We start from the raw sequence: 245,880 nt of genomic DNA, 5'->3' as shown, positions 1-245,880 counted from the left end.
TCACAGCTGCTGCTGTGTGAAGGCAGGTGAGCTTTGGAAAGCTTTCCAAAGGGGCTCCAGGGAGAGGGAATTACACCGCCATAGAGAAGGTGACCTCCTTTGTGAAAATCATGTAATTGTCATGGGTGTACTGTGATAGCCACCAAAACTTGCATGGTGACATGTCTGAGCTACTTCCCCTGCATCTGTCACCTGCTGTCAAGATAACAGGCAGAAGCTGCACCAAGGTGAGTTGTGCCTGGGTTATCTGAGGGAAGCCATTACACCCAGGTGACACCAAGGAGAGTGATGTGTGGGACAGAGGACCCTGCATGTCAGACTCTCAGAGGTTGTTCTTGTGGTCAGTGTTACCTCTTGGGATTACAACTTAGCTACTGAACTTTGCTTTAAGTATAATTTTGGGGTTTTTTTACTTTCCGTTATTTTTCTGTAATAAATATACTGATCTATTAAATTTCTTGTCTCCTTTTTTTTCTAACTTTGTTTCCATACTTTGCAAAAGGCTGATCAGCTAATTGTGTGGATCTAAGTTCATGAGTTACTGTGATACAGGTATGAAAAGAGGCAGTTTGTGAATCTGAGATGCATTAGCACTAAATTTATGTGTATCAAAGGAAAAATGAGCACAGCTAATGGGAAGACTGTTCTTTTGAAGGTCTTTAAAAGCAGCTGTTTTGTAGTAATTATGTGCAGTTTAATGAGCTAATCTTTCTTGGCTGTTACTATTGTGCATTCCATCCAGGCAGGTTAAAGAATTTACTTTTAATTGAAGCAGAAGTTGAATACACTGAATTTAGGAGTGACCTATCAAAAAAAAACCAAAAAATAGGGAGAGATTTGAGGTAATCAGTTGCTTCTTTAATAAGAGGCGAAGAAGTTTCCAGGAGGAAAAACAGTTGACCTTGCAAAGGTAAACTAAACTTTCCTTAGTGTTTTCTTACACTGATAATAGGCTGTATGTTCCCCTTTGGCAGAAGATGTTACAAAAAGGCTAAAGAAATCCAGTGAACTTACACAGCTTCCTGTGAGTCATTTGTATCTGGAAAGCTGGAACTTGTTTTCTTCACTCAGAGACAAGGGAGTTCAACCATGTGCTCAGGCATATCACAGCTTAACTGAAGTCCACATACTTGTTAAAATCAGGAAACAAAATACCTCCTTCAGCTGCAATACACAAAGTGAATAGCTATATATGTCTCTATGCACTTTATGAAATTATGGCTAGAAAAAGGGTGCAAAAGGAAAGCTATAGTGACATTAATCTCAAACAACTGCAATAGGCTGCTTATCTTTGTGGGCTTTTCTATTAGCTGTTGGCATTCATTTTACAAATATGGTATTCACTCCAAATTAAAAAAAAAAAGTGTTTTAGAAGAGAAAGCAATTGCAGGTTGAAAACAGCCCATTCCTGTTTAAATCCTTAGTAGGTGGACTCTAGTCAAACCAGCTGGTCTATAATTCTCTTCTAAAACTTGGAATGAAAGGGACATGAAGGCTCACTATCCAGGTTTTTATAAATCCCTCTCAAAAACAAGATTTGAGGCTTACTTTATTGTATTTTTAGAGAAGAATGAGAGAATAGGGCATGCTATGCAACAACAGGTAAGAGGAGGGGAGAACTCTGGAGTGAACTGGTAAGAAGAGAACAGGTTCTGGGGCAGGATTTACAACAGGAGCATGCTGGACCAGGCCCTGTGGGAAATAAAAAGTGGCAGTAAGGCTAACTTGGGAGCTTACCAGCCAAGCAGCCCCTTCCACATGTCCATTTCTACCAGTGAAAGAGCTGCTGGTAATTCGTCCCACTTAACCAACCTGTTTATGGCATCACACAAAAAATTCATTTGAGAGGGCAAAAAAGGGATCCAACTTCTCACATCGGTATTGCAGTAGTTCCATATCCTTGAAATAGTAAGCCACTTGTACACTGTATGAGTATGGAGGGGTTTTTGGTTGGGTTGTTTGGGGTTTTTTTCCTAGTAAGTCCCGCAAAAGAGTAAGGTTCTCCAGGAAATAAACGAAACTTCTCAAGGCTGTCTAAAATCCAGAATGCCTGAGAGGGCATTTGGGGACATGTTAGGGGGCATCTGTTCAACATTTTAACAGATAATCTGACAAAGAAAAACACAAGTATTTCTTGATGACAAAATTACAGAGCTAGGAAAAAAAATCTTCATATGAGAGGCTGACTAATAAGCTTCATAGTCATGCAGAAAAATATTAACTGTATCACACAGTTGGTTTTAAATTACTCTGACTTTTTCAGTACACGAACCTGGGAGTCATTTTTCGTACTTGCAAGACATAGGATCGGTGGTCTATGACAGCCAAAAGGCAAATAGAATATTAACAATTCCCAGGGAAAAAAAATGGGAAAAAAATAGATTTAGACTACAGACCAATTCTATGGCATGCCCTCATTTTGAATATTAAGGTCCTTCCAGTGTATCTCAGGAATTGTACAACACAGAGACAGAAACAGGAGAAGGAAAAATTAAAATAAAAAAGAATGATCAGAAATTCAAAGTGGTTTCATCACAAGAGATTAGGAAACTTACTTTCCAGGCTGAAAATATCTCAAGGTGAGGAATACTATGTCTGTAAATGAGTGAAAGATGAATAGGGAGCAAGTAAGTGCTGTTTCATCAGCACTCAGTGAAATCAGATTTAAACGAAACAGAAAAGAAACTCTGCTTTACACAGCACAATTCCATCAGGGGCATTCTTGCCACAGGATATGGTAGAAGCAAACAAAACAGCGTCAAGAGATATGACCTACACAGAGGCTTGGCTGCAAAACACCCGTGTTTGCATGATCCAAAATTTCCTTTGTGTCAGGAAATTGCACAGCTCTGATCAGTGAAGGACAGGAGTGGGCACCAGTGAAGATGTCCTAGAAGGATCACTAGCCAGTGTGGGTGACAGGGTGACCTTCATGGCAATTCTTATATTCTTATAGCTATTGAAAAAACAAGAGCCTTGCCAAATGAACTAAACTGCAGGTAGGTCATATCTAGAAACGGAGACTGAAACATCTTCATGTGAAGAAAGCACAAAATTCACAATTCCTGAGAAAACACACCTTTAAATTATTTTTATTACAGTATAATGATTTCACATGAAGGGTGAAATAGAACTAAGGGTGGTAATGGATGCTTTTCCCATGGTCTTTGCCATTCAGATTGATTGACAGCAATGGCATTTCTAACTTCTTGCATAGAAAAACCCCACTTACCCAAACTTTGGAATGTTTCTTATCACCTGTGAGCATTTTAAGCTTTCTGCAGCCTGTGCTCAGGCACATCAGCAAGCTCAGGTATTTCGGAGCAAGAGATCTTTAATATTTCCTCCCAGAGGCACATTTTAAGCCTCAGTCAGCTGGAGGCTCAGGTCTGCCAGGGCTGGACATGCCTAAGCAGACTTCCTTTTACACTGTCACACCTGTAATACTTACAGGAAACCTTTCCCAGCAGCAAACGCTTGCCATTTACTCACTCCCACACTCCTGCTTAGCTCCACGGATCCAGCAGTGCTCCGAGCCGTGCCAGGCACGGAGCCTGCCCGTGTCTCGTGCCGCACAGCTGGCAGCTGTGGCCGGCGGCCGCCGCAGGTCAGAGCAGCTCCAGCAGCCCGGCTTCCTCCGTTCCGCGCCGCTCCGGCTCCTCCCGGCACAGCGGGAGCTCCGGCCCGCCCGCGGCTCCCGGCCACAGTGCAGCCTCGGAGCGGGCTGACAGCTGCGCGTTTTCTGGCATGTGGACGGGCAGTGAGGAAAAATGCATGCAGTCTTACATAAAATCTTCGTGGGACCCTAAAAAACACACTTCGCTCTTCTACGCGAACACACAGCCATATGCACTGACTCCACGGCACTGTATCAGCAGAAATGTTTCCTACTTACCGCAGCTAAAAATATTTTGACATTGTTAATAACCTATCACTGATGTTTAGGCATCAGCCACTGCAACCAAATTCACCCTTACCTGTATCAGTTGCACTGGTTAAAATGCTAGTGATCCTAAAATAATCATGATTATTAATTGTATTTAAAGTACAAAATTAAGGCAAAATATTTTTTTTGGCATTAGATTTATATAGAAACTAACTTTAGCTTCATAATTAAAATAAAAATCTAATGCACTAGAAATGTGCTTCCTTTGTGGGTTAGTAGGAGTAGAAAAGGATGTGTATCATTCTGTGTAAGGAACGAATTAAAAATTCCTGGGTTTAGAAGCTGTTCATGCAAGATCTCATATCCTGAAAATGGAGTTCTAAGTCATCAGTGAGCAACTGGAAAAAGAGCAACACAAAGGTTAAGCACTATGAATTTTAAATCCTGAATAATTTACTACAAGTTTTGGCAAAGGAAATCTAACTCTCCATTTCTCTTCCATCTTAAGATTTTTTCTCCTTTCAAGGGCAAGTGAAAATTCCATTTGATTGAATATCCGTTGTATCAGATGACTGCACAATGTCTTTATCCTTTGCTTGCTTACTGCAGCATCACATTATGAAAGCAGCTCACACCAGGCTCTTGCTTTTTCGTTTTGAAAGTATAAACTCAAGGCATATGTGTGCCCAAGCTTGCACTGGCTGTGCTGAACTAGCACAAAACCAGGGCAAGGGTCTGAAACAGTAATGGGATGCAAATTGTCCCAGTTGTTGCCTTGAGATTAAAATCCAAGGATTTGTGGATTTCTACTAACAACTTATTAGGAAACCAAATTGCAAAAAGTAAAAGGATATTTTTAGACTCCCTGTTTCATCTGGGAGATTACAGAGAACTTATTCTGGTTTTGAGTCAGGAAGATTGGGCTGCAAGCAAAGCCGCAGGTCTGGTGTCTTTGTGGGAGCCAAGGAACTGAGCTGGACCTGCCTCCTGCAGCTGGGAAAGGTCCTCACCAGGGCCACAAACCAGAGTCCCCCATGAGGAGAACAGACAGGTCTTTCAGGTTCCAGCAAACAGTGGACAAGTGAGGATTTCTTCTTGAATCTCAAGGAGGCAAGAAAGCTCTGGGTTCAATCTGGAATATTAGTCATTTCCCCAGGTTTCTGCAAATCTGCTTAGCTTTCATTAAGCAAATCAAATCAAATCAAATCAAATCAAATCAAATCAAATCAAATCACTTTTCATTTACACTTTTCTCTTCCATGCACCTGTGTTCCAAACAACTTCAGTAGGGAAAAAGCCCTGCAAAGGTCAGATTAGTACCTACTAGGGGCTCTAAACGTGCCTACTGATTTGGGGAAACACAGAAACATTCAGGACGAGGATTTTTGGTAGATTTACCAGCTATGAAAGAACTGAGGCACATTTTTGCAACCCTCTTCTCTCTTTTCATGTACATTAGTAACAATGAACTTGGGGATAATGCTACCAGCTCCTTTAAACTGGCCTGCTTATTTTACAGGGGTATTTTTTAGAAACATTCATAGTGAAGCATTCAGACTCTTTTCCTGGTGTTTGATTTAAGGTATAAAAGGGTTTTTTTTAATGTTATTTTTAATTTGAGGAAGAAAATTTACTTAGCTGTACAGTAAACATTGAGTTAATTCTCAGTTACTGACAAATATGCAGGTATGATGGTCCATAGGAAGACTTGAAGTATTTTTAAACACTATTGTTCTATAAATCTAGTCACATTGCTCCCAGCAATAGTGACCCTGCCATCAGTTCCAAGACACTTAGTTTCAGTTAAAAATTCCCAAATTCATGGAAGTGCAGTATGAGCAAGCTGCTCATGGGTGACTGGGTAGCTGCTACAAAACCATGAATGTGTAAAGGCCCACTCTGAAACAAGGGGGTACTAATGGAAGATATGCAGGAGAAGGGAAGGAAGAAGATTGAATTCCCATGGCTGTTCAGTGAATCAGTGGCTCAACATACACTTTGTCACAGCAAACTGAATGTCAGCCAACTTTGATGAAACATCAGTTCCCAATACCCTACTAAATTAACAGCTATGATTGTGAACTCTTCTGTATTTAATGTGTACTAAGGGTGTGAAATCAAAATAATTTAAAATTGATTAAAGCAAACCAAACTTGCTCAAGTACAAAAAAAAGTATGTCTTCTGAGAGTAACTACATGCAACAGAATGAAAGCTTTATATTCAGTTTAAAAATACTATCAACACACAATGTTACCTCAGACGGACATGTCAACCATCAATTGACATGGCTTTTATTTTCTCCTCTAAGAAAGGAAGAAAAATTCTGATACAATTTATATAAAACACTGTGTTTGTTTGTCCATCCAAATATATGAATGTGAGGCAAGACACTTTACAGGAAGGCACCATCATAGGAATCTGCTCTATCATTATCATCTCAAATTTCTGCCTCCTGTTACTTGCATAACTGACAACTAAGAAACTCTGAATATTTTCATGATAAAGCTAATCAGCTTTGGAATAGCACACTGAAAACCACAGCAATACAATTCTGGCAGACTGTATTTTCAGAGTTCACTCATCACAGCCATGAGAAGCATTCTCTACAAGGTAAATTTCTGATGGAACTTCAAGATTATCCAATTAGCACATTAATTTTTTAAGAAGATCAGCTTTTCTGAAAGCAAATTTCCTGTTTTATTTCAAGAACTATTTGGCTCTTTAAGCATCCTCCTCTTTCCCTGCCTCTTCCTCCTCATTTCAGCCATTTGCTCTGTACAACCCACCCCCCAACAACTATCTTATTCATGCTGTTCTGCTGCCAGTCCACTAAATCAATAAAGTCTCAGAATTTTCAATTCGGTAGGCACGTTGTTTTTCAGCTCCAACAAGGATGTCAGGAATGCTTTTATGCTATCAACTTTCTAATGGTTGTTTGCTCCCTTATAGCGCAAACCCCCAAATAAACACAATGCTGGGAGATTAAACTGCACAGGCAAGAACATGAAAAGCCCTAAGTGAAGGCAACATTTTCATAGAGCAGGTGATGCAAACACCAGGAAATACTCTTCAGTTTTGCCTATGTAGCTCTTCTCTTGCAGGTAATAACAAAATATTCCATTGATTGGGATCTCTTCTCCATAAACGTGGCAGTTTTGTCATGACTTGCAGAAATTGAGAAACGAGGTCAAATATACAGAGCCTAACATTAACAGCCAATAGATCATTCAAGGTTTTACCAAAGTCTGTCAGGTTTAGCCTTCTGCACTGAAATGTAGCTATTTTCAATACCTGCAGTTTCATTCAATTATTTTCTTCAGAAATGAGTGTCTGTAGAAACCTGTTGTGGGCAAGTCAGAGTATCAGTCTAAAAATACTGCTGGCACCATGAAACAGTTTTGAAAAAGTCATGGCTACTTCAGTGTCTGGCTCAGCTCTTCAGCCCTTTTCCCCTCAACAGTTTAGTAGTATTCCTGACATTAAAAACCAAGAATAACAATTTCAAGTTCCCAGCATATCACTTTCAGACAAAACAAAGCGAGAGGTTGAGTTCTACAGGTAACTTTTAATGCAAGTCTTGAAAAAATTTGAGAAGATTCTGATATTGTTCCCTTCTCAATACATGGGATTGCATTTATTTACATGTATTTTTACCTTATGCTATACGTTCAAAATACCAGTTACCCTTCTCATTCTTAAACAACAGCACAAATGGTTTATAGTCATGACAACTCACAGTAGCCTTGTTTTTCATTTATGCAAAATTAAAAAAAATTAAGCATAAATACATTTTTTTAATCTTCCGGCAAGTCAGGATTTTCTCCTCATTTATTAATAGTTGTGTCTGGCAGAGCACACCAAAGGTGCTGATACTCATGACTAATCTAGATGAAGTTCAAGTTAGCTGACAGGAGGTAATTTTCTTCAGTTCTTCATTTGACTCTTACTCATCCCAGGTATCTCCATATTTATTTACTTTAACTAAAAAAAAAAAAAAAGAAAAAGAAAAAACAAAAGTAGTCATGTGATGGATTAACTGCAGAAGTCATCATATCCAGTGCCAAAAAGTATAATGAAGTGCACTGTCATCTGAAGTGGTGTGTGGGGAGAGAGTCAGTCACAGCACTACAGACATGTAATTAAAGCTACTTTTGAATAAATGGGGAGAAGAGTTTGCTTATCATTTCACCTTAATGAATTAATATTCAATCAGGAGGCCTACTGTGCTAATTCCTGCTCTACAGAATTCGTAATTACTTTGAAACAAATGTAACACATGGATGAGACAAAAACAATTGGAGGAAACAGGCAAGGAATGTTACAATAAATAATGAGGCTACATAATCTGGTTACATGCACAGTTGGGTGGATTCTCGGCATAGTTAAAAACACATTCAAAGACAAACAGAAACCAGTAATCCCTACTAGGAAACTACTCAGCCATTATTATTCGGCAGCTTCCTTTAGCATAGGATTGAGTCAGAGAGGAAAAAAAAACAGGGTAGTGGTCTAACAGCTTTGTTCAGAAGTGTGCCACTGTAACTGAACAACAACCAGAAAGTGAAAACAGTCTCTCTTGAAAGTGAGCTGCAAAGTCCTCTGTAACTGACTGCCATCACTGAAAAGATCAAGGATGGATCCATTTGATCCAGTAGGAATGCTGACATTAGTCAGGCACCCCTTTATAAATCCACTTGCAAGTTAATTATTAAGCTCACTGTTTATTACTAACTATGCAGCAGAATAAGTGGAGTAGAGCAAAATGCCTGGTCCTTGTCTCTGTGAGCTACCAGCAAACTGAGCAGAATGCCCTAACAAATGTCTTCGGAGCAACTGATATTGCAGAGACACACAATGAGAAGCTCTCTCAAAGTACAATTTGATTTCCATTTCTATTAACCATGGCAGCTGAACAGGCTGCACTCATTCTCTGGAAAATGGGCCAGTCTAGATCACTATGCAGATGCACGTATTTGTGCTGCTGCAGGGAAGGGAAAAGGCACCGGCAGATGGAAGTTAGGGATTGCTTAAAGCTGGTTCAGACATGGTTTTGTTTCCCTTCTGTCCCTGCAAGGGAGGGCAGAAATCACTGTCTCCCATTTGCTGGGGACCCAGAGATAAGAGGATGAACCAAGGGATAGTGACTCAGAAAGTATGAACAAGCACACAGCAAGTAACATGTCTAGTTTGACACAAGAAGCTAAAGCGGATCTTGGCCCACAACATCAGTGTAATCCCTGAACTGCAGATTTAAATGCACTTGCATGTGTAAACCATTCCTGAATTTTTGTATGTCCTCCTTACTCTTTTTCCCTAAAAATACAAAGAGATACTTTAAAAGGTCTATTTACAAATCTCACGCACTGCTTGGTTTTATTCTCAAAGCCCAAGTACAGCCTTCAAACAGAAAACAGAAATATAGAAAGAATGCAATATTTGATCAACATTTTACAGAGGTCTTTTATATACCTCAAGTAACTAAAAATAAAGTAACAAATGCACATTCTCATTTCACAGCCACATTTGCCATGGAATATGGCAAGGCTTTCAGAATGCTGCTTAACACTTCTGTGTATGGTTCACAAGTGACATTTCTAGGCTTTCTATTTGTGGAGAAGTATCTTGAAAAAGAAACGTTGTGCAAATCCATGAAGTGTCAGTCTATGGAATTTAAAACAATCTGAAACCACAGCTTCAATAATTTTTTCATGTCTCATTTGGCACAGTCACATGGTAAGAGAAAGCCTTTTATCCTTGAAATAACAGATAAAAATCATTACACAAAAATTGTTCATAATTTTTCTTTCAAGACTGCAGATCTGTCCAAAGATAGATGATCTGCAGAAAGTAACTCACAAGCATCAAAGAGACTGACACTCTTAAGCAACACTGTTCCAAAGCTTAGTGTTACTGCTTCAGAAATTTTTGCTTAAATACACTCTTCTATACTTCTTTCCACCCATTACCCCTAATAGGAGACAACCCCTATTCCTAAAAGTCTTGCTGCAACATGGCTGACAAGACTGGGCAGTGCACAAAAACCCAAACAATTCAAGGTGACCAGTCCATCAGTGTGTTAAATGGTAAAACATTCCTCTTGCTACAATTGGTTTTTACAGATGCCACATTAAATTTAAAAAGTTCTAGAGCAAGCGATTATGAATTGCTTCTGTGCCTCCTTTTCAAAAATTTGATTGAGTCAAAAAGTTGTCTGAATGGCATCTTACTCTTCAGGACATTGCATTCTTATTTTGCTCTGTAAAGTTTTTTTTTTCACTGTGAAAACAAATCTCAATATTGCTGCCAAATACCATTTCCTTCCTCTGGGTTTTAATGTAGAAAATGAACCTCTACAAACAATGCCTCTATAGAAATCCACTAATTCCACATGAAACTACTCATAAAAATAAATACCCTCCCCTTCAAACCATCAAGCATGTGCTCTATTTTGAGAGAACAATGCTATCTAAAGCACACACCCCTCTCCCATAGCTCTTTGGTACAGCTCTGAGCTCAGAAAATTCTTTGTTAAAAGAGGTTGCTCAATATACTCAACGAAGCAAAACTTAGGAGCTTTTCAGTCTGGCACCAAGCAATATGGATAGAGAAAAGGAATTACAATTTTCTATTGGATGATCAAAATTTTTAAAAAAATCATTAATCTCCAACAGGAAACTACAGACTGTATGTATCACATATGAGATACCTGCAGATACTCTAAATATAAATGGCTTAAAAGGTATGCAGGATTAAGCTTTGTGTTTGCAACCATTTGTAACATTGTGGCAAATATCTGAATTTCATTAAGCATTGCTGTAAATCAGTATATTACCTTCCTTAGCTGGTTTTTCCTGTGAAAACTTGCTTGGAGTTTCTGCCTTTGGTGGTTGCATTACGTCATATGTCTGTCTGTGTTTATTCCTTAATTCCTCATATGTGATGCCTTTTTTTTTCCGACTTTCTTCTGGAATTGGAGCAGGTTCTGGAAACAAAACAAATAGAAAAATACTAAATACAGCATAACACAGCAAAATTTGGCTTCCACGTGTTCTAGAATACCAGTTAATTACTGCTCAATCCCAAATTAAAAGGAGCATGACAGCTCCAATTCCAAATACATCAGTGAATGTATATGGTCTTCACGTAATTCCTTTTATCCTTTTAATTTTATCAAACTGCTTTGAAACACTGGCTGTTAATTAATTTTCTTAATTTTACCATAAGAAATTCTAACAACCATGTGGTGGTTGATGGATAAAATAGCTCTGGTCACTTTATCTAAAATTTACACTAATTATACATTTGAGATATATATGATTTCAGAAGAGAAATCGAAGTGAAGCTCAAGGGTTTGCATTAAGGCTTTAAATTTTGCTTTCAAAGAATTAGGACAGTATCTATCATATGATGCCTGATAAACATTTGATCCTTTTATCTATATTTATAATGCAGAATCTTAGTTATATAATAAAGGTTTTACCAACTATTGATATTTGTGATGAAGTGCAATAACAATTTTCTTGACACATTGATACTTTCATATATTTATAACCAAGTTGCATTGAAAGGGCTTCTTTAGTTAAATAAAACATTTTTCATAAGTAAGTTGAAAAAATCCAAACTAATTCAAAGTACAAAACCCTGCATTTGATAGTAACTTCCTCTTTTGTGTACCAGAGACACCTGAATTCAGAATCCTGTGTTTCCCCTGCAATAGCTGAGGACAGTTCAGACTGGAAGGAGGGGAACAGCTGCACGATGCTCAAAAATCATTTTAGTTCTCTGTGAGAAATTCAGACTGTTGGTGGATAGAACATAATATCCATTCAGTTCCCAGAGACATAAATGTTTGTCACATTGTGAAAAAATTTTTTAAAAGTTTAAGGTCATGGAGTTACAGCAGTAGCCAGTTAGAGCCCCAGGGATAGTGGAACTGCAATCACCTTGGAAGGGCCAGCAGGCAATTGATAGGCTGTGGTTTATTCAGTACAGTGAAGGGATGGCATATTCCCCTTTCTTTCAGTCAAAGAGAACTTTCAGTTAGGCTGGGTTTTTTGTAGGTTTAGTTCCACAACAGATTGCACCTTTTCAGTTAATTCAGGATCTTTACTTGAAGTTAAAGCAATTTTCAGCTAGAAAACCCTAAATCTAGTTTAGAGTTAGAACACAAAATAAAATTTATATTCATCCTCTGTGTAAAAACAATTCCTGTAATTCTTTCAGCTCTTTCATTCAAGACCACTATATTGTGCCATGTGTGTTTGCATAGGGTGAGAATACATGGTTGAGTAAGAGCAGTGTCTAAAAGAAAGGCAGGAGTCTTTGTAGTACAAACTGTTAAATACTAAGACTCACCTTGAACAGTGTAATCAGTAATTCCTGTAGGTGAAGATTCATTCAGAGAAGCACTGAATGGAACAGGTTCATAACTTGAGAGGGCTCTATCTGTTGAGCTGTAATCATCGGAATAGCTGGAAGAAGGTGGGAATCCAGCTCTTGGAGAAGATGACTCAGTAAATGACTGAGAAGGTACATCAGAAAATTCAGATTTACGGCTGGAACGGCTGGAAAAGAATAGAATTAAATATTAAATACAAAAATATTGAAATTAAAAATGGAATTATAAGAGTAACAATACTTTCAATTCAAGAAAATGTTCTTTCATTTTAAATGGTTTAGTTTCCAACTTAATCATCACCTTAATGATTAAGTTTTGGGTGTTTTCTTTACGTTGCAAAAATTTCTTTAGTCCCTTCCCTAACATTCTCCCCTTCCTCAGAGGATTTTAGCTCATACCACCAGAACAGGAGAGAAAAGAGACAAAATATATTGCACTTTACAATAACTGTAGTTATAATCCTTTTTCCCAAGGAATCTTCAGACAAAAACACCCCACATCAGACAGAAACAGTACACAGTGTGCCCATGTAACTAGTGGTAGTATAAACTATAGTTAATTTTAAAAGGCTCTAAGGAAGAATTTGATATTTAAAACCCTTCATCATTAGAAGGTACTGTAATTGATCAGGACTGAACAGCAGAAGGAGAACGAACAACTATCTTAGGAAAACTAAATTATGAAAATTAATCAAGTTGCTGAATTCTGCAAAAATATTAATGAATTTTCTCTTGAGAGAGAAAGATAATATCATACAAAGAACATTTTGGAAATTAGTGCCAGATCTTTCAAATTATTCACTATATTCTTAGAATGGCCTTGCAAGCCACTACACAACATGTCCCCCTATCAGGAATGCCACCACTTTGTGCCACCAGAACATCTCTACAGTATTTATTAATTTTTTACTTTTAATTTCTGCTTAGTTGTACTTTTAGTTTCCTATGAAGAACATTTGCAATTAGTCTTTATTTAAATTTCATAATAAACATAGAGAACAAAGCCACTTTATTGCCTCAATTATGTTTTTAATATATATGCAAACACAGCTTTATAAAACTACCTAATCTTTTAGCTCCCTACAAGTTTTTAACTGCAAATCAAATTACCAAAATACATTAATTAGCAGACATACTAATTATGGCATTCCATGCCCAGGAAAGTGTAATGATTTCTCTTGCTGGGTTAAAAGGGTAGCATGTATGGATAATAATGCAATTGAAATTAATTTAAACTATTTATTCAACCAAGGAAAAGGAATTTATCACTTAGGAAATAAAACTTTACAGAAACAAATCGGCCATTAATGGTTGAAGGAATTTATTGGTGTGGCAGATGATGGTACTTAAACAAGTTCTCATGTAAGCACAATTAATGAGCATGGCAACTTCATATTAGAAATTGGAGGCGGGTGAAGGGACAAGTCCAACTCCAATTCAGCTGTTTCTATACAATAAATGCATGAAGTGGTAATGCCTGAAATTGGTTGATGTCATAAAGCCATAAACATTTCAGAATAAAGGTAAATCTTGCAGAGAAAATAAAAACTGTCATAAATCTGAATGTATAATTAAATGGAATTAAGAATTTAAGGAAATACTTTATAAACATGTAACAAATCTCAGCATATACACAGGAGGACTACTACTCACTATCCAAACACTAATCTTCTAGTTTTGAATCAAGGGTTTAAGTGACATATTCTGAAAGCAGCTTGCAATTAAAAACCAGTTGAAGGAGAAAACACTCTGGAAGAAAACAGGAAATAGTTTTAAGAACTTGATGAGTTTCTCATATGTACAGCATAATGCTGTTACAGATGTAAAGGATTTAAACAAACAGCAGTAAGCTTGACCACCATGCTTCTTCCTGCACTGATATTGTTTACTGAGCACTTTCCTTTCATAAACACTGAAATCATTTCCACCCTTTTCCTACTTCAATCAAACTAAACTATGGGAAAAACTTCCAGAATGTAACACTATTTTATGTCAGTTAATTTAGTTTACTTCTTAAGTAAGGAGGCAACTTGTGCTGTCACACTTCTATAAGTAAATTCCATGGGAAACACTCTTAATTTTAAAAGAAATACTGTTTGCTAGGTAAAATGTTTATTTTCCTACTCCTCAAAGTGATTAGTTGTATGTAAAGAGCTCAAAATACATGTTTTATAGCTTGCCAACTGATATGAATGCAGATTCCTGAAAGTGGTAAATCTGAGGTAATGGGGAATGAGGGAAGGTGCAGCTCTGAAGGTGTTGGAAAGCTGCAAAAGTAGTATTGATCTGATAGTGTTTAAAAAACCCTATTCAGAATATGTTTAAATTTAAAAGATACTTAAATTCTTACTTAGGTGAACTATGTCTCTGAGCTTGCCGTAGAACATCTCCTATTGGGGAATCCTTCAGTTTCTTAAATTTCTCGCTACAGATTGGCAAGTAGGATATCTTTCCAGCCAGGTATCCACACATTCCAGCAACTTTTTAAAAAGAAAAAAAAGATGGGTTTACATGCTGTACTATAATATCCAACAGTGTTTTAAAAAATTAATTTCAAATAAATCAGGTAGTATTCTGAATAAAAGAAAGAGAACCAGTTTAGATCTAAACAAAAAACATGCAGTAATCATCTCTGCTTCTTTTGCAGATAAAGGGTACTAAAACCAAATGCAACAGCTGAACAGAGACATAAAGCAATGCTTTAAACATGGTGTGAGCACCAGATGATTTCAGCTTGGTGAATGAAAGGTGACCAAAAAAAAAAAAAAAATCATCTTTTTTTCCAAGATCCAGAAATCACAATTTACTATCAAAGATGGCAAACCAATGAGAAATAAATACAGGCAGTAAATTCTGCTACTTTAATCCATCGGAACAGTCAGATCCTGAAAAGGCTTTACTAGTATGAAGAGAGGTCTAAATCAACTTAGCAGTAGGCTCAGTATATTTTGTAAAGGATTCTGGGGTTTGGCTGCCAGAGGGCAAACAACTGAATTAGCTGAACCCTTGTAATCACTCAGCAAACTGTTTCAATTTAGTGCATGAGCTACTTCCATCTGCTGCAAAGGATGTAAGAATGAATTACCAAGAAAGCTCTTTCTGGGCTTAAAACTTATGATTTCCATCAACTGGCTCCTTCAAGTTTCATGAGTGAGTCAGTGGTACATGAAGGATTCTGTGGGAATTAACTGTTTTCTTGTTGACTTTGTAGAAGAGAATGACTAGACCCCTCTTTCAGGTGCAATGAGTATTTCCTAAATATAAAAACGAAGAGTTTTGATTATCTTTAAGTCAGGAAAGAGTTAATTATCAGTAACATTAATCCTCTGCAATTCTCAGCTGTAGATTACATTGCCCGGGAAACAATATAAAGGGGATTTTACCCTAGCCTGCTCTGCTGGTACTGGAACTGTGATTCCAGTTCTAATGTCTTATTTTCAAAAGAAGGGTAAAATCCTTTTCCAAGGGAATAGAGAACAACAACCACAACTATGAGTGAAGTTTACAAATGAGGAACATAAGGGTTTAGCTGTTCAGCAGGTTAAAATAAACCAAACACCTCATATACAATAAATCTGGGCAAAAAGAAAAATTACAAGCCCTTAGATTGGCCTAAGAAGAATTCAAACTAAATATTTAGCAAAATAAAGCTTAACAGAAAATCTGATTACTCTTTTGCATGAATTACAAAGAAAGTCCCTTTTTCTTGAGGCCCTCTAGTCAAGGAAAGGGGAAGTATCTCTCTGGAAGATGTTTCACTCAAAGCAATCACTGGCCAAAGTATTTGGTTTATTTTGTTACAGAACTAACAGCCAGATGATCCATGTTTTTGAACTCAGCACAGTAAATTAGGTATTGCTCTTTGCTTCTCCATTCACTGTGACAAGAAGCTGATTAGACATGGCCAGATCCCACTGCAGACTAAGATGAAATACATACGGGCACAGGAATCTTCCCCTTTGTCAAAGACAGAGAGAGGACCAACAGCTCTCTGCTGTGTTGAAGGGGATGCTGTCAATGTAGTGAATCAGCCATGACTAACTAGAAGTCTCAGTAAATTGCCAAGAGTACCTAGAAAACTACTGAGAAAAGTATAGTAATTCCTACAGGCAGAAAATCCTGGCCAGCTCAGCTGCATCTTACTTTTCCCCCTGATTTCAGTAAATTAGTTCTATTAAGTAAGAAGAATGTGGCCCTTATGTGTAGGAGTGATTGGGGAAATAGCAGTTCTATTATTTATTAGAAATGTTTGTGTTATACCATTGTTTGGTGTTCAAAGAAAGTAACCAGAATTTAGCATAAACAACTGGAGCCCTAGTCTCTCACATTCATTTATCTGCTTAAACAACACTTCCTTGACCACAGATCATGGGGTTTACCCTCTTCCCACTGAAGTAAACTGGCTGGATCTGCACAGATTGGCAAGATGGCAACTTCCTGTTTTACTGTCTTGTATTACATTGAAAAGGTAAATTTATTAAGTTAATAATTTATTTTTGATTATACTTAATCCAAAAATCATTCACATGAAATTGCTTTTTTCCTACAATTGTACATACATAATGTGCAGGACAAAAAGGTAATTAAAACAGCCTGAATGGGACACGTGAGGTACATGAATAAAGACCTTCAAATTAGGAAGGGAGTGGTGGGTGTATTCTGGCAATGTGATTTAAAATAAGGTTGCACAGTTTCTATTTACAACATTTTTATCTTAAATGATTATATGACATTTATCAAGCAATTTTATACAAACCTTATAAACAAAAGTTGTCCAAAATGTGCAGTACAAATTCAGACAGTAAATAAATCACCCAATCATAAAATGGCTTGGGATGGAAAGGGACCTTAAAGATCACCTAGTTCCAACCCTGCTGCCATGAGCAGGGAACCCCTCTCACTTAACCTGGTTGTTCAGGGCCTCATCCAACCTGGCCTTGAACATTTCCAGGAATGAGGCACCCACAACAACTCTGGGCCATCTGTCCAGTGCCTCACCACCCTCAATAAAGGATTTCTTTCTAATATCTAATCTAAATCTCTCCTCTTTTAGTTTAAAACCATTGGTCACACTGGGCATTAGGAAAAGGCCCAGAAAAAGAACATACAGCATGAAATATAAGCTGAATTTATACATAGCTTTTACTTACATGCGACTTTAATAAAAGAGCCAAGTCTTGAGCTATCTCTTAGAACACCTGAAAATGAGGATGAAATCAGACATTCAGATAAAGAGATATGATATTACATAAGATACACGTAATTAGATATTAAGAAGTTGAAAAACCTCAACTATAGTTATGTTTGTAGAAGCAGGTTACTCTTTTACGCTTCATGTTAAAGAAAAATTTTAAAAAACCCTAAGATCTGAATTCCCCATAAAATGAAAAAAATCTAGGAATTATCTCTTTCATCATATTTAATCACAGGGTGATTAACACACTGAGAACATATTTTTTTATAATCAGTGAGATTTTGCACTTGTCACACAACATAAAACACACCTGAACTTGATTTTAAGTTCAGCTCTTTATGCTGAAGAACCGCAAATCATGTAGCTGCAGAGTCTGAACTTCTTTTAGTTACAAGTAGATTGGACATAATACTATCATAACAACTTTCCTAACAGCAGAAACACATTTCAACTGAGCAAACTGAAATGAAACGGAAGTATTTTTACACTTTACCTTTTCTAATTAAGAAACTAGTACCAAGCATGCTCACTGCAGCCAAAGGAAAAGCTGTGAAGAAGAAAAAAGCTGCTTAAAATACAATTTTCAATATTTTCAGCCACATTTAACAAATATGCAATAAAATGAGAGTTGCTATGCCTTCCTAAGCTCATTCACATAATATAATATATGGATATATATAAAAAATAAACAAACTGTATATCAATTATCAAACATTGTCAATTCCAGTTTTTAAGACCTACTACAAATTATGTGGTACTAATCAATGAGTCATCCTGCCTGCATTATATTTCATGCTTCCTAAAATACAAAAGCCAGTGTCAGATGGAATAAAGCTCTTCAGACAAGACTCCAAGACGCCACAACTGCTACAGCATCAAGGTGCAGAACATTAAGCTAGAGAGGCATATACAGATCTTCACAACGGGAGGAAGTTATATAGAATCCAGTGCCTCTAAAAATTGTTGATAACCAAAACTCTTGATGTTTTAACGTAAGAACTTTGGAAAAAGTTTAACTCTTATAGAGCTATAGATCAGGTTGATTAAAATTAGGCAATGTTTTATTCACCAGCAAATTAAAAAACAGGGCAGCTTTTTCTGTAGCTTACAGATCAAATTATACAACCTGCGGTTAGGGTCAGGAATGCAGAGCAAACAACATTCTGGGAGACCATCACTGCCTACCACAACCAGCCAAACAGTTCACGTCAATTTTTGTTATACTGAAAGACTTTATGTGGCAAGAAGCATTTGGAGATTGCAAAGAACAAAACGAATTCTTCTTTCAAGCAATGATAATTATTTTATTGGGAAGATTACTGTGCAACTACTCATAAAGACCACCACCCCTGCATAAGATACAGGGACAATAAAGGAACAAACATGACAGAAGGCTAAAGTTATTTACATTAAAGATTTAGATATGCCATAATGAAATTAAATTTCACGCAAGTCTGAAAATGTAGATATTACAAAAAGGCTCAATGACTTCCAGGAGAGAAATTTTTGCAACAGCACTAGATGGCTGAAGTGTTTTGGCACACACAATTTGCTCATTTTGAGTTCATATATGAAGACAAAACATATTTTTGGAGAGCAAGTATTAAAGAATACTTGGCAAATTAACAGCTAATTCCCTCACAAATTCTGACAAGTCTAAACTAGGTGAGGAGTCCAATCAGCATCTCAGGGTAAATGTGACTGGATGTCACTTTGAAGAAGAAATACTGGCTCCTTGATTCAAAGCAAAAGTTCAGAAGAGAGAACAAAACTTTCAACCTATTAGACGTTAAAAATCTGATGCTTTTAGAGATTCCAGACCTAGATTTTCCAAAATTTACTGTTCGAGATTTTCTGAGATATAAAATGACAGCACAGATTTGAAACTAAATTGTAAAAGAAAAACAAAAAACTCCAACAAGGGGAGGGAGGATGTGTAAAAAAAAATACGTTCAAAAATTATTACGGAGGATTGCAGTCTAACCCTCAGAAGTTTGAAATGATTTATAGACCTAACACAAACATTCCAGCTATCAAAACCAGGCTATACTACTATGTGAGCACATAAGTGACCTGAAATGGTAACTAAAGATAAAAAAATAGCTGAATGAAAATTGGATTCATACCTAAAAATTAATATGAATTACTCAAATGTAGGAACAAAAACCCAACAAAACAAACTTAATAAATCAGAAAACATCAGTGCTGTGGGCAAAGAATACTTTTTCTGTTTTACGAACAAAATAAATCTAGGGAAAATAACGGAAGGTTGATATATCAACAGCACATAAGGATGGTAATATAATGAAGCCAAGTCAAATTTGTTTTATGGGGAAAAAGTTGTAACAGTATGATTTGATTTTGTTAGCAAGATTAGAAGTGCAAAGGATAAAGTTGAATGTTGTAGTGTGAATTTTTATGAGTGTAAGAATTTATACAATAATGTGATTACAAACTAGTAACTCCAGTAAAACACATATCAAACTGAATTGTGAAATGACTAGTGGCAGAAGCTGTCAAGAGAAACTATGTCAAAACACAGATGGTTTGTAAGAATGAGTAAAAATTTCTACAGCTTGAAATCTGAATAAACAAACCAAACACAAACAAATTTATAGTAACTTCAGTGAATAACAAAAGCTGACACAATACAAAGTGAGGGTTTCAGGGCAGTCACACAAGCAGCCTCTTGCAAAGGGGAGTTCAAGCAATACCTATTTAATACAGTGAATACAAGTTTAGTTTGTGTGTGCAGAGCAGGGAAACAAAGACAGGAGACCTAGAAAACAGTGATGGACTTTAGGCTCTCCCAGCAAGATAACAGCACAGTACACAACCCCTAAAAAAAGAAATCTGCCACTGTTGTAGCTCCCTGAAGAGAAATGACTCACGAAACTAACTTAGGGCTTTCAAGTAATACCTACGTGTTGTTTCTTCAGTGATGCACAGGGCAATGAGCTACATTGCCAAGCAACAGAACAGATCAGGAACAAATAACTCTCTTTCCTCTTTGTCTTTCAGAAGAGAGATTATCAATAAACCATAACCAATCATCATTGTACCACTAATAGACCTGCCTCTTTCACTTGTAAAACTATACAGAAAATGGCTACATTTTAGCAAATATGCTGAAGATTTCTGAGTATTTGTGTAAAAGTGGATGAGGAGAGTGCCAAACCAATGGAGAAAGACAAAAAAGAACTTTGAATCATTAACTCAAAATCACAGTGCCTTAGGAGCTGTCCCTGAAAGTACTGGCTTCCATGAGAAATCAGAGCCCCAGCATGCTAAAATTAGCAAATCAGCTGCTAAATTCTTCATCTGTCCTGGTTTTTGCCAAGCCACCTATCAGCATCAGGAGAACCTACTAGTGTGTGATAAAACAGCAGGTAACAAGGACATGAGAAGGCTTGTTCAAACCTCCTGACCAGGTGTATAAAAATCAAGCATGCCTTGAACCTCAGGGTTACAGAAACCAGGCACCGACACAGCAATTTTCTCCAAAAGTTGAACAGAGTGACTACTTATTTATTTTTCTCTTCACAAGTCTCTATAACGATGGAAAGCAATGGTTATAAGTTAAACTATTTTATTCTTACACATTAAAGGTAACAATAAAAATTGAAAATAAAAATGGAGAAATAACACAAAAAAGAAAATACAGTAAATATAAACGAGACTCATTATTTAGACCTATTTTCAGACTTTTAATAAGCACATTAACTTAAAATATGAAGAGATCTTTTTATAAGGCATTAAACTTAGAAATTACATTGCACCTTTTACAAAACTGCTGCAAACTCTTAGTAAATACTGCATGGATCAGCATTCACTGGGACACAATTCCAGTACACGTGAAGCTTGTTAATGCACTGTTGTGCTGTATTGACCCAGGCCCTGGGTAAAGCCTCAGGTAACAGCAAAAGCTAAGGGTGGAAGGAACACAACCAAGTTTACCAGCAAAGTGAACTTACCTCTATACCGGAAACTCTCTTCAGCACATTCCTTGAGGAGTCTTCTTTCCTCCTCTGTCGGAACATAAGGCCTAGGTACTTCTCTCTTTCATTAGGGAAATAAATTAGAAAAGAATGGGCAAAAGAACAGTTTGGGGGCATCTTTCAATCAGAAAACTTAAAGTCTAACTTTCACACCTTGTAGTTTCTCTACTTCCACTCAGGTCTATTTAAGAAACCAGTGCCTTTTGTCCATAAATGTCACATGAAATATAACATTAAAAAAATCCAGTGCTTCTAAAAATGATGAGAGAGCAGGAAATACTTTGTGCATAGTCAGATCCCAACTCAGCTCAGCCCTTTTACTTCAGAAAAGCCTGCTTTGGTCCCTCCAACCAGCCCTCCAAATAACTGACATCTGACAGATCATTAAGTGCCTTTTTGAAGTAGTTCTCAGGGCGCGTTGTTTCATACGGATGTAATTCACCGAGAGCTGCCGGGCGTGTGAGGGGTCTGTGCGAGGCGCTGCCCCTGTCCCGCCCAGCACGCTGCCGGGCACCGGAGAAGCACAGCTGCGAGGCGGCCATCGGCACCAGGGGAACACAGAATCACAGAATCAATGGGGTTGGAAAAGACTTCTGAGATCATGAACACCACTTTGTAATATGACAGTGGCACTAAGTGCCATGCCCAGTCTTTCCTTAAACACCGCTAGGGACGGTGACTCCAGAACCTCCCTGAGCAGTCCATTCCAATACCTAACGACCCTTCCTGAGAAGCAATTCCATCTAATGTCTAATCTAACCCGCCTCTGGCGCAATTCAGCACTGTGCTCTCTTGCCCTATGGCTGGTTGCCTGGGAGAAGAGGCCGATCCGCACCAGCTAACAACCTCCTTTCGGGGAGTTGTAGACAGTGATAAGGTCTCCCCGAGCCTCCTTTTCTTCGGGATAAACAACCCCAGTTTCCACAGCCACTCCTCACAGGACTTATACTCCAGACCCCTCAGGAGTTTTATGTCCTTCTCTGGACTTGCTCCAGCACTTCAGTGCCCTTCCTGAATTGAGGAGTCCAAACCTGAACGCAATACTTGAGGTGTGGCCTCACCAGTGCCGAGTAGAGAGGGATGGTGACTTCCCTGCTCCTGCAGGCCACACTATTGCTGATACGCCAGGAAGCCACAGGTACCTGAGTACATCGTTGGCTCACGGTCAGACATGAACACCTCCTCACCCCCTGCCAGGACACCCCCCGCCCGCCTCTCGAGAGGCCTCAAGGGCACCGGCCCCGCGGGAAACACAGGGCAGGGGCGGCCGAGCGCCTGACAGGAATCCCCTTATCCCGGCCCGAGCCCGCCGCCTCGCCGCCTCCAGCCCCGCCAGGTTTCCCCGCGGCAGCGATACCAGCGCAGTTACCTCGGCCGCGTCGCCGCCGGGCCCGGGACCCTGCCCGGCCTCCATGGCCGCCGTGACCCGGAAGTGCGCGCGGCGCGGCAGGTGCAGGGCGCATGCGCACAGCGCGGCGGGTTGGGCTGGCCGCGGCCCTGCCGGCGGCGGGGACGGGCTGGTGTTCCCGATAAAGGGCGGCGAAAAGGTTTTGTCCGTCCCTGCCTGGCTCCGGCCGTAGGTATGTTACCCACAGGTTTGTTAACCGCTCGCTGAAGATGCGTGGCCAGAATTTCCTAAGAGGAAAGGATGTCTGTTGCAAAAAAAAAAAAAAAAAATTAAGGGTTTTCTGAATTGAGACTGAGCAAGGGTCTGGTGGGCAGCCCTTGAGCTCGAAAGTGGTGTAGATTTGGTGGTTGGGATTGTGTTGGAGTGGAAGACTGAGAAGCTGTGTGGTCGATTCTAGCTAATGCCGTGGAAATGGCAGCTTTAGCGGGTGCTTGCAGTTTATGAGAAATAAGGAAAAGTTGATGAAAAGGAATAAAATTATGTTTTTGATAGCGCAATGTATGCCTTGGCATTTTCTTGTAAACAGGCAGCACTGTGGCTTGAGTTCACCATATGCTGATATGCCCGTACTTGCCCGTGAAATGTACCACTCCCTTTAAGCCTTTCGTAGAGCAAGCCATTGTTTTAGCTTAAATTGCCGCTTTCTGATGGCTGTACAAAAAAGGGTCCATGCCTGAAGATAGAAGGAAGGTTTTTGAGATTGAAGTTCTGAAATTGGTAGAGAACTATAAGAGGAACACTGAACATGTGAAGGGCCCAGGGCAAATGGACCAATGAAGGCTGTAGAGGAGACTGGATTCTTGAAACAAGATGGGTGGATAGAAGCAGAAACTATGTATAGTGGGGTTCTTTTATTCATACCTCTCATCCTACAATAAATACATTTCTAATTTACATTAGATTGAAAGTAATTGGTGTTATCAGGAAATCTTTATCTCTGCTTGTCACCCAGGCCCATGCTAATGAAACATTCCCCAATGCATGACCATCCATGATGTACATTATTAATTGGAAGGCAAAAGATTTTGGCCTCATCAGCTCAAAACAGTTTCGTTTTTGGGACTATAGCACATTTATTAAGATAACTTATTTCATGCTTTTTTCCACTTATCTTTCAGTACATTCTAGGCAAAGAATACAATGGGTTTTTAAAGCTTGAGCTTTTGTAGGGTAGGACATGCTTATGAATTGCACCTCCTCTAAACACGGAGCTTCAGTGGGGAGGAAATGGCAGTCTCCTTCATTGCAGAAAATAATGACTCTGAGCTGCTATTTTGCTTCTCTCTTGTAAAATTAATAGTTATCCATTCAGTTTTCTCACTTCACTGCCTTAAAGTCTCTTAGACTTCTAATGGGAAAAAAGTAATTAAAATCATGCAGCAAACTGATGAGTTTACCATCCATTCAAAAATCTTACCTAGTACAGCCTGCTTGTGAGATACTTAAAGGTTTCACCTGGCTACATACATCCATGTGTGGCTTTGTTGGCTTAGAACTTCAGTTGTAGGGCCATGTGCAGCAGAAATGGTAGAGCATATCTACATCCTTGGCAGTTCATTCTCTGTACAGAAGACCTGTTTTTGGAGTTCATTCATTGAAAGAAATGTTACCAAGGACACCCTTTCTGACCCTCTGGTCTATTTTTAAAACTTCCTTTATACTCATGCTGTCTTTCATGCAACTATGAGAACTTCAGTTTACAATTGGTGATGGCATCACCAAGTCCTCCTGAAAAACATAAAATGTTGTTCTCTTGCAAGGCTTAAAGCTAGATATTTAATCCCTTTCTTGAATACTATTTTTTCTACTTTCTGCTTTAACAGGTGCCATTATGCAATATGCCATTTTTTGTTTATAAATCTATGCACTAGAATAGTTCTTAAGAACTCTCAGGGATCCTGAACTGTTTGTTTTAACAACAGGCACAGTGGTGGTTTCACACTTCAGCAGCTGTTTTATACTTGCTGTTCTGTGTTGTTTTAAACACAAACCCGACAGATTATTTGTAATAGCATAAAGTTATATATTTTTGGGCCACTTTAGGAGTCAAAATTATTTTTAGAAGCATTACAACTCACATATCTATGTCTCTCAACTTTTTATCTTTTATGACTTGATATCATGTAAGAATGAAGAATACATTTGAGCTTCAAAATACTGCAATACAAAAATTTGATAGGTAACCTTGAGAAATTGGAAGTTGTTTCTTGTGAAGGAGATGCCTTGAAGGAAAAATGAAAACTTTCAAATGATGAGAGTCTCTTAAAATGAACTGATCACTTATGTTAGCAAGTTGGAAGGTTTGAAAGTCACATGGCTTCTAATTGCAATACTTTGCAAAACAAAGTGGTGGATATTCAGAACTCTTGAAGGTGGAGCTCAAAGAATTATTAGGGTGAGCTCTCCGCAGTCTATCAAGTGGTTTAAGAGTTTTATCTCTCTGATAAATTCTTTTTCATCCCCTTGTTAACAGTCAGTGACAGGTTTTATACAACTCCACTGCAAAACGAAGAGGTGGCCTAACAAATAAGTTGTTTCACAATACCGTATAAGACAACTAAAACCATTAGATATATGAAAGCATTGGGGTAAACGCTGATCTGAAAAGGGAAGTCTCCAAAACAAGTACTGGAAGTGCATGTGCTCAAGTACATAGAACAACGTGAATGGTGATTTTATTTTTTTTTCTGTTGTTTTTTTGCTTGGTGCTCTGGACAATACAGTAAAGTGCAACAGCTGAGAGGTTCTGGTGGCTGCCAAGAGTTAACAGGACTGTATTTGGAAAAATCTCTCTCTAATGAGGAAATAACAGTGCCTCATACAAAAAAAAGAAAAAAAAAAAAAAAGAAAAAAAAGAGCATTGTTGTAACTACTACAACTGGTGGCAAACAAAGGATCAGTTATTTGCCTGAAGCATTGTGGCACATCAGCAAGAACCAAGAGTGGGTGTCTTTGAGGAGCTGATAGTCAAAGCCTCAGTCAGTAAGGACTTTACCCACGTAGACAATGATTGCTATTAACTGCTACTATAATGTATTTTGAGAATTGCTTTACATGGAAGTAATCCTTAGACCTATTTTGTAAAGCTAGCGGTAAAGGAGCATTTGGGTTCTGAAAGTGATTGTACATCCTGTAAAGCTCAGGTCCTCAGGGTTAAATACCAGTAGTCTGATTTTCATTGGTGGTGACATTCTGGTGCTCTTGCCTCAGTTACATGCATTTATTGGGAAGATCGCTGAGCCCCTAACTCAGAATAACTTCAAAATCAGAAGCAACTTGTGACATACTTTGCTTCAGTCATCTCAAATGATGCACAACACCAGCAGCAATGAATCCTGTTTTTCTTGTTGGGTGCTCTATCACCCACGTTTACTGTAAGAATTTTGTGCAGTATTTTTTACTGTATTTTAACAGTTGTTACAACCGTAAAAAGTACTGCACCAAATTCTTAAATCTACAGGGAAGGGTTAACCTCAGCTACCAGGATACCTTTCTTTTTTCTTCTCCTGCTTTCTTTTCCTACTGGTTTCTGCAAGTTGATGTATATCATCTGTCTTAAGGGTCCATGCAGCACATGGACATAAGTAGTTGAGCATGGAGGGGCTTTTACTCCAAATAAACTATAATCGTACAAAGCGTGGTACACAACTTTGAACTTCATCTAATATAAATTGTTACAACAGTTGTGCTGGTGTATTTGTTCTTTGTACTTTTCACTCAGTTCTGGTTTTGTTGGAAATGCTTATTATAATACAGCACTTGCATGGCAGGCTTATGTTTAAAAGTGGGAAAATGTTGACTTCAGGATTCTTTCTAGTACTATTTTGCAAATCTTGTGTTATTTTATCACACTTTACATGTATTTTTCTTTCTTTCCCCCTCCTGCCCTGTTTTTTTTCAAAGCCTGGAAGCTTTGAAGCACTTTAACAGAGAACATAGTTACTTTCTAACCAGTTAAACTGTTAATGTTGGTACTGTTTCTATTAACGTTGGCTCCCAGATCTTTGCATTGTTTAGAAATACATTGTTACTTCCAACCACCAGACCTGTTCTATTAGTGAAATCCTGGCCAGTCCCAGTAGCAGCTCAGTTTTCTGAGGAAGATGTTGTGAATTATCTTATTACTCTGCCTCGCTGCCAGTGCATTGCGATAAACCTCGGCGCCTGTGGGAACTACATGAAATCAAAGCGAGTATCCAATGGCCAGAGCAGTCCAAGTGCTTTATATGCCATGCAGGGGTGGCGGCAGCCTACCTTGCCCTGCCCCGCAGGCTTCCTGGGAGCCAGGCTGCCTGTGCGGGGGAAGCCCGGCGGTTCGCGTAGGTAGAACAACGCGAGTAATTTCTGGCAAAAAGGCGGAATCTCAGCATTTGTGCAGCTGGCAGAGACACAAATATTTGCCCTTATTCGCTTGGGGGAAGGGCGGATTTTCCGACTGCTTCCTACGGGCGAAAGGAGCGCCCTGACACGGCGCGGCGGGACCTCTGCGGGGCCTCATCGCCTCAATAGCCAGGACACTTCCTTGATGTTTCCCGGCCACGCTGCCTGCTTGCCCAGAAAGCCGTTTGATTCCCGGCTACCTTGATAATACCGGCCTTCTTAACGGCAGCCATCGGTCCTGCTCTCTCCAGGGGCACGGAGGCTTCCAGGGGCTGCCCTCCCCGCCGGGCTGGCCCGATGCGGGGCTGCGCGGAGCCGCCGGGGGCCGGGGCGCTGCCCGGACGGGAGCCGGGGCAGCTCGGGGGAGCGGCGCCCGGAGCGCTCCGGGGGCGGGACCAGCCGCCGCCCGGCCTATCACAGCCACGGGAAACGGGCGGGCACCGCCAATCGGGGGCTCGGCTCTCCCCTTGCCGCCTCACGATTGGCCAAAGTGTGGAGGGGCGGTGCCTCGAGGGCGGGCCGGACGCCTGGGAGCCAACGGGGAGGGAGCGCGGGGGCGGGGCCGTGTGAGTGCTGCGCGCCTGCCCCAGTGAGCGCCGGGGCGGGGCGGCGCGTGCCAATGGGGCGGCGGGGGGGGCCGCGAGAGCGCCGCGCCGGGACGTCGAGGTGCCGGAGGGGAGAGGCGGCGTCGGGATAAAGCTGGCGGGGGATGCCGGTGGCGCGCGTCGCTCACCGGCTCCCACCAGCGTCGCTCTGAAGTGCTGGGGGGGACCACAGCCGCGCTGAGGAAGGCGGCGGCGCCCGGGGCTGCGGCAGCTTCCACCGGCGGGAGAGGTGAGGCGGCGGCGGAGCCGGGATCCGGTCGTGGCTGATCGGAGGGTGCAGGGGGCGCCTTGCCCCGACGGGAACGGCGCCCACGGGTTGTGCTGTGCGGCCCCTGGCGCTGGCCCGGCCCCGGCCCTCGCCGCTTTGTTTACGGCGGGGAGGGGAGGGACGGGAGGGAGGGCAGCGTGTGGCCGGGCGGCCCTGCCCGCCGTCGCCGCGGGGGCATGAGTAGGGCGGAGACGGAGCCGGGGTCGGCGGTGCTGCGTGCGCTCGGCGCCGCCCGGCCGTCCCCCACCTGGGCTCTCGACCTGCTTCCCCGGGGAGCCGGAGTCTCCTCCGATCCTCTCCGCGGCCCGCGCGCCGTCTCCTTCCGCCCCTTCCTACCCGGCCGCGGCCCCACCCGTGCGTGCTCAGCCTTCGTAGCCGGCGGCCCCCGGAGCCCCCGGGCTGGGAGCGCTGCTCGCACAGCCCCGCGGGCCGACCGTAGAGCGGCGGCCGCTGCCGGGCTCGTCCCGCCCCACGCCCGCACCCGTCCGGCCGGCTCCGGCCGCCCCCGGGACAGCGGGGCCGCGCAGCCGCCGGGCAGCCACCGCCGCAGGGGATGGCGGGGCTGGGAGCGGGCCAGGCCGGCCGGGAATGGCGGGACGGAGCGGGGAGGGTGGCACGGAGCCGGGCTTTGTTCCCGGCCCCGCCCCGCCTGGGGGTGTCCGAGGGCTCCGGCGGAGAAACGCGCGTCCCGGCTCCTGGTGGGGAGGGCGGTGCGGGCGAGCAGCGACGCCCCCGGCCGCCCGTGCCGCCCTCGGCGCAGCTGGTCCGCTCCCCCGCCTTCGGGTGAAACTTGGGAGACTTGAGCGGCAAACTAGGAGACGTGTGTGCGCGCCCTTCGCTTAGTGTGCAGCGCCTCGCTGATGGAGTCGCTCTGAGGTGCTTTTAGGACCAAGTTTGGCTTCCACAGTTTTTACAGCCTCGGATGGGCGTGCTTGTGTGGCTGTAAGTATTGCAGGGGCTTAATTAGTTTTCCCCTCTCCACTTTCATGTGTATGTTTCTAGTATTTTGGTAATGTGATAATTTTTGTTGGTCAGTGGGCGGTTCAGTTTGTGTCTTGACCAGAAATCACTGTCTGACAATCGGGGTAGCTCCCAGCTAAGACATCCTGAGGAATCAGACGGAAAACATTAAAAAACCCTGAAAACCCAACAAATCTCAAATATTTTGGTGGTCACTCATACTGAGAGAGTTGTAAAAGCAATTTGCTAATACAATCTTGAAGAATAGTAAGGCAATCTGGAGACGAGGCAGCAAGAGTGTAACCTGGACTTCCTTCAGAATTACAAATCTCAAATGGACATGAGGGAAGAAATGTACTAAACCAGAAAACAAATTCTTTGCTCCTTTGTGCACTGCCTCTCTCCCTGCTGCAGACTTCATGGAGTATATGGAGTACTTCGAGAAAGAAGGTGATTTGCTGATTGGAGGTTGAGCAAAGAGTGAAATTAACTGTAGTTTCTTAAGAAGTATTTCCTCACCGTGTCATTTCCTCTGTAGGCTGTTTCAGTCGCTTTGCTTCTGTGTTTCATGCTGAGGATATGTACCGAATGCTTCAGAATCTTTGTGGAAGATCGTTGACCAAGTGCTGTAAAACCACACTGATTCTTATCTTGCGACAGGAAACAAACTCCTCCGTAAAAATTGTGTTGCAAGTTTAGTAAGTCACGTATTTAAAGATGAGAACAACATTTTCAGTATCAAAGGCTTCCTTTATCTGTGGTTTGTAGAGGTCCTTCGTGGTACTTGATGGTGGTTGTTGCCAGTAGACAGCAACTTCCTTGGGCAAATTTCTGCTGTGAATGACTCCTTATTTATATTCTGAAATTGATTTAGTTAAAGTCTGTGCTGACTTCTCTGGAAATGGTTTCCTTGGAGCAGAGTGGTGGTATGTTGCTTTGGGATGTTGTAGAACATTGTTGCTGAGCTTCGTTTCAAAAGGCAAATTGTTGAATTCTTCTGTGAGGTTAGTTAAGGTAATGTTGGAAAATTCAGCTAGCTCTGTTTCTGTTTGACTGGCCTAAATGAACCAAAGCATGGTGAGAGCTGGTTTTCGTGTAATAGCATAATGCTTTTAAGAAAGGAAGTTATAGGTTATAGAGGCTAAGACAGAAAGTAGAACTGATCATTTTTCATGTTACTGTATCAACGCTTTGCAGAGTCATCTGCTAGGCTTCAACAGCTCAAGAGTGATCCTCATATGTTTATTTCACTGTGAATGCTTGTCTTTCTAATTTGGGGTGATAAAATTAATTGGTGTGTTGAAAGTTTTCGCTAATACAGTTGAGATCATGCTGTCTGTATTTACTTTTTCTAAGAACTTAAGAAGATTATAATTCCCTTCAGTGGCTATGCATCAAGGAAAACAACTTGGAAAACAGTGTGTTCCACATCAGGCAGGAGTTACCTATTTTATATCTAGCTTTGTATTTCAGGGGGTTTTGTCTTTGTCATCTTGCCGGGTGAAGACTGCTTCATTATTGCATAAAGGACCAAAGGACAAGTTTAATTTTTTTGTCTGAGTTCCTTAAGAGACGTGAAAGCAAACTTTTCGCTTCAGTGGACTTGGATAATACAGAACATGGGTGTATAATGTGCTCCTTCTAGCTTAGAGTGCCATGAGTTTTAGCAGTTTTTACCTACATTTAAGCCTTAGTTTAAAAGAAACTATAGATGCTGTGCATTATAGAGGAAGGAGCTATATGCACATGTGGGTTGTGTGAGTTACTGTGAGAAAAATGAGGATAATATTTCAGGGTTTGTGACGCTGTACCTGTAGTTACTGGCCTGTCCTCCCAGGAGAAAATGCAATGTAGTTTATCCGTCAGTGGGAGGGCAGCTGGTCTAGGCTGTGGTGTGCTGCTTTGTGCAGCTTCTGCATGCTCACACCCAAACAACTTCGAACTTCTACAACTTTGGTATCTGTAATAATCCTCCCAGGAATCACAGTATGCTGGAGAACTGTTGCAATGTTAGGAGGTTTTAGAATTCAGCATTATTCTTGTCTGGTCTTGCTCTAAATCGTGATGAACTCCAGTAATAGGTGTTAGCCAGACTGACTCAGCTAGGGTTGCTTCTGCCTTTCTATACAGTTCTTTCTGGTATTTAGCTTGCTTATCCTCAGTGCTCTACAGTTAATTGTCTGAGTATATGTGTACTGCCATATAGCTCTGTCTCTTCTAAGACTTGCATTTTCCCTCCTTTCCTTCCTTCCCCTCCCCCAAATCTATTATGATTCTAATTCCCTCTGACATGTACACCTCCCAGGAAGGATGACAGAATAGAGTCTCAAACGGCAAGTGTCCAATGCCATCACTGGAAGATATCAAAAAGGAAAAAAAATCCCCTTGAGCTAGTTGAACAACAGTGTTTGCTCTGGACATGGTGTCAATTTTGAAGGATTTTTGTATTTATCCCTAGTTTTTCCTAGTGATTTTTATTTGCATGCAAAAATAGCAGAGGAACAAGTATTAAAAACAAAACCAAACTTCTAAAGTTGAGTTTGAGGTTCTCTGAAATGTCTAGATATTTGATCTGGTACAAGGACCTGGTGCCCTGACGCTGTTGCTCTAAGCTTTGGGGTTTTATTGTTTTGTTCTTTACATGGGTATTCTAGCCCTTGTCACCAGAAGCAACATGAATTGTTTTTTGTGGTTAGTGACAATAGTCACAGCTGAGCTGCATGGAGTTTGTACAGTCCTTGGCACAGGAGGACCCTTCTTCCATCATTCCAGCTGCTACTTTGGCAGCTGCTCCATACAGGTGTAAGAGAACTTTACTTTTCAAGGGCTGGGGCTGGCCTAGCCTGAAATAGCTACAGACAAGAGTGCCCATTAGTAGGCTTGGGACTATTAACATGCCACTTGAGTGGTGCAGGTGGTCACTTTGGAATTAGTGTGGTGACCTATTTTTTCTTACTCCCTGTATTCTAGAAAATGGGAGAAGACTACTGGCTTGGACCTTTTTCTCCCCTCTTTTCTTAGATTTTTTTTTAAATGAAGTTACATGAGATGGTCATGATAATAAAATAAGCTTTGTGGTTTTTGTCAGCTAAATATTGGAAGGCTGCTTCAAAACTCAATAACTGAGACTTGGGAAATATTTGCAATTATATGTTAAAGCAGTTTGTCAGTAGTAGTTGCCAACATTATTTTTTGTCTTAATAGCATTTTTTTTCCTTTTAATGCTCGTTTCCCCTTATCTTGAGTGTGTTTCTAGGGGGTAAGAACATAATTTTGCTAAACCAGATAAACCAGACTCTGTCTTGTTCAGGTGAGATTTCTTGTTCTCCTTATCATACTAAAATGCTATAATTGCCTTCTTCATATATTAGTCTTTTTAGCATGTATTGGCCAGACTTCTGTAAAGTATTCCAGGGAAGATTCCAGTGGGACTTTATAAAGGTTTTTAATACTCTGGTGGGTGTATTTTGCTGGTAAACTTTAGGGATCCTGTTTTCCTTCCATAGTCCTCTCAAGGTTTCTTTTTATCTTCATAAACTGCAACTTATAACAAAAAAAAATATTGCTTCTCAACTGTGTTACATTAAGAGGGAAGAGAAGCTGTAGGTTGAATGCAGCTTTATTAAGTATCATTTTTGCCAACAGTCCTTGGGCCTACTATAGTTTGGGTCCCAGTGGGCATGATGTTAATCATACTTGTGCAGAGAGTATTCAAGGAGCTCAAAGATACCCCAGCAGCGTGCAAGTAAGCAAGGGAGAAGAGCACAAAATAAACTGGTGTGTGCTAAAAAGATCCTTGTGAGGTTATGGGTAAGACCTGCCTTGCAATATGCAATCCCATTTACTTAGCCTTTCACAGACTTCCTGCTGTTGAACTTTCACTGCTGGTTTTTTGGTAGTAGTATCAAGCACAATAATTGTGTAGGTTTTGCCAGCCCTGTGCAGATAAGTTTGTTTGTTTGGAGTAACTGAATATAATGTTGGATATGTTTATAAAATAAGAGCTGGAGAGAGCATAAAACTACAAATAGAGATAGTTTTGTTGTACTTGATCCAGAAGATAAGGCTCTAGTAATTCAATTTGGGAGACAGTTAAAAGAGAGAAATTATTTTTTTGTTTTTAAATGAAGGAATATCTATACCATAAGGTTTGGAAATGTTCTGATAAAATGAGACCTCAGGAATTTGCATTTGAGGTTGATATTGCAAAGAGTGACTTTACTTCCCCACTGGTGGTGTCCAGTTTTGCAAAATAAAGAAACATCTTTTGTAAATGCAATGTCCTAAAGAGGACTTGGAACTAACAGCAGACCTGGACAAAGGCTGATTCTCTTTAGAGGCATTAGCATGAAAGATAGCTGAAGTGTTCCTAGTAATTTTTATCTGTCTTTCATGAGAATAGTCCTTATCAACACCACTTCTCCTCTTGTGCTAAATCAGAAAGAACTGCTGGGGTTGTGCCCACGGCAGCTGGACATTTTGACATTGACAGAATTTTCGTGATTTTTAATTGACTAATCTAATCTGCCAGTAATGCTGATTATGTTAAAAAAAATTGCTGTAAGCAAAAATACTAAGATTTCTACCTCTGCAGACATCATCCAAAATCAATGTCATCCAAAAAGCTGAAGAATTAGTGTACTGTGGCTGCTGACTGACCCATTTATTCCCTGAGATGGGGTGATTAGTAGTCACTGGTCCCGTGATGGCTGTTGGCATGACTTGGGGGGCTCCTGGATACCCCACATCAGCTCATAAAGAGAAAGGAGTTGCAAATGAGTGCTCTTATTCTTTGCAGGAGTAGCAATACGTGTAGGTCTCCCTGACATTTTCACTTGGATGTGGCAAACCTGCTACTCTGTTTCTTGACGCAGAAATCATGATGATCTTGCCCATTCCCTCTGTTTCTTCAGTTTAAGCCTTACCACTGTCACCCTATTTGAAATTACTTTGGTGGTAGATGCTCCATATAAAATTGGGGATCAGAGATGTCTTTTCAGATGGAGTTGATATGTGTGTTTGTGTATATATTTGTATGTATTTACATGCACCTGTCTGCAGAATTGATGGGTGAATAGCTGGGGAGGATAGTGGGTAGATAGCAAGTGTGGAAACAGAAAGCTGGGTAAACAGAAGTACAAAATAAATAGAACAGGCTTTTGGTGCAGGAAACTGAGAGTTTTTCCCTTCACATTTCTTCAACCCTCTTTGTATAGTTTTGGTCCTTTGCTGTATTAGGGGAAAAATGAACCTTATTTAAGAGCATTTATGAACACTTCTCTTCCTGGTAAGTCATTATCAGGCTATGATATTATAGTGTGTAATTCAAAATCTATAAACAAACCGTGAGGCACAGATTGTACTTGGTTTTTTGTGGTGCTGAGGTAAATTGTGTGCAACTGATTTGCGCCAGTTTGAAGCCCAACCTTGGATCTCCTGGGAGGGTATCTAAAGAAAGTATTGCATAGTGTATTCCGTGTTATGCCACAGTGCAAGTTGTTGTTATCTTGTCTTGCCTTTTTAAGAATAAATAGTTCCATTTTTAAGAGTGTCCTAGTCTCCATAATTTGAAAGTAGCTTTTATTGCATGTTCCCATCAAACCATATCCAGTATATAAAACTCTTCCATATAACTTACGTAGTTTAAAGGCATAAAATCTTTGTGACTCTAGCTCAGTGATACAGATGTTCCAAGGTAAAGAACTGCCATATGCTAGGGACACAAGACATTCTGAATTTTGCAGGTGGCTGCTTGAAAACTACTATGTGATTGTTATGAGAAGACTAGAATGCAGAGGAGAGAAAAAAATCACTAGGACTTTCATAACATGCCTAGAAACAAGAAGAATAATTCAGCTACTTAAATGTTTGTTATTATTATGCTGGAGAATACAAACTGGCCTTATTTGAACTTTTTTTAAAGTGAAGAAGCAAGTTCATATCTCACTCTGTGTAAATACAGACTCTGTGAACTCCACAGTTTAATAAAAACGAATGGGTTGAGATGGTCTGCAGGAGCAACAAAGTCCCTATTCTGATCACTGTAGTTCAAAAGCACTTAGCACTACTGCTTTTTATGCAGTATTTGTGTTCTATTTCCAGAGGCCAGAGATAATTGCACTGGGTTGGGATATATCAATTGAGGTGTTTTTCTGCAACTGCTTGAGTAGCTAAGAAATCTGCTAACTGATGTTGTACTTGCTATATTATACATTATTGGTGTTCTACTTCTTCATTGTCTAGTCAGCATAATGGAAGAACTACTGGTGTTTTGTATTTAGCACCTGAGTTTAACCTCTATTGAAGATGCTTTGAGGAGAGGAAGTGGGGAAAGCAGTTTACTGTTTTGTTCAAGGGAGTAAAGTGTGAAGCTCTTTTTTGGCGTGGGTGGGGCAGTAGGGAGGTGTTATTTATTTATTTAATTCATATAGACCTTGAATGTGCATAAAGTTCACGTTGGTTCCTTCAAATGTTAAATCATAACTAAGAAAAATTGCCACATTTTCCTTTGTGTCGATACAGTAGTAACAGAACTGGTCAGTGTTTCATAGTTTTTGGCACTTTTAAAAAAGAGATTGTATTTTGAGCCTCAACAGTCCGTTAAGGGAAGAAATGTTCTAAATAAGAGGTTGATTTTTGTAGCTGGTTGTGTGGATTGTGGAGTGGAAAAAACTTTTTCAGAAATGAAATTGGGAGAATATTGTGTGACTACTGTGTTCTTGATGGCACTTAGTAACGCTCAGTTCATCATATACCGTTTTTCGCTTGTGGTGTTGATTATTGTTATACATTGTTAATATACTTAAAACTTTTACACAAAGCGAAAGAACCAAGTTGTTACTAAAAATCTTCTGTTGATACACACAGTGCCAAGCTTCAGTAAGGAAATGGAGTAGATTTGGGTATAAGGAGCCTGGGAAACTTCATTCCCCCTTTTTTATTCTTATGGCATCCAGTTTTATGAGGTAATTACCTTAAAAGTGACTTCTGTAATATTCAGGTGCTCTCAAGCTCTTCTTTTTGCTATTTCTGATGTCAGTCACCAGTATCACTTACTTGGGAGGACAGCAAGCCATAAGCTCAGTATAGTCTAGTAGTGCATGCTGTTGCTGAGGAAAGGTTGGGAGAACAAAGGGACTGGTCAGCCACTGGAAATCTTTCAGCCTTCTGGTACCATTTCCCTGTGCTGTAGTGGAAAAGAAGTGTAATTGGCCAGTAACAGGGAAGTCCTGTATATAGTCCTTATGTTGTATAGTAAATCTAGTTTATAGTTAATAATGTTGTTTTCTTCCTTCTACTCCTGTATGAGGGGTGGTCTAAGTTGACAAGAGCACTCACAAGGGGTGGTGTGTTATCTTAGGAGTGCTTGTGACAGCAGGTTACTTAGCTCTAGAAAACGCTGAAGTTATGGGTCAGCCACAGGTTTGGTTAACCATAGTGCCATTGTGTAAATGCTTGCCCCTAAACTTTAAGCTTCTTATTGTAATTTTTCAGATGATGTCATAAAACTGATACAGTTCATCTCTGCCTGTATTCTACCTGTTTAAAAGCAAACAGTGTATTGAAGCCTGGTTAGGGTTTGTAGCATGGAAACACCACTTGCAGCAGATGGCTAAAACTATTAGTATTTCTTTCTTTCTTTTGAAGTATCATCTTATTAAGTCTTTTGGGCTACTAATTAGAAAGAAGGCTCTAATTCAGTGTGTTGTATGTATCTTCTTAAATGAAGGTGCTGATGCTTTGATTTCTGACAATGTTAGTTTTAATCCCTATCCCTAAAGTTTTTGGAAGTGTCCTGCTGTACCACCTGTCCCATGATTAGCAATGTGTGCTGAGTTGGAGCATCTCAATTGCTGCTCAAAAGCTAAAGTTGAGTTCCATCTTGCACAGTAGCCAACAATATAGCAGCTACTCTGTGAATGTAATGCAACAGCTTGAAAATAATGCTCTGTGAACAACCCCTGCCCCCCCCCCCAAAAAAAAAGTTTATATAATTAGAAGTTACATGTACTGTTACTTGATCAGATTTGAAGTTGGATGGATTTTTAGTTGTGTTTTCCAATTAAGGTTGTTAAAGGAGTTCTGAATTCTTTTAGGTATGAAAACTTAGAGGTTGCATCAGTTTTCTTTATACTATTTTTTGAACCTTATGATAGCAAACCTCTTGTATTTTCAACTTGATTATGTTTCTTTCACATTCTGCTTCTTAACTTTTCATAAATCTTCCATAGGGATGAACCCCAAACACTGAAACTGCACCTGTGTGATACCTTTGACTTCAAATCTGATAAAGTATAGTTACATTTTAACTTGTCAGCTGCCTCTAGGAAATGAAGCCCAATTAACCTGCAATATGCTGTAGCTACTGTAAGCTTTACTGGCATCTGTTGGAGACTTTCGACCTTTTTGCTACCTTTACTGATACTTTATTTTTCCTGTAGTTGGAGTTAGTCTGATCAGATTGATTCTGTAGAATACCTCAGGTTGTATTCAAATCCAGCTGTAGTTCTTGAAGTTCTGGGCAGCAGCTACAATGTAAAAATTCGTTATTGCTCGGTGTGTACAAAAAAGCCTGAGTAGATTGCCTGAGTTTTCATGGGCTTCCCACCTTCTGGCCTCTTTCCAAACAGTCTACTAACTGGACTGACAGTACCTTCCTAAAGCTTGGACAGTTAAGTCAGGTTTCAGCTTAACTTTATTTCCTTCCTTAAGCAGCTGGGCTATTGGGTGGTGCTGTGGTGGCAGGGGGAGATTGAATCTGGTGTGGTGAAGAAGGAAGGTGTGTTTGTATGTGTTTGCTCTGAAGGCAGCAAGCAGGGAAGCCTCTAAACAGAATGGATTATGTACCTGTGAACGTATGTTTTGCTTGAGGCAGTAAGCTAAAATGTCAGCATATGCCAGGGTAATTTCTGTCTGGGTATTCTATCAATTTTATGGAGGGTGATAAGGCATGGATTTGATTGTGTTAAAGTGCTGTTCGAAGTGATTCTGTTGGGGGAGGAGTTAAAGGACAGCTGACCCACTCTCTTAAGCTGGGGTGCATGTAAGGTTTGGCAAGAACTGATTTAAACTATTGCTTACCTTTAATATATATAAAAAAAAAAAAAAGGGAGCAAAAAGAAGAGAAAAAGGGGAATGGTACAGTTTATTGATGTAGGTAGGATGAAAGGTGATACATTTCTGCTGTGCAGAGAACAAGGTTGACTTACCCTAATTGTCTGAAGATGTAAAAGTGATGCGTATTCGATGCACTGCGCCGTCAAATGCACAGACTGTGGAAAACAGTTGACTTTTTATTAAAGAGTTGCAAAATTTAACAGGTAAAATTCACAGTCAGAATTTTGTCTGTCCTTAAATGCTTCCCTTTGTAACTGGTTAAGTCTTTAAAACACTTGACCTGCTTTTCCAAGGAATTGTGTAATACATTCCAAATTTATATATAAACATCAGGTTGCCTACTGTTTGCAAAAGTTTATCTAATTTTCTTGCTTGTCTCACAGTCCCACTTTTAAGCTCTCTTTTACATCTCAAAATCTTCAAGATGTGGCTTTTTACTTTTAGATTGCGCTTATGTGGGTCTCTTTTATATTTTTGGAAACACTAATTAAGAAGTGGAACAAATTGTACATAAAAGAATTGATGATGATTGAATAATTCACACATTCTTAAAGGAAACTACTACATTTTTGCTACATCAGAGCATCGAATATCATGTTGGATGTATAGGGGTTTTTAAAAATTTTTCCTGAAGCATTTTCAAGTTACGAAATTTTTAAATTCCTGGATTTTTTTTCAAGCTATATGAATTTTTAAAAGAAGAAAAAAAAATCCCCATATAAACTAGATGTTCCAGAGTAGTGGACTGCTACTGCATGATGAGACTTGAGTTGTTAAAAGCAGTTGAAAGTGCTTGATCTGTCTTCAGGGTAAAATTAAAAATACGAAAGTGCATTTTTTTACTGTAGTTTGGCACTATAGAACAAAAAGAAACTGCTGCTTAGGCAAGTTGTGGCAAGTATGTCAGCTGCATACAGACTTCTATTGTGAAGTAATCTCCTGAAGTTCTCATGGCTTTGTTAGGAAGACCCAGGCTGAAGTATTGTTTTGTTTCTTTTTGTGACCACATCCTCCTGCTAACAGAGCAGATTTAAAAAAAAAAAAAATTAATAGAAGGACTAATATGAAAAAATTGATTCAGAATTACTTGCATTTTAGAGTGGTTATATATGATTAATAAAATATGTTTGTAACTAAAGTGCAATTAAAACCCTTCATAAGGAATGGATGCATGCAGAATATGCTGAGCATGGGAAACCAGATGTTATTTTGGTGTCAGTTTTAATTTTTCTCTTTCATGGGGAAAAATCATTAAGAATAATTAGCTTCAGAGCAGAACAGCAATTTTGAAGACAAATGTAATAAATAGATTTTTATAGTTTTTTAACTTACCAGTGATAAATTCAGAATTCTAAAGCATTGGGAAATTGTTGACCTCTCTGTGAAGTGTCTAAGGTTTAATGTTTTTCTCATTTCTTTTTCAGAGTTCTGTACTTCGTTTGTCTGTACTGTGTTTGGAGATCTTTCTCCAGTTTTTGGCTACATACCAGGCGACTCCAAGCTGTTTACATCTTTGTCTGCTCTTACATCTCGAAGCACAACATTGGACTTGGAGGAAAATGTCTTGATGGATCCATCCTAAGCGTGATAGCTCTCCTCAGTGGTTAACAATGGCTTCTAAGTGGTAAGGTCTTTCTCGTGGCAGTGCCATCAACAGATTTTCATGTATATTTTTCTGTTTTGCTTGTCTATATTGTACTGTAAACACACCTTAAGCTGCTACTTCAGGTATCAGTTGTCTGACTAGAAGACTGTCTGTCCTGTGTTAAATCCAGCAAGAGCATTTGTTTTAACACAGTGTAGTAACTGATCATGCCCGAAAGGGAATGTCTAAGGAAGAGGTCAAGAGCAGGGCAAATAGGCTCCCAGTCATCTGCGTCCTGGGGACTTCTGAGGCCAGATGTGGTTCCTGTGCATTTAGAATTCTCGAATTAGTACATTTAGTATTTCTTTTGTGTGATTTCTGTATGTCCAGCAGTTCTCTCAAGTTTTCTTTCGCGAACGTCAGTGCTCCGTGCCAATGGGAGTTGGTGGGAGCAGAGCCCTCCCTCCTTTGGGACGTGCGCTCGGGCGTCTGCGCTCTTCCCCCTTGTGGCTGAAGCCGGGCACTGCAGTTCGTTGGCGAGGGCAGTGGCGGGATCGTGGAACGCGTTGGGTCGGGAGGGATCTCTAGTTCCTTAGTCAGTGTTCTCATTCCTAAGTCAGTGCCAAGTGTAGATGCTCTTTCTTTGCTTTGCATGTAAGGATTTTACCAGTAGGAAATAGATACGCATTGATGTCAAGTACGGGGCAACTATTGTCACTAAAGCACGTCTGAACTGAAATGAGTATGGCTAGATCCAACCAACATCTAAACTGTCCTTCGGAAATACTACAACACACTGCTTTTCTATAGTCAAGTAGTAAAACTGATAGACCGTGCTTTCTTTTGGTCTTTGAGAATAGAGGGTACATTGGTGTGACAGGTTGGAAATATTGAAGTGCTGTTGTTGATATGCTGTTTGCTATGTGGACTTCTGTATTCAAGACAGTTTTATTATTTATATATTCTATAGTACTTTATAGAATGTAATAGAATATTTTATGTTCTATTATTAAGTAGTTGTAATTAATAATTAGAATATTATATGTTCCATAATATATCTTCCTAGCTCTCAGTTTCCTTTATTTTGTGTCATTCTGTATATGGAGGAGGAGTATACAAAAGAATAGCATTTGAATGCATGATAATATCTGCCTTTGGGACATCTCCAGTATATCATGCTCCCGTGTTTGCTTCTGTTACTGTTTTTCATTTCTAGTTATACAACATGCTGACCTGCTTAACTGTCCTTTGTTTGAATTTTATACTGTAATTATTTTTGTACTGATGTACAAAATAATACTGATGTATTCTTTCTCTTAGAGTATAGTATATTTGTTGCTGCAGAAGTTTATCTTGAACACCATATCTTGCAATTACTCAAGAAAGCCAAGTACGTCTTTGAACATTAGAGTAGGAACTCCAAATCAATCTTTTAAATGAAACAGAAAAATGGAGGTAGAGGGTTTGAGAACATTAGGATGACTTTTTACTGTAAGTTTTTCTTCTGTGCACGCTTATCACTAAAAGTTGCTTAGCACAACTTTAGTTTTATGTAATTTTGAAAGTTTTTAATGCTTATGTATGTTTCTACATGTCTGCTTATTTATCTAGAAAATGTGCTCCAATTGCAAACTTCAAATGTTTGAGTTTGAATTGTGTAGTTTTTCTTTATTGGGAAACAAGGCTGTTCAGTACTGATTTAGTTTTTGGAATACTTCTCAGTAATTATTGTGCTTTTTATACTTGCTGCAAGGTGTTTAAAAAGCAATCAGATTTTTAACAAATCAAATATTCTTAGCACTGGGTCCACAGCTTTTGTATCTGTTGTCTTCTGTACTAAAAGCCTACTGTGTTTTGTATAGGCAATAAACATGTTGTGTTTGTGGTTTTTTTGTTGTTTTGCATTTTAGTCAGAAGTGGTCTTTCAGGGTCTATTTTCCTGTTGGAGAATGCAGAGAGAGTTTTATTCAAGTGCTTACTTTTAAAAATGTGTGATAAGGAAAAATAATATAGATGGGAAAATGTACCAGTTGCTATTCTTCTTTGGTGTTGCTAATTTACTCCCTGGAATCATTTTCCTGATCTACCTTGTTGCTCAGGGCTTTGTCCAGTCAGGTCTTGAAAAGCTCGCATGACTTCTCTGCAAATTTGTCTCGAGCACCAGTTATGCTGAAAAGCCCATTTCCCTAAAAGCAATTCTTGAACAGTATTCAAAATAATTAATGTGTCTGTTAATACTTGACACGCATTTTTGCAAGTGTAGTACCTAAGTTTGGTTGATTTCTTTTCCAGCATAATTGATAAAGGGTCATCATGAGAAGAGAAGTGTGGTGGGTTTTTTAATGTATTTTATTTAATTTTTTTCCCTAATTTTTCCTCTTCTTTTTTCTTCTTAAATAATCATTTAGCATAAAAGAAGTACTTGTTACTCATTTGTTACTCTGCTCAGCAGTTTCTTTAGTTCTGTCAATATAAATTCTAAAGTGGATATTGGAAAAATAAACAGAAAACTTGAGTTCTTTTTTTATCACAGAGTTTCTATTAAGATATAGTTCAGTGGGTCTCACTGACTTTTATTAAGGCGTTTTGTGGGCTTCCCTTGCCTCCTGCTTCACTTGAACTTCTGTTCTCACTCTGATGCCTGACTAGAGAGGTATGTTTCTGCTGAAGAGCTTTGTAGACCATACCTAATTGTAGTGACAAATGACTTGCAGAATGCCTCACCCTCGATGCCTTGTGTTGTTCAAATAATGTGGAACATCTGAGGCACATCTACCAAACAGAAGGCAGAAATGCTAATAGGGACACAGAAGAGCTGCTTAATCTGTGAAGTGGAAAAGTGTTTGTCAGACTGGAGGGGAAAAAACAGTTGAACCTGTCTGGTAGGACTTAGTTTCCCTAGGATTCTGGGGACTTGGTGCTTTTTTTTGTTTGTTTGTTTGGGTTTCCTTTTTAGGCAGCTTTCAACATTTATAAATTTTCTGGTTTCAACATTTTGTAAAGCTTTTTCTTTTTGAACTTATTTTCTGTCATGAAGAACAGCTATGTATCTTGATAATGAATGATAAATTTTAGTTTGAGTTTTTTTCTCTTGACTGCATTTTTTAAAAAGTTATCTGCATGTATATTGAGCATAACATATAAGGCACTACCTTTAGGTGTTTTTTAACACCTAAAATGAAATACATTTGGCCTTCAAAGGGACTAGACCTGTGATGAATTTCTTTTAGCAGTCTCATTAAACATCAGCAGGAAGATGGTGGAGAAGAACTGTGTATGCTAACTAATTTTACTCTTGCTTAAAATTGCACTATTACAGTCCTTTTTTAATATGTCTATATACACACATATATACAGCTAACTGCATCCATATGTATCTTCAACCCGTGTTTTTAAAGCTTTCTTTGGTCAGACAGCTGTTGCATACTGGTTGTGGAGATGCTGCTGTTTTCCATTTGAAGCCAGCAACTGTTTGCTTGAAAGCAATTCCCTTGGAGAGGTGCTTAATTTGAAAGTAACTTCTACATTAAGGTGTAGGGTAACAGTACAAGTTACAGTAAAGACTCCATGTTACAGTTTGAATCTATGATATATAATGGAATGGAAAGGAAAGAAGAAATCTTTAGGGAACTGGAAAATACTTATTCCTTGCTTAGTAGCTAATGAAAACGCTCTATGTCTTTAAACAAAACAAGTGTGTCAAAGATAAGACAGTGATTTTTTTTTTTTTCAGAGGTTTGGCTAAAGCACAAGTGATGCAGCTGCTTCTGATATCTCCTATGTAGCTGCAGAGCTTTCCTGTGGAAATTTTGACTTGCCTTCCCTTGTGCCTCTGCTCATCAGAGTTTTATACAGGGCAATTTCCATGTACAGTGCACCACTGGTCATGAAGGTCTTGTCTCTGCTATGCTTCTCCTCCTCAGTAATGGTCTGGCTCAGAAATGCATAATGAAGTGCAGCAAGCCTCAGTTCTGATGTAGCACTGTTCCTTTGTTTGGAGCCACTCCTTAAAAAATATAAGGATTCAGTCTAAAACATACAGCAGAGTTAAGGAATAACAGGGTTGTGTGAGGAAAGGAGCCTTCTCCCTTAGGTACTTAGCTGCTATTCTTAATTTTAACCACATTTCATTGGCTCTTCTGTGTGAGTGATGAAAGCTAATCCTAGCATGAAGAAAATGACAGTTGTCACACCTCTTTTACATTTCCTTAAGGAGGAAGTAATTCCAGTTTGTGAAAAATTTTGGAAAAGAATCCTCCTGTCTTTCACTATTACAATTACTAGTCTTTTATTATTAGAAGTCACAAGTGAAGAAAGCACTCAAGTGTTCTTTAGTCTTTATGTTCTCTTCTGATGACTGGAGCATCACTTTTTTCTTCCTTAAATAAAGGAATTCTTCCCTTCCTTGGTGATCATGTTCAGCCAGGTCCTTAAATTTCAGTTTCTTCTCCTCTTCAAAGGCAGGCGATTTTTTTCTGTCTCCTAATAGGAACAGGCTTAACCTCTCCTTCAGATAGGTAATACAGCAATTCTCTTCCATAATAAGGAACACTTTCATAAATCTTTTACAATACATGCTAATCTCATTTATATTTCTTCTGGCATTAGAAATTAGAATAGTCCTTTTAGTCTGATGATATGTGTGAGTTAAAAGTATGCCTACACACTTTTGTCTCAATCTGTACTTTACAACTCATCACTCATAATACGTCTGTTCCATAGATCCCCCTTAATGTGTGGTACTTGGGTAGAACTATTAATATGTAGCAGTGCCTTTTGAGCTTTGCTCATGCCCCCAGGTGATTGTCAGAATGCCTGAGCAGCAGAGCTGGTGAGTAGGAACAGTAACTTTACCTTGATTACTGTCTTTTAAGCAAAGTCTGTTCACTGTCCTTCTGAAGCTGCAAAGTCAGTATGTTTTGTATTGCTTCTGGGTTTTTTATTTTATTTTATTTTTTTTGCTGATCTTGTTTTCTGCTCTTTGATATTATAGGCTTTACTGTGATAATACAGCTGTATTTAGCAAGAAAACCTATATGGTTGTGCCAAACTACAGAAATGTTCCATACAGGGTAGAAATTGATGTTTTTTTCTTGAGTGGCTCAACAATTTTTTTGTTGAGTTCCTTCAACTTTCAGTGTGTTTGTTTACTTAGCAACTTTGATATACTGAGAATTAGTTATTCTAGCAGTGCATTTAGGAACTGTGTTTAGTTATTTGCTAATAATCAAAAATGGTTTGCTTTCAGACTTAGGGTTTTTCTCTCCTTCTTACTAGAAATATTTTTGAACTTTAATTTAGTACCTTTGTTGGACCCCTATTTCATCCAGGTGTGCTGTATCTTTCCAAATAGGAAATTAGATTTCATCTAACATGTAACACTGAAAGTTAGAACTTCCTCTCCTGTGCTCAAAACCCTGAAACCAAAACCTTGCTAAACCTAAACTGTATCTGTTCTCTTACCTTTATAGAAATTCTAAAAGTGCAAATTCTCTGCCTCTTGTTGTCTGTTAAATATGAATGACACTTTGCAAATGTTTATGTATTTAAAGCTACAATACTGTGGTGCCCATAGGCACATGTGGAATTCTACTGGGAGCACGCTCTGCAGTATCTGGTGTTTTGGTTGTTGTTGATTTTTATCCTCCTCCTTAAGGCAGGAGAGAATTTTATGTTAATTAGAAAACAAAACTCACCAAAAAGCTTCTCACTTTGTTCCATGGAAACAATATCCCATCGCGTTGCTACACAAAAAAGAAACTTTACTCTCTTTGAAGGATACAGAATTTAGATGGAAGAATTGCTTGAAATTAATTGCAGGTTTTCATGTGATGTATTACTATGGTAAATCATACTCAGTCGTGTACTATCTGATAAATAAGTTCCTTAAGTATCTAGTTTTCCTTCTGCCTTGATTTTAATATAATTGTGTGTCCCCAGTAAGGGGAAGGCATCTTGCTCAGACCAGGAGTGAATTTGGTTTCCTTTGATACAAGTGCCAATCTTTCTGTAAGCCACAAATGTTGAAGGCTTCAGCCCTTAGTACTGTAGTGCAACTACATTTAGTGTAGGGCTGGGGCTGTGTGCTAGTCAAATCTAATTGGATAGTTCTGGCAACAGCATTTATTCTTTGTGGTTTTGTTCAGATTATCAACTGGAAATGCATTTAAGTTATTAAGTAAAAAGAAGGGCCAAAGACATTTGTATTGCACAAGAACTGGACTGCTGTTGCTTTACGGTGAATGAAGTTTTTAATTTATGATTTAAATAGGAATACTACTTTTTAAAAATCTAAACTTAGATATTTTCAATTGAGGAATCCTGTAACGCTTTAGAGATTATTATTTCTGTCTTTGACCAAAAAAAAGAAGGGAGAAGGTTTGAAGTTGGCAAACATAGATATGTGGGCAAAACAGACAATATCTAACTTTTTAAAATAATAGTCTGTTAGGAAGATAGATATAATAGTTCTAACTACCTCTAGCTAAGAGTAACGTTCTGAAGTCTCAGAGAGAGCACTTCTCTCTGAGAAATAATTTGTTCATCAACTTGACTTAGCTACTTAGCAAATTTAGCTAGTTGCACAAATGGCTAAAAATACCTAACTTAAGAAAATTAAGTACGTATTTATTCATATTTATGTGACTATTTTAATATTAGTCCATAGATCTTGATCTCTGTTGGGACATCCTTCTTTTGACACGGTGGTTTTGTTACGAGAAAGAGATGACATTACGAAATTCTATATAGGAGGACTATATATTATGTGAGATTTATAAATCCATTGCTCCTCAGCTAGTATAAATCCTGTAATATAAATATTTTTCACTATACACATAATGTTTCGGAGTTTTAGTAGTATGGTCTGTATAACAAAGCCTGAATTAGTAGAGACTTGAGCATATCAATCCACATGAAGAGACTTGTGAATGCAGTCACCCAGGTGGATTGGGTTTTCTTTCAAGTAGGTTGAATATTAGTTTCTACTTTCTATTTTGCCATGTGGATTAGACTTTCTGTGGCCATATTTCAAGAACTCAGTTAATTTTGGAGGAGAAGAGCTAAAATAGATGGCACTGATGCATGCTATGTAAACCAAGACAGAACCTGTATTTAATGTAGGCATTGAGAGATTTTTCACTGCTATTGCAAACGGACCGTGTCCTATGAATTCACTAAGCATGTTTTGGTTTGTGGGGGTTTTTTTAAGTAATAGAAGCTATGGAGAGAAGTCACAGTGAAAGAAAGGATAATAATAGTTCCCTCAGGTCAGCAGCATTTTATAAACATGCCTGCCTTGTAAAAAATTTTAAGCAGTAAACTATGGTTAGGTTAGGCTGGGTAAGGGAAGCAAGGTAAGTGTGCTGTATGCAGTTTTGGGGTTGGAATGAAGGTTATTTTGAACAGTGGAATGTAGATTCCCTTGCCATTTGACTTTTATGCTTTCGACGTGATTTTAAAAGTTGGCCATTCAAACATGAGGAAATTCTTCTATAGATGTGTACTTTTATGTAGTGCTAGAGAAACCCCTAACAGAGATTGTGGCAATGGCTGTAAAAATCATCAACTAAATAGCCCAAATATTTGTTTAAGAAATACATGTTGACCCACTGTGCTTGAGTAATTCTGAAAATATATATGTGCTTAGTCTCTGCTTATTGCTTAATGTCTATGTTCTGGCTGTTCTATGCATTAACAATTGGCAACTCTTTGTTTTCCTGTAAAGCACTCAAAAAGCTTTTGGTAAAAGTTTTCAGGTCTCAATTGTCTAGAGATCTAATTTCACAGCAGTGTTGCTGTTATTGTTCTGGCAACGAAACTTTGGTTTTAAAATGTTGCTTATTTTAATGTCCTTTATATGAAGATACCAACATCAAGATTGTCATCATTCGCTTCAATTTTTTTTTAAGAAAAAAAAAATCTGGCCACTTCTATTGTTACGGGATTGTGTAATGTCTTCTCTTGCAGTTTCTACTTGCATGGAAATGGGTATGGTTCAAGCTATGTACTGCTGCTGGTTCTTATTTGAAGAAAAATCTGCCAGTGGGAGAAATTCATAGGTTTGGTAGATCTTGTGTGATATATCAGTACTTGGAACAAGGGAGAGTTTAGCAACAGGAAGCCCAGATCCTTATCCTGTCTGAGGACTGTAGAAGCTGTGGGGTAGACAATACCTTGATCTTCTCAGAAACTCCTAATGAGTTCAGGAAAGCATTGTGTTCTTGCATGTGACCTCAAGATAAGAACACTTAAAAATTAATACATAATTGGTAAAAAATCGGGAGCTTTACTGTTAAACAGAATAATATGGTATTCAGTCAGTGAACATGACAATTTTATGTTCAACTGCTGATGGATATATTTTGACAAGTATTTCTATTTCTTTTCATACTAATGTGAGATAATCAAAGCCAAACTCTGAACTGCCCCTGCCCCCTGAAATCATTCTCAGAAATTTGCAACTTTCCAAAGAAAAAGCCCCACAGCTTGCTCCAAAAGGATCTCCAGCCCCTATATAAAGCAAATAAATACAACCTGAGTGACTGAAAGAAAAGTGAAACTTTACCAGAAACTGGCTGTTGTTTCTTTCCTTTCTCAGGAAGTAGCCAGGTGTGTCTAACAAAAGCATGGAGGTAACTGAAACTTATTTACATTTTCGCATTAAAACAGTAAACCAAAACTATGGAAAGATTAAAGTATTTTGTATGCAAAATAACAGCTACAACAAGTTTGCACTGATATAGAGAGTTTATTGCAAAACTCTACATTGTTTGAACCCAACACCTTGGTTGGGTTTTTTCTGTGAAATTACATTAGTTGAATGGAACCAAGGAAGCCATTAATGCCAAATAGCTTAAGAATTATCTGTAAAGTTAAGTGTAAGCTATATATGAAGGACAGCCTCTTAAATATATTTTTAAAGTTTGAAATAGACATGGAAAGTTGATTCCTTTAAATATGTTAGGTCCTTACAAGTGGTTAGTGCAAACTGCCGAAAGTTGATTCCTTTAAATATGTTAAGTCTTTACAAGTGGTTAGTGCAAACTGCCAAAAGCTGACTCCACAATATGAAAAATAGACTGCTTTCTCCCTATGTGTGTGTTTTTTGTAGGCTATGTTCTTTGTTCAAGGCTATGTGACAGTTGTAGTTCTAAAGCAAAACAGCTTGCCATTAAAAAAATGCAGCATATACAGAGGAAGAAACGAGGTTTGTCTTCCATACCCATGCAGGCTTTTGTGTGAAATTGAGTGTCGTACTATTTGCCTAGCAGGTATGACATGGATGTCCAGTACCCACTACCTCTTGTGAGTTTAATGTAGATGTGTTAATTTATACCTGCAGGCTGGGCTGTTCGATTTCTAACTCTACTGTTTTATTCTGCTTTCCAATTGTGTGTCTTGTATCTTGACTTTTTTTAGTAAGAGTAGATTGTTTTCATTGGGATAAGAAAAACTATTCCAAATAGTCTTACAAATTTGTCTTCTCTTCTAAGCATCAAGAAGAAACTTCCTGTACTTGGGTTTTTCTCCCAAATATTTGGGTGTTTTTGTAGTTACTCTGTTTTCTTAGTGGATTTGCTTTCACATGAAGTAGTGATGTCAGGTTGAAATGAAGTTTGTGAAAATAGTTGTGTTTATTTGGTGCACATTAATGCTGTTTTCAATACGTTTTATATGCTATGTTCAGTATGGGAAGCTTAATCTCAAGGAATATTAACATTTCTTGAAGAGCTGAAAACAGAGAGACCACTTTACATCACTTGGCCTGCTCACTCTTGCAATAGGCAAAACTTGAACTTTTTCCTTATACTGCTGGGTCTTTCCTGTTGAATCTCCTTTGGTGATGCCTCCGGTCCCAGTGTCCCAGCAGGATGGATAGTTTTGCTTTCTAGGTTTTTGTTTTGGTGTGGTGGTGGGTTTTTTTGCAGGGGAATGTTGGTGGTTTTTTTGTTGTTGTTGGGTGTTTTGGTTTTTTGTTTTTGTTTTTTTTTCTCCTGTGTCCTTCTGTCTGGTTAATGTTGTCCTGTTGCTGAAAAGCTGGGAGAAATCACAGGGTCGGGGTGCCAATGCATGTGCCCACCTCATAGCAGTGTTTACCTAAAGAGGAGATCATGGAATCGTTGGTATGTTGGAAAAGACCTTTAGACCACCAGGGTTTGCAGTGTGAACTTCCACTTTGCTGGCACAGGAATGCCTCCAGGTGTGGTTGTACCAATGGCCATACTGCCAACATGGCTCTTGAGGAATACATTCCTCACCTGTGGCTCGGTGTTGCGGCTCCAGGCTGAGCTCTGCAGAGCCAGGAGCCCGAGGCAGGAGAACGCGAGTTGCTGACCCTTTGCACAAGGAAGCACACAGGGATCTGTGGTGCCAGCCGTGGGATTGGATACTCAGAGACACGGCTGCCGAGGACGCAGCTGGAAGACCCCAGACATGCCTGCGCCTAGACTGTGAGGGTATAAACGCCCAGGGTTCCTTTGTTCAGGGTCCCTCCTTGGAGACACCGGCTCCAGCTGTTATTTTCTAATTTAATTATTGCACTGTCGTTAAAGATCTGGACGTCAGAAACTCTGCTGTGGGAACCCTGGGATAGAGCCTACAGGAAACCTCATCTGACTGTGAGTGTGGGGTGTGCGGCTGCGGAGGCGCCTTGGTCCCACCTCAGATGGTGCCAGAGTGCCTCCCGGATGGACGGACGGGGAGTTTCCTTAACATGGCTGTATTTTGGAACACGTGTTCCCACCGTGCTAAGCAAGTTCGCCTGAACTTGTTGCCTTCTGCGGGGGCCCGTGAAATCGGGCGCAGTTCTCCTCTTTCCTGTGCCGGGGCCGTCTGTGCGGCGCCGGCAGGTCAGAGCCAGCCCGCTGTGAGGAGCGGGCCGGGCCGGGCCGGGCCGGGCGGAGGAGGGCGCAGTGCGGCCTCAGGCCGCGGGGGGGCGCTGCGGGCCAAGCCCTCTGGGGGCTCTCCGGAGAGCCGCCTTGTTCGCGCCCCGCGGGTCCCGGGGAGAGCGGCGGCAGCGCGCTTCCCCCGCCCTCCGGCACACCGCCATCTCTCTTGCCGTCTTACGCCTTAAATATAAATGAAACCTTTGCCCCCTCTCCCACAGCAGGTAGGGCTAGGCTGGCGTTTCCCTGGCACGGTGGGGTAGTCCTAGAAACATTTCGCGTTACAAAGCTGAAGGTTTGCAATGCACGCTTGCTGGGGTAGAGACCTGTCAGATGATGTGTTGTTTGTGGTAGGCTATAGGGCCTCTAGGCCGTTTTCCAGAATTGTACTTCCCAGTATCTTGTCTGGTTTATAAATGTCTTTTACTATTATTATTGCTGGTTCTAGGAATTCTCTGCATGTGTGCATTCAAGTCCCTTGCAAGTAGTTCTCTCTCACATGGATCTTTCTTCATTGACCATGGGGGTTTTTTTCAGTATTTCTTATTCTTGGGATGTTCCTCTATCAGCTGGTTCACCTGCTTCAGTGGAATTCCCATGCTCATGGGTTTCTATGCACCCCTGCCAGACAGCTTAGCTATTTGTGTTCTGAAAGGTCTAATCCAAGGAGACAGTGCTCTGAAAGTGTTGTTGTGCTGTGATCATTTACTGGGTCTCCCACTATTATTCTTCTGCATGTTTCATGATCTGTTTGTTACTCTTTCTGATGCAAAGTTCTGCTGATGTGGATTTCTGCTAGTGAGAGACATTGTGTTGCACAGCTAGTGGTACAAACATCAAGAACTGTGGCAGGGGAAGCCTGAATGACTTCAGCAGGCACTTCAGTGCAAAATAAGTCATCCTTTGAGTGTTACACAAGTGGAATAGGCATGAAAAGATATCAAAGAACTTGCTGTAATGCATATAGCAGTTCTAAGACCAAGTCTTCTATATTTTTTTAGAGGTTCCAGAATAAGAAAGTGTTAAAATTTATTGAATAAGGCTTTTTGCCACCTGTTTTGGTTTTGTTTAAACATGAATTTAGGTATAAATTGTAAGACTTCTGATATGTTTTACACTGACAGATAATCTGTAAAACTTGCTCAGGTTGTATAGAACCCAGTACAATTATACACTGTACTGTTTAAGAAGATGGTAAGAACAAATGTGCAGGAGGAGTGTATGTGAGATGACATACCAAGGCAAAAACATAAGCCTTGTACCCTGTGTTCATTTTTTATAAAATGCTGTCTTCATAGAATGCAATGGAGTATGGAAGTCCTGGAGTTAAACCTCCAGCCATTCACATACATATATAAAGATACACGAATGAATCCTCAGCTCTCTTCTGTAGAAAACTTCTTGATATTCTTTTCTTAAGAGTGAAAAGCCACCCTGAGGGGAAAATCAGTCAAAAGCTTTTTGATACATCTGTTTTGTATAAGTTTTATTAGTTTATTAGGTTTAATCTTGAAATATAATCATGTGTGTGGAAGGTGGTTTTTATTACTTGCTTGTGTTATGTGTGTGCTATTACTTGAAATGCTGTTGTTTTCTAATTTCAAAAAAGTGTCGTTTCAATACTTAATTGTTTTTTAAATTCATTACTAATTCACATAGGCCACATGTTGTATAAAATGTCACACCTTGTGCACTTACATTAAGTGGTGCACTAGGTACTTGCACTTCACCTGTCGACTCCGCCCTGTGTCCACACGAATAATAAAACCTCCATAGTGTGGTTAAGGGCACTTTGATATCTAGTTTGAGCCTTTTAGAGGGTGTTTAAGATAGGTACAAAGTGAAACATCTGGTTACCCTGTCTGCAAACTGCAGTTTGGCAGGTGGATGGTTGGAAGCATTCTTAGTCTCAGGGAAACATCTGAATTTCTCTCTTGTTCCCAAATATGAGGAACTGCAAAGTAGGTTTGTGGCAAGATTTCAAGGGCAAAGAAAGAAATTCTATAGAAAATAATGCTATTACGAATAAATGATGGCTTGAGCTTGTAATGACTCATGATTTGTTGTAATCACAAATTGTCTTTGTGGTATCTTTATTATTCTGAAAATGCATAAATCCACTTCTCTGTAATTGTTTTTGTATTGTGCAAACAATACTGTGAATGAAATCATAGGGAGAATTTTCTGCTTGATCTCCCTGCAGGAAGTGGTATTCTCGCAATATGTCTCTTACGATAAGGTCAGAATTTTGTATTCATGTCTAAGGAAAAAAATGTGTAGACATTGGTATTCATTTGCGAGGGGAATTTAGACTAACTTGGATATCTGGGGATTTTAATGCAGGGTTGACTAGAAAAGACATTTTCAGTCTATATAGAGCTTGAAAAATGTCTTAGGTGGCAACTTTGAGCTTGTACCAACTTTTTCAAGTTGTAGCGTTCTGAACCACAAACGTGGCAGCTGAGTAAGACTGACAACTTAATCCAGTTGAGCAGCCCCTTGTGAGCATTTAACTGAAACTATGGGACCTAGAACATGTTATGCTGCATGCCTTTCATAGACTTCTTTTTCTTTTTAAGAGTTAAAATAATAAATAAATAAATAACCCAAAAAACTTAGCTAAACCAGGCATGTATGGAGAAGTAACCCTAGGGATAAAGTGGATGTTTGGACAAGAGACATGTTATTTCTGTACTTGTAGTTTTCTGGAGGGTGGTGCGAATATTTTAAGTAGTAAAAATAGCACCAGAGTCCCTGCAGAGCAGAACTTAATATATAAGTTAGTATTTTTGTAGTTAGTGGCTAAAACTGTGGGAGAATGTTCATGGTGATGTTATACATCAGCTTTAAAAACAAAGTGCCGAGACTTTCTGAATGATAAGTGTTATCTTCCAAATACAGATGAACGCTCTCTGTGCACTTCATGAAAATGAAGAGCTATTGAACTCTGTCAGATACGAATTTACAAATGTGTTGTGAATTTTGTTTGGAGCTTAAAATTTTTGCAGTGCTGAGTACTGTCTCCTTGGCGTGCAGAATTGAGCGTGCGCTGGTTAATATGTAGGCTTGGTGGTGTTTGGTTTTCTTATCAGTCCGCACAGTTAAATGTCTTTCGAATCTGCCTTGGAGCAGCTGGCTGGCAGCTGACGCTGCTGTTGGCACCACCCAGCTTTAACATGACATCACCAGGAGAAGTCCACCTCTGTGCTCAAGGAAGTTGATGTGGGAGCCACACTCTGTGAAGTAGAGCATAACTGCTGAGAACACAGAGGGTATGTAAAAATGGAATTCCTGAAAAAAATTGTTCCCACCGCTGCTTCTGGAGATGTTCTGGATGTTGGGAGTACAGCTCGGGAAAGCTCTCCAAGGCTGCTGAAGATGAGACGGGTCAGACTGTTTTCATTAGGACAGACAATAGATGAAGACGAGGAGACACATGTTTTACATCCTGATTACTGTATGTATCCATGTCATCAACCTGGTGAGAACTGACTGCTAAGCTCTTTCTTCAGATCATGATTATTTTGTTAAACTGACAAATTTGATTATAAAAGACCTTTTTATCAGAGTTCATATGATTATGGTGTCTTGAGCTTTAGATGTATATTGTCATTGACGTATTATCGTTTGTTAGTGACCTATGTGGAACCAATTTTTCAGGATTTCTAATTTCAGGATTTCTTCTTGTCTTTGCATGCCTGTGTGGCTTTTCTCCCTCTTTCTGGGATAAGAATATGTTTAATATGTTTGTGTACATAAAATTAGGCACTAAGTTGACTAGACAGAAATGTGCTACATAGAGATCTGTGACTGCAGTGCAAGATGTGAGTTTTGTGTCATCTTTTCTTTCCCTATTTTTCTGATCCCCGTTGTTTACAATGTACGTTTTCCTTTTTTAGTGTTTTGAAGATTGCATGTTTTTAGTGAACATGATATGTAAATAAGACAAGTAAGAATATGGATATTGTATAGAGAATTTTTAACCTAAAGAAGGTTACTTGTATGATATTTAAAAAAAAATTACTGTGTATTAGTGGCTAAATATTACAGTCTATCGTGCTAATAGAAAGTAGAATTAGTTCATGTTCTTTTTTCAGATAGTACAGCTGGATGGTAATGGAAAATTCAGTTTTACTTTTTTTTCTTTTTGCCTTCAGCTAAAATAGTGCAGTCTTGGGCCTTTATGGTCTTGGATTCTGCTGGCTGTTAGATGCGGTTTTTGCCCTTCTCTGTGTAGTTGGATATTTTCAAGAATTAGCATGGCTTTTAAATTTTTTTCCTTACCTACAGTTTTGGGTTTTTTTGTCCACCTGCAGTGGTGGGAGGTGGAGACATTCATCCATCGTACTAGGTGATGAACTTACAGCCTTAGGAAATTAAGCTTGTGGTGGTGGGAGAAAAGGATTTCCTTGGAAAGACTTCTCTCAGCCTTTCTGATTGTAAAGTGAACCACTTTTTTCAGTGCATCAGGTTGAGTAAGATAGGCAACTCAGGAGAGCAGGGGCAGTTTTGTTCTGTTAAAGTTGTTCCTGTGCACAGCAAATTACAAGATAATGTTCTAATGCTTTGGGTTATTGAAGGCCTACAGAATAAAGTCTGCAGCTGCCTATATACTTGTAAACTGATCAGAAGCCCATGGTCTCTGATGGTGAAGGTTTTTTAGCCTCATTTAACTTAGAATGTTGTACAACAGCCCTGGAGTTTATAGTTGGATATCACTGTTAATTTAATATCTCCATAGGTGTATCTCACCAATCCTGCTTTTATACCGTATTCTCATTTCTTTATAGCTCTCAATTTAAACAATATTTTTTCCACATGTTATAATTTCAGAAGAAGTAGAATTGTCTTTATGTCAGGTTAAAAGAAAATGCTATAGCTGATTGAAGTTTGTAGACAAAACAGATACATTCATCTTTGTTCAGTGTTTTGTTGATAGTTTAAACAAATGAGGATAATAAACATGGAATAAACTAGTCTGACTGTTAAAGATGAGTTTTCCTCTCTTGATTATAATTAATATGTGATTAAAAAATGGTGACTATGAAGAGTGGTTTTATGGAAACCAACAATGCCTGACTAATATTGCTTAATAGTGTGATGTCATCATTTACGAAATGAAGACTTAGAGTCTGCTCTGGGATCATGCTTTTACAATAGCAGATAGTAGCTGAATCCTCTTTAAATTATCTGCTTATTTCTATTTTTGTATCTTGGTAATGGAATGAACTGCTCTGCTGGAATAGAGCAGAACAACTACTGTGTTTACCAGTTGGGTATGCTGCAGAAGGCAGGTGCTGACCAAACAGGTAATAAAACAATAGAATTATTTGAAAAAACAGTGTAAACATTTACTTACTTATTGTTGGCAAATGTGGTGTTAATGCAGCACAGAATTTAATATAGTGAAGCTGTTGAGGAACTTAGTTTTTTAAAGCTAAGCTGGTTTGTCCTATTAATATGTTTGAATTTGAGAGTGAGTAGTGTTTATTATTTTTTTCTTTTTACTTTCTGTTCCTTATTGCTGCTGTTTAATGATTTTTTGTTTTGTTTTGTTTTGGTGAGAATTTAGGTGAAATACTGAGCCTGACAATTATTTTTAAGTATAACCATATTTTGGAAATTCTCTAACAGACAGACCAAGTGAAAAACCTCTTCCTGACATTGAAATCTTAAAATATTGTTTTTATAATACCACCTAGTTGGGTTTGCATCTAGCTGACCTAAAAATTTTGTGAGAAATTCAGGTGATGAATTTTTTTTGTTATGTTATTAAAATATTTATCATATTCGCTTTCAGAATACTCTACTCAGTATGTACTTTGTTTTAGAGGTGAAAATAGGACCTTACAAATATATGTTGTGCTTTTAAAATATATAGTTTCCATCAGAATGGTTTCAAGTGTATTTTAGAAATCTTTTCAGATCTGTCTTTTTAGATGTAGAAGATTAGTACAATTGTAGAAGAAAACCACAACTGACTTGTTGAAGTATTTGTATATGACTGCATCACAATGCTTTAAAGAAGTTAGTAAAAGAACAGGCAGTTTTTAAAAATTTGCTGTAGCATTTAAGAGTGGTCGTGTTCTCAGTTTTAAAAATTTGTTTCAAAAAATCTACAGTCCAAATGAACCATGCAAAGTTGAGCATGGAAGATTCGGACTGTGGTGTTAAAGGAGGGAAATGCCACGACTGCCCTGTGTGAACTGGCAAATGGCAGCTGTACCTGTGGAGCATGAAATGTGCCCTCCTGTTGCAGCTCTGTGCTTTTGCTGTGTTACAAGGCAGGGTAGCTGATACTATGGAACTGTCTTAATGGCTAGCTGTGTAAGTCAAATCTGCAAGAACTGTAGAAAAGATGTTAATTTTATCAGTGATATGAGTATTCTCACTGCTCACAACCCCCCATGTTATTTCTGTCTATGGAAAACCTACTTCACTTCAAGTGCTTCAGCTAGGAGAGTAAAAATATGCCAACAGGAATCTTTGGAGGTAAAAAAGCAATGGAGCTGTAGCTGCCTCAGGAGGTTAGCAACAGGGGCTGGATACACATAAAGCACCTGTGAGTGCTGTGTCCCTGTAATACCAGCAACTCTGCAGGTTGTATTGAGCTCCCCATTGCATCTCTAATCAGCCCTGTACAGCAAAGGCTGACCTGGGACTTGGTGCTTATACATGAAATAAAGGTCAGTTTCTGTACCCAAGTGCAGAGTTTTGATGAGAAAAGACTGGGGGGGTTGGTGTGCAGCTGTGTACCCTGGCTTCCCCCTACAGTCTCTGCTCACTTACTTTTAAAGACTGCTCCATAATACTGTTTGGGATCCAGAATACCATTTACATAAAAATCTCTAACCTCTCTCCTTGTTTTCTTATCACTGCAGATAGCATTGTTTTGCTTGAGTAATGCCCCAGGAAATTGTTCTGTGTATATTTTCCATAAGAAATATTAAGTGAACCTCTCCTAAGGGCCTTTAGAATCTGTGCTTGAAGCTCTTTGCAACAGAAGGCAGGGAAAGGAGATTTTGGTTCGATTTTTGAGTGCAGTTTTACAAGCGGATCAGGCTGATCTGACAGTTTGCTGTCAATGAAAAGGGCAATCTCACTCACAGCTGTGCAGCCTTCCCCATCTTCTCTTGGGTTCTGGTGTGGCTTTTCCCTGAGCAGATTAATTTCACAAAGCCAACAGAAAATGTTCCAGTGTATTTGGGGCACTTTTTGGAATGAATCAGCAAGGGGAGTCAACTTGCTGAAAGGGCCTTTTGGGTCGGTAGTGAGGATAGCATTAGATGTCTTACCATCACCAAAAGTAGCAGTCACCTTTTGGATATCCTCTGTTTTAATTGATTTGTGGAAAATGAACTCTTTAATATTTTAGATAAATGGAAAAACAAGCATCTCTCCAGAGTTTTATTTTAAGTGCAGGGATGATACGTTTTATTATTACTGCTTATAAGCAGATAAAATGACCATTGGGTAAATGTTTCTTAAGTAAGGCATTAGCTTAAGATGGAGTCAATAAAGAACTGAAATAAGGTCCAGCAAATCTTTTTAAAAGTAAGCCCAAGTGCAAGGAGGGTATGCCTCTGACTTGTTTATTTTACCATTAATACAGAAAATCAACTATAGATGTGTTTAATTGTCAGAGACATCTCAAATATAATTTTTACTTTTTTTTTTGAAGATCTGATTTTTAAAAATTGCCTACTTGACTATGTATCTAATATCCTCCTGCTGTAGTTTTTCTCAGGGTTTCATCTGAAGAATATGTGTGCAGAAATTTGCAATGAGTATATTTTAGTCAAGTGGTGAAGTAATTATAATTTAGTGCTTCATACAAGGTGTGTATCAGGACAAATCAAACGTAGATCTAGAAATATTTCTTCATACTTAACAGCTACTCATATTTATGAGTTTATTTATATAAATGTGTGGAGTATATGTATATAGTGAGGAGGTAATTCACTTGTTTTCCTCTGACACAAGGTGAAGAGGGATTGTCAATTTTTTTATTGCTGTTGGTCTTTTAATAGATTATCTTTGTGTCACATTTGCAGGGTCTTTTTTATGCATCTTCTGGACTTCAAGCACTTTAAAGGTTTTCTCAGACATAATGTTAGTATGAGCTTTCATGTGACACCTGAATCAATGCGATGGCTCAGTTTTGCGAACAGGAGATTGTCCCCCTCCACCTGTGGTGTTGACTTGTATATTCATTTTTGGTATTCCCGTTGCATGTCTATATTTGGTGAGACTATTCAACTTGCTAAATCAGAGGAAGCCCCCTTCCTTTTCAATACCAGTGGATAGGCAGCAAACTAAAACACTGTGAGAAATAACCAACAGCAAATTTACGAAGTGGCTGTCAGTAAGCCTGCTGTTTGGACTTTGGTTTTCTGTTCTTTTGACTTTCTGTCCTGCAGATTGTAAGGTGAAAACTAAGAAGTAATAAAATTTCCAGTCTATAAAGGGGAAAAAATAAAAGGGAAAATTGGACAATATTTAGCTGCAAATATTCTTTGAAATGTTATCTTTCGGCTAATTCTTTGAAATAATGCAGATAAAATTTAGTGGGAGGATTGTAAGTTAAATAAACATCTCTTGACTTTTTCAATCTACTGTTATTTTTGAGGTTGTTGTGAGAGGGACAAAATAAAGCTTTTAACTTGAAGGAGAGGGGGAGAGACATGAGCATGTGAGGGATATGAGAAAACTTAACATAGACTGAAAACCAAGGAAGTTTTCAGAAGATTCTTCAAAAGTTGATTGAGGAGAGTTGTGAAGTGCTGAAGTCAACAAGATGTGGAGAAACTTGTTGCAAAAATAGTATCTGCTACTGTAAAACTGTACTATCTATGATATAGTGGTAATAGAAGAACAAAAATATTCTTTTAAATTCCTTGTGTCCAAGATGTCCACAGGCCTTGAAAGTGACATTTTCAGACTAAGAGAAGTTTAGCATGTTGTTCTTTTTTGATTTATACTGTAAATATCTTGCACATAGAACAGATTTTAAAACTTAATCTGCTATCAGTAATGTCTGTTAGTGATCCCAAGGTCGAGTATATAGAAGGCTGGATAGCATGTAAAATAAAAGTATCAGCTTATTTTTAAGGAGCTGTTTTCTTTGAAGTAAAAAGCTGTTACATTTAAAACATTAAAATTGATCTATGGGCTAAAAAAAATCCCAACTAATATCTTCCTAATGCTCAAGAATGTATTTGAAAGGTCAGTATAGCATTTACTAGCAGGATTAATTCAACAATTGCATATGAAGATGCCATGTTCGTGACACGAGCAATTCAGATTAAAGTAACAGAAAGATTAGAATTGGAACATTGTTAAACATTTTTTTAATTGTCACTTGAAAAAGAAGTCTGTGTTTCAAATGGAAAAGTTTTAGTTTGTAGGTGATCAGAGTAGCCTTAATCTCCTTTAGACAAGATTTTTCTGTTTCTAATGAAAATGTGAATTTTGTGGAAGTCAGGATATTTTTCAGTAATTGATATTTTTCTTGACTTCTGGTAGTTTCTGTTGGCTGCATATGTTAACTGTTTTATGTCTCAGTTTGTAAACTTCTGTGTTTCTAGTTGCTTTTGCCCTAAGCTCTTCAATTACAGGATGGTTCTTACCCTGTGAGTTCTAACTTTACATGTGTTCCTGCATTATGTGGATCCAAACTGAGAGAAGAGGAATTTCAGCTACTTTCTCTTAGTTAAGGGCTACTTTGGAAAGCCTTTCCATTTTCAGTAAATGTCATTCTTTGTGTCTCTAACTTACCAGTGAAGAGCCTTTAGTTGCTTTTCAAGTAAGAATATGTTCTCTCAGGTAGTAAATGCTGTTGACGAGTAGCTGTGATTTGGGAAGCAGCGTTAGTTATGTTCGTTGTTGTCCTCAACATGCATGGTCTTGTTCTCCAGCCAAGTTCTAAAAGGTCCCTTCAAGCAAAGACACACCCTCCCAGACAGGAGGGTTCTTGACTCATGCTTGTAAATTTTTGATGTTTGTATTTATTTATAAAAGAAGGATTTTGTTATGGGAAATCCAAAAGCACTACAGTTTTGAAGAGACAGGTAAAACTTTCAGAAAGCCATGTCACTTTAGCAGTGGTACCTTCTGAAGAGATTAAGTTTCTGTCTGCAGCAGTTTTTCATGACATGCTCTGGATGTTCAGGACTTGGTATATCCTCACTTCATGAGCTGTGCTATGTGCCTTTATAGGGAGATACTACATAAATAATAATAGTGCTTTACCTGATTAGTCCAATGAGGTCTGTAGTGACAGGCGTGTGGTGGACCCTGATTGCTTGGAATACTTTCAATGCTCATTGACAAGACAAGTATGGCAGTATAAGCTTCATCACATCAATATAAGTTTCTAACATCAGGATGCTGTTGCACAGTTGTATTAGACTCAAAACTGGTGTCACTTGGCAGCTCTTCAGGATGCACTGGTATGAGCTTTGTCTTAGTTCTCCTTTGCTGAAGGAAGGATGTTTTTAATTTCAAAGTATTTTCTAACTTAAAGCAGGGAAACCAGTAATACGTATAAAAGAAACTCAAAACTTGTATAAAAATATGGTATTTATCTAGTACGTTGTTTTCAGTTTATTAGAGTTAGTTTAAGACTGTTTTTTCTATGTTTCATGGAAGGAGCCATGCAGAGCAGAGTAGGTTAATTTGCCCAGATATTGAGGAAGTTATACCATAGACATTTATAGGTACATTGTACGTTTGGATAATTAACATGTTCATATCAGTTACTGGGAGAAATGAACAGTATGCAAATGCTTTATCAATAGATAATATGACTGACAAATAGGGAGAGTCAGTTGAATGAATGGAAAAAGCTAAAGCGCATTGTCCGTTTTATGTGAACATGGTTTTAGCAGCTGATTTCAGTTCTTCATTTTTCAGAATGAAAAAAGTATTTAGTAGGGCTTGCAGTGGAGTGACGCTTTCATTTGGTGTGCTGTGCTGGATGCAAGCACAGAGCTGCCTGCCATCGTTCAGATGGAGCGCTGGGCTTTGCAGCTGCTGCCCCCTCTGCAGCTGCTGGCAGAGGCTAGTTTGTAGTCCAACAGCACTTCAAGGATCTTTGTGTTATGGACTATTTGCACAACAAAAACGGCCTTGTAAAGTTTTGGGGTGTATTAGGTTTAGTATCTAACTGTTGCGTTTAGCTGCCCTTGGGTTTGTTACTACTTCTGGTTCTCTTCCTTTCTGATTTTTGTATTTCTTTTCTTGCTTTTCTTTAGTGTAACAGCATGCTTGCTGAAGATAAAGGTTCAGAAATGACACTCACATTAATTATTTTATTTCTGAATTGCAAAACAATGTATATTTTACCTTTTAATTACCTTTTTGAATCTTAAAAGCGTCTCTATTTTTTACTTATGCTTCAGGTTCATACAAGAATCTGTTGTTTCACAGAGATGGGAAAGCTTCAAAATTCAGCATTAAAAACACTTAATTGTTTAAATCCTGGTAACTAAAGCGCTAAAAAAAGGCTGTAAATATTTACTGGCTTTGGAGTGAAGAAATATGCCAGTTTAGTTCAACTGTGGGGAATGCCATGTTAATGTAATTACTGTACTTATTTCTGATATTGAGTGGTGGAACTCCTTATTGTCCTGCCCTGTGTAACTGAAACATCAGGAAAGGCAATTTCAGGAGTTGAAACCTCAAGAGAAAATTTGCTGTCCATGCCTTGCCCCTCCTTGCTTTCCTTTTCCTGACACTTAAGTACAGCTGCCAAGTCCTTATACTGTGTGTGCAGAGCTGCCGCCTACAGAGGGATTTGAGCCATAGTGGAGTAAATTGGTAGGCTTATGATTGTGAGGAGGTTTTACAGACACCTGTAGTAGTTCCCTCTTGTCACTATGCCATCCCCCATCCCTCTGCCTGCTGTTAAGTGCCCCATGGCAGAGGAGGCTGAATGAGACTTATGCAGGGCTCTACAGTGCTTTAATGTATGAACAGGAATGGGCTGCGGTGACAGTGGCTCAGGAGCAAGCACTCAGCTTTGCTTCTGGCAGAGGGAGGAAGGCAGGAATTCACCTCCAGGCACAGAGCAAGCACATCCACAAGGATCTTCAGCTGCTCTGTGAGTTTAGTGGTAATCTGCATCCGAGAATATTTTCTACCCAAGTGCTGTTGCACTCATGAGGCTTAACAGATTGTGGCTTCTGTGCTGAGTTTATCCCTGTAGGTAACTTTTTTCTTTAACTTTTTCTTGTTTAAAGTTTTCCCAGATGAATCATAAACTCTCAGTGGGTTTTTTTTCTTCCCTCAATGATCTCTATAGGGATAGAGTAACTGATCCTTGCATAAATACAATGTTTCCCTTAAACGTGGCACAGACATCCACATCCAGCAGCTTGGGAGGAACAACAAAAATAGAAACATAACTGATTTGTAGCAGTTGTCTTGAGGCCTTGTAGGGTAACAGAGTTAAGCCTTTCCTTACTCTATCCATTTAAATGCCCAGCAACTAAGCAGGGATTTTCTGGTTAGCTCCGTAACTGTTTCCAGGTTCCATTTAAAAGGCTGGTGAAAATGGAGGGCTGGCTCCCCAAACCCAGTGCGTTGGTATGTTTGTGCTGAAGCACAGTGAAGAGGCTGACACGATACGGAATTGGATAGGTCAGACCTTAAGGCAGTTATTTTGGGTTGCTTGACATAGAATCAGCCTAATTGGGCTTTATATCTTTCGGTTTTATTTGCAGTCATTGAAGATTGAAAATTAGCACCTGAGAAGGGAGTAAAGCACTGTATTTTCCAGAATTTTAATTACAGGGCTGCTTGTGACAATCGAGAAACTTGTATTTGTCAGACTTAAGAGATGTGGTGGCAGTTTTAGGCTTGTGTATCACTTTACCTGTCTCATTTCATCTTGGAGGGAGATTGGTTAAATATCATCTCAGAACTGCCTGGTGTGGTTTTTGAAATGCTTCACTTTTTTATTACTGAGTTGTTTCCTTGTAGTCTTATGATGTTTGCTTATGTGGAAAGCTCGATTTTCAGGAAGGGCCAGATATCTGTTTAGTATAAATTCTTAGGAAATTCATAGGGCTCTTGTCAAACTACCTTGAATATGATTTAATTTTTCATGATTTAATTACTCTTGAAGGTTGCAGGGGATTCTTTCCCTTTGTTTGGTTGGGTTTTTGTTGGTTTTTTGGTTGTTTTTTTTTTTTTTTTTACCGCAGATTTACTATTCAATCTAGATATTGTTAACTTAATGAAAAGTTAAATATTAACTGTATCTTCTTTGATCTTACTCAAAGACCGTGTTCTGCAAGAAGGCTGTGCATCTTCAGTGTCCTTCCAGAAGTAGCTGGAAAGTTCGTAATTTACTTTAAATGGGAAATATTGTTTGTAGTTATTTGTGTGGATGCATTTTCTGTCAGTCTGTATCATGCTGAAGATGAATGTTGTAGGTCAAAACTGTAAAGAAACTTCTGGAAGCAAGAGTAGCTGCATATTTTTTGTAACTGAAAAGAATGCCTTTAGCTGTGGTTTTAAATTGAGTGTTAATGCCAGAATGCTTTGTTCAAAATAATCTATTTTTTTTTTTTTTTTGTAGAAGGATAAATAGAAAAATCATATTCTGTTATCTTGGCCATCCCATTATGAAAAAGCAAGAGCTGCACTGGGGTTTTGAGGGAGGGAGGTAGTGTGTTTTGAATATGCTGCTAGAGAAATGAAACTGCTGTAGAACTGGGGAATAACACTTCAAATGAAGGGGGAAATAAAGGAAATGAAGCTAAAAATCTGTAATGCTTCCTGTGAAACACAAATTAATGACTTGTAAAGCGTTATTTCTTTGCCATTTAAAGCAAACTTTTTGAAGTTAAATATTGCTCTTTTAAAATAATAAATACAGCAGTATCTTCAGTCATTAAATCCTCTTACCTTTTCAGTCTTTAGAGGTGAAGCTAAAACAATGTTGTGTGAATCATACTAATAATTGGAAATTTTTTTTTGTTCTTGCATATCAGTGTTTTGCCACAGGTCAGATCTCTGGCAGCTACTGCAGCAGCAATATTATGCATATGGCACTTCATGTACATTGTTCAAAATAGTTGCCAGCAATGTCTCTGGGTAGCTCCAAGAAAATGGCATGATGTTACTTGAATTAAAGCAAAGCTGTGCAAATAGCCTTTGCATATGCATTTCTGGTAAATGTATTGATCCTACTATGGATAATGATCCTTTTAGAAGTATTTTTATTAAATACCTAATTGTACAAATAAAAATTCTGATATCTGTACAATCTGCAGGGCTAAAGTTTCTGATCGCTTACATTGTTTGGGTTCTCTAGCTATTAAAACACTCAAGGCAAATCTTACCTGTCCTGTGACTGGGCTTTACTGTACATGTATTGAAAATTCCATCTAAAAGGTATGTGTGGAAGTGCTGAATGGACTTTGCTTATACAGGGCAAGTGTGCTATCGATGAATGGTACCACAAATGGACAGTCTAATGCTTCCTGGAGCAGCTGGGCTTACAGTGTGTGAATCTTGTAATGTATCGCTCTATCTGCAGCCTGGAGTCTGCTGACTTAGGTCACTGAGGCAACTGGAGCAATTTGCTTCTGGCCATCCTCTTTACTGAGAGTTTCTGCTCCATATCTGAGCAGAAAGCATGGTGTGGACTGGGCACTTGGATTAATCATTTTAGTTGAGTACAAACAGCTTGTGTCTGCAGATTGAGCACTTCTGCTTTACTGCACCTACAGTCCAATTCTTGTCTTGTTCTTTTAAGAGCTTGCTGATACCAGTGTGCTTATTCAGGCACACCTCAGCTTGACTCTTGAGAAAGTATCAAAAATAGACTTTACAGTAGTCTGCTTCCTTTAGAAGTGAAATTGATCCAGAATCAAAAAGTACACAAATACTGGGACCACTATATAAACTGCGTATTTATTGGAATTGTGTAATGTTCAGCCTGTTAATAAGAGGATGCACAGGTCCTCAATTTCATATTTTCTTTTTGGATTTTTTTTCCTACATGAACCAGCTCCAGATCAAAGCAATTTGCTTATACTTAAATGCAGGTGCTTTATTTTCCATTTTATCAAAAATAGTAAAATGTTAATCTTATGGAAGACTTCTCTTAAAAGTACTCAAAGGCATAAGTATTTTTAGTGGTCATACTTGTTGCTCTCAGTTTTAGACACAGTGTACTTTCCAGAGGATGCTTTCATTTTCCTCTCTGAGAATGAGGAACTGGAAAAAAAATCCATGCTGTAAATGACATTTTTCTAACACAGTTCTAGAAATACATGATGTTGATATCTTGTAACTCTGCATGATGAGTTTTGTTGGGCTCTTCTTAAATAATTAGCCTTGTCTGTGCTTGTCTAAGATTCAGAGGCTTGTAATCCATAGTTTTTCTTTCCTGCTTTTACTATTCTTGTTTTGATTAAAAGGTTATGTTTTAAACTTTGTGGTTTATACTGAAATCTTCTGTTTATTCTGATATTTGGTAGGTTGTTTCATTAACTCATTTCAAAGGAAATCCAAAACCCAAAAAGTCTGATATGGCAGTCATTGATATTTACACACCTTTGGTTATGAAGCAGTTAAATTGAGTTGTGAGGAAAAAGAATTTTTGTAAGGCTTGTGCACAGTTGTACAATAAGACAACTCTTATGACACTGATGCTTATATGATAAGTCTAAGATACCAACAGACCCATTACTCCACTTGTTAAATGGACTTGTACTGATGATTTGGTTTTGCCTTTCTTGGGGGAAGAGGGGGGCTGTGAAAATACTTGCTGTAAGCCATTTCTAAATCTAATAAATTAGTGATGTCCATTTAATCAAAGTTGCTATGTCTGTGCATGTATGTATGAGAGCATACATATTCATGTAGTATTAGAATCTTTCTTTTCAAAATATTTTTGTTCCTAATATTATATATTCCTAGTCTTCAATGCATCTATTGAAATCCTTAGGAGAAGCTTATACTCTTGGTACTTACAGTTCTCATTTCTTAGAAATTGTTAATGGGCTAATGTTTTTTTTTTCTATTAATCATGTAAAATTAAAATTGCTAGTATTCTTGAGGAAGCCCAGTTGATGGTGATTGCTACTATGAATAAGTAAGAGTGCTACGAAATCTCAGATGCTGTGGTGGAAGGCCATGTAACTTGCTTGGCCAAACACCTCAATGTTGTAAATCAAATTTTGAAAAAGATTACCTAATAATCATTTAATTTTGAAACACTACTTTACGGAAATACTGACAACTTCTCCATTTGTTGAAAGTCTTAACAGACTCCAGAAGGTGGAACATGGAGATTAGTATTTTTGTAGGGTTGTTTTAGTGTATCTCCTGGACTTTCTGGGATGATTGTTTTTTAGTAAGTTTTTGGCACTGATAACTTAAAGAATAAAAGCTGAGGGGGGAAAAGGGCAACTACAAAGAACCCAAAGTGTATTTTTAAAAGTCATTATTTTTGAGGTGCTGAGAGAGTTGGCTCATGATTTTGGAATGCACACTGTTAACAACGATTCCTTTGAAGAAGTCTCTGTAGCCCAGTGTTAAAGGCAGTCAGAGACCAACCATAATTAATACAGGCTTTCAAATTAGTGGTGAAATTCATCAGCCAGTTCCAAAATCTGACCTTTATATCCCACTCATAGCAAAATACAACCTCTGTTATGTCTTATTTGGTAAGAGGAAAAAGGAATGCTTGAATGTATTCATAAAAGGGGTGATGAAAAGGAATATGAGGTAATACTACCTGAAACAGGCTTATGAGAGAAAGTTTGATGCAGAGTCCCAAAGAGTTACTCTGTGGATGCATGTTCTGCTGTACCCTGTTTGGGGAAGAAAAAGCATTCTTGTGATAGAGGTGGCAATTTAGTATCTTAACATAGAAAATTATTTTTTGCATGGGGAAATTGGGATTATTTTTAACCTATGTAAACTGAATGATATTACTGGTCTCTCTCTTAATAAAACTGTTCATCTTCTAAATGACAGCAGCTGATGCTTGAACCAGCCTAATGCAGTGACAGGCTGATCCCACTCTTTCTCCAGTGTCCTTCTTCTGCTGTGTTAGATCTGTCACTTAGAGCCACTTAGTTTTGCATCAACTGGTTTGTGTTACTGTTAGTGATAATTGTTTTGTCTTTTTGGGGTGGGGGATATAGGTTAAAAAAGCCCCAAACAAAACCAAAACCACAAATAAACCCCAAACCTGAAAAGTATTTGATCGACACTGTTCTTAAATCTTTCCTACAACTTCAGATAATTCTAATTTGCCTGAGGACACAGGCATTATTTCCTCCTCTTGGCTTGTTACTCCTAGTACAGTATGGACAGCAGTTTTGAAATTGTGAATTTTTAAAAAATCATCTTAAAGCAGATTTAGTTAATCAGTCTTCCTTGGATCTGCATGATTTTTTGGTTCATCTGTATGGTGTGGGTCAAGTTATAATTTAGGTAGACATAATTAAACTGCTGTTGGCAGCCACTGCTACAAAAATCTCAGCATCCAATTCTCTCAGTTTCTGTTACTTGACCCAGGGGTAGTGACCCAAGGTACATATGTAATTTGGTGGCACTTACAGAAACAAACTTTACTTTCTCCATGTCGTTTCTTCCTGTCAGTATGTAGAAATCTCTCTGAAATTTTTGAATTGTCCAGTAAAATTGTGAGACAATTTCAGGTGTGGTTTTGATCTGTGTAAAGATGACACCTGCAGCTGACAGAGCCACCAACTTTTGTAGTTGGACAACTTGTAGTATGGACAAGATGAAGGGGGTTTATCTGGATCTGCTTTACCTTCTGCTGAAATGGGCAAAGGCTGTTGATGAAGTGTCTTGCTTTATCCCAAAAGAATGGTATTAAAATCTTAGTGCTAACTAAGGCAGTGTTGGATTGCATGCCTAGGAAACCAGAACTGTAACTTCCAAGAGCCTTTCCATTGTGGCCTTTGAGATGATACTGGACAGAGTAAACTATCAGAAATACCAAAATTGTGTCAAGTCCTTTAGAAGACACTAAGAAAAAAAAAACCCAAAGCAAGCAAACCCCAGCTCAAGTCTTTTAAAAGACTTTAAGGGAAAAAACCACCACCAACCAAACTCCAAAGAGCTAGCAGAATCATAAGAGGATTTGGGTTGGAAGGGGCCTTAAAGCTAGTCTAGTTCCAGCCTCCTGCAATAGCAGGGACACCTTCACTACACCAGGCTGCCCAGAGCTTCATCCTGCCTGGCCTTGAACACTTCTGGGGATGGGACATCCAGAACTGCAACTGGCTGTCAGTGTCGGACCTAAATTGGCTGTAGTTCTCTTGCAGGCATCCACCGTGGGATGGTGCGGCCTTCCTGCCCTCCACTGTGATTCTGGTTTTCACATTTGTCATTTTCCGTCCTCAGTACTGCCACCCCTTCTTTGATTTTGCTGATCTTTTAGCGTAGGCTTGATTAGCTTTTGGCACTGGGTAGAGCAATGCTGGGCAGTTTTATTTTAATTCATCAGGCTTTTAACAGATCGGTTGGAAGTTTATTTAAAACTCGGAAGAGCACCAACAGCCTTTTATAGCCTCTTTCTGTAGTAGTTGCAAGGAGTAGCTTCGTTGGACTGCCAAGGGCCGGGTAGCTCGGTCGCTGCGCCTGTGTCGCTGGGAGCATCCCTCGGGAGGAGCGTGGGCACACCCCGGAGGCGGGCACGGCCCCGGGGCGGGGCTCGGGGGGCTCGGTCCCGGCAGGAGCCGCCCCCGGCCGCCGCCCCCCGGGCCCTGCGTCACGGCGGCCCCGGCTCGGCCCTCCCGCGGCTGCTGGCGGAGGCGGCGGCGTGGCCGGCGCCCCGCTCCGCCCTGCCCGCACCATGCTCAGCCTGCAGGACTCCCTCTTCTTCGAGATCAGCATTAAGTCTCTGCTGAAATCCTGGAGCGGCAGTAGCAGTAAGTATGTCGCTGCTGCACCGGGAATCGCAGCAGTGTAGCAGATATCTTTTTTTTTTTTTTCCTTTTCTTTTTTTGCATGCTGCCATGTGAAATTGCCCTTTAAAAACCAGGGTTTTCGTGGTCCTGTGTGCTGGCGCAAGTTGGTATAGCCAGTCTGAGAGCTATCTCCTTCTTAATTCTCGTGTAAGATTTTGTGTATATATGTATTTGTTTATTTTATTTTCTGAGGCTGCAGTTGTTTTAGTCTGGTAAAGTTCTTTGCACCCTTTGCTGTCCAAGAGAGGTGACAAGTAGATGCTCATCTCCGCAGAGTTACCAGATGCTGATGTCTTAGTTCTGTCAAGCTCCAAATGCTCCTTTGGAGCAAATCAGTCAACCTTGGACAGTGTGTTTTACAGGGGGACATTATTTTTGTGCTTAAAACCTATTATTATGCCTACAAAAACTGCCCACTTTGATCTTTTAAATGGCTTGAAATTAGAGTTTCTAGGAGGATTCCTTGTCTGAATTGAACCAGCGAAGCAAGGATGCTGCTCTTGGTTCAGACAAGCCGTCTGTCCTCACATCACCCCTTCACACATGCTTCAATGCAGGGTCTCGGTCCCGAGCTGCCTCGCACTGTGTAGAAGGCTTTGCTAACGTAAGCACAGCAACTTCATGACAGGACACTAGGAGGTGATAAAAATGACGTAACTGAACGTCAGCTGAGTATTTCCTACACCTTATGTTTCTTGTATATGTAAAAAAGGAAAAAGTTAAGATCTGGAGGTAATTGGTATATCACCTTTATGTTTCATTAATTGCTGCTGGAGATGTACTGGGATGCACAGTTTCTACTCAGCATACACTTCATCAAAATAGCTCCATTAGGATTTTTAACCCAACACAGTAGTATATATTCACCTATCTTGTTTGAAGGAATTAGTGGCAAGTCATTTATTGTACAGTATATTAGTCAGTGCTAGGATAACGTACAGATACTTAGTTTGTCCTGATAGCTCGTTCAGACCTGATTTGCTTTTTGTATTAACTGCTGTAATTCTTTTTTTTGACTGATAACTTCTAGACTATTGTCTTACAAATTAAAGCAATGCATATTTCAGAACAGATTTTCTTTATAGGTTTTGATTTTTAGTTTGTTTAATTTGTGTCTTGCAAATTACAGTATCTGTTCCAAATTATACCTTGTAATTGTGCTTGGTAGTTACTAACGTGTTTGCTGCAATAGAGATAACCAAAAAGATTTTTCCAGTATTTTATAGTTGAAGTAGAATATGCCTTATGAAAATGATAAACATTCTTAATGTTGATTCATGTATATTGCTTCCAAACTAAAGTAAATCATAGGATACAATCAGTTACAATAAATTTAGTCTACAACTAGATATATAATTGTATAGATAAGGAGATAAATTGCAGCTTCTAGACTAGATAATTGTCAGCTGTGACAAGACAGAGTAATAATAACAAGATAGAGAGCAATAATAATAAAAAGGGTGTCTGTGAAGAGGTTATATATGATGCTATGTTTTCTCCTTTATGCCCTCTGTTATGTAAGCACGACGGAGTAAGATCTTCCTGACTCCTTCATCAGGAAGTGACACTTGGATCACTTACCAACAAACCAATTTTCTATGTGCGTTGGTGAAGATAGCTGGGGTTTATTTCACTTTTTCCAGGATTGTCACTCCATTTGTGAGAACGGTTGTGATTCCAGCATTGCTGCATGTCTGCTCCGTGAGCGTGCGGGAGTCGCATTCTGATGGCGCGCTGTGCACACCGGCCAGGAGCAGAGCCCTCCGTGCAGCCTGTGCTGCCTCCAAGGATTGCAATTCACATTCATTCCTTACTGAGTTGAGCTGAAGTGGGCAAGCCATTTGCTTTGTTCCTAAAACATTTTCTAATCAAGTGATGCAGTGTGCGCAGAGCAAGGAATTACACAGTATTTATGTTGAGGATGAGTTTGGGAATTCAGTAAATATCCATATGCTGAGAAATTACTTGAGAAAAGTTTTTGCTGTGTTTTCATAGAATTTTTAGGTGCAGATGCTACTTTCTATGGTTTATATCATAACTTAAAAATTTTGTATGCTGAAGGATGTCAGAAAAGGAGTGTGTGTGCTTGCATGCATTTCCATGTACATAAAAATAAACATCTGTTTAAGTGTGTAGCAAAAAGGCAGCAAAGCTCCATGGGTCTGGTTAAGAGTGTGCTTAGCTGGCATAATGTTGCAGTGCTGGCTAAGGTTTTATTGTAGTTGATCTTTTTTCTTTCAGTAACAACAATGAAGTGACATTCATACGGCCTAGTTTCAGAATGCTGTCTCTGTGCCAACAATTTTAGGCATTACTTCTTTTTAAATGGAGTCAGGAATGTTCTTTTAATCCGGCAGTAAAGTGAGGATGTTCCTGCTTAAGAACTATTTGCTTACCGAAGTTGTGAATGTAATGGGGGCTTTATACTGGCTTGTCCTCAGGTTGCTTGGCTCCATAGTATTTAAGGAATCTTAGTTGTGATGATGTATCTCAATGCTCTTGGATTCTGTTGTTTAGTCCATTGCAGTTTCCATATGTGGTCTGTCTAACAATTCTTCTGAATTTCTAAATTGTAGGAAAAATATTATTGTTATTTATGTTATTGGTGTAAGAAAGCTCTTATATTTTGTCCACAAAAACATTCATTTAGGGTTAAGGACGTCAGGATGCCATGAGAATTGCTTTTAGTGATGCAGTATGGGGGTTCAAAAATCATATGTGCTGCTGCTTACAGTGAAAAGCATTAAGTAATGAATACCTTTCTGTAAGGTGTTGCACAAGTTTTGGTGAAAAATATGCATGTATTTCTGGGGCTTATAGTCTGGACAGGAACATTGGCTTTCCAATAAACACAAGTACCATCCATTACTGCTTTAATGAAAGCTTATTTCCAATATATACTGTATTAATAGTCATGTCCTGCTTGGAAATAAAGAATTATTTCTGGATTTCATTTATTTATTTATTTATTTATTTATTTATTTATTTATTTAGGATGTATTATCTTTCTAAAACCTATTGCGCGGCTTTCTCTTGTTGTGCTGCAGTTGTGCTGTATCTATCTGGTAAACAGAAGGGTACAGCTGTCGTGTGGGTGCTTCTCTGTCCTTGAAGATCCCTATCTTCTTCTGGTGAATCAATTTTGGAGGTGCTTCATGAGATTTTTCATAGCACCTTGCTCAGCTTGAATCAGAAGAAATTCATGTATCTCAAGACCTTATGCTGGTTGAGAGAACAGGGCTGCACTTTAACAGTGCCCCTGCCAAAGCTACATTGAGGTCTTTGCCCTTGGCCTCTTTTTGAGAAAGGTTTGTGACAGTGATTTTCAAAGTTATTGAGACTTGTGAGCCTGGGAACAAAGTCCTGCCAGGAGAGCGAGCTGTATCTGCCTGTGCAGCAGTTGATTTGGAAACTGTTATAAAATCAGAGAGAAATGGAGCAGCTTTAAAAGCAAGTGAATTATTGGAGCTATGGCTGCCAGGTGCTGACGAGCACGTGAAAACTGGGGAGCTGCCTGGCAGATACTTTTGAATCATTCTTTCTGTGAATGAAAAAAAGCACTTGGAGTTTGCTTTTTAAGATTCACTTATCATCCCGTAGGATTAGTTTGACTGAAGATTACTTCCTTCTTTACCAACCAAAAATGAACTCTTGGCTCTCAAGAGAGGTTCTGCTCTGCTAATACAGTATTTAACAAAGTAGATGTAGTGTCTTCATTTTTATCTTGTGACTTTTTGTTTGAGGACAGCAGTGAAGCTGTAATTTAAATAAGAGAGGTCATGTTATAGTGCCATGATAGGAATGTATATGAAAAAGAACCACAGGAAGAATTCTGGGAAACAAATGTTTTCTTGACAGTCTTACTCTTTAGGAGAACACGGCTGAGGCGGAGTATTTGTGGAGGTGTGCATGGCTTTTTAGCAAAACCACAGATTTGCTGCTTCTCTGGCAATTTTGCTAGTGGATTATTCTTATTAAAACTGATAAAAGCACGAGTATTTAACGTATTAGAAGTCATTATTGTATGATAAATTTCAGCTTGTTTTCCCATTAAGTGTTAAACAGCAAAGAAAAATAAACCCTGAGGAAAAATTTGGTCTGAGACATTACATGATTGCTTCTCCTTCCAGACTGTCCTTTGGGCTAAGAGGTATTAGTGGCACTCCAGTGCTCTAGAGAATTCTCATACAGCTTTTATATTCCACTGGAAAAATCAGTATTAATTCACAATGTGGAGAAATCCTATTTTCATGAGATACTATTTTTGGTGCCTTCTAAAATAATAATAGTAATTAAATAAGTACAATATTAAGTAGGTTGTTAACTTTATTTCTCTAGTGTTAAGCATCCCAAACAATAATATGCTCAGTCTTTTTTGTAGGAAACTTCTTCTTTATTGTAACCTTGACTTCAAAGGATCACCTCTGTTAGTAGTGTTGCCTTGTATGCTGTAATATGATAAGCTCTTTCTAGAGAATGTAGTAATTTTTCTTTATGATTGTATCTTCCAAAATTGTTTTGACGTATTGAAAAGTGAATTTTTTAAATGAAAGATGAATCCAAATGTGTTAAATTTTGAAAAAGCTACTAAATTCTGCTTTTTTTGAAAAAAAATTAAACAATACATTACAAAACAAAACATTACAAAATAAGATTACATCTTAGGGTAATTTGTGTTAATAAATGTAGTTATAGGTCCCTGTACTACCCAAGCAGCAAATTTTTTTCCTGTAGAAGGGACATATGATGACCTTTCCACAGCCTTTAAGTTTTCATGGGAAAACCAAGTTTCTGTCAGTAGTTAATTGCCCAATCCAGTGTGAATGTATCAGTGTATTGATATATTGTGGAGTGTTACCTCCATATTTGGCTCTGTTTATGAACTTCTGCGGCCTTTGATGATGGTCTCTTGTGCAGTACATCTTGAGTCACATAATTGAGTCATTGCATTTCCTGATATATGGTGTTGGCATATATTCCATTAAATGAGGTACTTGTAACATTCTGTGTAGTAAAATTTGCTATTTTGGGTGGGGGTTTTTTTTTCCCCCCCTCCCTCCTTTCTTTTTTTCTGGGTAAATTTGAAATAACAAGATCTAAAGTGGATGTAGGCTGGAAGAAGATAACAAGGCTGTAACTATAACATCCAAACTAGTTGAAGCCAAGTACCACCCTGAAGCTGAAGAACACCCAGCATAGATAAATAAATGATCTCAAGGGAAGGAGGGTGAGTGTTGAGGCTCCTGTACCAGAATGTTGAGGGTCAGCTGCCTGCCTCTCCTGGGCATGTATGGATGTCTCAGCTTAGCTGGAGCCTTGTGTCTTGCTCTCCTGCCTTTTGCTTCAAAGCCTTCTTATATTTGCATGGTTTTCTTTATGACTGAAGATGTGTGTGGGGTTTATTTGGGTATTTTGAGGTTGGTCTATCTTCCAGTACGGCTAAGCATTCATACATACATGTATACTTTTTGCCTGCCTTACCTATTTGATGTCAGCAGTCTGTTCTGTAATTGGGCATTAGAGTGTGGATGCTCATTAGGGAAGTGTATGTATCCAGATTTTTTTGCCAGTTGTAATTAGCTAAGGATATATGATGTTTTGGGCCTTATTTTGGACATCTCTGCAGGTAAAAATGGAAAATATTTAAGTATTATTTAAAACAAAATTTTTTTTGAAGATTATTTTGTGTGAAGTTCTTTGTATTAATTTTTTAATAAAATGCTTGTGTTGTAGGAAGTACATTATGTGTTGGATATATATTATTTATCTTCATCAGACATAGATAAGCTAGAATGGGCTTCCCTTTGGGAAATTCTTTCTATGAAAGTGATAGACTTTCTGCTAAACCCATAACTAGAATCTGTAATTATTCAAATTGCAGAAGAGAATGCTGTTGAAAGGAGAAAGTGCACCAAATGCAAACCACTCTGTCAGCTACTGTTGTTGGAATAAACTGCATGCTCTGCATGGACTTCAGGAAAGCTCCAGATAAACCAATTGCAACAAGCCATATCAAATACCCTATTTCTGCTGACTTTTTTTTTTTTTTTTTTTTTTTTTTTTTTTTTTTTTTACGCTCTGGCTCTGGTGCTTTTGTGTTTGAAGGGGAAAGGTTTAGACATTATGGGTTTAATAGCATTTAGGAGATAATTGTCACAATGACATTTATTTATTTGGAAAGGTGATTGCCAACTTTTGTTTGCTATATTATATCTGGTGTACATGTAGTTAGAAGCTTTTGCTGTATAGAAGTAAGTATTCTTCCTCATTCCTATATAAAGAGTAATCATGGTAGTCAAAGGGAGGTATTAAATTCTGTTAGGTACAGTGCAAAATAAAGGGTCAATTTAAAGAGGAAAAGGCCATTCTAAATCAGAAAGGACACTTGAAGCCTAAAAGAAACTGGGCCATACTACTGGAAATAAGAATTAAGTTTTTTAAACTCTTAACATTCCCAGTTACCTGTGTGAATGTCACAAGCAAAGGTTTATATTAGTCAGTCTGGTGGAAACTACATTTTGTGAGAGATTTCAGGGGAGTTAAATGAAACATGATCTGTGTAATAAACTACCAAGCTCCAATAACAAAAGAAAATAAAATACTGAGGCATAGAATTGTTTTAACTGCTTTTAATATTAGAATATTAATATTGGAAAAGTAAGGTACAGAAAGAAATAAAATTTTTATTGAGTTTGCATTGTTAACTCTCATTAGACAAATCCAGGAGTCTCTTATAAACTGATACAGAAGTACTTAAAATACAGTGATGGTCAAAAAGCTAGATGTCGAAAATATTTCAATACAGTTACACAATTACGTGGTTTATGATTCTTTAATTAATTTTCATCAGAATTTAAACTGGATGCCCCAATTAGGTATAGTTAGAAAAAACAAGAAAGGCACAATTGTGTAGGACAGATTTTACTCAGTTCAGAACAAATTCAACTAGTGAATTTATATGTATAAGTATTTTGAATGCTTTCAAAGTAGTAATAGAAAAAAACAGGCATATGACACATTTTCCTCATTCTTTGCCTTTTCTCATTCTTCTCCTAAGAATCAAGAATTTGAAAATCCAACAGAAAGGAGTACATTTTGTCAGATATATGTAGCCTCAGAAACAGACTTCCAAGAGTTTTAAAATAAACCTTTTCAATCTTCAAAAATAAAAAATTTAATTTAAAGCATAAATATTTATAGGTTTCTTGCTCAAGAATTCGTTTAAGTTCTAGAAGCAATTAATTTTGTAAAGAGATCTTAGGAAAGCACAGCATGGGAGGTATAAATAACTCCTGTGCTTCTGCCCATCAGGCACAGCTGGCACGTGATTTGGAGTTTTCTTTGTAGACAACTGGTGCAGACAAGGTCTAGAAAGATGTATGAATGCCTTAAGCCCTTGCAAATCAATGGTACCTAATTAATGGGTACTTGAAAGAATTGTTACATTCACATTGCTATCAAAGCTGGGTAAGTAGCTCTGGGGGTTGTTAATTTTCATCCTTTTGCTTCTTTTATTCATCATTCCTGTTTGCTGCCTTTGTTCACGCTGCTGAACTAGAACTGAAGATGTTCAGGTTAGGAACAGTGATGTTTGTGAGGGTGCCAGGGTCAGTGGTCAGTAACTCAGCAGCTCTTAATGCAGCCCATGTTGGGCTTAGAAAATCGCATGTCTGGCATCTCAGTGGAAACCTGCCTCCCTTTTCTCTCCAACATCTTGCTTTGTGCTGGCTGTCAGCAGGACGTAGCAGCTGGGCCAAATATCACCAGATTTTTACTGTTCTTTCAGCTACAAATGAGGTCTTGTCCTGAAAAATGAGAGGCTAGCAACTGGCACTTCATTTTTATGACAGCAACGTGAAGAAGGAAGGAAGCTAACCCAGGTGCACTGAGATTTGGCTGAGAAGTTCAAAGTTTTTTTGCTAGCTGTTGGAACTCTGTGTCCAGAAACCTGTGATAGACTAAGCTGGGGATATTAAGGTGGAATCATGCATTGTTCTGCTTGTAGGGGTATTTTCATCTTTGAACCACTCTCTCTTCTGAAAGTAACTGGGTAGGAAAAAAGGAAAGAGGAACCTAAAACCTAGAAATAACCTAGCAGAAGTGCATGGATGGGAAAGATTTTGCAGTTTTTTTATCTTACTTTTTTTCTTCCTAAATAGTGATTAAAAAAACCCTGAAAGAGTACTTCAAGTTAAAATTTTCCTTCCATAGGAAAAATAAAAAGTGTATCACTAATTCTGAAAGAACTACCTTAAGAAAACTATGGGCAAACCCAAGTTTCACTAATATGGGAAAAGGTGACCAAAAGGAAAGTGATTTCACTTTTAGAAGTGTTCCTAGTATCTATCACTGTAGTATTGTTCAAAGGTTTACTTGAATAAGTTTTGCTTATGTATTTATTTTTAGTTTATAGTTCATACCTGTATTTTATGGCCACATTATCCCTAAAGACATTACTGTAACTGGAAAACTGGAGTGCTCATCTTGGAGAAGACAAGGGAAACAAGAACATGTGTTTAATCAAGCAGGGGAGAGGATGGCAGGACAGAGCCTGGGAGGTCCTCAGCATAGGTTCTATATTATTTGGAGCAAACCTGTAGGATTCCACTGTCTAAAATGCGGTAAAGGGTATGAATTGTACTACCACTGAGCACAAAAACGTTTTAAAGCATATTGAAGCTGACGTTCAGCATCACTAAAAGTCAATCTTACTGTGCCAAACGGGTGTCTTGCTGCAGATGCAAGTTTTTAAAATAAAAAAAAAAAATAGCATGCACTGCACTTCTTATTCTGAAAACCTGAAATGAGGAAATACTGTGTCCTTGGTTAAGTTTAATTTAGATACTGGCATTTTTTAACATATATTGCACATTTTTAGTTTTTCTCAAGCTTTTGTGTCTCTTCTTGTTTACTTCTTCTGAGATCATCTACCTAATAGTTCTGAGAAAAATGATGTTAAGTTCTTGGGAATCGTTTGTGGTTTTAAGACTGAGGTTACTAAGACTGACTTCCAGAAGCCAATTGTGAATATCAGATAGTTGTAGCTATTTGGGAGCTGAGAGAAGTGACAGAGACCCGGGAAGTGCAGCTGTGCCATCCTGACATGATTTAGACATCTCAGTTTTGTGGTGGTGTTAATATGTGACCACACAAACTTAAATACCACATCCTGAGGGAAAAAGATGAGCGATGAGCTCTGGATGTGAAACTCACATTTCCAGGTCACTGGCCAAGAGTGTAGTTTGGCAGAGGCCTGAGCTTGTTATCGTTTGGTGGTTTGCATTTGGTCTCCTTCCAGGTGCCAGGGCTGGAGCGCTCCCTGCTTTGGGGCCCTAACCCCAGACTGAGCTGTGCAGTCCCACCGTGGCCAAACTGCATCTCTGCTTCTGTTCCCCCCCAGAAGCTGGTCAGTAGTTCATCTCATCTGTGTTTTATTACTGGAGAGTGATTAGTGGGGTAATGTTTTATTGGAATAGATACAGAATTTGCCTGTGTGATCTCAGTATACTAAGGAAGCTCAAGCCAAGCTCAGGCCAATCAAGCTCCTTGATCAGAGAGTCTGAGATTTCCAGGGTTAAGCGGGAGTAACAGGGCAATGCATAATATCAGTTCTGTTAATAGTATACCTGAGCAAGAATGAAGGAAGTGTTTCTCCATTTTAAAAATAATGCTGCCAATGTATTTATATATTGCAGCTTTGGAGATGGCAGCATTGACTACCTGTCTGTAGTAATTCTGGTTAGAAACCTAAGTGACCTAATTTTTTTTTGTCATGTAGCAGTAGTAAGGACCCCTACAGATTATCAGACCATTATTTATTTTGTGATATCCTCTCCTAGGAATTGCATTGGAGAATTTTTAAAGCAGAAACGTAATAGTTTCTTATATTATTTTCCTTTATATTACTCATTCTTGTATTTGTCATGAATTGTGTAGTCTTCAAATATCATGCAAGTACTACTGTCATTGCCCAGCCATAGGTGGTGTCAGCACATGCAGTTAGATACTTAGTTCCTTTTCAAGCCTCAAAACTTGGTAGTATCTGAATGACTGCAGATCGAATGTAGCTATTACACAGTTGTCTCACCTCCTTACAGGCTGCTCACTTTAATATACGGATTTATATGTAAACATGTTTTTATCCCTGTCTATCAGCTTGTAGACCAGCATATCTGTTACTTTGCTGATGGACTGTGGATATTTTCCATATCTTCCTACACATATACAAAACCTACTGTTTAATATTTCCCACACAAAGGTGTAGGAAATGCTGTTGCAACATTGTATAAACCATGGAAGCAGATGGAAATGTGAGCCCTTGTAAGAGGGAAAGCAGATGTTATTTAAAATGTGAACTGAGGGGAGCAAAGCATATGTGTCCAAGAGGTCCACCCAGCAGCCAGGCATTAGGATAGGGGTGCTCAAGGTGTCTGTCCAGCAAAAAGGCATCACAATGCTTGTGTCAAGCTATTACATCTGTAACCTGTGGTCATGGTATGGGAGCCAAGAATGCCAGGTGTAACATTCTCCACATGTCCTGGGCTCCTTTTCAGTTGGCAACAGATTTTGGAGCAGTGTTTTTGGAGTTGTCACTGTTCAGTGTGCCCATCCTGTCCCACTTCTGTGAGTTGTAACATGATTCTTTGTCTCCAGATCTGGGTGTGTTGTGAAACTGCAGGTGGATGAAGGGAGATCTCTGTACCCACTCAGCCAGGTGTTGTTCATGCAGGCCATGCTGAAAGCCTCACGTTCCTTGGTGCCTCCACAACCAGAACTTCCCATTCATACCGGTCTCAGCCTCTCAGTTGCAGTTCTCTGATGCATTTTAGAGCTTAAAAGAATGTATTGAATCCAGACAAAGGTTCCTACTGCGGAGAGAGCAAACTACTTTTTGAAGCAAGCTGGAATCAGATAAAAACTTAAAATGAAAGTTGAGGAAGGTAGGAGAAAAAGAGTTGACTTTTTTTCCTTATGATACCAATACATGCAGCTCAAGTCTTCTAAATGACCAGTTTAGCCATGTATTTTGGAGTTCCATGGACAAGCATATGACAACCTATTTTTATTTCAAATGTGACTGGTCTCCTCCCATAAAACTGACAAAGAAGCTGTTAACTCTGAAACATTGGTGTGTTTATGGTGGCTAAGAATAGCTCTGCATGGCACTGAGTATTGTCTTCTTATAGAAGTGCAGTTTGAGTGCTGGTTGTTTGCATGCTGGGTGGGATTTTTTTGCCAGGTTTGTGCTATGCCCTTGCGCTTCATCTGAGGACTTAAAGCCCTGAATCCCTAAGGAATTGCACAACTTGGGATTCTTCCTAATTTAGTTTACTTTTGTTTGCAGTATGCATAGATAAATTTAGTCAGAAAGTCTGATTAGAAATACAAGTGTCTCATGCTTATTCCTAAAAAAAAATTTGCTCGCTAGGGTCTGACGTAAACCTTTTGCTGTTAAAGACTAAAAAACACTGAGAAACCTCAAAAAACAATACCCAGACTAACCCACACATGCAAAGCAAATTTGGATAAGCGTCCTAGTGAACAGTCCTAAATTTTTCATATATTTGTTATTTTTCTTATTCATCAAACTTTTTTCCAAGGAAAATAGATATCCCAGACTATCAATCCATTAAGCAGCTGACACTGCTGTTTTTCTGTATAATTTGATGAATGAAAGGACTTGGCTCAGAAGAGCACGTTTGATAAACAGAAAAACACAGACAACTAACTACACCTAATTTAAAAACAGTACTTACAACAGCATTGTAAGATATGTGTATGCCTTCACAAGAAAATTTATGCTCTAGTTGAAAAGTAGCTAGTCTCTCCTATGTGCTAATAACTCTTTGGTAATATCTACTGGGAACTGAAACCCATTGGAGTTGAATTTTCAGAAGAGCTGATCCCCTCTTTTCATTCAGGGAAATGACCAGATAATTTTTTTAGAGTTAAATTTAGGTAGTTACCTGGATGTGAAAAAAAGTGGAGTTTTTTTGGTTGGGTATTTTTTTCTTAAATTCCTCAGCAAAATTACTCTAAGAATATGCTTTTGAAAGTGTTGGTTTCACTTTTTCTGTTTTTCTGCCTCTGACATGTTTGTGTTAAATGTGGCAGATTGAGTTAGTCTAGTTTATTTTTCTTCTCAGTTCGTATGTTCATATGGAGGATTACCAGGCAAAACTGACAGAATCAGAGCATAGAACAGTTGTTCTTTTCTGAAATTGATATTTAATGCATGAGACATTTTCTATGCCTGATGTTGTGTATGCTTGAGCATATTCCAATGCTCCATGGAATTTGTTTGTTTATTCTCTTCTTTGCTTTTTTTAATCCTTGTGCATATATACCTAACAGTTCGACTTTCAAAACATACCTTGGTATCAGAAATATTATTACAATATTTCTGAGGACTTCACTAGACAATTATTTACAAATACGTGAATGTGCTTTTGTAAGTGGACCCAGTCTGGGCTAATGTATTGGTTTTGGGGTATTTTTTGTTTGTTTTTTACTGATGCATTGTTTGAAGTTCTTGGTTGCTTTATAACTGATGTTTCAGAGTCCTTTAGAGCAAAACTGCCAGCATTCATTTCTTTCTTGCATTTACTCAGGAAAGGTATCAATTTGACATTAATGAGGATAATTGAGGATAATGAGCATAATGAGGATAATGAGGAAAAGTATTTTCCTCTTTGAACTGGGGGCTGGAATTGCCCTCTTCTCACAAGGAAAGAATAAGCAGGCAGCGAAGGGAGAGAAGGTTAAACAAACTATCTTGGGTTGTGCTCTGCAAGAGACGTCTTTGCGAAAGCTTCTGGCTTCTGACACAATCTGTTTGGAAATAAGATTAAGCATAAATTCGGTGAGCATTTCGACATTGTTTTTTCCTCAAGTACAGTGGACCAATAGAGTTTTTTATGTCCTTAAGTCTGCAAACTGAGGATGTGAAGTTTTGTTTTTCCAGAGAGCTGTCAATTAGGAAAGATGAGATAAGGTATTTAAGTTTCTGTTTGCTGGTTAACAAAGGCATGCCTGTGGTCACTTTGACCTGGTTACAGGATGCATTTTTTGTGTGTGGTGTGTACATACCTTTTAATGTATTGAAAGGAAATAAAACATCATCACAGGTGATATGTTTGCAGTGACAACTGTTGGAGTGAAGTCTGTGCAGCCTGTGTTTGTGTATTCCTTTGCTGCTACATCCTTGTCTTAGTTTTAGATTTTAAATGCTGCTTCTTAAAACTTTAGATTTAGTTTGTGTTTTTCTTTCTTTTCTTGTAGTTAGCATACCATGGAAATGATTTCTTTATTCAGAGCAGGTTCCCTCATCATTGCTGTGGAAATGTGTACTTCCTTAACTTACAGAACAGTGTATAAAGACATCTGGAATAAACAGGAGCAAATAAAATTCTCTTTCCTTCTCTTCCTACTCTTTCACTCCTCAGGCCTGACTAGTGTATCTTTCCACTGCTGCCTTTGCCTCCTTTCTTCTCTCTTTTTAGTTTAATGTCACATTGATAGAATTTTATTGCTTTTGTTAGCTCATGCTTAACACAGGATTCAGGGTATCAGTGTGTTTCCAGCATGGTGCAGCCTTCAATTTGATAGCATATAAATGAGTTTCTCTCTTGGCAGTAAGTGTTCTATTCTCTGCCCCACTTCCCTCACCCCATGGGCTGAGCAGGACTCACTTTTTGTGCCAGTCAGAAAGGTCATGAGTGCATGCAAATTTACCAGCGTGCCCTTCCCTGTTGCTTGAAAAGTTGACCATCAGTATGTGGCTCTCGAATGGGAGTCCATCAGCCAGGAGAGGCAATGGTGAAAAACCAAACTGCCCTCAGCAAGCTTAAATTTGCTCTGTAGGAATCGGCATCCCCCTTGGAACCAACTTCTAAATAATAAAAAACTCCAGGAGGTTGAACTGAAGGAGCAGTAACGCTAATGAGTTATGGCCTCTCAGCCATTACATGAATGCGCATACCATCTACAAGCATGGTAACTGTCTGATTAGTATTGTCATGACCCTCAACTTATAGGCCCCCATGAAAAGCAGGGAATACTACTGGCTCAGATGTAGCGGGGGCTCTTTTATGTTTTCGAAAGTTCAGGTGGATCAGAAGAACCAACAGAACAAGCCAATGTTACACAATTCTTTCTTTGCTCTCCATATTCAGTGGGAAGTTGATGTCTTTGTTCCTGTTCCAGAAATAAAGTTAAATAAAAAATAAGCATCAGATACTGCCCTTTAAAATTACTACTGTAAGCTTTTTTTTGGCAAGTTAATCACACTGGAATAGAATTGCTTCTGTGTTTGCATCGTTAATGAAAGTATGACTTGCAGTGCTGTAGAAGCCTAATGCTAATGAGGATAGGAAGTAAAGAAACAAGTTTAGGGGTGGTTTTATGCTTTTGTGGTTATTCTTTTGAGGGAACACAAAATTTGTGTATGAGTGAATGTTGATAGTTATTTATGCTCATTTGTTAAAGGTCAGTGTTTTGAAGGAAGCTGAGATACCAGGATGGATGCCTGCTTTCTTTGCTTGTGCTGTGCCAAGTAGTTGGACAGTTTCGGGATGTTAAGTCTTTATGAGGTCTGCTGGGCAAGGAGACTGCAAGTACCAGAGGTGTGCTTGGGGTGGTATTGTTTCTCTGAGAAGTTTGCCACTTGATTGCAGAGCTGTCTTCAAGCAGAAATTCATGTATTATATGTGCAGCTTAAAATTGACTTGAAGGCTACAGTTGTATAAAATGTCAGGACAGTAAGAGCATTTCTGAAAACTGCTGTTGGTAATTTAACTTATAGGCCCGAAACTTTACATTCCTGCCATTATCCTGCTTCCAAATGTGATGGATTATGGACAGATGAGACTTATCCTTTACATTCTTTGGAGCTGATCTTGCATGAGAGCAGCTTTCTGACAGTGAAATAAAGCATGTTAAATAAATTAGTAGTTTGGGAGTATGCTATTAATTAAATCTTGCTTCTTTCTAAGTAAGGGTTTTTGTGAAATTCAAAATATTTTTTTAAATTAAGGTATTTTATCTGAAGAGGTTTTCTATTCTGGCAGTTGTTCTAGGAAAGGAATTACATGAACTATATTTTTAGTGATCTGACACTTTAATGGCCAGGATATCCTGATGGCATGCTGTAATCAAGAGTGACTGGGCAGGACTTGAGACAATTGAGTTCAAACTGATTTCCTCTTCCCCCTCCAGTTTTTGTGTTCTATCTCATTGTTTTCTACTGTGTATGATTTGCTCTTTTGGCATCTCATGCTATCAAAATTATTTTTTAATTTTTCTTTTTTTTTCCTGTCTGATAATAATCTACATGCATGGTCTACCATACAAGGCTCTGTAAAATGAGTCCAAAAATGAGTTGTACTTCTTGCATATGCCTGTAGAAATTTCAGCAAGTATTTCCCATCTTTTTTTAACTGTTGTGTTGTGGAGGGTTTTTTAAAATGTATGTAAAATTTATCTTATGTTCATCTTCATGATTTTTTAAAAAATTATTATTTAATTTCATACTTCTTGTTTGCCGTGGTGCTTGTGCCATAGGTGGGACATTCTGTCCTGCTGTCAGACACTACACGAGAATTACTCAGCACTAGAGATCAGATGATCTTTAGCAGTATCTTTGGAGCTGTAACTTCTAGCAGCTTTTGATGCTGTCAAATCCAACATTCTCAGTGGACAGAGGGAGCCCAGTAACAACAAACAGTCTGTTTCTGACTACAGCCCTGGGTATCCCCACACCATCCTGTATGTCAGATCTGATCTCTTTCAACCACTAAATTTATTAATATAAGTATTTGTGTATTCTACTCCAGTAAATGAAAAACACTCACCCATCTGATTGAGGTGATTATACGTTGTGTACGTGGCTGTTGTTTGTCCTGTTCAGTCGCAGTTCTGTAGAGAAGCAGGTGCTCTTTGTACAGTATGAGGATAGAGGTTTAGAAACAATATTTAGAGAAGGTGCTACTTCTCACCTATGTATAAAGATAAGAGGAATGACTGCCACAGTCCATAATGGCAAAGCCAGTAGGATTTACTTGAAGAAATTCATAGCCCAGTTTCTCTCTTCTCATGTGTCTGAGTGTACGCAAAATAAGTATTTAAAAATAATTTCCCTGATTTTATCTCTAATCCATTTTATCTTTCTATCTGCTCTAGAGTTTCAGGAAAGAAATCCTATACCTATTTCACTTTTGACTTTTCAAAGTACGGAAGGGACTATAAGAGAGAAACTCCCATACAGGAATTGGATTATTTGCTGGTTAGAGTTTGCTTAGCCATTAAAGCAGCTAGACAAGAAGAATGCATAAGAATTCTCTTTATAATGCTTCCTCAAAGAGCATCTGAATATTAGTACCAAAAAGGGGAAAAGGAGCAATGTGGCAGACAATATAGCAAAAGGTTTCTAGAGGATTGTGGTTATGGGGAGTTTAGGAGGGAAAAAGACCTTTCAAGGACTCTTTTGTGTTTGACACATAGGGAATTAACTTCATATATCCCACACAATGGTTATAGGGTGGAAAAGATTCACAGGTGCTGGAGATTTTTTTTTTTTCTAAACTGAAATATTTGTAGTTTGTTTGTTTGGGTTTTTTTTTAATTATATAAATATCATTTTTAGGTTTGATGCAATATTACTTCTCTTTTGCCTTTTTTCTTGTGGGAGACTGATTGTATTTCTAGAAATTTATGCCAAATGAAAATCTAAAAATCACATTTTAAGAATGTAAATGCCAGAGATACTAACAGCAGTGGAGAAGAAGACTACTGAATCTCTGGAAGGACTAAATTACTTAGTTATAAGGCAAAGCTCAAAATTTGAGGATCATCTGTAGCAGCAAGTCTTCTAAGGGCCCAGATACCTAGAAAATCAGATGTTGCCAGGCAAGGTTTTATGCCTTAGAATTTCTGCGGTGTCTTTGTGTTGGCAAGAAGTAGTGTTTATATTACCATTCTTGCCTGTGTATTCAGAGGCTTTGAAAGCAGAAAACAAGCTTCATGTGAGTACCTGTAACGAGACAAATTTACAGTTGCTCTCTCAGTTGAGTTAACTTTCCCTAAAGAAAGGATGTCCATATTTGCTGGAGGTAAAAAAAGAATCTTTACAATAAAACTTAGACAATTTCTATGAAGATCTTGTTCTGTGGGGATGTTTTTAAGTCCAAATGAAAGCTCAGCTGTCATAGCACCAGATCCTACAATAAACTCAAAACACTTTTTGTATTCTCTCCCAGACTATCCTTCATGTTACAGCCATATGGTTAATTAACCACTCGTTGAAATGAATTTATCTTCTGTTTATTGATGCAGCATTCATTTTTGTTCCTTTGTCCCAGAGTTCGGCTGAAATTAAATACATCTGAAAGTCTTTAGATAAGTTGTTAATAGGGAAGTGTTTCTGCTGCAGAAGTAAAATGTAAGTTCCGATTTAGACGTGGAGGGGAAGTTATCAATACACATAAAACTTCCTCTCACTGAAAGGTTTGATTTGGCTTTACAAACGTTACACTGAATGATACCACTGAATGAAGCTACTTGTAAGCCCATTTCTAGTTCACAGGTGGGTAATCCATTCATCTTATCATCATGTGCCATGTCCTAAATGCATGACAGAAGTACCAGCTGCCTATTTAATTATTTCCATAAGAGTCACTTAAAATGAGTAAAGAATTGAGAGAGGTGAGGTAAGAATTTGCACTCTAGGCTTAGTCCATGCGAGCTGTTAATGAGATAATAGTTCTTTGCCAGTTGTGTAATTGGACACATGTATGAAGCCAAAAATCTTTGTTAAACATCTTCCTAAGAAAATTCGCTGTACACTGCCAACACAAAGAAAGAAGAGAGAATTCCATAGCTGTTGTTGCTGGATGAATTAATTGTGTAGTCTGCATTGAAAATAATATGTTTATGCATCAAGAACTGTGTATCGAGACTAAGGTATGAGAAATAGGGGAGAAAGAGCAGGTCTCTTTTCTTGATCATGTATAGTCTAATGTATTCAAATTGATTCCAGTTTCTTCTGCTGTGTTTGTATTTGTAGTGTTACCAATCAGTTAATGTGCATTACGTAAAGGAATATCTAGATATCACACTGTATGAAAATGTGTGGTCAGTGGCCCTTAATAGATACTTAATTTCACTGTGAAAGACTGAATTTTGTTCACATTATTTACGTTATCTTGTAAAGTGACATTGCTCTGGTGTCAGGAGTCTGCTGTGCCTCTCCCTTGGCATTGAGTGTTTCATAGCAGTATCAAGATTATTATTCATGTTATGTGTGGGGTTTTTTAAGGGCCTCATAAGAATGCCTCGAAAAAAGGGCATCTGGGAGAAACTCAATTTCTTGGTCCATCTAAACATATTATTGAGAATAATTTACATAACTGAGAAAATCAGAATAGCATTTGTATGAAACCGAATATGCTTAAAATGAGCATATATTTTATGAGTTTGCAATTTTTTTTTCTTTTATTGTATCTAGTAGCACAGTTTAAGATTAGTACCATCTTACTGGTAAATAAGTGTTAATGAAATAAATGAGAAAATCTGGATAAATGCAGTATAATGCAGAAGTGTCTGCTAATTCTGCGGAGACTGCTGAGTCTAGCGCTTGTGTGACGCTGGTGAGCCAAGGAACCAGCCACGTGTGCCACAGTACTGGCTGTGCATGACATCAGCAGAGATTCAGTACAGCTGGAGCAAGTAAGGCAGGGATAAATCCAGCTTTCAGACAGGCTTCATGCGCTATGGATAGTGCTACATAGTTTGGACAAAAACCAGTGAAGTAGACCTGGTGGTCTGCTGTGGCATCATATGCTTCAGCAGTCGTGGTAAACTACATCCTCCCATCACTACTGTGAAAGCAATGAGATTTAAGTGAAGAATGGTTCTTTCTTTGTATTTGCTTATAGGTTAGATGTGGGCCTGATACTTCTGGGTCTGAGAGATTTTAGTCTGCTAGCAGCTGCTAACTTTTTCCTAAGGAAAAAATTCTCAAGAAAGCTTTTTCTCAGAACAGTCTCGGCAAACAACTGTACTTTCTCAAAACAGTCTTTCTCCAGGTGGTGTTTTGCTGTTTCTGTAGTTTAACCAATGGGATTAGAGAGGTGCCGTTCCTATTCACCAATCATGTTAAGTCTGTATCCGAACACCCTATAAAAGATAGTAAGAATTAGACAATAAAGGGTTTTTCTATGCTCTTTGCCTTCTGAAATATTTGGAGTCCTTCATCTTTCTTTTGTATCCTACAGCGACAGTTAAAAGCTAAGTTCTGGAGTATGCACCTGTTATTAGAGCAGTGTACATTGAATTTCATTGTGTTCATAAAGCTGTTTGCTGTTCCTTTCATTCAAGTCATAAGACTTTCTTTTCCACTGGTAGGAGCATGCAGACTTTGGAAACAGTAGAAACCTGATGATCAACGGGAATTTTAGAATTGTGAAATAATGATAAATTTATTGAAGAAGTTGCTCTGAAAAACAGGCTTCTGATCAGGGACATGGGAAGCCTAGGTTTAACATTTGGGATCTGTTCATAATTTGTTGGGATGATTCTGGATAGATTGCCATCTCTTTTGAGCATTGGCATCCTTTTTAGGAAAAAAAAAATTCTTTTGGTAAAATAACCAAAGATCTAACAATCACTACAGACAAGTTTCCATGTATATTAATATCATTTCTGTGAGGCAGGATAAAATGTTCTAGATGTTATCAGAGTAGAAGGCAAGGAGGTTATTTAAAATTCCTTTAAGTAACCACACATAGTATTTTTAGTCTTTGGAAATTTTTGTATTGTCAGTTGGACATGCAAACCCCATTCTGCAACAAGTGTCGCAGGAAATATAAAGTACCTGTGAAAGTACATGTGCTGCAAAAATAACAGTAAAAAGCTTAATTGCTAAATGTGAGCTATGTGAAATTATCTACTGCTTTAGCAATTAATTAAAAATAGCACCCAAGAATATAATCTGCTTGATGAAAACTGCAGAGGCCCCTCAAGACTGTGTTGAGCATGCTTATTTTGTAGTTGGGTACCTTATTTGAAAAGCTGTAAAGTAATTCCAGATGTGTTTTCTGGTATCTGGAAAGCGGGGAGATACCCGATGGAAGTTTTACTTCAGTCCCACCATTCCAACTTCCTGTGACACAGCAGCAACTGAACCCAAATTTCAGTTACAGCAAAAATTCTGAAAAGCTTAGGAAAAAAAGCGGTAAGTGTAAAGTAGTACCCAAAAAATGTCTGAAAGCTAAAAATCATCATTTTATATTAGTCATGAAGTAAAATGGACTCATCAGCTGTCACTGGATGGGGTATGTTTGTTACTTTTCAGTACCTGCTTTGTATGTTTGAGCCCTGCATAGTCTCATTGGTAAATAGGGTGCTACTTTATATCCTCAAATACTTGATGCATTTGGGCTATGTGGTGAGAAACAGGATGTTAAAATAGTAGCATTCTTTACTATCCACTTGAGTATTAAATACCCTTTCCTAGTTCTAGACACTCGTGTTTAACATGAAACGACTTTGTTTCTCATTTAGCATACATCAGGGTGTGCTGCCTTTTGACCTAGGAGCGTGTTGTCTGTCTAATTATCCTTTGTATTGTTTTACTGTTCCTTGCAACTATCCAAACAATTTGGTGTGGCCCTAGCAACCAAACAATACTGTTTAACAAAGATTTCCTTACTGCATTGCTCCCAGATTTCCCATGTAGCAGTAGCTCACATCAGAGCAAACAAACAGGATATTGTTTCAAGTGAATAATGTTCACTGTTTTCAAGCGATTTATGGAAGTAGTTTTTCAGTTTTGAACTGTTACAAGTTTTATGGTTTCTGGTTCCAGATCTCATCTGAAGTTCCATAGAACACTTCATGTTTGGAAACTTCCAAATGATGTTTGATTTACATTTTCTCTGGCAGCCTAGAGTAAAGAATGGTTTATGCTTTGATGGCAGAAAACAAAAAGTCCTGTCCTGCAATGACTTTTATTTTTCCATTAAGCATATTTAAAATCCATATAGATCCTTCCTACAATGTTATTGATTGCAAATTCATGAGTAAATGAATCCTACTGAACATAATTATACCAGATAATAATGTTGTTTGGCCTAGTTAAGAAATCTGAGAATAGATTCTGACTTTATTTAAAAAACTCTTACATATTTTCTTACTAAACAGTTGAGCTCCTGCTCGATTTTCCCTCCTACATGTTAGTTTTCTCTGTGTGTTTAACTAAATTGCTGGTTTTACAAAGCAGGTAAAACCATGAACATTGTCATATGCAAGACGAGAGTCTTGATGCTAATGTCAACCATTAGCGGTGTCATGAATTAGAGTCCTCAGCAAGTTCATGGATGAAAGAAAATCCTACTAATTTTTTCTGCCTTTTACATACTCTTACATTTTAGCAAAACTAAGGTAATTGTAATACTCTCATGGCAGTGTTTATAATTGCTTCAGTTTGACAGTTTTCCCTTGTGTTTTGGGGGGGTAAGTTCATTGCCACTTGGAGAGTTTGTGCATGTGAGGACAGATTAGTAAACGTGAGTGCCTGAAGGACAGCCTTGTCTCTGCTTTGCTGCTGAAAGAGTAAAAAGGCAAACCCTGTCCCTGCAGTGACTCTGTGCTGGCACACGCCTGTGTGTGTTGTGTGCCTTGGACAAATGATTGTATCAAAATTAACCTGGGGAAAAAAATAATATGCATGCTGCTTTTCCAGTTCGGCTCTTTGCACAGCTGACTGTGTTGTGTTTGCTTGTGCAAGAAGGGAGAGAGCTGGCTGGAAGGGATTGCATCCCTTGCAGTACTGCAGTGTGTGCCATCCAAAGGGGGCTGTGTGAAACTATAGCCAGGGAGTGGGGTCCTTGGTAATTCTGGTGGATATAAGGCTGTCCTGGCACCACATTTCCTTGGCTGCATGGTCATGACCTCTGCCTTGTACTTATATTTCTGCAGCATTTACAGTAGCCAGTGTGGTTATAGTCCAGTTGCTTCTTTTTTTCTTTCCAGTGTTAGATTTTTTTCCCAGTTTATCCATTTCCTATGGTTTTGCTTGAGCCCGAGGAGAGAGTTTATCTTGGTTTAGATCAGTGTAGACAGCCTTGGGGTTTCACCCTTGGTGAGGGAAGCTGTTTTATACACACTAAGGTGATCCCTTACTGAGGTTTGAATTGCTAACACGAAGTGAAGATAGCACTTTAAAGATGGATCAGCTCTCAATGTTTCCTGAGTCTTAAGTGACAGGGGCTTTTTGAATGTGATCTTTTAAAATCTGAAGACAGAAATGTCTTATGTAAACACACTATTAAGAATTGTCTACATAAGGCAAATCTAAATATAGTTTGGGGTTAAGGAGCACAGTGGTCTTTCTTAGTTTCCCCAGAGAGCAAAAAGAGCTGGTTGAGTACCAGCTCTTCACTCTTCAGGAGTAGGAACTGGACCAGAGCTCTGGCATGTTCACTTCAGTCCAGATCATACGACAGTTGTGGCATATCTAATAAGTAAGTCTAGAATGAGCTGAGGCTGCTGCTTTGCTAAATTTCTTCTGACATGATGCAAGTAATGATATTCAAAAGGAGATTTAAACACTCTCCTTTCTTTCCAGCCTGTTAGCATCAATATATCTTTTAAAATAAGACAGTCCAACTTGTCTGTTGATTAGAATGAAGCTTTAGTTTTCTTATAAACTCTTGCATTTAGGATAAAAGCAACTGCTTATGTTGGAAATATGTGGTATCTGTAATGGGTCCTTAGCTACGCAGTTTTCTATTTTGTTTATCTGATGGAGATGAAGGGAAAGTTGTTCAAATTCTGTATGTTGTAGCATTCTAATGTTTTGCCTATCCCATACTTGGTATTTCTGTTTGTTACCTGCTATGGCTAGGAAGGGTGTATTTATTCCTTCTTTTCACCTCTTCTCAAACCTCTGTGCTCTTGTTCTTGACATAGTTGATCTGCCTCATTTTCTGTTTTGGAAACACTGAGGCTTAAGGATGGCAAGAGTACGGATGCTGGAGAACATAGGCCATTGTAAAGACATGAAATATTTTTTGAAGTCCCTGTCATGTTTGTATTTCTGTACTGAAGAACGAGTCAATCATCAGATGTGGGATGAGAAAGAGTTTTGGGTTGTCATCTTCCTTTTGCAGCCTGCACTTTGTTCTGTTTCATAATGCTTTTGTGTACTTATACCTACTGAGCTTCTACCATAGGGATCTAGATCATGGCAATGCCTGTGATGTCCCATTGTCTCTGCTGTGTGGGACATACTCTTCTTTGTCTTTTAGGGCCTCTGTTACTAAGATCAAAGTGCTGGATTGAAGTGTTAGAAGATATTTAGAAATGTTTTATGATGTGCAGTGTGTGCCAGTTATTCTGGTGTTCCCCCTGCTTCCTGGGAACTCAGTTTTGTGACCTTGTAAGAGTCTTTCTAGCCTCAAGGAAAGGATGCAGCAGTTTATGTACAGGAAAAGATGGGCATTACTCCAGCTAAACAACAAGTTTGTACAATAGCATAGATGTGAAAAACAGGTCGTGCAGTACTCACAACCTTATGCAAGGTAACCTTCCTTTTGGATTAGAACCTAAGGTATTTGTGGGCATTCAGTTTTCACTTCTGCAGAATTGTTCACTTCACTAATGCATATGATAAATGATAAATTTCAATGGAAGTTGTGCGCGTCTGTGTTATATTATGTAAAATGTAACGTTCTGAATTGATAGAAGATACAATTAATGGCCAAGACTTAACTTGAGAAGGTGTAATGAACCAAAGGTTTGGTCTCCATGTTTGGTCTTATGTTTTTTCACAAATGAGTGGGGAAAAAAAATTGAGTAAAAGTTGTGGATAATATTTAGCTGGTAGGGTTTGCACTAAAAAAACTGAGAACATGAAAAAAAAAATTTCTGGTTCAATAAAATAAACTAAATGCATCTCCTCACACTTACCTAAACAAATCATGAAATGTAACAAAATGAAACAGATGGGAACTAGGTTCTCTGCATGACTGTCTTAGGAAAATAGAATCTTAATAGATAAGAATTGTTGATATCAATGCCTAATATAAATTGAAAAATAACATCTGCAGTCACGGAATACACTAGGGAAATATCAGACCTCCCTTGGTACATCTGGGTCATCATTAAGAGGCGTCAACGGTTATTTTGATGTAGTGTGCAGGACAAGAATTGTAATTATTTACCCTGACCGTTTTGTGTATTAAACCTCTGTGTGTGAGTTCTGAAACATGATTTTCCGTACTGCAGTTCACATTGCTGGCAACTTTCCCAATAAATAAATGTTTTGGAGTGCTTGGGGAGAAAATGAAAATTAAAGGTGGATAACTATATATAAAGTTTGTATATGACAATTTCAATATAAAAGCAAAACCATTAGTTCTTAGAAAATGAGACTGATGTATATACAGTGTTATTTGGATTGATTAATAAATATTTCTTACAAGGAACAAATTTTTAATGTGGGACTAGAAGGTCAGTTAGCATGACATGTCTAAAAAGGGTTTGCATTCTTGTTAGGAAAATCAGCTTACTGACAAAAAGTGCCAAGGAAGAATTTCGCTTGAAGGTATTTAGACATCAAATAGAAATGTGAACTTCATGGATGATCTGTGAAATGGAATCAAGCAATGTTTCTCATAATATAGGGCAAAACCCTTTCTATTGAACCTTCTGATTTTTAGTCATACTTGAACTAAAGGTACTGAATGTTAATCATGGTCATTGTAGAGCATTTTATCAGTAACAGAAGTGACCTACATTATAAATCCTTGTGCAACTTAGGAGTAGAAATTCCAACCTAACTAAACCAAACAGATTCTTGTTGTATGTTACAGCTAGTTGTTTCCTTCTGTTTTAGAGAATTTGCTGTGTGAAAATGTGTGTGTGATGAATGGGAAAATACAAAGTGACTGGCACCGTGTTTAGAAGCTCTGCTTTATAGCTCTGTGTTTTTCTTGTTTTTTACCTACAGCCTCCGCACCACCCAGCAGAGTAAATAAACGTAGAGTTCCTCCAAGTGTTGTTTCCACCTGGGAAAAGAGAGGCATCATCATGTCTAACATTACTATTGACCCAGATGTGAAACCGGGCGAGTATGTCATCAAAAGCCTCTTTGCTGAATTTGCTGTTCAAGCTGAAAAGAAAATTGAACTTGTAATGGCTGAACCTTTGGTGAGTCCTTTTTTTTAATAATATCTCTCAAAAAGGTCTTGTTTTTTTCTGAAATAGGCTGATTCATCATATGTATGGTTACTGGAAAAAAGCACTCCCAGATACTGTTGACTTTTCAAAGGGATTACTTGAGGAATAAATAGGCTTCTGCAAACAGGGTCACTACCTGATTTGTTTTATTGACTCTTGTTAAAACTGTTACCTTGTAGTTACTGGAAACAAGACCTCTTAGTGTATCCCTAAGGTCTGTCACATTACAAAAGGAAATAGGAACAACAAAAAATGTTCCTTCATTAGTACTGTGAAGTGAGTTTCCTGACAGTGTTTCTTTGAAGTAGTCCTTGGACAATATACTTTGAAGAAAAGATGCATTTGATTTGTTTTCTGAAGAAATGATACTAACACCTGGAATAATATAGTAGTTGACATATATTGCAGATTAGGCAAAAAGGCAAAATTCGATTAGTGATCCAGACTTCGTGGTCTTGAAATAAATGGATTTCTTTTAATTTGCGAATTTGGGGGGGGGGGGGGGGGGCGGGGGGGCCAAAACCACAGCAAACAAAATCAACTTTTTTAAAAACCTGGAAATTCACCGGGCAGGTGAGATGCTGTGGCTTGCACAGGGCCTGCTCACAGAAAGCTTCTGTTGGCAGCTGCTGCTTGCCACAGTGTTCATGCAGAAAGTCATACATCAGCTTTTGAGCCCCACTTTTGAAACTTCACGGAAAAGTTTTCTTAGGAAACAGTCCAAAAGAACACAAATGCAGGGCTAAAACTGTTTTGTGGGTTATGGAATCATCTTCAACTGCACCCATGTGATAAAATATCTACCATAGTAGAGAAAAGGCTGAGGAAAACGAAACTTTCCTTTATACGTATTTTATATATACATACATATATATATATATGTGTGTGTGTGTGTGTCTGTGTGTGTCTGTGTGCACCAGGCAAGTTTACAGCTTAAATATAACTTGTGTGTTTGTTTTTAGACATCCAGAAAAGTAGTGTGTTCAGGAGGAGTTCATAAGAAAGGACAAAAACTTCATAGCAAAAAAGGGCACACAAGTGATGAAGGGTACCTGGCTAAAAATGAGAGGACAGCTGTAGTGGCAGTGATACTCTACATGGGTGGAAAGGCTGTGGTAGCTCCACTGTCCATCTGTGTGCCGAGTTCTGCCCCTCCAGCCCCATTGCCACTCAGCAGCTAAACAGACCGGGAGGGTAGTGCTTGGCCAGAGGGACAGACTGCCTGTAACTGAGGTGAGATGAGCTGAAAGGGCTTTTCCTGCAGGCATGGCTAGTGTGGAGTCAAATCTAACCAGAATAATGGTAGCAAGATAAATATAATAGCCCTGGAGTTCACTAGTGCTGCCGAACTTGTCCCTAGACCAGATTCAATAAATCCTCTGTCATCAGTCCCAGGTTTGGTGTCTCCTTGCCATGCTGTTGACTGTTAATTAAACAAATGTTTTTTAATCTGTTAATCATACAAAATTGAAACACGTCACTAGATTAAAAATTAGAAACCCCATGAAGCTAATTAAATAATTCACTTTTCACAGAAGAGTGATTTCCACCTTTGTTGCCTGGTGAGGTTTTATGGTGATTACATGAAGTCTGCCTTAGTCAAGATTTTTTACTGATTAGAATCTGAACTCAGTATTTTGTGCGTATAAAATTCTTTAGGATAAAGTAAGAAATTACAAATGTTAGTAAAGTAGTCATCTATAAAGGTTTTAAACAGTTTTTTCTGGATTCATTTACTAAGCTGTATTCCTTTAAACAAAATGTATTTTAATGGAATCAAATGTAATTTATATGTGTAGCCAGCTTTCCTTATTTTATATTGGTGGGTGAGAAGGACTGTATAGAAAACCAACAAATTAAGAGAGGTGCCAAAAATGTGGAAAAGTAAAACATCCTGAGCCTGTATAACATAAAGAGGTAGAAGGGAATCCTTAGGTGTCCCACTGAAACGAAATACTAAAGTATTGAAGCAGCTTTATTTCTGTATGTAGAATTTAGACACTGAACATTCAGTTCTAGAGTATGAACTTTAAAAAGAAAGATTAAAAGGCTGGAAGAGCACCAGAAAAGCACTGACTGTGATTGGATAAAAGACTTTAATGGAAAAGTGGAAAGCCCTTTATTATTTTAGTGATTTGATTTTGTGGAATGACTTGGCTACAAACAAAAGTGTGGAGAATATATATAGGGTTACATAAATCTTTAATGAAGCTAGGCTGTTGGGTCAAGCTGTTTGAGAGAATTTAAAGCCAGACCAATCAAAATTAGGAGCCAGACACTTTTTGAAACTTGAACATGCCAGGAGGGGAGCAAAAATTAATTAAACTATGAATTAAAAAAAAAGTCACTGCAGATCAAGACAGCATCTGTGGGTGAGGGGTAGTATCGTTTCTGCTAGATGTGTGGATTACTGACTTGTAATTTCAAAAATTAACTGAATGGTTTCTCTGGCTGTGAATTTTACCTACTTTCTTCTTACTAATTTAATTAAGAGTTCTCTGCTTGCAAAATTTTAATACCTCAGCGTTTTCAAAGTTACAGACAGAGCTTATCAGCAAATGCTTAAAATAAATTATTAAATGAAAGCAGCAAGTGTAATGACAGGAAGGAAGATCATCCTTTTAGTGAATAAATTAAATAAAAACACTTTTTTTTTAACCAGTTAAGCTAATTTTTTTTTGCAGCAGTATATAATTTTAAAGGAAAAAAGAGCCCAAGAGTAGTATTGTAGCTTAAAAAATACTCCCTCTCAGCTGAGAAGGATGACACTGAGGAATGACACCAGCCTTCCCCAAATCTGACATAAACCATACCAGTTAAAAAGATTAGTCATAAACTCAATTATTTTGTATTTTGTCAATCTGCATGTAAATATGGATGGTTAGAATTTAAGCAGAGTTTAACCTGGTCCCAGCAAGTTGATAAGCTGCTAACCTACTGAATTGTAGTTGTGTCATGTTGAATTTAAGCCAGTTACCAACACAAGTGAATTTATTCTGTTGTGGAAATACTAAATATGTCTCAGACTAGCACTGGACACTTCTGCAAGTCCTGCTTAGGTGCTTTCAAAAGTTTGTCTGAAGTAAAATTTAGCACGGTACTGTGCTTGCCCCTCGGGCAGGCATGCAGGCACTGCCCAGCCCTCAGGCTGCAGGAGGCAAAGCAGCATCCCTCGTCTGATTTCTTCCCTGCAGCTTGGAGGACAGCCAGAAGTTCTCTAGTTTGCTGTGCACACCTGAGCCACCCTGCTGAGGTGTGCTGGCCACCAGAGGACGGTGCCAGGGAATGCGGGAGAGGGGCCAATGGGTGGTACCTTTTTCCATGGGTGCAGTTGTTTGCACAGCACATGCACATCCTGATCCCTGCTGCCTGCCATATGTTGACATTTCTCCTTTATACAATGCATGCAAACTGCTCTTTGCTTAATGCAATAGTGTTTTGTTTTTTTCATTTCACTTGCAAAAGATAAATGTAGACCTATTATTTTCATCTCTCTCTGAACTTCAGGAAGACAGGAAAATAAATCTTAAATTATTAATTCAGTTAGAGTTTCCAGACCTTTACTTTATGCTGTTAAATCGGTTTTTTAAAATCATGTGAGGTGACTAGAGCCATGACAAAGCAGAGGTAGAAGAAGACATTAAAAGAAAATAAATTTTAAAGCCATGCAAATAATTCAAAGACCTTGATAAACCTGTGATTGGGTTCAAGAGTATTATTTAGTTATGTCACCTCTGTTTGGTCAGTGTTACATTAACTCTACAGTGTATTTACCTTTTAACAGTTTAGATCCTTAGTGCTGAGGAAACATAATAGAGAGGGTTATGAACTTGTAAGGTCTTCATTCTTTCTGACCTTAAAATCTTAAACATTTGATATACGGAAGTATCTAAATTAGTATGGATTGTGAGAGGGCAGCTAAACTTTTGGAACTAGTTTGGTCTCTATAGACATGGTTTTCAACTTCTTTATCTAAAGACTTACAGATTATTTCACTTCTCTTTGATTTGTCATTCTTTCCTTTAGCAGTTTTTGGGTTTAGGTGCATGCAGTGGGTATAGTGAACCCAGGGTTTCTTCACCTGTGTAATACTTCTGTAGTACTATGGTGGAAACATGGTTTTGTCAGGACATTGTATCCTAAGGAGACTTGAGGAACCTGACCTTTTCCCACCTTCTTATAGGAAAGTCACTTTTCCATCTTTTAAGGAAATAGTTTTCTGGTTTTTCTCATTTAACTTAATTAGCACTGATACTGTGTTTGTATAGAGTGGAACATTTCTTGCATTTCTGCTTTATAGATAAGCTGGCAATTATTGTGCAGATTATCAGAAAGCGTAATACAGACAACACAAATTCACCTAAAGCAGGCATTTCCGTGTAAAAAAAAAAAAAGAAAGGAAGAGTGCTAGCTAAAAGAAAATCCGGCTTTGCAAGTGCTCTGCGGAGCTTTTAGTACATGCTTCAAAATACTAATTCTCATAACAGTGTTTTGAATAGATTTAACATGAAAATTACATGAATTTGAAAGAATCAAGAAAGTGAAACCTGTTCCCCTTTGCTTTTGAATAGACAATGAAAGAACATTAACTATTACAGTTGATCAAAAAACAAAGCTTTTTCAGAATCATCAATGCATTTTTCTGAAACCCCCTTCTTAAAATATTTTTTAATTTAGGCAAACTGGAAGTAAATATAAATGGTAATATATTCCTAGATAATTAAGTAGATTTCATTGGATTATGGAAAGTGAAAATAACTTGTGAATTGGCATCTATATTATTTCAAATTATACTTTCAGAGTAGGCAAATGCTTTTCGCCTGGGTAGTGTTGAATTCCAGTTTTCAGAGGCTGTAGTAGTTGCCAGATATTGCATTCTTTTTAACACCAAATGGAACTGCACTTACAGCAGAAAATGCCAGAAATTGTGCTGTATTTTCAAGATTACAGGTAGGACAAGAAAAATTAACTTGCCAGTTCAAACCTGGATTTGGGACATGCAATATGAGTTATCTATTGAGCATATAGTCTGTCTCTTGCAGCCTTGCAAGTGTTAATCACCAAGCAATGTTGACTTTCTCAGTTTTTGTCAACAGCCTGACAGAGCATGGGTGTTGTCTAATGCTAAACTACTGAGCGGTTACTTTTTGCGAACTGAGTTACAACCTGTTGAGAGCAGAACTGGCTATCAGTATTGCTCACATCTCCTTTTACATGCCAAACCAGCCAAGTTAACTACTTGACTTACCTTGCTCCTTGTTTGCTGACTGCAGTCTAATGTGAACTATTAACTCTTTAGGTACATTTTTTATTTTCCTTATGAAAGATAGCATTCTGGACTCATTTGTAATACAATCAAATGAAAGGTAGTTTAAAATGTTTTAAAATACCAGGAAATGCTCATCAGATCTTTATATATGCTACCACTTTGCAGTGTGCACTTAAAGCTGTTCCTGTGGCACTTGGGTTGCTGTAAATCATTGTCCCTCAGAACCAGTCCACAGGACTCAGTGTTCTTTCTTATTTTTCTTTTTTTCTTCCCTTTTCTTCCTTTTGTTTTTTTTTCTTCTTTTACTTTACCTTTTTTTTTTTTTTTTTAAACTTTCTAGGGTACCTGGGCAAGGTATAAAACTTGTACTTCTTCTAAGTGTATAATTTTGTACTCTACACAGTGATTAGTAAGAATTGCCATTTGCTATTAGAGTTTGTGAATGTTTTGTTTCTGTAATGCTTTAATCTTCACTAAAATATTTTGTCAGGAATATAATTTAATTTTTGCTTTTGACAGAGCACTATGTCATATGCTACTGGTAGCAATAAATATTATAATAAGTAAAATTCTGGTAATATTGCTTTTCTTTTTTTTTGTCCCTCATAGTTATTTCAAATTAAAGCAAATGATTATTCACATTCTCCTTTTACTGGAGTAGTTCTTGTAGCTGTGTTTCATTGCAGTTCAGGGGAAGAGCAGATTGGAAATGCATTGAACACTTGTCTCTGCCTTTGTGAAGACATTTTAAAAATCATTATTGTGACTTAGAATAATTGCCAAATATGAACATGAATGCACTTGTTAATAGAGATGGGAATGGCTTTCCCTCTAAGTTACACTTGACACCCACCAGCACCTGGTCCCCATTTGGCCTCTGATATCTTCTGTTTGTCAGTCTTTAATGTTATTATTGTTTAGCTACTAAGTTAATTTTTGGGAGTATACTTCACATCTCCAGAAATATTTCTGTCTGAAAAACAATGCAAATATTTACATTAAAAGTTATTTCTTTTGTTTTGTAATATAACTGAGAAAGAAGGGATCTACCTTTGATAATAGTTAATTACATTGTGTAATGTATGTTTATTTTTTTTTTTTTCAGGAAAAGCTCTTGTCCAGATCTCTTCAAAGAGGTGAAGATCTTCAGTTTGATCAGGTAGGAAACATATAATTGAAGGTAACTTTTATTTAAGGTGGATTAAGGTGGGCTTTATTTTTGCAGAATAGTGGTTCCGCTGTTGTAATTACTGAAACATCTACATCTGGATCTGTGTCAGAATATTTAGATTCTGAATATTAGACTTTATTTTCCATTGTAGAATATGATAGTAAGAAACTACTAGAATAGGTAATTGTTTGAAGGTGGCTGTGAAAACTGGTGGAAGAAAGGCTGAAATGCACTAGAGGACAAAAAGTCTTAGTTTATTTCTACCATCACTTATGGTTTGAGAGTTTGGGATTCTGTTTTTATAAACAAATACTGTTAATTTTGTTTCAGTAACACGGCTTTTACTGTGGGCTTTTTGATTCTATGGCAGAAGGTATAGGGGAGATTCAAAAGTGTTATGAAAGCGTTACTTTGTCCTTTGCTGAGAATATAGATAGACTGCTAGGCAATTCCATTTCACTTGCTCTCAGTGAACTGTGTCTGGAATGACTCTCTGCTCAATTTATTCATACTTATTGCGTGTGTTTCTAATTCTTCAATAGTGTAGGCCTGTTTGTGTCTCATAACCACTTCCTTGCAATGGAGAGGCAGTGATCAGAGGAAGCCCCATTAACTGCCTATTCTGTTCTTGTCTGTTCCTGAATAGCATCTACTGTATGAAGCTTAGTGTTCTGTCTACAGGGAGATTCTAAGAACAGGCTGAATGAAGGGAAATAAGAAATAAAACACATAACTTTTAAAATTTGGTAATATAGATAGAAACTAGTTTTCCTGAAAATGCAGTTCTTTCAAAAAAATGGTTTTGATTGTGTGTCTATATTTGTGTGTGAGTTCTTATTTTGTTCTTTTGTTATTTGTAATCTACTTTGAAGTTGAGATCTGAACTTCAATGCAACTGACTAACTGCTTTAGACAGACCTGAATGGCTGAGATTATGAACTTTGTTAGGGAATTTTGCACATTGTTTGGCAAAAGGAATTTGTTTGGCAAAAGGAATTTAAATTGTGTCTCTCTGTTCATTGCTTGATGCATAAAACCCTTATTAAGAACAATTCTCCAGCAGTGCAGAAGATTACAGATTTAAAAAATGATCAGCAAAGTGTGGGAATGAGAAGGATCCAGAGATCACAGCCACAGCATCCAGCAGAGAAGCTAGAGCTGTTGCTGGGCCAACCTTGTTCACCCAGAGGTCTTTATGGAGCCAGGAATCTGAGTCTAAAAAGTGGCTTTACCTGTACCAATAATGGGGTCTGAGCTAGTAAGTGTTGTACTTTGTGAATAAAGAGAGCATGCTTGAGTACAGGAGGGCTCTGGGACTAAGGTGGTATCTAATTAAGACTTGTTCTCTCAGCTCAGTAAGTGATGAGAAGAGGGATGGAGGAGGAAGGCATGTAGTGTTGCCTGTCCCTCTAATGAAAAAGTAAAATAGCATTTAATGGGATTATAAGTAATTTCTGTTGGAAACATAACCAGACCAAAGGGCTGCTATTAAAACAAGTGTGAAAAATAAATAGCTTTTAATTTTCAAGCAGCAGAAATCTTCTGTTTGTCATTTGATATCTTAATTGGAACAATAATATAAATTCAGCTAAAAAAGGTGACGTTTTGGAAAAGGAGAAGGAAATTTGCACGTTGGTACACTCACAAACTTAAACATTTTAGCATTTTAGTTAGTACCAGTGCTTTCCCTTTATAATTCTTAGCACATCAGGAAGCTACTGGACAGGAGGTTTTTTATAGAGCATATATTGCATTTCTTAAAATATTTTTGCTTGTACAGCTTGAAACTGAAATAGCGTATGTTTTTCTTTTTTTTGTTTGTTGTAGGAAACATACTTGGCAATTTCCTGCTCTTGTCCTAAGACACCAAAACTTTATAATCATACAGAAGCATGTGTTGACTTTCTCAGTGACTGAAAGCAGATTTATGTGAGGTTCAGGCTTATTCATGATTAGGCACAACTTGAGCAATGTTTTCAGGATCATGATTTTGGCCAAGGCTGGAATTTGTGCTCTAGCATCTTACTATAATTTTGCTTCTCTGTTTTTACCTCTCACTGTGATGTTGGATATGTTATGGGAAACAATTAGCAATATGTCACAGCATTTAAGAGTGGAGCAGGATTTGCTGTTTCATTCTGAGGAACTGAAGTATACGTCATGTCTATTGCAGCCCTGTCCTCCTGGGTATTGCAGGAGCACTCTTTGTCTGGACTGCTGCATTCAATCTAGGCATAATGTAGTGCTAAAAAAGAAGAGTTTTCTTGTATAAGAAATGTATACTTTTTTATATAAGAAGTTTTTTTTTCTAAATATGAGATGATTTTGAATTTAGTATCCAAGCGGTATAGGCATTATGAATGCAAATGAAAAGTCACTGATGTTCTGCTTAAATGCAATATTAGCAAAGATATCATCTTTCAGGTAATTCCAGTGCCTTTTCATTAGAATATGAAGAATGCAAAACTTGACAGGAAATAAATAATTATTATGTAAAACTGACTCTTTATTTTTCAAGTGGAAAATGCTTTATTATGCCAGTAGTTTCTGGGGTTTGCACTTAACCAGTGACATTTTTGAATGCATGTGGTACATGCTTGTTTCTGTGGAAGCCAATGTAAATTGCCTAACTACTGGAATATTTATGAATGGTAGTATTATTGTTAAACTGTGTAAACTTGCAGGAAAACCTAAGGAAAATGTTTAGTAAAGCTTAAAATGCAGCTTGCTTCTTTTTTTTCTGCTAATAAAGCCATCAGTTCAGTACACTATTTAATTCTTGTGACTTGAATTACTGACTGGTTAACAAGCTGAGTAATGTATTCAGAAGATTGAAAGAGGTCTTTCTGAGGTTTCCCTGTGCTTAATTTGTCTCCATCTCTTCCACAAACCTAAAAAACCCAAGATGCTTCAAATGAGGAAAAAGAAATAACTGCATTAATGTTATATCAGAACATGTATTGGCATAATATTGTATTGTTATCTGGAATAGTGAATAATAGATAAATTACAGCATGAGGATGGCTTCTATCAAAACAACTTACCTGAAAGATTCAAGAGATAAGGAATGCATGACATCAGTGAGCAACATGGTAGCTCTCCCATTCCAGCCTGTGTTTTGGGAATGGGCTTGCCCCCTGCTGCCTCCTGGAAGCAAGTTTATAATGGCATTAGGCTGTCTTCAATCATTCTTCTCCTTTCCAAGCTGGGATACTTATGAGTTCCCTTTAAGTTTTTAGTTAAAGGAAGCCTAGAGAATTTAAGTTTAATAACAACTTCTGGTCTTCCTCCTATAATGGTTTCTATTGCCACATCTGTTGCACAGATGAATTTGCAACTTATGTGGGTTTTCTGAAAGAAAGCAATAGACAGGGGAGTTACACTAAGAGTAAATATAGCTTGAGACCCAGACTGGTCAAATGTATTAAAGGAGTGTAGAATATCTAGAAGGCTCTTATTTTTGTTTATATAATAACAAATGAAGCAGTTTTTTTAAAGTTATATACTTCTCAGTTTTGGAGGGTTGCCTCTTATCTCTCACCTGTGAAGGAATGTATACTTCAGAGGTACATATGGCAACATTCAGGGACATCCTAAAACCTCTGCTGTTTTCTCAATGGTTTTATACACATTATATCTGTATAAAATTGTCATTTTGTGACCCATCTGAGCTTTGGCAGACTTCAATTTTTTTTTAAATAATGGACTTAGTGTGTAATATTAAGAGTAACTGTTCATAAGTGAAAATGAATATTAAGTTGGCACTTTGTGAAGTTACATGGTATATGGTTCTTAACAGTAAAAACCAATTTGAAAGAATGATTAAACTCTAGGATTTTTATTTCTATATCAGGCTAAAGTGGTTTTTTTGCTCTTTCAGTTGATAAGCTCTATGAGCTCAGTAGCAGAGCACTGTCTCCCCTCCTTACTACGCACCTTGTTTGACTGGTACAGGCGTCAAAATGGAACAGAAGATGAATCTTATGAATATAGACCTCGGTCAAGCACAAAATCAAAGGGGTAAGAATTTTCCTTGCAGAAGTCTGTTTGATTTTTCTGTACTTTCTCATAAGAAAACGTGCTTTGTACTGCCGTGACAAGTATGTTGTATTTGGATTTGTTCTTACCTAAATTTGTGTAGAAAGAACACAGACTTCTTGGAGCTAGTGTATTTAACTTAACTTAATCATGTGTAGATGATATACATGAAGTGACTTGATGGTTTTGGTGTGGATATACAGAAAGAAAGTTGGATACTGGTAATTCTAAGGTAGTTGGTCCCTTTTTTGTTTTGATTATTAGCAGGCCCTTTCAGGAGGAGGTGGCTAGATGTCAGTGCTGTGCCAAACCCCCAGGTCTTTCCACCTATCCATTTTATATACATCTGCAACAGCGATTTCATGAAAAACAATGCAGTCATTTTCTCTGCAATATTTGTGTTCAGTCTTGTGTCTGATTCCTGTGTTCTTGATTTCTTATTTTAGGGATGACCAACAACGTGAAAGAGATTATCTACTTGAAAGGAGGGACTTAGCTGTAGATTTCATTTTTTGTTTAGTTTTAATAGAGGTTCTAAAACAGGTAAGATCTTTTGCTTTGGCAAATTAATTTTAATATTTTGATTTTAATGTTGGCTTTGATAATGTCCTTTAAATTTTTATATTAGAAATTAGAACATGTCTATGATGAGCATATGCAAGGCTGTAATTTTACTCCCAGTTACATAAAGCCTTTGGCTTCTCCTGCCTTTTCTTTACATGCTTGTATTATCTCAGTTCATGTGTCTTGGAAAGCTGCTGAGGTACTGCAAAAAGCAGAACAGTAAAAATAACATTTCATTTATGTTCAGTACCCTTTGTCAGCTTAAGTGTTTTTGAAATACAGGTTGAAATTGTTGGATAATGAGATTAAAATGTCACTTAAAAATTAGAGAAGGTTTTTAACTTTGCTTAGAATTATGCTTATTTGGCTAAGGATGCCGGTGCAGATTGTGTAAATGTTATTTATTGCAGAATTAGCTTGATATATGCCAACAAAAGATGTGTCCTTGGACACTGGTGGGAGAGATTTCTCCAAGGCATCTCACAGTACTGTTTATTTGCTTCATACATACATGTATGTATAGGTGCTACATACATGTAAGTGATATGTGCATTTCAGATACCTGTTCATCCAGTGCCAGATCCTTTAGTACATGAAGTTCTAAACTTGGCTTTTAAGCACTTTAAACATAAGGAAGGGTAAGTTTCACTTGTATACTTTGTAATATTTTGTATTACCAGCTTGTGCTTGCTTGTTGTGATTGCTCTCCTTTGCCTCACTTGTAACATGTGGGTGATAATACCAGTGTGAATGAACACTAGTTGATGTCTTTAAATTGAAAACATATCCTGAAAGAACACAGCTGTGTTTAACGTAATAGTGAGTTTATTTTGTTTAGAATATACAGAATGATTTGCATCCTAAGTCACAGTAAGAAAAGTCTGAGTTTGGATAAATGCAGTAAAATTCCTATCCAGAATATCTTCCTTTTGAAATAAGAAATGAAACTACATTACTTTAAATGTCACCCATGCATTTTGTGTTTGAATTTAATTGGTTTTATGGTAATAATTTGCCTGCTAGGGGACAAGTTTTTTATTTGTAAGTGAGAACTTGCTTGGGGTTTAGAAGAACAAAGTTGTATTTAATGAGGTTTTTTTTTTTCCCTTTATTGGTTTCTTTTTTTTTTTTTTCACTTTAGGTATTCAGGAACCAACACTGGGAATGTGCATATTATTGCAGACTTATATGCAGAAGTGACAGGGGTTCTTGCTCAATCAAAGTAAGTTCAGTCTCTGACTCCTTGTGTTTAGGGACAAACCAATGTAGGCTTAAAGACTATTTGATATAGCAGAATCTATTCATGTCCCCAGTAACTAATCCTCTAAGTGTCAAATATAGTCAGGTGTAGTGTGTTGTGTCTATCTTATGTTCCAGCACAATAAAATTGAGCAAATCCAGAAATAATCTTTAGTACAATTACTTTGCAGTCAGCTTGTAGGGGCAGGAAAAAGAGGCCCTGAGCCAAGTTGATGGGTATATTCTGATGTACTGATCATCGTAGGCACTCTGAGATGCCTGGATTTGAAGTACCAGGGCTCATCTTGCTTGCATTTCTCATACAGTAGCTGCTGTTATTGTTGCAGACTAAGGGAATTGGTTCAAAATTATAGGCCTCATACAAAAGTAACTAAGAATGCAAATAATTGCCATCTCTATCCATTGTTCAGGTTTCAAGCTGTTAGGAAGAAATTTGTCACAGAATTAAAGGAACTGCGACAAAAAGAACAGAGTCCTCATGTAGTACAGAGTATCATCAGTTTGATTATGGGAATGAAGTTTTTTCGTGTGAAGATGTATCCTGTGGAGGATTTTGAAGCATCATTTCAGTTCATGCAGGTAAACAAATGCTACAGTAAACTGAAATGATTATAATTTTAAATGTTTAAGTCATGAAGCTACGATGACAGTTGCTGTTATCAGTCACTCCCTCTACTTGTGTGCCATCCTTCATCCTTTTTTGCTTAGGTCCTAGTTTTTCAGATGTGTGATTTATTTGTTTCTCTGCAATTTGTGAGTACCTGGCATCAGGAGCAACCTTTCACAATTGCCTTAATAGTGTGGCAAACCTGTAATACATGAATTTAAGACTGAATGCAAATGGGTAGCCATCAAATAATTTTCTGTCTTTATGGAAGAAGTGTATTAAAGAAAAAGAATTATTTGATACATCATTTTTTAACAGATGAGATGTCAAGACATACGTCTCTTTAAAAACACTTCACTATGGACTATTTATTATACATGGAATATTTAATTATCTTTAGTTTGCTTTGGATCAAAGTCCTTTGAAATTGAAAATTCGTATATAAAAATAAAATATAATTTTCCAATTATTTTAATAGAGGTAAGCATTAAATTTTTTTAAGCTTCAAAATAATCTGAGGGAAAATGTACATATTTATATTATTTTATGTTCTGCGTACTCTTTATATTCTGAGTGAAAAATAGGTAGCTATCTGGTATTACATATGTTGTCCTTTCAATTCATTGAGGTGAATTGCTGGGCAAACAGGTTTTAAAGTTTCTTATGTTTTGTGAAGTTGATACTGTTAAGGAATATAAGACTAAGTCAAACACATTACAAGTTTTAAATTAAAGCAGGCAACTAATGTTAGACTGCTAGTGGTTTTTATGGCATAGTTATGTTTGTATTCTTTCTTCTAAATATTTTTCTAATGTTTTCTTACTAAGGAGTGTGCTCAGTACTTCCTGGAAGTAAAAGATAAAGATATAAAACATGCACTTGCTGGTTTGTTTGTGGAAATTCTCATACCTGTGGCTGCTGTAAGTATTTGAATCCCTCCCTGCCACACTCTTCCCACTTTCAATTGGGCTCTCATTATTAAAATTCTTCAATTAATCCTGCAAATATTACATTTTTATAGATTCAGAAAGACATCTGGTACCTAAGGAGGGCTTACAAGGAGGCTGAAGAGGGACTTTTTACAAGGGCATGTCGTGATTGAACAAGGAGGAATGGCTTTAAACTGAAGGAGGGTGGGATTAGATTAGATTTTAGGAAGAAATTCTTTATTGGGAGGGTGGTGAGATACTGGAACAGGCTGCCCAGAGAAGCTGTGGTTGCTCCATCCCTGGAAGTGTTCAAGGCCAGGTTGAGCTGCCTGGTCTAGTGAAAGGTGTCGCAGCCCACAGCAGGGGAGGGAGCTAGAACTAGATTATCTTTATCACCTCCAACACAAACCATTCTCTGACTGTTACATAGATTACAAGCACCTTCACAGTCTTAAGGGGAAATAGGTTGGCTTGTGTGTTAGCTAGTTTCCAAAGTTTTTTCAGAACTTGTAAAAATTGTCTGTTTTCTAGACACCTTTCTTACCTAAGCATTGTCTATTTTTATATGTGCTCTAAAAATTTGAAATTTCCTTGGTTTAATATTTGTTTCCTCAAGGGTCTTGTTGATTTTTCTTTATTAGCTGAAACCTTTTAAGTTCTTTCTATAATAAGCTGAGATATGTAACATTTTTACAGTCTGATAAGGAGAGTATTAACTCCTGTGCAGGAAGGAAAAATGTAGGTTTTGGCTAATTGAAGAAAAATTGTCTGTAGAAGTGAATATCCACTAGATTTATTCCTTCAAGTGGAAGAACAATCAGTCACCTCCTGTGTGTGTTTTAAATCTAAAAGTAGAAATTCCACACAGCAGCCATGAACAAGGAAAAAAACCTCATTATCATCACTGTGTTCCATGTACTGTTCCTGTAATGCTGCTTGTGAGAATGTTTCAGTCAAGACAGGCTCTCTTTCCTTCCAGGCTGCTTTGCTTGGTTGTGTGAAGCTTGTTCAATAGGTCAAGAAGAAATTATGGCACCTGAGTAGAATTCAAGTTGACCATTTACCACAAGCTCAGTTAATTTCATCATAGTAAATTGATACTTGCTAGGATTGTTGTCTAAAACGTTAGTTGTATTAGCTGATGCCAGGTCACATTGTGTTTGGCATGCAGTCCCAAAAAATGACAGGTTGTAGCTGGTTGTTGCCACATAGACTGTAGGGACATTATAGGGAAAATTGGGACATGTAGATCTTGTTTTGTAGAATAGGATCTCCAAAGAGTAGCATTCAGGGTGGGCATCCCATCTGAGCAAGATCACAGGAAAAGAAAGATAACTTTTTCTGAACTCTTCACCCTCCTTTAAATGGTTTGCCTTGCCCTGGGCAAATGCCTCTTTCCCTTCTACGGTCTCAGTCTTGGTTTTGTGAGGGGTTTTTTTGGTGATGTTTTTTTGTTTTAGGTGGTTTGTTGTTGTGGGTTTTTTGTTTGTATTTTTGTGGGTTTTGCTTGTTTTTGGGGGTTTTTTTTGTGAGTTTTTTGATTTGGCTGTTTTTGGTTGGTGGTTAGGCTTGGTATTCTTGGAGGTTTCAGGTTTTTTTCTTTATTTTTAAATTACAAAGGAGACAATCTTTTTTCATAAGACATAACCAGAAAGAGGTGCTTCTAGTAGTAACTGTTTATGGGAAGAAGTTTTGATTTTACCCAGGCATGCTTCTACTCTTCTAGAGAAGAACAGAAGAATTTCCTTCCTGTTAAAGAATGAACACATTTTGTCTCTTTGAATTCTGTTGTTGCTTGGCAGTTGGAGTGGGAGTGCTGAGTGAAACCACTTAGCATTTAGGTAAATGCAAACATTAGTTTGCAGAATCATAAACATGGTGAAAACTGCCCTTGAAATAATGAGGAAGAAGCAGCATTTGGGAGCTAGGACTACCAGCTGGCAAGGGCAGGGGCACGAGCACCGGCTGTGCAGAGCCCTTGTGGTGGTGTGTGATCCCTTCTACAAGCACAGCCTGAATCAGCGCCTCAAACAGCTGGGGAGGGAGGCTTGATCTTTCCTTCTGACTCATTGAGTCTCTAATCATTTCATACAAATAGAGCTTCTGAAATAGACACGGAGCTCACTCCCAGGCTGAGGTGCAGTTGAGCAGGGTAGTCATTCTCTTGGAAGATGTGAGGTGCAAGTTTGAATATTTTTGATGCAGCTGAAGGAATTGAATGTAGATTTTTCTGTATCTTGGATACAGAAAATCGCTCAAGTGAGGAAGCTGTTGGGTTTCAGCATTGAGACTTCTTCACTGTCATTCTCTTGCTTAGTCATTCAGGCATTTGAAGATATCCGACCTGATTTGGACCCTGCAGGTATGATGAATCACAGCATATTTTATAGCAGGGAAGTTAGGGCTGCTCTGAAAGCCTAAGGTTATATACCAAAGCAACAATACAGTGATGACAGCAGCTGACTGATTTCTCATGTGGAGCTAGCAGAGTATTAATCAACCTATAGCCTAAGAATAGCAAAAGATAAATAATTTGGTGCATAGGAAGTGATTTAAATCATAACTGCTTTCTCAGTTCTTTCTTCTTGGATCTGTACTCATTACAGAGATACATGCTATTTTTATGTTTCTACATCGTGGAGATTTTAGAGTGTTCTTAGCAAGGTGGACATGATTTTTCTTTACATAGTGTTAGTAGATATAGTGTTTATATAATAGTAATAACTATAAATAATAAAAATAACAAAAGAATATCTTACCTTGTAAGGAAATTTTATGTACAGAAGACCTCTTCCAAAAAAGCCATTTCAATCTCTAGCACCCCACCCAAATAAAGCAGAAACAGCTTAAACCAGTAGGTTGGAAATAGTGTTTAAGTAGATCATCCTGGGGATCCGGAGAGAAGCCTAAGAGCCTTGCAGAGGTTTCAGTAAAGAAGGTGGAACCTGCCTAAGTTGTGGAAGGAAACCTATTCTGTGTGCAAGAATAGAGTGGGTCAGAAGGGTGTAGGGCTCCATGTGTGTTTCATTAATTCTGAAAGCTGAGCAAAGACAACTTACATGATTGGTTGAGTGATAATCCTGTGGATTATTTCTTAACTTTCCAATTTTCGGTACTAAAACAAAAAAGACAACAGGAGCAGTTAAGAAGGGAACTGTGAAAGTTGCATATAATATTTTTTAAATAAATGTAAATATGCATATGAAGAGCTTCAATGTAGTTTTTATTTGTTAGTTGGTATCTAATAGATTTTCTTCTTTCAGTATTGAATGGAGACCATATTCTTAAACCAGTTTATTTTACTCCATCTTTTGTTGGGATAGAGTTTTATGTATGTTTGCTTTGTTAAGTTTAACCATATGGTTGTAGTGTATGGCATGATTTCTTATGCTTCTGTTTATAATTCAGATAAAAACACTCCCTAATGTGAAATTTAACTTTTGAATTGTTTTGAATTCATAAACATCTTAATGTATATTTAAATTGCCTTCTGTGTAAATTTTTAAGCCCACTAATTTGTGTCTTTTTTTTAATAGGCTGTTAAAAATGAAGTGAATGTGCCATGTTTGAAAAATTTTGTGGAGATGCTTTATCAGACTACCTTTGAATTGAGTTCAAGAAAGAAGCACTCACTGGTATTTTAAAGAAATATTTCAACTTCTCAGTTTTGCTCATCTTAGGCTCTTAAGCTAGTACATCATATGAGAAAAAGCTTATCAAGTCATATTAATTTAAATCTTAATGTCTCAGTATAATTAAATTCCCACAATGTATGTGCATTTGTTTAATTTGCTTTGTTTCTTTGTGCAGATGTGTACTCTTATCTCACGTGTGAGATTGTCTTGAAATCAATGCTTCTTTTTGAGTATTTTAGTGGGTTTTAGCAGTTATTTAACCTAATGTCTTTTTGCTAAAAACTTGTATTCAGAGCATCTGCATATATTTAAATTAGGGTTAATTAAAAGATGCAAATGTCAGACAAGACTTTTTCAGTAAAATAGCAGCCTCTTAATACCCCTGCTCTGCTTGGTTCTCTCCTCTCTACATACACCTTGCTTTTCTTTTTCCAGTATTTTTTTATGTCTTATTTTTGCAGTATGTGGTTATTTTTAATGACCGTGGCAGCCATGTTTCAAGTTGTTTCACTTCACTTTCCTGAAAATATAGAGCTAATTTTTGTATTTCAGTTGGCATATTCAGTAAATGCAAGTGAATTTAAAATGTTTTATTTTCACTTTCATGTTATGGACAAACTTTACTTTCTAGTATTCTGCACATAAAAAGCATATATCATTGTATTGCTTAAACTCCTTATGTAAGAATAACAAAGTGGTTGATATTAGTATTCAAAATGTCATTTTTAAATGAAGTTAGAAATGTTGTATCAAGAGTACTATTTACCTACTCATCCTTTAGTTTTGGTTTGTAACAAGAAAAGCTGCAGTCAGATTTGGTACTAATCACCATTATGTGTTAAAGTATATGGTGCTTAATCAAATCTTGTCTTACTAAAGCAAAGCTAAATCATACTCTGCATATTCATAGTTTTAAATCAAATTATATTGTGGTTCATTCCTCACTAAAAGTAGATCTTAAGTAGAAGTGGCATTTCTGACAACTTAAAGTCTGTCTCAGTTTTTCTGAGTTGATGATTTTCCTGAATTTTCTTGGAGGTGGTTCACCTGCCCAGCATGTAGGACTACATGAATTGAGTCTTGTGGTTGCAGGGAAGGCATGAACACTGTATGAAGGGTCAGCCTGCTCTCAGCCCTTGTGTGCAGTCAGGCCTTGCTGGGGTATGAGCTTCATCTTGGTCCCACTGCCCCAGTCTGACACCTTGAGCTCTTCCAGCACCCAGGAGCTTACCCGGGGCACTGTGCCTGGCACGAGGGTCCAGTGCAGGGGAGAGGCTGCCATGCAGTGCCAAAACTGTGAGAGTGAGGGGCAACAACCAACTTTGTCTCATTCTCAATGTACAACACTTAGGAGGTCTGCAAAGAGCAATTTGATCAATTCTTTTTCCCCCCCTACTCATAGGCTTTGTATCCATTGATCACCTGCCTGTTGTGTGTCAGTCAGAAACAGTTTTTTTTAAATAACTGGCACGTTTTCCTGCAGAACTGTTTGTCACATCTAAAGGTAAGAATCCTTTTTAATTAAGGAACTGTTGTGAATCACTAGCGTTTATTACGATATGTTCTCAGCATTGTTGTGCCAAATAAACAATGAATAATATTTGGCTGTTTAAAAGGACACTGAAATATTTTTCTAAAAAGAAGTTAAATATTTTGAGTCTCTGTATTAAACCTGGTAATAAGTTTTTGTGATGCTGTGTCATATTGGAAATAAGTGTAGTCCCCAAGGGGATTATAATTTGTATTGGGTAAAATCTGCAGAAGTGTCTGCTAGTAAGGGCTATTCATGCCGGAGAAAATACAAACTTTATTCTTTACGTGCAAATTGTATGTGAGAAAATAAGTGACTTGTCTGTTCTTTGAAGTAGAATGTATAGGAAGTGCAAACTTTCTATCTCTTTGCCACTTACTGAAGGAATAGAAAATGAACTGTGAGAGCAGAAAATATGTTTTATCTACAGCCTGTGATACATATTAAAAAAAAAAAATTACAGTGTCCCTTTAACGTGTGCCTTCTGTTGATATCATTGTAACCATCAATTGGTTGATAAAGACATCAAGATACTTACAAATCAGTCACTTTCTTGTAGTTATTGTACATGTTCTTCCCTTGATTATGAATAACATAATTCATGATTTTGCCTAATGTGTTGATTCTGAAAATGTTAATAAATTCTTTGATCCTCCTTCACAACAATGATTCTGGTTAGCTGTGAGTGACAGTTATGGAGCTTATTCGTAAAATACATAAACCAGCACGATGTCCAAAGGAAAACGGTTTAGCTGCTTGGATTGTTTTGAAGGGTCATTTTGTTCTTACAACATCTTTCATGCCTTTCTGTTGCTTGTTGGGTTCTGTATATTTTTCATCTAACATTATTGCAGTTCTTTTGCAATATTTGCCTTGATTTTTGTTGTGTGGTTTATTTTGCTTATGGAGGCTGCTTGTGCTTTTGTTTTTAAGCTTTTAAAAAACTCCTTACACTCTTGGAGTTGCCTTTTTCTGGCATAATATCCATTGCTGGTAATGGATGTATTAAAATTATAAATGCCAGCGAGTTTAACTGGTAGTTGCTGAGCATGCATTTTATATTTTACTTAGATTTGTTAACCACTAACAGCTTAACACATTTACTGTAAGGCTCTATTCAGCAGAAATTCCACATATGAATTTCTGCAATTCAGAATTTGCAGTGTTATGATGCTATGCCATCAGTGAGTTCTTTAGGATGTTTATCGCTTGGTTTAATTTGGCACACCAAATATTATCAAGTTCTTTGGGTGCCTACCTTGTTCAGAAACTTTGTTGAGCTTAATCTTGAAAAATACACCCCCACTGTCCTCATGTGTCTTATGAATTAATGTGTTCCTTTGTTTCTGAAGCTAATTAAATGCATGCACTCTGTAATAAGTAATCTCATTAATTTATAAATCTGAATTTCACAGCAGTTTAGTCTTTCAGATCCTCCCTCCCCCATTTTATTTACTGATTTTCTAATGACTAAAATAATTTTATTTGGAGTTACTTAAATATGTAAAATAAGAAATTCCGAATCCATTGCCTCTAGTGTCTTTGTTATTAATAAAGTAATTTCAAGTGTTACTAGGAGATATTAGAGCACTAATAGGATTCATCTACCCCTTCTGTACTTGTTGAAATTAACAAATTAGGAATTGAAATAATGTTAACACTTGGAGTCTGTCACAGGGATATTCTGTGAAGAGTACAGGCATGCTAGCAAGTCACCAAGAGGTAATGCAGATCATGGATTCATGGTGCTCTCTGTATTCCCAGGTGGCTGCCCAGTGCAAGCTCTCAGCCATGAACACCGTGTTGCACTTTGGTGACTGAAAAAAGCCATTTCCAATTTGCCATGGTGTGAAAGCTCACACCTTTGCAGTGGCCCCACAGCACCTGATGCAGTTTGTTCATACTCTGCCTTCCCTTCTAGTGCTACATTAAATTTGATAATGCTGCTGAGAGTTCTCTGAATCCTCAGCCTGGCAGTATTTTTGGTCTTTGTAAACTCTCTGTGCTGGGTTTCAGGGCACATTGCCTTTAGTTATCCTCAAAGCAGGCTTAGTGTGTGGGGAGAACATCCCAGCCTTGCTGAAAGGAAGAAACCTAGTGGTTTGGACCAATGCAAATAGCACATCAGTGAGTTGTAAGAGTCAGTTTAGACCAGGAGTGTACGAAAGGGTTAGTTTTCTTCTGGTGTATGTATAGCTGGCTTTGTCCCACAAAGCTGTTGGGATGCTGTTTCAGCCCTGAGCCCAGCAGTTTTTTTAAACACTGTAGTGTAGACAACATTCTGAATTTGTTCAGCAGTCAGTAACGCTGGTCAGTATTTTAAAACACTTTGCTTACTTGTTTTGACTAGTATTTACACAGACTAATTCTAGCAAGTTTGTCAGAAAGTTGATAAATTCTTGGATGAATCTGAGTTGTGGTATCTTTGCTACCTCTTCTGGAGAGAGGAAGGAACTTTTCAAAAAGCTGTAGAAATGGGAGAGAACAGTGTCTGTCATTCTGCACCACTGTTGGCTGGAAAAAGAGTTGTTTTTTTTTTCTCACAGTTTACCCATAGTGTCTGTTACCACAAAACCTTGAAAGTTGAAGGAATGTTTTCTGCCACTATAGCAAACCCTTTATTTCTACTGAATAGAGTCCTTGCTAGACAGCTATCTGTTGGTTTTGAGCTTTTTTTCATCTAACATGCATGTGCCTTCCATTCTCATGTTTGTTATGTTTTGCTGTCTCACATTGCTTTATTTAGATGCCATCTAACAACAGTATCAGAAAACAAATAGAAACACTGCAGGTGAGTTAATATGTTGTTGTAACTCAGTGAAATGTTGCTTTGTCTCATGTAAATACTTTCGTTTTGGGGTTTTTTATGTTATTTGTTGTATTTTGTGCTTTGCTTTCTTTGTAAAATTGCTGTTAGTACTGGTAAGAAACAACAGGACTAAGAATGGCTAATGTTTCATAGATCTTTTTCTCTTGCCAGGGAGTAAAGTAGAAAGATCAGAAAATTGTCTAATACCAATTTTTTTTTCCTTGGGGGTGAAAATGTGGCTTTGTGAGATTGATTATTAATATCACAGCTAATTTCCCTGAACAGCAGTGCATGTTTCCACTGGAAATAACTACCTGTTCAGATGTATGGGTTTTCTGTTACTTCATTTCAAAAAGTGTCTTGCATGTGAGCAAACTGAAAACATTTTCACAATACAAAAATGTGAAACTGATTTACTGTAACAACTTGCAGTGCACTAACTTGAAAGACTTTTACACTGTTGGTTTTGCAGGTTTTAAAAAGTAGAAATTGTTTTAGTTCAGAACAGAAGAAAAGTTTAACATCAGTATTAAAAAGTACTTTCTTCAGTAAGTGACTACATTTGACTAACATGGAAAAAATGCTATTTTGTTTCTTGCCATCATTGAAATTTGTTTCATTGACTCATTTTAATGTGTCATGTAAAACCACCATAATTTGCTCTTACGTTTTTTTGGTTTTGTAACAGATATTGTTCCCAGCAACTTTTTTCATGGTCTGCTGATACCATAATTTCTGTTAAAAGTTTTAGGATTTTAAATAAAACTAAGTTTAAAAACACCCATATAGAGTACTTTAAAATCTGACAGACATCATCTGAAAAAAAGACTAAAGTTCAGCCAGGTTGTTGAATTACATAGCCATCTATTCCTTATTCTAGTTGCTCTAATGTCTAGGAGAAAATAAATACTGATATCTTAACACCAGGTGTATATGAAGTATGCTGTAATTCAGACCCCAAAAGCAGTTTTTTTCTAGCATATTTGCTTAGGTCTTCATTATAGGAAGTGATAATAAAAATTTTCAATGCTTAAAATAATAAAAGTACTGCAGGATTTATTTTGTAACTCTTTATAAAAGGTGAATGCCTCTTTATGTGCTCCTTTTTTTTTTTTTACAACAGGCAAACTTTGTCATAACTACTCAGAAGTAGTTCCGTTGGATGATATACCTAACAGATGGAACATAGCTTACACCTTGTTAAAATATCCGCTACCTCTGCCTTTTTTATATTAGATGATTGAAAGCCAACAATAATTTTTTTCTTTACTTGTGGACCTGTAAATTCAGTTCCCCTGTAGAATATCAGAAATTAGAAAATTGAGGCATTACTCAGTTCCAGATGCATTTCATACAGACTTTGATAACAGATTTGATTTCATACAGACTTGTAACCAATGAATCCCCCAGCCTGCTTTAACAATCAGTAATTGTTGGCTTGTAAATTAAATACAATGAGTAATATATTGTGGGGTTTTTGCTTTTCAATCTGATTAGAATCAAAGCTATCACAGTCTCACCCACTGCTACAGTTACGTTTGCTTCTTCCTCATAGTAGCATGGCAGGTAAATTAACTGAACAGTGAGACATTTATCAGTGTGAATAACCAGGGTCAGGTGTAACTTCTTACTGGATAGATTTTGTCCAGATCACTTTCCTAAATGTACCCACTGCCTAGTTAACAGGTGCTACTTGTAGGTGATGGCAGCACACATTGATGTGTGAAGGGAGAGTAGAACAGCATTATTACTGATGTAAACTGATATTCTGGTAGTCAGTTTTGTGTGTTACTTGTTTGTACTACTTTGAAGTACCACTGCTGCCACTGTGATTCTGTGATAGCTTTTCTTAAAATAAGATGCTGCCAAAACCAGTAGTCTGGACCCACCTATGTTAAAGCCAGCACAATTACTCTCCTTTGTCTAGTCTTTTACACAGACATGGACATGAAGCTATTTTGATCAGCTTACAGGTGCAAGTTGGACTTTCTTACTGCTAGAATTAATGTATAGGGAGCATTGAGGTTGTGGGGGAGAGAACCACAAATGAGACCATCTTTTTTTGAACAATATGGTTTTAGTTCCACTTACACCCTTTGTGAATTTGCACTCCATTTGTCCTGGAAGGACAAAGCCATCTGCTACTCTGACTCACTGGCTTGTGGCACAAAATATGAAATTAATTATGTTCAAGTCATCATATAGATATGTTTTGAAACAGAGACTTCACTGGAGATGAAGTTGTGGTTTTGGGGTTCTTTGTTTTTGCTTTTTTGTTGGTTTTGTTTGGGTTTGTTAGTTTGAATTGAGATAACATCTAAAAAGTTGACGACTGGAAATCATTTATGATATTCAGAAGTTTATACTTATGGCCAAGTCCAGGAATCTTACTGGACACTTCTACATTGTAAGTACTCCAAGAATCCCTATTTGGAAAGGAGGTTTCTGGAGCTAGTACAAAGAGTGTTAGTTACTTACTGGTTTACACAGTTCAGGAGCTCGGAGGAGCTCATAGTAGTAGCAGCTTCAAGACAAAAGTCATTCTGCAGTCAGTCCATAATGTAAACTGAATTGTGCTGCTGGATTTTATATTAATTCAAGAAATGGTAGCATAGTTGTTGCAATAAAAATGCATTGAAAGTGGACAAGCGCTAATACAGTCTGCAGGAAGTGTCTGCATTGTGTGAAGCCACACCCAGAGATGCATCCTTGTGTGTCTGCCCTGTTTTGTATTTTCTTCTGCACCTGCTACTGTCTGCTGTCACAGACTGAGTGATGGAATGAGACCTTGTGCCTGATCCAAAGCAGCTACTCCAAAGTTTTAGACAAACTATAAATTAGTTTGCTATGAAGTAGGTATTTGTTACCAATGGCTTTCTGAGAAAAGTTCTTGAAAGCAATATACTCTTGGTGTGTTCTTCTCAAGAGGAATATCTGATTTTTAGTTACTGCTCTGCCCTCAGAGTTAGAGATGTGTAAAATGAGCTGGAATTACTAGTTAAAAATTTAGGGGAGTATTGGAAATATGCAATACAGGCTTGTTTTTATGAAAAAATATCAAAAACTTGTAGCCAGTGTTAAACCCATCTGCTTTCATTGTTAAAAAATTATTTTCAAAAGTAAATAAATATTATAATAGAATTTTGTCAGTGTCTCACAGGCAGCAATAACTGTATTTCTAAATTTATTTTACAGAATAAAGATCCCAAAATGTCCCGAGTTGCACTGGAATCTTTGTATAGGTTATTGTGGGTTTATGTTATTAGAATTAAATGTGAAAGCAACACTGTAACTCAAAGGTAAGTTCATTATGGAAAGTATTTCAAACTACTGATGATGGAGATTTTATTCCTAGTGATATCAGAAGAGATCTTGAAGCCCGCTGGGGGATGGTTTAGTCTAGTAAACAGAGGACCGAACATTTTGTCTTAATAGAGAAAACCAAAAGCCCCTGAGTACTTTGAGGGAAAGAAGGAATAGAGTCTAGAATGATCTTTGCAGGGATAGAGGAAGACAGAGAGATAAACAGGAATTCTATTGAAGTTAAAAGACACTAATGGTGACAGAACAAATCGGGTATGAAGTGTCCATCACTGAGTATAGACTGGAAATGAAAAGGTTTTCTGTGTAATTGTGTATAATGATAATTTGGAATAGGCATTCAGATTTTGCCCCTCCTCCTGACTATTAGTAACTGGTTTAAAACAGGATATTTTTCCGTTCATGGAGGAACCCATGATCCTATTGCCTGTGATAGCTGGGACTGTGCTTCCTGTATGAGGTCCTGCCTGTCATAGGTTTCTGCATTACTTCATAGTAGCCCCCCACACACACTGCCAGATTTGAACTGTAACATCTATACTGTTACAAGGAGCTATTTTTAAAAGACCTTTTTATTTCTTTTTGTTTCTAAATTCTTGTAGCCGTCTCATGAGCATTGTATCAGCACTTTTCCCAAAAGGATCACGTAGTGTGGTCCCACGAGACACACCTCTGAATATATTTGTGAAGATTATTCAGTTCATTGCTCAGGTAAGAATACATCTAGGCAGAGCTATAATAGTAGGATCAACATTATTTGGAAGAAATGTAAATTTAAGGTTCGTTTTTGAAATGTTTGCACTGAATTAGTGGTCTTGTACCTTGAGTAGAATTTCTCCAAATATGTGTAACAAATGAAAGAATTCATTCTCTTTCTAGCTGTGGCAAAACTATTTTTTATAAATCTTCAAAAACTGCAGTGTGCCACCATTATGATGATTAGTATTTACATTTGTGTTGCACTGTTGGGGACTGTGTGTATATATATTTTTATAGTACTCTAATATAGTTACTGTTTCCATTATGATATTTTTATGGGTCAAAGCATTAGAACAGTAGTATTTACTTATATTTAGCCTGGAGACTGGCTTCTGTAGACAGAAATAGTATGCAATGAATGTAGTAGTGTATAGTTGGCATTGCATTATGATTTATATTATTTTTGGTGCTTCTCTTGTCCTAATATCAAAATGCAAGATACAGTCTCACAAGATAAACTGTTATTAATCTTTGCCTTATGAATTAGAGACATCTTTTCCTGTCTTAGAAATAGCTTGTCTGTGCTTCAGCTTCCAAAACTCTTTGCTTTTGGTCATACATGGGTGAGGCAGGATACACTACTCATCACTGTTTATATTTTTTTGTATTTGTATTGTAATACTTTCTTATTCCTTAGGGCTTCTCTTTATCCCAATTTCTTGTTTTCTGTAACAGCTCATCTTATTTGTAGGAATGCATTTGATCTGAGAATTGAATTGAATCATGAATTGCCTGGGAATTTTCTCAGGAGAAATGGTTCAACCATATCAGGGGATGAGCTGTGTTGAACTGTACTAGATTTAAAAAAAAAAATAAATAAAAGTTGCAAGCATAGGGAGGAAAAAAGAAATATTTTCTAAACTTTTTTCTTTTAACCTTTAATACATGATACCCAGTAGCTGTGCAAAGCCAAGAAATTATGCATATTAACAGAAAAGAGATGATCATACTAATCTCTATTTTCCTTTATAGGAACGTTTGGATTTTGCAATGAAAGAAATAATATTTGATCTTCTTAGTGTTGGAAAATCACCTAAAACCTTCACTATTAATCCAGAGGTAATAAAAGCTCATTACTTGCATGCCATGAGAACAGGGCATTGGGGGATTTTTGGGAGGAAGTGGTTAACTGTGTTTGGGCCAGGTTAAAAGCAGATTAATGAGTATCTGAAGGAGTGTTCTGCCAACACTAAAGAAGTAATGGTTGTTGTGCACAGTTACTGTTTGATTTTAGATGAGCAAACCAGCAGCAGTTCTACAGTTAAAACTCATTTCAACAATAACTTCAGGAAGTATTTTTTTTTGTTACAGTGTAACTGTAAAGCATTTTTTCAGGAAAGTCTTACCTAGCTCTTCAAGACCCAGTCTAACTGATGGGATGTTTTAGCAATGTCTGTCTTCAGTGTGTTGCTCTAGAGGTTCATATCAAGTCCTTGAGTGCTCAGTACTATAAAATATTCTGTATCTTAGCCTGGGCCAAGTCATTTCACTTGAATCAGAGTGTGCAGCGGCACAGAAAGCTAAAACGTTATTCTTGTTACTTTCATGACCCTAATAGGTAAACATTTAAATAAGGTCTGTCCTACTGGTACTGTATTGCTGTCTGTTTAAAAGAGAGGAAAAATGCAATTTGTATTTTGTCTCTGTGTTACTTCAATATTGTAATTTCTTCTGTTTTCTCTTTTGGTTTTTGTCCCTTTTTTGTTCTTGAAGAGGATGAATATTGGCCTCAGAGTCTTCCTTGTCATAGCAGATAGCTTGCAGCAAAAAGATGGTGAACCACCAATGCCAACAACAGGAGTTGTTCTTCCTTCAGGAAATACTCTACGCGTGAAGAAAATTTTTCTTAATAAAACATTGACAGATGAGGAAGCAAAAGTTATAGGTATGTTGTATTCTTTTGTAAGTTGGCATTTCAATATGTATGTATACTCAATTATTCTCGAGCAGTACATTAGTGTAACTTTATTTATGTATTTATTTTAATTGTTAGCAAGAATTGCTTTGATTCGTTGAAGGGCTGTTAGACAATATTGACCGTCTGGTGCCTCAGACTAAATATATGTCTTTTCTTGAAGTGTTTTGCATTGCAAAATAAGCACAAAGAAGCCTGAGTGCAGTTAGTGTGGTAAATAGCATGGCAAGGTTTTTTTCCCCTTGATGTCACTCTGAAATGTCCCAAATATCTCAGAGTTGAGTGGAGTAAGATAATCTTTGTCCCTGTGCCCTGTTGATCTTCTGTGAATGAGGTAGTCATCTTCAAAGGACTATTTCAACATGTTAAATTTAAACTAGAACTAAAAAGCTTGGAATTGAGAAAACAAAGAAGTAACTAATGGCTACTTCATTGCTTTTGTTTTTTTTCTGGAGAAAACTTGTACTTTTGTATAATATATTTATAGATATATATTTCATGTATACGTGTGGGGTTTTTGACACCTAAAGTATGTATTTTTGTGTCATCTCTGCAATAAGAAATTTGTCCTAAGCTGAATAAATGGCAGATATTTTAATAAAAATATGAAAAAGGTGATGTAATTCTTTGACTTTTCAGGAATGTCTATATACTATCCTCAAGTCAGAAAAGCACTGGATAGCATTCTTAGGCATTTGGACAAAGAAGTTGGAAGGCCCATGTGCATGACTAGTGTGCAGATGTCCAATAAAGAACCAGAAGACATGATCACGTATGTACTGAATTGCAGCATTTTCTCTGTCACAGTAGCATCACATTATTTTTATGCTCTAATCTTGCAGTTGCAATCATTAATGTGTTACAGTCGTGGGTTTTTTACTGGACTATTATGTGAATGTTAATTTCATTAATTATTGATAAAAATGTTTGTTACCTCTTTAGTTGTGGCCTGAAATCCAAAATACATTTCTAGTATACTGAAGTAGATTTTCCTGTTTCTTTGTTGGTTATATACTGTATTTGTAGGGGTGAGAGGAAACCTAAGATAGATTTGTTCAGAACTTGCATTGCTGCTATCCCAAGACTGATTCCAGATGGCATGAGTAGGACTGACCTCATTGAATTGCTTGCAAGGTAAGAGAAATGGAATTGTGCTCTTAGTAGATGTTCTTTTCTGAATGCCGTGTGTGCACGATTGTCAGTGCACTCACTCACTATGCTGTGTGAGTCACTGCATGCAGACTCTGTCCTTGCTGCTCCTGCCAACCTTCTGCAGTTGGTCAGGTTTTAGTGGCCACAGTCGCAGGAGGTAAATTTTATTCTGCAGACCTTGCACTTATATTTAGAGAGGGTATTTTGAGAAGTAGGAATTTATTTCTATTGCTTTGGTTTTTTGAGCTTGTTTTATCTTTTTGTTAGTATTATACTTTTTTTTTCCTTTCTTTTTCTTTCTGTTGCCAATACTATATATTTTCATGAAGTCATTCTTGTTTGACATTACCAAAATTTGAGACAGGCACCTGGGGGAAACCATTATTTTTCTCTACTAATCCTGCTTTGTTTCTCCATTTTTCTGTGGTCTAGCACTACCCATATCCTTCCATCTCTTATCTCAGTTTAAATTGAATGATTGTACCTTATCAGTACTGATAAATAGTTGAGAAGATTTTTTTTTTTATTTTTAATGTGAGAATAGTCTGGCACAGAAATACAGGACAGCTTATAGCTTTGAAATTATAAATCCATTTTCATATAATATGTTGAGTTACATATATAAAAAGTCAGTAATAATGTAAGAGAATAAGATTTTTGTAGCACTGTTTCTTCAGTGTTTAAAATAATACAAAAGACACAAAAGTATTAAGTAATAATACAATAGTGGAGTAGGTGTCTTCTACCATACCAGGCTTAGACAGTGTTTTAAGTATATATGCAAAGAATTTTTTGGTAAATTTTTTCTCATATCCAAAGTAAATCTTCTTTAACTGCAAAACTAATGTGTCATTTTCAATTTTAATTTGAAGAAAATACATCACCGGGTTCTGGTCTTCTGAGCTCTAAGGTGGTTGCTCAGATGCATGCAAAGATGTACCTTTGTTAAACACTTGCTGATCTCTCTTGAACACAGTTTATTTGTATTAAGTTTTGTGAAACCTGGCATTATTTTGGTGTAGAAATGCCTTCTGTTATTAGCCAGTTTCAGGTTTATTCAGTGCAGAAAATGAGTCTGTGTGCAACTGTTCTACATTGTACAGTAAGGAAGGAAGAGTAAACACCAAAGTTTAAATGATAAAGGCCGGTTAAGAGTCTATCTGGGGTGATGATATCAATATTTTTTCTAAACAGGCTGACAATTCATATGGATGAAGAACTTCGTGCCTTGGCTTTCAATACACTCCAAGCGTTAATGCTTGATTTTCCAGATTGGCGGGAAGATGTTCTTTCAGGATTTGTATATTTTATTGTGCGTGAAGTGACTGACATCCATCCAACGCTTCTTGACAATGCAGTAAAAATGTTAGTGCAGCTCATAAATCAGTGGAAACAAGCAGCCCAAATGCATAATAAAACCCAAGATTCTCAGGTATATCTATATAAGGTCCTTTGCTGTTAAAACAAACTTGGAATCTACATACAAACTTAGTAGTGGGCTTTACTGGTTTTGTTAAGTAATAAAAATTCAGCTAAATTTCTTACAGTGCTTGAAGACTTTTAGATCTCTTCTTTTAAATCAGTATTTTTTATCAAAACAAAACTAGTCGCAAATTATTAAGTATTACCTAAACACTAATTCATGACCACATTTTGCTTACATTGTAGGTCATCATGTGTAACTGGAAATATGCTGGAGTTATTGAACAGTAGAACTAAACCCACTGTTTTTTACTAGCCAGTAGAAAGGGTTTAAATAATTTAGTATCATAATCTTTTACAGAAGAGTATTGCTTGAGGTTTTTCTTAATTTTGCTCTCATTGCATCATCTTGTGAGAAAGTGAAATAAAGATGTTCTTGTGCTATTTGTTTGGACTAAATTCAGAGAGGTAATAAAAAATGAAATGACTAATATGTTATTCTCATAATGCAAAATTTGACTAGTGGCCAAAAATCTAAATATTTTATGATTAAACCTGCCATCGCCAATAATGGAACTGTATCTTAGTTGTATGGAACTGTATCTTAGTTGTGTTCATTTTTTCTAACTTCTGTGATGTTTTTCTTAGCGCGGTGTATCCAATGGGGCTGCCCATACCCTTCCCCTGGAGAGGACCCTTTATTCCAGTGTGTTTCATGTGGTGGAAGGCTTTGCTTTGGTCATCCTTTGCAGCACAAGGCCTGCCACCAGGCGATTGGCTGTCAGCGTTCTCAGAGAAATAAGGGCCTTGTTCACGCTTCTAGAAATTTCAAAGGTAAGAGTTGATGACCCATTCCTAGGCTGCCTGGTGAAAATGCTTTTATTTTGACATTTTTTGAGCTGGGTACACTTTGTGTTTTGTAGAGTGATGATGAGTTGGCTATAGATGTAATGGACAGACTAAGTGCTACTATCCTGGAGAGTTTCATACATCTCACGGGGGCTGACCAGGTAGGACAGTTTTTATGTAAAGTTGTTTGTAAGATGGGGTAATTCTGCAAAGCTATCCCAAATAAATAGCATATATTTCAAATGATAGTGTCACCATGTTCATGCTAATTTTATCAGCAATTCATCACCACAAACAAAAAGGCAAAAATCTGAGGAATGTTGTGAGGCTGACACCACCACTGTGAACTTTCTGACTGATAGTGTGTTGTTATCACCACCCTATAAACACTAAGAGCTGTGTCTTTATCTGTTTTTTCTCATCTTGCTCACAGACTGCAATTTCTTAAAAGCAAAGGGCACTGTTTTTTTCTGCAGTAATATAGAGTAATAACAGTCAATGTGCCCTTTATCCATTATGGAAGCTGTAACAGCTGTTAGGGAATAACAGCCGACTTCCATACTTATGTATTTATCATAAACTCCAAAGTATCAAGGAAACTTCTGATTTTAGGATTAGGAGACAAGTTGGAATTCAGTTGTAAGGCTTTTAGAATGCAAATCTTTTGGAAGAATTAAATCATTATGCATGAAAGGGTCTATTTCCTAATACCACTTTGTTCACAGACAACGTGTTTCTATAGCTGTTCACATTAAGAACTTCTGCAAAAAGCCCCATAAATTATGTTTTTATCTGTTCCAGTTATGATTTTGACATTGATCCATTATTAGATATATAACAAAAGAGATTGTTGCCTAAAATACATGGATATTAAATATTGTCTCATTGTCTTTTCTGTGCACACAGACTACTTTATTGTACTGCCCCAGTTCAATAGATTTACAAACGCTGGCTGACTGGAATTCCTCCCCAATCAGCCACCAGTTTGATGTGGTCAGTCCCTCACATATTTGGATATTTGCACATGTGACTCAAGGCCAAGATCCGTGGATTATAAGCCTCTCAAGTTTCATGAAGCAGGAAAATCTTCCAAAACACTGCCCAACGGCTGTAAGCTATGCTTGGACGTTTGCTTATACAAGACTTCAACTGCTGTCTCCACAAGTGGATATCAAGTATGTTGATTTCTAAAGTAAATACAGGATATTATATTGAGTATTCTTTCAAGATTTATCATCATTGTAGTGTCATTATTGTTTCAGTGAGGTAACATAAATTCTTGATATTATCTGTGGATTTAAATCAGCTTTATGTAATGGAAATAAAGTAGATTTATCTGCATAAAATATCCTCTGTGGTAAACATTAATTAATTAATGCCTTTGGCCATATTGTTGTTCAGCAGATTTGAATATAAAAGCATGCATTATTGAAGTGCAAGTCTGCTCTGAATAACTTATTCAGAACTTACTATGTTAACAGTTTACAAAGCAATGGCATATGCATAAATGAAAAATAAATTCAGTAGAAAACTAAAGTAAAATGTGGTAAGCTTTGTTTACTGTACTGAGCACTTCTCTTTCTCTTTTTTAATAGCAGCCCTATCAATGCAAAGAAAGTAAATACTACTACAAGCAGTGACTCCTATATTGGGCTCTGGAGAAACTACCTGATTCTTTGCTGCAGTGCAGCATCTTCTTCAAACTCCTCCACTTCCACAGGCTCTGTGAGATGTTCCCCTCCTGAGACGCTGGCGTCTACCCCAGACAGTGGTTATAGCATTGATTCAAGAGTAGGTTCTGCTAATGCTTACTGTAAATTAGTCTACATCTTATTGGAAATAGAAACACCAGAGGTGTTATAATAACTATCGTGACAAGAAACTGGTATCATTTGTCTGAAAATATTTTTAGGACACATTTGTTTTTCATTTTTAAAAAATATTGTTCTAGTTCACTTTACCCAATCTGTGCTTCGTGTGTTTTTAAAGCAAATCTAGTCACGTAATGAAAACATTTACCCAGTCACAAAGTCTTATCTAGCAGTAATAAGGAAATACTTCGCTGTAAAAGGGGTGGTTTTGCTGTCATTAGACTTCTGTAGTTCTGAGCAAATAGCCTCTCAGTTCCATAACTGAAACAGGGACCAATTCAGGCATGATGTATCTTGTTACATTTTCCCAATCGCAGATACTTTTCTGTCTGCCTTGCTTCATATCATCTGCAGATTATGGTGTTTTCCCTCTTTACTTCTTTTTGTTCATCTCCTTTTCGGCTTCCTGTAAAAGGTCCAGTAGACACAAAGAAAATTCATGGACTATGCAGCAGATTTTTGTCAGAAGCAGCCTGTTCCACTTACTTGTTACCAAGATACTTTCCCTAAGTCTGAGAAGCTGTAGACTGAAAGCTTTGTTCTCTTTGAGAACCACTTGGGAGTGTAAGGAGGAGACACCAGAAATCTACTTCTTCCCCAGGGAAGGCAGATCCATTAACATGCAAAGCATCTGTGTATCATGTTGTGTAATTCATTGTCATCTGACTATGAAAATTCAGTAATGCAAGAAATAGTTAATACTACTTTACCATTTCAGAAAATCTTTTCCTTGTCAAAGATAAATTTCACTTTTATGATTTTGAGTCACTGGTCCAGTGTGAGAAGACTGAAATTACAGTAGATGTTTTCATGTCACCACCTTGTGGTAACTCTTCATTGTGTTTTATTCTGGTTTTCTTTTTAGATTATTGGCATTCCATCCCCTTCCTCCCTGTTTAAGCACATAGTTCCAATGATGCGCTCTGAGAGCATGGAAATTACAGAATCTCTTGTCCTGGGACTTGGCAGGACCAACCCAGGAGCTTTTAGGTAACTGTTGTGTATCACCTGTTTCTATGCTGGTTTGTTACAAAGCTGGGGAATTGGAGCTCATTTTTTCTTTTTTTTTTTTTTTTCTTTTCTTTTTTTTTTTTCTTTTTTTTTTTCTTTTTTTTCCCTCTTTTTTTTCTTTTTTTTTTTTAAGAATTTTTAAAAAGCTGCGACAACTGATTTTCATTGTCTTTTCTAGCATTTGGAGTCATGATAGAGATGGTTAGAGATTGTAAGAATTTTATGTATAGGTCATGCCTGCATAAAGACAAATAAGTTAGTAGAAAGAATAAACAGCCTATTGTATTAAAAGCTTTCCTTATCTGAAAGAACAGATTATATGAACTAATAACATTTGAAATGTTAATTAGAATCAAGTTTGTAGGAGGTGGTAAACTCTATTTATTGGTATTGCCAATTGCTCTTTATGAGGGTAAGTGAAGAGAGAAAACATCTGAGGGCAAGAAAACCTCCTGGGAAGGCCATCAGATGTTCTCTGACAGCAGCCAATCTCTTATTATGAGAGTTATAAAGTTGTTATAAAGCAACCAACTCTGCTTCTGCAGAAGGAACCAGGGATTGCTAATACTGTTTGTTTTGAAAAAGATGATGCTTCTCTCCAGTCACTTGTGTCCCGTATTATCACAGATAAAAAGCCAATATTGAAACTAATTGTTGTGTTCTGGTTTTTATCCCTTGATAATCTTATAATTTTATATAATACCTGACTTTATTTGCTACCAGGAATATAGCAAGACTTTGTGCCATGATCCCAAAGAGCTGCTTAACAGCTCTTAAGTCTAGAAAAAGCTAGAAAATGCAGAGATAATTTTACCACAAATCCTCGATTTCTGAATTAGAAACAACTCATCCATCAAGTTAAAAAAAAAAAAAAAAAAGATCTGATCCTCATCAGTTTTATGATGTCTATATTCAGAATGTTTTTTTTTTCTATGACCAGCTTTTTTCTCTGTCCAGTGCATGTACTCACACCAGATGCTAGCTGTAACCCACCCTTCACCATTGCTGCTCTGTACTGATTTGGTGTTCAGCTTTTGTGGTTTTAGGCACTGTTCCTCCCCACTTGTTATGTTTACTCAGGAACTTTTTCCATTATAGATTATATATATGGGCAATCCACGTAAATTTCTTGGAATAGTATTTTTGTTTTGTGTAACCGATCGTATGAACTCTTCTAGGTATCTCTTGATCTCCGTTGTAAGCTGATCTTTTACTGTATTTTAGCACAAAAAAGTTGCTTCCAAATTATTTTCTGTGTTTTCTATGTTTGAAAGAAAATATAGAGCAGTGTCTTAATGCTTACATGCTTAATTTTGTTGTAAATGAGTACACCACTAAAGTTTGTGCAGCATTCCAATCACCTAGACCAATTCTCTGAAGGAGAAACTTTGCATGAGGCATCAGAGGAGTCAGTAATTTACCATGAAAACTTGAAGTGGTTTATGCTTTTGATATATCTCAGTTGCAGCACCATAGGAAGTAGAAGAATGTGTCCACTCCAACAAATCTGCAGGCAGTAGTTACTATATTAAGAAACATGAAAGTAAACCAAATGTATTTTTACATTAGTACTTTGTCTGAATACTTCCATACTACTGATCTCCTTTCCCTGCCTCCTTTTTGAAGTCATAGGAGAATCTTAGTATGGCAGAAGGAACCGAGTAGTAATAAGGACTATGGAGCTTCGGAATAAATGGGGAATGTAAACACAGAGTCAAAAACTGTTTCAGTTTTCAAACAGATTGGTCTGACTTATGTCAGTGTCTTGTTACTGGACTTAAAGAAACAATATTAACAGCTGAATGCATCATAACAGCTGAAAGGGCGTTGTATGATAAGCTGCCAACATCTTTCCCCCCCCCCCCCAAATGATACCTGTTTGCACTGTATGGCCTTGTTAAAGCTCCTTAATATGGAAATAAATAAAAATCATCTGTGATAGAAATAAGCCATAATACTTGGAGAATGCAAATTTAGGGATAATTGTTTAGACAATTATTTAATAATCTGCTTTAAATTAGGCAAATAACTTTCTAGGAAACGTCTCTTTTAAAAGCTATAGGTAAAAAAGGAAAACCTGAGGGTGTTTTAACTTGTCTTGTAACACTAGTTCATGAGAAACGTCTTTCAGTTGAGAAGTTAATTTAATGTTTGTTTTTATCCTTTTAATTATTTTAATTCAGGGAACTAATAGAAGAATTACATCCTATAATTAAGGAAGCACTTGAAAGAAGGCCAGAGGTAATTAAATAATTTGCATTATACTCAGTACCGTTTTAACTGCCTTTTCACAAAGAGGAAGCGTTAGTTATTTTTCTTTAATTTGTGCATGTAAAAAGAGTCAATGTAACAGGTGAAATGTTGCTTTCTAAAATAATTGTGTTTACATTAGAAGAAGTCTTCTCTGAGCTTTGTTATTCCTGTATAAGAGATTTTGTTTCAAATGATGAAAAAATAATGTAACCTTTTCCACATTTTTTTAATTTCTTTAACCTAATCATAGTTTTACACAGTTGTTACTTTGTTATATCATGAGTGACAATCCCACAGTTAGTGGTACCTATGACATAGAATTGAGTTTCACTGTCTGCCAACTTCATTAGAGTGTGGTGGCGGTGGTTTTTAGTGAAAAAGGTTGTAAACTCGCCTGACCGTTCTAGTGAAAATGATGGAAAAGAACAGCACTTCTGTTTCAAAATTTTACTGTACTGTACTGTAGTGTGTTGTGTCAGGCTTGCATACAAATTGGAGAATCGTAGAATACTTTGGGTTGTAAGGGACCTTTAAAGGTCACCTAGTCCACCCACCCTGAAATGAGCAGGAGCATCTTTAGCTACATCAGGTTTCTCAGAGCCCCATCAGCCCTGACCTTGAATGTTTCCACTGATGGGGCATCTCTCACCTCTGTGGGCAACCTGTTCCAGAGTTTCACCACCTTCATCGTAAAAAGTGTCTTTTTTCTATTTAGTCTGAATCTACCCGCTTTTAGTTTAAAACCATTGCCCCTTGTATCACAACAGGCCCTGCTAAAATGTTTGTCCCCATCGTTCTTGCAAGCCCCTTTTAAGCACTGAAAGGTCACAATGAAGTCTCCCTGGACCCTTCTCTTCTCCAGGCTGAATGGCCCTAGCTCTTGCAGCTTCTCTTCACAGGAGAGGTGCTCCAGCCCTCTTGATCATTTTTGCAGCCCTCTTCTGGACCCACTCCAATATGCCCATGTCCTTCCTGTGCTTCTGGACCCCAGAAAGCAGTACTCCAGGAGGGGTCTCACGACACTGGAGCAGAGACACAGCATCACCTCTCTCAAAATATGTAGGAAGACTGCCTTTTGCACTTCATTGTTTTATATGTTGCAGTTAGTGACAAGGACTGGTAACAACCATGATCTGGATAATACATGTAATAGCAAAGCTGGTATATCTCAGAGCTGCAGCAGGGAAGACATTTGTTCATTATCTGGTTTACTAAACTTTTTAATAATTTTGGTAACTTACCTTGAATGGTTGACACCTCTGATAACAGATGCCAGATGTAGTACAGATATAATAACGCTTTTATGTTCTACCCTGGTTTTCTACTTAGTTTTTCCTCTGCTTCATTTAATTTTGTGTTTCCTCTGATGGACAGAACATGAAACGGCGCAGGCGTCGAGACATTTTACGAGTTCAACTAGTACGAATATTTGAACTGTTGGCAGATGCTGGTGTCATTAGTCACAGGTAGGGGCAGCGTGGATGAGAAGTTGTCGATCACTGATATACTTGTGACAGTATAACGAGCATGCAAAATTCATTAGTGAGTTTCAGTATACCACTTAATAAATAGACGTGGGTTTATAAAACTCAGAATTTTGCTGGCTTTCTAATCCATCTCGCTCCCGTGTTCTTTGTCACTGTGTTCTATGTTTTATTTAAAATGTTACTATTCCCCAGGACATTACTTTGAACAGGCAGTATATCATGGTCACTCTTGTTTGTGTGTGCTCAAACATCGCACCAGTTGTGCAAATCGTAACTATTCTGTGGTAATTCAGGGACTTCTTCCTTACCTGGAGTGCTGGTGCTAGTCAGCACATCCTATGCAGAGAAGGCTACTGCTCATTAATGTTGGACTTTTGAAGGATGGAGAATGTTTACTTGGTTATTGAGAGTTTTTCCTCAGTTTACCCTACTTGTGTAGGGACACTTTGAAAGAAGCAGTTTTGGCATATGTTTTACAAAAGTCCCTACGAAATTTTTTCCTATGCATGTGGAATTGTGTAAGAGCAAGTAGGCGAGGAGATGGTTATCCCCCTCCTCCCACTCTGTTCAACAATGATACTTGGACATCTGTTTGTCAGCCTTAACAATATAACCCATGTGAAATTATCAATCTTCAAGTATTATTTCAGAATGTTACCTCAGAAGCATTGCTGAAATGTCTATCAGCATGCTGATATTTTAGACTACTATTAAAATCATACTTTCCCTTATCTTTTAAGGTTCTCATTAGGGGAGGGGTAAGGTACTTTGTGTTTGGGGATTTTAATTATTATTTTTAACACTTGTCCCTGATATAGGAACTGGTTCTGTGGAAGAATGAGTGACTTCAGTTAATTAGGTTTGATTCTTAGTTTGCTTTCACTGGAGTGTTTTATTTTAATACTGAAGTAGAAGCTGGATGAAGAAATTACTTTGAATTAAGTATTTGCAGTGATAAGGGTGTAGGGATTTTTAAAGATTAAAAAAATAAGAATAATTTTTAAACATTGTATGTAATTACCGTTCTCTTTGATTTTCTAAATTTATTTATTTGTTCAGTGCAAGTGGTGGCCTTGATAATGAAACACATTCCCTCAACAACACTTTACTTGAGTATGTTGATCTAACAAGACAACTCCTAGAAGCAGAAAATGAGAAGGATTCTGATACATTGAAAGATATCCGATGCCATTTTAGTGCCTTAGTGGCAAATATCATACAAAATGTTCCAGGTATGTAAAAATGTAACTTCTGATTACTGTATTTAGTATGCAGTACATTTTAAAACAAACAAAACCAACCAAACAGAAACTAAACAAAAAAGCACTTTTTATCTGCTTTCAGAATACTTTTATAAAAATAATTTATGACATCAGTTTGAGTATAACTTTAGCAGTATGAGGGTTAAGAGAGATTATTGGTACTTGTTGATTGTTGATTGTCTATGTATTTGAGTTCTGTGGACTAATAAATAGCTTATTCTTGTACACTACTGGCATTAAACAGGACTATAGTAAACTTACATCCAGGCATTATGGTGTTAAAATAATAGTGGGTCTTTACATGGACCCTTTTGTATTCACAGTTTGGGTCTTTTTCCTTTTGTATTCATAGTTTGGGTCTGTTTGTGTTACATGCTTTATATTAAAGAATTACAAGAGTGTGTATAACTGTGGGCTTTTCTTACAGTACACCAGAGAAGAAGTGTCTTTCCTCAGCAGAGTCTACGCCACAGTCTATTTATGCTGTTCAGTCATTGGGCAGGTCCTTTTAGTATCATGTTTACTCCCCTGGACAGATACAGTGATAGAAACATGCGAATAAACAGACACCAATACTGTGCATTAAAGGTATTTTAACACTTTTGAATTGTGTAAATAGATTGTTATGTCAACATGATGCAAATTTCACGGTTGGGCTTTTTAGGTGTGGTTTTCATATCCATGTTTTAGTGTCTTTTTATTCGTTCTGCTTACTTGTGTATTTATGACAGTTCAGCTTTTCCCATACTGTAATTATTGCACTTGCTATAGAAATTTCTTACAATTACCACTGAATGTACACCTCCTGTGACTTTAGTTCTTATTTACTTAAGGTAAAGGCTTTCATCTAAATGCACATTAGCAATGAAACTGGTGTATTAACTCTTCAATAAATCAGCATTTTAGCATTGACCCTTCATTGTATTTGGAAGTTGAGAAAAACAGGCTTTAATAATTTCTTGAATAAGTTGTTAAACTTTTTTTATTACCCTGGGTCTTCCTCTCTTAACATGTTAGAATTTAGTTACCTGATATTTTAATGGACTGAGTAAGAGCAACTTCCTGTATCTGAGTTATTAAAATGTGTTTTTCAATTGCTTTCCAAAGGCTATGTCTGCGGTACTTTGTTGTGGCCCTGTTGCAGACAATGTTGGGCTTTCATCTGATGGCTATTTATACAAATGGCTGGATAATATTCTGGATTCTCAAGATAAAAAGGTAACACAGGCAATGTCAACATCACTTTGCAACTATTAGTGCCTTCAAACACATGTTTTAGTGAGTTTGCAGACAGATCTGCCTAAATGCTCTACTTAAGTTCAAAGCTGTTTTAGTAGCACAGGGTTTTGCACTGTCCTTCATGTGTATTCACCCTGCTGAGGAAGGTGGTCCCTAATCACAGTCTAAGAGCAGAGAAAGAGAATGGAAGAGGAAAGGACAAGAGGTGAAGAAGCACTGTATATTCTCTATTAACTGATCATCCATGCTAAGTTGTAGTAATAAGTCAGGTGTTCCACAAATTTAAAGGAGATGAGATTTTGAACGTGAACTCTTGTAAGACTGTGGAGCCCCTTAGGGTCTTTCGGAGTTAGTAAGCTGAAGCTTTTCATCTAAATAGTAAGGCAAGCTTCAAAGGTAGGATCTCTATTGCCCTGTAATGCTAGGACTGCATAAAAATATAGTTCCTGTGGGCTGCTTTGATTCCATGGAAGGTGCAAGTCTTCATGCAGATCTATCCCTTGTATCGCACTGAAATTCCTGGATGTGTTTAAGTGCTTCTCTGTATCTAGTGCTTTCAGAGCAGTGTTTCAGTGCAAAATGTAAAAATGGTAAATAGCTCAAACTAGCCTTCGAACTGAAGGGAAAAAATGTCAGTGGAGCTCTAGGTATTTGTATCAATAATTTATGGCTGTGTGCAAGTTGAACAGTAAACAGTGTGATAGAATTACCTGTTTTTGCTTTAGGCTATGGTGTCATTGGTTTTGGATGGAACAGATTTTATGTTCCCAATGGTTTCAGGTTTCTTAAATATTTCTTTTCCTATTTTATGCCATTTTGTAAGTTGGTCTTTTTTTCTCTATTTTTAAATATATATTTACTCTTCCCTAGGTTCACCAGCTAGGCTGCGAGGCAGTCATGCTGCTCTTGGAACTCAATCCTGACCAGAGTAACCTCATGTACTGGGCCGTTGACCGATGTTACACAGGTTCCAAGCGGGTAGCAGCTGGCTGCTTTAAAGCCATAGCCAGTGTGTTCCAAAACAGGTACTACAGCATTTTTCAAACCTTTAAAACTTCCATTTTCAGAGTGTACTTTCATGTAGAACTCTTTTTTTTGCTTCCGTAGAGAGAAAAGATCACCGCTGTTTGTGTGTGTGTGTGTAACTAGAGAAACTTCTCAAAACGTTCTTCTGTCCTCTATCATATCCTTGTAAAATAAACTTAAATAAATACAAATCTTTGAAAACAAATGTAATTTTACTTTTTTTTGTATTTGCCATTTTTTTCCTAGGGATTACCAGTGTGATACAGTGACCCTCCTGAATCTGATACTATTTAAAGCAGCTGATTCTACTAGGGCTATCTACGAAGTTGCTATGCAACTATTGCAGGTTTGTAAGCTAATTCTGATTATTATTTATTTCTTTTAAAGTAAGAATTGTCCTATATATTAAAAAAAATCTGGGTTTTTTCAGTAATGAAATACAATGGGTTTTTTTTCTTCTCTATTTTAGTACATAGTTAAACCAGATCCTTACCTGAAACTTTCCTGAAAGTCTGTTTCTATGCACTCAAGACCTGTATTTTCATAATACCTGCTTTTTCAAGAAACAACCTAAACCAGGTTGATTTGGCCCTGTAACAGAGTGATATGTAGTTCCATTTGTCCAAAAGCTCCTCAGGGAGAAGCAAATTGCTTCCCAAGCCTTCACTGTCTGCTGGGATAGCAGTCAGTTTTCTAATTTTTGTGCTATTACTGAACATTTTTTCATCTGTCCATGTGGAGAGATGAGTGAAAATCTTGTTAGCCATTTAATTTACTTTTGTATATTCCTATCTGAGGTCATTTAGGGGTGAGCTTAAGGCAGCATTAGTGTTTAAAAATCTATGCTGATAGTAGCTCAGACCTTAAGTCTTGGAATTTTATTCAAAGGTTTTTGTTGTCAGCTAAATTCAACAGTGAAGTCTTCACTGAAGTCATACCCTTATTGATAAATCATCCCCATCGTTCTTCTCAAGTGGACACTACTTTTTAAGATCACCCCAAATTCATTTTTAAAGTATCAGGGTGCTTTAGTCTCCTGCTGCATCTCTACCACATCAAAGATTGTGTTGCTCCTATCCGTGTCTCATAGATGAGCAAAAATTGATATTGTTTGGAAATGCAAATATTAAATAGTATTTGCATTTCATTATAGATAAATTTGTATTTAAGATGGTATTTTGTGAAAGCAAATTTTGGAACTTTATTGCTGAAAACTCATCAAGTGGAATATATCTTAGCTGGTCTTCTATTAGTTTTCCACAGTGTTAGCAAATGCTGTAGGTGTATGGAGATCTGCATAGATAAGAGACATTAAGTGACAGTAGATGCACGAACTTAAGAAGTGATTTTTATATAAAAATTTCTACAGTAGCTCTATACATAGCTTCAAATTCTGTACATTACTGTTGTAGATTTTGGAACCTAAGATGTTCCGTTACGCTCACAAACTGGAAGTTCAGCGGATGGATGGGGTTTTGGGACAGCCTTCTCCTTTACCACATTTGTATTCTATGTCGTATTATCAACTGTCAGAAGAATTAGCAAGGACTTATCCTGAACTGACACTTGCTATCTTCTCAGGTATGATTTTAAAACAAGCAAAAAACTTCATCAAGTCAAAAGCATTGTACAAAATGTGTCATTCTTATTTTTCAATAACTGATTTATATGTAGTTCACTAAAATCAGACAACATCATCATCATACTGAATAGAGACAAAAAAGCCTAAGTGGCAAGTTTTGTTCACTTGTGTTTGAAATATATTCAGTGAAAGAACATGAATCAAAAATATTCTTACTGACTTTCTAATAACCATGAAAAATCACATTACAGAAATAATTTGCAATTGTTTTTTAAAATCATTCTTTCATTTTCTCTCTAGTGTTTTATTTACTGTAGATTGGTTAAGTACGTTATTCTGTAGCATTTTAAAACAATTGCTGAATAATAACCTTGTACATAAATTTAAAAAATTACCTACTAGGACTAATCAAAGGAAGAAAAATTTTTGAGCATTTTTTGCCAAACTTGGTATATTTTTTTATGTCATAGGTTTTTCAGTTCCCTTCTTCAATTAGAGGAATATATGTACACATACACACACACACACACACACACACACACACACACATATATGCATACTAATGCGATTTCTTCAACATACTGTTTGTCAGCAGTGTCTTCAGTTAACTCTGCTGAAGACTGTGGACTTTATCATTACGAAATGGCACTAGCCAGCTAAACAAAAAAATTGCATTTTGTATCAGCCTTACATTATATCAGTATGGTGTGCTGGGCTCATGGTTGTTATCACCAAGGCACTTCTCATTATTGATTTGAAATTCATGTATGTACCTAATTTTTGTATGGCAGAAGTAAGTCAGAGAATCCAAACAGCTCACCCAGCTGGGAGACAGGTGATGCTGCATTATCTGCTGCCGTGGATGAACAATATTGAGTTGGTAGACTTGAAACCTTTGCCAACCATTCGTCGGCAAGATGAAGATGAAGAAGATTCTTTGAAAGACAGAGAAATGATGGTGAACAGTAGACGATGGCTACGAGGAGAAGGCTGGGGATCACCACAGGCTACAGCTATGGTTCTGAACAATCTGATGTACATGACTGCAAAGGTAAAATTAATTCCTTAGGTACTCACCTTGTTTCAGTGGGTTGTTCTGTTTAGGATGCAAGAAAACACTGTTCAGATACTATGTCACCAAGCTTTCAAGAGTTACTGTTCATATTTGTGAAGGTGCTTTGTATACCCAAGCTATACCCTATATTTTTGAGGTATTCCAGGAAATATGTAATATGTAACATAAATGTTACAGCAATTGTTATGTATAGTAACAGTATATAACTAATGTTTTGCAATATAGATATTTAGCTGGATAGAGAATACCAAAATGCCTATATACCTGTGATCTCAAAGTGGAGTTTTGGAGTCTGTCTTGCTACCAGAGGCTGATTGACTCTCTTTCTTCTATCATAGGTAGTTACAACAGAGAAGTATTGCTCACATTCAATGCTTCTGACAGTTCTTGTTATGTGAGAATCCTACTGATGAGAGGTCATGTTTTGAACTATCAATTAAAAGCTCTTGTCAGTTTCTGGTCCATGGAGATTTATTCAGTACTGTCAGCAACTGGCAGACTGCTTCTCCATTAAATTTCACAGAATTGTTAGAGTTGAAAGGGAACTCTGGAGATCATCCGGACCAGCAGCCCTGCCAAGGCAGGGTCACCCTGAGCATGTAACACAGGAACTTGTCTAGGTGGGTTTTTGGTCTCCAGAGAAGGAGGCTTCATGTCCTCCCTCAGCATCCTGTTCCAGTTTTTTGCCACCCTCAGTGGGAAGAAATTCTTCATGTTGAGGTGGAAGTTCTTGTGCTTTAGTGTATGCCCATTGCTCCTCATCCTGTCGCTGGGCACCACTAAAAAGACTCTGGCACCATCCTTTTGGCCTTTCGGTTATTAACATGCATTAATGAGACACTCCTCCCTCAGTCCTCTCTAGACTAAAAAGGCCCAGCTTCCTCAGTCTAATGTATTATATATCAATGAAATATATAGGACGTACACATATCTTTGGATATATTTTTATACATTTATGGCTATAAAAGAAAAGAGCTATTTCCAGAATATATATTTAAAAATACATGTGAAAGCTTCTTTCCAGAACATAAAAGTGCAACAGTTTCCTACAAGATTTATGACTTTTTTCTAGAGCCCATTTCACTTGATCAGTGCGGATCACTTCTGAGTACAATGTCTTCTGATGAACTTTTCAGGACATGCATTTATTTTGTTTTCTAGTATGGTGATGAAGTGGCTTGGTCAGAGATAGAAAATGTCTGGACTACTTTGGCAGACAGCTGGCCAAAGAATCTGAAAATAATTTTGCACTTCTTGATCAGTATTTGTGGAGTGAACAGTGAACCCAGCCTTTTGCCTTATGTGAGTATGTGACGATCTCTTATTGGTGCTTATCGATATTTTAAAAATTAGAAGTATGTCTAGCAGCAAGGATCACCAAACGAAAATGTGAGGTAGGATTTATAGTATCAAAATCTCCACCCTGTATTTTATGACCACTAATGCTATGAACAAATCAAATTCAGTTCCTTTGTTTGCTTTACTTTGGACATCTATGTTAAAATTACAGAATCAATTTGTCAATCGATTAAATCAATTAATTTGTCATTCATGGAATAGACTTGAGAAGGGAAATCAACGAGAAAGGATATCACACCTTAAAGATTGCTGAGGTTTCCTTAAGACAACTTATTGATTTGCTGCGGGTGATAAGTCTGAAACAGTCCACCAGCTGTCTTACCAGTTATGAGTTGTCAAAAAATTCAGGACTCTATGAAAGCCATAGACCTTATTTACTGATCAAATAATAAAAAATGTAAAAGAGTTAGTAAAATTCTACATATGTCTCAGCATTTTATTTTCCTTTGTCATAAAAAGAAATCTTTAAATTTTGATTGCTAAACTTGGATTAATTTTATGATGAGTACACACTGAACAATTTTTTTCTTATGCTATAATTAATTACATTCCTAAAAAGCAGACAGATAATGCAGGAAAATAAAGCACCAGTTATACCCCATAGAGCATCATCCTTTCATGACCAAGTATTATACCAAAATAACCCCACCAAGCATCCCAAGCATCCTCAAAACCAATTTTATTTTACGTGAAAATGTATGTGAGAGCACTGCAGGATAGCATGAAGAAAAATATGATAACTGAAGGAAAATAAATAGTATAGAACAGAACTGTGAAATATCCAAAAGATACTACATTAGAATGCATTCATTCCAGTATGGACATCAGGTGCTGCTTAAACTTTTGTAAGAAAATCTTCTGCTTAAATAATTTTCAGAGGACATACTTTCAAACTTTATTGTCAGAAGACTACAACTGAGAAGATTTACTTTCTTACACTTGTGATTTGTTTCCCTTCTTGCTGCTCTCAACAGCTGGGAAAGCAACTTTGGTTGCTTTTAGAACTAGAGTAAGTTTCATGTATCCTTGCTTGCAGTGCAGGTAGATACTGATTCTAACAAGTTGTGGTATTCAAATCTCTTCTTATAAATGTATATACGTATGTATATATATATATGTATGTTTTTTATGGCAGGTAAAGAAAGTCATTGTTTACTTGGGTAGAGACAAAACAATGCAACTACTAGAAGAGCTGGTGAGTGAACTTCAGCTTACAGATCCTGTCAGTTCAGGAGTCACCCATATGGATAATCCGCCATATTACCGCATTACATCCAGTTACAAAATCCCCTCTGTCACTTCAGGTAAGCATTTGCTGACTTCACTAACTTAAACTGTTATTATTGTCAACTATAAACATGCTGCTATCAATCAGTTATGCTACTGAGTGCATATGTAAATATTCAATAGGAGTGCAGGGTTCTGTTTCTAAAGATAAGGTTAAAAGTTTGTTTTACAAGATCTGCAGTTTTTGGTGTACCCAAAGTTCTTACTGAAGTACATCTGATAGGTTCACAAGGGACGGGTTTGTCTTAAAATAAGCATCAGACTTTGTCTGTGTCCAGACCTTGTAGTCTTTACCCTCACTATATGACTTCTGTATCTAGTCAGTCAAACCATGGGGAAAAATGTATATAATTTTAAATCCATCTAAGTTGTTATATTTTAAGTTCTGTTACAGACATAAACTGCATCCATAGGAATTGTTTCAAGAGGATTTAAGTTCACTTACTTAGGAAAATTTATCGAGAAATTATTAATAGATCGATCATCAAAAAACCCCCAAAGTGCCTCATGCTTCAATCCAAGAACATGCTGAGAAATGTGGGGAAAAGTGGTCTTGTTTTGGTGGAGTATCCATCTGTCAAATTGAGCTGCAAAAGATATGGATGTGGGGAGGTTATCTAAGCAAGGCCTCAACCTTTGTGCTGCAAATTTGTCAATAATATGAAGCAGCCTGGACCTATCACATGGTGTAGTCTGAATAAGGTGAATGCATTGGCACTTGGTCTTGAAAGTGTTTAAAAATTACAAAAAAAAAATAAATTCTGGGACTCTTGCACTTAATGTAATTTAGAACAGGAAAGGCTGGAAGGGTACAGAATTACTTCCAATTGTGGCTGTCGGTTCAGTGAGATGCTTGCAAATTTCTCCTAAAAGAAAATTGTTAAAAGCTTCACCACAGGCTATTAGGTTTTAATCTTGAATCTATTTGTGGCTTAAATTAACTGAATAACAAAGTCCGTCTACATTTTACAGATTACTATGAGGTGTATAATACAGGAAAAAAGGAAATAGGTCTCTAGATACTGCTTAAAAAACTTTCTACTTAATTTACATTGAAGAGTTAGAGATTCCTGGAATAGATTTTTTTTTTATTTTTTCTTCTTAGTGAAATTATGGTAGCAGCTCACAATCCTTTATTGCATGTGAAAGTAGTTTCTGTGGCTTGGTTTGTATTTGTGCCAATTGCTGTGGAATAAACCTGTTTAGGGCTCTGGGCAAGGACCAGTAAAGAAGTGTGATCATGTAGTGCTTAAGAATACTTTTCCTTTTTATTGACCAACCTGTTTTCTTGTCCATAATTCACAGGTACCACTTCTAGTAGCAATACAATGGTGGCTCCCACAGATTGCAACCCTGACAGTAAACATATGAAAGACAGTATTGAAGAGAAGTAAGTATCTCCTCAAAGAGCAGTTATTAGTTGAATTACAGGAATTCCTGCTAGATACTATAAATACTCCCATCTCAGCAGCTCCAGGTATGTCTACGTTGCAGGGATTACATTCCATGTAATGTCACGCATATCAACAGAACTGGAATACTATTTGAGATTAACAATAGCAGCCTCAATTGTAGTTTGAACTCCAGTCCAGGTCAGGCATTGGATTGCTACAGCTATATTGTTTTTGATGCCTAAAGTAGCTACTATTACACTGGACTGTGTAGGTTCACATAAGAGCAATTGTACTGTAGGGTGGGGTTGGTGAGACACTGGAACACATTGCCCAGAGAAGTGGATGCCCCATCTCTGGAAATGTTCAAGGCCGGGCTGGTTAGGGCTCTAAGCAACCTGGTCTGGTGTAAGGTGTTCCTGCCCATGGCAGGGGGGTTGGAACTAAATGATTTTTAAGGTCCCTTCCAACCCAAGTCATTCTGTGATTTTATGACTTGCAAATTGGTTTATTACCTCACTGGAAATGAATGGTGCCTATGTGTTGCAAGTTAGTTTATTTTCCCCAACTGGGGTATTTGGATGCCAGGTATCTGTGTCAAGATACTACAGCTAACTCTTAAACCAATTTCTCCCTCCCTAATTTTTGAGGTATTTAAATATGCTCTTTTGGAGAAATTTGTCGGACACTGTTACTGAGGCTGGTGGAAAGCAAACAGTTGATACAGACTTAGTCAGGCTGTGTACTTGGAGCTCAACAGTAACTGACTGTGGGCATGCTGTCATTTTGTGTTAATATGAATAGCTAACCTCTGTTGTGTTTTTATGGATAGCGATCCATAAGTTCAAATGGAAAGGAAGTGGAGACTCTGTAATCAGCATGAGCAGGAGTGTGCACATGTGCCATTACTGTGGAGTAGCAGCTATGTTTTAAGTTTGCAAATGAGTTTCTGACGACTTGTTTGAGCTTTAATGATTACAGTTCTGATATAATTTCCCAGTTGGACACTTTTTTCCTTCCCTAGGATAATTATGTCAATATAAATAGAATAGTAAATATATTGGTAGAAGCAAGCCCAATACTTAAATTAAATTGGGGTGAGCTGTAGGATAAATCACGGAAAAATCACAGTAAATCACAGAAACCTGGAATGCGAGGTGTTGTTCAGAATTCAGCCTAACAAGGCACAGAAGAGTACTCGGCTGCTATGGGGGCTCAAGCTGAAGAAGTTTGTAAAGTAATGAAAGCAGCTTTGAAAGTCTCTGTGAGTTTTGGCATATACTGTAGGGTTGTCTTAAACCTCCCCACGGTATATGCTTCTTGATAAGATGTTCCCTGTACATCTCGGACTTGTCAGGAGGAGACAGTTTTAGAAACATACATAGAAACAGTTTGTAAATGGTGCTTTTAGCACTCTCATTTCTCTGATTTTTTAATAGTTTGTCAGATTAGCAAGGCAGGATTTTGGACACTGTGTGTTTATACAAGCATATGTCTCTGCCAGATCACATATGGATTTCCTTATTTTGTTCAAGAGTGAGAAAAACTTACGTAAAATGGTAGCAAATATTTTAATGTGCTTAAATGTTAGTGAAAATGATGGAACAGAAATATAATTTATAGTGGATAATCTCTTTGAATCCCCTTATCTGGTGTTGCTGGAGAAGGTATTACACAGCTGAGGTGCTTTGGCATCATGTTGATTATCCTTGTAAGATTGTTTTTTGTATAAGAGTTTTGCTGAGATACAGTTTTACTGAGACACCCTGATAAATGTTTGTCACAGAATGTCAGTCATTAGTTCTGCTTTATTTGCACCTACAGCTACGCACACCTAGACATCTACAGTGGGTTGAACAGCAACTTAAACCGCCAGCACCACAGACTCGAATCTCGCTACAGCAGCAGCTCTGGAGGATCATATGAAGAGGAAAAAAGTAATATTCTTTATTTTAAAATATTTATATGAATAGCACACAGAATTTTCACAAGTTAATACTTCTACTGTAGAATGTGGAACATAAAGAAATGAGCATTATCAGTGGTTTTTTGCATAAACCTATCAAAAATTAGGGTTTTTTATCTTCCTCCATCATATTACTGCTATTGAAATCTAGCATACATTTGGCTGCAATAACATATTCAAGGAAGATAATATGCTTTGTTCTTTTTGTTGTCCTCTGGAATGAGTTGTGAACATCTTCCTAAATGAAGTGGTTTTACTCTAGTTCCTTTGACAGTTAGGCACAAGAAACAGCGATAAGCAGGATGAAGATTAGATTTAAAAAAAGGTGATGGAAAAGAAGTTTTTTTTTTAAATAAAGAAAATTACAAGTAATTGTTCTTTTAAAGGATGGCATTCCTTGGCTTATTTAAAAAAAGGGTACTAAACTTTTTTGAAGCCATAACAAAGAAAAATATAGCTGGGAAAATGGTTCTCCTTATATGCATCTAATTTCCAAGATTGTTTTGAAAAGGTGTTTTGGATTATTTTTTGTGATCTATGTTTTGCTTTTCTGAGATGCAGAGGTATGGAAAGAGGTAAAAATTTCTCCTGAAACTCCATTATGCTTTTGGAAAGATTTCTGTAACAGGCCTATTAACTGTAGCTACTTTTGTACCAATTACTAAGATAAAAAATCACCATGGCAATGCTAGGGAAAGCCAAACAGGTCATGAAATCAGGCTGAAATGAAGACAGTGGTCAGACAGTAAATGATGTGCTACATTAGTGGGTTCTGTGTGCTTGGTCAGAGGAGTTGTTGGACTGAAACTCTTGTTTCAGTTAACAGGTTGTTAGTAATTTAAATGACTTTCTATTTCACCCTGCATGGGATAATTAGATATATTTCAGTCGTGCTAGTGGTTGCACAGACTTTAATTTCACTCTTTTTTTTTTTTTTTTTTTTTGACCGTTGTTTTACTACTGGTTAAGTTGTTTGGGTGTGTTACAGCACATGGTACAACTCTGCCTTTTCCTTCATTTCTTGTGTGACTGAACAAGAAGAGGTAAACTTCTGCATTTTGGGCTTTAGGTGTCAGTATGGAAGCTGTCCTGTCCATGCTGTATTGAAGCAACAAGATTCCATTAGTATCTTCTAATGCACTCCTCAATGACTGATTCTTTGCACACTGTGAAGATCAGAGTGAATATGTGGTTGTTACTGCCTCTGTTAAGGAAGTGAAACCTAATGCCCTCTACAGAGATTGTTGTAAGGGCTGAACATACTAATGCAGAATCTGCTAAACTTTGGGTCAGTAACAGGTTAGTGTCTGGCTTCTGGTCAGCCAGAGTGTTTATTACTGCATGGATAGGCATTATCCAGAATCACAGGTGCAGTCAGTTTCAGATTTGTTTGCTGCTTGTGATAGCAGCACTGAGTATCCTGAACTAGATGGTATTTCACATGTTCCATCAGTAAGAAGTTTGTCACTTCCAGGGGAGAAAGTAAGAATGAGCTGATCCGTGTGTGAACATCTGAAACTTCTGCAGCTATACGTCCAAAGAGAGCTGGTAGAATCACTGAAACATTAAACTGTTGAGGCAGTTTCCTTGTTTCTAGTCTTGACTAATAGTTCTGAAGCCCAAAACAACTTATAAATCAGAAAAGTATTTTGGGTGTGTTGACATAGTATACTCTCATACCAAACAGGTCATGTTTTTCTTGCACTTTTGAAGCTTAATAAAAAACCTAAATGTCTTTCTGTGCTTACTTGACAAATTTACTGATTTTTCTGGGCAGTAACTTTTATCAACCAGTGGGATTGGGCTATGCTGTTGTAAAAGTGGCAATTTCCAAGTTACCCATGGATCAGGCCAGCATTATCTGGCGCAGAGCCCTGGTGGGGTTTTGCTGTGAGACCTATAAAGATGTGCTCTTGAGGAATACTTCCTTAGCCTATAATGAAATGCTCTTCAAGATGAGTTCAGTTAAATCTTAGGACCCAGCCTTAATTAACTCCATATCTGGCGCAAGGTTTGAAATTCAAGGAAATTACGTCAGATCACTTTGCCTTTTATCATAGTTTTTTTGAACCCATTCAAAAGCATCTTACTCTGTTATGTGTGTAATGTCTGTAGAATCATCCTTATACTATAAGAAATAACCACTTTTTCTCTTTTAAAAAACTATGTCCAACTACTACTGTTGGCTCCCCTTCCCATCTCCTAGATCTCAACTTTTCAAGAATTTAAAAATATTTCTTCAGAGGACTGTAACACATAGAAATATGCATTGTAAATATATTTCTGGTTTAATTCTCTCTTGTGTTAGGTGATTCAATGCCTCTCTATTCCAACTGGAGGTTGAAAGTGATGGAGCACAATCAAGGAGAGCCTCTCCCTTTCCCACCTTCTGGAGGTTGCTGGTCACCACTGGTGGATTACTTGCCTGAAACTTCTCCTCCGGGCATGTCACTTCACAGGTAGCTGTTCTGGCAATGCCAATGGCAGTTCATTGTGTTTTCATTTGAGTTGCACAAACACAGTAATTTGAAGATAGCAGATTAAAGGGCAGCTGATAATACATTTGTTTTCTGTGGGTTTACTCACAGGTCTAGCAATTTAAGATTACTCAAGTTTTTAATCTGGAGGATGAAAGTGTTTCTATTTTTATTATGAGCATTCATCTTTTCCCTTATAATACAGCTTTGTGAATGTTTATAGACTGAAGAATACAAGTTAGAAGCAAATGAAGCTCTTTGCAGCTCTTCATGAAATTCCTGTTACATTCCTCTAACATACTATTTTTTTTTGTTTGTTTTAGATGCAATATAGCAGTGATTCTTTTGACTGATTTGATAGTTGACCACAGTGTAAAGGTGGAATGGGGAGGATACTTGCATCTTTTGCTTCATGCAATTTTTATAGGTAACTTACTTCTTACAGAAATACTTACAGTAACCTGAGGGATTCTGGGCTTTTCTTTTTGATATTTAAATTAATTTTTGCATTGTATTGAAATCCCATTAATTTGATAATATTTACAGTATTTTTTAAAATTCAATTCAATGTCTTTCAGCTTAATTACTATAATTATTTTTGAAGTTGTTTTAAGGAACTTTCTTTTGGAGTCACTTTTACTTCTTGTAGAAGATACAGTAAAATTCAATTTTTTTCTTTCTGTTTCTAAGTGTAATAATTTTCATACAGAGCACAGATTAAGTTCTTACCTAAAATTACTTTGTACTTTAACCTTGCATGGGGTTATCAGATTTATTTTGGTCTGATCAACATAGGGTTTGTTAAATTGAATGCCATTGTTTCCATATTGAAACACTGAAAAATTATTGTTCAGCAAATTCTGTATCAGTTTTTTGGTAAAGTATAACAGACCAATTTGAATACTGCTATTTTTAAAAGAATGTAATTCAGCATGCCCTTTGAATATCATAAAGTCTTGCTGTTTTCTTTTTGTGTTAGGTTTTGACCATGGTCACCCTGAAGTCTATGAGCATTGTAAACGACTCCTTTTGCATCTACTGATAGTGATGGGCTCTGGCAGTAATGTCCAGTCTGTTGCTTCTGTCCTACTCAGAAACAGAGAGTTCAATGAGTCCAGGGTGCTTACTGTCAAGCAAACTACCCATTTAGATTATACTTTCACAGGTATGCTTTTGAGGCATTTTGCTGTTGCTTGTTAAAATTACATAGGAAGGTCTCTCTTTTTACAGGTGTTACCAAGATTTCTGTTGTTTGTAATATTTTCTTGAGGCCTTGGCATTAAAATATATTTCTTTGGATTTTAATGAAATCAAAATGAATGGAGTTCTCATTAGCACTTCATGCTCAGTCATCAAAGTAGGGAGCACAGTTGAATGATGAGTAGTAGTGGAAGTCAAAGAGGGAGCTGTATGTTTTGGAACTTTATTACAGCAGGTTTTATGATGCCTTTGAAAATAAAAACGATGAAGATACATCTCTTACTTGTTTAAAGCAGGTTAAAATTTCCAGGTTTTGTCAGCTGTGATTGCATTTTTTATTGGCTACCAGAATATTTTTTGAGATACTATTCACCTCAACTTTACAATATTGTAATTATATAGTGCACTTTATATTTCTGTGTATCTCTATGAAGGTAATATTCTGATGGTGAGACTGTATTGTAGTTTCTATTGAAATAGTTCGGGTTTTTTAAAATTCATTACTTCATATTATTTCAGTAGGTGGCAGCATATTGCCATACAACTGTCTGTTCTCTTTTGTTCACATTAGCAATGGTTTTATTACTTAGCAAAAGTAGTCGTCTCCTGATTTGTGAATTTGGTTTTTTGTAGCAATGAGGAATTAAATTCCACTGTCCATAGTAGTGGAAGTATTATTTTATATATGTTATTTATTCTTCTGTTCAGCAGAACTTTAAAGGTGCATCTACACGGTGGCATATGCAAACTATTCCCTTCCTAATCTTTAAGGGCTTGGATAAAACTGTCTAAACATGACACAATAAAACAAAGATGTCTGATAGAAACTAGAATACGGTCAGCATCAAACATTTCAGCTGGGCATTAGGATAAGGTGTTTACAGATGTGCATGCCTAGCACAAGGTTGGACAAACTGATTTTAAATATTATTTGAGCTAGCTAAGCTGCAATAGCCCAGTCCAAACTCTGTGGTTTTATGGTGAAGATTCATGGTTGGTCAGTGAGTCTTAAGCTTATTTATATACAAGTGTTATAGTCAAAGGCCCTGCCAGTTTTCCTTGGTAGTTTACTTTCTCTCAGAAAGTAAGCATCTTCATAGATGGATAGAAGTGCGATGTGAGGAGTCACTGCAGTTGTATTTTATTGCCACGTAGTTCTTTATATGGAAGAGAAAATCTTCTGGCCGCAAGATGAGGCTAACTTCAGAGAAACTTTGTACAGCCACAGGGGCTCTGCTTAGAGTCCATTCACTAGATAATACTTAATGTTCACTGATTTCAAGTACTGTCAGTTACACTATGACTGGGTTTTAAGAAAAAAAATTATCTGCTCATTAGTAGGAAATAGTCTGTATAATTTTTTAAATTAAGTTGAGATGCCTCAGAACCTGATGAGCTCTCATACTATTAGTGCAAAATCAAGGATAATGCAGGGGTTTTAAAGAGGGATCTAGCAGTTCCAAATTAATGTTCGTGTAAGTCATAGGAAGAATTTGTGTATATGAGACTTGTTGATTTCATTGAAATTATTGCATCCATGAATTTACTCTCTTTTAAGTATTCTCATTACATTTACTAAGTTATTGATCTTTTTAGAGGGCCATTTTTTCTTGTTATATATTTAATGTTAACTGTCAACCTAAAAGTGCATAATCATCTTGTTTCAATTTCAGCAGGTGTTCATGATTTTATACCTGATTACCAGCCCTCTCCAATGACAGACTCAGGGCTTAGCTCAAGTTCTACCTCTTCTAGCATCAGTTTAGGAAATACAAGTGCTGCCATTTCTCAACTGCACACCACAATCCTCAATGAGGTTGACATTTCAGTAGAGCAGGATGAAAAAGTGAAGACTCTTATAGAATTTATTACCTCAAGGTAAGATTTCAGTTTTTATTTTCATCAAGACGTGTATTGTGGAGAAATGGCAAACCTATTATTTAGCATCATGTTGTCTAATTCTGTCTCTGTTTTATCACCAGTACGTGGTTTTATGTGATAACACATGAAAAGCTCTAACTTTCCAACACTTTCAGAGAATTTTGACCTTTCAAGTCCTGACTGTTTAAAAGTATTTTTCTATATTTTATTCTGAATTAAGGCTGGAATACATTGAAATGATAAGGAAGCTGCAAGATTTGTGTGCCGTTTAGGGATTACCTAGTAGTAAAGAGCTGACTGCTCAAAAATGAGGAATTTGTTGCAAAGGACATCGGTAGTATCATCACATTTGTGCAATTTGTATGATAGTTTATATTAAGCTTTCAAGATGGTGTAAAAATTAGGAAGTGCATAATAGTGATAGCTGTACTGGTTCTTTCTTAGAGAAGTATTATACTACAACTATACCAGAGAACATCTCTTCCATCTTTTTACCCCGTTATTTAAATTGGAACTGATACATTGCTTTTCACCTTGATTTAACTACTTGCATAATATATTGGTATTATGTATGTATTATTATGTTTAATATTGGTCAGTTGTCAAAATTCTTTCCAATTTGTGTTTACACTTCCAGATGGTTTCTTTTATGTGGTACATAGTAGATTCTTTTGCAATTAACCATAAAGTTCAAATTTCATTTAAATAATATTGATGACAAAGGCTATGTTTTATATACTGTTTACTCTATTATTATATTTTCTAGGAAAAGAGGCCCACTTTGGAATCATGAAGATGTTTCGGCCAAGAACCCTAATATAAAGAGTGCTGAACAGTTAACTGTGTTTTTAAAGCATGTGGTATCTATATTTAAACAGTCTAGCTCAGGTATGTTAGAAAACAGACAATACATGATCGAATGTGCAAGACTGCAAACTAAATAAATAATTTTTAACACATGAAAATGCATAGGTTATCTATAAAATCACTCTAGTAATTACTGCTTCTAAATAATAGAGTTTTCTTGTGTATTGCACACTTCAGTTCGTATTTCTGTTATGACAGATTTAAATATAATCTTTTAGGAATGAGATAGAACATCTTATTAATTTTTCGTGAACACTCAATATTCAAGTCATAAAAGTTTTATTGTCTGCAAGTCTCTCTAGCATTAAGTATTTGGAATACATATTTATATTCCCGTAAACATTTTTGAGACTAATACTTCTTGACAGAAATGTAGAGGATGTGAGAATATTTTAAATTTAGGAATGACTTTGGCAATTTACTCTTCAGTAAATTCTGGTAGATTTGGTTTTTTATAAAATATTGATTATTTATTTACCTTAATAGGAGGATATCAATTGGAGCATCGTCTCAGTGAAGTTGCTTTGCAAACTGCGCTTTCGTGCTCTTCTCGCCATTATGCTGGGAGGTCCTTTCAGATTTTCAGGGCTCTGAAGCAGCCTCTCACTCCATCTACACTTTCTGATGTTCTCTCCAGACTAGTAGAAACTGTTGGAGATGCAGGAGAAGAAGCTCAGGTATTTGAAATTTTGCTCCTCTCTTTATTAGAAAGCTAAGTCTGCCTAAATGATGTGCGTGCATTTTTAGGTCAACGACAGGAAAATTTAAAAGCTTTTTTTTTTTTCTTTTCAGTTGCTTTTTATTTTTAAGTATTTCAAATACCAGAACAGTTTTAATTGTGACACTTCCTGAATTTCACCTAATTAACTGAGGAAAAGTTGTGCATATTCTCTTCTACAGCAATAGGCTCTTTCAGAGAGTTTGACATGTCTGTTTCCTGTAGACACCACCTCTTTCATTGTTAGAGAATACTGAGATCAGCCAGATAAAAAATTATTTAGGTTTTCTTTTAAGAACTTTACCTGAAAAAACGTTAACAATCATTCAACTTCATGTCATTTTACATTTTAAGAGTGTATCTAATCTTTTAGTACTGCAAAATGAGTCTGAATCCTTCAATCCATCCTTAAAAACAAAGCAAATGAGAATTCATTCAGTAAGTGCTTATAAATAAATTGAACATTTTCCTTGTCTTGACGCTATACTGCTAGCTTGAGCTGTCTCATGAGGATTGTGTTCTAATTGAAACATGAAATAATTTAGTTACTGATACTAATTTTATATTTTTATATTACTACTCAGTAGATTTTCTGTGATCTTCCTTGTGCATATTGCATAATTTATAATGTGGCTTTCCCCAGGGTTTCGTCATAGAGCTGCTTTTGACTTTAGAATCTGCTATTGATACATTGGCTGAAACCATGAAGCATTATGATCTGCTTTCTGCCCTTTCTCAGTGAGTTCTTTTATTAGTCAATTTTCATTATGTATTTTTTTACATATGAATTATTAAAAATTTGTATTATAAATGTAATGAAATAATTTCTTGTCGTCTTTGCAGAATAATTGTATCCATATAGCAAAATTGCTTGCTCTGGTACGTTTTTATCATTCTGCCTCAAGCAAAACTTGTAAGAATCTCGATTTCCTGAAAAGAATATCTTATTGCCTTTCTGATTTACCCTCTTGGGTTCAATTTAATTTTGTAAAAAAGCTGTTCAAGGAGTTCCTTATGGCTCACTTCTGAAATATTGTCATTTCTTCTTAAACTTCTTGAATTTAAAGGCTCTGCAGATGTTGGTCTGTCTTAGGCCTCAGGTTTGTTGTCCGTATGTAAGAAGTGTAACTGGACAGTCTGAGTCATTAGTATGTCTCATTACAGTTTGAGTGGTTGCCGTGATGATTTTATATCAAACTGAAAAAAATCCCTAAATGTTCAGACATCTGTATTTGTTTGACTTCCTCACAAAGTTTTTGAAAATGCTCAGATTTCTAAGAACACATTCAATTTCTCAGTATCAGAATAGGGAGGTGTTGGGTTTCCTAGGTCAGGTACCTCAGACAAATACATGGTAATAATTGTATTCATTCATTCATCAATTCATCTACTTTGATCACATCTTTAAATAAGTTGGGATGCTAGATCATCACTTTCACAAAATCTTTTACATGCTATGGTCTAATTTTTCGGATTTTGCTGTAATTTTTATGGTATTCTGTGATTGTAACAAATAGATTTGGTAGAAAAGATAACAGGATGCAGCAATCTTGTCCTTATGCCATAAGGATATTTTAATAGATACAGAAATCCTGTATTTACATGTATTATAATACTCCTAGGGTGATTAACCAGAGTATTCACTGCATGTGTATGTGATTAGTGTAACATCTTTTTTCTTTCTTCCCTTTTTCTAAACTCTGTTTTATTAAAATATTTTGCATGTAACAATATGTAATACTGATTTTTATTTTAGAACCTCGTACCACGATTCTGTAATGGGAAACAAGTATGCAGCTAATAGGAAAAGCACTGGACAGATAAATCTAAGCACAAGTCCCATTAATAGTGGCAGTTGTTTGGGATACTACAGCAATACAAGGAGTAATTCCTTGAGACTGAATTTAATCAGTGAGCGAAGAGGCGACCGGCGACGGAGCAACACACTGGATATAATGGATGGAAGGATAAATCATGGTGGAAGTTTGGCAAGGACTAGAAGCCTTTCCTCCCTGAGAGAGGGAGGGATGTATGATGTGCAGCCCACTACTGACCCTGTCAACTTGATGGCCACCATATTTTGGATTGCAACTTCGTTGCTGGAGTCAGATTATGAGTATGAATACCTTCTGGCTCTCAAGCTGCTCAACAAGCTTCTTATTCACATGCCTCTGGATAAATCAGAGAGCCGGGAAAAGATAGAAAAGGTGCAGAATAAACTGAAATGGAATAACTTTCCAGGCCTTCAGCAGCTTTTTCTGAAAGGCTTTACTTCAGCCTCAACACAAGAAATGACAGTTCATCTCCTCAGTAAACTCATCACAATTTCCCGGCATGCTTTGGTGGATCCTTCTCAGTTAGCAGGTATCTTTAGGAAATATGTGATAAAAAAAATACTTTTTCATCAAATTAAGTGGAGACAAAATCAGTAGTAATTGTGCATTTGCCTTAAAGAAACGCTTCCATTAAATGCTTTCTGCAGTTGTCCATATTACAGTGCTGCATAGTGGGAATACATTACAGACTATGATTATCTCATAAGCAAGATTGCATGTAAACTTTATGCATTGACTATTGTTTGCAAGTGAGTTTTAAGAGCTGTGTATTTTTTTTTCCATGATCTTGTGCTAACTAGCTCAATTAGCACTATTCAAACATTTTTCGAAACAGTGTGACATGGTGTCTAAAACTATCCAGTTTCATGGCAGTTTTGCTTGATTGGTCCAGTGATGATTTTATTTTCATCATGCATTTTTATACCCAACACAGACATAGTTATATACATTGTTCATACATGCATACTTAGGTAAATGTATGTGTATGTATAATTTATATACCTGTGTGAAAGTTTGTGTCATGCTGTAAGAGTGTTAAATACCAGCTAACTCCACATTAAATTAGGTCATATTAAAAACCTTAAGGGCTCATATAACTCTCTTTATGTATGTGTTTAGGATTTCCCCTAAACATCTTGTGCCTACTTCCTCATCTGATTCAACATTTTGATAACCCCACTCAGTTTTGTAAAGAAACAGCTGACAGGATAGCAAAGGTATGTAACATGATGCTTGGAGAAGTATCCAGGAGGATATATATACATCAGCATTGTTTCTGTACTTTTGGGGGGTCCCTTATGTAATACTTCTATGTGATTCTAATAGTAATTTACACATAGGTGTATATTACTATTGTAGAGGTCATATTTTGAAGATGTGATCCTGTCTAATTTATATAACTAGGCCTTGTATCAACCCCTGAGTTTGTTTGTCAATGAAAAGACACATTTAGCTTATTCTGTAAAATTTATATTTCAAGAAGAAATTTCTTACTAATGATATAAATTACTTTTTCTTTCTTGTCTGATTTTTCCATTTGCAATTTTGAATGTCAAGCTAATCACATTTTAAGCATGCTTCCTAATTTTTTTATGAGAAGGAAGTGATTCTTACTGGTAGACAGAGAAGAAAAAGTAGTATTTTCTTTCTGTTACTTGTACACAGTGAAATACACCTTAAAAAATTTCTGAAATGCAGTGGCTGTTAAAGCAGTATGTGGTGGACACCAGCTGTTGTCAGCCAGGATGGTGTTGCACTGGCCTGAGAGTATTCCCTTTAAGGACGGATGTGGAAAGGGGAATAGGAAAGAGCTGTCTGGCACAGGAGACGCAGTCATTCACCTCTGGCTGCCAGGGCTGTGAACCACTAAACTGTGCACAGACTGATTCAAAGAGGATGTGCCTGATGCAAATGCAGAAATTACTGCTGCCTGAAATGCTTGGATTACTCAAGCAAGGGATATTGGTTGATCATACCAAATGTATGATGAGTAGATAAACTTGGAACATGGGTGCCACAGTACCAAAATTCCATAGGAAGTGTAGGTCATGTTTGTGTGATTGGTTTGAGTTCACTTACTAGAAAATAACTGAAGTGAAATCTTGGAAATGAAATCTTGGAGTGAAATCTGGGAGAAGTGCATAATGACTCATGAATGCTTGGATTAAAAAAAAAAATTATTTCTAATATAATTAAATATGGTTTTGCTTTTCAGGTTTGTGCAGAGGAGAAGTCACCAACTCTTGCCAATCTGGCTCATATGATGAGTTTATACAGTACACACAGTTACTCCAGAGACTGTTCTAACTGGATTAATGTAGTGTGTAGATACTTGCATGACTCTTTTTCAGATGCCACATTTAACCTCATAACTTACCTTGCAGAGGTAAGCTTTTACTGGCAGTGTCTTATGTTGACAATTTATTGCCAATTCCTAATTTCTCATGATTCTGAATATCAAGGGGAATAAAGAATATCGTCTGTAACAGGAAAGTATTGCTAAAATGTTCTAGGATGTAGAAAAGGGATGACTGCTGCCATTTTGGAGTGCACTAATTTATATATACCTTGAATTATAATCCTTCTGATGAATGACCTCCTTTTGTGAGAGTGACGTTTGGAAGTAGATGTTTATATTCTGTACTACATGAATATACATTGTCTTGGCTTTGGCAAAATAAGCTTAATGCAAATTTTAAGATACCTTCTTTAGTCAGGTACAAGTCTTTATCACAACTTCAAAAATTAATGGCAAAGTTCAGTTGTAAGTAGTGTATAATGTAGGAAAAAATAATTTAAATTATAGAAATCAGTATATTATTCTGCTAGGCATTCATACAGGAAAACTATTAAGTACTTTGTATGAAAAGCTTGTAGAGCTTGTCCTTGAAGTGTATCACTTCAAACTGATGGAGACATTTTAAAAAATGTGTTCATTCTTACAAATGACTTTATATGTACCTCTTTTGTTTGTAAAACTGCATTTACCAACCTTCCTTAAGGTGTTGCTGTAATTGTTTTTCATACAGTTTTGAGATTTTGAATTAGTATGAACACTTTTATTTAGTGAAAAGTGTTTTACTATTAGATGCTTTTGATCTGTGCTAAAAATATGTCAACATTCAGGGAAAATAATTAATTAGGACAAAAAAACCATTGTGCTGTTGTATTACTGGTTTTTAGTGCTAAAGCAGAAGTTTGAAAAACAGGAAGTGATACATTTAAGTTTCTTGAAGGAAAAAATTAATGTGTGTTGAAATTAGCTGTATATTAATGTTTGCTTTCACTTTTTGCTACCATTAAAGGCCCTAATTATATTTTGTATTTTTAAATTCTTTTTTTAGCTGTTAGAGAAAGGCTTATCCAGTATGCAACAGTCCTTGCTGCAGATCATTTACAGTCTTCTGAGTCACATTGACCTATCCACAGCTCCAGTGAAGCAGTTTAATTTGGAAATCATAAAGGTTATTGGTAAATATGTTCAGGTAGGTACTCTGAAGAACTGTAAAAGCCTGTCCTCTCATTATCAAAATTACACCTGAATTTTGGGGGGAATTTATTTCAGATATAAAAATAGTCGTTTGTAGTCAGATTCCATAGGGGTTTTTTTTCCCTAAGTACTTAGTTCCCTAGATGCTTCTGTATTTGTCCAGTGTGATTTGCATCTGGCAGAACAAGTTATCTGGGTGAATGTGCACGTATTTACGGATGTAGACAACTCGTCATATGTAGTTAGAGAAGATGATCCTTCAGCTATTAAAATACAAGGAAATGTTTACTGCTAAGATGCACAAGTGTTTATTTATGTGTATATGTTTTTAAAAGCAAATTTTATGGTGAAATGAATATTGAAATCACTCTCGGTAATATATCCATGAGGAACTTTAAGGTGCACCTTAACAAAATTGAGTATATTTTTTTTATTAAAGAAAGTCCCCAAAGGATGAACCACAGTGTTTTGCCCTAGGTAATTTAAGCCTTTGTACTCGAAACACAAATTTACTGAAAATCTATTTCACAGAAGAAAGTCTAGCATCTTACCGAAAGGTTTTATGAAAATGCCTGGAGCATAAAACCATTTCAGTGCACAACATTCTCCTCTTTTTTCTCTGAATTCCATTATTGCTGAATGTATTTCAGTCAAATGGTTTAATCATAATTAAAAAGTGGTGTTCCCTGGATGTTTTGTTATTGACGAATATGTACTTTAGATATTGTGCTCCTGTCAGAGTGCATTAGGCAAAATGGAATGATGAGCATTAGCTGTAGTTTTTATGGCCTGGCAGCTTCTTGCTTCACCTCTAACCTCTCTCTGAGCTTTCTATGCAAGCCCACACTACCATGGAATGTAATCTTAATTAGATGTAAGCTATCAAAAGATGGTACTAGCAAAAAATATTCCAGAGAAGTCTTAACATATTTTTATAAAATAAAATATGTTACTATAAATGACAAAAGAAAAGATCATAAATTACCATGTCTTGTTTAAATGTGTTTCTACTAAACTTTGGGGTTTTTTCAGTCCTCTGCAATGACAGTGGCTGTAAATAAATTTAAGCTGCTACAGGATAGTTCCAGTTTGTGAGTCCTTTTTTTTTCGCTTATGATGCACAGAAATTGAGGAGATTACTGAAGACTCTCATAATCTGCAAAGAAGCAGAAAGCAAGTACTCCTTAGAGAATTGAAAGGGGTGTTTACTTTTTTAATGCAATAAAAGTATTTTGACAAACATGGCCTCCTAATTAAAAAAAAATGCAGACATCATGCTGATTTCAAAAATGGGAAGATTTAAGTTTCAGGCAGAATCCTTGCATTGCTGGGAGTGTAAATCTTAATCTTTGCACAAAGCTGCTTTTATTTTATGTCTCTCCTGATTCTTTACACAGTGTGTGTAATTCAAACCACTGAATTATTTACATTGCCTTAAACATCTTTTTAAGGAAAGTCCACCTAACTCAGGCTTAGCCTCTTATATTTTCACACTTTTTCCATAGCTTTTTTTAAGCACTCCATTGTTTTGATACTAAAAACTTTGTAAATGTTTTCACTTCTTTGTTAAAATTTTCTGTATTTCCTCATGTATTTCAAGCAAGGAATAGTTTTACTTGTTTCAAATTCCATCTACTCCCCCCATAAGTGTAAAATAATTAAAGATGGCAAGAGGTGAAATAGTTAGTTTGAATATTATCAGTTACTGTAGTTAACTGATAGTTAAATATTCTCAGTTTCTGTCACCTGGGTCACAAAGGGCAGATGCTTCAGACAATGATAAAAAACATGGTGTAAATACCGGGATGGAGGGGCATGTTCCATGGTCTGGTTGTGGCTGGCCCAGTGACCTGGAGTTACTGAGCCTGCTTGGCTGGACCTGACCACGCACCATGGGATGACCTGATAGATGTCTTCCCACTGCTTTCCTGGCACTTCAGGGTCTGAAGTTTCCCACCTGTGCTAGCCCCTTCAGCCATGTGTAATAGATCAGAGGTTTTGGATTGGGGATTCTTACAAAATGCCACTGTACATAAAAATTGCTGTCTTGCTTGAAGGGATTGTTGTGTGATTTGTGTATGTTCTCTTCAGAGTCCATATTGGAAGGAAGCCCTTAATATTTTGAAACTGGTGGTGTCTCGGTCAGCAAGCCTTGTTGTGCCTAATGATATTCCAAAGTCTTATGGAGGTGACATAGGTTCTCCGGAAATCTCTTTCACGAAAATTTTTAATAATGTCTCCAAGGAGCTACCTGGGAAGACCTTAGATTTTCATTTTGATATATCAGAGGTAATTATTATGTTTAGATGACAATGCACTTATGACTTGCTGTTACAAACTCAGGTGTTATTTTCTGTTAGCCTTCTATATTTATATGTTTTTAAATATAAGTACAATTTTTAAGAATGGCAGAGATTTAAGTTCTATGTATTTGTAAATGAGAGTCATACTAGAAGATAAATTTCAAATTCTTTTATGAAGTTTGTTTGCCTTTTCCCCCTTTTTAATGTCTGAAGAGTTAATTACTAAAAGTCAGTAGGATAATTCTCAAGGGTATCTCAGCTGTGTCAGATAACAGACAATGCAGCTGTCTGCTGCTTGCAGCTGTATGTACCAGGCTCTCAACAAATGCAGGTCTGTGCATTCAAGGGCTGAGAGGATTAAAACCCTGTACTGCAGTTTTGGCATGATTTTGGAAGGGGGAGGAAATTTAGAGGAGGGGATAGGATACAAAATGTAGGAAATTCAGTGTAAGAGGGATGTAGCTGGAGAAAAACCTCCTGCGGTTAAAAATATCACCCCCTACCACCAATGATACTCATTCTACATCTGAAAAGGGGACTATGGCCAAGTGACTGCAATGTAATGTATAGATGTGAAAATTGTAGAAACTTTAGAAGCGATCAGACGTAACAGCTCCTGGTTAAAGCTAACACTAGATAATGATTGGAGATATAGATGCCTTAGAAATGTTACTTAAATTGGTAAGTACATTCACTACTGAAGTTTCAGGGCATGTGGACAATTGAGAGACAAGATGAATTTCCACGGAGTTCATTGGATTAGATTTGGTGTCAAAGGGTTGAATTTGATCATTGTTTTTTCAGAAGTGTGTGTGTGTTTGTGAAGTTGCTGGTCTGTGAAAACAGTTTGTTCATGTCAGGGAATTATTCTACAGAGAGGCTTTGCATCTTTTAAACTTAGAACACAGTCGGTTTTAAAGTGTGTTTAAAAGTATAATTGGATTGTCAGCATAAAATGTGCATAATTCAAAGCCACACAAGGGGGCAGAATGGCAGCTTGCTGCGTAGGGAATAAGTATTCAGCTTTGTATTTCCCAGTGTACCATGGCTCAGTGGGTTAGATATGGGCTTTACAGAATGCTTACAAACAGACAAACCCTCCTACATTTCATATAATGCTGAATTCTAAAGTCAAATATGTAGTCTTTACAAATACAGATATGAATTTTAAGAAAGTGTTTGTTGTCTTTGCTAGACACCAATTATTGGGAATAAATATGGTGATCAACACAGCGCAGCTGGTAGAAATGGAAAGCCAAAAGTCATTGCTGTGACCCGGAGCACTTCTTCAACTTCATCAGGCTCCAATTCAAATGCACTGGTTCCTGTCAGCTGGAAGAGACCACAGCCATCTCAGGTACATTGTGCCTCAAACACTTTATACATATATTAGAGACAGCGTTTGTAAATGTATTTAAAAAATGTATTGAAGTGTTATTCGAAGTCTGTGTTATCTCTTAGATAAACAGTAAACTAATATGGCATAAACTAAAAGCTAATACTGGTGAAAAGTACAAAATTTTAAGATTCTTTTTAGAGGATGTCAGTATGCAATATGACTAGTCGAAAATGCACCTTTTATATTTTTACCTGGACCTCCAGCAGCTGCCATGCTATGTTATTTTTTTTGGTATATTTTTCAGAGAAGAACTAGGGAGAAGCTAATGAATGTGCTTTCTCTGTGTGGTCCAGATTCTGGTCTTCCCAAGAATCCTTCGGTAAGCGGTGATGGTGGTTTGTTTTGGTTTTTGAACTCAACTAGCAGAATGCTGTTGCATTTTTAGTTGTTGGTGAAGTTATGAACAGTGGATTTGGACAAGCTAGTTTTGGTTCAGCAGTTCACAAATCCAATTGAAGGATTAAAAATAAGAATCAGAAGTAAGGGATTACTATTACTCCTCTAGGATTCCAGTGGGCATGGTTGTCTTGGCTAGAAAAGGGAATTGAGCTGGGTCTCCCCTGTTCTGACTAAATCTCTATCTAGTCCATTACAGATGCTTTTGAGAGAAGGGGTAGCAGTAGCTGAGGACTGCAAGGGTGTTGATGCTGTATTGAAAATATCATAGAATCCGTTGAAAATAACCAGTGGATCATATACCTTGAAATATGGTTATTTATAGGAACAGTAGTCTTAACTGTTGAGTAAAAATAGGTTGATGGTTTTACTTCAGTATAAAGAACCACACTGGCATACTACGCTTGACGGTGGTGATGACATTGACAGCTCTTAAAATAAAGTGGATAGCCTACCTTGGTTATCATCTAGAATATATATTTTCTTTATTGTGGCATAGAAGTTCTTACCTGGGGAAAATATTGGTGGGAGAAGGATCTTGAATCTAGTGGAAGATAAATAAATAAAAATAGTTGACTGAAAGCTGAAACTGAAGAGATTAAAAAACAGTGCATGGAAATAAACAGACTATTGTCATTTTTGAAGCTTATGAAGGCCACAGTAGCCCAATATTGGATCCCTTTTAAAGGTGTACAGTCCTTCCACAGAAGTTTGTAGGTGAAAACAATATGGTCTATGCCATGTGGATGGTTATTATGATGGATTTTTTGTTCTTAATTTTGACTGATATTGTGGTTATGAAAATGAGGTTTGGGTGATTTTTCTCTCTATTTATACCTTTATAACTTTTAGCTACATTAAGGAGAGAATGATACCACTAATTTAAAGATGTAGTTTAAAATGCAACTAGTCTTGAAGCGAAGTGTTACCAATTTAGGGGTCACACTGGCTGCCACTAATTCCATTAAATGGCAGGAAGCAGGAGAGCTGACTTTTGGAGTTACGGAAATTGGAAGTTCTTACTTCTGTTTCCACCTATATCTGCAGGTTGTGTTTTCTTCTAATGAAGACTTGGAAGTTGGAGATCAACAAACTAGTCTAATTTCAGCAACAGAAGAAGTGATTCATGAGGAGGAAGTGGCTGTAGAAGACAATACCAGTGAACAACAATTTGGAGTTTTTAAAGACTTTGACTTTTTAGATGTTGAATTGGAAGATGCAGAGGTGAGACCTTGGGGTTTCTTCTGTGTATTTCCATTTGAAAGCATTTTAAAAATAAGGTTGTGTTGGTGCAATTCTAAGGAATTGGCAGCCCTACTAGCTAATCCAATTCAGAAGAATTTATGATGGAGCTTAGATAGAGAAACCTGGGCCAAAAACTTTGCAGGGTTAAGTTGTTGCAAATTGTTGGCTGGTTTTGGGGGTTAGAGTTGAGGTTTTTTGGAGGGATTTAAGTGACTTTGTCTGAAAGTGAATTGGTATGATGGTGTTAGCCAATATCAGCATGAACTCCTGGGTACCACGCAGGAGAAAACTTAATTATGCAACAGTGTGTTAAGAAAATGGCCTAATCATTGTTTCTGATAAGTTTCTGGATTTTGAGAACTTGATCAAAGGCTTTCAAAGTAACAAACTGTATGATACACTATCTCATTTTATGTGATTGACTTGCTCTTTCTATAATTGCTTGCTTTGACTTTTACATTATATCTGGTATTTTTCCCCTACTTCTCTTTCTGTCAGAAAGAGAGAGGGGAGGTAAAACAAAATTAAGCATTGAGAAATAGTGAAGATTCTGGTAACTGCTGTTACATGTTTCAGATCAAGAAAAGGCTTCAGACCAGAATTTGCTGAAGCTTAGAAGTATGGCTGTAAAAGGAACTGGGAAGGAAAAAGTCAAATGTTTTGTAGTTTCTTGCAGTGATTTGGTTACAGTCTATGCAAAATATTGAATAAGTAATGGAGATCCTTGCTGGTCAGGAGTCCACAAGCTCCTAAGAATATCTACCTATCTAAACACTGATTGTTCTTCTCTTGCTTTATCTAGACCTCTTTACAGGGTTTCCCCCCTAATTCTTAAGTTTTATCTCACTTTCCTCCTGCTTCCTGTGTATTGCTTCATTTCAGTCAGTATTAGCACCTTCTAGGAAAAGTACAGGCTCATTACGGTCTACTGCATAGATGTAACCATGCGCTATTCAGACACCATTCCCTATAATGAATACAAGTAGTCAAGCAATTCAGAATTGAGGCTCCGTAGTATTAAACCATTATTTTAACCTGATAGCACTTAGCAGATAGGATGGCAAAAGTTGAAAACTTTGCCAAATGAGGTTAACCTTTAGCTTCATTTATTGTGCTATTTTAGTAGCAGTTCATAATTAAGAATGGACAGTTTCTTTATTATTACTTGCCTGAATGCAACATGTAGTGCTGTACAAGAGAAAAAAAAAATAAGACTGCAGATAGTACAGATTTAGGGTGTTACATACAAATTGTGCACTTGGTATAAGAGCTCTGGCTTTTTTTTTCACCAAAAGTATAGAATGTTCTTTATTGCTAATAATTAAATATCATCAGTATGAAGTGGGGCTTTTACATTAATATCAGAGTAATATCCAGATTAAACTTAAGTGCTTCAGCCCACAGCAGTAGTACTTTGTTGTACTTGAAATTACTTTGCTTTGCCATAACTTTTCATCCTCTTTCAAGGAAAAGAAATAACTAAGTGAGAAAGAGATTACAAAATGTTTAGTTTGTGTATTTAATGAATCATGGTGATTGCTTTAGTCATCACAAGAGATACTCTGTTAAGGCAGTTTTGGAGCTGTGTTTGGGGCTAGATGTGGTGTTTTAGTAACTGTAGACCAGTGAAGTGAACTTACCAGATTTTCCATATCACTTACCTGAATTGTTGAAGGTTGATGAAGTGCTTGAGAAAATCAAAGGTCATCACTGTACTTGTGAATTAAAATAACAGCGTTTTTAAGGTATGGATGTCATTTAGTATGATGGATATTTGAAACCCAAGTATCTCAGCTTGAAAATGCACGAAGAGAATGAATCCAGCTATAGGTATTCAGGGTGCACTTCATAAAGCTGACACAAAGTAGCTGGTGAAACAGTTAGTGACAACATCATATTATCTACGCCCTGTGTATAATTACTGTTGATAGTGTTTTGTCAGTTGGATGTGGTCAGTATAGATTCATGTGTGTTAGTTAAAGAACTTCATCAATGTTTGTTGGAACGGTTGCTTTACATGTTACGCTAGAGAAAATGTATCATGAGCATGCTGATTTTAGTGTTTTGTCGTCAGTTTGTTGTTTTGTTTTTTTTTTTTAATCTCATTAGAAGGAGACATTATTTGAAATACTAGCTTTTTGACTAAAGCTTTTTTTCCAGAGCTTGAATCAGTCTTTTACTGTTGGCAAATCCTATGTAATAAAACATTTTTCCCTGGTTCTAGAGTATCTTTAAGTGTTTGTCCTCGTTCTTTCTAATTATATGTGTTTTCCTTTTTGCTAACCAGGAGCTGCAGGTAAGTTGCAGCCTGGTGCCCTGGCTTGTTCATCTGTTGTTGTCTGTGATGTGTTTGTACTTTCTAGTCAGATTATAAAATCAATGCTGATATAGTTCTAGATTACATATCAAGTTACTTTCCAAGAAGATATTCAAAAGATTTCTACTTCCTTTGCCATATATTTTATTTACAAGCATTTAACAAGGTACTTAAAATTCTAATAAAACTAAAGGGCTGATTGAAACTCTGTTCATGATGCATTCAGTACTCATGTTTTCTGTCTCATTTGTGTATTAACTTCATTATGTTGAAACTTGTACATACCATATGTGTGCAAACCTTTTTATTACAGGGTGAAAGCATGGACAACTTCAACTGGGGCGTTCGCAGGCGCTCTCTTGACAGCATTGACAAAGGAGACACACCATCCCTTCAGGAGTGTCAGTACTCTGGTAGCACACCCAGCTTGAACTTGACCAACCAGGAGGATACTGATGAGTCTTCAGAAGAAGAAGCAGCACTGACTGCTAGTCAGATACTGTCTCGTTCACAGATGGTATGTTATTTTTTCTGTGGAAAAAATCTCAGAACTTAGGCTTTCCCTAGCCCATTTAATGGATAAGTGTGGCTCACACTTTCAGCCTAAGTCACATTGTAAGGAACTAAGTTAACGTGGCTAAGCTTCTTTTTCATAACAGCATCAATGAAGGAAAATTTACTTCACCACATTGGTGGTACATAATTTTTAATTTTAGATTTATAATTTTATTACAATATTAATTTTAGTGTCTTTACACTTACTATATTTTTTTAAATTTAAACACAAAATTGCATCTGTTATATATGAAGTGTGTATCTTTGTGGATTTCTAGATCAAAAAAACACTCTAAATTGCTAAACAAGATCAAGAGTATTAAGTGGTCATATGGGTGTCTAAGTTGTGTTTAAGCACAGAAATTGCTAATTTAATTATGGATTTTGGAGCCTGTGTACATATAACTTAGGAGAATCAAGAATGCTGGTCATTCAGAAGTCTCTCTGCGTTACATAAATGAAATTAAGAAAAAGTTGATTTGATGGGGAGCAGCTTGATGCATATGTTGCTTTTCAGACTTTAGGCAAAGCTTGTGTTAATGTTGCTCCCAACATAATGCTCTGCTTTTCAATGATTTCAGTCTAACAAAAAGAACTTCTAAAACAAGAAAGAAAATAATTTTCCTTAAAGGAAAAACTTCTTTTCAAATTGAAATGTTGCAGAAATGCATGTGATGCTCGTAATAGTTCTAGTGTAAAGCTGTGAAATTCATAATATGTGAATAAATTCAAATAGCTAACAGTAGTGAAACAGCCTATTTCAAAACTAATGCATTCTTTACCTGCAGTTTGTGTTTCCTTTGAAGAATTTTGTTTCTTTCTTTTCTGTCTTAGTTAATCAGTGATTCTGCCATAGATGAAACAGTGTCAGATCATGCTGGTTTATCACTTCAGTCTCAAGATTCCACTAGCAGTGTGGGGACAGAAGAAGTGCTTCAAATCAGAACTGAGACCCCAAGTTTGGAGGCTTCTTCTCTAGATAACTCTAGCAACCAGCTGCCTGAGGTGGGGAGAAATGTGGGCTGGTGCATGGCTGATTTGGGCTCCTTCTAGTTTTAGTAGCAACTTTGGCTTTCTTTTTCAGCTGAATTTTCATCTGTTACACTGATTAGTTGATTTGCTTTTAATATTTCTAACCTGTTGGCATGTTTCTACAAAGTGTTCCTTCAGCAGGGAGACTACTTGGATGGACTGAGGGAACTTACCACAGGTTAAAAATATTCTTGAAGGGCTGATCATGATCATTTCATGGTGCAGAATGAAACAGGCTAATATTAAAAATGCTTTTACTTGATACAGTTGAAATCCTTCTTGAGCAACATTTTCTTTCAAATACTTTTTTATTTCCTTCCCCCTGTCCCCCCTTTTTGGTTTTTTTTTTTTTGCTTTCTTTGGGTTGTGATTGGTGCTATATGGGAATAAAACCTCAGGCCAGCTGTGTTAGCAGTTGGTTCCATTAAATAATCCGTTAGAAAGGACTACAGATGCTAGTGGTATACTTTTTTGGAAAGGCCCATGTGGACTGAGACAGATTTCAAGCTAATGGCCGCCTGGAAATCTGTGAGTACTTCAATTTATTGTGTTTTCAAACGTTTGAATAATTTAAAATTTAAAAAGACACCCCTAATTTAAAACAAACTCTTACCTGCTACAATTTTTTCTCCAAGTGGCTTGGTTTACGTGGACTTTTTTTCTCTTCATTTGAAATTATTTATGCTACTGGCAATCTTACTTTCATTTGCATAATGTTAGCTAATCCCATCTTTAAGTATATATGCAGTTTTATTGAGTATTCCAGAGAATTAAGCCATTCCTGTGTGTATGTGACTAACCAGTGAGTGCACTGTTGACGCTTAAGAGTGAGTCTTCAGCCAACCTGGCTTAAACAATCTACTGACTAGTTCAAGTGACTGGGCTAGTTCAAGTTTCTGAAGGCTCTGGTTTACCTGTTTGCTACTACAAAAATTGATCTTCCTAACAGGCAGACCACAGACATAGCTAATATTTAATGAAGAAAACTGTAACAAAAGAGTACAATAAAGGGAGAGCGGCTGATTTCCTGTGATAAAATCCTCACCTTTTAAAGGTGTAACATTGTGACGCTCATAGAGTGCTTTCACCCATATTTTCTTATTATGATTATCTGTGTGCTTTTTAAAAAAAAGTGTTTCATTACACTGCTGTTGATAAATTGTCTCAGCTGTTGCAGAACACCTGTGCTTATATTGTCAAACAAATTATCACTTCTTGTGCTCGTCTACAACATGGTTTTTTATCCAATAGAATTTTGTTTGAGGAAGCACTCTTAATCTGGGTGAACTTTTTGCACACAGGATAGATGATTTATGTGAAGTTTTCAGAAGGAAGAAGTAGCATGTAAGCTGGAATTTTATGGAATGTGTGAATTTCACCACAATAAAACTTGTCTTCTCCATTGTTGGCATGTGACATCCTCAGCTGAAACTAATTTTTGCATTTTCATAGTTCTTTCTGAGACTGCCCTTAGTATTCATTGTTCTGCAATTCCCTTTCTAAAATCACTATACTGCTATATACACTATAATACAGGTGAAAATATTCACACATAAAAGTGCCACTGTAATTTAAAAATATTGAGAATATTTAAAAAGGGCTGTAAAAGAATTCCATGACTGGGCAGCATTCAGAACAAATTACTGTATATTAAAAAAATACTGCAAGTGCAGGTATGATGTGTTTCAGGTTTATTTTGTGCTTGTTAGAATATGAGATTTGGACAAATACAGAGGTTTCTTCAAGCACAATTCAAACACTCAAAGTTATTACTCTATAAGACTTAGCTATCTGGTTGGATTTCACTGCTCAAAAAGTGAGCTGGCTTTATGCCTCTTACCAGAATGAGCTTGAAAATATATACACTATTGACTAATCTCAAAATATTTATGAAGCCAGTAAAACTGATTTTGTTCTGAATACTTATACTGTACAACTTGTAGCATAAGGGTGGTTTTTTCCTGTGCTCCTGTACTTTATATATAGAACTCTTTCAGCACAAGCATTTCATTGTATGCCAACTGTCAGTTATCAAAATGTTTTTAATATAAATAAGTATGTATCAAAGTTTATCTAAGACAGTATTGGAAAAATTGAAGCCAATGTTCATAAACAAGACTGCTGGTTAGATGAGTAGAGCTCATTGTTTGTCTCGTAGGGATGCTGTATTTAAATTAATAGTTTACCTAAACGTATTTGGCTGATTCCCAGAAAATGCAAAAAAGTTATTTCACATTCCAGTTAAGAATTTACCATCTATTGGAGAAGAATAATTTTGTTCAAAAATATGTTTTACAGGCTTATGTATATGAAAGTTTCTGACTAAAATGATTCTGTTTTACTCACTTGCACTGTAGATTTGTGAGGGAGTGGCTTACAAGAAGTAATTTTCCTAAGGTTCTGTGGCATTGGTAACCATATAACTGTATAAATCACCTTTTAAAGATACTTAAGGAATATTCATACTGGTAGTAATATCCAGTGACACGCTGAAAACTAAATCAGGAGTCACGGCACTATGAAGACTTAAACTTGACAGTAAATTTATGAACTAATAATAAGCATATTTTCAAGAAATGTCTCTCTCATATGTACCTTTAGCAGTCATGATCGGTGCAACTCTGTATCCTATGTTAACATCTATAACAGAAGTAGACCTTTGGTTTAATCCATATTATTTTGTTGAGGTTTTGCAAATGTGTCCTGCATTCCCATGTACCTCAGCTGCTCGGTAGGACAAAATTACTCTTCTGTGAAAAAAATTCCAGATTTTACTTTAACAGAAGAGGCATAAGAAGTGAAGTCACTAGCTGTGTCAAATGGCAGCAGTGTCACATTGAGGAATACCATAGTCAAAGTGAGATTTGGTAAGGATCACTGTGAAAGAAAATTACGTGGTTCTGATTAAAGCTGAATTGTCTTTTCTAATATGTGTACAGTTATTTAATCTGTCAGAGGATCTGTTTCAACTGATGAAAACCATGAAATGATGTGCATGCTTAGAGACTGTCTAAAGATTCCTTGACCAGTTTTGGATATGCCAGTAGAGGAAGACCAGCACACTAAGAATGAAAATACATAATAATTTGTGCCTTTAGAAAATAGCAGTGTTATTTTTATTCCACAGAGAAATCCGATATAAAGGTTTCAAATGAATTCATCATAAATTAACTGAATCTTAATACATCTGTTCAATATAGTGATGTTAATGAATATAGTAATGCTTATGGAGGAAGGGAGAAAAGGTCATTCTAATATTACCTACCTGAGTTTAATTATCCTGTCTCTGTAATTGCCTGTTAATGAAAGCCTACATTTAGAGATTCAGGGTAAAACCCTCAAAGATGCCCATATTAGCAGTAATGGCGAAATAATAAAAACAGTGGAATGTCCCTTTTCCACTGTTTGTCTATTACACTGCTGCTAAGTAGTTATGCTTTAGAAATTTGTTAAAATGGAGAGTGGAAAGGACAAGAAATATTCTGGTACTTGCTCTAGACTCCAAAGGCAAGCATGAGGCAGTCATTTTGATCCTTACCTAGAAAAGTAAAATATTAAAGTCTTGGGTTTGTTTGATCTCACTAAGTTTGAGGCTGTTTGCATATTTTTCTGTCAGTATTCTCTAACAGATTTAATTAAATGTATTTGAGAAATTGTATTTGCTCTAAATAAGTCACATTCTAGGATATTAATGTTTACCAGAAGTTATGAACGTTACAAATAGGCTGCCTGTCTTTGCCCAAATAAAACTGTGTGAATGAGCCGAAGACCTGAATAGTTAAAGTAAATATTTGTAAATAATCTTTTATAATTGTTACTTTACCATAATAAAAGCTGATAAGAATACATAGGCCCTGACAGTAATCCTAATCAAAGGCTGTGTGATTCACAGGAAGGCACTTCAGCAGTAAGGGATGAACAGGTTAGCACTGCTAGTGAAGACACTGGGTCGTACCTTCTACATGAGCAGCAAGACTGTCTGGTCTGTCACGAATCTCTGGAATTGGAAGAGACCCCAGAACTAGTAGAAGCAGCAGCTCCTGAAAGCTATTCTGAATCTGTCTGTGAAGAGGATGTCACTCTTGCTTTGAAAGAGCTAGATGAGAGATGTGAAGAAGAAGAAGCTGACTTCTCTGGTTTATCTAGGTAAGATGGATACGGTTATAAGTAACAGAAATTACATGTTATCAGTGCATTATCAAACAGGCTTTTCTATGCTATGGAGATGTCCATCAATCCCACAAAACAAAAATATAGAATGATGGCTTTCATATCTGAAATAATGGTTGATCAGTTTTGCCTGTTACAGCAACTAAACACAGTACTTTTTTCAGCAATTGTTTCTGGTACAGGGAAAACAGTTGTGCAGGAAAATATGAGAATTCTCAAATAAAAGAAATTGGCAGTTTTCTTCACCACCAGTAGGACAGAAATGTGAAAAATCAGCTGCAAACAGTATAACGGAAAAGCTCTTGAACTGCTCTGACTTACAGCAGCACCCAAAGACATGAAAAGGACAGGAGAAAAAGGTTTTGTTTTGGTTTTTTTTAATCAAATCTCGTCTAGGAGTCAGGTTCATTTGTCTTTAAATTTGTTCAAGGGTTATTTTCATAATTAAGGTTCATAAGTCTCCTGTATATTTCTAAGATATTTTAAACTAAAATAACTTTTTTTTTTTTCATTTTAATATGGAGAGCAAAAATAACTATTGAGAGAAGAAGTTAAAGTTAGTCCTAGCTGGTTGAGTCATATTTAAAGTGAAACTCTTAAGTCCCCTGACAGTAACAGTCTAAGAAGGAAGGAAAAGGAACAAGAAACCCCAAACAAACAAATATAACCCGCAAACCAACCAACAAAAACATCCAAATTTTCCATAGGCTTTTTCATATTTAAAATTTGTTCAGAAGTTTAGATTGAATAATAGAGAGACTTGGTGTATGTATAGGAACATAGGCTTGAAATCTGTTCTTTCAGAGAGATCCCTCAAGGAGGCTTTTTCAGAAAAGAACACAACAGGAGACATAAAGGAAGTAGTTTGAGAAGGTTTTACTGGGAAAGGCAGAGAAACCTGACTCTTGTGATCCCACACATGACCTACTGCACTATGCCTTGTGAGAATTCAAGGCTGGGACCCATTAAGAGCAGTTTAGTTCCTCATTTGCAACTGAACAATCTCTCAAGGTTTTATTTTATTTACAGTAAGCAAGCAAATGAAAACCCCCATAGCTCTGGTCTTTATAAGAGTGACAGAGGTGATAGGGTTGGTACAGTAGGTAGGAAATACCTGAAAATCCTTTTTGAAACCTTGCTTAGAGATGATAATCAAAAGGAATTTATCTTAGCTTTTGAGCTTTGTGCTACTAAAACCAGCACTCATAATTCTTGTTTAAGACACGTTTAAGTCTTGTTTAAGATGTACTTAATGCTGCTGTGGATGAGGCAGTTGTCAGAGAGAAAAACTGTAAATGATTTAAAAGATTATTTTAATAAACTATCTGTATACTTGGAATCCTCCTGGACGTATTTGTGCTGCCTACATACAGTTATACAAGAATAAATGTCAAAAGGTATCATCCCTTGTAATACAGAATATTTTAAGTTAATAATTATTTTAATGATTGGAGGTAGTGGGATTGAATAATTTATAGTTTGATATTTTTATTGAATGTTTGGTGCCTAATGGAAAGTATGAGAGCAGACTGCTCTGTTAACAAGTGCCTGTTAAACTGATTGCCCATAAAAATGGAAGTGTTTCGATTTATCTCCATTTGCTTATGGTACTTAAGACAGTTATAAAGCACTATTACATTGCTAAATGAGCTCTTGTGCTTCCCTTAAGAAAGGCTGAAACTTATTACGGATATTGGTGGACCATCTGTTCAGATCAATAAAAATTTGAAGAATGGGATGTTACTTCAGTTATTGGGAGCAAGAAACAAAGCCTGTTTCTAAATGGCATCTGTATATATAGTGCTGTATATACCTATATATAACCTCCAGGTAGCTCTTTGTCTGTAGTTCTGTGTAGAACTAACACGCAGTAGTAAATTTTGGACAGTAGAAGAATTTTTTAATACAGTGCAGTAGCAAAAGTTTTTGATTGTTCACTCTTTTCTTGGTTCATAGTTACCTTAGCTGATCTGTTATTTATTTTACAAAATGCTATTCTGAATTCAAAATTCTTTTTTTTTCCCCTTCTTGCCAAAATGAAGGTGGTTTTTTCCCAAAAAGTTTCCTGAGGAGGTAATTTCTGTTATTCATTGTTTGTAGCCAAGATGAAGAAGAGCAGGATGGTTTCCCAGAAGTGCAAACTTCCCCTCCTCCTTCTCCATTTCTTTCTGCCATATTGGCAGCTTTCCAGCCAGTGGCCTACGATGATGAAGAGCAAGCCTGGCGCTGCCACGTCAATCAAATGCTGTCAGATACAGATGGATCTTGTGCTGTTTATACATTTCATGTCTTCTCAAGGTTGTTTCAGGTCAGTGAATTCTCTGTGTATGATTGCTCATCTGAAATCCTTTCCTCCTACTTCTAAAGCTGTTCTTCCCCTTGAAACTGCAAAAGCCACAAGATTATGGTACCAAGAAGCTTTAGAAAGCAAATCAAAAGCAGACCAGAAAAACACATTGCTAAAGGAATGTTACATTGTCATACACTATTTTTCCTTAGGATATCTGCTGTATTGATTGCCTGAGGGAACTTCCTCAGAAAATAAATAAAAATTGAGAAAAGCTCAAAAAAACCCACTTCAGTGTTTCTTGCAAGCTCTTAGTTCAGGTTGTGTTCCTTCTTTTATTTTCTGAACATCACCCGGGTTCTGTGATGATTACAGAATTAATTTCTTTCTCCTGGTTTTTGGTTTGGTTTTTTTTGTTTTGTTTTTTTTTTTTTTTTTGTGGGAGTGATTATTTTGGGATCACAGCATGACGAACATTAATGAATTTATCTTGTATCTGTCTTTTGAGAAAAGAGTTGCTTTCTGCAGAGAAGTAATTGAAACACCAGGAGATCCACTGGAGCTGGATGTTTCAAATGCCTCTCTTGAACTATATTTACCTCATAGATCTGCTGTCCAATTCAAAATGCCTATGACTTAATTTTTCTGGCTCCCTCCTCCATATATGTAGGGGATGAGTTTTTTACATTTTAAAAGTAATGCCTCTTTGCAAATTCCTATGGGGTAGAATGAGTAGAATTAATTCATTTTGTGTATAGGCAACGTGCCAAATGAGCTAAGAGAATATTCAGGACAAGACCTTATGGCTCCAGTCCTTTCTTGTATCTCCCAATTTTGCTTGCTGTTTAGCATGTCACAATAAATTTCTCTGTGAAAGACCCACACTAGCACATATTTTGTCCCATGTGTATGGGCAGTAACTTAGATGTGAAGAATTCATACTCTGCCTTTCCCATGGAATAATTTGTTTGCACATCTATATCCATTTTCCATTTTATGTTGAACCAATTTCATGGCCACAGTACCATGAAATTTCTGTGACAGGTTGTAGATTTTTGTCTTTTTGCTTCATCTAGACACCAGGGATTTGGTTTCGCTCTGTTATACCAAAGCTTTGCTGCAGTTGGTTTTCACACATTTATTCATTTCCTGAAAGTGGTAAAATGAGAGTTCATACTCTCTTGTGTTCATTAAAGAGGGAGCTAGGAAAAAGGATGAAACTTGACTTAACAACTGAAAAGTTGGATATTCTGCACAATAGCAAGCCAGGGTTCAAAACATGGCAAAAATATTCCTGAGGACTTGTTACTGCATAGAGAAGAGGGTTAAAATGATCAAATGTTACTCAGGAGGCCTTGTTTGACTGGATCTTTCCATTTTGCCTTCTGGCTCCTTCTTCCTGTGTTTAACTTTCCGGCTGTCTGTATAATCTTTATATAGTTTTATTCTACATGTAATTCCCAGGATTAATGAAATAGTACATAGCAGAGTGCAGTGTTACATTAGGCTAAGCTGTCTGCATAATCAAACCTGTTAAACTCAAGACTGATTTTTGAAGAAGGTGGAAATCCTGCAGGTGGCAGTTTTGGACAGAGGTCATACTATGCAGGTCACATACTGTCTCATAAAACCCTAATTTTCTGCAACACAAACACATGAAAATAAATTGAACTATCTGTACTGCATAAAGGCAGTATTCATCCATGTATACTGAGACTAGAGGCCTAGATGTGAAAAGAGTAATTGTCTTTATAGATACTGGCTGGTTTTATTGATTTATTGCATTTTCTTGAGCTAATTTTACATAAAAATGTGGAGAAAATTTCATATTAGTTTTTCATTTAATTAAAAAATATCATGTGACCGAAATTTGTCGTGATGGAAATTTGCTCTGAAATTCTTACCTAAAAAGCCAGAAGAGTAGTAAAACACAATGTAAGATAAATGTTTTTCTGATTTGACTTCTAGACCATTCAAAGAAAGTTTGTATCTATAACAAATGATTCAGTCAGCTTTCTTGGTCAAAGTCTGCAGCGCATTGGAACAAAGTTTAGAAGTTCTCTGGAAGTGATGATGATGTGTTCAGAATGTCCGACAGTCTTTGTGGACGCAGAAACGGTAAGGATCTCAAACTTGCACTTGGAATGTCTGTCTGCTTAAACATTTCATGTAACATACAAAATGGTGCTATAATATGTGGAAAAACAAAAGAAATCAGAAATCTGAAGGGATCAGATCAGCATCTTTGAAATCAGAAGGAAATTAAAATCTTAAATGGCCACTATGCATCATAAACACTGGAAACCACAAGTGAGAAATGCATTTTCTCAAAAAATAGGCTCCAGCTGTAACATTGAACTGTAAGGAAACCTACTGATAGTAGATATCACTTCAATTCCCTTACTACTCTTCACCTTTCCTGCTTGTTCATATTTATTCTATGTTCTCCGCACAGGTAAGAAAAAGGAAGATTACTTATCTAGCAGCAACTTTGTCTTTCTATATTATATTGTTTTATGTATATATTCAGTGATGCATGAAAAGAACATTCTGGCTACAAATATACGACGAGAAGACTTTGAATTATTTGTTGCCATGCAAGTTGAAATCCTGGTTATAATAGATACTAATCCAAGAAGTCAGCTGAATGTTCAGCAGCAGTCAAAAAAACCCCCTGTGCTAGAATTATCAAGAAAGAAGATAGCAAAACACTGAGTTAATGTACATATTCCCAGTATACCTACATCCTGAATTTTGGGGGTAGTTTTCGTCCCCTGCTCTCAGAGCAAAGGTAGTAGCACTGGAAAAGATTAAAGAAAGATCACAAGGGTGATGAAATATGTACATGTAAGATATGAGTATGTAGGCTAGGATTTTTAGGCCTTTATAGATGTCCATAAATGTCTTATCATGGATAAGTGATAGAAATTATTTTATTTTTGTCTTAATTGATGTTAAGAGTGATCAAATTAAGCCAGCAGTGACTTACAAAATGTACAGGACCAAGGTCCTTCATGTAATAATCAAACTGTGAGATACTGTCACTTTTTATGGTGCCTGTTCATGTTTTCAAAAAGCCACTAAGGAAATTCATGGAAGAAGTAGTAGCCCTGGACAGATCCTTTGAATATGCAGAACAACACTTTGACAGAGGCTAAGAAAGCACTCTGGGGCAGGTGGATCACCACATTTGCCCTTCTTCAAACAACTGCCATTAGACATTGTCAGCTGCAGGGCTGTGGTAGATGGATCTTTGGCCTGGATGGCCAGTGTGAGACATTTCTCCTGACCTGCTTTTTTTCCCGTGGTACTAAGGGGAAACTCTTTCTTAAGCTCTCACTTAAGAATATGAGAACAAAAAAAGCATGATATTGATATAGATAGTGCATTTCAAGGGAACCACCTGTAATGTTTTTTGTTTTTACTTAAGCCATTTTAAATTTATCAAAAAAAAATTTCTTTAAAATAAGAAGCCACAAGAAAAGTTACACTAGTGCCTACCTAAAACACCATGTGGTTTTTTTTTAAATAAAAAGCAAATCTATATAAACACAAATATAAAAAGGATATAAATAAATATAGTATGTAAATACTTGCATGTGTACATGGACATACATGCATTAGTGTTGTTACATTGACAAATATCGTATAAATAAATCTTTCCAAATAATAAAATGAACCTGCAAGGACTGACCAGTGCGAGGGAGGAAACATCATGTTAGAGATGTTTATTACAGAAAGTGTCTGGAGAAGGATTAATAAAAAAACCTAAATGAAAATAAAACTACAGGGAGAAATGGTGTGGAAGAAAGCTGAGGTAGCAGTCCCTGATGGAAAAAGAGATTCTGAAACCATGTTAAAAGAGACAGTCATTAATAGTAGAAAAATCTTCAAATGTCCAGTGGTTCCTGCTTTGATGAAGTCCTGTTTCTTACAGACTGCAGAAGCCATTGCTGGTGGTATAGTGTTTATACTGAGAAGGGCAAGTAACCCTCAATGGATACTCCTTAGGTTGCTACAGGAGCAATCCAGCAATCATTTCCTTCCTTCTACCGGCTGTTCTATTTACATTAGTGGGGTGTGTGTGCATCAAATATTATTCTTCAAAATAAAAGATCTAAAAATTGCTTTGAAATCTCTCTTTCACAGGTTAACTAGGTACTAGTTCTTATTTTGGAATCAAAGCTGTTGAAATGGTAGAGCTACATGTGTTAATTCACTTACACAAAGGTGTCACAAATACATGCCCAGCTAATTCTAATATGTTTGTTTTTCCAAATTTGAACATGGAATTCTGTATTATGTAATTTAGATATTGGACTGTATGGATTGTAGTCAGATGTTACATGACTACAGAGTTTGATTGCTTTTATCTTTCAGCTACTGTCTTGTGGCCTGCTAGAAACATTGAAGTTCAGTGTTCTAGAGCTCCAAGAACACTTGGATACCTATAATGTCAAAAGAGAGGCAGCAGAACAGGTGAGTCTCTTATATCTCAAAACAAAAATATTAGAACCTATTTGTCAAGAAAATACTGCAGGTCCTTATGTCTCATCACAGGCATCTAAAGGTAAACTTTGGGAAAACATTTCTGAAGTAAACTCATTTCTTTTTTTTACTGCTATTCTATGTGTATAATGTGAACCTGAGGGGGTTTTTCTTATGTATAATTCATTTTTGTTGCACATATTTCTGAAATTGATTTTTAATACATAACACTGCACAAATCCACTAATAATGGGAAAAGCACATTCCTAATTTAAAAGTTCTCTTTTAAAAATATTCAAGTATTTCTAATATGAATATCAATAAATAATGGGTTTTTTTAATTTACATTCTGCTTATTTTATTAGACTAGCAATTCACCTCCAGATTAAGACATTTACAGATAACTATCTTCATGGTATTCCAAGTGCTTTAATACCCATAGTATTCAAGGATCAGGTCAATATATTAAAAGGAATCAAGAAAGCAATGCATTTATCCTAATACAGATACTGACTTGTTTAGCAGAATAATTCTTTAGACTTCTTTTTGGTGACTGAATCTCCACTGACAGTACTGGGGGTTGTACATGTGTCACACAGAGACATGTAAATTTAGGGCTTATCTTACAGCTGGATCTCATTGAGGATGATGTTTATGTGCTGTTTAGAATAATGCAGTTTAGTTTGCAAGGTATGTGTTAGTGGTTATATCCTTTTTCCAAAGAAATGCAGTTTAGAAGTTGAAAATTTCTGTAGCAAGAGTCTCTATATTTGGTTTTGTGAACCTGTGTGTGAAGTTCAGAAAGTAAGGTACTAACTTCAGAAAATTAACACAGGAAAGATTTCAAGAGCCAACAGAAAACACAGATCAATTTTTCAAACGGAGGGAGAGAGAGAATATATGGGGGTTTTGTTGTAGAGATGATGATTCCTAGGAAAATGGAACATGCTGAATTTGTCTCATCTCAGCAGCCTGTGAGGCCATGACAATGGTAATATAGGCAAGTCTGAGTGACACAAAACAGAACCAGAATTCAAGGCATGATGCCTTGGCAGAGCTATATTTTGCAGCATAAGTGGCTCCATGTTGCATGATCATGCTGAGTTTATTAGGAAATTATGGCCTTTGCCTTGCAAAAACTGCTGACAGTTCATCTGTTGAATAGACCAGACATGCGCTATTTTGTGGAAAGAATCTCAAAAGAAATGTGGTTTCCTTGAAACCAATGTTAAAGTATGCCCCACAGCACTGTTAATATAGATAAACTCTTGGCAGGATCTAGACTAGCATTTCTGCTGGAGTTGCTGCATTTGTTTGCCCTGCTCTGTGGTAATAACAATTTATTTGATCTAATATAATGAGCTACATTTTGCCATGTAGGCTTACCCAGAAACAAAGTGCTCATCTAATGATTTAAGATTATTTTACTCGATGTAATATTTAATGTCTGGCAATCTCCAATGCATAAGTGCTATCAGCACTCCTATGAGAGCATAATGTATTTCATTCCTCCTTTTAGAGAGCAGCCCTGAGGCACAGAGGGTGCCCCATGGTCAGACAGTAGGATTTGGGACAGGGTAAAAAGGGACTCATGTGTGTGTGTGTGTAATTAGAATGATGACCATGCAAACATGGAGGAACAATTCCCCATTTAGCCTAGTTTATCACAGCAATAACCAATGGTACTGTTTGTTGATTTGTCAAAGTCTAACAAATTAAAATTACATCTCTTTCAAATGGCCATGAATTCACTAAAGGTATTATCATCTAATTTTGCACTGCCACATTTCATATTGACATAAATCCATGCTGAATATTAAGAACTTCTTTGTATTTTATTTTACTAGGTAAACAAATACAAGTATCAGTTTGATGGCCTCTGTCATTAAATCACAGTGAAGGAGTTGTTTTTTCTGTCAAAAAGGGAGTCCAGTAACATGCTTCTGTGGTCAGGCTGTCTTCTGCCATGGATTTGTGAGTGACTGGAGCAAGAGAAGGTTCACAGGGTTAAAGGAATTGTTCTGAAGCAACTGAGAGCATTTTGTCAGGGTTTATATTTATTTAATAATTTATAAATAAAAAGAAGCAGTACTGAGAAGGAAGAAACTTTTAGCTTTGACCAGTAATCTCTGACTCCTGGTAGCACATCATTTAGACAATTTAGTGCATTATTTAATTGGTTATTGAGCATGTTAATTTAGAAGTGGTGACTATCTCAATTTATTTTCCTAAAACGTTTTAGAAGTATTTCTTCAGCTGTTAGCCCCCTTTTTCTAAGGTGTATTTTATATTAAATATAAACTAAGAATCTTCTAAGCTACATCTCAGATATATGTTTTGTTTTCTTACTGTGTCCTCTTAAACAGAGTATAGGGAATGATTGAACAAGACTTCCTCAAGTAAAATCTGAATTTCTGTTGTTACACACAGCTGTGCTATGTATCCTATTAAATCTGAAAGTATTAAGGCAAAATGCTTAATCAACTTAATGCAGACCCTTGCTTTTTTCATAGAAACACACAGAAAAATGACCAAATTAAATGGTTGGGCTATTGTATAATAAAGTAAATAAAATTTACAGATATTTAAATAAATGTAATTTGCATGTTCATCTGGTTCAACCACTGGAAGAATCTGTATGTCAATTTCTTTAATGAAAAATTAAAAAAAGCTTATACACACAGTATTCTAGGCACACCCTTTATTCAGACTGGTTCTAAGATTAAAAAAATACCTTTAAAGGGCAGTGTGTGAAAAGAAATACTAGCTTCTCAATTGCTGATGCTGTTTGTTGCAGCGCAAACCTATTCTGTGGTTCCTGATGGAGGCTGTCTGATAAAAAGAAAAATGAGATTTGCTGTGGATGTTGGTATCCATGTCACTAATTGAAACTGACACTACAATGTTCAGAGAATTCCATTTCTCCTCTTGATGAGCACACAGGCCTAGTTAATTCACTAAGTAACCTTTATTAAATTGAGCAGATGGGAAATCACATTCTTCTTTTTCTTGCATCAGACAAAGGTTAGAAAAAGGTCACCAAGATTCCCTCTGAGATTCAAGATACGAAACACACACAGTATGCTAAATGATTCTTCCTTGGATGTATAGAGCCTATTCTTCATTTCAGATGATATTATGCATTTTATCTCAACATGATGCATTCCCATTTCAGTAATACTCATGCTTACAGTTGTTTGCACTGTAACAATCAGGTTGTATTGTCCAAAAAACCCATATTTGATTCTATGAATGCTTTATAGTAACACAGATATTCATGTGAATGCCAGTACACATGGAGGTTCTTTTTTGAGGTATTTGCATGGTTGGTTAAAGGTATAAAAAGGGACTGCCCACTGAAATGAATAAACTTGTCTGCTGTAGGAACTGGAGCTGAATGCAGCCCTGAGTGGAACCTGCAGGTTTGCATTGCGTAATGCAAGAATACTTCCATCTCCTTGGCTTGTATGAACTGGAGGTGATGCTAAACTCCCGCTGGAGAATTTGGGTTTTTCATTCCATCCTGTAAACCTGCACTTAAATCTAGTTACTCAGGAGACCTCTGTTTCCTTCTGTTTCTCAAGTAGACCCAAGAAATGTAGCAGGCTTATTCTCTCATGTGAATTAGTGCTGTATTTTAAAGGCTGATAAATCACATTGGTGTAAACCTTGTGCAGAAAGTAAAGAGAGGGATGTTTCTGCTTCCACCCTCTCATACATTTTCCTGTAACAGTATCAATTCAATCATGGCTTAGTATTTATGCTGAAGTGTATGAAGGCTACAGGAAATAAAAGCTACGAAGTGTTATATCAGAGTGGATATCATCACTGCAAGCAACATTGGTAAACAATTGATTTCATACCGCAATTTCTTACATTATCCAAGAATGTACAAGACTGAAGTGTCTTAGGCAGTTTTAGCACAGTCTTCAGTTTGCTGTTTCAGAAGATGTTCAATCTTGTTTTTATTTGTTTTGCAGTGGCTAGAAGACTGCAAAAGGACATTTGGTACTGATGATGGTATTAATGGGACTAACACAGATGCCCAGGTAGGTCTATGTCATTTGTGAGTCTCAGGATATGAGATTAAAAATCATCTTTATTGCACAAAAATTCCAATATTTGTAGAGAGATTACAAATGTATGAAAAGCTTTTCATTTCAGTTATCATCCTATCTTTTGGAAACTCAGAGTCTCATGAAGTGGCAATAAAAATGAGTCTTCTTAATAAAAGCTGGCAATCCGTCTTGGGTTCTAGACTTAATAACACTGAGCAGATAAGCAGACTAGATACCATCTGTGTACCAGCAAGTCTGCTTTTCTGCTGCTCTTTCTAGAAGGAAAAAAGATTAAAATTCTGGTTATATGCTCAGATACATTGTCTACTCAAAAACTTCTATTGAATTTAATATATTTACTACTATAGAACTACATAAGTCCTTTCTGGAGCCAATATTTGGGTGAGAAGTAATAGGGAGTAAAGTAGCAGTATATCAAAAAGCTTACTAAACACTTCTGTCAAAATATCATCTAACAACAGGTTAAGTAACCATTAATATTAGTTGAATATTTTGTATGTATCTACATGGCACTCACCCATGTTTAATATTACTAATTGCTATAATAAGTGATAGTTTTTTCCCAAAATGGGCTAGGACTGGGGTTTTTTAAAATGGAATAGCTGCATAATATTGATACAGTAAAAAAGCAAATCCAAACCCCAACATTAGTAGGTACAAGGAGTCTGCCACCTGAAGTACTGCGGTTGGGACAGTGAAAGATGTAAGAAAGAACTGCAGGCAGCAGATGAACTTAGCTTTTCACAATGACAGTTTGACAAAAATCTCAAATCCACGCTGAAAAGGGAGGAGTTTTATTTCTTTGTTTCAGTTGAACTATTCGTTGATGCACTTGGGTGTGTTTCTGCTGCTGAAGATGTAGTCCTCAGCAACAGAAATGTTTACTGTATCTTTGGACTGTTACTTCTTTTATACAGCTTTCTTTTGCTGTTCTTCATATATATACACATATAGGTTTGGGGCTTTTTAATTCAGTCACAAAATGTACCTGAATTTTTAGAGTAGTGATAATATAGAGATGTGGTAATAGAATGTTAATTTTTATACTGCATTGAAGTTGCACATTTAAAAAAAAAATCAAGTGAATAAGCTTAGGTAATACAAAACCAGCAAAAAACTTGCTACTATTTGCAAGGACTTTTATCTTGCCTGTGAACACATACTTCAGTGTATTTTACACTAAGTATACATCTTTGTATACTGACTGGTGTATCTTTAGAAATAGACAACATTTACTATTACAATACAGTAAATACTGTATATATAGATATATTAATTAAAAAGCAGCATTTATGTATTTCAGTCCATACTTATAATTTTGTTTACATACACCAAGAAATTGTTCTAACATTTACTTGTTAGAACAAAACCGTTCTCACCATGAAGCTAAATGTTACTGCTCTTACTGTGTAGCTGGGGAAACTAAGAAATGGAAGACAAGCAACGTGCAGGCTTTGTAATAGCTTGTACAGAAAGAATCCATGATTCCCTGGCAAGGCAGTTTGGCCTGTTCTTCCCTGTTTCTGCAGGGTTTGAAGATAGCCTATGAAAAGGAGTTTGAAACCAATCACACTGATTATTATTTGTGGGGACTTGTTTTGATTATGGTTTTTAATCCTAGCCTGCGAGGGTGGCATGCTGGTAATTCTTCAAAAGTCCTTGTAAATGGAGTGTGGGGCTGCTAAGGCTAAGTAGTCAACCAGTTAATGCTAAAAATGTGTAAGTGTTGTCTTGCCCAGGAAAACAGATATATTTCATTTACTAACACAAATAAGATTTTCTTACTAATTTTTGGCACTGAGGTCCATACGGCTAAGGAATAGCGAGATTAATTCTGTTCTGGCTTGTGCATTGCCAGCAGATTTGCAAGTAAATCTAATTATTCAGTTCTTGCTATTAGTACATGTAAGCCTGAAAGAATGCATCTGGACTCTGGCTAGACTGTTTCTACAGGACAGGCAGGTACAAAAATCAGATTCATTCTCAAGTAAGCACATATGTGAAAGACACTGAAGTAGTACAAAGCCATTTTTAAAGGAAAACCTCTCCTGAATTTTTAAAAGGTAGCTATCAAGGTGTGTTTTGGGGCAAAGGGATTAATTATGGCTTACAGTAATAATGAGACTTGGCTTTAAGAACACTGGAACTTAATGACTAAAATTATTAAATAGTTAACCCTGCCATTTCTGAAAATCTGATTCTCTGTGCTTCATTAAAGTGAGTCACCGAAGTCATGTTAACTTCTGCAGTTCCGGATCTTATGTCTTCAATGTTCTGTGCCTCAGAAATACAGTAATTGTGCTGAGTATATAATAGCACAGAGTGCAGAACATAAACGTGCAGTGGACAAAAACATGCAATGTTTATAACCTGGGAAGCACATAGTATATAACTTACCATAACATCGTGTACAACTATGTGCTTAGTAAAGCTCAGCTGCTTCTGTCTGTTGGGAGTCAGGCATCTGCTGCATCTTCCTATGTTTTGCTCTCAGGCACATGGTGTGATTCCAATGGGGTTGTCCTGTGCAGGGCCAGGAGCTGGACTTCAGTGATCCTTGTGGGTCCCTTCCAGCTCAGGATATTCTGATTCTGTGATTCAGTTTGCTTTGACCACTGTCCATGCCCAAGTGCCATCACTACGCTCAGTGCTGTACAAAGCACAGGAGTGGTGAAGTTCATCTCCCTAGTCTGACACATAGATTTCCTGACTGCTTCTCTCCCTATTCCTCTTCCCCAAACATTTTTTTCTGAAATGGCTTGTAAAAACCAAGTGCAATTGCATTACAGAAATCTCTCGAAGGTTTTGAGAACTGAGTTTAGCAAACCCAAGAATTTCTAATCTGATTCGGAATCCAAATTAACCTTGCCTCTCCAATTTTAAAATGCATTACTTTTGCTTAAACTATTGTGATACAGAACAAGTTTGTACGAGCTTTGTACAGATATTTTAAAATGCATTATTTTTCCTTAACCTTTTGTGATACAGAACAAGTTTGTACAGGCTTTGTACAGGTATTCAGATCTAAGTGTCTTTGATTTTGATTACCTTAAATTTGTGCACCTTTCAGACTACACAATGTATAAAGACCAGTAAGGGTTTATAAGAGTGTTATTCATGCTGTGGGACAACAAAGCCAATACTTTTTATCTTTAGTTATAGCAGCAAGTAATTTTATGTCAAATTCAGCCTCTTAATTTCAGGATATATTTGGAGCATGTTACTTGTATTTCTTCCTCCATTTTACCTGGAACATCTTTTACCCTAATTAAAATTATTTCCTACACTAATTCTTGCTCTTTTTTCTTTCTTTGTATTTTTGTGACCTGCTCATCTTCTTGCTTAGCAAATGGAAATTCTAGCAGTAAGTGACAGTTCTTGATTTATCAAATACTTAACTATGCCAGTCACCAAACTGGTCTCTATCTGTCTTGTCCATTTGTGAAATAATGATGTCTTGTCCTAGACTATTACAGAAATGCTGTGTGCTTCAATTTTGCATCATCTAACCCATTAGACTGTTGGTCCTTTGTAGATAATAGGATCCTGTAGTTAGTAGAATGTTATAAAGATTATTCCATTAGCATTAGCTTTTATGTCTGTATGTGAAGCAGTATTAACACTGTCTGCACTTCTGAGTATTGTTTTAAAGACATAAAAATGGAAGCAAGACAGTGTATAAATTAATACTGCTATTTCATTTCCTTAAGAATACATCATGTGTTATTTTCTCAAGCAAAATAAGGGCTACCTTTTATTTAAAAAAAAAGTTATTCTTGCCTCCAGGAATGGAATTACTCTCCTCCTACTCTGTCAGGCTGTGTAAGCTAAGGGCCAGGTTATATACCATGCTTACAATATAAGTATTAATGGTTATGAAAGATCTTATACTTACGGACCACAACTGCTTCTTTTGGATATTAGATCTTGAACTGAAAACAGTAAAATATCAACAATAAAAGTATGTGATCTATGAAACTCTTGGTTTTGCGACATGAAATCTTGAAATGTTCCAGACATTTCAAAATGCCTTTTGAATCACTCCACATCCCACTCCACCCCACTTCTTGGAAATGTAACTTACTAAAAAGTGAACTTCAAATCTTGGTGAGAGGCTAATTGTAAATCTGGAACTGAATGAAGCTTTCATCTGCTTTTCATTAGCTTACTGTATCTTAGCTTCTAAATATTTTTGGCATTTTCTTTAGTAGCCAAATTAACTACTTCTAATTTTGCACACTTACTGAAGAAGTTGTGATTTATTGTCTCTTGTACTGGACAGTAGGAGGTTTGCACTTGTGAATATAACAGTGTTATTTACATTTGTAGGAGCTGGAGTTGTGTCGGAGGCTATACAAGTTGCATTTCCAGTTGCTGCTTCTGTTCCAAGCCTATTGCAAACTCATCAGTCAAGTAAAAACAATCAAAAAAGAAGCAGAGGTAACGAAAACCATGCTGTTCAGCTAGTAATTGTTGACATTTTAAAAGCAGACAATTTAAACCACATTTTGATAACATTTTCATCAGTGGGACATCCTTTTAGAAACTGGAGGAGGATTCCAGCTGTTTTATAGCTAATTAATAAAATATTTAAGTAGAGCTTACAAGAATTTTCTGAAATGTTCAATTATCTGCACTGATTTTTGTACAGCTTGGAAGCTCTTTAAAAAAAGACAGGAATGTAGGGAGTCCAGTGATGAGGATTTTAAATATTTCAGTAGCACTCCTGGTGTATTTTAATCAAGCTACAATCAAGGCACATCAACTCCACTCAGCCGAGCTCTGTGATGAAGCCCCTTTCCATCACCCTGGTGTTTCCTATGGCAAACACCATCACTTTCTACCAACTGATTCATTTAACTGTGTCACTTCAGCCACCATTCAATTACTCTGCAATCTTAGTCCCCATCCTAAGCACAGTTAGTAGTGCATTCTAGACCTCTTATGCCTGATTTTTAGTTGTAGTAACTTCAGAAGTAAAAGGTGTTTTTCAGCTGTGAGCATGTGGTACGTATGTGATGTTAACTGACTTGTGTGCATTATTAACAATGTTTTTGTAAGTTCTTCCCTGGGTCTGGAATGCAGTGAACAGGGGTAATAGAAAAAAGCCAAGAAGGCTTGGTCTTGCTTGACATAGTAGGGAGGGACATGAAAACCCTGAGTGAAAGTCTTTGGTTTATGAGTAGCTTCAGAAAAAAACTGCATGTTCCTCACTTGTATTTCCAGATTTTTGTAGAGGCTGCAAATAAGTTTGTGTTCAAAGAATGCTGTGGAAGGGTGGCATCACATCAGTTCCACTGCTTGCCTAAGTTAGTCAGATGCAGAATCATGTTCTGAGAGATGGCCTCATGTTTTATTCATGCATTGCAGCTAAAGCTTAAGATATTATTATATACCCTGGCTTCACTGCTGTTACTGTGCTGGGTTACCAGTCTTCCAGATTTTTTCCTTCATATTTAAGATGTCCTTGTAATGGCACCATTGTTGTCATACCTTTCTGAAAGTTTCGTTCTTCTTGTCAGTTTGTTATTAAGTAACGTAAGGAGAAAAGAAATTTATTTTTTGAAATAAACTTTAAAAGAACTAAGATGGAAACTTCATCAGTGAAAGCCCAACTAATTGACATGCATGCTTGAGCCATTAAATTAACTGTATACTTAATCAACTGCAGAAAATATTTGGGTGTTCTTTTTCTATTTCTCATTATTGCACAGAGGAGAAAAAAATAAAAACCTGATCTTCTGAAAATTATTTTGGCTTGAAGTACATTTAAACTAGAAAAGATAACTTATACTTCTTTCAGGTAATAAACATGTCTGAGGAACTTGCTCTTTTGGAGAGCTGCCTGAAAGAGGCTGAGGCAGTGTCTGAAAGTGGTATCGAAGAAACTGAAATTGCAGAGGCTTCCCAGGCTAGCACAGAAACAGCTATTCACTCCCTCATTGAGTCCCTGAGAAACAAGGAGTTTGTATCAGCTGTGGCACAGGTCAAGGCTTTCAGGTAGGTTTTTAAGAATTGCTTTCAGATCTTGAGTTTCTTAATAGACCTTTTTAAATTAAAAACAGTGATAGGCACTATTCTTTTTTTTTCTTCTTTTTTTTTTTTTTTTTCAGTTCTTCCTGGATGTCCTTGTTGAAAAGGACAAACACTGTTGCTTCATTACAGGTTTTGGGGTGGGTTTTTTTTAGTAATTTAAGAAGAGTAAAAAGCAATTTTAGTAGTACTTGTTCTTTAGAATTTATCTCTGAGAAATTATGCTGTTAATTACTGGGACTCAATGGAAGAAACATTCCTCTAGCATTTTCTATGTCTTTTGTTCAAATATCTGCTTAAAGAATAAAAATTTTTAAACTTTTGATTTTTAAATCCAAATTGCATTTTATTTTCCCTTGCATTTTCCTGTCTTCTGTTCAAATGCCTGTTTAATTTTTTTAATGTTTAAATCCAACCTGTGTGTTTACAGGTCTATGTGGCCCCACGACATCTTTGGCAGTTCTGAAGATGACCCAGTTCAGACATTGCTGCACATCTATTTCCGTCATCAGACCCTTGGCCAGACTGGCAGCTTTGCAGTAGTGGGCTCCAACCAAGATATGTCTGAGGCCAGCTCTAAGCTGATGGAACTTAATCTAGAAATCCGAGAGTCTCTCCGCATGGTGCAATCCTGTCAGCTTCTAGGGAAGATCAAAACAGGAATAAATCTTGTGACCACTGGATTATGAACAGCTGTCATTTAGAAAAGAACTGATGATGAAGACACTTCAGACTATTATTGAGCACCTTTCACAAAAAAAATAAAAAAACAAACCTCCAGCAATCCTGACAACCAACACACTTTTATCACAGCAAGAAACTGTTTCATCAGAAGCAAAACCCTGAAAATTGAAGTGAACATCCTACTTGACTGCTCTTTCTACACAGCAGCCTGTGTGGCAGTAGTATTTTTTTATTAAATTTATGTATAAAAATTACATGAAAGGAAAAGGGCTTAAACATAATGCACACATATGCATTATTTTCTGTTGTAACAGAACTATAAATGATGTTTGCAGCAACAGCCTCTACAGGTTGGATCAATATCGCAGGTGGGATGAGGCTAAAATCAAGGCTGGTTTATTTTGGCTGAAGACCTGCAAGGCTTCCTGGCTTTCCAGCAGTAGTAGATAAAACCATCAACTAACCCCTAATGAGACACTTTGCAACGTCATGAAGAATGTGCAGTCAAACATGAGTAGAGTGACATATGACTGCAAAAACCATTGACTTCTCAGAGTTTTATTTGCTTTTGTTGTCTGTAATAAGGAAATAATGTGCGTGAGTTAGAATGTATGGCTATGTGACAGTTGTTTTTTGAAGGTATGGATGATTGTTAAATAAGGTCTCAGAGCATGCTTCAAAGAGCTGCAAGATTATTTTTGAAGAAATTTTATTTTATTAGATCTAATCCTCATAGTGTGTAAATGTTAGGACATTTAATAATATTTTAAACTGGGATTTCCCAGTGTTTCTAAAAGAAATAATATATCTGTTAACTTTATTGGAATGCTGCTCAGTTCTCTGATCAGTGCTTATGTTACAAATATTGATAACAACTAACCAAAAAGTAGCTGCCTGCAGAGACTTTAAAATGTATATTAAAGATATATGCTGCCCATCAGCAATTCTCATTAGAAGTTAACTTATTTTATTCTGTATATATTCTAGAAACTGTATAGTGCAAAACCAGTATTTTTCGTGTAAATTTGTGCAATGCACTGTTAAAACAGTAGGTGTATAAAGCTATGAGGAGAAGGGGGCATTCCCTCTTCGTAGTCACATGCAGTACTTGCAGTCTGAGTAGCCTGCAGGGTTTGAAGAGTTTGAATGCATGTATATGCATCTTCATGACTCAACTGAAGCCTAAGGAATTGGGACTATAGAAAAAGACAAAAAAACCCCTGACTACCAAAACGTGCAAACAGGCAATATACTCAATAGTTCAAAGTCTGTAGCATAAAACAAACTGGATTCTGTTGAAACAAATAGCATTTTGTAGGAAAAAAAAAAAAAAAAGAAAAAAACACAGAAAAAAAAAAAAAAGAAAAAAAAAGATTGTAGTCCCACAATTCCTGTGATTTGAAAGGAACACCCAGTATTTTTATATACATCTCTTACCCACTGTGATTTTTTTTAATGGGCTCTAATTCCAGAGTTTAGAATGTAGAACTGAAATTCTTAGCTCTGCCTTTCTGGGGAAATTAGGCCCCACTAGAAATGCAATTATACTGAAATGCATTAATTGAAGGCACTGTGCACGCTGTTGGACTGCTGACAGTAGTTATGTTATCCTAACAAATTCTGTAACTGGTCAAGGCACATTCATATTCACTGTATTTTTTCCCTGTCCCTGATAAAATTGAATTATTTTGATGGTTTTGTGGTACTGTAGATGGTGTTCTTAATTATTTAACTAGTATTTACAGGGGAGAGGTAGTTTTATTTAGGGGTGCATTACACTTTTATTTACATCATCTTTTACCAGCTTTTTTTTTGTAAAAATAAAAGACATTGTATCTCTCATTTTGTGTATTTTTACAAGCTAGAGTTTAAATACTTTAGCTAAACAGACTAAACACTGACAACAGAGGCCTGGGTGCCCTGAAGTAATTTTTTTTCCTTTTATGTCCTGTCATTGCAGCAGCATTTTTCTAGACATATTCTGAAGCTGATTAATGGATTTCTCATGAAACTCAAACCTGAATTCATATATGTAATTCATTATGTTTTACATCTTCCTCCATTTATAATGGCTAGAGGAACCTGCCCTATGGAGCAGAATCATGTTAGCTGACTGTCTTTTGATATTGCTTTAATTTCATTAAGGTTTTCAAAAATTACTCAACTACTGCATGAGCTGTGACCCTGCAGTACCTGGCGCCAGGTCTGTGCTGAATCCAAAGCTATGGTAAAGCTGTCTAGAAACAAGCAGAACATCAGACATCTCCTGTAAGATGCAGCAAATACAGCACTGACTGAGCTAACGTGCAAAAGAATCTCTTTATGAAAAAACTGTACAGAGCAAGTTCAGGATAGCTTTGAAGAACCAGCACCATGAAGGTTGTTCCCTTCCATTTTGCATAATTACAATAGGTCAGGAGTAGCTTTCCTTCTTCCTGCTGAGTCTAGGAACTGGGGCCCACAGTCAGTGTGTGATGTCATGGACATGACAGTAAAGCTGAAAAGCAACTAGAAAGTACAGAATTGTACTTGAGCATCAACCAGTAAAAGCAGTAAACATTCATGTAAGAGGGATGACATGTAGAGCTACTCTGGAACTGAAGAATGCTGCAGGGTTAAGGAAAGCTTGTTGAATGTGGCTGCCCAGTGCCTTGTATTCCTCCAAGCCACAGAGGCTTGCAGTAGCTGATGAAAGCAAGGGCTTGGCTCCTTGCTGCTACCTGCCACGTGGAGCCTTCATCAGCTGCTGGTGCAGCACAACACCCAGGTCACATCAGCTAAGCCTGTTCTACATCTTATTATGCAGAACTAACTGCTGCTTTGACTGCAGTTAGTGGGAATGACAGCCCTGAAGTTGTACTAGTTTCACTTTGAGCTAGTACTGGTAATCATGTAAGAGTCACCCCATTCACACCAAGTAATCCTCAAAGCAATGTTCTGTGAGGATGCCTGTATAAATAGGAAGCATTCAGCTGCTCATATTGCCATGACTTTATACTGACATAGCACAGATCTTCAGTTCTGTGACTCATTACCAAGGTGCACAGACTCATCACAGTCAGTTACTCAATGCATGCATCAGGAACAGACAACAGCCACTAGAATGGGGAAGGCAAACAGGAAAACACTGAAGAACATCCTTGGAGGGGAACACGTTCAGAAATAAAGAGGTACAGATCACAGCTGCAACTGCAAACTGAGGCAGTAGGGCCAGGGAGCTTCAGAGAGGGCCCCAGGTGCATTCCTCAAGCTGGAGGCTTGCCACTGCTCATCACAGTAACCACTGGTGAGTACAAGGCATGTCCATCTACAGCAGAACACTGCCCAGCTGCAGGGGTACTTTTCAAATTGAATAGGCCAAGGATGGAATTTGCTGTGAAAGTCAGAGTGAGCTGGTTAAGCAATGGTATTTCCTTTTACTGTGGTACATGGAAAAACACTTCAGGTAGAAGCATGAAATACAACTGTGCTCTGCCCTGGAGGGAGTAGGTCTGCTTGTTCCCAGAATGCTTCACACTGCTATAATAATGAATGCAGCAAGAATAAATAAAATTACTTGGCAATAAATTGACATTGAGGCATTAAGCCCGCTGCAGCAGGTTCAAGGGGCACATTGACATAAGGCAGGAATTTACAGCAAGATGAGCATATAGAATTAACACTCACTGGCCCTCAAACAAGACATATTGATACAAAGGATATTGTTTGCCTACCCTGCCACACACTAGCTTCCACTTACAGAAACAAGACCACCTGGCAGTGAAGATGTTCTACAGCATGGGCTCAGACTGGTGTTCTCCCTTTAGCCTTTAATAGACTGGTCTCGCAAGTAGGCTGGGTACAGATGTAGGTAAGTTTGCTATGACAAATGCAAAAATCACTCATTGCAAAGGGAAACTACTCACAAAAGTTCTGCCAACGGCTTGGTGACTATGCTCAATTTGAGAATTAACAGTGTCAGTAGCATTCTCAGAAATGTAGGTTTTCATCTGTGTTTACCCAGCTCCCTAGCTAAAAGGCAGACTGGGGTGGTGGTGTAGGTTTACTAGCTTGTGAATCTGCTCAGATGGTGATGCTGTGAGTTAGTCACAGAGTCAACTTTTAATACTTCGCTGAAGCATGGTGTTCCTCTAGAGGACAGCACCACGGTGAGCATTATCTGCAAGTAACCAGTGGTGGTTCTGCCATTCCTACCAAACACTACAGGTGCAATTCATCCTGCAAACCCAACCCCAGAGGAGTGTGGGAGTTCAATCCTTCTGATGGCAGTCATGTAAACTAATTAGATCAAACTCTTCAAGTATAATCCACTAAGTGCACAGCTCTTGCACTTCACCTGCAGATGGAAAAGGAAGCCAAGCAGATGTAGTAGTATTGTACCTTCCCCCTCTGAAGTGTCCCTTCTCTCAATAACCTTGTGCAAGTAAGATGAGCAACACATTTACCAAGAGACCATCACCATAACATCAGTGACTGTTCATCTGCATTTTGTGAAAACCATTCCTGAAAAGCTTTCTTTGGCTTTTGCCTACAGACAACACCAACTTAGCCAAATGCAGGCCAGCTGTACCAGTAGAAGTGATTCAGTACTTACACAGCATTTCTCAACCATTTTCTAGTGGTGAAAAACAGGTATAGGGTACTTTGTACTTCAAATAGAGGTGTGCAGAATAAGTGAATACTACTGGTGTCTTGTTCATGAAGGATGGTCTACTACCTACTGCAGATGTCAATTTGATGTTAACTTCGAGAATTTGATTAGAGCAGGAGCAGTAACAGAAACCCTTTCTACCTGAGAGTCTACAAAGTCCTGAGTCAGTTGCTTCCAAGACCATCACTGATTTACAATACACCTCTAGGCTCGTCACCTATGCAAGTTACAGAATTTACAATATGCACCCTTCTGAGCTGGGCACAAACCCATCTGATCATTTGAGTGTGCTTTGCAATGCTTTTATTTTCATGTTTTCCTAGCTACTTCTCAACAAATACCTTCAACAATACCAACAAAAAACAAAAATAATCTGCTCTGCTTGCAGTTTTCTTGAAGAGCCCTAAACAAAAACAAAAAACCCCATCCCATTCAGATGATGTATTTGAAACTGAATGTGCTATCGCAGGAGAGGCGTTTCCCTTTGCATCTCCCACAGAGGTCCTGGCGGTGGGGCCTCTTGGGATCCACGTGGCGCATCTTCACGGGGCAGGTGCACCGCGTCTGCTTGCAGCTCTGAGGGAGAAGGCGGCGGTCGGCGGGGGCGGCCGGGCCCGGGAGCGGCCGGGCTCAGGGCAGGGCGGGGGTCTCTTACCTGGCAGGTGATGTCCTCCACGCGGTACGGGTTGTAGGACTTCTGGCAGGTCCGGCAGAACTGACGGAAATAGACCTGCGGGGAAGGCTGGGGTCAGCAGGAGGGCGGCGGCCAAGAGCCCGAGCCAGGGCAATCCGAGCCGGCCCTACCTTGTTGGTGCCCTGGACACACCAGACGTAGGCGCTTTCCCAGCGGATGTTGCAGGCCTTGCAGTGGTAGTACCCGTACTTCTGCTCCAGGAACTGCCGGGGACAACGTTATTCGACGGTGCGGGCGCCTCCCGGACCAGCCCGGCCCCTCTCTGCTCCCCCGCGGCCGACACTCACCTGGAAGCGCAGGCGGGTCTTGCCTGCCGGCGACTGCCGCTTCTGGGGTGAGGCCGGCGGCTCTGCCGGCTGGGCGGGCGGCTCTGCCGGCTGGGTTGGAGGCTCTGCCGGCTGGGTTGGAGGCTCTGCCGGCTGGGTTGGAGGCTCTGCCGGCTGGGTTGGAGGCTCTGCCTCGGCCGCCTCTGCCGCCTCCTCCTGGCTTGCCTCCGTCGCCGGCTCCGGGGGGGCGGCCGAGCGCTGCCCGAGTGGCTCGGCCGGGCGCTGCCCCAGCGGCTCGGCGCCACCCTCAGAGGGCTTCTCCCAGCTCGCCCGCACGGCAGCCGCCTCCGCCGCCCGCTGCTCCCGCAGCGCGGCCGGCTCCTCTTCGACGGCCGCCGCCTTGTCCTGCTGCTGCGGCCGCCGCTCCGGCCCCGGGCTCGGCTCCTTCAGGAAGGCGGTGAGTCTGCGGGACGCCACGGGCGAGTAGACGGCGATGGTGCGGGGGAAGCGCACGGCACGGGTGCTGGTGGTGGCGGGGCTGCCCAGCTCCTGCTCCGCCTCACGGGGCCGCGGCGCGGCGGGGCCGGGGCGGCGGCGCAGCAGCGTGCGGGGCCCGAGCGAGCACTGCACCGAGGCGTCCTGCCGCGGGTTCACCTGCACGCCCACCTCCTTGGTGTTGGCCTTGCGGAGCCGCGGCGTCAGGTTGGGGTTGACCTGGGAGAGGATGGCCTTCAGCTGCGCCCGCTGGTAGTTGTCGAAGTACTCGGCGGCCGTCTCCCCGTATCCCGAGAAGTAGCTGCTGCCCCGCGGCCGCCAGCCGCCCGCCGCCCCTCCTTTGCCCTTGGGCGGTGGGTAGCGGTAGGAGTAGGGGTGGTAGGCGGTGTAGAGGTAGCTCGCCATCGCCTCCTCGGCCATCACACCGGACCCGGGGCAACCTCCGGGCGGTGGCCTTAAATACCCCCGGGGAGGGGCCGGGTTTCCCTCGACGGGCGCCGGCCTTGCGGCCCCTTCCCATCCCCACCTGGAGCGCGGCCTTGTGCCATCCCCCACCCCCCTCACCGCTCCCCAGCTGAACCCGGCAGCGAGGCTCTTAATTGCCTCCAAGAGAGTAAACAGCGGATAACGCGGGTTTGGTTCGGCTTCGCCATGTATTTGTGGTGAGAACAATGAGAGAACAATGCTTTTACAGCAGGTGGGAGGCACAGAGATACACACGCGACGTGGTTTTTTCGGTCATCTGAGCTGACACTGAGTTGGCGTTGACTCTGTAGAACACCGATTCTTCCTTCTACCCATTCCTGCTGCACTCAGCCAGGCAGCAGTCTCCTTGCATGAAGTTTTACAGTTACTGCTTTTACAGTTACTGGTTTGTGTCGCAGTGATGTACTTTTTTTCTTTTTTTCTTTCTTTTTTTTTTTCTTTTTTTTTTTTTTTTCCCACGTTTACTTTTGAGGAAGTAGAACTGTCATGGTAATAAACACACATCACCTTCTACAATGGGGGCAGCTGGAGAAACGATAGAGGCCGGGAGCAGCTCCGCCTGCACAGCAGCGAGCACAGCCCCTGCCTGGTGGCAAGCACAACACACATTCATGTCTGGGGGAGTTATCTCTTTGTCCTGCCTAAAGTGCCGTCTGAGTCGGCTCCATCTGAATGGAATTGTGCTCCTCTGTGGTCACTGTGCCATATGAAGTATCAGCTACCTCCTCTTCCTTGAGTTTCTTGTAAGAAATATCTGTGTCTTCCTCTTCACCGAGTGTATCTTGCTTGTAGCTGTCTCTTCCGTACATCTTGTATGCCAGCACAAACAGTCCCGCTTCTGCTGACTGAAAAAGCGCATAAAGCAAGGGAAACATGTACATGCTCCCTATGAGCTCCGGGGAGAAGGTGAGTTTTAGGATGGCGGTGCAAAGCTGGACATTTTGGCACCCTGTTTCCAAAGATACCGTTCTCCTGCAGTGTGGGGGCATTTTAAAGACCGTGGCTAAGCCGTATCCCAAGGCGTACCCTGCCAGAGGCATCAGCACTGCAATGGCGTAGACAGACGCAGGAATCTGTGCCAACAGATCTGGGCCCAGCATGGTCCCAGTCAGGATGAACAGGACCACCAGAGTCACCAAGAGGGACCACAGGGAAATCTGGCAACAGACAGACATTGGTAAACAACATGACGGCTATTATATTGGAAGGATAAGCACCACAGGTAGAGGCTTGCTAAAGGGTCTAAACGGCAAAACATGGTTGTACTGCCCTTCCCAGGTTTGCTCCTGGCCTGGGATCATATCCCAGGAAAGGAATGGAATGAGGTCACCGTCCATCATTTTGCTTTGGGATGACTTGCTGGGCAACAGGAGTCAGGAATTGTGCCTCACTCTTTCTTTCTCAATTAAGCTAATTTAGTTGCACGTTTTCAGGATGTGTGGCCGTGCCTGCAGGTTGATTTTGCCTGACCTGGGTGCAGCAAGAGTGGGGAGAAAGCAGGATGTCATGGAATGCATCTGCTACAGGGTCCAGGATGCCTACCACGCTGCCCTCCTTCCTGCGCACTGCGATAGGGGGTAACCTGCCCTTTCCCTCGCTTTCTCTGTCCCACCGTTTTATTTCAAGACTGTAAGTCTCTGTATTCCACCGAAGCAGTTGACTATGCCCGTGTGAGATTAACACCCGTTTGGAGGGACCAGAAAGCTCACTACAGTCGGCTCCCCGTCCCCAGAGCCGCCCCCGGGCATCCCCCGAAGCGTGGCCGCCCTCCTCCCCTCCGGGCGCCGTGCCTACCTTGACCAGGAGGTCGGCGGCGCGGGGGTGCCGGTAGCGGATAAGCACCCCCAGGCCGATGGGCAGCAGGGTGCTGCCCAACGTCAGGCTCACCGCCCCCAGGGGCAGCAGCTGCACCACGGCCGTGTTGATCCAGTGGCGGCTGTAGATCCAGAGGCAGAGGGGCATCAGGAAGAGGGCCAGCAGCGTGGAGGAGGCCGTCATGATAATGCTGCGCCGGGGGAACCAGAGAAATGCTCCATCACCGCGCGCCCGGCCCGGGGGTCGGCCCCGTGAAGCCCCAGCCCCCGCTGGAAGTGGGTTCTGCAGCCGGCCGGGCACTTCGCACGGCAAGAGCCCGCTCGCTCTATTCTCTCCCCTTTCCATCCTCCACCCCCTTCCCTGCTCCGGCCAGGGCGCGGGCACGCAAGATTCTTAGGGAAGGAGGCAGGAGGCGTGTGTCGGGGCTCTTGTAAGATCCTCCACGGCAGAGGCAGGCGATTCACAGCGCGCCGTGCCCGCCCGTCCCGGCTCCACCGGTGGCAGGTGCCCAGCGAACCCTCCCCGCCTCCCGGGGCTGCCGCAGGCTCCCGGCCGGCTGGGGACAAAGGGCAGCGGGGCACCTACCTCAGATTCATATCCCCGTCGACGAGCACCGACATGAGGTTGGAGAGGTTGCCCCCGGGGCAGCAGCCGCACAGCAGTACAGCCACAGCCGCCACCTCGTCTAGGGCGAAGATGAGGGCGAGGAGGAAGGCCAGCAGTGGCATGGCCACGAATTGTCCCAGCAGCGCCAGCAGCAGCCCTACGGGCCGCCGGAGCTGCTGCCCCAGCTGCCCCAAGTCCACGGCGCAGCCGAGCCCCAGCATGGTCACGCAGAGCCCCAGCCCCACCAGCACGCTCAGGCCCTGGCTGAGGGAGCGGTCCCCGAAGGTCTCGCCGCCCCCCGACAGGGACCCGCCGTCGGGGCCGCCGCCCCCCGCCGCCGCCGGGGGCTGCGCGGAGCTGGCCATGGGCTCGGCGGCCCCGGGGAGCCGCCGGCTCCCCGCCAAGCCCCGGAGGAGAGCGCGGGCGGCGGGGCGGCCGTCAGTGCGGGACGCGGGGAGGGCTCGCCCCGGCGGGCGGCGGAGCCCGCATCCCTCCCCGGCTCCGCTCGGATCTCCGTGCGCTGCTGATGCGCCGCGGTCGCCGGCTGCCTGTCTGCTGCGTCCCCGGACCCACGCGGGGCCACCCCCGGCGTGGGCGGTGTCTCGCTGCCGCCTCGACGGCGGTCATCGCCGACCGCCAGCGCCGCCCGGCCCCGGCGGAGGGAAACGCAGGCGGCGTCGGGCTCCCGGCCGCATCCCCCCCCTCCGGTGCGACCCGCGGCAGCCTCTTCTGGAGCCGGCAGGGCCCGACCTTTCCAGCGGACGACCTGAGGTATCACAGAATTTACTTTGGCATCGGCATTACAAAAAGGTCACGCAATGTGGGTAGGAGCACTAGACCCCTCTTCTGAGGGATTGCCAAGCTCGTTCCCCCTCCAGGCAAGTTGCCATTGATGTGGAGGTTTTGGAATGTGTGAGGAAGGATGGAAGGCCCTTTTATGAGGTCGAGGAGGGACTACTTTCTGCTGGTAGGGATGCTGAAACTTGTCAGGAGAGGTGATATCATTTAAAGGGTACTCAGTACACGTGAAGGAAACAGGCAAGCTCACAGGCACACAAATATTCAAACCAGGGTGAGAAATGTAGTCCACCACCCAAAAATCGCATCCAAAGGCAATTCAACTATTTTTAGTCATAAAATTGTGCTTACAATATTTACTTTTCATTTAACAATTATGTGTCACCCTGTTCCTTCAGAAGTAAAGTGTTGTATAGAATGTCCAACTAGACTCACAAGGACAGGGGTTCTTGAGAGAGAAGGGCAGATTCCGAGGGCAGGAGATATGTCGGTGACTCTCACTCTTAGCACTACTCTTGGCCTTGTCTTAGGAATGTAACTCTTTCCCTCATTCACCCACAGGGTTTAGAGGGGTCACAGCCACCACTTCACAATACCACTCCTGGGTGAGGGTAGCTGATTCAGGGGTATCCTCAGGGGGTTCTCCTTGGCTTCTGCACTTCGTGTGTGGCTCTACTTCTGCATGGAGCATTTCAGGTCACAGATTTAAGGACACAGCCTACGGGGGCTGCCCTGACTGGCTGCTTGCCTTAAGCTCCATCAAACAGCAAGTTTGGGTAAAATTTTAGGCTGTCCTGGGGCTCAAGTAGAAATTATTGGTGGCTTGAAAGAAAAACAGATGGTTTGCTTATTAAATCTTAGGGTCTTTCTTGGGGCACAAGTGACACAAGAAGTACAAGTAGTGCCTGGTGACAAAATCCTGGGTACGCAACTTTGCCAAAATGATGCCAAGTTCAATACTGTTCTGCTTGTGTTTGTTTCCTTGTCATTAGCCTAAAGAGAGCTCAGGGAAGATGAGTCATCAGAGCTAAATTACCAAACAGGATCTGGATTGCTTTAGTTCATTCATATTTTTGGGCTCTAGAGGAGGGGAGGTCAGGATCTGGTTGGCTTTTTTGAGCCAACAGCATTCTCTGGATTTAATTTTCTGCTTTGCATACGCAGAAAAGGGTTTGCAGTGTATTTATTGTGCTTCATAAAGTCTTACCACTGTTATATCTTATTCCATCTGTCATGTAGCCAGTACTTTGCTTTGCAACATGCAGGTCATTTTCTTATCATACCCTCCCTGGTTTGTAAGAGATGCCTGGGTGGTTCCCTGTGGTGTGGCTGACCAGGGATCACTGTGGGCAGACCCAGGATGGATCCACTGTGTGAGCACAAGGCAGCTACTTACTGAGCAGGTGGGAAGGGCACAGCCAGGCCTCCTGCTTTATCTCTGACTGTCACTCCCCAGACTCCACACTGCAGCAGGGCTGGTCACAGGAAGATATTTTTATATCATAATGTATGTGGCACCTATGGTGCAGGCAGTTACAGGAGGAGTCCAGTGTCCCTGGAAGGAGATGCAGGCTCTTTCAGAGCCCACCCAGTCAGCATAAACTTCACTTTCAAGGGACACTGAACTATAGTGGGAAAATGACATGAATGAATCGCAACAAATCAAGACCTCTTGGGAGTTTTGTTGTAATTTATCAGCTAAAATTAAACTCTTGGTTTTGACATGAGCAGTGAAGCTGCCTTCAGGGAAAGCCAAGTCTGAACCCAGCTGAAGTGTTTTGCTAATTGTCCATCCACAAAGTACCTTCACTCCAGGTATGTTTTCATATTTTCACATGCAGCATTTAGAACGAAAAAATTTGTACCTGCTGCTGAGCATGGTTCTTGTCTCTAACTTGCTGCAGGCTTTCCTGATATGTCATCCTGAAAGCACAGTCAGGAGTCTGGAGTGATGCTGAGTAGTTTTGCAGCATCTGGCTGTGAGGCAGTCAGCTCACACATAGTGAACACCTCAATGTATCTAAATCCATGGATAATTCCTTTCTGCTTTCTTTTATGGAGGGCAAGGGAAAGGATATTGCCTACCCTGCTATTACTGGAAGCCACAAATTGAATATTTGAGTATAAAAAGACTTGCCAAGTAAATCTGAGCATACATCATTCTCAATTATTCCTTGTTAGTCCTTCTGTTGAAAAATGGGTGAAGGGATAAGAGTTAGCAAGAACAAAGAAGAGGGAGGGAAAGGACTGCTGAAATATGAACTTGTTGTAGTTTGTAACTTTTATTAAAAACATTGTCTTACAATAATCTTAGAGGAGGGTTGATTTCCACAAAGTGCACTTGTGCTACAAGCCAGTCTGGAGAGGCAGAAGTCTCTCAAAACCTAGGAATATTGTTTGCTCCTTTATAACAGGATTTTTGTGCCTTCCCTTTATTCAACTAAAAGCAAAGATGAAAAATAGAGGATAAACTTGTAAGGAATTTTGATAGTACTGTAAGGAATGAGCAAAGCAACCTTGCTGTTTACTCAGTGACTGCTTCAGCACACTGTGTGATGTTTCAATCACTTGCTTCTCCTGGCAGAGATTAAAAGCATCTGGCATAGCCAGGACTGCTGCAAAATTGCAATCATTGTGTCCATGCTTCATCTTGGTGACCCCCAAGGGAAGTTGCTGTGTGTGTTGTTCACTGAGCTGAATTTGGGGCAGCAAGTGGAGGTTTGGTGTGTGCCTGTTGCTGTCCAGGCTCTAGAGCCTCAAGCAAGAAGGGTTGGTTTGCAAATCCCATGTGAGTTAAGGATAAGCCCGAGTCTTGAACTTGGAAGCCTAAATCCCAAACATGTTGCACTTCAGGTGTGTGCATGTTGTAGTTATGAGCACGCCATAAAAGCAGCCAGTGGGGCTGGGTAAGAAAGCAAAGGGTGGTCACTCCCTCTTTTCCCGCACTTCCCATTTCAGCTCCATCCCCATTCCAGCTCCCGCTGCTCCCGTCTTGGCTCTCTTGTGCTCTGCCGGGCTCTGCGGGAAGCGGCGTCACCCTCCCGTAAGTCACACTCTGCCTCTCTGCACGTCCATGCCAGCTGATTTGTGGAGCTGTGCCGGGTGTTTGCAGGGGAAGAGAGGCCTCTGAAGGGTAGTCCTGGAGTATGGAAAGCTTTCAGTCTGCACCTTAAGGCGGTGGTGCTACTAAAGACACTGGGACAAAATACTGCTGTGAAAGTGATGTTCAGGTGAGACCCAGCAGGAGTAGTTTCTGATTTCCTGGGGGTGTGCAATCCCTTCATTTCTACCTTACTTGCTATGCACCTAGGCTATGGATAGTAAGAAAATTAAATTAAAGACTAAATAGGGCAATAATCATTTACCATGGGAAAAAGAAAAGTCTTTGCTGTTGCCTTTAATGAAAATATTCCTTTATTGTGCATTGTGTGGTCCCCTATATGCAGTTTAGGGTAATTTTGTGGTAAACTCCATGAAATGCATAAGCTTGATCTTATTTATAATGTAGATCCAGAGCACTTATTTTTCTGGCTTAGGAGAGTTAGGAATTGGAGCCTAATTGTGCAGAAATATTGGTGCTTTTGCTTGTTCTTCCATGGTTATCTTTGTGCTAGGAAGTACGTGTCACCTGGTCCTTTGCTGAGCTAGGACCTGTCTCCCACTCTATCCCTCAAAAGCGGCAGAACACAGGGGACTTTGCAGCCACCCATAGCCCACCCTCACTCCCACCCATAGCCCACCCTTACGGAGCCAGCAACTTACCAGACAAGTGACTTTTTCCTTTTTAAAAATTCTATGTTGTTTGGGAGCTTGGTCACTAAACAGGTGGAAAAATACATTTTGGAAATAAGATGAAGCATTGAGATCTGTGCAATTAAATTTTTCCAAGAAACCTCCCCAGCCAGACACAGGCAGAAAGTGCTTTGGTGAGGATGTGCTGATTGATGGATGTTGCTCCTGCCCCAAGCTGCTTGTATTTCACACAAAGGCAGAGTGCAGTGGTACCATGTAGGTGGAGAAAACGCAAGAGTCCTGAGTTTCCTCCTGGTTTGTTGCTCCTGCAGCTGTCTGTAGTGCAGAAGCATCAGGACAGACCTGCGTTTCCTGCCTCCCAGGCTTTTCTGCTACTGCTCAACACGACACCTGGCCCCATTGCAGCACTGTTATGTCTCATCCTGAGCTAACCTTAAACTCTCCTCTGCCTTGTCCTTAACAAGATGCTGCTGCTCAGTCCTGCTTGGCAAATCTCCACAATAATCAGCATCATTTTTCCATGGCCAGCATCCTTGACCAGTCCCAGGGTCTGAATTTCAGGCTGCAAAAAATTAAATAATTGTCCCTTCCTCTCTTCTTCAGCAGCAGTCATTTCTGTGTCCCTGTTGTCTGCTCTTACAGGTGAGATTCCATCAAATCATCCTTGCCTTCACCCTGGCTGAAGTGGCAAAGGCATCCAGGCACCCTCCTCTGCTGTGCTGCATCTGCCTCTCCTCTTCTCTGCTGTCTTTGTGATTTCTCTCTTCATGGGAGTGCTGTCCCCTTTTTCTCATGGGTTCCTCTTCCTAATGATGCCTGTTTCAGTCCAGTCCTGCTCTGTATTTATGCCTGCCTTGGGAGCAGTGCTCTCTCCCAAGCAACTTAGAGCCTCTGAGATTTTATTAAATTGAAGTGGTGGAAGGGAAACGAGCAATAGCCTCATTACCTGGCTGGGCAGTCTCCTTTGTCCCCCCTATGTGTTCAGTCTCTGAGCATATGGGAACAGATCCTTTCACTGAAGTTCTGGGTTAGCAGTCAAGGGCAGAAATTATTAAGATAAAATCCTCCTGTTGCACTTGGTGTTCCCCCATGTTTATTTTTAAGATGTCTGAAGACCATTAATCAACAAGTAAGTGCATGATGCCTCAGGTCACAATGTTCCCATAATTTGTAATTAGAACTAAGTGCATAAGGCTGTGTGATCTGCCTTCTAAATGAAGAGGCCTTTTGCCAATCATCCCATTAGAAAAGGTCTTCTGGTCTATAAAAAGAGGTGAAATCAGGGAATCATTGAGGAATGATTTTGTAAATTGACTGCTGACAGTGAGTTGTTGAGGCAGTTGCATCCCTACAACTGTAAAACAATTACTAGCAGCAAGTTTTTCTTCAAGCAAATAAATGCCTTTGTGTGAGGTATCTTTACCCAGATTCAAGTAAGAAAGAATTCTGCCTCATTCGCTGTTCCCTTTTGTTGTCATTTGATCTTTTTCTGTAGTTGGAGTATTATCAGGGTTAAGATGAAAAGTCATAATAAATGACCTGATGACTAATGCATGCGTTGGTCCGGAAGAGCCAAAATTATCATCCTGCCCCATCAGACAGGGACAAGGAGGTGAGATGAGGATGACTCTGAAAGCACTGGATTCAGAGTTAAAACTCAGTGGTATTTTGCACTGCAGGCACAGGTATCGCTCTGCACAGGTTCTCACAGGCAGGTGGTCATAGGACTCTAGAAACAGGGATGTCTTGGATGTCACAGCCCTGACTGACCTCGCCAAGGGTGTCACACACAGCCTGCTCAGCATCCTCACTGATGATGTGGGGGCCACACTGTGGAGTGCGGGACGCTGATGGCTGTGAAGGACAGCAGTGCCATCCAGGCTGGAGAGCACAGTGATGATGGGATGTGCACAGCTTGGTTAATGGTGGGGCTTCAGGATGGAGGTGCAGTTGCAGGTCCATGTCCAGCTGCGTTTACTTGACATCCATCACCCACTGAGGGTCCCAGCCCTTTTTTAATTTGCTGGGTAGGAACCTGGGGTCAGGGGCATAAATCAAGAGAGGTAATCTCGAGGTAGATGACACAAATGTCGTTTTGTGCCAATGCAATTTGTAATTTGGGTTTTGCAAAAAAAAACCCCAAAAAACAGCTCAGAGTAAATGACACTAAGATGTTGTCCCACAGATTAATTTAGTTGTCAAAAATGCACAAGTGAATTTAATTTAATTCCATCTACATTAGCAGTTTCTTCATAGAATATTCATTTAATTGAAGAAAGACACCCAAAAGAAAAATTACATCACTCACTTGCCAAAGCTTTCTCCATATTAAAAGGAATGCTAATGATGAGTCCCATGGGAATTATAAGATTTAATAGCATCAGTATTCTGTGTCTCAGGTTACAGGCAAAAAATATCTTTGCACTCAGTTTCCAGCCATTTGTATTGTAGCATCGAAGGTGCCTGGATGTGGACTAAAGCTGTTTCGTGTTAGAAACTGCATAACCATGGAATAATAATGCTTCTTGTCCTGCTGCCAAATTTGTACTAAATATTAAAAATGAGTATCAGTAATGCTGATCAGCAAATAAGCAAGCCCAGGTGCACCATTACCTAAATTAACTCTCGAGCTGTCTAGAAAAAAATCTCAGGAAAATGGGGAGAAATAAATCTCTAACGTAATAGGCATCTCTTAATACTTGTCTTAGCTAATGTTGTATATTAATCCTATGAAAATAGCCTTGACATGCTGTTATGTGCACTTTTAAAACCGTGATGAAACAGAACATTTTTGAATAAACCACGGTATCAGTAGAGCCTGTATGTCACAGCAGCTGAGGCAGATGTCCTCTGGGCTTTGTGTATTTGTTGATTTTCCAGAGAGATGAAAGCATGAACATCTTCATCAACAAGATCTTTTATTTCCTTTCTGTGGTGCCTAAGCAGAAACGCTGGGTACGAAACCAGGGAAATATGTGTACAGTGTGATCCCTCATGACAAAAAAAAATAAAAATCTGTTTCTTTACCACTGCCAAACATCCATGGAATCAATTTTCACTAGTAGCTTCTTGAAGTGTTTGAATGGTATTGCTGAGACCCTTAGGACCTGCCCTAAGCAGTGAGCAGTCACCTCCAGTCTCTAAAGGATCATGAATTCTGCTCCCAGAGAGACTCAGCAGGGAGGATGACTGCTGGGTTCCTCCAGCAAGCGGCAATTCATTGTAAGGACTTCTTTAAACCCTTTGATTCAGTAGCACAGGAAGGGTGTCCAAGCTTATTTTCCCTTTCAACGGAGAGGCTGTCTCATAGCTCGTGGCTGCTCCCTGTCCCTGCAGCATGCTGGCACTCACCATTAGCATCCCAGGCCTTTTGACATTCAAGACATTTTTGGCAGTGATCATAGCCTTTATTAGATAATGAAAGATACTATCTGAGAACTCAGAAGGAGATTTTAGAAAGGCCTTAAGTAATCAAAAATTTAATTTTGAGGGCATTACAAACAGTAAGAGCCATTGGCCAAGCAGTGTAGGAAGCACTAATATACCAATGCAAATTTCACTGTTGCTTGTGCAAAAATGCATGTAACAGCTGAGCTCTTCCCAGGAGATTTCTTGGATCAGATGCCCAAATCTGGAAGCCCTGAGAGGCCAGCTCTGCAGAAAAGGAGACTGATCCATGCTCCCTGTTGCAGAGTAGTAACAGCATCAGTTTGCAGTCACTGCAGTTGCCCCAAAGCAGAAGTTGTCCTGGTGCAGCACCCACCCCAACCCCTCCAGTAATTTCACAGCCCTGCCAATGGGAACTGGTGGCTCGTCACTGCGCTTGGGGTGCTCAGAGGAGCTGCTCTGGGGGAAGGCTCTGCTTGAGTGCTGTGCTAACTGCCACGGCAAGAACAGGAGGGGTGTATGTCTTGTGTAAATCCATGCCACTAGCTCAATACAAGTCCTTTTGCATCCCACAGTCTCGAGATGTTGCTGTGTGACCACACAGCACCACACACTTAGCTGGAAAAACCCAGACCAGTAGGAAAATATTTCTGAAATCCTAAACAGTTTAAGGAAGTTTAAATGTATGTGACACTGAGTAAAAAAGCCTAATGGGGATGTTTCAGTCTCCTCAAGAGGTGTTTTTATGGCCTGCTGTGTGGCTTCATCTTCACTCAGACTTTCCTGGCATAAATGCAGCTGTTAATTACATTCAGGACCTCATGGACAATTCAGTGAAAACTCAGGACAATGTGGCGAATGGAAGCTGAACTAGACCAAACGCGGGATGAAAAAGCACAGTGAAAGCAAGATCACCCTCTAGTGTCTGAAGAGTCCTGGGTAGGAAGCCAAGAGCAAAAAGACAACTGCAATATTTAATAGAGTAATAAAAGGTAAAAAAGATAGAAAAATAGAAGGGCAAAAAGGAGTACATTAATGTGTTTTAATTGTAACCTACTCATTGTTTTGAATTTTGAAAGAAGGTTTCTGGTAGGTAGATTTCAGTGACTTGTTTTGGTAATTATTGTTATTAATTATCTTCATAATAAGAAGGTTGCAGAAAGTGGAAGCACACTTCTGCTAATGAAAATGGCTAAGACACTTCAGGGTGGAGGGCAGCACCGAGAAATGGCCTGGGTGAGGAGTGGGGGAGATGGGCTGAATCAAGACCCTGAAGAGGTATATGATTGGAGCTCCTTAACATGAAACACCTATTTTTTGTACTTCAGGTCTGCCACTGAGGCACTTGGGTCGGGGAAAGGAGTCTTAAACTGATGTTGTACCTTTGTGAAGGTGGGGAAATAGGGTACAAAATCAGTAGAGCCTACTACACAGTAGCCAGTCTTGAGCAGTAAATTGTGAGGAGGCTCTGTCAATGGAATTTTCCATTTCTTCCACTGACAGTGGACCACTTGGCAGGACAGCTGGCACTGGTGCCTGGGTGCAGGGACCTGCAGAGAACTGTATTTCACTCCCCTGGGCAAATTTTCACATGGAGATAAATTGTTAAGGTGAGAAGTCCACCACATATCAGTTAAATCTCTGTGTTCTGCTCTGGTAAAGGCAGTCTGAATTTGCCAAACTTCACCAGAGCCTTGCGTTGCCAAAAGCTGCGTTATTGCTGGGGAAGGCTGAGCTGGGCTTGGGTGTTTTACCAGATCCATGATTGTAAGCGAGTCCCTTTAATATTTCTCCAGTATGTTTGTGTATGTGAACAGCACCATTCATGCTGAGCCTGTGTGAATGGCAGCATCAATAGCCATTAAATCTTTGTTGATGTTCTCATAAAGGGAAAATAAAAATCCCTTGACTCTGACATTTACAATAGGTATTATCTGCTCTCTGACATTTGGGCTCATAAACCGAGGTCAACCCAATTCTTAGCTTACCCTGCTGTATCAGACCAGATATGAACTGACTGGCTGCTCCTTTCTCTAAATAGCAGCCACCTGCCCCTCGCTCCCAGCACGTGAGCCTGGGAACCTGGGAGTCATCTCAGTGATGATCAGCTGAGCCTCAAGAAAATAAACGAGCGTCCTCAGGAGTGTATGGCAGAGCAGGGAACCAACTGAGGGTCTTCTATAACCCACCCTTGCACCATAATGAATTATTTCTTTGAGCCCACAGGCATTCAGGAGGTCTGTGTGCACGGAATGAGCAGTGCTGGCCCGGCAGGAGCCGTGCCTGGTGTTATCAGTGGCTGTTACGGCAGTGCAGCTGCACCCTCAGCAAGAAGTTTTGGGTGGCAGCCGTGACCCTGCTGCCGGTGCTGCGTGGGCAGGCAGGGGCATCCTGTGGCTCAGGAGCCGCTGGTTCCTGCCAGCAAGGCTGGCTGTGAATAGAGGGGGATACTCTGAGCTGCTTTCTTGAGGCTGTGTGGTGGTGATATCACATTGGTGTCTCTGACACGCAGGCATGGTTTTATAGGGATGAGAGTCAGGACAAGGCTTTCATTACTCCTTTGAAGACGGGTCACTTGAAGCGGCATTAATAGCAGTTTTCTGTGTCTCCATTGGCCACGCGGTGAACAGATGAGCAGAAACAATGTCACCCTGCCCTGGGCTCAGTAGTTGGGGGAGTAGATGTAGGGGTAAATGGATCACTGTGGAGAAGTATGAGGCTGATACAGGAGCTGAGGCAGAGCATAAAAAGCAGGGGATTTGCCTATCTCCCTCTCTTTTCTTTTTGAGAGGGGACTCAAAATGGTAGCAAGTGCTTCAATCAAGTTTTTATTTTTAAAGAAGGAGAGTGACAAAGATACAATTATGGGGACACAAGATACTCTGTCCTGCTGCCCATCATCAAGACAAACACCTTTGAACAAGAACACTTACGCTGCTTTTAATTTGGCATGTGTGGGGTTCAGTCAGGCAGCAGCATATTTCACCTGACCCTCTGCCCTGAACAGGAACCAAACTCACTGCAACCCAGAGCTTGGTCCAGCATTACTTTCTCCTGGCAGTATTTTGGCACTCATGTGCAGCACAGAGACAAGCAGCAGCTGTAAAATTCGCAGAGCAGTGCTAACCCTGCTGAGTGAAAGGCAGGATCAGTCAGATAACTGAGCTTTTGTAATGGGTTGTGCAGCTTTGCAGGTGGGGATTGGTCCCTTCTTTCAGTTAGTGACAAGAGGACATAGCCCCAAGCTGTGCTAGGGGAGAGTTCAGTAGGACATAGAATTTTCTTCACAGATAGGGTGATTAGACATTGGAATGCACTGCCCAGGGCGGATGTGGAGTCACCATCCCTGAAGGTGTTGAAGGAAAGACTGGACATGGCACTTTGTTGCCTGGATTTGATTATTTCAGAGATCTTTACCAACCATGTGATTCTGTCTGCTTACGCTGCTGATGACAGAAGCTCAGATTACAATGTAAGTGGCTTCTTTCATTTAGTCTGGTGAAAGATACAGTCTACTTTTGTCCCTGAGAGTAGCACACTGCACAGAGATGTCAGGCATTCCAGTTTTCAAATCTTTTTTTTTTTTTTAATTCTATTTCTAACAGTGGATGATGCACCAAGTTAAAAATTGCTTTGCTGGTAAGAAAATGGTAGCATTTTGCTACCTATTTCTTTAAATCCTTTAAATAAATGCTGAAGAGCTACAAATCAGCTTAACCACTACAGTTATGCTTTGTGTCCTACTAAGTGCTTTATGTGGTCCCAACAGGATTTATCATTTAGTGCAAAGAGGACAATGACACACAGCACAACTCTGTGGTATCACAGCTGAAAACAGTTGTAAAAAAATCTTGTGGCAAGTGGGTCTGGTGGAATATGTTCCTTTCAGTTAACTCTTAGAGCCAAAAGCATCTTCATCGAGCAGTTGTAAAACATGGATGCTCCTGAAAGCAGCCGAATCCCACCCAGTCTCACCTTCCTGAGGCAGGACAAGTACAGACAGGCTGCCTGTAGGTGTCAGACTCGGACTGCACAGCAACATAAATGCAAGTCAAGAGCAGGTGGGGCTTCTGGTTTATTCCTTGAATCAAAGCAACCTCACATGTTGCCTGTTTTACTTAAAAAGTAAACATTACATCTAGAGTTTGTTCTGTTCCAATCAAAAGAGGGAGAACTGCAGACAATACTTCTGACATGGTCATTTCCCATAGCTGTTTTAATACAAATACTTCTGACAAAGAAAAAGGTAAGGTGTAAATGATTAAATTACACGCTCTGCAGCCATCTCAGGACCAGCAGCATAAGCATTTTCAGCCTTCTGCCGCCTTACATGTTCATCACTTTTTTTCTTCACAACTGCAATCAGTATTCTAGAGGGGAACATACATGAAATGTAAGAGGGCCCAAAGGAGCTGCCACACCTTCCCTCAGAATGAGAACTGAGAAAAATACTATTTCTAATCTTCAGTCCTGCAATCCAGTGATGGTACTAATTATAAACAACAGCTTAATATAGAAGAGTCTGTTACAGAAACCTACTAAAGAGAAGGGCAAAAGGCTATTAATTACCAGGTTTTGACACTGCTCTGTTATCCTGAAGGAGTGGGGCAAATGGTACTTGACTGCATGGCTAAAAAGTGACAATACCTTTTAGAAGCAGCAGGTCTGAAGCCAGTTCTACATAAATATGTCAGCTAACTAGGAGGAAACATTTTAACCTGCTGGTTTAATTACAAATAGGGGACTATTTGCTATTGCTGGGATAAACAATTAATTAGAAATTTTACTGCTTAAATTTTGTTAAATTTACTGTTAAGTGGTTACCAAATAGAATTAAACCTGCCCTTATTAATACCAGGATAAGATGAAGACGGCATTCACGTTACTATTGCATCCATAGGTTTGCAGCAAAATGCAGACTACAGAAAGATACCAAGTTCAAAACTAACTTCTTGTTTGTATGTGAGCCAAAGATGAAGGCGTTCATGTAGAAGGTAGATAAAATGTGTACTTATCAGCTCCAAGGCGGCTTACTAGGTACTCTTTTACATTGCACAATTTTCTGCATAAATTCTAGAATTTTCAAAATAAAAATTTTGTTTCATGTGGTGGTCTGAAGTGAGCGTAAATCCTGAAAAAATGGAAAGGCAGGCTTATATACTTCCAACTGCCCATACAAATCACTCTGGGTGAAAATTTAGAATACAGTTTTTCATATAAGGCTGAATTAGGCAGGGTCCTTCCAGAGCAGAGGCACAAGTCCAACTGTCTGTCAATGAAATCACAGATTTCACCCAAATACAGTGTTGTATTCAGTTCATGAATTACAGTGGGCAGAAACCAATACTGGTAACTTCTAGAAAAGTGAATACAGTTCCTGAAAAACAACCAAACCAACCAGAAAAAAGGCCATAAAATAATATCCTCTAAATTTCTAAAAGATTTAAAAACACTTTGTTGTAAAAAGAATGATCCAGGAAGTATTTTTGTGGTAAGAATATTTTATATATTTTTTACACTTTTAACACTTACAAAAACATTCAAACACACAAAAAAAATTAAATAACTTTGGGAGCAGAATAAATCCTTCTGCCTACACACATACATCAATTCCAAGCTGTTGGCACAAAAAGTAATCCACATTCATAAAACCCTTACTACTATATCAAACATAAGTTAAGTAAATCATAGGCACTATTTTATCAAATCCGTATTTCCACAATTCTGCAGTAAATCTCTAAACACAGAGCCCCATGATTTCCTGATATCAATGAACTATTAATGCACAAAGGCTTTCTAGCAAACAGTCTGTCTTCTCAGGAAGTCATTTGCTGTATTTTGGGGGAATAGCAGAGAAAAAAATCCGAATAAAACTCAAGCTGAATTTACCCAAGCGATGAATTACTTAACTTAAGGAAACATACACAAGTTTGATGCAGCCATGGTAAAACCCCCAATATCATCATCTAAACTGACTTTCAAAATTTCTAAGTCAAGCGAAGTTTGATAAAATCCATCAATTTAAATTCCCCTTTCTTCAGTGAAGACTGCAGCATTGATTTGTAAAATGCTGAAATATTAAAATTCAGGCTTTACTGAGAATATGCACATTTGATCTAGTCCTGTCTTCTGCTGAACAGTGACGTGAGATACTGACATCCATTTCCTGTACCTGCAGGTGACTCGAGGCTAGATTAGTAGTATGTACTGCTCTGTACTGGTGAAAGGTGGTTTCTGCTGAAATCTGACAATGACAGTGTATCTGACACCCCAACTTTTAAGTCTTAGCACAGATGTTGGTCTGGGGTGTGAAATCACCCGTCAACCCAGAGCTTGCTTGAGTAGTTTAAGTTGCAAGTTAGTCTCCACTCCTTCCTATTTGGTTTCTTCCAAGTCAAGTAGTATTGCATGGCTTTTCATCCAAGAATATGTTAATGTTGGCCTAAAATTCAAGTGCTAGAATTTCAGGATTAGTTATCCTCTTAGTGGTGGGAGGCAAAATACACCAGCAGTCCCAAACTCAGACACTAATGGGGTTGAAGGCTACCTACCATCCAATCCGACTTGTAGTGTTTGTCAGCCATTGCACAAAGGATATACCATTAACATTCTCTTACTTCATCAACTGTACATCCAAAATACTGAAAAACCTTCAAACAAAATCCCTTCCACTTAACTAGTTCCACCCAATACAATTTTAGCTACAGATTTTTGCATGATGTCTTCCAAAACAGAAAACAATGTTTCAATGCTAAATATATCAGTTGTTCTGAGCAAAATGTGTTAGAGTAAGTCAGAGCCACCAGAGGAGTTTAATAGCTTGTAAACAGACATAGCAAGTTTCATACTCTGTTACCAGTAATGTAAGATACACATATGTAAGGCAAAGTACATATTTAAACACACTTACATGGGCAATATCTTCTGTAAAAATATTTACAATTTAAAATAAACCAATTTAAGAAATGGATGAAAGTAAAAAAATAGGATACAGAAAACTCCCTCATACCATGGAACATCACCTAAATGAATATCATTTGGCATCAAGAGTCAACTCATTTCCTTAAAATTTGTATGTTACAAGTGCATAGTTGTGTTTCCTTCTCCTTAACTATCAGCATTTACAGTTGCTGCAGGCTGCGAGTATGGTGGCATGGTATTAGAACAAATCAAAATTATCACTTGCTCTTTCTTTTGCAAGGAAACCTGCTATTAAAAAAGTTTTTCCCAAATAACAAGCCATGTGTTAAAAATGTGGCTACAATAGTGAAGGCCATGTTTCCTGAGCCAGGAATTCAAGGTTAGAAAGATTGTACAACTGATACTAAGCCCTTCTGGCGATCAAACATAAGAGTAGGTAAAGCCAATAAATCAGCATAGGAAAGATGCAATCTATACTATTGCATTGTGTGTGTCTGCTACATTCAAACCTTTTAATGTGATAAAAGTCATGTCTACAACCTCCTGTTCTGCCTAATCCTCAGTAACTGCTGATTCATCCTGGAGTACTGAAGGACGGATCCAGTCCCAGCTGGGATCTCATACAATTAAAAGCAACATTTCCCTAGCACTGTAGCAGTCTGCAATTCAGAACATTAGCTCTCATTCATACAGCCTTGTTTCAATAGTACATATTCACCAATCTTTCTGCTGAGTTAAAACAGGCCGAAAATGAAGTTTTGGATAATGTACGTTGATAGTTATCCTTGCTGTTTTTCAAGATGGGCATTTCTTTGGCATTCATTCATTTTTGCCCTGACACTGGCCACTCTCATAAATGCTCATATTGATAACATTTTTAGCAAGCAATAAAAAGCCCCAGAACTGATAGTAATTTAATGTAGAAGTGATTGTATGACCACCAAACATCTGATGTTAGATGTCATTAAAGTGCTGCTTTATAATAATCTCTGCCAGTTTGTGCTAATTAGAGACAGAGAGGTTTGGAATTTTTACAAATTCCAAGAGTCACATCTGAACAGTTTGTTTAATCAAGCCGTCTTTTAGCCTGGTGAGGAAGTATCCATGAGCACTGGAACTCTGCATTAAGCTGTGCAGATCAGTAGCAGCCATCTTTCCAACTCTCATCTTTCACGTTGCCATATGTCTTGGGAGTGGGTAATGATCTAAAATGAAATGAGATTGTTTTCAGTTTCATATATAACTACTGAAGTCTCTATCTACAATACATAAGAATTCAAACATTTTATAAATAACTGAAATATACACTTCATTCATTTACTTCTCTGCAATACAGTTTACTTAAGATAAACCCTAGAATATTTTCAGTTTCAGGTTACATGTGTTGCATCTTGGTAACTACCATGCCAGGAAAAAGGCTAAATAAATAAACACACAGAAAACTTACTGCTATTATACTCTGTGAAAATGCAAACTTAATCTGCTTTGACCTAAAATAGGCCATTTTTTCAGTGATGTATATAAACAAGCAAATCCTTGTTTAGAATATTGCATTTTGTTTACATCAAGAGCTGACATTCATAGAAACTTCATTATTGCACTGTTTACAGTCAGCACCATAAAACCCTGGAATTTTTTAGGCTGAAATAGACCTGTAAGAACATCAAGTCCAACCACTAACTCAACACTGCCAAGTCCACCACCAGACCATGTCTCAAAGTGCCATATTAACACATCTTTTAGATATCTCCAGGGATGATGACTCTACCACTTCCCTGGCTAGCCTGTTCCAATGTTTGACAACCCTGTTTGGTGAAGAAATTTTTCCCCTAATACCCAATCTAAACCTCCTCTGGTGTAAGCTGGGGCTGTTTCCCTTTGTCCTATACATGCAAACTTTAAAAAAAAAAAAAAAAAGGAATTTTAAAAAAGTTTACTAAGTGAAACACTTTTCTGTAAGACAAGCTGTGATTTTGACAACCACACTTCACTATTAACAAATACCTGGCAAAATAACTGTTTTTATTAAAGAGTTCCATACTGCTGACCAGTGCAGGTTCTAACCACCAAAGTCAGTGCTGTGACGGTCACTTGTCATTCCCCTGCCCAGCACTCACTGCAGAACAGAACTTTTCCACTCTGCTATTTACCACCATTTTATCTTTTTTACAGTACTAGAGACAATTGTTTTTCCCTTCCATTTAAGGAGATTCTTAGTATTTCTCATGGATGACTGCTTCCTTATGTCAGCTTCTACTTGACACCTTCAGTGAAAACTGACATTCACAGCTAATACTCACTCTCTCTTGTAGTAGTTTTCAAAAAGACACTTAGCTCAATCAACTTCTATAGCTGGGTGCTAGCACAGTTATGTTGAAGGTAAAAATTCTGTTTCAGCCTGTGAGTTAACTGCAGTGAATTTTACATTAAGTTTAGCAAATGCTATGGATGTCTCCTCTGTCTTGGGGTATCTTCCTTCTGGAAGTTTCCAGCTGCCCAAGGAGAGAAACTACTCTCACTGTGGTACTATTGCTTGAGTAACGGAAGCAAGTAGTTCTGACTTCAGAATGTGTCACTCACACAAGTGAATTTTCTCATGCTAGCTATATTTTGGTAACTTTTTACCACATGCTGACAAATTCTTGCTGCCTCCCCAGCCCAGACTAAGACTTTATTTATTTAGTTCAGTATCTTCCATTACTGATTTCACTTTCACTCATTCACCTTCACTCTCTCATTCAAGAACCTTTATCTCTCAGTTTGGATCAAAACTATTTTGAAATACTTCACACGGAGGTCCTCCATTTCTCTTCTGAAGACCTTGAGATCAAAATAACAACTGCAAGAAGCAGCAGCACAAATACACAGTGTACAAAATTCATTTTGAAAGCTTCAACCTAATGACTACCTGTCAGAGACTCACCTGCGAACAGGCTGTGCAAGTTTGCTACGAGGCACTGGGATGCCCCCCGTGGAAGGGGCACTGGGTCTGGGCAAACCACTCCTCATCCCTGCTGGTCTGGTAAGAGTAGTACTGTTAATACTGCTGGCAGCACCTGGCAGGCCTGAGCTCTGGGCTGCTAGAGGCCCTGGGGAAGAACTACTGTGCGTCAGCTGTGCGGCTTCTGGAGAGGCAACCGCGCCGGGCCCGTGGTTACTGAACGCTTTCACCGGCTGTCGCAGAGCTAAGGGAGACGGCGCCGCAGGCGAGCGGAATTTACTCGAAGAAGGTACTGGAAAATACAGAAATGACTTTCAGCTCACATTACAATGTTACTGAAATTCAAAACTGGAAATTACTTTATGTGATTATACAAACAATATGGAATGTATAATGGAATACAGCCAACCAAGCAGCAATGAGAAACAGGAATTCAGATGTCGTCTTTGTCATGTGTTTTTGATATCGTAACTCTAATGCCCTCTTTGCTGACTACAAATAGTTATCTGGATTTGAAAATAATCCTTATCAGGCTTTAACTGTTGTATCAGTTAAGTCAAAAGAAATAGAGAAGAAGGTATTTCTTAAGGAGAAATTTAACTGCTTCAGAAACATGTGAACTTAATTCCCATGCATGAAAGAACATGTTGAAGAATACAATATTCTAGTGTGACACAGGCTTTAAATAGATTCAAAGTGTATATTAGCCTTAAATGATGAAATTTTGAGCATAGAAAATCTTGGTGTTTCTTTTATGCTGTTCTTTTTAACCATAAAGATATGGTTACATCCCACATTTTCTAGCAGACGGGAAAAAAAAAAAAAAGCTGGGGTCAGCTGTCCTGGTTTCAGCTGGGATAGAGTTAATTTTCTTCCTAGTAACTGGTATAATGCTGTAGTTTGGATTAAGGATGACATCAGCCAACCCCTTACACCAAAGAGGTGCTGCTATGAAACTTAAACCAGACAACTCTTAACAATTTATATCCTTCCTCTTCTTACAAATATTACCTAAATTATCAGTGTAACTAATACCTGTTTATAACTAATACCTGTTTTCTAGTACTTTGTACCTGAGTTAGTATGCAAGGTTTTGTTATCAAGTCCTTTCTGGGATAGGTTAGTAAGACAGAATATTCAATAGTCCTTTGATAATGCCAAACCTTAAGCATAATTCTTCAGAAGTATGAGGAATATTTACAAATTATGCGTAATTTATCACTGAACAGAATACTTAAATTAACCCATAATCTTAGTAATGGAATGAAATTTCACCAGCTTTTCAGACTGATTAGGGTGGGTCAGTAAGAGCCAACAAAGGATGATCAAATCAATCACAAAACAAAAATGTTTACATTTAGTAAATTTGCATAAACTATTCTTTCCTCTATTAAATAAATATTTCACACTGAGACCAAAGTTGCATCGTTTTTGACAGATGTACATAAAGAAGCTGGTCCTTAACACAGCCTTTATTATCATTTTCAAGGTAGATCCAGTATGAACATGAGGAGTGAGAAAGGAGACAAGTGATGCAGGAATGTAGCATCCTGAATGGGGTACAGAGGAACTGGTAATTTTGAGATTGTATTTTGAAGCCGTTTCTTACAGGGGATGTCTAGCAAGTTTAAAGTGTACCTCATTACAGATGTGAATTGGATTTGATTCCCTTCTGGATTACCCAAGGGGGCCTTTCCCCTGATAGCAACATCAAACACAGCATGAAGCCGCTCATGGGAAAAGCTGACAAGAAAAGGTGACAGAGAGGTCAAAAACACATGACAGTTGCTAAGCGGCAGGGAGATTAAGTAAAAAAAAACCTTAAAATAAAAGCTGGCATCAAGCCAGAGTATGGATTAAGGAAAGCATTAACAACAGAATGACTGGACAAGAAGAGCCTCCAAGTGCTTCTAGGACTAAGATAGATTATTTGTAAGGCTTTAAAATGTGACCTCGCCTGTTAACATTGATGCAATCAAATCTGCAGAATTTCCAAGTGACTCTACAGTGTAAATATTGAGAGCTTTTATCTCTGAACTCCTCATTATAATGCTTGGAACACAAACACAGTACCATGTTAGCAGCTACCAACAGAGCAATGCCAGTGTATAAAAACTGAATACAGCTTTGGGCCTCATCGGGGCACAACAGGGAAAAGGCTTTTAGGTACAAAATATAAGCAACAAAAAGTTGCAACAGAAGAAAACTTGTCGCATTCCCAGCAGAAGTAAGGATCCAGTAAATCAGTCTTCTCCATCCTTTTTAACCTTCTGCTGACCATATTTTACCATGCTGCAAACTTGAGCTGTCAATTCGCAAAACGTTTCCTTTCAGCACAGCATTGCAGACATTGCTGAGAGCTGTATTCATTCTTGTACATAAAGGAATGAATTGTCCTTCAAAGCAGTCCACATGATGCAGTCTGGCAAACTGCCTAATAATTCTGTTCTACAGATAAAGAATTTGGTCTCAGAGCAGTTTTGGATATTCATTATAGTCAGTTGGCTTCTCTGTAAGACAGGATCACAAAGAGTGAGGTACTGCCTCACAGACTATTTGATAACTGTGTATCCATGTATAGCATTTAGCTGATCCATGTTTAACAAAAACATGTAAACATGTAAGGGTAGTGCTCAACAACTTTACACAATTCAATCTCCTTATAAAGTAAACTACAAACAACTACAATTAAAACATCTGGCAACAACAAAAAAAAATTTTAAAAAAATTAAAAAAAAAAAAAAAAGGCATGGTGCAGTCATGACATTTAGATGTCCTACCCTCTCTGGATTCTGTCCTGGATTGTGGGCAGGGAGCACGAGATCTCCATGTGGCAAAGTAGGATGCTGTGAAGCTGCAAACTTATTTGGCTTGCACTCCAAGGGCAGCTGCTGCACACCAACTTGAAAACAGATTAAATTCTAATGCAGTTGTTAAATCACAACCATCATGATGAGATGAATCAGCCCAACATGAAAGGACAGATGAGGTATAACTAGAGGAATCAATAAACTGATCTGTCATCTTAGTACAGGAAAGATGTGGACCTGTTGGAGCAGGTACAGAGCATGGATGAGCATCTCTCCTATGAAGAAAGGTTGAGAGAGGTGGAGGTCTTCAGCCTGGAGAAGGTGCTGGGGAGATGTTACCACAAAGTGGTAAAAAAAAAGTCAACGTGTGTGTCAAGCTATGTAATGAACAGTATTTTAAGAAGATAAAATCAATTGTTGCTCAGCTGCTCATTTCTCTGAAAGGGAAGTCTTGCTTCATTACTGCTAAATACTTCTATACTCATGAGGATGTCAGATCAGAAGAAAGAAAATCAACACATTAGGGGTTATAAAATAGCAAATAATTGAAAAACACAAAGTAACTGAAAGCATCCTCATTCGAAGTAAGGAATGACAACAGCCATAAACTGGAATATATAACTGGCAGTGCAATGTGCCCTGTTCCTCCTTCTCTAAGGTTTTAATATTTTTTTACAAATAATATAAACTCAAAGAAAAGCTAATTTTCTGTACATTCCTACAGGTTCTGACAAGGCCATTGATCTAATAAGTGTTCCAGACATCCAGAGGAAGGCATGGCCAACTGGAAAGAAAGCAAAGAAAGCTCTGTAGAGGGATAGCGATGGTGGTCTTATGCAAAGCAGAACATTGTGAGAACTTTATCTGGTATGAAGTATGAAAACTGTTAAGAGACTTCCTCTTAAGACATGTGAATCTGTTTCACAGTCATCATACTTCACTAAAACTTTCTGCATGGCATGAAGATGACTCTAAGGAGTTGGCATTGTTAAACCCCCAAGAGAAACACACACATTCTGTCAGCTCCTCCTGTCTGCAATGACTCTCACAAGGCTTAAAGGATTCTAGCATCTACAAGCTTACGAATTAGTCGCAAGTGTAATATGGTCTTTAAAATGAGATCTTCTTGACTGTGACAGACAACAGACCAACTCTGCTTAAAACCAGAATCACTGTTTACCTTAACTGTGAAACTGAGGCAGTGTCACATACAAGGCTGCCAGAGCTTATTAAAATCATACAAAACTGTCTAATTGGATCAGAGACTCATAATTTCATTTTATTAAAAAAAACCCAAAAAAAGTCAAGTTCAGCCATTAGCAAACTGGAATATTATATACAAGAGTCTCTAATTCCTTGAGTCAAAAAAACCTTAATTCATCTATGTTGGGATTAACCTTCTGGTTTTGTGACGAAAAGAGAAAGCACAAGTAAAAGCAAAATAAATTGATAGTCTACACTCATCTTTTCAAGGATAAATTTGTTAGCTTTTGTTCCCAGCACAACAACTGTATGGGTATTTTTACAATTTTTGTTTTAAAAACTGTATTTTGCGGTTTAAAAAAATTCCTATACAAATATAGCCCTAGTCAATATGTATTTAGGAGTCTACCCTTCTAATCCAGATTTCCTGATTAAAATTAGAAAATCACCGTTCCTTAGATTTTTATCTCAAAACTCAATCCCCAAGGTAACACAGAGTTTATTTTTAATATTTAGACCAAGAAGTTAACTTTCATACAGCAAGGACCACTTGGTTAATCTCTACAGTAATTGCAAGACCGAGTTTATTAATCTAGAACATGTGAGAGTTAATGCAGGCGAACCATTATCTGAGATTTGCTGGAGCTTGATAAAGAGGTTATAAGTTAATTACCTCCTTTTGTAGATGGAGTTTGAAGAAACTGTTTGGTTTTGAAGGCAGCACGAGGCAAATTTTTCTGCCTTTGCAGAGCTGTTGGAAGACAAGAAGTATTATATTTGTCTAAGAAGAAAAGAAAACTAAATTTAATGGGAATTTCAGAATTGTATCCACTTGTGAAGCATCAAGGAACAGTGGGAGCAAAACACTCAAAAAGCTGTTATGATTCTGGAAGTGATGGAGTTTTGTGAATGGTGCTTGCTTTTAATGGCAAGGAGTTACAGAGGAGTGTGTCAGAAATTTTGCAGTGCAAAATGCGCAGATTTGGTAAGAGTGAAGCTTCTTGCAGGGCAAAAAGCCCAGTAATGCAAAACAAAAATTAAAACACCAAAGGGAAAACAAGCCACCTAGCAAACATGCTACAGCAATATGAGAGCAAGATTAGATACAAGGATGAAAATTAAACTGTTGTATTTGACCTAGCAAGACTAAATTTTTCAGTTTAAAAATGTGCTAACACTACACAAAAGCATAAATCTTTGTCTAATATGATCATCATATAAACAAATTGTATTCTTCAGTTATGGAGACTTAAGCCTTCTTGAGAGATGTCTTTTTTCTCCCCTCTTCAAAAGGTATGCAAGAGGACTTAAGCTTAAAATGAAGACTTAACACTGATTTATCAGCTGCCAGCATGTACACAGCATGATGGAAATTGTTTTTAATTGCTCCTTTGCTCCCTTGTCCTGCCTTTTGTCAAGTAACATCCAAGGGCTGGTACTGCCTTGAAATGACCTCACTACCTACCAGTTACCAAGAGAGAAGCCAATGTTCCAAGAGCTGCAGAATCTTGGCATGGAGAGAATTACTTATTGCCAGAAGGAATGCATTGACTCAGCCTAATTCCATCACAGCACATTTAAGGGGGGGGGGAAGGAGGAAAAGTAGTCAATGAAATAAAGCTTTGACTACACAGAGACTTCATAAAATGATAATGTACGAATAAACATCTCTGCTTATCTCAGTGTATGAAGTTTTATACCAGCATAAAACTGACTGCACTAGCTTATTTCCATAGTGAGAAGGAAGAAAGATGGGGAAACAGCTGTGCAAAAAGATCCTGACCCTGAATAAGGAATAATCCCATCACCAATTACTGAATATTGCTATAAAGAAGGTAGGGGGGGAACAATTTGAATCCTACTATTAGTTAATCCTTTTGTTTGACAGCATATAATGATTACTATCACCTTTCCTATGCTTCAGTCAGTGCAAAATACACAGTATTCTATGAACTATAAAAAATTCATCATGTGTTTTAACATCATGCTGAAATTATGACTAGGCAGTCTACCCAATTTAGTCTTCATAACTAACTAAAACCATCATGTTCAACAAACAGCAAAAAGGAATTAGATTGTTCATAAACACAGTAAAATTCTGCCTATGCCTACTACTGATAAAAACCTTATTCCTTCTACCAACTAGAATCTAATGCAAAATAGCCTGTGGCAATATGTAATTCTTACTCAACTGGCACATGGTCTTCCTAGAAACTCTTTTTAAAAGCATACAAATGAACAGCCAATTAAGCACAGTCAGGTCTCTAAATATGAGTGCAATTTCTAGAAATTTACTGAGGCAGACCACTGGCCTGACTGCTTCCGTCCTCAAGTATTCCACTTTATTATTTTTTACTAAATCACTGTTTTTGTTGAACCACACAAAATGAAGAAAAGCTTCTTCCTTCATATTTTGAATTTGTTTTGTCCTAATGCACTCAAATTTCAATATGCTACTGCACGTGGCACTTTCTTTCCCCATCATTATTCACACTTCTTGTAAGTCAGAGATGTGGGATGATATGGAAAGGATTTTAAATATGCATTTATCAAATTCCTTCCTTCTCAATGGAGATTCGAGGAAGCAGACACTCAATAGCAGAACATTTCTGCGCACTGAAACACTGAAAAGAGCTTAGGCAGCACAATTTGAGCAATGCTGAGCAAACATGCAGTTTGAGATAAGCGCCCAGTGCATGTTTATCCACACCACTTGCTGCTCTTGAAGTGCTCTGTGTACTGTGACATTCCCTGTCTCAACTGCTGTGTGCTGAACACATGTAGTTACATTGACTTCTGATCAACTGAACTGGACTACTTGGTTTCTTCAAATACTCTTCCTCCTTTCACTCTGCACATGCCAAGCAGTTGGATTTTGGCAAGTCACTCTAGTGATAGTTTGAAGAATCTACAGCTTTTCAATAAAGTTGTGTATTTAGCTCTTCTTAAAAGCATCCATGTGCTCATAGTGCTGCTAAGTACAAAAGCATCACACAGAATCCAAAAGCAGGTAGCTCCTACATGGAAGCCACCCTTCAAATTCTAGAGCTTTGTACAATCTATGTGGTATAGGACCCAAATACAGAGATTTCCCATCACTAACACTGTGGACAAGACCTATTCCTTGGGGAACACACACGTTACCGTATCTTCCAGTGTTTAAGGTGAAATATTTACCAGCTTTCATATTAAAAAAAAAAAGTACTTTCTGCAGAATAGCATGGAGAATCAGATGTAAATGAAGATTCGAATTGTTACAACTGCTATTTAATTCAGTCTCTTTAAAAAAAGTTTGGATTGTTCACCACATTGCAGCCAGAAGTTAAAATGCCACTGTTTTCATGTTTACAGTTGTACCTCTAAACACATCTGAACTTCTGAAGATGTCTTCCCTCTCTTCTGTAAGCAAGCAAATACAATTTGGCTATAAATCTATAAGAGGAATTGTAATTTCAGAAACTTACTGGATTCCTAGCTCATTTTTGAGTGCCAGCAACCATAGCAAGTTCAGTATTGCAGCCACAGCAAATGTGCAAGTAAATTATGAACCGCAAATCTTTGACAAGGAGCAAAGAAGTGACCTCGGGTGGCAAGCCAGCATCCTCGCAAAGGTAAGCTCATGCAAAACTAGCAGGTGTATGAGGAAGCTTCAAATCCCAAGACCCAGAAATCATTGCCAAGGGAAAACAAAAATTTGCTGCAATTGAACAGTGCTTTGTGCAAAGTGACAAAATATAAAACCAATAAAACAAAAAGTATACGATAAAAAGGACACAATTCTGGAAATCTTTATACAATGTACAGTTTTGCAGAAATTTTTTTAATCCAGACTAAGCAAAGATACTTACTCATTGACTTCACACACAAACCGTTTTACGATTGTCAATAGCAAGACTCTGACAAACATCTGTAAGAGCAGGGAAACTGTAAAAGCTAGAAATCTGGCCTTTATTAATGATATTTAACTTACATTTAAATGTAAGTTGGTCTAGAGTGGTTCATATTTGGGGAAATAGTCTATCAAAGAAAAGCAAATTTACCTAGCAATTCTTAAAGCATCTACAAGTTGAAAAAAAGAAATATAGACACAATCACACCACTTTGGCTCCTGCAGTGAAGTAATTGACTAAGTATTGAATACTCAGAGTTCTCTTGTCTGATCTTTCCAGAAAGTTTAACCATTAATATACTTTTAATTCTGGGAAATAGCCTTCTACCTAAATTGCTCTCTATGCTCTTCTCTTCCCAATTCACTCAATTCTAAAGCACCAAATAATATCTGTAGATATTTTTACTAAAATATTTTTTCATTCATTTTCTTTCAGTTCATTTTGATGATTCTTCCTATCATTGAAATAGCACAGCTGTAGACCAGCTGTCCAACTGCTCTGAGTGCTTTATACTTTGATAAGCCTGCCTAACACATAACAGTCGTGCATCTGAACTACACTAATGTCCTTTCAGCTGTAAATCCCACCTTCTAAGTGTCTGCAAAAGGTGGAAGAAGAGGGCCAAGGTGAAAGGATGCTGGAGTAACTTACATGAACAATGGTAAAGTGACACTAACTTCTATCTACTACAGCATCACACACCTGGGACTGACTGTCTACACTGTCCTTACATCTGCTCTGAGTCTGTACAAAGACAGAAATCTTGAGTCTTTGGCATGGTCTCTATTCCTTATCCTGTATTTAAGTGTACTTGGTAGCTTTAACACATTGATTTGAAAGTTTTAAGACAACCAACTAGGCATGCCACTACGCCCTTCTGTTCTATACTGTTCTATAGGTATAATACCCCTAGTAAAATTCACGAACGTTATTTTTACATCTCCTGTCAAATATTTGGATTACTGATGAACCTTTATCACAGAATTGTTACAGTTCAAAGCTCTACACATAAAAATATTCATAATGTGTTCTTCCCTTGAAAATGTCACACAAGGTTATTAAATTCAGAAACTTGTTTTAAAAGAAATGGTCAGGAAACATTTAAACAAGAGGAACTGGCAATATTGACATATAAAGAAACACTGAATATTTAATTTTCATTTGCTTTGGCTTCTTTAAGGTCACCATTTTCAAGAGATTTGTGAGAATAGCAGCATTCTCATATCGGCAGTTAACGTTTGGAGAAATTAGGAAAGCAGGAGTCCAGCAACTGGCTAATATGTTTTATGAGACACAGGTTCATCCAAACCCTTTTTAGGAAGTAATTGACACTTAAAGTAAATAAAATTGGCAACTGGATTTATAATCTATGTGCCAAAAAAAAAAAAAAAAAAAAAAAAGGAGGAGGAAAGAAACTGCAGACATGAATTAACTTAAAGGGTTAAATGAAATTAACACTTTCAGATCATGTTTCACTAGTTAAAAAAAAAAAGCAATAAACATCAGCTAGGTGCTTTTTCAGAGCCTAGAAAGAAAACAGTTTCTGACATGCCCAAATATTGTATTTATATTCCTTATACTACTTCTCCATAGACTTCTAGGAAACTATGAATGACATCCTAATAAAAATCGGACTTTTTGATTATTTTGTGTACCATAAAAACAGATTCACAAAAGCCTATTCAAAAACCAAAATGAGCATCTCCAGAGTGGCATGCAATATTTTGCTTTGCCCTGAGACTGGAAGACAGCCTAAAACCATCAATCACTTAATTCTGAAATTTACACTGAAGTAGCACTAAAGGTACTTACTGGCTGAGGCTTGAGGTTGAATACGAGGTATTCCTCCATTTGGCACTTGGAAGTTTGAGTCACTTCTGCTGTTTTTCACAGACTCAGCTTGGATGTTAGATGTCCTGGACAAGTTTGGAAGACTACGCCTTAGTTTTTCTGTATGAAATAATACAAAGATTATTTGTATTATTGTGTAGTCTGATGCTGGACAAAGGTCAGGTTGCGAACCTGTAGTTGAACCCCAAATGTAAGTGACACAAAATGTTAGCCATATAAAACTATATTGCAGTTTAAAAGTGGATTTTGTTACATTACTTCTTCTCAAAACTATCACATACAAAATATTTATGTATCTAAGAAAGTAAAAATGTATGTTTTTCACCCATGGTGAAGAAAAGTCAAGCATATTGTGTTTTGAAATTGAAACATACCTGGATTGTGATTCTCTGGGTTTTATTGTACTATTATCAAAGCTGAACAGACAAACCTAATTTGTAGTTTAGCAGAGTTTTCAAATTATTTACCTAGAAAATTATTTGTAATAAAATGCTTTCCTGAAGAGTACAAACAACATAGATGTTTGAGTAAATTTTTGAGACTGCCTTGTCCCGTATCAGTCCATTATACAACAAACAACAGCCACCTACTTGGAAAGTGGTGTATGAATGCTTCATACACAGCATTCAAAACTATTCAAGTGTCCAGTTATGCTTCATCTTTCACATATGACTTGACTTATTTATTCAGCTAACACTGATACTTCAGGGGCCTTCTAATATTTGTACCACTGTTCACCGAATATGAATGGATGCCATTAAGTACTTCTTGAGTCTAATGGCATTCTGTGTATCTCCAACCCACGCAGAGCTGGGTTGATGACATACTTTGGATTGAAGACTGAAGATGCCTTGACAGGATGAGTGGCCAACCTGATTCTGCAGAGGGATGCAGGGAAGAAGTAGGTTAACCATGCACAAGCACTAAAGGTGAAAACAAAACTGTCTTCATTGGCTGAATATTCTGACAAGTGTACTTTCTTAGCAGTTTGCATTGCTTTGCGCTGCACTTGGTGCATTGTTGAACCCTGTCAACCAAATCTTCCTCCAACCATTCTAGACAAATAAAATTTAAAAAAAACCAGAAGAGAAAACACGAACAACTTTTTTTGGCTGCTGCTGCAACAACTCTGAATATCCAAGCAAGACTCAACTCCACAAAAACCACTGCAAGATAATTCCTTGGAAGTGTTTCAGAAACACATGATCACACACTCTATTTTGAGCCCTCTGGTATGTGGGACACTAGCTTTTGGTACCATTCCTCTCATAGAATATTTTTATTGCAGCTCATCTAGCATGCATTAAGACTTTCATTTTAAGAAATGAATGGGAAAGGAATTCTCAATTAAGTCACAATATAATTGAGTAGCTTTTGTGTTGCACATTTTCCTAGATACCTAAAATTTCCCCAAACCCCTATTACTAGTAAGGGGAATTCTTAATATCTAAATGTATATTCTTTCTAAATTTAAAATCTTACTTGCTGGATAAAAACGTTTGTTGAAATGGGAATATGCTTGCAAAATTTCATCCCAGTAAATGGAGTTTCTGCCAGATTGCTACCAAGAAAAAACATGTTCAAGAAGAAAAATTGTAACAGAATTATATTATTTTGTTCTATGCCAATATACTATAATTGCATTGAATTTCCTGCAAACTTTATTTATTACACAGCAGTTTTCATAGCTTTGAGATACCTAAAATATCCAACAAATGCATGAGTTAAATACCAATGTTTTTAAAACTGTTCACAATTGAAAAGTTTGAGTCCTGTGCAACCAGAAGAAAGCATTCAGCTGCCTCACAGGCTACAGGCATGCATAAATTGCCATGTTACTCTTATCTGACCACAATTACTTTCCTCCACATTTTGTTCTGTCATCTGCAAGGCCTAACTCTACTAGTAAATGAGTTTCCCTGCTTTATTTTAGTGCATTTGCCTGCCAAATATAGACCTTGGTCACTATGAAACTCAATTATACCCATTGACTGGATAACATCTAAAATAAATATAAGCTTATCAACTCATCTGACTGGAAGGGTGCCCCAGCAGAACTTAAGCTTTGCTTGCTCAGTGTTTTCTTCAGCAATTCAGAGAAGAAACCATGATGTTACACAGGCACATAGTTTTAGGACTGCACACTGACAAAACGCCTTTGCAGAAACTACACAACTACTCGTGTATTGAATTTCAAACCACTTTTTACCTTCACTTTTGACATTACTTGTTTGCAAGTCTGTAGGATGGCCCTGGAGTGAAAGACGAGGTTGCTGTAAACGGCTGATCATAGGCTGTGGTGACACTCGACTGTACTCTATGCTTCGAGCAGGTGATCGAGAGCGAGGTGAATTTCTAGGAGATTGTTTTGGTGAAGGCCAGGGAGAACTGCGAGGTGACGGTGAGAACCTGCTGACAGCAGGGTGCACTGTGTGATGTGTGCCATCTTCCTCATCTTCTAAGCTCTGTGCATCAAGCTCCTGGTCGCTGAACGTGCCTCGCCGGGTGGAATTGCAAGAGGAGCCAGAACTACGGCGAGAAGCTGAGGCTGCGTACTCTTGCCGCAGGCCTGGCAACAACAAGAGCACTGTTTACTTGCTTCCAGCCCACAAATGGTTTAAACTAGAGGCAATGCACACAGATATCTGCACAGTTCTCAAACTCAGATTTGGCTCACCTTAACTCCTGTTACTGGAGGCATTAAATGAATTCTGATTAGTACCAAGAAGTTATCTACCAGCTAATAATGACTTGAAATAAGTAGGTGAGCTCATTCCTTTTCCTAGTAAAGCAATCGTCAGTACAGCTGTGTTGTGTATGTACTTGTTCATCTCCTCTCCCAGGCTGGAACTAGCAACACAGGCCACATCATAATTTGGTAGCAAGTAACATCTTGTAACAATTACAGCAGCCAAAGTGAAATGCCTCTTCAATGTATTTAGTGAATCTAAAAAAGCAACACAATAACTACTCCTAGAGAAACTGGACGTGTTAGATCAGTGGTCTCGCAAACCAATCCACTGGCGTACAGCAAGAAAATTCTGAACAACTAGTATTTTTAAAACAGCATTTATCTTCTCTTTATCTCATAATATTTTAAATTATAATTTAGCGTATATTTGTGTATTTTTGTATATGTTATACATTAGAGTAATACATGTATATAACTTTTTAAAAAATACCTATATTGGGCATTTGGTTAGGATTTTCTTCACTGATAAGGATACACAATAAAATAGACTGGAGACCACCTAGTTACACAACCAAAATTATTACCACTTTCTGCAAATTCAGAGGGATAAAAAGACAGTCTCAACTAAAGCTATAATGAAAGACAGACATTGATATAGGCACTTTTCTTAACTATTCTTTGCCATATTGACCTTGCATTTTGGTGATTTAAATTATGGTTTAAGCACTGATGTCAACAAGACTGGATTACATCAGGAAGGCCCGAATCTCCTGAGAAGAATGGTGGTAGCCCATTCTAACAATCATCCTTTTAGCAAATACTATACCTTACAAATTCATAGACTCCAGCATTTTTTTATCCATTGTTCCTAAAGCAAACTTCTGCACAGCAGCTTCCTCTCTTTAGCCTGGAGGCTGAAGTCCTTAACCAGCTTTCTTGGGCAAACTACATTTGTACATCCCTAGTAGAATTTATACCCCTTTTCCATGCTAACTAAACAAGTGCTACTGCAGTTATTCAATTAAAAAAACCCCAAAACCAGCTCTGCTTTAAGGAAAAAAACCCACTTACTTTCTTCCTGCATTCGTGCTAAAATCTGCACATCTGTAACATCATTTAATTTGTAATTAGACCCAATAGAGTCTTCGTCCATCTCTGATGCACTTAACTCACTGTCCAGAGAAGACTGTGGACTTAGTGGAGGATTTCTATCTCCTGAAATTTTAAGATGACCTATGGAAAGAAAATAAAGGAACAGGAGTTGTTGTTATTAAAAAAAAAAAAAAAGCAAGCTGCATTTCCTTTCCTAGTAAAAACCACCAGTCTTAAGAAATTGCTACTGAGACATTGATCTGACAGACCATTTGAAACATTTGATTATTTTATTGCAAATCCAGGCTAAAAATGACAATAATAAGCCAACAGTCTGACCTCGGAGCAGAAATGTGTTCCAGGCATCAATTTTTCTCATGCAAAGAAAGTGTCTACAGTGTAGAACAGAAATAGAAAACATTGCCAGAAGTTAATGTTTACACTGATGGCTACAAAATCTCATGGAATGCTTACCTGGAATGCACGCTTCTTCCTTATATTATATTGTTCACATCTGGGAGGTATTGATGGATACATTGCATACCAAATGTTTCAGTAGGAAACAACAGGATAGCTGAAAAGACTTCAGAACTACCAATCCCAAACCTTTGAACACCTACCATGGAACTTACACTCCTGTCAATTACAGCATCAGTTCCAGAAGCCACTAGGAACTCCACAGAATGAACTGTGTGTTTTGCTCTAACTGCTAATCCCATATATCAGTGATTTTTGGGACACAGACACCCAAAGAAAACATTTTACATGTTTCTCATGCCAGAAAGTAAAAAAACCCCTTCCTAAAAAGCTTAAATACTGTATGATGCACTGAAAAGTTCTGGAGTCTTTCTTGCTCTAGTTTCATGCAAACATTGTTTATCTGAGCACATTTGTGAAAGGAAGAGAAGGAAGAAAGGAAAAGACTGGACACACGGTGTCTTACCTGAGGTACCAGGAGGTATGAGCTGTTTCACTAAAGCAGATTTCACTGGTGTTGAGGAGGGAGAGTTGAAGCCACTGCTGTAAGGGCTACCGGTATTTGGACTGTAGGAACTCGCGTAACTGACCGCACTGAAAGGGCTGCTGTACAAACTCTGTCTCTTGAGAGCTGCAGGAAAGAGGGGAAAGAGGGGAAAAGTGATGAATTGTACTGAATGAATCGATGAAAAACAAATACAGTACTATATCATGTCTTCAGTGTGATTTAATTACTGTGCAGTTCAAGTAGAAAACTTCAGTCACCAGCAAGTTTTTCCTCTGCTTTCTTCATCCCCACATAAAACCATGTGAAAAGAGTGGGAGAAGAGGGCAAGACGAGATAGTGACAAGTGTTTTCCTTTTAGAAGTCTAAACTAAGATCACTACAGCTGATGTCTTTGAGATGTCCAGTGTAGGTGCTGGGAGACAGGAAGGCAGTAGTAGCTCAGTTACACTAACACACACCCTATACACAAATACATACAAACCAGAGCACACCACGGAGTCACTCTCAGACCTGTCTGAATCACACATAAATCCCACAGTAACCCCAAGACTGGCACCACACAACTAAGCAGTATCAGCTACAAAGTTTCCCTAAGCATATGCTAAAATGAAAAACCAGTAAGTAACGCCAAAGCTTCTGTTTAGATTTGTGGGTACCATAAACCTTCTGTTCTAATGACTTGAGATTTTTTGACCATAGCCTTCAACCTCATATGCAATATAAGATCTAAATTGGGTACTTTCCCCTGCCATTTATTGTAAATATTTCAATGCTGAAGTATTTTCAGATGAATTTAAACACTGGTGAACATTAACAGTGGTGAACAGTATGATACTGAAATTCCGCTGGTTGTCAGGTGTATAATTTGTTTAGTTACTTGAGTATTTTGTTCAGAAGTTTACATTTTATATACAACCGAAAAGGGAATTTCAACTCCCGGGGTAGTTGGGTAGGGATCCAAAAGATATTTAGACACTTCTGCTACAAATCAGTTCCTTCACTGCTGGAAGTATATTCATGCAGAAATGTATATAGGAACAAATTAAATTGCAAAATATTAAGATGAAAAAGCTAGAAATCCCAGCTTGGTGTTACGTAAATCCAGATTAGATTCAGTTGCAGTTCACCCAGCTGCTGAAAATAAGCTATTAAAAATATTTTGTGATATTTCTCTTTGTTAAAAGGGGCTTCAATGAGTGCAGTAAGAATTAGGCTACCAATAGCAGTGACCAGGAAAGAAAAAAAAAAAAAAAAAAGAAAAAAAAAAAGGAAAAAAAAAAAAAAAAAGAAAAAAAAAAAAAGAATTGAACCCAAATTTCCTTACTAAAAATCATTGTTGCTTTGACACTAGAAGCCAAAACAGACGACGGTTGCATGAAATGCTTCTTTCAGCAGCAAAGCCCCGCAAAGCTTCAGCTTTTGCTCTTGGTCACTACATCCTCAGTGTCCAGTGCAAATATTGGTGGGGCTGCACTATTATCTAATGTACTAAAGCAGATTTAAGTTAATAAAATATCAGGAGTATTTTAACTGATTGCATCACTTAATCAGTTCTTAAGAGTGTCCCCCAAAAATATTGTCCAACCTAGCCAATGGCAGAATGCAGCACAGAGGCAAAGGCAGCAGAAATTAAAGCTGACTTTGCAGCAAATTCCTAAAATTGCATCTTGTGTAAAGATCCTTTCTAAACCAGTTACTATTACCAGTGTTTTAGTAAGAATGAAAAGACAATTATAGATGAAAGGTTTATATTCCAGCTTTCACTGCAAGTCTTAACAATATGCGTTAATTTCAGCAATTTGTGAATTCACTAAATTCTAGCAAGTATTCATGAGGAATCTTCAGTTTATTTTCAGTGTCAGAAGGGAAAACCTACATTTTATTATGAAGCTCAGTGAACAAAACCAGTAATTACAAGTCACTCTGTTCTGGGTGATTATGATGAGGCCTTGATCTCAACTTCTGGCATTCACAAAGTAACCCCAAAGCATCTATTCCAATTGAATCTTTGTTCTCACACACACACAAAAAAAATCTACTTTTCATCTCTTGCCGAAAATGTAATTAAAAATCCCTAAAATCTAAATCTGCACAACAGTTCTTTCTTTTGTATTTATTACACAGACAAGTATTTCAAAATACTAACCACAAATTAGAAAATAATTCTACTACTGTATAGTCTTCAAAACAGGCTTTTTGTATACAGCCATAATGATACAAAGTATTTGACCATACTCAGATTTTTTTGGATGAAACTTAGCACGAGTTTGCTACATGTAAAAGGTTTGCTCTGGTATGTGGTAAGACTTGATACACACAGTAGTTTTCAGCCTAGCAAATGTGAACCTTCTTCAGCACAGTACATTTTCCCAGAAAAAAAAAAACTGGATTCAAATCCATCCTCTGGACCTTGCTGAAGGTTTTCCAACAGGGATTTCTGTAACTCAGGAAGACATTGCTAATTAGAGATATGATCTTTATTAGGAGTGTCAGACAAAATTAGCAAGACAGATAATCATTTTAGCATTAAAATGATCCTAATATTAGATTGAACACTAGCTTACAAAAGATTACACATTAGCTTTCAAAACACCAGAAGGGAGGGTTGATAATCAACAGATTTATTTTAATATAAATTTTCTTTTACAACATTCAGAACCAGTATGCAGCATCTAATTCCTTTTAGTTGTGATTTTGCCGAAATGGTCATGGATTTCCCTTTTGCTGTAGAAAACAGGTAAATCTGAATGCAGAACGTACCTGAAGTTCCCTCTAGTCTGAACATAGTTCCAACACTGGGCATAACTTGCATTGCAATTGTAAACCTGACGGCTGACAAGGCAACTGTGCATCAGTAACTGCTAACAGCAGCATGGAGCTGAGAGCTCTTCTTCCCTACTTTATTGTCATGCAATGAAAAATGCAATGGAAGAAGAAAACATGAAATACAAGAGTGCATCTGAGACTGAAAAACAGGGAAAAGATACTAAGATTAGAAAGACATAACAGGAACTAACAATGTAAAAAGAGTCAATGCAAAAGATGTATCAGCAAGGACTCAGGAAAGAAAACAGAAGTGTGAAAAGCCTTATCCATGAAGACTGGAACCAGAATCTGTGAACTGAACCAGTAGCTAGTAACAGGTTAAGTGATGGGTCCATGAAGTACAAGTACTATGCAAAATGCAAGTTACACAATACTCCTGAAGTTTGGAATAGGAAATACACAAAGCTACAAGAAACACTACTTGTCTTCTCCAGCGGAGCTCTCTGCTACTCTTACTCTGTAAAGGAGGCTGGTTGCTCTAAAAGACAATTTCCTGGGTTTTTTGCAAATTCATTTTTACATGCAATCTGCTCTAGCCAGCATGCCCATCTTTTCTACCATTAGAATTTCCACCAATTAATACTGTAGATGAATTGTGCTATTCTTGCAAGTATCACTGCCAGAAGCAGATTCGCAGATCATGGGGAAAACAAAAAAAGAGGTGAAGTTACTCAAACACATTGTTTGAATGATAAAACTTTCAAAAGTGTCCATTTCACAGAGCAGCAAGTTTCCTCCTATTCTACTTCAGCTATGAATTTTTAAAGATACCCTACAAGTAACAGAATTTGTGGTAGTTCTGGAAGACTTACACTCAGTTCTGAAAGAAGGAAAACCTTAAACAGAATTAGATCAATCAACTGCTATCCATTCATAAATACTCAGTAGTACTCAGATTCCCAAACCTGTATCATCATTCATAAATCCCTGTGATGTGAGTGCTTTTTGGTGTTTGGAATCTCAGTCTTTGTATCTAGCCATATATTGTGCTAACTGTTCAGGTAAATTTTTAAAAGACATTTCTCCAGGCACCATTAAAAAGCATAGGAAATAGGGAAAGATTGAGGGTAACTTGTACTGAAGGCACTTTCACCACTATTCCCACAATTTTTATAAGAATAAAGAATGGATTCAAATTTTATTAAGAACAGTTTCAGTACAAACCAGAACGAAGACTGAATTGCTCCAGAAAACAATACAAGGACAGGAATGATGTTACAGCCAAATAAACTCAGCACAGAGTTTATGTATAACCACAGAAGGGAGATGGCTGTTGGAACCACCCCTCGAACTGTGTGTTCATACACACTTAGCTCAAGTCCAACCATTCTGCTTACTCCTGAAGATCACAGTTTAACATGTAGCAGTAGCAGACTACAAAAAGATGGAACAGGAGGAGAATAGCTATTAATAGCAAGAAAGTAAGTTGTCTCAGCATAATTTAAAAAAAAGTAGGCTCCAACAATAAAACAAAATAAAGCAAGAAACCAGATGGACAGAGAATTCTAATCAGACCTTCAGCATTTTGCTGCTGGTTTGACATAAGAAGTCTGGTAATAGAAGGATGGAGAATGCAGACTTTCATTCTCACAGAGTCAAACTCTCCAGTTTTGAATATAACCAACTAATTAATATTAAGGAAGGATCATAAACTCTGGATTTTTTTTTTTTTAAATCTGACTGTAACTAGATCTTAAGTTACTTGGGCCGGGAGGAAAAGAAATCATTATCATCTCCCCAAAGTAGTCAAAAACTTAAGCCTCCATTTCTTTAGACCAAATAAAATAGGTAATCTAGCAGAAAACCAAGTTCCAAGCTAACATACTGACAAGCACCTAACAATTATGATAATAAATTTCAAGTTAAAAACATTGTTTTTTCCGGAAAACATCAGACCAAACTAAGCAGGTATTAGAAAACTCTGAAATCATGACTCATGATCTAGTGCCTTCTTTCATTTCATTCATATGATCCAGAAAATGAGTAGAATTAATGACTTTGTAAACCATGATGAAAGCTTTAGACACAAGTAATTGATGGATGTCTTATCTCACAACCATTAGCTAATTTTGATGCTGTTCCAGAATACATACATACAACCCAGTTGTTTTAGTGTGCAGAAACTCACCCGACATTGTTTGTTCCAACTTGTGGATCAGTGACTTTTTAGCACATTCAACATCAGGACTTGGGTAATCCAATACCTGTCTGCACCAAACTAATGGACTGACACTTTTCTGCCCTGGATTCAGTTTCTTCTTTGGAGATGTATATAACCTGGAAAAGAGAAGAAAAAAAAAAATATGAGGACAAACAAAATGAGTGTAAGATCAGACATGCAACAAAATACCACAGAGTATGCTATTTCTGTTTTTATCCTATCTGCACTATAATACAATCCCAAAAGATAAAGCAAGCACAGATTTGACCCTCAAAGTAACTGTCCTGGGTAGAGTATAATAGTGATAACATATGGCTACCCAAGGACTTCAGACACATTACGTATATGGACAATTTCACTGTCACATAACCATACAAATGAGGATTAATCTTTTCAGATTCACCTGACGGAAATGAAACACTATGCAATAGAGAACTCACTTTTCTAAACAAAGGAAGCAATAAGCATCTTAGCAGCCAAGGAGCAGTGCTAAAGTACACAAAACTACTGTTTCAGTAGTCTTGAACAATAAACAATTTATTTTTATTATTTCTATCCTAGCACCTGATCCTTTCGTTCTCTTTGAACACAGAACAAAGGGACTATCTCTGTCCTAAGGAAGTCAAGCATTAGCAACAAGGAAAAAGAGATAATGCACATAGGAGAGTAGAGAGAAACAACGAGATCATTTTGTTTTGCCAGATGTACTGAAGGCTCTGCCTGTCAGCATGTCCATTCAGTTACTTTAATATCAACATTCCATGGCTGAAGAAAGCAGTAGTCCAGTTCAAAGACTCTAGAAATTTAGCTGAAAACTTCTCCTCCCTCAACAGATTAAAGGAAAGGTCATAACCAATCACACACTCAAAACAGGGAACTTTAAGCCTTATTTTGGACTAGAACCAAACGTGGAAATGTGGTTCAGCAAAAGACAACAGTGATTTGCAAGACGTACAACTCTAACTAGAGATTATGTGTGCATAGAAACAGCTAAACGAGTGTTTCTTCTACAGTAATGACAGACTTCACATTCCAAGTGAATGTGATTGTATGCCTCACTCAGGAACAGTGTAATCAGACATGCTTCTGTACAGAATACACAGCAGAAGTTGTTCTCTTTATGCCAATGACATTAGCAACACAGAAGTTATTTCCCACAACTTTCTCTCTACAAATTATCTCATCTCTCCTCTGTAATTCTAGAACTCGAACTCTGGTTGTGCTATAACAGCTTTTAGAGGTTTTTGGGGGGTTTTTTTGGTAATTATTACCATTAAGTTTCCTTCTTACAAAAGCTTCCCAAGAAACACGTTTATAAAACCACCACTCACCCAAAACATTGATCTTTGTTATGAGCGAGCTTAACAAACAAAACACTCTTCCTTTTAACACTGAAATTAGTAAACTATGCTTGCAGATCTAGTCAAGAAAATATTTAATAGCTGCCAGGTTTTAAAATAAAAATGAAGGTGTTTGTCACTGCCAGACAGTCACTGCCACTTACTGTAGTTCAAGGGGTTTATGCTTTGGCCAATATCATGCTGTCTGTCATAACTGCTTTTGTAGAAATGCCTACAATCTTCACAGGCACTCAGGCCAAAAGAAAAGCTAAAAGCCCTTCATGCATTTATAGCCCTGAAGATCCATGAAAAGCACAAGAGTCACTCAATTTTCAGAGTTGTGTAAACAATGACGCCACTTTCTGCAATTTCTATGACATCTCCATACTATTCAAAGTAGTGTTTAACATTTACTCTCTCCAACACTTTGAATTTATGTCTTTTTAGTATTTGGCTGTACTCCTTTCTGTCCTAAGGTATGTTTATACAGTACACAGAAGCGTCAAAGGCAACAAGGCCAGCTTTTACCCAGTACAGGCCAGACTCCTCCTAGTTCTCTGGATAGCTGACACGCCTTGCTGTGTTTGAGAAGTTCCATGCACATTCAGAGTGTTTATAGTAGTACCAGTATGAAGGGCCAGAAATTAAAAGTATATGTCCTCTTTGAGAAACACACAAAAGGGGTACCTTCAACAAACCTACAAGACTGTTCTAACACCTTCTTTTCAGGAATTCCCAAATGTTGCATTTGTTTCACAAGTAGTTTATTTACTAAAACAATTCAGGCTCACACAGTTTCCTCTTTTCCACCTCCCTTTCTAACCAAATATATATTACATACTCCCCCACCTCTTTCCAGTCAACTGTTTTCCTTCATCAACCTTTGTTTCATAACTTAAGACTTCAAGGAAAGACAGGACTTAAGAACATACACATTTCATGCAACTCCACTACCTCACAACACGTGCACGTACACTGATGCAGTGACAAAACAGCTCTTTCAGGGTAGTTCCTTGCACATCAGGCAATTATAAAATCTCATTATAAAGCAGTGATCTTAATATCGCACCTGACAAAGAACAGCCAATCTCAAGTTTTAAGACTCAATTCTACCTGCTTTGCCTAACTTCAATTTTACAAAAACCAAAAGGACCAAGGGAAAGGTTAAGAATCAATGATGCCTCTATTACCTTTTTCTCTCTTCCCAACATCAGAAAAAGAACAGATACATGAAGCATGTACAAGTAACTTCACACAGCTAAGTGGTCTTTGTCAAACTGTTTGACCCAAAAGATACGAGTCCTTCTTAGTTGAAGAACCTTCCAGAAGAGATCCCATTTGTACCTGTTAATGCATTCTACAGCAATACATCAGCACTGACTGGCAGTACAGTAACTTCAAGACTGAAGATTACCAGAATAACTCCATACGTCTTAAACCACTATAAATCAACTCTCTCAAAACAGGAACTTTAAAACAATTGCGGAAGCTGACAACTTAGTTTCCACTCCTACTACAAATGCTAACACACCAGAAACATACACTCCAATCTCTCCACAACAGAGTAAAGACTCTACAACTCAGTGACATAAGGTAAAGTAGAAGAAAATGGTATATTAAAAGGAGCTCAGGAGCTTTGATCTACTTTGAAACAACACTGAGAAGACCAGACACTATGACTCTGCTGCAGCCATTAGTATTTCCTTCCTTTAGCTCTTACTAGTCAACCACACCACAGCAGCACCAACCTGAGGCTGAAAGCAGCCAGGGGCTCTACTGACTAGTTCCAGGAAGATGCAGCACAGAAAAAGGCAGAGCTTTTGCCAGAAAACGACAGTGACTACAAGCATATATGATGTCAGCCAAATGGGGCAAGCTGCAGCATGTTGCACTGGGACACAGCTGAGTCAGAAAAGGCTTTGAAGAAAGAGGACACACCACTGCAGAAGGAGTGGAATATCTGTGTACAGATTACCTCACCCGAGGAACACCTCCCAGTGCATTAAAACACGAGAGGCTAGTTGCCACAGGCATGAAACAAGAAGCCAAGATTCTAACTGGGAAAAAAAGGAAGCGTCTTTTTGTGTCAAAATCCTTCCACTGCTCAGTATAAGAGCGTGGGGAAAAAATGCAGCTGAACATGAAGTCAGAAATCTGAATCGGAAAGAAGATGGCAAGTGGAAGTTAGAGCTAGTTTATTTTAGCTACATTAGCTTTAAGCAAAAACGGGAAGGTACAATAAAGGAAATTAAATGGGAGCACACAAAACATGATATATGCAAATGCAAGATGAAAAACATGAAGATGTGAAGAGAAAAAGCTGAAATCCAAGGACAGATCAATAAGAAATGCCTCTAAAATACGAGAAGGAAATTTCACAGCGAAAAGCTACAGAAAATACGTAAATCAGGAGACGGTAATACTGGGCAGTCTTGGAAACAGATAATTTAGTACACAAAAGTGTCAATCTAAACTATTTTAAGACAATTTCAAAGTTTCAGGAAACCCTATCTGAAGTGGCTTAAGCACGTTAGAATTTAGGATGAATTTTGAATGGAGATGGTAAAGATCTGAAAAGCATCTCTGGCTGAAAGACAAATCGGTCAAAAAATTAAGTGACATCCCTGCACTTATGAGGCCCACAGATTTCCTTTTTTCGCCCCATCCCACAAAATTCCTGTGCGACAGCTGTAGCTGACTGAGATACACATTGCTTAGCCTGTAATTATTCGTTTTCAGCTCTACTTCACAGAATACTTCTTGTTCAGAGAGATGCACAAATTACAGCAAACTCCAGTCTATGAATATAAACTCTGGGATATGAATACTACAAAAATACTTTGACAGTCTTATTAAACCTTCATATTACAGTGGCATATCTCAGCTACATGATGCAATTTTTAAGTAGAATTAAGAATACCCAAGAGGTTGCAAACTGCAATTTAGAACACAACTATCTTTCTGTGCCCAACAATTAGTTTGCTGTGCCTCAACTAGTTGCTGGAAATTACTGCCATTATTCATTTCCTCATCCAAAAGAACATGTTCGTGTCAGAAAAGGATGTTGTAGAGTGGGAAATGGGCCACAAAAAACACCGTCATGTAGCTTCCCTAAAACTATCACACAAATTGTACAACTGTCCACTATTTGAGAAGCTTTTCATAAGAAATTTGTTAGAGCATATGTGCTCAAACATAGCATTTTTGGTATTTACATTGAAGAGAGAAAATGTAAGAAGTTCTGTGTTCCAAAATAAAATTCTGCTTAATGACTATGCTTGAGAGCTCTACCAACACCTACAAGTAGTAGAAATGTGAATCATACCTAAACAAGACATGATTACGTAGTAAATTTCAAGAATATCATTAGGACAGTAAAGGAAACCCATATCAATGCTTTCATTATATCTAAATATCAAGCATATTTAAAAGCTATAATGATCACCAAAAAAAGTCAGAAGTGGGAATAGCTCTTCCTCAGTATTCTTCCTCCAGTCCTCACATATCTGTTTCACAACAAACATGGACGTCTCAAACACAATCATCAAAGTGAGCATTATTTAACATTATCAGTTGTTTTTCATGATAAAACTGGCAACTTCTATAACCGTTGCTTTTCCTACATGCTTCTTTTCATATTATCTTTCTAGTTTGTGAAGATGTTACATGAATTTGGTTAAACCCCAACAACTTTAAATCAAATTGACTTTTTATCTGCCACAAAATAAAAAGCAGCAATTTCTCTTTTACTTACACCATGGAACAGAAATTGATTAGAATCTGTCCTGCTTCCCAGGGGCCTAAACCACATTAATACAATGAAATTTAGCAGTTGAACAGGAAATGTTGCAATGTAATTTCAGCAATGGGAGTTCATTCAGGTGGAGCTCTACCCTAAAATAGTCATGGTATACTTCACCAGCTCACAATGGCAAACCAGGATTCCAAAACAACGCCAGTGCTCAAGGGACATCAAGCAATATGAGATGGAAGACAATCATTACAGATGACAAGTGTGTATCTCAAACAGGCCCTTAGCCAACTAATGATAATGGACGGCTAGAACGGAAACTTACACTATTATAAACAGGTGCAAATTAGAAATAGAGCTGAATGAGAGTGAGTAAAAGTATGTGTTTTCCATTTTAACGAGGCAGGATACACAACTAATCTGAGGTCTTAAAAAACACTGAAACTATTATTTTTAGCTATTTAGTTAGCATAAAAACCCCCAATAATTTAATTTTAAATACACAGTGACTGCCTTTTGTTTGTAAATGAGGTCAGTCAACTGCCAGCTATTTTAACCCAACCAAGGAGACTTAATGCTGACATGAAAACATGTCAGGCTAGGCTAGTTTTTATAGCACTGTCATTTAAAGAGGAGACAACTGTTCTGAAGTTTGCTGAGAAATTACATGTACAAAATAGATACACGGCAAGGTCTACACTCTCTTATGCACAAGGTGCAAGTAAATTTTGAAGAAAAGCACTGCATGTTTTGCTCACATTTAAAACGAAACTTCTCAGAAAGTTTAGGTGAGTGACAGTGTAACAAGTTACCACAAAGGAAGCTACAGTGGGTTCACAGCACAGTAACTAATCTACAGTAATTGCCCACGTGTGCACACTTATCCTGCAATAAACTCAAGATCCAATAAACTCTTTTTAAAAGCAGCATGACAAGCCACCCTGCACACTGTTATCCAGATGTCTTCCACATCCACACCCAACCTTACCCAGCAAGTCAGGCAAGGAGGTGCACACCATTTCTCTGAAGATTTCTCCACTCTGGTCACCCCTTCTGCCCTTTTCTCTTTTCAATTAATTAGCAAGAAAAGACCCGTTCAGATTGAATTTTGAAAAAAAAATGAATTTGATACAATGTGGTTCAAGAACAGCTAAACAGGAACACCCACAGAGTAGATTAGCAAAGTCACTGATAACTGGAGGAAATAATCAGCAGGCCTAAAGCAAAGTCTCCATGGGTCTGTGCAGAGCTCAGTACAGTGTGCAAGTACAGATGTGTCCATCTGCAACCTTCAGGACCTTATCAGGAAGAGAGTTTCAGCATATTAAACAACATTCAGAAGCATATGCACAAGAAACTCAATCTGAATTCAATGAAATGTTTTTAATAATTTACCACATAATTTAAAGATTGTCTCATGCAAAAATGCTTAAAACTTGAAGTGTATCTGAATTTAACTAACCACAGAGAAGAAAAACAATCAAGCAAAAATACAAACGGCCCCAAAGTTCACTAATACTGTAAGGATGTTTTAATGACTAATGCTGCTATTAAAACAGCTGTGTCAAAGTTCCTAATTCTGTTTGATACTTGCACCGTCTCCTTTACTTTTTCACTTTACACTTCTCTTCTGTATATTTATCTAAATGCATTCAAAGAATTAAAAGCTAAAAATGAGCTGATCAACTCTACAATGTAGATTTAAAGAAACATGTCACATTCTAGTATCAATCACAGTATCAAGTGTTCCGTCTTAAATTACAGTCACTAATCTCATGTGAGCATTAAATGTAAAACAATGTCATTTTAACAGTTAAGAAAACTATTTCTTCTGCCATGATAAGGCATGCAATTTCATAATGGGGTATGAAAATGTCTGTATTTTACAAAACAGAAAAGAACAGTGATAACCAGCACCCTTTACCACGTATTACTGCCCACAGCAAGGTCCTTTGGAAAACAAAAGTAAAGACAAATCTTAACTTCTCTATGTAGACAAGTAAAACAAGCAACATGAATCAATTTTTTATGAACAAACAATGATTTAAGTTTAGTTTGTTTCCACAAGAGTTTTGCTCAGCTACTAAGAGGCATTTGATTTTGACAGTGTATAATCCCATATTTTAAACAGGATTTTGGATTAAGCAATAGTGATCCAAATCCATTTGAGCCTCAAAGAGTTCATATGATACTTTTCATCGAGTACATTCACCTTTTCAATTGAATAAATTATTTTATGAGTGACCTTGCATAACCAAGGCCTTAGGATCAGGATCTTTATGAAACAGTTTAAGGGAAATCCACTTATTCACATCAACCCCTCCTATCTTCATGGTCTTGTTTCTTTTAGATTGCTCCATTAGCCTTCTGAAAATTTCAAATTTCATTAAGAGCAATAACCTCCATTAATCAAATGCATAAATACAGTCATCTCACCTTCATAGGAAAATAGTAGGGGCTGGACTATTTAGTGTCTCAACAGCTGAATTAGGTGTTTAGAAGTTCCAAGAGCTTGATTTCCATTCCTTTTAAGCACTTTGGAACAAAAAATCATCAATCTAGCTAAACTATGTTTATCCTTAACTGCATATGAAAATACAGCAGGAAAACACTTTTCTAAATAATTACACATCCGTATTTTGTGATATGTATGACACTTAGTAAATTTTTATAATTGCTCTTTTTTTGTTTCATGCACTTATGTCTCAGTGTCTCATGCTTGAGATTAAAAATTTGTTGTTCAAACACTTCAGCATTACAGTTGCCAAAATATTAATAAAGGAATGAAGATGTGCAAAAGACTGCCTGTAAGTTTTGCTATCTTTTGAGCACTAGAACTTGCATAGAAACATGTCGGTGCCACAATAACTGGCAGGCAAACACCTGACACCAGCAAGGGCAGTGCTCAGTGAACCATGCCCAGGACTGAGTCAACAAAAACACACAGCACTTATGCCACCACTGTCACCATACACTCTGTCGGGCCAATCACTTTCACTTAAGAGATTCATTATGTTTCCCAAGATTTAAAATTAATATATAAAACAGTAAGATCTATTGTCACTAGAATTCATGACATGTACAAATTTGGCCATCCCACTCCAAAGCTGCTGTGCAAATTTACCATATTCTATTTCCATCAAGGGCTGTAAGCCCTTGTAGATTACAAGGCATACAGTGAGAAATAAGAGTAGCTGCCTTGCACAGACTCATCTTCTGGGAGATGATGCCTTGTGTTAATTTAGTGTTGGATGAGAATAAACTTATGCTCTCATACTTCTCCAGTGGATCAGGCTGAATGTCAGGCAAATGACTTCTCCAAGGAAGTGCACACACTGTCTCCTCCCTGAGCAACTAAAACATTGCTCATGCATGGAATCATTCCAGCATTTTTAAAGGCGTTTCTAACTCCGAAAGACATTTTTGTTTGCTTTGTAAATCTGTCTGCATGTTTGCTTCCGAAGACCTTTGTAGATGGACCTACAACCAGTTCTGCCACAAGACAGTGTGCTTGTGTTACACTTCTTGTCCCTGTACATGCTCCCCTTGCATTTCTCTGTTGACATGGTGCTGACACGGTGCTCCTCCCCACTATTTCTCCTGCAGCTCTGAGGCTGCCCCTCAACAACTGTCATAGCAAACATCAAAACGACAGCTGGAGACAGCGTGGCGTTTGGAGAGAGCAAGTCTTCTTGATTCTCAGGGGAAGCTCATCCAGGTGTAGTAATGACAAGGCAAACAGCCACCTGCAGCTGTTTCAGCTGGAGCAGCAGGATAAGCAGTCCATTTATAACGAGGAACCACCTAAGGGAAACCGTGATCCTACATTATTAGCAATAAATTAGAACACCCAAGGGCAACAAGTTTCAGAGATGAAAAAGTGTTACATTTGCTGTCTTTACAGCTGAAAGAAACCGAGGCGTAAAAGATGCCTGGTGAGCGTCTGAAACCTAACATGTCTGAAACCTAACAGTACCCCTGGCTAATTCTGAACTACCCTAGAAATTTCCCTTAAGTTTCTCAACGCCTCCCCATCGCCTGCACCCGCGAAAACACTGACGGCTGATTGTGCGGCAGCACTGGAGCCCGCTCGGTGTCCGAGCGCCCCGAGGCAACGCTCGCACCGCGGCCGAAAGGCAGCGCCGAGCCGCGGGCCTCCGGGGAGCTCCACCGCCCTGTGCAGAAAGCCAAACACCCTTCCCCGGCAGGCTTCGGAACGTCTCGCAGAGCTCATTACGCCCTTCGCCCAGCCCAGAGGGCGAGGCTGCCTCGGCACACAAAGCCCCGAGACGCCCCCCGACATCAGGCGCACGCCCGGGAACAGCCCCATCCCCCCGTGCACGGCGAGGGAAGGGAGACGCGGCGCCCTGCCCGCCTCCTCACCAGCCCGCCCCCGCCCTATCCCCACCCCGGCCGCCTCCTCACCAGCCGGTCTCGTCCTCATCGCAGCCGGCCAGCCGCTCCAGCTCCTCCGGCTTGAGCACTGCCGCGTCGTCCAGGAGGCCATTGCCGCCGCCGCCCCCATCGCCACCGCCGGGCTCCTCGGGGAGCGAACGCCGGGCGGAGGCCCTGGGGCTGAGACAGCGGCCGTCGGGCGACGGGGAGGCGGCGGGGGGCGGCGAGGAGGGCCCGGCGCTCGGCAGGCGCTTGGGGCTGACGGGGGCGGCGGGCAGCGCGCCGTGGCGGCTGCGAAGCTGTTCGTTCTGTTTCTCTAGCTTCTTCACCAGCTCCTGAAGCTTCCGCACCTCCGCGTCCGCGTTCACGCCCGAGCCGACATCCTCCATGGCGGCCGCCGGCAGAGCGGCGGCTGCGCGGGGAGAGGCGGCCGTGCCGCCCCGTCTACGCGGCCGGGCGGCCGGCGGCGGGGCAGGGCCGGGGCGGGGCGCAGGACGCACATCCGCCGCCATGTCGCCGCCTCCGGCCGCGGCCGCCGGAACCGCCGCCCCCCGCCGCCTTCCCTCCGGGCGGCACTGCGCGGAGCGGCACGGCACGGCACGGCACGGCACGGCACGGCACGGCACGGCACGGCACGGCACGGCGTGCGATGGCCGAGCATGGCGGCGGCTCGCGGCCCCGGCAGCGGCAGGCTGTGACTCGGCCCCGCTTGGGGCCTTCCGAGGGGCACCGGCGGTAGCCTCGCTCCTGAGGGAGCGGCCTGGCCTGGCCCGGCCTCCCGTGTCTTGGGCATCACAAGTCCCGGACAGGAGTTGTACGGGAATCCCCGGAATACGTTCCAAAAACCTTCAAAACCTCTCAAGAATACACGGTGTGCCCCTGGTCCAAGGCCTAGGTGATAGTGTTGGACCTGCTGTGTATGACAGACGTGTGAACTGAGTCCAGACTACTTCGAGTCTACATTTTGTATAAATATATGCGTTTTCTTTTAAAAGTTGTGGTGATTTTGCCATCCATAGCAAAACTTTCATCTTTAGGTTTAGAGAATTAGTGGGGCTTGGGGATTTGTCACAGAATCACAGAATGGGTAAGTTTGGAAGGGACCAGAGTATTTGATCTGGTCCAACCTCCCTGCTCAAGCAGGGTCATCCTAGAGCTCAGGGCACAGGAGTGTGTTCACTGGGCAATGTGTTCCAGTAAAGAAGTTCTTCACATTCAGGTGGAACTTCCTGTGCATCGCTTTCTGCCCATTGCCTCCTGTCCTATTTCTTGGGATGTTTTGTGTCTTGTGACAAATTGTCTCCAAATTTCATTGGCTGGCATTGTGGGGATGCTCTGTGTCCCACTTCCCCGGGCCACCGAGACAGTGTCCCTTAGTGCCATCCCTTCACAGTTTTTTCCTCTTCCCAAGTTCCATCTGTTCAGGAGCTTCATTTTGGAGCCTTCTTTAGCTGGGGAGAGGAAGAACACCAGGAAGTGGGCCAGAAGATGGCTGGAGTTTGCAGGGGATGACACTGCCGTGAGCAGTTTTTACCAGGCTCAGGAAGGGAAGAAGGAAAATAAGACTGGGGTGCTCAGACCTGTGGGATGTGCTGAGAAGTTGCGAAGTTTAGAGGCATTAAATGTCACACAATCTGCGTTGTGTTAGGTATGGTGGATGGACTGCTGGCATGTTGAGACTGCCAG

At 38.3% G+C, this 245,880-nt stretch overlaps 5 protein-coding genes across 14 annotated transcripts; 1 reads left to right on the top strand and 4 right to left on the bottom strand.

Annotated features, from left to right (window-relative positions):
• Nucleotides 1–7,432: 7,432 nt before the first annotated feature.
• Nucleotides 7,433–22,948, bottom strand: OCIAD1 (OCIA domain containing 1). The gene is made up of 8 exons (XM_066185721.1): nt 22,846–22,948; nt 21,453–21,537; nt 17,972–18,025; nt 17,435–17,482; nt 14,635–14,764; nt 12,243–12,451; nt 10,720–10,869; nt 7,433–7,868 (listed from the first exon to the last, which is right to left on the bottom strand). The coding sequence occupies exons 1-8, from the start codon at nt 22,888–22,890 to the stop codon at nt 7,831–7,833; spliced, it is 759 nt and encodes a 252-aa protein (XP_066041818.1). The 5' UTR covers nt 22,891–22,948; the 3' UTR covers nt 7,433–7,830.
• Nucleotides 22,949–27,878: 4,930 nt separating this feature from the next.
• On the top strand, nt 27,879–190,095 carry FRYL (FRY like transcription coactivator). 9 transcript variants are annotated; one of them, XM_066185715.1, is made up of 64 exons: nt 27,879–28,098; nt 39,639–39,838; nt 94,660–94,859; nt 101,264–101,317; nt 105,210–105,349; nt 105,814–105,910; nt 106,490–106,569; nt 107,073–107,153; nt 107,602–107,770; nt 108,626–108,718; nt 112,264–112,362; nt 113,765–113,866; nt 116,640–116,684; nt 119,898–120,001; nt 120,626–120,734; nt 121,755–121,841; nt 122,496–122,667; nt 123,337–123,469; nt 123,724–123,831; nt 125,044–125,281; nt 125,920–126,105; nt 126,195–126,281; nt 127,027–127,295; nt 127,716–127,911; nt 128,857–128,981; nt 131,186–131,243; nt 132,630–132,721; nt 133,802–133,974; nt 134,432–134,592; nt 135,112–135,222; nt 136,114–136,268; nt 136,516–136,615; nt 137,682–137,850; nt 138,643–138,902; nt 140,088–140,228; nt 141,421–141,589; nt 142,878–142,962; nt 144,788–144,900; nt 147,238–147,388; nt 147,730–147,833; nt 148,386–148,571; nt 150,280–150,484; nt 151,254–151,375; nt 151,841–152,031; nt 152,716–152,810; nt 153,829–154,436; nt 155,027–155,124; nt 156,123–156,293; nt 157,252–157,392; nt 159,489–159,686; nt 160,896–161,057; nt 161,344–161,418; nt 162,543–162,719; nt 165,371–165,574; nt 166,447–166,617; nt 170,537–170,790; nt 172,915–173,122; nt 175,070–175,219; nt 177,482–177,580; nt 181,570–181,638; nt 185,015–185,032; nt 185,998–186,108; nt 187,472–187,668; nt 188,132–190,095. In XM_066185715.1, the coding sequence occupies exons 3-64, from the start codon at nt 94,740–94,742 to the stop codon at nt 188,388–188,390; spliced, it is 9,105 nt and encodes a 3,034-aa protein (XP_066041812.1). In that variant the 5' UTR covers nt 27,879–28,098; nt 39,639–39,838; nt 94,660–94,739; the 3' UTR covers nt 188,391–190,095. The 9 variants fall into 9 exon arrangements, with proteins under 9 accessions (XP_066041812.1, XP_066041813.1, XP_066041808.1 ...); XM_066185716.1 differs by lacking the exon at nt 27,879–28,098 and adding an exon at nt 28,954–29,079; XM_066185711.1 differs by lacking the exons at nt 27,879–28,098; nt 39,639–39,838 and adding an exon at nt 53,949–54,142 and having other exon boundaries at nt 150,283–150,484.
• Nucleotides 190,096–193,322: 3,227 nt separating this feature from the next.
• Nucleotides 193,323–194,912, bottom strand: ZAR1 (zygote arrest 1). The gene is made up of 4 exons (XM_066185720.1): nt 194,018–194,912; nt 193,841–193,933; nt 193,692–193,766; nt 193,323–193,612 (listed from the first exon to the last, which is right to left on the bottom strand). Exons 1-4 carry the CDS (start codon nt 194,909–194,911, stop codon nt 193,469–193,471), a joined length of 1,206 nt encoding a protein of 401 aa, XP_066041817.1. The 5' UTR covers nt 194,912; the 3' UTR covers nt 193,323–193,468.
• A 196-nt stretch (nt 194,913–195,108) lies between these two features.
• SLC10A4 (solute carrier family 10 member 4) lies at nt 195,109–197,778 on the bottom strand. The gene is made up of 3 exons (XM_066184958.1): nt 197,378–197,778; nt 196,772–196,982; nt 195,109–196,134 (listed from the first exon to the last, which is right to left on the bottom strand). The coding sequence occupies exons 1-3, from the start codon at nt 197,761–197,763 to the stop codon at nt 195,619–195,621; spliced, it is 1,113 nt and encodes a 370-aa protein (XP_066041055.1). The 5' UTR covers nt 197,764–197,778; the 3' UTR covers nt 195,109–195,618.
• Nucleotides 197,779–210,819: 13,041 nt separating this feature from the next.
• SLAIN2 (SLAIN motif family member 2) lies at nt 210,820–244,646 on the bottom strand. Of its 2 annotated transcripts, XM_066185707.1 has the most exons (9): nt 244,225–244,646; nt 234,676–234,824; nt 229,680–229,844; nt 228,716–228,877; nt 227,162–227,521; nt 224,914–225,051; nt 219,885–219,962; nt 215,181–215,490; nt 210,820–213,462 (listed from the first exon to the last, which is right to left on the bottom strand). In XM_066185707.1, exons 1-9 carry the CDS (start codon nt 244,581–244,583, stop codon nt 213,396–213,398), a joined length of 1,788 nt encoding a protein of 595 aa, XP_066041804.1. In that variant the 5' UTR covers nt 244,584–244,646; the 3' UTR covers nt 210,820–213,395. The 2 variants fall into 2 exon arrangements, with proteins under 2 accessions (XP_066041804.1, XP_066041806.1); XM_066185709.1 differs by lacking the exon at nt 219,885–219,962.
• Nucleotides 244,647–245,880: the final 1,234 nt, after the last annotated feature.

This window comes from Chamaea fasciata, unplaced genomic scaffold (assembly GCF_029207755.1).
Source record: "Chamaea fasciata isolate MVZ Bird 193981 ecotype frontalis unplaced genomic scaffold, bChaFas1.0.hap1 SCAF_6, whole genome shotgun sequence".
Taxonomy (NCBI): Eukaryota; Metazoa; Chordata; class Aves; order Passeriformes; family Sylviidae; genus Chamaea; species Chamaea fasciata.
The sequence above is the reverse complement of the archived record's forward strand: the minus strand, read 5'-3'. Positions and strand labels throughout refer to the sequence as shown.

Excerpts from the sequence above, each read along its gene's own strand:
- SLAIN2 (XM_066185707.1), bottom strand. The coding sequence starts at position 244,583 with ATGGAGGATGTCGGCTCGGGCGTGAACGCGGACGCGGAGGTGCGGAAG. Across the intron at positions 234,825-244,224 it reads GATGAGGACGAGACCGGCTG|GTTATATACATCTCCAAAGA; the intron begins GTGAGGAGGCGG and ends TCTCTTTTCCAG. Across the intron at positions 227,522-228,715 it reads AGCACGAATGCAGGAAGAAA|GCCTGCGGCAAGAGTACGCA; the intron begins GTAAGTGGGTTT and ends TGTTGTTGCCAG.
- OCIAD1 (XM_066185721.1), bottom strand. The coding sequence starts at position 22,890 with ATGGAGGCCGGGCAGGGTCCCGGGCCCGGCGGCGACGCGGCCGAG. Across the intron at positions 17,483-17,971 it reads TAGTTTCTTAATTAGAAAAG|GTGTTCTAAGAGATAGCTCA; the intron begins GTAAAGTGTAAA and ends CCTCATTTTCAG. Across the intron at positions 12,452-14,634 it reads CAGAGACATAGTTCACCTAA|CCGTTCCAGCCGTAAATCTG; the intron begins GTAAGAATTTAA and ends ATTCTTTTCCAG.
- SLC10A4 (XM_066184958.1), bottom strand. The coding sequence starts at position 197,763 with ATGGCCAGCTCCGCGCAGCCCCCGGCGGCGGCGGGGGGCGGCGGCCCC. Across the intron at positions 196,983-197,377 it reads GACGGGGATATGAATCTGAG|CATTATCATGACGGCCTCCT; the intron begins GTAGGTGCCCCG and ends CCCCCGGCGCAG. Across the intron at positions 196,135-196,771 it reads CCGCCGACCTCCTGGTCAAG|ATTTCCCTGTGGTCCCTCTT; the intron begins GTAGGCACGGCG and ends GTCTGTTGCCAG.
- ZAR1 (XM_066185720.1), bottom strand. The coding sequence starts at position 194,911 with ATGGCCGAGGAGGCGATGGCGAGCTACCTCTACACCGCCTACCACCCC. Across the intron at positions 193,934-194,017 it reads AGACCCGCCTGCGCTTCCAG|TTCCTGGAGCAGAAGTACGG; the intron begins GTGAGTGTCGGC and ends TGTCCCCGGCAG. Across the intron at positions 193,767-193,840 it reads GTGTCCAGGGCACCAACAAG|GTCTATTTCCGTCAGTTCTG; the intron begins GTAGGGCCGGCT and ends CCTTCCCCGCAG.
- FRYL (XM_066185710.1), top strand. The coding sequence starts at position 53,968 with ATGGAATTCCTGAAAAAAATTGTTCCCACCGCTGCTTCTGGAGATGTT. Across the intron at positions 105,350-105,813 it reads TCAAGCACAAAATCAAAGGG|GGATGACCAACAACGTGAAA; the intron begins GTAAGAATTTTC and ends TTCTTATTTTAG. Across the intron at positions 156,294-157,251 it reads TCATAACTTACCTTGCAGAG|CTGTTAGAGAAAGGCTTATC; the intron begins GTAAGCTTTTAC and ends TTCTTTTTTTAG.